Below are 288,358 nucleotides of genomic sequence, written 5' to 3' on the forward strand. Positions count from 1 at the left end.
ACAAAACCATTTATTCCATTATCCAAATCGTTAATGTACAAGGTGAAAAGGAGCGGTCCCAGCACCGACCCTGTGGCACACCACTAGTAACCGGTAACCAACCAGAACGAGATCCTTTTATTTCCACTCTTTGCTTTCTGCAACCAGCCAATGCTCCACCCATTCTGCTATCCTACCCGTAATTCCATGACCTCTCATCTTATTAATCAGTCTCTTGTGAGGCACCTTATCGAAGGCCTTTTGAAAGTCTAAATACACAACATCTACCGCCTCTCCCTCATCCACCCTACCTGTGATTTCTTCAAAAAACTCTTAATAGGTTGGTCAGGCAGGATCTTCCCTTCACAAAACCATGTTGGCTAGGACCTATCTTGCCTTGCGCCTCTAGGTATTCCGTAACCCCATCCTTGAGGATAGATTCCAATAATTTTCCCACCACTGACGTCAGACGAATAGGTCTGTAATTTCCTTTATGCTGCCTCCCACCTTTCTTATACAACGGAACTACATTTGCGACCCTCCAGTCCTCTGGAACCATGCCAGAATCATGTAACAGGCTGATGACGAACATAGGAGCCATGTTTATTATCCAGAATTCATGCTATTGCCAGAATTCTTCAAGAACACAAGTTCAATTTACAAACAATGCAGAGCGTTTTGTATCCCCCTGGATGTATGGATTCAGCTGTAACTTCGATGGTGGCCGCTTCCCGGGACACGTTTCCCATTCCCTGTGTAACGTCCAAGCCCCATCTAGCGGCAGCTGGCGAGCATACGACTTTAAGAGGAGATATTTGATCGCCCTAAAAAAAAACACGCGTGGCGGCCCCGCGCCTTTAAGCAGGTGCCGTAATCGGGCTCGGGGTTCAGAGGGTCCCGGGACGGGGAAGGACGGGTATGGTCACCGCGGAGGGTTGGCGGGGAAGGCGGGCCCAGGGCGGTGGGCAGTGGCTCTCGCACTGACGGCCCTCGGGGCCCGGAGCATGTTCTTGCGGAGGAACCCTTGGGCAATCGGCGGCGTGGGCCGGGCGCTGAGCCGGCCGGTGAGAGCAGGCACCGGGGGGCTGCGGTCAGGTATCGGCCTCCACGAACGGCCGTCCTCGATTCTTCACAGGTGGGGGCTACCGGCTGCTGGGCTCGGCCGCGCTCCCCTTCCCGTCGGCCGGGCCTGGACCCGGGCCCGGACTCAGGCTCACGGTCACCTGGCCACGTCCTGGGTCCGGCCGAAGGCCGTGGTGCTGCGCCTTCCTCCGGCAGCAGGTGGGCCATGAGGCCGGGCCCGCCCGCCGCTACGGAGCCGGGAAACCCACTCCCAAGAGACAAGCCGCTGAGCCTTGCTCGTACCCGGGGCCCGCAGAGGAAAGAGAAGAGCGAACGGCGGCCCCCGCCGCCGGTTCTCCGGAGCTGGTGAGTCCCGGCACAGGATATTCGGCCCATCTCGTCCGTGTAGGCGTCTGTTTTCCGCTCCGGATACGTCTCGTCTTTCCTCTTGTACCGTTCGCATAACTCTCTCTCTCTCTCTTCCCTTGTGTGCATGAGCAGCCTCCCTTTAAACATCACTCGCTTCAACCACTCCCTGTGGCAGTGACTTCCACTTTCTCGCCACTCTGGGTAAAGGAGTTTCTTCCAAATTTTCTGTTGGACTTCTTACTGACCATCTAATACTGAAGGTTACAAGTTGTACTCAATGCCACGGTTGGAAATATTCAATTTGTATCCACTCTGTCAAAGTTTTTCATCTTTTAAAGGTCCCTCAGCTTTCTTTACTCAAGACTGAAGGGGACCCGTTTGTTCATCGGTTACTGATACGTATACCTGATTCTTCGCTGCCTTTCTTGTATATCTTTTCTGCACCCCTTTTATTGCCTCCATATCGTTCTTAAGAATATAGCGATCAGAACTGTGTAGTCTCACCAAGGTTCAATATAGGTTTAATACTGCTTTTCAATTCGATTCCTCGAAATAAACTCTCGTACTAGGCTTTGCTAACTTGTAACAATATTTTTAGTGATTAGTGTCTTTATTTGGTAACCCTTAATTCTGAAACTACATGCCTAAGCTTTAGATTTCTCAACAAGGGGAAATACTCTCAGCATCGGCCTTGTCAACCCCCTTCAGAGTTTTATATTTTAATAGAATTGTCTCTCATTCTTCTAAATATAAGTGCAATCTGCACAACTTTACCTTGTAAGTTAGTCCCTTCATTTTAGGAATCAATCTAATGAATCTTTTTAGAACTGCTACCAGTATGTGCATTTTCCTCCTTTAGACCATGGGTGGTCTCACCAATAATGACAGCAAGACTGTTTGTTCCATGCCCTTTGGAATAAAGGCCAACCTAATAAAATGCATGCTAACGTTATGCATTTTAGATGGGAGGATACCCAGATCCCCCTGTAAAGCACCATACTGTGAATTTGAAGTGGTGGTTGAAGACAGCAGTCTCCCTTCTCTAAAGAAATTGCATTTATACAACACTAATGTGGTAGAACTTCCAGAAGCATTTCTTGGGGTGAGATTTGGAAATACCGATAAGAATTTTAAGAGCAATGAAGGTATGGGGAACATATTCAGAGCTTGGGTTGGGATGGTTGATGGTGTGGTCACTAATGTGAAAGGAGAGGGAAATGTGCAAGAAGCTAGTTGTAGGATAGCAGATTTTGGAGGTTGTTGGGCTCATGAAGGTCAAAGAAATAATTATAGAAAATAATTATGCAAAATTTGATTGTCAAGCCTTTTTATGAGACAATCTGATGTCTGACACCATAGTTGTGTGAAATGTTTTTAAATGTATTCATTTATTTTGTGATGTGTTTATTGCTGGCAAGACCCAAATCTAATTTTCTTTGAGAAGGGGTGGTGAGCCACCTTGAACCATTGTAGTTCATTTGTCAAAAGTACTCCCAAAACACTATTGGGTAATGAGTTCCAGAATTTAGTCCCAGCCTTGACGAAGGAGCAATGCCATATTTGCAATTTACACTGGGAAACTGCAACTGGAGCTTGTGTATCTACTGCTGTTGTCTTTAGTAGTGGAAGTCACAGGTTTGGGAGGTGTGATTCGTGTCTGAGGTTAGAGTTTTGTACACGACATACTCTGCAGCCACAGTGCTTTGGTGTGGGAAGGAGTGAATGTTTAGCATCCTGGATGGTGTCAATCTACTTGCTTGTTAGAGCTGTACTCAGCCAGGTCGGTGGAGAGATTTCCATCACACATCTGACATGTCCCCTCAGCCTCTGCTGCTCCAGAGAAAATAACCCAAGTTTGTCCAAGCTCTCCTCAAAGCTCATGCCCCCTAATGCAGGTAGAATCCTGGTAAACCTCTCCAAAGCCTCCACATCCTTCCTATAATGGGGTAACCAGAATTGAATGCAATACTTCAGATGCGGCCTAACCAGAGTTTTATAAAGTTGCAACATAACTTTCTGACTCTTGAACTTAGTACCTTGACTAATAAAGGCAAGCATGCCATGCACCTGCCTTACTGCCCTATCAACTTGTGCAGCCACTTTCAGGGAGCTATGGACTTGGACCCCAAGATCCCTGTAGTCTTTGCTACATTCTACTACTCTCAGACCATTTCTTGATATCTCATTGAGTAGACTAAAGCTGGCTTCTGTGATGGTGGGAATATCAGCAGAAAACCGAGGTAATTTGTCCATTTGGTACATGGTGACTGAACTTAGTTGAGAATCTTTCAGCCTTTGTGTTAAAGCATTTGCATGCTGCACCTAGCCATCATTGAGGATGAAGTTTTTCTTGCAGCCAGTTCCTCCTGTTAACTGTTTTAATTGTCCAGTGTGGCTGGTTGTGATAGGGCTACAAACCTTTGATCTGATCTGCTGGAATCGCTTTTTTTCCTTTTCATCTTGTTGCAGTTCTTTGTTTCAATTTCATCAACTTGGTATCACTCAACCTGCTCTTCTGCGTGTCATTAAACCAGGGATGGTCCCCTGATTTGTTTGTATCAGTAGAGTGTGGGATAGGTTAGAGCTATGAGCTTATAGATCGTAGTGGTATATGCCTTCTGCTTTTGCTGGTTATCCACAGCGGCTTAATTTTGAGTTGCCAGGCCTTTTCCGAATCTGTTCCATTTAACGTGCTGATGTTGCCACACAACATGAAGGAGAGTGTCCTTGGTGTGAAGACAGGGCATTATCTCCACAGGACAATGTGGTGGTTATTCCTACCAAAGCTTTCGAATATAGGAAAGTCTACAACAGATGGATCGGTGAAGAAAAAGTTGGGTAGATTTTTCCCTTGCTTTGGTTTCGCACTGCCTTCTGGCAGACGTAATCCTGGAAGTTAAGCCTTTCAGAACTTGGCCAGTTAGATCTGTGGTGGTGCTGCCAAGCTATTCTTGATTTTGGACATTGTCTGTAAGGTATGATTCTGTGAGTACAACTATCAAGCTGTCGCTTGACCAAACAGAGAAGCCTGTTCCCACATGTTTATGAAGAGGACTGCACTAGGTTGGCCAAACTGGCACTAACTTTGCTGTGTCTGAATTTGTTGCCTAAGTTGATGCTAGGTGGTCCATCCAGTTCTTCCTGTGTTTTGATTTGGTGTTTACGTTGCATCTGAGTGAGATACCAGACTATTTCAGAGGGCTATTAAGACTCGAGCGTTGCTGTGGATTTGGAGTCGTGTAGGCCAAACCAGAGAAGTTGGTAAATTTTATCTTTGAAGCGGGCTTTTCTGATTACCCAGTAACTTCTTGGTTGCCATTACTAAGGCTAGTTTATTTTAGTTTTTTTTTAAATTCCAGATTATTTTTAATTTGAATTAAAATTCCACAACAACCATGGTGGGACTTCAATATGCATCTCCAAGTTGAATGTCTAGGTGTTTTGGTTACTAGTCTGGTAAATTAACCATTGCAGCACTAACTTAAATATTCAAGTAGTTTTATGTTACAAACCTTACTGTGGTGACATAGTGGGAAAGATGTTTAAAACCAAGTCATGTTTGAAACCAAGTCATATTTGAGCTTTTTGGCTAATCAGCTATGTATATCTGGGTAGAGTCATACAGCATGGAAACAGGTCCTTTGGTCCAACTGGTCCATGCTGACCAAGATTCCCATCTAAGCTAGTCCCACTTGCCTGTCTTTGGCGCATATCCCTCCAGACCTATCCTATCCATGACCATGTTTAAGTACCTTTTAAATGTTGTTAATGTACCTGTCTCAACCACTTCCTCTGGCAGCTCATTACATATACTGACCACCCTCTGGGTGAAAAAGCAGCCTCTCAGGTTCCTATTAAATTTCTCCCCTCTCACCTTAAACCTATGCACTCTTGTTCTTGATTCCCTAACGCTGGGAAAAAGACTGTGTGCATTGACCCTATTTATGCCCCTCATGATTTTATACACCTCTGTAAGATCGCCTCTTATTCTCCTACACTCCATTGAAAGAATTCTCATCCTGCTCAACCTCTCTGCATAACTCAGTCCCTCAGTCCTGGCAATATTCTCGTAAATCTCCTCTGCACTCTTTCCAGCTTAATGACATCTTTCCTACGGCACAGTGACCAAAACTGAACATAATATTTCCAAATGCAACCTCACCAACGTCTTGTACAACTGCAACAAAATGCAACAATATGTTGGATGTTAGAAAGAAATCTGTTTCTATTATTCTATTCCTGAAATGCAGTAAGGGTCAAGTGATTGGTGTAGTGGACATGGATTGAGTGTGGTTTTGTTTTAGGTAAATGTTCTAATGAGCTTCCTGTGCCGATGCTCCTGGTCAGTCAGTATGACATTGCATGGAAGAAAGTTTGAATTTGTATTTAAGAGGTTTTAAAATTTGTTTTGAAAGCAAAATTATTTACGGGTACTTAATTCGACAATCAAGAAGGTTGGAACTTATATGGTTCAGACATCTGTCTTTTCTTATACAGTGGTCTTTAAAGTTATAGTTGTTTGGAGAAAGTTGCCTGGAATCTGGCTCATTAATTATTATTAACAACGCAGTGAGCTTGGCTCATGAACATAATCCACAGGATTGGACCTATCAATGAGAAATGGGATTCTTCATACCCAACTACAGATAATCCTGCAAATATTTTTCCAGACAAATAAACAAGCAGTGGGTGGTTTATAGGCTCCCATAAATAATTTTATGTGACTTACTTCCAGCAATACCTCTGAACATTGACTATTACCAATCTGAACCATCCATGGATTTGGGTAAATGCAATATATCCTACAGGGAGAAAAGTAAGTAATTTGTTTTTCACAGAATAACAAAGGTTGCAGCATTGAAGGAGCCCATTTGATCTATCTAGTCCATGCAGCTCTGTGTGAGCAATCCACTTAGTCTCATTTACCTACTCTCTTTTTTCACCAGTTTTTGTTTGCCTTTTAGCTACTTGTTCAGTTCTCTTTTGAATGACCTCCACTGTCTCCCTCTAGACTGACGGTGCATTCCAGATTCTAGCCACTCAGCGTTGTTTTTAAGTTTTCCTTGTGTCACTTCACGTTCCTTTCCCAATTGCCTTCAATCTGTGTTGTGTGGTTCTTGACCCTTCTACCAATAGGAACTGGTTCTCCCTGTCTAGACCACTAATGATTTTAAAATTTCTTTATCAGGTCTCTTAATCTGTGCCATGAGGGGTGTCAGGAGTCACTTCCTGCTACATACCTCGGACCTGCTGTCATAACCAGAGTATATATGTGGTAGTTCAAATTTCTATTCGGAGATTAGTATGATGTCTTGATGGTTAGGGATTTGGCAGTGCCATTAATGCCATGGGCAAGTGGTTAGTTACCTGGCATAACTGGTGTGAATGTTACCAGTCACTTAGCTGTGCTACTTGACTTTGATCTAGGACCTGCTGTGTACGGGCATTGCATAGTTTTATTTTCTGTAGAGTTGCAAATGGAACTGAACATTACAATGGTATAAAATAGAAAAATAACCCTTTCTGAATTTCTATCCTGCAACTCGAATAGTACATGGAAGAAACTGTGAAGTATTTGGTATACTGCCTTATATATTGAAGAAAACCCATGACTTCTGTGAATTTCTCAGTAATCTGGCAATGATTAAGCCAGCTGTTGGAATTCCATATGTGTCAGATACCTGGCTTTTTTTTTGATGATCTGGAATAGATATGAAAATAATACATTTCTTTTATTTGCAGTATGAAAATCCATGGACAATTCCAAACTTACTCTGTATGGCAAGGATTGGCTTGTCACCATATTTGGGCTACCTAATTGTAGAAGAAGAATTCAATCTAGCCCTTGGTCTTTTTATGTTGGCGGGCATTACTGACCTGGTGAGTAACTACTTCTGCGATTAAATGGATATCTTTTGTTAAACCTTTACTATAAAGAACAATATGCTCATCGAATTTACAGTGTCTCTTTTAATAACCATCTTGGACTTTCTTTCCTAAAAAGAACTTTAGGATTCAGCAATTTGATTTTGTCATCAAGCCTGTTGAGCAAATTGATACGAATGTTTCATAGGAAAATACCTATGCACTACTTATTTTGATATATTGTTTCTCAGCTGTTTTAGTTCAGGCCAAATTGCTTTAATCATTAATTATAACTTTTTATGCTGCCCTGATTACATTTTTTTTAATGTACAATCCAAGTTTAAAGGAGTAAGCTCGGTTTATGAATATACACATCAAAATTTCTTGTCTGCCATACATTTTATTGTAAGCCTGATGTATCTAAACTTTTAAAAAGCATTATCTCCAATTGCCAGGTTTTAAAAAATTTGATTAAGTCACAAATAACTTTCGTATTTCCATATGTAAAATTGGAGTTACAATTTGTGCTTATCTATTACTTGTAAGTTGCAATCATTTTCATTCAAATATTCTCATCATGCTTATGCCTGTAAGAAAATACAAGCAATGTAGGTCAATTTTGGATATATTGGACTTCATGGGAAGTATTTGGTTTCATTCCATTTATTCTATTTATAACCACAGAACAAGCTAGTTTACACCACAACTTCCCACTCAAATGTTGTCACAGAACTTCTGTGAGCTAATTCTGAAACAAAAATCAATAATCATCTCTTACCTCTCATTGTCAAGGATAGAAAGGTTTAAGTCTGGAAAACTTAAAAGTATTTAGAAATGTGTATTACATTCACAGCTGCTTTGGCCCCAGATACCTGGCTCAGTAACAATACCTGGCAACATGGAGACAAATTTGAGAAGAAGGGTGGTGAATACAGCACTGAAGGTGTAATATTTGAATGCATGCGGTATACAAAATGAGGTAGATGCATAGTGTAGTTAGAAATTGGCAGGTGTGGTGTGGGCATCAGAGTCGTGGTTGAAAGAAGATCACAGCTGAGAGCTAAACATCCAAGGATGCACATCCTATCGAAAAGACAGGCAGGTGGGCAGAGGGGGTGGGGTGGCTCTTTTGGTAAAAATTGAAATCAAATCCTTAGCAAGAAGTGACATAAGATCAGAAGATGTAGAATCCTTGTGGGTAGAGTTAATAAACTGCAAGGGTAAAAAGACCTGATGGGAGTTGTGCACAAGCCTCCGAATAGCAGCCAGGATGTGGGGTACAAACTGCAACAGAAGATAAAAAAGGCATATAAAAGGGCAATGTTATGGTGGTCATGGGCGATTTCAATATGCCGGTAGAATGGGAAAATCAGGTTAGTATTGGATCCCAAGAGAAGGAATTTGTAGAATGCCTGTGAGAGGTTATTACAGTTGAGTACAGTACAGAAGCAAGAGAGAGGAGCTGGTCAAAGTTGATTGCAAGGGGACCCTAGCAGGGATGATGATAGAGCAGCAATGGCAGGAGCTTCTGTGATTAATTCGGAAGACAGGTTCAGTTTATCCCAAAGAAGAAGCAGCATTCTAAAGGGAGGATGAGTCAACTGTGGCTGACAACAGAAGTCAAAGACAGCATAAAAGCAAAAGAGAGGGCATACAATACTGCAAAAATTAGTGGGAAGCTAGAGAATTGGGAAGCTTTTAAAAACCAACAGAAGGCAACTAATGAAGCAATAAGGGGAGGAAAAGATGAAATATGAAGATAATCTAGCCAATTGTATAAGAGGATACCAAAATATTTTTCTGATATATAGAGTAAAAAAGAGGTAAGAGTGGATGTCGGACCACTGGAAGATAACACTGGAGAGGTAGTAATGGGGAACATAGAAATGGTGGATGAACTGAATAAGTACTTTGCGTCAATATTCACTGTGGAAGACACCAGCGACATGCCAGAAAATCAAGGGAGTTGGGGGCAGAAGTGAGTGTAGTTGCTATTACTAAGGAGAAGGTGCTTGGAAAACTGAAAGGTCTGAAGATGGATAAGTCACCTGGACCAGATGGGCTACACCCTAGGGTTCTGAAAAGGATAGCTGAAGAGATTGTGGAGGCAGTAGTAGTGATCTTTCAAGAATCACTAGATTCACGAATGGTTTCAGAGGACTGGGAAATCGCAAATGTCACTCCACCCTTTCAGAAGGGAGGAAGGCAAAATACAGGAAATTCTAGGTCAGTTAGCCTGACTTCAGTGGTTAGTGAGATGTTAGGGTCTATTATTAAGGATAAGGCTTCAGGGTACTTGGAAGCACATGATAAAATAGGGTGAAGTCAGCATGGTTTCCTTAAGGGCAGATCTTGCCTAACAAATCTGTTGAAATTCTTTGAGGAGGTAACAGGCAGGATAGACAAAGGAAAATCAGTGGATGCTGTTTACTTGGATTTTCAGAAGGTCTTTGACAAGGTGCTGCACGTGAGGCTGCTAAATAAATTGGGAGTCCATGGTATTACGCGAAAGGTACTAGCATGGATAGAAGATTGGCTGACTGGCAGAAGGCAAAGAGTGGGAATAAAGGGGGCCTTTTCTGGTTGGCTGACGGTGACTTGTGGTGTTCCTCGGGTTGATGTTGGGTCTGCCTCTTTTCACTTTATATGTTAATGATCTGGATGATGGAATTGATGACTTTGTGGCCAAGTTTGCAGATAGGTGGAGGGGCAGGAAGTGTTGAGGAAGCAGGGAGTCTGCAGAAGGACTTGGACAGGCTGGGAGATTGGGCAAAGAAGTGGCAGATGGAATACAGTGTAGTGAAGTGTATGGTCATGCACTTTAGTGGAAGGAATAAAGGTGTAGACTATTTTCTAAACAGGGAGTGAATTCAGAAATTGGAGGTGCAAAAGGACTTGGGAATCCTAGTGCAGGATTCCCAAAAGGTTAACTTGCAGGTTGAGTCGGTTGTATGGAAGGCAAATGCAATGTTAGCATTCATTTCCAGAGGACTAGAATATAAAAACCAGTAATGAGCAAGTAATGCTGAGGCTTTATAAGGCATTGGTCAGACACATTTGTAGTATTGTGAGTGGTTTTGGGCCCCATGTCTAAGGAAGGATGTGCTGGCATTGGAGAGGGTTTATTTACAAGAATGATCCTGGGAATGAAAGGGTTAACATATGAGGAGTATTTGATGGCTCTGGGCCTTTACTCATTGGTGAGGATGAGGGGGATCTTATTGAAACCTACCAAATATTGAAGGGCCTGGATAGAGTGGACGTGGAGAGGATATTTCCAGTAGTGGGAGAGTCTAGGACCTGAGGGCACAGCCTCAGAATAGAAGGATATCCCTTTAGATCAGAGATGAGGAGGAATTTCTTTAGACAGAGGGTAGTGAATCTGAGGAATTCACTGCCATAGACGTCTGTAGAGGCCAAGTCAATGGGTATATTTAAAGCAGAAATTGATAGGTGCTTGATAGGAAGGGCATCAAAGGTTACGGGAGAAGGCAGGAGAAAGGAGTTGAGAGGGAAAAGTAAATCAGCCATGATCGAAATGCGGAGCAGACTCGATGGGTCAAATGGCTTAATTCTGCTCCTATGTATTACGGTCAGTGTTGAACTAGTAGGAGCTTATTTTGTGCCCAGTGCAAAAAATTTAAATATCTCATCAATTCTATACTTAGAAAATTTCAGTTCTGTAAAGTAAGATGAATTGAATACTCACACTTTTAGCTCTATACAAGCAATTATTGGTCATAATATGTGTCCTAGATGGATGTGGCTATGTTGTACTGTTGTCTTTTGTCAATGTACTACCTTGCTAATATGTGAAGTGTCTCTTAAAATCGACTAAAGGTAAGACGTTATGTCTATTGGTTTTGGAAAAGATAAAATCAGTGCATTTTAGCATGACATTTGATTAGTTTGTTCCTGAAAGGAAGGATGACCTAATAATTGTGGCTCATTAGTTGTTTCACCTGTTTGCTCTATACCATCTTGATTAGTACATTTCGATTTCTCTTCACGCTTACAAATGCAGTTACAGAAAAGGAAGATTTTTCCATAACCTCAAGAATCCCAATGAGTTTTACTCCCAGCAAAGGTAGTTTTGGGCATCAAGGTTGTAAGAAATGCAGTAACAATTTGCACAGAAAGTAATGAGATAATGACCAGATAATTTGTTCAAAATAATTCTAGGGAATCCTTTGCACCCACCTGTGAGGCTACATGGAGCCTGGGTTTAATGTCTCATTTGAAAGGTGGAACTTCAGAATGTGTGTTTTCATTTCGGATGGGTAACTTCAAATGTGGATGGCAGATTTAAGTTAGTTAACCTTAATGAGCAACTGATCACTCTTTGTACAATATGTTTCTCATTCATATTAGCTTTCAAAAAAAATACACTTCTTTCTGCAACATTTAACTTCCCCTCCAAAAGTTGAGATTGAATTGCATGTTTGGAATTTGTCCAAATGCTAAAGCTGAAGTACAGGCAGTCCCCAAGTTACATCACGGTTCTGGTCCTGAGAACTGTCTGTAAACTGACATCTCCATAAGTCAGTAATGTCTGTTTTTTCATAGCTAACATATCATATTGCTGTCTGTGCACTTGCTATAATTCTTTCATTTCATTGAATAATTATGCTAACACTACGCATAATTGAATATACTGCGTTCAGTCATTAATGAATACCATGAAACATTTTTTATTATTAGTAGTACTAGCTTGAAAAATGCTTTTCAAAAAAATATATGGCATAATTTGTGTAAAAGTCAAATTTTCTTAAAGTCAGGTCATTTGTAACCTGGGGAGCCCCTATACTGAGCTTGATTCTATTAATCAATCATCAAATAGCCTGTCCTTAACTTTAATGTTTGTTTTCACTCTTGCAATTTGGTTCTTTTTAAAATGCATACAATCCATGTAGTCGGTTCATTAATTTTCATGAACCTTTGTACCTAAAGTTTTAGAATTTTTACTGCAGCTACATCACACTATTTTAATATTTATTGCATTCCATGGTGGGATTTTAGTTTGGTGTGTTTAACATGCTTGTACTCCAAGTCAAACTTAAAGGAAACCAATCAGAGTTGGGAAGCTTATTGAAAATTTCTGTTTTGATCAATTTCTCATATTTGTATTCTGGATTCAAAGATACCCTATCTTTTTCATATCGTTGCAGCTTTTTGTATTACAGTGTGAATAGAAAATGATCTACGAGCAAGCAAACTTTACTGGTTAGACTTGTATAGTTGCCACACAAGATTGCAAATACTAATCTTGCACAGAGAAAAGTTCTTTCAGTTCTTTTCATAAAGTAATCCAAATATTTATCTTTGATTGTGGTTGCTGAGGATCTGCAATAATAAGTAGTTTGTACTTTTACAGTATTGCAAAGCATCTCACAAGTTACTGATGCAGTGCCGCGATAATAGTTAAGATCATAATACACTTAATGTTTTTAATGTAATGTTGCTTTTAGCTGGCCTAAAGGAGGATGGCATATAAAAGGTTAGACTATGCATGCTTTGTTCTGTTTTTATTTATGATTTAAATCAATGAAGAAACAGCAGCAGATTTCTCAACTGCTAAATCATGAATCACAATTTTGGCTTTGTGCATTGGACAGATTTTAAGTCATTTTTATTTTATTTTCTGTATAGCCATTAATAAATGGGAGTCTTTTAACTTTTTTGCCTGCTAAACTTTAGAAATGTGAAATTGCCCTTGTATCAAATGTTGCAATGATTTTTTTCTGAGATTTGGTAAACTAGTTTAACATATATGGAACGGAGCACTGGAATATTTAGCAATTTCTTAAACTCAGTTGACCTAAAAGTTTTCTTATGCACATTATTTCTGAATCATAATGGCACTCAACACAATGAAAGCATTATCCCCGTGATAATTTGTTTGAATATTCTGTTGGTTTGGGGAACAGAAAGTAGTTCTTGGGCAGGCTTGGTGGGTGGGTGGCAGCAAGGATGAAATGAGAGAATGGGCAGAGAATCGTTACAAAATTGGATGGCTTTGAAAACAATTAATAAGTGTAATTATCAGAAGGGAAACATAAGCTAGACACCTGGATTGGGGAACTGTGTCCACATAAGGAAGGAAATACAGGATATAAGGCATTTTTTAACATTAAAAATGTTGCTTAAAATGTCAACTTTCATGTAAGATATTATTTCCTATTTAAAACCTAAATAAATATTGTAAAACACAGATTCTTTAAGACCTTTTTAGTAAACCAGAAGTGGATTTACCCAGTCACGTGGCAGACAGTGAATTCTACTCAAAGATATTTTTGAACCAAAAGCATGAAAGCTCTTCAGGTGTGAATCTCAGTGTAAGGCAGGTGCTTAAAAAAAAACAAAAAATAAAATACTGTAGATGCAGACCAACGTATCCCAAACTCCAGTGCTCTCAGTAAAAAAAAATATACTGAAATCATGCAGTGGGGAAGGCGGCATCTGTGGAAGAGTAGAACAGTTAACATTTCTGGTCCTGTAACTTAATTAAAAACAGCTGGTCAGACCATTTAAAGCCCCTGTCTGATTATTTCTCAACTGGAAGGTGTTTGCATCAGAAACATTCACTGGTTTGTTCCCCCAGACTTTCTGTTATTTATTATTTACTCTTTGCAGATCTCATTCCCTTATTGAGCAATGCACCAACTTGTGTTAGGAATTGCTGTTTTAAAGACATTAAAGATATCTTGAGAAATCTTTTTATTCTCTAAAGAAGTAAATACAGGAAATGTTTTATTTCATTTCATGTATATGTATTTAATTCCTTCAACAAGAATAAATGATTGTTTGAAAGTCTGTAGCTTGTACACTTTCTAAAACCATCCTTTTATAAACAGTAGTTTGAATGATTGCGAAAGAATCATGCAGTTGATAAGGTGTAGAAAATTCCAAAATGTTACTATAAGTGGTTACATTGTTAATTTCAGGCAGGTTTTCCTTGGAGTGGTTTTAAGTTTTAGAATTAGAGAATCTGTTCAGAGTCTGGACTTCTTGTGTGAACTGTTCTTGGATCTGCCAGTTCCATTTGGTCATCAAACGCTGGATTTTGCAAACTAAGGGGATCCAAGCTTATGCGTGATAAATTTGTTAATTGTCCCTTGTGATGGATTTTGCATAAGAGAAATGATAGTATGATTACAAGTATGAAGAGAATGACAATAATGACAGTAGAGGCTATATAAAATATATTATTGTAGTTTGGTTTAGTCTTGAAAATGTAGCATGGCCCTTTTGAAGGCCAGATGCTGCTTGCGGTACTTGATCCTGCTTTATTCACAGCCACCACACACGTGTGATACGTGCTGTCTGCAGTAAGATCGCGTAAAGTATATCTTCGATATGTAGGTTTGATGGTGTCTGTCTTGTACAAACGTCTGTTGTCATCAGATTGATAAATAATATAGTAATACATTACTGTAGAGCTAGGGGCACACCAGTAGATTTCTGCTGAATTGTCTGAAATCTTAATAACCTTTTGTATCTTCACTGGATCTGGGATGACATCTTCCCCAGCTATGACAGGGCAATGACAACCTGTCAAATGTTGCAAGTCATGACAAGGTACCTGCCAGTGTCTACATGGGTCATAATTACAGTCACCAGGGGTAGGGCTTGTGATTTCTTCTTTTTCCAATGAGTCTATATCATCATCTTCAATGAGTATAAATACTGGCCCCTTCCTTTTGGTGGTGGAGATTGAGGAGAGTTCTGGTAATGCTGTTGTCTGCAGTGTTACTGTTGAATAATGTTCAGTGTCGGAATGCGCTCTGGTAAACTTTGGGTAATATCCATTGCTACTTTGATCACTGGTAGTTATCAGGTTAGATACAGTCCCAGTTTGGTTTGTGAATGTCAGGTAAGGCTTGGTCCCAGTATCATCTCTGGTTGTCAATGGGTAAGATTTGATCCCAGTTTGTTCTCCAGTTGTCGGTGGGTGAGGTTTGGTCCCAGTTTGTTCTACGGTTGTCGGTGGGTGAGGTTCGGTCCCAGTTTGTCCTCTGGTTGTTGGTGGGTGAGGTTCGGTCCCAGTTTGTTCTCTGGTTGTCGGTAGGTGAGGTTTGGTCTCGGTTTGATCTCTGATTGTTGATGCGTAAGATTTGATTCCAGTCTGATCTTTGGCTGTCAGTGGGTGAGGTTCCGTCCCAATTTGTTCTCTGGTTGTTGATGGGTGAAGTTTGGTCCCAATTTGATCTCTGGTTGTTGGTGTGTGAGGTTCGGTCCCAGTTTGATCTCTGGTTGTTGGGTAAGGCTTGATCACCATTTGATCTCTGAATGTCAGTGAGTAAGGTTTGGTTACTGTTTGATACCTGGTTGTTGGGTAAGGTTCAGATGCCATTTTTTCTTTGGTAGGAAAGGGTTCAGACCTAATTTGATCTCTGATTTTTGGGTTGAGTTCGGTTCTGGTTTGACTTCTGACTGTTGTCAGTGGGTAAGGTTTGGTCACAATTTTATTTCTGATGGTTGTTGGGTAAGTTCCAGTCTCTGTTTGCCCTCTGTTGTTCATTGTGTAAGGACCAGTCTCTGTATGATCTCTGGTGGTTGTTGGGTAAAGTTCAGATGCCATTTGATCTCTGGTTGTGATGGGCAGTGTTATTGAAGTCTTTACCCTTGAGTAAATACCCTTGAGTTTATTCCAAGTTTGATCATTTTGTGTAGTGCCTTCTTTAGTTTGTGGAATACCAGAGTGTGGATCAGAAGACGTGTTAAGGAGTAGTAATGTATTCAGCAGGTTAGTACTCTTTGTGAAAGATGTGATGCTGAATTGAAACTCATTTGAACTTTGTATTGGTAATTTTCTGCTTGTCTTGACATTGATCCCAGAAGGATTGTGATATACTGCTGCTGTGTGCGCCACCTGTTGATTTTGTACTGCTCTGGTATCCGATTGGAATTCTTCCATGGAGTTTCCATTTCTATCACATTCATCAATGAAGTCTGCCAATAAAATCTGTCTTTGAGGACCATACTTTTCACATCTGGTATCATTTGCTCTGTTACACATGAAGGAAGGCAAGTTGCGTAGCAAAAAAAAAAAATCTGAGTTAATGATTTGATGAAAACTTTACATTTCACTATTTATTCTTCCCCGTTCGGTTATGCCAGAATATTATATAAGTGATCAGACATAAATTTCAGCAGTAATTTGTACACAATAACTGATGTCAAGTTTATGAACAATATTAGTTCATTTATAATAAATAAAACTACAGAAGCCAGCAGCTTTTATTATACAGTAAGCTTCTATAATCTTAATTTACTGTTTGAGGGATTTTTTAGCACTTGGTGTAATCAGCATTTGACCACTAACTGCTAATGTTGGTCAAGTTCTTCTGCTGTGTCACGGCAATCCCAAAGAGGAGTATCTTAAGATCTTAGTGTAATCTTCATGCATCACTGAAGGCCTAATGGGAGAGCCTATCATTGTGACTGCCTAACATTTAGCAGAATATTTAGAGGCTGCATAACAGCATACTGCAATATTGAATGCTTTCCTGAGTTTGTGCTAGAGCACAGTTGTACAAAAACTACACATTGTAGCTGATTTTTGTCTTTACCCAATATAAGGAGTACAGCTTGTAGCTAATAGAACAAAATATCGCACTCTCCACTGAGTAAAACAATTCATGTTAAGCATTTTGGTAAAGCTTGACACCAAGCCATACGGAAGATGTTTGGATATGTCATTGAAAGCTATGTCAAAGAAGTAGACTTCAGGAGCATCTTATATAAACAGAAATAGAACAGGGCAGAGGGGCAAAGAGCTTAAGGGGAAGAATTGGGGCTTGACAACTTGACACTTTGGTACCAATGACATAGGCAGAAAAAGTGACGAGGTCCTGCTAAGTGAATTCAGGGTTAGGTGCTAAGTTAAAAGACAGGACTTCCAGGGTGGTGATCTCAGGACTGCTACCCGTGCCACGTGCTAGTGAGGCAAGGAATAGGAAGATAGTGCAGTTTAACACGTGGCTAAGCAGATGGTGCAGGAGGGAAGGCTTCAGATTTTTAGATCATTGGGCTCTCTTCCAGGGCAGGTGGGATCTGTACAAACGGGAGGGTTTGCACCTGAACTGGAGGGGGACCAATACCCTTGAGGGAAGGTTTGTTAGTGCTGCTCAGGGGGGAGGGGGGTTTAAACTAGAATTGCAGGGGGATGGGAACCAGAGTGGAGAGGCTGTGGGGAAATTAGATGTTAAGACTATAAGCAAAGATGGAAACCAGAAGGTTGAGCCTGGTGGGACTAATGTTCTGAGTTGGGTCTATTTCAATACAAGGAGTATTGTAGGCAAGGCAGATGAACTTAGAGTGTGGATCTCTGTGGAATTATGATGTTGTAGCCTTTAGTGAGACTTGGTGCAGGAGGGGCAGGATTGGCAGCTCAATGCTCCAAGGTTCCGTTGTTTTAGACATGATAGAGGGGGAGATGTTAAAGAGGAAGGGGTGGCATTACTCATCAGGAAAAATGTCACGGCAGTGCTCAGAGAAGACATACTGGAGGGCTCGACTACTGAGGCAATTTGGGTGGAACTGAGGAATAAAAAAGGGACGACCATGTTAATGGGACAATATTATAGACCTCCCAATAGTCAGCAGGATTTAGAGGAGCAAATTTGTAGAGAGATAGCAGACAGTTGCAGGAAATATAAATTTGTGATAGTAGGTGATTTTAACTTTCCACATATTGACTGGGACTCCCATACTTTAAAAGGACTGGATGGGATTGAGCTTGTCAGATGTGTTCAGGAAAGTTATCTTAATCAATATGTAGAGGTTCCAACTAGAGAGAATGCAATACTGGATCTCCTCTTCGGGAATGAGAGAGGGCAGGTGACAGAAGTGAGTGTAAGGGAATACTTTGGATCTAGTGATCATAATTCCATTAGTTACCAGATAATTATGGAAAAGGATAGGACTGATCCTAGGGTTAAGATTCTAAATTGGAAGGAGGCCAACTTTGATGGCATCAGAAGGGATCTGGCAGGCATGGATTGGGATAGGCTGTTTTCTGGCAAAGAAATGCTTGGTAAGTTGGAGGCCTTCAAGAGTGAAATATTGAGAGTACAGAATCTCTGTTCCTGTTAAGATAAAAGGCATGACTAACAAGTTTAGGGAACCTCGGTTATCAAGGGATATTGAGGCCCTGTAAAAGAGAAAAGGAGGAGGTGCATTTCAGAGATCGGCAGTTAGGATCAAATGTGGCACTTGAGAAGTACTAGAAATGCATGAGAACATTTAAGAGAGAAATCAGGAGGGCTATAAGATAAGATATTTATTTGTCACATGTACGTTGAAACGGCGAAATATGTCTTTTTGCGTTGCTAAGAATGTGCTGGGGGCGGCTCACAAGTGTCGGCACCAACGTAGCATGCCCACAGCTCCTAACCTGTACGTCTTTGGAATGTAGAAGGAAACTGGAGCACCCGGAGGAAACCTACGCAGACATGGGGAGAGCGTACAAATTCCTTGCAGGCAGCAGTGGGGATTGAACCCAGGTCGCTAGCACTGTAATAGCATTACGCTAACCACTATGCTACTGTGCCATGCTCTGGCAGACAAGGTGAAAGAGAATCCAAAGGGTTTCTACAGCTATATTAAGAGCAAAAGGATAGCAAGGGACAAAATTGGTCCTCTTGAAGATCAGTGTGGCCATCTATGCATGGAGCCGAAAGAGAGCGGGGAGATTCTAAATGGATTTTCTTCATCTGTGTTTACTCGTGAGACAGACACAGAGTCTATAGAACCAAGGAAAAAGGAATAGTGAGGTCATGGACCGAATCCGGATTACGGAAGAGGAGGTGCTTGCTGTCTCAAGGTGAATTAGGATGGATAAATCCCCAGGGCCTGACAAGGTGTCCTCTCAGACCTTGTGGGAGGCTAGTGCAGAAATTGCAGGGGCCCTGACAGAGATATTTAAAACGTCCTTAGCCCCGGGTGAGGTGCCAGGGGACTGGAAGATAGCTAATGTTGTTCAAGAAAGGCTCCAAGAATAAGCTGGGAAATTATAGGCTGTTGAACCTGATGTCAGTCATGGCTAAATTATTGGAAAATATTGTGAGGGACAGGCTATATAAGTATTTGCATAGATGGGGCCTAATTAGGAATAGTCAGCATGGCTTTGTGTGTGGCAGGTCATGTCTAACCAGTCTAAAAGTTTTTCAAGGAGGTTACCAGGAAGGTTGATGAAGGGAAGGTGGTGGACATTGTCTACATGGACTTTAGCAAGGCCTTTGACAAAGTCTATGATCTTTTAAAGCTTGCAAAGTGATCTGGACCAGCTGGGAAAATGGGCTGAAAAATGGCAGATGGAGTTTAATGCAGACAAGTGTGAGATGATGCACTTTGGGAGGACAAACCAGTGTAAGACTTACACAGTGAATGGTAGGACACTGAGGTGTGCGGTAGAACAAAGGGACCTGGGAATACAGATTCATAATTCCTTGAAAGTGGCATCGCAGGTAGATAGGTTCGTAAAGAGAGCTTTTGGCATGTTGGCCTTCATAAATCAGGGCATTGAGTACAGGAGTTGAGATGTTACGTTGAAGTTGTATAAGATGTTGATGAGGCCAAATTTTGAGTATTGTGTGCAGTTCTGGTCATCTACCTACAAGAAAGATATCAATAAGCTTGAAAGAGTGCAGAGAAAATTTACACAGATGTTGCTGGGACTTAATGACCTGAGCTATGGGGATAGGTTAAATAGGTTAGGACTTTATTCCCTGAAGTGCAGGAGGATGAGGGGAGATCTTATAGAAGTATACAAAATTGAGGGGTATAGACAGGGTGATTATTATCAATAATCTATTTCTCTATGCCTAATGGCAGAGATTATAAATAGTGTTTTAAGTGAGAAATTTGTCCATTTGGGAGGCAGTATTTTATGCTTCATTTACTTTATACTTGCGAGATGTTGCTTTTAAAGTATTGCTGCTGTTTCATTAGAAACAGCAATAAAACTAAAATTGAGATTATAAGAGTTTAAAGTTATTGTATCTGTTGACTGACTGACTTGTGATGTAGAAATGTATTTGAGGTTACTGTTGGGTTATGATAAAAATAACCCTTACCTGTTCAGTAATGTCTTTTCTGGTTCCTTAATCAGCCAGGCGAGCCCGCAGCTACAAACCAGTTGGTTTCCAGAAAGGGTTATTGTGATGGTTGAATTGGTGAAGAATTTCCAGGGTCTGAATTCTGTTAGATTGCAACTAGAATGGCAAATAGCAATGTTTTGAATGGTATTTTTGGCTGGTCTACTCTCCTTTATTGCCTTATTAAATAATTCTATGAACTTATTTTGTCGCACTTGGTCATACAGGATTCAATCCATTGTGTGCACTTGACCTCTTTGGCCATAGTAACACTTTTGTGGCTGCATGGTCCTTGCAGACTTTAGTATCTACAAACTCATTACTTTAACATGACATACAGTGCTGGCTGCATTGTGTCTGCTTTTTTAAAAATCTATTGTTTCTAATATTGTGGCACAAATTGTTCTCCATTGACTATTTCAATTCTAGTTTTAGATGGTTAAACTTATCCTGTTTGTCTGGAACTCTTATTGTAGCATTTAGAATGTACAGTGATTAACAGTGCAGTGCTCTTCAATGTAATCTGTATAATTCTTTTTGACCAAGTGACTTTATTTTAATTACAGGATTGTTTTAAACTGGCTAAAAATATCTCCATTATTGTTTCATACTCGTTCATTAATTTGAATGATTCAGTTTTGTTTTTTTTGTTTACAAATTAAAACCTTTTGGTTTAGAAATTGTTGTGGCAGGTGAAAGAATTGCCTGTTACAATTTGCTATGCTCACTTAGTTTTTGCACCCTTTTTAAAGGATTTAAACAAGCATTTGAACTAACATGGGGTCTTTTCAGGGCTAATTAAAACAGAAAACACTCAGCAGGTCAGACAGCATCTATGGAAAGAGAAACAGAGTTGACATTTCAGGTCAAAGACCTTTTGTCAGAACTCTGAAAGAAAAGAACTTTTTAGTTACAGAGATAATGGAGGGGGTGTTGGCATTGGAACATCTCTGATAGAGTTAGGGGGGCAGGGTTACTGTGGTCTGTCACTAGTAATGAGAGCAATTTAAAAATCATGAATTCATAATGTTAAACAGGTATATGGCCTTGAGTACATTAGCTTTATGTTGCATTTTGACATGTATGTATTAAATTTTCCAAATGAAAAAGCTGAATGTATTTAATAAACAACTGAAGCAATACTATAAAAGGACAGGTAATCTTTAAAATATTTCTCAACAAAATACATTATGGGGATATTTCTACTTATAGGAAGGTTGAATAATTTACCTTTTGAGAGAAAGTGTCTGCAGATGGAGGAGTTGTTCAAACATGCTACTTTTCACAAAGTGTAGCTGTGAATTTTCTTCCAAGTTCACATGAATAAGATTTGAAGTGTAGAGAAATAGATCAACAGGCAGAGACTGAAGAAAGGGCATCCTCCTCATCCAAAGGATCTGCAGATTGCTTAATCCTTCAAAGCACTGTGGGTCAACTGTAATTGTAAATTAATGATTAACTAGCGTGTTCCTTTGAAGACCAGTACATAAAGGTTGCTCTCATTCAGTATTATAGATTGTGACGTTGCAAGTTTTGGGACCATCAGTGATTATGACTGCTTCAGAAATGAGCACATCTTTATAATTTCTCCCAATTCTTCTAAGTTATTGAAAATTATCTTGGTAACAGCAACATAAATATTTTTGTATGTTAGCCAATTTTAATGACTGTTACATAGCCAATGATTTTTTTTTGTTTATTAATTAGGAGTTAACCAACTTTGAATACAAATACTGACTTAAGTTTTCTTTGCCTTTGAATTTTTATGTATATGCTGGCCTCTTCAGTAAGTCAGTTACATGCTGTGATGAAATTCATGTTACTGCCATCAGGGAGGAGGTACAGGAGCCCGAAAACCCACATTCAATGTTTTAGGAACAGCTTCTTCCCCTCTGCCATCAGATTTCTGAACAGTCCATGAACACTACCTCATTATTCCTTTTTTGCACTATTTATTTTTTTTTAATTATAGTAATTTTTATGTTTTGCACTGTACTGCTGCGGCAAAACAACAAATTTCACAACATATGTCAGTGATGATAAACCTGATTCTTCTGATTCTGAAATCAATGTAGATGATCCTTATTTGCATTCTGGCCATAAAGTGTTAATGTCAATTGTGAAAGGTGTGGCATTAATAGAGTGCACATAACTACTATAATATCCTGTTTTCTGACATTTTTTTTTAAACAGTTGACCAACTCGTCTTTGCAAATTTATAATGAATTAGAGGAACTATTTTAGGGATGGCTTTTGTAGGGTGGGAAGGAAAGAAGCAAATTATCGTGTGAATGTCTTTTAAATTTGTGAAATGTTGATTTTTGAATGCTTCTAAGTACACATCTAATTTTAAAGAAAACAACTATACATCCCTTTTAGTATATTTAACATATCTCATAAACTCCAATTGCAGCATTTTCAAATTGTGTTGTTGACTTGGACTAAGTGCTTTTCTTTTGTATGGAATATCAGAATTAAGACATTAAGCCTGCCAAATGTGTCCTTCAAGTAATGTTATCTGTGAATATTTTAATTGCCATGTCAGATATAAATTTCTGACTTTCTCCTTCTTCTGTGTCTCTTGAGCTACTACCCCCACCTTCCCAAACAACTCAAATTCACTTCAGTGGTAGTTTAGTCTATTTTTATGTATGTTGTTATCTAAGTTCGACTCTACTTTCTAAATAATATGTTTTATCTGTAATGTAGTTGAACTCGCTAAGCAAGATTTACATGGTAAATTCTGACATCCCTTGCCTGACTCTCTCTTTGGTAATGTTAATCTATTATTTATTAGACACTTGATGTGTCTGATATTTTTGGGTGCTTGTTTCAGGTCCAGAAACTTGAATACATGGGCGCAGAGATGAAATGGTTGAACAAAAAACAAACTACTGAAGGAACTCAGTGGGTCAGGCAGCATCTGTGGAGGCAAAGGGATAGTCGATTAGGATCTCAACCCGAAATGTCAAAGGGATAGTTGATGTTTTGGGTCGACTATCCCTTTGCCTCCACAGATGCTGCTGGATGCACTTGAGTTCCTCTAGCAGTTTGCTACTTGCTACAGATTACAACATCTGCAGTCTCTTGTGTCTCTGAAATGGGTGAATGTTATTCTCCTTGGAAGTTCCCATCACCACTATCTTTTCCACTGTAGCTCATTTGCCTGCCATGTAATGCAAAATCTGTCATGCTGAATCTTAAAATGTAACTTCAATGTGGTAACTTTAAATTTGAATACAGCTAAAGATGTTTTTTTTATCACAAATAAGCTTCTTTAAGTCTATTGCTTGTGAATAAGCAGATTTTAAATGACTAGCTTTATAAAAATGCAAGCTATTTCTAATTATTTTGTGGTACAGTATTCAATATCCAAGTATTTTTTTAAACAAATTGCATTCAAGACCTTCAGAAATTCAGTCATTAGCATACTTACACCCAAATGTCCAATTATAATACTTTTGAGTCTCTGCGGTATAGGCAATTAACAAATCTCCCAGAAATGGATAATTCAGTATGGGGTGAGGATTTTTTATGGGATGGGCCTGTTTTTTGTTCAGTGCTTTTTTTTGAAACCAACGTCAAGACACTTGAGTTTCTGTAAGCTTTGAATGCATTTTGCAGTTCAAATTGTGCGGTCTTTGCTGTTTGCACTGAATTTAGGTGAATTGCCCAAGAAAAGCTGGGGCAATTGAGCAGAATCGCTGGGCTAAATAAGTTCCTTTCTTCGCAGAGAGGTGGAATTTTGTGGTACAGAATTTTAAAAAATTAAGCAAGGTGGTACTTACAGGTTTTGAAAAGGTTTCCACTCAGATCAAGTGCTTTGATGTTTTCTGTTTCAGAGGCAAATGCTTTGTAACTGCATGATTCCAAAGATGTTGAGGACAGGTTTAGATAATGTAGCTTGGGGAAAGGACTGAATTCATATGGGCTGATCTCTTGCAAAGGATTTCCTTCAAGTCTTAGCATGGTGAGATTAGGCCCTTGAAATTTCCATTGTAACCTTGTAAAGTTATTATAGCTGAGGTCCAGTGAAACAAGGTGTGGGAGCACTGTCCCTGAAGAGCCAAATTTTGAGATGTTATTATGACTTAAAAGCAAAACTTTTAAGTTGTGAAGATCCACAAACTCTGAAAAATCAATCTGCTGAATGACGTTCTTGCTCAAATCAAGAAATTCGAGAGCTGTGGGTAGACAGGGTGGGGCATGTGTAAGTTGATTGCGGGCTATATTCAAGTGTCTCAATGTTGTTTTGTTCAGGGATCCACAGGGCAAGCTGTTGTAAGTCAGATTGTTGTGTGACAGCTCGAGTATTTCCAGAGCACTGAAACTTTGGAAGGCATTAACTGGTATGCTACTAATGTTCTTTCTTGACAGATGGAGCTGAGTATCATTTTGGGAATAAGTTTTCATTAGATAGAATGAAAAATAGTCAGACTTATTGACTGGTAAACCATCGATTCTTGGATGAATAAAAATTGCTCCCACCAGTAGGAAAAGAGCCACAGGTTCCATTTTTAAGAAAATATCAAACGTGGGTTCCTAAGCAGAAGAGAAAAACACATCTGAGGTAAACTGTTATTGCTGTTTAATACTTAATTTTTAAATGTAACTCCTCCGGATGATTTCAATCACTATTTTAAACAATGTTTTTTGCTTAGAGTTTCTATATTATTTAATGTCCTATTTCTAGAATGAATTTTTATCTCATCTTGGGATGAGATTTAACTAACAACCAGCTAAGCAGACAGCATTTTTTTTAACTGATCATCTTAAGCACTGTGAATAAAGACCATAAAACTATTAGTTTCCTTTAGAAGTTCTCCGATGCTGGACACAGCCCACCTCCCAAGTCCAGCAAACCAGATCACGTCAAGAGCTAGTGAAATTTCAAGTGAGCTTGAGTGGTCCTGGATTTGATTCCTATTTCATAGTTTTTCTGGTTCACCCTCCATATTGGGCAATTGATTTTTTTTTGTGTGGATTAGGGAAACTATTTCGAATTAATTACTATCCGCATCCATCTAGCCTGCTTCAATTCATCCCAACTAAAGTCTACTTGGATAGCAAATTAGCAATTTTTTTTGTAGGTATGCCACACCATTTTAAAATAAAGACTTTTGAACACTTTTTTAATGTCTAAATACTGTACTCCCGAATGTTGAAAAGATAAATATATGAAAACAATACTTGAGGTAATCATATTTTTGTGTACTAAAGATTTTGAATTTTTTGTACACTAGATTTTAATAGATATATTGATCAATATAAATTGTGTCATTTGGTTGATCGACTTGTAAAGAAAAGTTTATTAACTTTTTAAAATTCCCACTGGGGAGCAAGTTATTTATTCATGCAGGGTTTATGAATCTTCTTGCACACTATTGCAATTTTAATATTGGTACAACTGCATGATACAAATATGTAGACAAGGGAACTGGTAGTCCTGCATCCAAACTAGCTAGTCTTCCATAGAGATCAATTCTTGCTTTTATTTATTCGAATCCAGGCAAATACGTATACTGTGTGTGTATATACGTATGTGTGTGGGGGTTGGGGGTGGATGATATTTTTAATGTTGCTTTAATCTTGAACTGATAATGGATTCAGTTTAATGTGGTTTACCTATTACTGGTTTATCATTCTCATATCCAAGCCTACTTACAAAAGTGCATAGAATTGCTTCCTTGAATCTTTGTTAAATCAAAAAGCATAGAAGAACTGACTTTTAACAGATATTTTCTTAATTCAAAGGATGGTAATTAACTGTTTAAACTTGAATTATTTTTTCTTATTTTTGTAGTGAATTTGGGTAAAGACTAAATGATGCACGGATCCTAATGGCTAAGTGTTAATTCCACAAATGTAAAAAGATTTGTGATCAATTTATTTTTTCTAACTTATAATTCAACATTTTGTAGAAAATTCACCAGCATCGGCAAAGTAGTATGACATTTAATTATCAAAACTATTTATAGTCTCCTAACAGTAGTTATAACAGTACTCTCTGAAAGTAGAATATCTGTTACACTTACCAAATTGATTGGAGTACTGGATGTCAGGCTGTTTGAAGCAAATGATTTCTGGTTGCTGCATAGAAGTCCCAGTCGTATGGAGTGAATGAATCAGATGACTTTTAACCCTTGCTGATTTTCTATAAGTATTTGCATGTGGTATAAAGGAAGATCTGTTGGATGTGTGCAGGTCCATGCATTACTAAGTCCTTGCGAACACTGGTCACATCGTCTGTGTCATTCATGTGACTGCTTTGTTTCTTTTGTGGTAGATGTACATTCCTCCAGCAGAGTTCTTGGAATGTAACTTGCTTTGATAGCAGAATGTCTCAGACAAGTGAGGGTTAGCAGGCTTTAACGAACTAGAAATATTCTAATTGGATTTATGGGTTATCTGTAGATTAACAATGACTCTGATCTTAATGGAAAAATAAGAAATAGTTAAACCAGTGACTTGGTTAACCCATTTTCCAGAAACTCGTATGAAGAGTAACCTCCTCTTGGGAAGAGGTGGGGGAGGGAATGAGCTATACTTACTAATGAGAAAAGTTAACTTTGCTGGCCAACAAAGTGGGAATTTTGACAATTGTGTTTTTTTTTAAATGCGCCATGTAAGTGTTTAAAATTTTAGAGGTTTGGGTTGCACTGTTTATTCAAAAGACCCAAATAAACCTTTAGATGCTTTTATCAAAGACTGCACAAGTGATTTCTATGCCTTAATTTGGCTGTATTCCACCTTGGACTCCACTGGGAAACCCAGAGTAGAGTACTGGAGTAAGATATACCAGCCCACTTGTGGGAATGGAGTCGGGGAACAAATAACCAGATAAGTTGCAGTATATTGATTGTATGTTGTTTTTAATTGCTTAAGTTGTTTATCAATTCAAATAGTTTAGCTCTTTAAATTGACATATTAATTTTTAAATGCTTCTGATTGTCCCTAACATTCAAAAACATTTGGGGAGGGGGAGGGAAAGAAACTTAACAGGTGTAGGTCTTTTTTTGCTCTTTCCCAGATGGTTGCTGTGGCCTAACCACATGGCCAGATTACTTTGTGCAGGGTTACTGAAAAGTTCATGGGCCCCTTTGTCAATGACTTCAGTCTTCTGGATAGGAATGGGATAAGGGCGTGAACTAAATGGCAAGGAAGTGGCAAAGCAGTCAAGCAAGGGAGGAGAAAAGCCAGAGCTGAACCATTTGAAAATGAGAGCAGGGTGGAAATTGGCAGCAATGGTGGTGATATTTTTGAGTCCTAAAAAGAATAGGAAGTGTCACCAATACAGACTCTGATGTACTTGGGAGGGGGGGAGGGGTGTGTGAGGGAGTCTGACTTGGACTAAAATGACAAAGATTCTATGTGTCCCACAAAGAAATAGACATAGCTTGGACCCATGTGGGTTATGATAACCACATCTTTTGTCTGGAGGAAGTGAGCAGAACTAAAGGAGAAGCTGGTGTGAGAGCAAGTCCTTTTAGGAGATAGAGTTGGTGGTGCAGAGGGGCAGGAACTCAGTTCGAGGAACAATTCTCAGACCATCGTGATACGGGTTAGAAGTGCAGAGGAACTGGATATCCGCAGTCAAGATGAGCTGGTTGGGATCAGGAAAGTGGAAACTAAAGTTGCAGAGGGCAGTAGTTGTGTTAGAGATGTAGGTGGGAAGAGAATGTATGAGGGGATAAAGAACAGAGTTCAGGTTCTGAAGAAATAGTTCTGTGGCACACAAATGGGCTGAAGTGATAGATCTACAGGAAAGCTGCTTGTGGATCTTGGGGAGGAGGTGGAAACAGGCTAAGTGTAGTTGGTCTTTCTCACCTGACCTCTACAAATTTGGTTTAAATAACAGCATTTTGACAGTTTTGAATTATTTACGAGCTATGAATCAGATTATGTACTTTATTGATTACTGTAATTATATTTTTTTTGGGATCAGAACAGATTTTATTTAACAAAATTTGAAATCCCAGATGCACTGCAGTGCTGTGTTCTCCTGAGTAAACTCGACAATAGACTATTCACATTCCTCTGGGATAAGAATTCCAAAGTTTCACGACTTCCCAGTGAAACAAATTTTCGTTATCTCAGCTGTAAGTAGCTGCCACTTATCTGAAAAACGGAGGAACTACTTCTTAACTGTTCAGCTGAGGGAGCATCCACTTTGCACCTACCCTTTAAAGCTCTGAAAGAATTTTATAATCCTTTACAAACCTGTCTTGCTTGGTCTGACACCTCAATCTGCAATTGATATTTGACTGATTTACAGAGTGATAAAGGTGTGAAGTTAAACATTGCTGCAGCAGATAAGATGCATAGTTCAAAACACCAGAAGTTTGTATTGCACTTCTTTAGGAAAAGTACAAATGCATAGAACTAGGCTATTCAGCAACTAAATTCTGTTCTGTATTTCTAAATCTGCCATGGTTCCTTAAGCAATGAGAAAATGGAAAGCAGAATGTGATTGAGAAGTAAAATGGTAAATGACTGGAAGGTCATGGTGGTGCTTGCAGACTAAGCAGAAGTAGACAGCAAAATGATCATAATCTACAAGGGTGATCAAATAGTATGCTATATTTCAAATAATGCAAATACAGGTAATTTGTTTTTTTACACCCAAAAGAAGTGCTAGGGGCTTCGGACAAGAACACGATTCATTTTACTGGATGCAAGGTAGCATCAACATGTGGACCTACTATTATTCCCTGTTGTACTGCATTGATCCCACTTTACAGGAAAATTAACTTCCTAATTATCAATGAGCCTGATTTATTTTCTCTTGTGGATGCTAAGTATTACTTCGATACAAGTGATTCACCTAATTGGCCATTTCCCAGATTTTGGCTATTCTCTGTGAAATATGGAAATCCCTTGGTTTGTCTGGCTGAGTATTGCCATGAGCATTTAACCACTGGGGAATGTGGAGACTGCTTACAATGCAAAGATTAAAGGAAATTGGTTCAGTGTCGAGATAATTTTAAGAACATCTGGTGATTGTATAATTAAGGTTTCTGTTGTAGTTGTGAAGCTTGGCTGATGGGATTGGGGGTAGTATGGGTTTCAGAAATTCCAGTGCCATTATTAAGATAAACAGCTATGATAAAGTGTTTTGTAGGAGTTCGTACCAGCTAGGGATGGTGCTCGAAAAGTACATTCTGTCACTGGGAATGTGGTACGTGTAAGTGAGAGATCCATCCCAGCTGCTTTCAAGTCCCTGATGACAGGAAATGACTGATTTTGTTTTTTGAATAGCAGAAATTACTTTTGCGGAGGAGATTGGGGTGATGAGTGAACATTTTGGTCATTAATTTTGCATTGGTTGAAATAGATAATAAAGCATGCTGACTGGGTCCTATTTCATTGGCATGATGTGGTTGTGCTCACAACTTTAAAGTGTAATGTTTTATTCATCTTTGTTACAGCTGTTCTCCTTCTGCCATCTGAAAGTTTGATTCCTAAAACATTGAATTATAAGCAGAAATCTGGTGGGGAAATGGATTTGTTTTATTCACGGAAATCCTCAAATTACACACAATGATATGTTGAAGCCAAAAAAAATAACTACTGCAAATGCATAGTAGTTTTCTTTACTCATTCAATAAGATAAACACAGATAGTTCTCCTGATCCAAAAACTTTTAACTTTTCTGATTAGGTAAGGCCTATTGCATATTTCTAGCATTGTCTAATTTTATCCCCTTTCCCTGTATTTATAAAAATACTTTTCACCCTGATGTACTGTGGTTGAGGCTCCAATTCTTTCATCTATTTTTGCAATGTTCTGGGTCCAGCTGTGTCAATGTAGGGGGCCACCTGTGAAGTCCAGGCAGCTCCCTGAATTTAAAGAGAGAGGAGTTCCAGGGGAGAGTTCTTATTGTTTTTGGTTGTGTCCTGACTACCTGAGAGAACATTAACCAGTTGCTGATGGTCTGTGATCTAAACAATGACTTGCCATCATCTTGTTTGGACAGGGCAACAGTGCTGTTTATTGTCTTATGAATCTTGATGAATATCTTTTTCAATGGATCTCACAAAGTAAACCTCAAACCTTGAATAAACCACATCAGATTTAGCAGATCGATATTGGTGTCAAAAACCTTCTAGACCAGCCTTCCTTGCAGGAGATACAAGAGACTGCAGGTGCAGGAATTGAGCCACATATGGGATGCTGGGGGAGCTCGGCGGGTTGGGTGGACTCTGTGGAGAGAGGTGGATGGTTGACGTTTCAGGTCAAGACCCTTCACCTGGACTGAAAGATAGAAGGGAGATGGCCAGTGTGGAAAAAGTGAAGGGGTGGAGCAAGAGCTGGCAAGAGATAGGTGGATCCAGGTGAGGAGGCGTGATGGGCAGATGGAGGAGGGGTGAGTGGAAATGGGTGAGGTTGGGAGGCGACAGGTGGAGACGACAAAGGGCTGAAGATGATGGAATCTGATAGCGAGGAAGGTGGAGCATGGAATCAAATAAGGGAGGTGGGGAGGGCAGATAGGAACAGTGGGAGGAGCGTGTGGGTGGAAGGCAGATGGACTGGGTGAAGGAGCAGAAAGAAACAGGGTGATGGAATGGGGTGAATGTAGGAAGAGCTGGGTAGAGCAGGAAGAGTGGGAAAAGGGAGAGAGTGGAGCATTTTACTGTAAGTTGGAGAATTCAATGTCCATGCCGTCAGGTTGTAGATGACCCAGATGGAATATAAAGTGCTGTCCCTACAGGTTGCATTTGGCCTTGCCCTGGCAGTGGAGGAGGCCGAGGACAGGCGGGTCGGTATGGGAATAGGGAGGAGAATTAAAATGGCTGGCAACCAGGAGCTCCAGGAAACCATGGCGTACGGAGTGCAGGTGCTCTCACCGATGTAGAGGAGGGCACACCGGGAACACCTGAGGCAATAAATAAGGCCTGAGGAGGTGCATAAAAATGTCTGCCTCAACTGGAAGGGCTGTTTAGGGCCCTGGATGCTGGTGAGGGAGGAGACCTGTCACATGTAAGGGTGCCATTTCTTCTCAGTTCCACCATTTATGTTGCATCTGTACTTCAGATGAGGCCTTCCACTCCAGACTCCAAGATGCCCTCCTTATTCAGAAAATGTGGTTCCCAACCACCCCCCCCCCCCCACTTTTATTGATGGAGCCCTCACCAGCATCTCCTCTATTTCCAGCACTTCTGCTCTTATCCAATTCCACTCTTTCCCCCCCGCCACCCCCCAGATGGAACAACGACAGAGTTCCCCTGGTCCTCACCTTCTACCCCACCACCCTGCACACCCAGCACATCATTCTGTGCAACTTCCGCCAGCTACAATGTGATCCCACCACCAGCAACGTTTTCCCCTCCCCACCTTTCTTGCCCCAAAACATTAACTGTCCATTTCCCTCCATGGTTGCTGCCTGGCCTGCTGAGTTCCTGTAGTGTGTACCTGCAGGACCTTGTCAAGAACCTTGTTGAAGTCTGTGTAGACAACACCTACCACTCTATCTTCATCAATTTTCTTAGTTACGGGCAGGTTTACTAGAGCCGTTAAGGAGGGTTTAAACTAGCTTGGCAGGGGGATGGAAACCAGAGTGTTAGGTCAAGTGATGGAGCAGTTGGTGTCAAGGTCAATGCAATGTGCAGAGAGACTGAGGAAGGATAGGCAGTGGATAGGGCATAAATGTAGTCAGTTGGATGGGTTGACATGTGTTTACTTTGTGAGAGCTTTATTAAGAATAAGAGTGATGAACTTGGAGTGTAGATCAGTACATGGAATTACAATGTTGTGGCCATTACAGAGACTTGGCTGTCATGAGGGCAGGGTTGGGTGCTTGATGTTCGAGGGTTTAGATGTTTCAAAAGGGATAGGGATGGAGGTAAAAGGGAGGGGAGTGGCATTGCTAGTCAGGGATAGTTTCACAGCTGCAGAAAGGGATGATGTTGTGGAGGGATTGTCCATTGAGTCAGTGTGGGTAAAAGTCAGAAACAGGAAGGGAGCAATCACTCTATTGGAAGTATTCTATAGGCCCCCCAAGAGCCACGTGGGCACTGAGGAGCAGGTAAGTAGGCAGATCTTGGAAAGGTGCAAAAGTAACAGGGTTGTTGTTGTGGTTGGCTTCAACTTTCCTAAAATTGATTGGTACCTTCTTAGTGCAAAAAGTTTAGATGGGACTGAATTTGTTAGGTTTGTCCAGGAAAGGTTCCTGACACAGTACATGGACAGGCCGACTAGAGGAGAGGCCATACTGGATCTAGTACTAGGCAATGAACCTGGTCAGGTGACAGACCTCTTGATGGGCGAGCATTTCAGAGATAGTGACCACAACTCCCTGACCTTTAGTGTAGTCATGGACAAGGCTAGGAGCAGACGAAATTGGAAAGTATTTAATTAAGGGAGGGCTAATTACGACAGCAGAAATGTGGAGGTTGTTTAGAGACCAATTGCACGGGATTCTGGATAGGTTAATCCCACTGAGACAGGGAAAGGATGGTGGGATAAAGGAACCATAGTTAACAAGAGAGGTGGAAATATTTAGTTGAGGTTTAGGAAGCAAAAAATCGGGCAGGGCTCTTGAGAACTATAAGGTAGCCAGGAAGGAGCTTAAGAAGGGACTTGGGAGAGCTAGAAAGGGACATTGGAGGGTCTTGGTGAGTAGGATTAAGGAAAACCTCAAGACATTGTACACGTATGTGAAGAACAGAAGGATAACTAGAGTTAGGGAAGGACCGCTCAGGGATCAAGGGGGAAACATGCCTGGAGGTGGAGGAGGTAGGGGAGGTCTGTAATGAATACTTTACTTCATTTTTCACCAGGTAGAGGGACTTTAATGAATTTGAGGTCAGCGTAGAACAGACTAATGTGCTGGAGCATGTTGAGGTTAAGAAACAGGTAGTATTGGAGCTTCTGATAAACGTTAGGATAGATAGTCTCTGAGGCTGGATGGGATATACCCCCGGTTACTACAGGAAGAGATTGCTGGGGCGTTGATGATCATCTTTGCGTCTTCCCTGGCTGCAGGAGTGGTACTAGAGGATTAGAGAATGGCAGATGTTGTTCAAGAAAGGTAATAGGGATAATCCTGGAAACTATAGACCAGTGCATCTTACGTCAGTGATGGGCAAACTATTGGAGAGGATTCTTAGGGACAGGATTTATAAGCATTTGGAGAAGCACATCTTATTAGGGGTAGTCAGCATGGTTTGTGAGGGGCAGGTTGTGCCCCATGAGCCTAATTGAGTTTTTTGAGGAGGTGACAAAACAAATTGCTGAAGGTAGAGTGGTGGATGTGGTGTATATGGATTTTGGTGGGGTGTTTGACAGGGTTCCCCATGGTGGGCTCATCCAGAAGGTCATGAGGCATGGGATCCATGGAAACTTGGCTGTGTAGATTCAGAATTGCTTGCCCACGGGAGACGGAGTGTGGTGGTGGATGGAGCATGTCCTGCCTGGAGGTCTGTGAATGGTGGTGTTCTGCAGGGATTTGTTCTGGGACCCCTGCTCTTTCTGATTTTTATAAATGACTTAAAAGATGTATGGTGTGCTGGTCTTCATTGGTCCGGGGTCGGGAGGGGGAGAGATTGAGTTCAGGAGCCGAGAGGTAATGTTGCAGCTCTATAAAACTCTGGTTGAACTGCACTTGGTGTGTTCAGTTCTGGTCACCTCATTATAGGAAGAATGTGGAGACTTTAGGAGGGTGCAGAGGAGAATTTACCAGGATGTTGCCTGGATTAGAGAACATGTTTTATGAGAAAAGATTGAGCTAGCTAGGGCTTTTCTCTTTGGAGTAACGCAAGATGAGAGGTGACTTGATGGAGGTGTATAAGATTGAGGGGCATAGATAGAGTGGACAGCCAACATCTTTTTCCCAGAGGCCAATACCAGGGGACATGTGTTTGAGGTGAGTGGAGGAAGGTTGAGGGGATATGTCAGAGGTAATTTTTTTTTTACAGAAAGTGGTGGGTGTTTGGAATGCACTGCTGGGGTGGTGGTACTGGCTTATACAATAGGGACATTTAAAAGACTCTTAGGCACATGGATGTAAGAAAAATGGAGGGTTATGGGCTGTGTAGGAGGGAAGGATTAGATCAATAGTGGAGTAGGTTTATATAGGTCGGCACAACATCGTGGGCCAAAGGGCCTGGAATGTGCTGTACTGGTCTATGTTCAAAATGTTTGAATTTCCTGGAAAGATTTTATTAATTTGAATTCCTTTTCCTCCATTGGGGAATTCAGAACGAGGAGGCATAATGAAATTACATCTATGCTAGTTTGGCACGAAATCAGGAAATGCTTCTTCCATGCAGAAAGATGTGGACATCTGAAAGTTCTTCTCTAAAAGAGATTTTGCTGTTGATAAATTGAAGCTGTCAGGAGTGAATATATTTTCTTGTGGTATGCTTACGGAATAAGATGTCTGTAAATGCAATGGAAGTACATAGCAATTATGATTGAATAGAATGACAGGCAGGCTTAAGGTTTATGTTATGCCTTTTCTGATGTTGCTAACACTGTAAATCAGTGGCCTTGTTTTGTTATTATCCTTTCAACCATGTGGGACATTTTACCTGTTTTTTGTGTAAATCTTGGAAAGCAGTACAAGTAGGATGGAAAGCAATGGAAATCCATGAAGAAAGTAATGAGGAGAAGGCTATTCAATCATTAAGTTAGGTCAATTTTGTATTTGAGCAGATTGTTCTATCCTTGCGTTGCTTCACCACACTCTACTTGTGATCCTCTATAGAGCAATTTTATTTTGCATGAAATTGGAAAATGTTGAGTGAAAGGAGTTTAGGTGTAGTTGTAGTATCTTGTGATAAATTTTGCACTTCTATTTTATGAATGTCTTTAATTTGAAGACATTAAACTTTTTTTCTGAAGCAAAATTGTGTTTAATTGCTTGAGCACTTTTCCTTAATTTAGACTGCTAAGACCCTTCGAATTTTCTTAGCAACTCTGATTTTAAGCTTCTCTGTATCTCATTAGTGCAAGGATGCCCCACCTCCTCTTAATTAGTTTATGGTTGTCTTTGACTTTTTTCACAGATTGAGTTTCTCTATTTATGCAAGCACATTGTTGATTATTCTGTAAATTTTAAACTTCCATGATAATCTTGAGGTAATTTGTAAAATCCTTTTTAAAAATGAAGTAAACTGCATCTTATAACGTAAAAGCTGCTTGAAGGATTAGTTTTGTAAATATTGGTCCCTAGTTTTTACAATCTTGCTCATTAATGTCCTTTTGAACCAGTTATTTTCAATATTCACTTACAGAATCTTGCCGAATGGCCTTAAATATTTTACCAATACAAACATTAGATTAATTTGCTTCTGTTTAAAAGAATCATGTTGCTCCTTTTAGTTAAATATTGTAACTACTTTTACATGCTTATCACTTGGGCTTCTTAAAACTGCAATTTCTGAATACCTCTTCTCATATCACCCCTTGCTATAATCTTTTTATTGGTCAGTAGGTTAGGGGTATCATCCTCTCACCATCTCAACAAAACTGTGGATCTTAGCTGCAAGCTGATCTTAAGTGAATTTTGCAATTGATTTCAAGATTACAGAGCAGTTCTATTTAGACTTGAAGGAATAGATCAAATTTCCATGTTAGATGGTGCCATGTGCCCTTAAAAAAAAAATGGTTCGTCCTCAAACAAATTGAGGACAGTTGTGCCAATTTTGATTTCAGCATGCTGGACCCATTTACATCCACTGACCAAAAATAAATTGGGGTGGGCAGAGGGATATTATGCAAATATAAAATATACTGCTTTACCATAAAGGAGCTATGACTTAGGTTTGGATCATTTGAGTTGTTGTAAAAATAGTTCCATTCTCTGATGCATGATTTATTGCCTTTTTAACACCATTTTTCTTCCTGTTTTGCAGTTGGATGGCTATATTGCACGAAACTGGGCTAATCAGAAATCGGCTTTGGGAAGTGCCTTGGACCCATTGGCAGATAAAATTCTGATCAGTGTTCTGTACATCAGTCTCACTTGTGCAGAGCTCATTCCAGGTACTCTCTTTTTAAAGCTTCTCTCCATTCCAGGAGAGAAATTAGAAAAAAAAACTTTTTTGTTGACTGTTTGCATCAAAGTTCTCAGTTTCATCTTCTATCAGTAAATGGGACAGATACCAGTGCCTGAAATACATTCTCATTATTACTTTTGTGATTCCAGAACAATCTGGACCACATGGGTTGATTGAATCTAGCTGAAAGTAAAGGTCACTTAACACCATCAATTTTTCAAACTATTCCTTACAGCTTCTTAACCAGAGAATTATTTTTGGGGAAAATTGATGGTGGACTGTAACCAGCGTGAATTGGTAAAGATTTATAGTAAATTTGCTACACCAGATATTTTACTGGACTATTCTGAACAGTAAGATTGAAATTAACATATGCAAAGACTTGGCATGTCCAGTTGTTAATGCACAATTTTGTCACTGCTTTAATGCTTCATAATTGTGCTGAAGCTTAAGATGGCATTTACTGGCGTTTTCCCACTTGCATTTGTATATAACGTGCTTCAGAGCCATCTCTGTGTTTCTATTTGCAGTTCTGCAGAACATTGTTATGTATTGGTTCATGGAATAGAGAATATAAAATAAATATGTAGCTTAAAGCCACTGATTCAGTTCTTAGAGAAATTTTAGACCTTAACTATTTGGGTATTCCCTCCAGTGTAGGAAAAAATTAGGAATTAAAATTGTTTATTCTGGTAGCTCCATCCATGGTGGGTACATCTTTTTGTGATTTCACTCTTTTTATTCCCCACTGATTTCAACCACCATTATAATTCATCTATTTTTCAGCTCCTCTTACTGTTATGGTCCTTTTGCGAGATGTCATTTTGGTTGCAGCTGGTTTCTATATTAGATACCGAACGGTTCCAACACCAGTAAGTAACAAAACTATTACTCTCATCCTCTTCCCCTTCACTTGTGCTTGCTTTCTTTCTTGCTCTCTATTGTGGTGGCTTGTAAATCAGTGTTCTTGCATAACATTTGTTGTATGTATTTACAAGTCTGTGCTGATGTAAACAAAATGCTTTAATTTTCCATGCAAATTGAAATGACTGATACCCTATAATTTCCTACATCTCTCTTCTGGTGTATTGTGCAGTCTTTTATATGCAGTTTGTGTAATGAAAAATTAATTGTAAACAACTAAATGAGTTCTTTACTCACTCCCACAGAGGACACTGAGCAAATATTTCAACCCATGTTATGCTACTGCCCAATTAAAACCAACCTTTATCAGCAAGGTAAGATTCACTTTCCTATTAATTGATACCTTTCACAGCCACCCACTGAGCTGTCAATTGAAAGGATCTGCTTTGGTTAAAGTGTGAGATTCAGGACCACCCACTATTTCACATTATTGTCTCTCAAAGGCATGCTAGCAGCAAACACACAAACCCTTTGCATTATGTCCCGCTATTAATTTCTGATTCAAAATGGAAATAATTGTAATTTGACAGATATTAATTTAAATAATTAAAATACTTTGTGTTAGGGTTCTATTATACAATATGACAACACAGTTGCTTCAGAATTTCAACAATGTTTGTTTTTGAATGTGGCAAAAATATATAAATTTGTTGATGGATATAACTTTTGGAAATAAATCTTGATCCTGGAGTGCTTGCACCTACTTCCAGAAATCATTAATTCTCTTCTTTCAAAACCAGATATTTGTGTTCTTGATGTGAGGGAGCTTGGAACATTTTTACCTATTTACCATCTAGTTTTTAATGTTTTTGGCAAAAAGAATAATATAATGAACCTGAAAAAGAGAACCAGACAATTGCTACATGGTATCTAAAATATAACTTTTTAATTTACAAACTTTTTTTTTTGTGTTGCAGGTTAACACAGCGGTTCAACTTGTACTAGTGGCTGCATCACTAGCAGCCCCAGTTTTTCAGTTTGTGGACAGCGTGTTCCTTCATACTTTATGGTGAGATTGGCAGGAAAAATTTTTCTTCCTGCTGAAGAACAAAAATAAGGAAGCTTGTTTTTATATTGCTTTTAATCCAATGTAGTATCTCGTGACAGTTTGCATAAGGGATAGGTTCATGCCATATAGAAACTGGGGTAAGATTGAGGGTATGACTGGAAATGTGGGCAAGCAGTAAACTGTAAGGAGGTTTTGGAAGGTGCAGATGGATGCAAGCTGCTGGAGAGGTTTAAGAAGAGAATTCTAGATTGGATTGGTGTGATGGCTGTAGGAGGAATACAATAAATTCTCCAGACTAGTGGGCAGAAGCAGCAGGCTCAGGGTTGGATGTATAAAGAAGTAGGAGCATTTTGTAAATAATTGAGAAGGAAGCAGTGGAAGTCAACAAGAGTTCTGGTGAGCTGGACTTGTTACAGGATGAGATCCGTGGAGTGAATCCATTACATGACATTGCTACCTTGTTGAAAACTAGTCTGTTTATAATGTTCTTGCATTGAACAACTTCTTCAACTCCACTTGCTTCCTCCAGAACAAAAATGTAGCTATGGAAACTAATGTGGGTCCAAGCCATGCCTGTCCTTTTGTGGAATACATGGGATAATCTTTGTTTCAGACCATCCCTGGCCCCCTCAATGAACATTTTTTTCCCCTTTTTACATCAACGACTGCCTTGGTGCTGCTTCTTTTTCTGCACATTTCCTCCTTTGTGTCACCATCAGGTGGTCCATCTCTGACTCTTCCCTTTCCAGATCTCTGCTTCTCCGTCTCAGGAGAGACACTAGTGGCAAATATCCATTTCAAGCCCAGATATTCTCAACTATATAATTCCTCCATACCTGCTGCCTATAAGGACTCCATTCCCTTCTCCCAATTGCTCTGTCTTTGTATATATTTGTTCTGAAATGAGATTTCCCACACAGGTGCCTCTGAGATATTTTTTCTTTCCTGAATCATGGCTTCCCCTCTACCACAGTTGACATAGCCTTTGACCGCATCTCATCAGTTTCTTGCAACTGTTCTCTCACTCCCTCCTCCTGGACAGAGCAAAGGTAGAATTCCCCTCTTTGAAGAACTGTTTTGGTTTGAGGTATTGCCTTAATCTAAATAGTGATTGTCCACTTGGCCAAAGTGATTTTTATTATTGAATTACTACCTGATCCTCTTTCTGAAAGTAGAGTAGATATTTTGGATCATTTTTAAAATGAACCTAGGTGACGGAGTTGTTTCTTAGGCATCGGTTGTTAATATGTTTTATAGTGAATCCAAGCATCCCGGTTTGCTGATTTTTGGAAGCTTTCAAACCTTTTTAATAAAAATTGCAGCTAGATTGATAGCAGCCATTGTTGGCTTGGTATCTTCAATGCCAATTTGTGGATTATTTGGTATAGATACTATTTTTGGATGCAAAAGCATCATACATTGAAATAACTCTAAATGTTAGATGTGAGATGGCAAATGTTACTGCAATAATATACAATTTTTTGCAGTAACAAAACTGATGGGAAGGGCTGGTGAGTTGGTCTTTTCCCCATCATTACCCTTTTAAGATTTTTCATAATTTCCCTTTTTCCCCTCCTGCCTCCAGTTGATCAACTAATTTCCAGGGTTCAGTTATTTCTCTTCTGTAACCAATATCTAGGGAGCATACGAAAAGCTGCTCCAATTTTACCTCTTTGTGTTTGTATGTGCTTGACGCTTGCTTGGAGTTTTGTTAGTGACTTGACTCAGACTGAAAACTGGTTATTACTCCCAGTGTGTGACAAATTAACCAAATCAGACAAGCAAATGTTATAATTGACCTTGTATTTATGAGACAAAGGAAATTTGGGTTTGGTTTTCTGCTTCAAATGGATTTTGCCTTGGAATGTTCTGTACTTATGAAGGATGCAGTATAAATGTATTAATCCATGTCCTTTAGTTTCTTTTCCACCTACTGGAGTTTCTGGTGAGAGGTGAAGTTGAATGGGGTTCAAATTGAGCTTGGTTTTGGTATCTTCCATTGCCATGTACATTGGGATAAAAACAGAAATGTTGGAAATACAGGGCAGGTCAGGCAGTATCTGGTCTTTGCAGCTAATTGTTCTATGGTCTGGTGGTGCCTGTGGTAGGTAGTATTAATAAATCATGCTGTGTAGAAGCTCATTCACTGATCACAAGCTAACAGTATTTCCAGCTTTTAGTCTGTTAACTGACTTTGTCAAGTGAGTTAGAGAGGGATGGCCACTAAGAGGGAAAAAGGCCTTGGGAAGGGTGACTGATGAAAGAATTTGTGCCTCACAAGTAGAATGTGATGCTCAAGATTATATTAAATGAAGAAAAATACCTTTAAAAAATTTAAAAGTATCTGAAAGAGAACAAGTAATTAAGGATTATTGTCTGGAGGTGAGCTAAATTGAGAGTGCTTGTCAGGAAGTGTGGTGATGCAAGCACTGGGTGGAAAGAGGCCAAATTAATAAACTTCTGGAGTGGGAGAGATGGATGGGAGTGCAGATCTTGAAGGTTACAGTTTGTTGATCTAGTGGTTTCATGTAATTACTTCGAAGTTTTATATTTTGAAAGGTTTTTATTGCCGCAAGGGAACAATATGTGTAACAAAGTCTCTTACCCAGTGTAGCCCACATAAAAAAAATAATTAACTATATTAATGGATTTAGCTGTGCAGCATTATGCTAGCTGATATATGCACAGTGTATCTGTGTGTAGTACAAATGATTGCCCATGGTCTGTTTATACAGTGGGTAACAACTGCTCTCATGGACAAAATTCAGTATACTTAAGTATATGTTATAATATTGTAGCCAGTTTTGTATTAAGAAATGGGGAAACTTCCCTTGGGGGTTCTGACTTTCATATTTAACTGTAATGAAAGGCATGCCTATTTAAAAAGCTCACAATTCAATGTTAAAATCTGATGCATAGTCCAATAATATTCACATTAATATTGGATCAAAATTACATATTTTACCTACCATGTATTTGAGAGGCTATTTCTGTTGGAAAATAATGTTTGTGAGAGAGTCTGCTATCCAAGGTTTACAGGCCTGACTAAGCAGTAAGGTCAGAATATTTGAGGTATCTGGACATTGTACTCCAGTAGCCTTAAAATCCGAACAAGCGTTCAGCATTGTGACAGTGAGTAGCAACATGGTTAACTTATCATATAATGCAATATCTGGAGAATGTCAACGAACAGAGTTTACTGCTTGTTTATATGGTGCTGAAATCTGAGAAATGTAGTAGATGTCTCAATCGGTAAACCTATACATAAGATGGTAATGAAATCTTATTATTTAGGAAAGAACTATTGGGACATTGCATTAATGCTGGACAAATTCTCTCTGAATGACATTATACCTTCTGAAAATCGGCCTCCAACTATTATGCTGTCATTGAATTTTATTTGTAGCTTGGCTCATTTTTGAATTCTAAATGTTGGAGTTAGGCCTTGCTCATTCAGGGTCAACCTCAGTGATTTCTGTTCCCGGTACCTTTTCTGTTGTGAAATGTTAGTGCTGATTTAGTCTGCTGTCTTTTGGCAAGCAGATGATACAAACGGATGAATCTGGTTGGTATTTTAGATATATAAATATGAGAATTATGTTAACTTCATGTTGCAATGTAGTCCCTTGGTAAATATGATACTAGAAAATTGGACAGAAGTGGTTCTGATTTACAATGCTGGATTTGTAAACTAGGATATCAGCTTGTAGTAAATGAGACTTGACCAAGGAGTAAAGGCAAATGCAGGACTAGAAAAGATTGGGAAGCAGGCTAGATAGATGGATGGATCCCATGTGTCTAACGTTGCCTTCAGAACATTGCCTTGTTCACTAAACTGCATTTATATATTGTTAAGTAGCCAGACTCTGATGTTCTTGTCTATTTTAATTCTTTGTTGTGTTGCCAACCCCCCCCCCTCCAGATATAGTATGTGCCCATTACAAAAATTAATGCCTCAATTATCATGCTCAAGTGGGCATTTAATTATCACAGAAATGTTTTCCTACACAGTGGCCACCTGATCAGTCTCATCACCCTCTGAGTGGAGATAGTGGCTTCCCCCACTGGGAGTTGTTGCTTGACTTCCCGTCATGCCTGTACGTACCTCATCTGGATGCAGAGGGATGTTTGCAGTAGCTCAAAGACTCACATAAGTTAATAGTGTGGACTAAGTGGCACAGGTAGTCATACAGCATGTAAATAGGCCCCTCAGCCCACCACGTCCATGTCGACTATCAAGTACCTAGCTATAGTAAGCACAATGAGGAGGCTTTGCTCCTGTCAAAAGGCTAAGGGCTTTGACCTCATTTTGATGGTAGTAGAAGCTGAGGAGTATGTTTAATAGTTTTATTTTAAATTTCACTTATGTTTGGAGACTGATTTACCTTAAAGTAGCCATTTTCTGTCCACTTTTTTACTAAATCATGGAATAAAACCGGCATTACCCTAACTTAGAAACTTTGCTTAATAGTTTTCTGGAACAATATTACTTTCATCCACTGATAATCCTTCTACACATCCACCCAGCTTCACTCCCAAAAAGTAAATCCAGAATGACCTACCCTTTTGTTTGTCTTGCTATGTATTGGTTAAAACTATTCTTGAATGTAGTTTGAGAATTCTTTGCCCTTTATACCTTTAATGCTGAGTGTGCTAGTTATGGTAACTGAAATCCCCCAGTTTTATAATTGTGCCAATATCTTCTTGAGCTTCAGAAATTTGTTAACTCTTTTGTCTTCCTCTGACCATGCAGTGTATGATGGCCCCTTTTTGTTGCTCTTTAGTTCAACCTATGTTATATTTTCAAATTTCTAATATTCATCCAACAGTTTTCCTTCAACAACCTTGCCATCACCCTCTTTGTCCCCCTCTCTATTTGATCTAAAAACCTTGTGACCAGGAGCTTTGGATTGTTAGTTCTGCTCCTTTTTAAGACTTGTCTAACATTGTCTTCAGAACATTTGCTTTGTTCACTAAACTCTGCATTTATTTATATGTTGTTAAGTCCAGCTTGGTTCCCCTGTTCTTGTCTGTTTAAAATCTTCCTTTGTTCTGCTCCCAACCATCCCTTCCCATTTAGAACATATGTCCATTAATAAGGTATCATTTGTAGAACGACTGCGTTCTCTCTTTTTGAGATTTTAATTGTACAAGGCCTCAGGGTGAAGCAGAGAAAGGGTGTTTGGAAGTGGGGCAGGCAATGAAGGGGTGTAGGGTGAAGCATGAATAGCCTGAGAAGGCCCAGCGAAGCGGGAGCAAACCACATAGAGCTCGGTGTCAGTGGGCGGGAGGGAGCAGCGTGGTCCAGAATAGATCTGGCAAAGTGGGTGCGGACCCGGCAGCGTGAACTGCCAACTCGGTGCGGACCTGAAAGGGAGAGCGCAGAACGGGGCTCAAGCGGACCTGGAGGAGAGACGGCATGGCGGACCGTGAAGGGTGAATCGCGGACAAAACCAGACACAGCAAAGTGGCAGCGAACTAAGAGTTCGCAAGTAGTAAAAGGCCTCGGGGTGAAGTAGGAAGAGTGGGGTGTTTGGAAGTGGAGCGGGCCACGTGAGGACGTTTAGGGTAAAGACCCACCGCGCCAGACAATGTGAAATATGGGCAGGACGAGGGGGCAGAGCGAAGCACATGGGGCAGAGGCGCGGGATGATCCGCAGTGGATCTGACAAACTGGGTGCGGACCCGGTAGGGTGAAGGTCATGCGGACCGGGCAGGGTGAACCAGAAGCGGGGATGGACAGACCGAAAGGGCAACTGACCGGGGAATAGTGACAGTAATCGGCCGCAGGGTGATTGGAAGTGGACCGCGAAATGTGAGGAGAGTGCGGGCACGGCTGGCTGAGGCAGAAACGAAGTGGATGTTGACCTAACACAGTCAAGTACCAGTGCATCGGGCAAGGTGAGGTAGGAGTTGGCAGTGTAGTCAGAGGGAAGCGAGAGCGATCTGACTAGAGCGCGTCGGTCGCGGACACCAGGGATAAGCGGGAAGGAAGAAGATAATTCACAGCGGACCGGGTAAAGTGATGTGGGTGCGGACGTGGCAGGGTGATACAGAAGCGGTGCTGACGGGATGTCGGAGCGCACCAGGCGTGGGGGAAGTAGGCTGCGCAAAACTAAGCGGTAGCGATCCAAGTAAGAATCGGCCCCCAGCGTGAACCAGCCTGGGGCCCCTGCCGGGCTACACAAATTAGTTGCAAATTGTGTTAAATCCTCACGAACTTTTTAATTTTGTATATGAGTGTTAGAATAATCGCAGCGCTCTGTATTTGTATAGTTTGGATTGTACTGTGATTAAAATGTATTTTGAGAGGAAAAGCTGAAGGGAGCAGGGTGAACTGCAGTCGCTCTGGCCCACACGGTGCGCACCCGGCGGGGTGGTGCTCATGCGGACCTGGAAGGGAGACGGCAAGGCGGACCGTGTAGGGTGAATTACAAACAAACTGGACACAGCAAAGCGGCTGCGAACCGAGAGTTCGCAACGGTGAAGGGGCTCGGGGCGAAGCAGTAAGAGTGGGGTGTTTGGAAGTGGATCGGCTGAGAAGGCAGAGCGAACCAGGCCGGGCACGGGGGCAGCGGGATGATCCGGGGGGAATCTGCCAAACTGGGTGCGGGCCTGGCGGAGGGAAGCTCAAGCGGACCAGCAAGGGCGAAGGCCATGCGGACCGGGCAGGGTGAACCAGGAGCGGGGCCGGACGGAGCGAACGGGCAGTTAATCAAGGGAATGGCGACTGTACTCGGCCGCCGGGAGGGCAGGGTGATTGGAAGTGGACCGCGAAGATTGTGCGGGCACAGCTGGGTGAACAAAAAACTTAAATGGATGTTGACAACGTGAAGTGCATCAGGCAAGGTGAAGCAGGAACTGGGTGTGGAGGCAGAGTGAAGGGGGGAGTGATCCGAATGGGAGGGCGTCGGTGGCGGAGGGCGGGATAAACTGGGGAGGATATTAGCAGTGGACCGGGTCAAGTGAAATAAGCGCGGGCCCGGCAGGGTGAATTTATAGCGGCTTTGGCCAATGCCGCAGGCAGGGTGGGGCTAAAACGGACCTGAAAGGGAGACCGCAGTGTGGGACCCAAGCGGACCTTGTAGGGTGAATCAGCAGCAAACGGCTGCGAGCCAAGAGTTCTTTATACCTTTTATTGCTGAGTATCCTATTATGTGATTGAAACCCTCCCTCGTTATTATTGCCCTAATGCCTTTGCACTTTTTAGAAATACTAACGCATTTGTTCTTTTGTCTTTCTCAGACTGCAGAACATAATGGCATTTTGTTCTTTAGTTCAACCCATATAATTTCTTTCTTTCTTACAATATTTTTTTAAAATCCATGAAAAAGAGTACATGCATCAAAAAAGAGTAAAAATACTACTGAATACGTTGTTAAATCATACTTAAGATCACAATACTCTAAATTAATAATCACGTGTAATAGTTAATAAAGGAAAAAAATTGAAATATTTTATTAAAAACAATCTACTCCCACTACCAAAAACCGAAGCTGTTTGATGGAAAAAACAAAGAAGAGCCCTTAAAGACGTAACAGTGTCAGCCAATATCTGCGTTTTAGTCACCAAATCAGAGATTTTGAAAATAATTCAAAAAAGGTCCCATGTAATTTAAATTGCCAGTTTTCTATCTTCATCTGTCCTTACAGTATTCATTTAACCAGCATTGTCACCATCCTCTTTATCCCCTTCTTCATCTGGTCTGAAGACCTTGTGACCAGGAACTTTATATTGCCAGTTCTGCTCTTTTTTTAAGATTTGTTTTAGCAACAGCCAACATGTCATATCTCCACATGTCTAACATTGCCTTCAGAGCATTTGACTTGTTCACTAAACTCTGCATTTATATATTGTTAATGCATCCAGGCTCCCCTGTTCTAGTCTATTTAAAATCTTTCTCTCTTCTGCTTCCAACCATCCCTTTCCACTTAGTATATGTCCATTAATTTTGTAACATTTGTAGAATGCCTGCTTCCTCTCTTCGAGATCTTAATTGTATAAAGCCTTGGAATGAAGCAGAGAGAATGGAGTGTTTGGGAGTGGGGCAGGTGTAGGAGGCAGTGAAGAGGTGTTGGGTGAAGCATGAACAGGCTGAGAAGGCGAAGCGAGAGCGAGCCGCATAGGGCTCAGTGGCAGTGGGCAGCAGGGAGAAGAGTAGAGGGAGCAGGATGGTCTGGAGTGCATATGGAGTGTTGTCCCGGCAGGGTGAAGCTCAAGAGGACCTGAAAAGGCGAAGGCCATGCAGACCGTGTCGGGAGAACCAGCAACAGGGACGGACAGAGCAAAGGGGCAACTAACCAAGCCAATAGCAACAGTAACCGGCCGCAAGGTGAACCAGGGAGAGCAGGGTGATTGGAAGTGGACCGCAGGATGTGAGGAGGGTGAGGCGGAATCGATGCAGTTAAACAGATGTCGTGTCGATAGGTATGAGGGCAGCACGGGCCTGTTTCTCTGCTCCATGATGCTTCGCTAACTTGGATCAAGCTTTAGCCAGCTGTGCTAATGACTCCTTGCATGAACGTCAAATGATCTTATGATGCACCTTGGGGTAATTTGTGCTTTGAGGGGATTAGAGATGTTTAAAGATCGAATTAAAATTGATGTCAAAATAAAAACAAGATGTGGTAGAAGTGTAAAAGACAAAATGAGTTGGTAGGGATATAAAAGTGCCAACAAAGCACTGGAGCTTCAGGGGTAAAATGGCACATCTGGAAGGAAATTTGTTTGTGCCTCCGTAGGTGCAGATGAGGCTAGCAGTTTAATATCTAATTTGAAAGACATTGCCATTGACCCTGTAACTTAATACTGCAATGAACTACCAGCATCTTCAGTATTCAATAAAATAGTTTTCTAATTTGCCCATTAGAGATGGTTTCTATTTGTAAAAACAATTCTGCCTAATAACCGATGTTGGTTCCTGATCTAGCAACACTTCAGTTTAAAAATCCTCATCTACTTTGCAATCACCGTACTCTATCCGCACAATCTCATTCAGTCCTACAAACTCCCAACTCTGACCTTTATGATACCACTGCCGAGACCCTAAACGTTGTAATTCCCTCCCTAAATTTCTGTGCTGCCTCATAATCACGCACGTGTGTTTTCTCCTCCTGTTCATTACAATCCACTTCATGTGCTCCCGTGTTTATTTCCTGGTACCTTTCTCTTTGGCCTGATATTATTTGTCTGATAACACTTATAAAATGACATATCCCAAAGCTTTTTACATAAATAGCACTATATAAATGTGGGCAGGCATGGTAGTGTAGCGGTAAGTGTAACACTTTACAGCGCCAGTGACCCAGGTTCAATTCCCGCCGCTGTCTGTAAGGAGTTTGTACGTTCTCCCCGTGTCTGTTTGGGTTTCCTCCGGGTGCTCCGGTTTCCTCCCACATTCCAAAGATGTACGGGTTAGGAAGTTGTGGGCATGCTATGTTGGCGCCAAAAGCGTGGCGACAGTTGCGGGCTGCCCCCCAGAACACTCTACGCAAAAGATGTATTTCACTGTGTGTTTTGATGTACATGTGACTAATAAAGAAATCTTATAATATGTGCCTTTTATTAATGAAGCAGGTCTTGTTTGGGTTCAAGATGAATACTACTTAAGCTGCAATAATGCTGTGGTTAAAGGTAGTAAACTGATACTGATTCTCAGTCTTGTTGTTTCAGGTACGTCACATCCTTGACAACGATGGCGTCCGCATACAGTTATTACCTTCACGGCAAAAATACTGTGCAAGTTTTGAATCGGGTGAAGTAAATAGTACTTCATAGCTGGCCAGTGACGTCTGGAATCAGCACAACAAGCAATGCAGGAACAGGATCTTGATTTTTATGCTAAAGAGACATTGATTAAAATAATGTAGATATATATGGAATTTTTTTCCTACAGAAGATACAAATTTAATAATAAAAAATTAAAGATATGGATTTCTTCCAAATGTTGTTTGGCTATTTTAGTTGTGCTTCAGTCACTATATGGAATTAATCACAAACTAAGCAATAATTATTTGCATGTCATCCAGATGATGCAGTCAAGCTGCTAAAAAGCAAGTTCCAGTTGTTTTCTTAAAATTGTATCACTGCCGTGTATATTTTCATACCATTGGAGACTTATGATGTAGAATGGATCTAGTCTGTTTCTCAAACAGTAAGGCAAAGGATGCAAAATACTGGTTGCACAGTAAAATTTTTATTTCTAATGACTTTGCACTCTATGCAATAGTTTTATCAAACACTGTATTGAACGTGATTGGTTACTTTGTGCAGGTAATGCATGTTTGGATTTTTCTTCCACACACTCTGTGAATGACATGCACAGAAGCCTCAGTGCGACACACCACCAAATACACTGTTCAATTCTGTCTTTCTGCATTGCCCGATCCCCTCTCTACACTGTCTTCCCTTTGCCCTGTCATCAACAACTGAGCTTGCTCTTTGCTGCCTCTTACCGACTCATCTGTCTGTGTCTGCACCTGATCTCTGATATTCCACCTCACACCCAATGATCTTTCTCCCCTCTGCACTCTTCTGCCCTATTGATACTTTCAGACACAATACTTGAACTTCTGGTAACCCCTCCCCTCTTTTTTTTCACCCTTTTTTTTCTCTCCTTTATCTTCCCTCATTCCTCTGGTCCTCATGACCTGTCCATCCCTTCCCCCGCCCTCATCACCTGCCTATCTATTCCCCACCTCCCCTTTATTCCGTGGTCCACTGCCCTCTCCTACCAGATTCCTCCTCCTTCAGCCCTTTGCCTCTTCTACCTATTGTGTCTCAGCTTCTTACTTCTCCCCCCACCCCACCCTTCTGCCTTCCCCTTCTCATCTGGATTCGCCTATCACCTGCCTGCGTGTGCTCCTCCCCCTTCCCCAAACTTCTTATTCCAGCTTCTGCCCGCTTCCTTTCCAGTCCCGATGAAGGGTCTCAGCCCGAAATGTCGACTGTTTATTTCTCTCCATAGTTGCTGCCTGACCTGCTGAGTTCCTCCAGCATTTTGTGTGTGTTGCACAAGTTATAGTTTGAGATCTTCTTGTGTGGAGCACACAAAGGTTGCTCTAGCTGTTGATCTGGTCTTTGCTTTTAAGATTGAGGGCAAGATCTTTTGTCTTCCACAATCACCAGTCTGTGCTTTTCTCCATGTATTTTAAGGGATGTAAACTTCTCAAACGAACAAGCAAGAACTCTAGCTATTAAGCCCAAGTTCTGTATTTCTATAAACTGACTTCCAATGGGAGTACTCGAGTGGGTCTCTCCTCTAGTGTGCTGAAGACCTTTTGGCTTGTTTTCCCTTGGTTACCTTTTATAGTAGTATCCTTGCCTCGTTTTGTTGTTGCCCTTTATACTCTTGCCTCTTTGATACTTATTCGAGATCTTCTGTGGGGAAACTATTTGTTTTAGTGTTGTATTTTGTTTCCCTATCTGCAGACGATAAATTACTTTAGGGTGATGCTATTATCTGTGGTGTTTTTGCATTTACTTTCGATGTGATGCTGCTTTTGAGCTCTGACAAGCTTTATAACTTGAGGATAAGATGTCTTGGTGCACTGAGTTTGAAAATCATTATTGCAATTTTAGAGAGTTGGAATGAAAACAATTTTACAGTAAAAGAATCCCCCTGGTTATCAGAATTATTTTTTGCACTACTTTTATCAGGAATGTATTGTTTAAGAGATGGTGAAAATGGATTCAGTAATTTCAAAAGGGAATTCAATAAAAATTTGGAAAAGGAGTCATTTGCAGGATTCTTGGAAAAGGCCAGAGGAATTAGATTGAATGTTATTGTCTTAAGGAGCAGACACAGAAGTGATCCACCAGATGGCACCCTAGCTGTATCATTCAATGATTTTGTGCATGTCTGCATGGATAAATGGACAGAAGTTAGTAGGGAGTCATAGAGGAATGGGAATTTATTAATAGAGTGGTGGGGAGTCATGTTTTTGAAAGATGGCATCAGTTTAAGATTCATGTGGGAGCTTCAGGCAACAGGACTGGGGAATTCAGTAGCAACAATTCATTAGGTTTTCCATGTGCAGCCGAAGTAGATGAAACTAAAATCTGCACAATAGGAACTGTAAATTGTGGTCACTCATTAGTTTAACCTGAAACACATTTTATTAAAAATAAACATACTTTTCTAAAGTTTATGATGATAGGTGCTAATGTTAGATTTGTGTTCAGCTTTTCAAATTTAGTGAAGTTTGAATAAAAGCTGAAATGGAATCAGTTTTAATATCTTAAGCTAAGTTTTTTTTATCTCGAATTGTTTACTAATGCATTGTTGTAACAGAAGCAGATCTGCTTTATTATTGCATAAAAGTTCAGAGCATTGTAGAGAAGTGAACATTACAAATGAATGAATTTGCAAATAAGTTTGTAAAGGTTTCTGGCGACTGAGGGGTGTTTGTTTTAATGTTTCCTTTGCCTACTGGAGCCAGATGTCAATGTAACCCAGAAATGCAAAAGTAAATTTCTGAACAATTGTTTCAAATCCTCCAGAAATACCAAGTCCAAATATAGTATCTGTTTTGTATTTGGTCAATGTTTGCCAGAGTATTAGAATTGTGCTCTTTGAATTTTTAACATTTCATTTGAAGCACTAGAACAGACAAATGGGACTTCAACATTGCAGTGCCTCAGTACTGGACAGAAAAATCTACATTCTAACCCAGTGGTAAGAATGTTTCCAATTATTGTCAGTCAAATTGGTAATACTTCAGCATCAAATAAAGCATATCTGTTAGATGCAATTGCTTTTTTTTCAGAAATAGGGAAACAAGCTTTTTTTTATTTAGGGGACTCAATGTGCAGGTTTCCAGCATCTGTGATTTTTTTTCTTTTTGATGTCATTCAAGTTTCCCAGTTTCTGACTTAATATTAGATCCAGCAACAGTGATTTTTCTATACACACAAGAAGCCTTGAAACAAAATACCAAAGACACGGGTCTGGTTTTAAAAAAAGCTAAGATGCACTTTATGAATCTGTGTCATGAAATCTGGTACATAAGTAATTGATAAAGGTGGCATGGTGCTCTGGTTAACCAACCAGGACTTCAATTTTCCATTAAAAAAATGCTTTTTTTTTGCTGGATGCAGTTTCCCAGAATTTGTGTGGGATATTTGTATCAGTTTTACATTTGAACATTTTCTTTCGCTCTGGAAGCAAATTACTAATTAACTGAGGCAGCTGGCTACAAATGAAAGATTGTGTTTATGCAAAAAACACAAAACCTGCAAGTTTGGAAAATAATGTGGCCATTTCTAAATAAGCATTTGTAACTGCAATGAAAATATCAAGGTTCAACTGTCAAGCTGGCTTACCTATCCTTAAAAATTGATATCATTTTGAACCTTGTACTTTAAAGTACCCTTTAACAAGGTGCAATAGAACTCACCATTATTCATGGATATATGGAGTGTAATCAATATTGAATCAAAATTCTGGTCAAAACATACAAGCCAACCCAGTTGTTGCTGTCTTCTTCGTCATACACCACTACAACTCTTCTCTCTCCACCCCCCCCCCCAAAAAAATGGAGCAATAATGCAATAGGAGCAGGGTTCCAAGCAACAGAACATATTTAAAACCAAAGCAAATGAAGTTTCTATGAACTGGGAATACATTAAAATGCTAATACTTGTCTGTTATTGGTCAAGCTTTTATTAAACCAGAGTTCTGATTTTCTGCATCTGAAGTAAATTTAATATAGGTCAGTGCAGGAGCTGAGAAACTGGACTTGCCTTCCAGCCTTTGACGGGCTGAGTAACGTACTGCCAGGGTACAGGCGACACCTTTGTGCTGTTCCTTTCACCTCCTATCACTCCTTTAGTTGGCTTCTAGCCAGTATGACCTTTTGTGGTCTTGTGTAATTCTCAAAGGTAAAATTGGATTTACTACTTTTTCCAGTATTGGTCTGGTGTTAAAATAAATCTCATTATTTACTTTTATCTTGTAACCAAAAAAAAACTTCCCACCGAGTCTATTTTCACTCCGCTTTGTCCAGTACATTGTGGGTAATGTAACCTTCAAGTATAAACAATTTGTGCTTTACATCTGTGCTACAGAACACTGCATCAAAGATTAGCTCACAATGTATCAAATGGTCCTATTCATGTCCCAAAATCGTGTAAATCTGTGCATGCACAATACTTGCAGAGCTAATGCTGATGACAGGACTGCATTCTTCCTCCACAGGAAGCCAATGTTATAACTAGAGATCCTCATCAAGACTGTTCATCCTGTTAAAAACTAACACTTCTGAGTTTGCAACTTTAAGTATAAATTTGTTATGTATTGAATGTTCTTTTAAAAATAACCAACCAAACTGGAATGATCCTGGTACAGGAAGGATGAGGCAGACTGGCTCCTTTCCAATTGACTGCAGTTGGGCCCATACCACAAGTCCTTTCCCGCAGTATAGTCGGTGCCTGTTCTACTTTCCTCTTGCTGTGCTATTTTAAAATTTGCAAAGGCTCTCTCCTGTGGTCTTACTGCTGGCAAAGTGTGATCCCTGTTGCTCTTTAATGTTTATTCAAAGTTTCCCATGCCAGGTCTCACTCTTTTTAAAGGAACGTGCTGTCTTCCCAGGAAGTAGCAGTAGAGGAAGTAATTGATGAAAAATTGAACTTGGATGAAGAAAGCAATCTGGAAAAGAAGAGAGTATTGCAAAACCAAAGAGGGCAGGGTGGAGGGAGAAAGAGAAAGGTCAGGGAGACTACGATGGTGACACTGCAAGAAGGCATAAGAAAGATTTAGAGAGGTCATCAAACAGTCGTGTATAAAAGGGAACAGAAGAGTGTTGAGAGAGAGAAGTGTGAAGGAAGAAAGTAAAGGAGAGATGATCTGTTTCTTGTAGGATACTGATCACATGTATTTTGGTGGAGTTGGTTACAAAAAGGTTTCTTTGACATGCTTGATTGTTTGCTTTTATAGTTAAGTATGACACATTGAGACCAATTTTGGGCTTCAGCGGGGAATATAAATCTTGAAAAACCAATTATGATAGGTAATTTGCATTACTGAAATATGAAAAAAAAACTTTCTAGAAAAAAGTGCTCCCCCACTTTATCTACAGACCAACACAGCACTAGTAAAGAATACCAGTATTTTCCCTCTAATCTCTCTTTAATATTTTCTTATAATGAATGCAAGTCTTTCAGAGAAGTCCTGAACCAAGGCTTTATCCAAATTGGCAACATAGTGTGATCAGCAGGAGGAGGCCATTTGACTCACTGAACTTGTGTTGGCTGTTTGAAAGTGTAGTCAGAGTGGTTCCTATTCCCTTGCCTTTCAATGTGATGCTGGTTAACGTGGTGTATTTCTTTTGAGCTTTGCCTTTGAAGTAGTAGAAGACTTTTAAATATAATGCTGAAGAACGTTTGCTTGAGGTGTGAAATGGAGAGTTGCAATGATTCTTTGAGTAAAATTGCTGATTTGGATTTTGCAGAATATTCTACTTCTGGGCCTCTGTTAATGCTACTTAGGCTTTTAGATACTTGAATTTGTTTTTCATTATTCCCACCAAATCATCACTAGCAGATCCTGTTACATGCTCTGCTCCAAGACCATAGCCAACAAGTCTGATCTTGTGCCCTTCCATTTAAGTATGAGCCATATCTAAAAGCAGCACAACAGTTGCCTCTTTTGGCAAATGAATTTTGCTGCAAACTTAAGAGGTCAGGAATGATACTTCTGGAATTTTAAGTTATTTGAAGGCTTGGTGTACTGCTATCACTGCTTGTGGGTCAATTTGACACCTGGCCTAGGATGCTGGCTTTCTCTGTCGTTCTCCCACAGGTTTTATGGCAGAGCTGGAGCATGCATAAGGTAGCACGTAGGTCCTCTGTGGGCATCTGAATGGCAAAATGATTTTTAAAGAAAAAAAAAGCACTAAAAAACTGGTGCCTGGAGTGGTGGTGGAGGTAAATACGATAGGGGCATTCAAGAGGCTCTTAGGCACATGAATGTGCAGGAAATGTAAGGATATGGATACTTAGGCGAAAGGGATTAGTTTAGTTGGGCATTTGATTACTAATTAGATTGGCATAACATTGTGGGCCGAAGGGCCTGTTCCGTGCTGTACAGCTAAGTTCCAAAAAACATTGAAAAATTGTTTTATCGACCAGTTGTTAAACAGTAGCATTTAAGAACTCGGTAGAGGGATCTGGGGCAAAAATTGTGTGCGCGCGCATGTGGGGTTGGGCCATGGTCAGGATGAAGACTCAGCAATAGAAGTGAACAGCTTTTCTCAACGGCCAGCTCTGTCCAGTTCTTTCCATTGCTGACACACAACTTGGAAGTCTCTGCTGCTGAACTAGTATGATTGTGGAAAATGAGGTGCCCATGTTTTTAGGAAGGTCAGCAGGCAATTTCACCAGCAGTAATCCTATCCTATTCCTATTGTGGAATAATATTTTGTTTGACGATCATAAGCATTGCCAAGGATAGTGCACAGTGGTTTCCATATGGTCATTTATTTATTACCCTTTCCAATAGCTACCCATTCGATGAGTATATTTGAGGTTAACATGTAAGGATTAAATAGTGACCTTTTCCCACTCGCGAGCCAACAGCTGAGTAGAACACATTCTATGATAATCACTTTAAAGAAGTTATAATGTTTAAGTAGAACATAGTCATTCTTATAGGTAGCTTTTGATAAATAGCTACTACCTATCCTTTCAAAAGTATAGTATACTTGTATGTTGCAAATAACTTGGTTTTGTAATTTTTGAAACCTTTCTTACATGAGGTTGTACCACAGTTTCAGAGGGTCTTTAACATTAATCCTGACCCCCAGTAAGCTTGTGAAACAGTTCTTCATCCAGCGTTTCATTTTGATCCTTGGAACGCGTTGACAGAAATATATATCCTCCAATATACTCATGGAGGATCTTGCAGTCTGCATTGAGACATGTGAGTGCTATCGCCATACTCTGATCAAATTCAATTTCAACCTGAAATTAAGCAGCAACAACTTGATTTGGAGACTGTATCAGTTTCCTTTACATTCATGTATCAATTCACCACCTTTCCCCTAGATGGCACCGTCTCCTCTAGAATACTGCTCACTGGCAGTGGCAAATAAGAGGTCGAATCCTTCATAGCTTCCATAGGTTGGTGTTAAATTATAACCATAAATGGAAAGTGAGTCAAGCGTTTTATGCTTTTGAGGAGAAAAAAAAAGTATTATTATCATTACATTTTACTGAGAATACAGAAGATGGTGATTTGTTGCATTTGTGCTTAATTTCCTGAGAGTTTGTTTTAAAAGATATTTGGACAGGTACATGGATAAGAGAGGTTTAGATGGATATAAGCCAAATACAGGCAAATGAGGTAAGCTTAGAAAGGCATTTTGGTTACATGGATGAGTTAGGCCAAAGGGCCTGTTTCTGTGCTGTACAGCTCTATGAAGATGCCCTATTAGCTGCTTATCCTGTTCCCTTCTCAAAAATGATTTTTTTTTGCCTTTATATTGAGATCTGGAATGTCAAAATATTCAAAACAATGTTGAATTTCGATCACTAAATTAATTCTTAAAGCAACTATAGTTCAGAACAGTCTCTTCCTGTAAATGAATTCCTGCATCTTGGACAAATCATTTGGGGCATCTCTGGTGGCTTGATGGAGGAGCAGTTTGTGCTGCTGCCTCACAGCATCAAGGACCCAGGTTCAATCCTGACTTCAGAGGCAGTCTACATGGAGTTTGCAGGAGCTGCCCCCCACCCCCCCAAGTGCTCTGGTTTTCTCCCACATCCCAAAGACATCCTGGTAAGTTCATTGGCTATGGTAAGGTAGCCCTTTGTATATGTGGTTGCAAAAGTTGCAGAGGTACAGGAGAGTGGACTAAATGGGCTTGAACAGTGGCCTCCTGTGCCCTAATAAACCCTTGTTATCCTTCCCAAGAAATATTTCCTACAGTTGGACACAGTAATTTGGCTGGGGCTTGTGATTTTTAAAGGTTCAGTATGACCTCCTTGCTTGTGTAGTGTATCCTCTGTTCATAAAAGTAAAGATTCCATGTCATTTTTCTAATGAGTCAAATGTGTGATCAGATAGCCTTTGGCATTCCTAATTGTCCACACATTTATAAAGCTATACAATTATGCTCAAGTTTCCTGTTTAGTTCCTTAATTAATTGAAAAGTTATTCACAACTAAAATTTGATTTAGCACTGCCCATCATTCTATAGCAATTACTTAAAAAAAGCTTCTTCAAGTTAAAATAATGCTGTTCCTCCCATTTTACTTCACAGAATGTGTGTGTGTAGGATTGTAAATAGTGTGATGCTGATTCTGATGTAGTAACCCAAGTTTCAATTATCTTTTTCTACATCAAACAAGTATTTCTAAAAATTCCAATTTTTGGAAAGAGGCAAGTGATAACGTCAGCATTTTCAAAACACTTTTGTAAAAATGCAAACTATTGAATTTGTAAAAGAAAAAATACCAAATTTTTCTACATTGTTTTAAAATCATTCAAATTTTAGGTTGGTCTAAGCAGAAAAATGTTTAAAATAAAATTGATAAAAGTTGAGGGAGGAGATTAGAGATGAGAAGAGCTGTAATCTCCATTAACAAAACCTGGTAGAAAGTGTCTCGTTTGGCTTTTACTTAAACAAGCTTGTATGAGATCGAGGGATAATAGAGTTAGCTGTTACTCACCTGTCTGATTTCCCAATTGACATTCCACTGTTTTATGTTGCTATATCTCCAAGTTATGATAGGATCTCTTGTCGCCATATCAATTCTTATTAATCGGTTGTAGGAAATGCCTAACAGCTCATCCTTTTTGGTTCCTCTAAATCTGTGGAAGCAAGCAATTGTGTTGGCTTTAAATGGAAACGTTCTTTGCTGCTTTAATACATTCTTATCTATAAAGTTCCTAAAATAAAATACTGCTGAGTGGTAATATTAGTTACTTGCAGCAATATAACCCAACATAACAATTAATTAGAATCATATTTCTTTAGGTTTACATAGAACAGTACAGGCTCTTCGGCCCACGATGTTGTGCTGAATTAATTAAACCGATGACTAATTAATCTAATCCTGCTTCCTCGCACATTGACCACATCCTTCCCGTCTCCGCATATTCATGGGCCTATCTAAGAGTTTCTTAAATGCTTCTATGCTATCTGCCTCTACCACCATTCCATGCCCTCGCCATTCTGCAAAACAAAAACTTGCCACACACATCTCCCTTGTACTCCTTTTTGCACCCCCCCCCCCCCCCCCCCCCCAGTACTAGGCATTTCAATCCTGGGGAAAGGACACTGACTGTCAATCTATATCTTGCATAATTTTATAAACTTCTGTCAAATCTCCCCTCAGCCTCTGCCACTCTAGAGAAAACAGCCCTAGCTTGTCCAACCTCTCCTCAGCATGTGTCCTCCAAACCAGGCAGCATCCTGGTAAGCCTCCACACCATTCCTATAATGAGGTGACAAGAATTGAACACGATACTCTAAATGTGGCCTAACTAGAGTTTTATAAACAGAGAAACAAAGGACTGCAGATGCGGGAATCTAGATGAAAAACACTATGATGCTGGAGGAACTCAGCAGGCCAGGCAGCATCCATGGAGAAAAGCAAGTAGTCGACGTTTCGGGTCAGGACCCAAGATAGGAAAGGGGGAAGCCCTATATAAAAATATAATATGAGGGAAAAGCAGAGCAGTGATGGGTGGACAAAAGAGGGGAGGTAATAGGAGTTTTATAAAGCTGTAACAACTTCCTGAGCTAATTTTCCTAAGTCTGTAAAGATAATAAAATGGTCCTTCTCTACATCTCTCGTTTATGATGTGAAGGTGTAATGAGGGCATATTATTAATGTTCCTGTGGTCTCATGTCACTCACCTGACTATAAAATAAGATACTCCAAACTCTGGCAGCGACTGCCACGCCTGGATGAACCTCATCTTGGCTTCTACCAAAGTCATCTGTGCAACATTTTGATGCGCTTCTAGGATGCGTGTTGTCAACTGAAAACAAATCACATTTTTAATCTTTAGTTTAGTAGCTGTTGTTACAAATGCTGCAGCTTAGACAGTTGGTAACACTGAATGTGCTGTGTAGTAGCATCATTGCATTGTACTCTGCCTTTGAAATTCATTCCAGTGTTGAGTACAAACTGCTTACACTGTTACATAGGATATTTGGCACTCCTGTCACTGAATGAACTTCTACTTTCTAACAGATAGACCGCAATCAGTGAGGATAGGCAGCAATTCCTCTGGCACGATTATTCTCAACACTGGTGCACCTCAAGGCTGCATCTCAGCCCTCTACTCCCTATACACTCATGACCGTGTGGCCAGATTCTGCTCTAACTCCATCTACATGTTTGCAGATGATACCACTGTCGTAGGCCGTATCTCAAACAGTTAAGAGTAGGAGTACAGGAAGGAGATAGAGAGCTTAGTGGAATGGTGTCATGACAACAACCTTTCCCTCAATGTCAACAAAACCAAAGAGCTAGTCATTGACTTCAGGAAAGGGAGCAGTGTACATGTACCTGTCTACATCAATGGTGCTGAGGTCGAGAGGGTTGACAGCTTCAAGTTCCTGGGAGTGAACATCACCAACAACCTGTCCTGGACAAACCACGTGGATGCCATGGCCAAGAAAGCTCACCAGCGCCTCTACTTCCTCAGGAGGCTAAAGAAATTTGGTTTGTCCCCTTTGACTCTCACCAACTTTTACTGATGCATCATAGAAAGCATCCTATCTGGATGTATCACGGCTTGGTATGGCAACTGCTCTGCCCAAGACCGCAAGAAGCTGCAGAGAGTTGTGGACACAGCCCAGCGCATTACGGACACCAGTCTCCCCTCCTTGGACTCTGTCTTTACCTCTCGTCGTCTTGGTGAAGCAGCCAGCATAATCAAAGACCCCATCCATCCGGGAACATTCTCTCTTCTCTCCTTTTCCATCGGGTAGAAGATACAGGAGCCTGAGGGCATGTACCACCAGACTTAAGGACAGCTTCTACCCCACAGTGATAAGACTATTGAACAGTTCCCTTATACAATGAGATGGACTATGACCTATGACCTCATGATCTACCTTGTTGTGACCTTGCACCTTATTGCACTGCACTTTCTCTGTAGCTGTGACACTACTCTGTACTGTTATTGTTTTTCTTTTACCTGTACTACATCAATGCACTCTGTACTAACTTAATGTGACTGCGCTGTGTAATGAATTGTCCTGTAAGATCGGTTTGTAAGACAAGTTTTTCACTGTACCTTGGTACAAGTGACAATAATAAACCAATACCAGGTCAATGACTCCAGTTTGACCAAGGTAGCTTTCTGGTAAATTGTGTACACATGCTCACTCCCTTTGTATGTATAAGTATAGATAGAATTGAAAAGTCAATACCATCACTCCTGATGTCCCTTCCCAACCACAAAGATTCAGTGGCTTATGTCTATGCAATTTAAGGCAAAATTCTTGTTAACAGATAGCCCTTTTGCATTAAATGATTCTAAAACATACAAACACATGTAAACTACAACTTTTAAAATCTTGAATGGTTATATCGACAAGCATAATAAAGAGAGACGAGACTGCAGAAACTCAGCGGGTTGAGCAGCATCTGTGGGGGGGAGGGTGGGGAAGGAATTGTCGATCTTTCGGGTTGAAACCCCTCACCCTAATGAAGGGTTTAGACCTGAAATGTCGACAATTCCTTTCCCCTCCACAGATGCTGCTCAGCCCACTGAGTTCCTCTAGCAGATTGTTTGTTGCAAGTATAATAAATTTGTTTCTATTACTGTATTGATTACATGAAGATCATGGACAAATCCAACACTATAAAACTCTGTACCCACTTGCTTTAGTTCCACATGCTGCCTTTCTCTTTGTCCACTGAATGTTGATGTCAATCAAGGGGTTGTGATGTGGTTTTACACAAGGATTTGGCAGGGGTAAGACCTCAATTTATTATTTGTGTTAATGTTTTGAATGAAGGAAGACTGCTCTCTTATCCATGGCTGTAGATGACACTGTTTAAAAGGAGAATGAGAACTGTAGATGGAAGCAGCAAGTTGCAGAGGGATGCAAACATTTAATGCAGTTGCAAAACTCTGGAAACTGGAGCTAAAAGTAGACCTCACTATTTGGGTTCAAGGGAGAGAAAAAGAGCATTTTCAGAGGTGAGGCGTACAAAATCAGAAAATAATGGAGACACTCAGCAGGTCAGGCAGCATCTGAGGGAAGTAAATCAGTTAATGTTTCAGGTTGAAGTGCCCTTGTCAGAACTGGGCAAAAGAAAATAGTTTGCTTTGAGTTGTAGAGAAGGTGGAGGTGAGATTGGTCCTGACAAAGAGAGTCTGTGACAGGTTGGGGCTATAATTGCTGTGGGGATGTTGTTAATGGGGCAGTTAGAGAGTGACATAGAAGAGTGATGTACTGATTGGGGGGGGGGGAGGGGGGGGAACTGAACCCATATTATGGACGGATAAGTTGCAGCAAAAATGGTCCGTTCTGATACATACAGAAAGCAAGTTATCAGAAGTTGCTAAATTCAATATCAAGTCTGGAAGATGGCAATGTGCCCAAACAGTAAAGGAAGTGTTGTTCGTCAAGCTTGCATGAGGCCTCATTATTATAGGGCAGGAGGCTACTGACAAGTCAAATGGGAGTGGGGTGGAGAGGTCGAAGTGGCAGGGCAACAGGAAGCTCCGGACCAAACACAGGTGCTCTATAAAGCAGATACCTAAACTGTTCAGTTTCTGATGTAGAGAAGACCACATCGTGAATACCAAATGCAATAAGATTTCTTTATTAGTCACATGTACATCGAAACACATAGTGAAATGCATCTTTTGCGTAGAGTGTTCTGGGGGGCAGCCCGCAAGTGTCGCCACGCTTCCTGCGCCAACATAGCATGCCCACAACTTCCTAACCTGTATGTCTTTAGAATGTGGGAGAAAACCGGAGCACCCGGAGGAAACCCACACAGACACGGGGAGAACGTACAAACTCCTTACAGGCAGCGGCCGTAATTGAACCCAGGTCACTGGTGCTGTAATAGCGTTGCACTAACCCCTACACTACTGTGCCTGCCCTTCAACCAACGTGCAAGTGAATCACTGCTTTACCACCAAAGACTGTATCCTTGGCTGGTGGGAAAGGAAGAGGTGATGGGTGTTGCATGGGAGAGTGCTATAGGATGGGGAGTGGTGGTGTTGGAAGAGCAGACCAGGGCAGCCAAAGGGAACAATCCCTTCAGACTGCCGAAAGAGGGGTAGACATATCTGATGGTGGAAGCTTGTTAGAGCAACAATTGCGAAGGATGATGCGTTGAATGTGAGGACCAGAGGATTTCCATCCTTGCTCTCTCCAACGAGAGAGGGGCTGAGCGCAGTGGTACAGGAAATAGAGATGTGGTCAAGGGGTCTGTCCACTATGATGGGGGAAGTCTTGCTTCAGGAAGGAAGACATCTGAGGCACCTGTGCAGAAGGCCTTATCATTGGAAATACAATGGTGTTAGTGTCCTTACAGGAGGCAGGATAGGAGAAAATATATACAAGAAAGCTGTGGGAAGAGTTGGAGATGGACCAGGTGAAGGTGAAAACATTGTGGAAATTGGTAGAAAAAGAGTAGTGAAATTTGACTCTACACAAGCAATGGTTTCAGTTACTGTAACTAATGGAAACCATTTTTTTTAAAACCATATGAAATCCCAACTCAAGTTGGTCCAAAAACAAAAGTGTTATTTAATAAAGCTTCAAACTAAAATTACAAAAATGAATTCTGGTCACTGGACCAAGTCTGGACTGCGGCAGATCTTTAATCTATTTTCACCCATGCAGAATTTTAAAATGGCATTAACTGAGGCTAAGGTATCTCCCCTGCACTTCTGTAAAATGGGTGCTCAACATGCAAAGCAAAACTTGGATTGAAAGCTTGAAATAAACTTTGGATTGAGCAAGGAAAAATGTTTTACAGAATCAAGTAACAAGAATGGAATGCATCATTTCTTTGCAGAAATAATGCATCGTTATTTTTAAATTATTTGCATTCAGATTATGTATTGAAGAAAAAATCTTGGTATTGTATCATTGTACAGCGCAGGAACAGGCCCTTTGGTCCACAATGTTGTGCCTAACTAAACTAGTCCCTTCTGCCTATGCAAGTCCGTATCCCTCCATCCTCTGCATATTCTGCGATATGCAATTTCATCTGACATTTTGTACAATAAGGACTGCAAGGGTGAATTTACAAACAACGTATTTCAGTACCTGTTTAGTTTTGAACTTTTTCAAATATCTGGGTGAGACCAGCGATTCTGGGTTCATATCCATGGTGTTTGGGTTGTGTATCACCTGAGGTGAGGAATTTACATTCTTCATCTTCAAGAAAGACTGAATGTTATAAATCTCAGTGGGGTATGAACTGTCAGCCATTGTCTTGCCTTTTGACGCCAGTCGACAGGCAGCCATCCATTTAGCATATTGTATTTCCTGCAGTCAAACACAAATACTCTTATTGGTAATGGTTTATTATTGTCACTTGTACCAAGGTACAGTGAAAAAACATGTCTTGCATACCTTTCGTACAGATCAACTCATTACACAGTGCATTGAGGTAGTACAGGGTAAAAACATTAAAAGAATAAAGAGTAAAGTGTCACAGCTACAGGGAAGTGCATTGCAGGTAGACAATAAGGTGCAAGGTCATAACAAGGTAGATTGAGAGTTCAAATGTGAATCATTCAAAATACTCAAAATAGAAAGCACAACTAATTTTGAATTTACAGTAAATTTGGAGATACAACATGGAAACAGGTCCTTTGGCCCACTGAATCCACGCAGATTGTCCACCACCCATTTACACTAATTCAATATTAATTCCATTTTATGTTCTTCCCACGTTCTCATCAACTCCTCTTCCTCCCTCCCCCAAACACACACACATACACACGGGACAATTTACAATGGCCAGTTAGTATACCGACCTGCACATCTTTGGGATGGGGGAGGAAACCCCGTGGTTACAGAGAGAACATGTGAACTCCACGTCGACAGCACCTAGGATCAGGATTGAACCCAGGTCTCTGCCACTGCCAGACAGCAGCTCTACTATCTGTGCCATCCAAACATAGTTTGCAAATATGAATCTCAGAAGGCAATGTCTAGAAAAAGGCAAGCTGTGCCTGGCTGTCTTGACCTTCCTGTGTAGCAGTGAGCCAAGAGCAGTGGATAAATCTCAGGCAGTGGATCCCAAGACCTGATTCTCAGAATGGCCTTTCAAGAGTTTGCTGCAGAGAAAGACATTTTTAAACACTGCTGATAATCAACCTATTCAAAAAAAAACTTAAATTTGACCTAAAAACACCTTACTGCTAGAAATTAATGAAAAGCAAAGATAATGTAAAATTAAATTAAGCAAAACTTTTCAGTCAAGGTCAGTGAACCCATTCATTTGATTATGGATAAATGCTGTCATGAGTATGGATGGGGCTGATAATAAATGCTTGGTAGAAAATTAAGTCTGTTTAGGAAGAAAGGGATTTAACTTTGGAATGTCTATGAAATTGCATGCTTGGTGTTATTATGTTGCTGTGAAGGTCAAAAGAATACCAGCAGGTAAAGCAAAGATAATTCCATATAAAACAAAAAACTGTATGAAAGAGTTTAGTTAGGTCTCAACTGGACTACTTGATTCAATTGCTGAATGATTTATAGGATCTGGAAAAGGTGTATTGGAGGACGAGGAGAGTAAAATTTAGCTATCATGATAAATCAAAGCTGTTAAACTACCTAATCACCCACTGCCAGATTAAACTGGAGGGCTTTCCTCCACACCGCCACCGCCGCCGCCCCCCCCCCCCCCCATTCAGGGGTCCAACATTAGCATGGATCTTCACAATGTCAACAAACGCAAGGATGGTACCCAAAACACCATAAAAATCTAAGTGCAGCCTTTGGTTGGGAACATGGAAAAGCTCAATTCTCAAAAAATTGTTTAAGATAGTTTTTCAAATATAGTCCCCTATTCTTTTAGTGTTTAAAAATTCTTGAAAAACTCCAAACCTAATGAATACAGTCAAACTACAAAAGCTAATGGTTATACTGAATGTTGCAAAATGATGTATTGAACTTTAGACAAGTATTACATGTCTTGTAATACTGTAACAGAGTACTGTGCTCAGTTCTGGTCGCCTCACTGCAGGAAGGATGTGGAAGCCATAGAAAAGGTGCAGAGGAGATTTACAAGGATGCTGCCTGGAATGCGGAGCATGCCTTATGAAAGCAGGTTGAGGGAACTCAGCCTTTTCTCCTTGGAGCGACGGAGGATGGGGTGGGGAGGGACCTGATAGAGGTATATAAGATGATGAGAGGCATTGATCGGGTAGGTAGTCAGAGGCTTTTCCCCAGGGCTGAAATGGTGGCCACAAGAGGACATAGGTTTAAGGTGCTGGGGAGTAGGTACAGAGGAGATGTCAGGGGTAAGTTTTTTTTACTCAGAGAGTGGTGAGGGTGTGGAATGGGCTGCCGGCAACGGTGGTGGAAGCGGATACGATAGGGTCTTTTAAGAGACTGTTAGATAGGTACGTGGAGATGAGAAAAATAGAGGGCTATGGGTAAGCCTAGTAATTTCTAGGGTAGGGACATGTTTGGCACAGCTTTGTGGGCCGAAGGGCCTGAATTGTGCTGTAGGTTTTTCTATGTTTCTATGTTTTTTCTAATAATATATTAATAATTACACCTTTTTCAAGAGCAGTTTGGGAAGGATGATAAATGATGGCCTTAGCAGTGAGGATGCTTAGATCCTGAAAAATGAATGAATAAAAATAACTCATTAGATTATTGGGGAATTCTGCTCAATGAGGTAGAGATAGGCTTCAACCTCCAAAAGTCCATGTGCTGGTTCTTATTGTTGCTGTTAATTGAAAGTACCATTTTGGCTGGTGCTGAGAAACATTACTGCTTGACAAAGACAACATTTCACTAGCATTAATGCCTATGAATTAAATACTTACATTTTGACATTTTATATATACTTCATTCATGCCATCAGACACAGGAATCAGCAGCTTGATCCCAAATTTCTGCCCTGCTATGTTCACATCTGGTACAACTTCACATCCTGTATTAAGCAAAGTTTCAAACCAAACAGTTAAATGAGAGGTGAAATGTGACAGATTTTTTAAAAAAAATGTTTCTGCATGGTAATTGTGGAAGCATTTGATACAATAAGTATGGAGTTAAAATAACTGGTAAACACAATCAGGACTTTAGAACACAATGACATTTCATTGCAGCTATCCCAACAAAGATAAATGTGAAGATATCCACATCAGCAGGAAACAACGAAAGGCGATGCCCTCTTTAAATGGTGTTACATTGGGAAGTATTGATGTACAAAAGGTCTTGCATGTTTCACACCAGGCACTGCCGGTGCAACAAGCTGTTAAAGCATCAAATGGTATGTTGGCCTTCATAGCAAAATTAATAGAGTAACACACACAAAATACTGAAGGAACTCAGCAAGTCAGGCAGCATCCATGGAAGGAAACAAGAAGTCAATGTTTCAGATCGAGACCCTTCATCAGGACTGGAAGGGAAGAGGGCAGAAGCCAGAATAAAAAGGTAGGGGAAGGAGCACAAGCTGGCAGTGATACGCGAGTTGAGGTGAGAGGGGGAAGGTAGGTGCGTAGGGGAGGGGGAATGAAGGGGAATGATGTGAGAAGGTAATAGGGGGAAGAGGCAAAGGGCTGAAGGAGGAGGAATCCTATAGGAGAGGGCAGTAGACTATGGAATAAAAGGAAAGAGGTGGGGAACCAGAGGGAGGTGATGGGCAGGTCGTGAGGGCAGGGGAGGGGAAAGAGAAGGGGTGAGGGGGCCACAGGAATGAGGGAAAACAAAGCAGGGGGAAGAAAAACCAGAGGAGAGGGGTTACCAGAAGTCAGAGAAGTTGATGTTGAGGCCATCAGGTTGGAAACTACCAAGGTGTTCCTCCAACCTGCGTCTGGCCTCAACGTGGCAGTAGAGGAGGCTGTGGATAGACATGTCAGTATGGGAGTGGGATGTGGAATTGAAGTGGGTGGCCACCGGGAGGTCCTGGCTGTTGCAGCAGACGGAGTGAAGGCACTTGACGAAGCGGTCACCCAATCTTCGTCAGGTCTGTCCCTGTTACATTGAGGTTGGGGTGGGGGGGGGGGGGGTGGTGTTTGGTGGGGGGGGGGGGTGGTGAGGGTTGAGGGCAGATGCCTCCACCGCATCTGTTCTCATGATGAGGCTTTCCATTCCAGGACATCCCTTCCACCACCAAAGCTGCCCTCACCCACGTCTCCAACATTTCCTGCACGTCTGCCCTCACCCCATCCTCCCCCCAACATAACAGGGTTCCCCTTGTCCTCACCTACCACCCCACGAGCCTCCACATCGTTCTCTACAACTTCTGCCATCTCCAATGGGATCCCCCCACCTGGCACGTCTTCTTCCCCGCCTCTCCCCCCACCCCCCAGCAGGGACCACTCTCTCCATGACTCCCTTGTCCGTTCATCCCTCCCCACCCATCACCCTCCAGGCACCTATCCCTGCAACCGTGTAAAGTGTCACACCTACCCCTACATCACCTCCCCCACCACCATTCAGGGCCCTGGACAGTCCTTCCAGGTGAGGCAGCGCTTCACCCGTGAATCCGAGGTTGTCATATTTTGCATCCGATGCGGCCTCCTGTACATCGATGAGACCTGACGCAGATTGGGTGACAGTTTCGTCAAGCACCTTCACTCCGTCCATCGCAACAGCCAGGATCTCCCGGTGGCCACCCACTTCAATTCCACTTCCCATTCCCATACTGTCATGTCTATCCACGGCCTCCTCCACTGCCACGTTGAAGCCAGACACAGGTTGGAAGAGCAACACCTCATATTCCGTCTTGGTAGCCTCTGACTGACGGCATCAACATTGATTTCTCTAACTTCTGTTACAGACTCGGTGAAAGTCCCTTTAAGATAGAGTGTGTTTGTGTATGTGTGTGTGTGTGGCGTGCTTACGTAAATAGAAGATAAAGGACGTAATGACGTTGTTGAAGAGGTCAGTCGAAGTCGAAGGGAGAGAGAGAGAGAGAGAGAGAAAAGGGGGAGAGACACCAGCCTGCTAGTTTCTCTATCGATGGATGAGAAACAATAACTGTGTCTGCTATTGAAATCCATGTATGGAAATTGTAAGTAATCCGGTGGAGTTCACTTTGTTGCTGACCTGTAGAAGGAAACAGGTATTTGTGTGGACGACCACGATTCGGATGCTTTTCGGGGTGAGGAAGTCACTACCGAGTAAACACTGAGGTGTCGTTTGGGTTCCATCGTGGAACATTTGGATTTCATAATTACTCTCTCTATGTTCCCTACATCTACGTCTTATCTTCAGACAATGGTGGTTGTTGAAGAAGCCTTTGCTCATGTTTCACCTTACGGCTTGCTGAACTGAACTTCAAGAACCATTCTTGAACTTGGAGTTTGGGACTTTGCCACACACACACACACACACGCACACACACACACGAAGAGTTTAGTTTTTGGGGTTAATGTTCAAGGTTTAACATTTTTGAATTCCGACAAACTAACATTTTTACTTTTATTTTTCGTATTATCATAAGTAGTGATTAATAAAATAGTTTTTAACACTGAATCATGACTCAGTGTGTTTCTTTTGTTGCTGGTTCGTAACACTTCCGATCACCCCTCCCCCCTTATTTTCCCTCATTCCTGTGGCCCCCTCACCCCTTCTCTTTCCCCTCCCCCGCCCTCATGACCTGCCCACCACCTCCCTCTGGTTTCCCGTCTCCTTCCCTTTATTCCATGGTCTACTGTCCTCTCCCATCAGACTCCCTTCTTCTTCAGCCCTTTGCCTCTTCCACCGATCGCCTCCCAGCTTCTCCCTTTTACCCCCTCTCCCCCACCCACCTAGCTACCTTCTCCCTCTCACCTATCACCTGCCAGCGTGTGCTCCTCCCCTTACCTATTTATTCTGGCTTCTGCCCCCTTCCTTTCCAGTCCTGATGAAATGTATCAACCCGAAATGTCGACTGTTTATTCCCCTCCAATAGATGCTGCCTGACCCACTGTGTTCCTCCAGCATTTTGTGTGTGTTGCTCCAGATTCCAGCATCTGCACAATCTCTTGTGAAGATGATTTGAGTGCTTGAGCGAGGAAGTCTTGTTATAATTATACAGGGCCTTGGTGAGATTACACCTGGAGTACTGTGTACTGTTTTGGTCCCTTAGAAATGATATACTTACCGCTGAGGGAGAGCAGTGATTGCTGGGAAGATGGGACTGTGATGGGAGGAAAGATTAGGTCAACCAGGTTTGTATATGGTAGAGTTAAGAATGAGAGGAGATCTAATTGGAGTGTAAACGTTCTGATATGGGTAGAGAGACCCGGAAGTGAGGAGGATGTTTCCCCATGCTGGGGTGTCAAGAACAAGGGGACAGAGTCTTGGGAGCCTTGGTACAACACTGAGGATTGATTCTCAGAGGTTGGTGAACTTGTGGAATTCGGTAATTCACTATACAGAAGGCTGGGGAAGTCAAGTCACTTCATTTATTTATGATAAATTTCTGGACTCAAAAGGGATCGGGTGGTATGAAAAAAGAACAGGAATATGGTATCATGATAGGTGATCTGCCATTACTACATTGGAATTGTTCTGAATCTTAAAAAAAGCCCTTTCATTGACATACTGTGGTGAAAATATTCAGTGCATTGTTTGCAAAGTAGTGAATGTAAAGAAAAACTCGTAATATGAAAAAGCATTTTCATTTTAAAGGTGACTTAATAAAAGATGAAAAAAATGTGTAGACTACATAATCCTGTTATAAGTTCAAGTGGGACGGGGGCAGGGGGAGTCTTTTTTTTAAACCTTCTGTAGTATTTCAGAAATTTCATGTTGGACTTGAAACATTATATTCAAGTACCTTGAACCAACAGCTTGAAGATTTCAGCCTTGAAGACCAGCATTCAAAAAGGATGCAAGAAGTGGCCAGATTATCAACTGGTAACCAAGACTCAAAGAAGTGGCAACCAACCTTTCCAAAGTGATTAGTTGGTTGCAACATGCCTTGGGATGCAGTGGTTGAGAAAGAAGTTATGCACATGCAATTTTTGTTGTTTTTACTTTGATGAAATCTGAATGAGTCTTGCAGATAAGATGAACAGAAATATAATCAGAGAGAACTTCTCATGTTACAGCAGCTTGTCTCTTCCCTCCCCCAAAATCCTTTTTGCTTCTCAACTTCAGAAGCCTTCGCCTCGAGGAAAATACAGAATTACCTTCCAAAACCGAGGAATGAAGAGCAAGTTTTTTCCCTTCTCAGTAATTCAGATCATTTTTTTAAATTGTACATTACAGGTGTCAGTGAAATGCCTACAGGCTACATCAATTTTTCAACAGGATTCTCTTGCTGCTTTGCAGAACATAACTCTGGATCCATTTCTTCAGTTTAGCAATTTAATAGACCATTTTTTAAAAAAACTAATACGGTGGGACTTTAACAGCAATTAAATGACAACCCAACACTTCGGAGAATTGGAAGATGTTTATAAAGCACCATGATCATTCTATTTGAAATTTAACTGCAAAAGCAATATTTGAGATAATGATTTGTTTAGGACCAGTTAATAAATTTTGCTTTTGCTATGTTTACTAGTAAATAGATTTCTTACCTCTCAGGTTTAATTGTTCAATTGGTTCTCCTTGAGAAACTTCTTTGTTCTTAAAGTACGATAAACAAGTATCTTTAAAAATAAAGTAGTACTGCTTGTAGGCTTTCAGCATCAGTTTTTTAGGTCTAAAATATGAAAAAAATTCATAAAAAAAGCAATGTGTAATTAGAACCATTATTTTAGTTTGAAGAACATGATGCCTTGCATTTAATTTTCTTTAAAATCTATTTCTATATTAATCCAATCTATTATCTAGTGAACTACTCCAATTTTACTAAATCAAAATGCAACAGTTGCACCCTTCACCAATCAAACATTGCAACAAATCCAGACAAAGGGTAATTCAAGATTTGTTGCTCACATGTGGATATATCATTGGTAATGATACTGTAGGCATTATCCATCCAGACATAGTTAATAAATACCCTTTGGTTTTTATGGGTAGGAAATGTTGCTAGGAACTAAACTTAAGATAACTGAACATGCAGAAACTATGTATACTATTATGGAGGTTAAAGTAAAATGTGGCAAAATACCAGATTAGTCAAGACAGTTTTTGAAAATATCTATTTTGAATGAATAAGGTATCATATAAACCCAAATCATAAATGTAGCTCAGCTCCATTAGTATGAGATTCAAGCTCAAGCTGCAGAATTCATTAGGGAGGGGTAAGAGTTTTGAAATTTAAAAGCATCCTATTGTAGAATGAATGTCATAATGCAGACATTAACTTAATGAATAAACATGCAGTTTCTTTAGGTGATGCTCCAAAAAAATTAACCACCCTTGGCAAAGGAGCTTGGATGGATAAGTTAAAGACAGTTAGTACCTCATCAATATTTAGAAAGTATGAATGTTTATAAAAGCACGGTTGGGGGGGGGGGGTGTTGTGGGGAGAGGGGGATTACTTAAAGTGGAAGAATCCAATGTTAATGTTCAATTTTTATATACATTTTATCCCATGTTTTATTTTTCTCTAATAGACTTAATTGAGAGTGCAATGCATTAAAGCATTTGCATGTGAAATCTCAATGTTGGCACCCCACTATTGCGGTTGGGAAGTGTCTTACCCAGCTCCTCAAATCTAATTGCAATTTATGCATACACCTTTCCAATCTTTGAATTAAATAGTGAATAATTAAACAATTTTGTTTTACATTGTGCAAGACAGATATGCTAAACATATATATATATATATATATATATCTACACACACACACATACACACTCACACACAGAGTGTACTTACCTAAAAATTTTAAGATAATCTGCTAACTTCGGGATGTCTGTGATGTCCTCCTAGAATAAAAGCAGGTACTGTAATTTTTTTTAAAAAATGATTTTAATTAACTTTACATTCTTTGAGCAAGGAATCTAATTAGAGAAAAGGTTAGAAAATACAAAGGCACAATATTAATCTAGGTTTTATTGAATACAAATTCATAGTTATAATTATGTGAAACAGCAGCTGTATCTTTCCAGGTAGCTGGATTAAGGATGAAGTTATTTTGTTCTTCACAGAACAAACTTTTCACATGGTGGATATGCTTTTGCACTTCCCAGACTTCTCCTTTTCTCCATTTCTGCTGCTCTTCCCTACACCTGGTTTCTCTGTTAATGCTTCTCCCATAATTTTTTTTGTTGGTGGTGCTTTTGACTACTTTGCAATTTCCAAAACAAAAATTATTAAAGCTGGGGCAGCTTAAAAAAAGTCAAAACTCTTGTGCTAAGGATAACCCACCAATGCCATCTGTGATAAGGAAGATAATTTAAGCCATAACCTGAACTGGAAGGGTGAAGAGACTGATGAGGAGGAATCTACCAAGGCAATTCAAGTTGGAAGGAAACAGAATATAGAATATTTGATATAGTGGAAACATTGGATGCAATGACAGTAGATTGAGATTTCACTGCAAATGCTTTATGCATTGCACTCTCAAATTAAGTCTAATGGAGAAAAATAGAACATGGGAAACTATGGGATAAAATGTATATAAAAATTGAACACTGAACATGAACATTGAATTCTTCCACTTTAAGTAATGCCCGTCCCCACCGTGCTTTTCTTCTTCCCTTTCCCAGCCCATCTCTACTTTTTCTACTCCCCTTTTTTTCCTTTCCCTCCTTAACTTTGACCCATCCCCAGTGAATCTGCTCTCCCCTCCTCTCCCACACTTACCTATCACTATCTCTCACCTGCATCTACCCATCACCACCTTGTGCCCACCCTGCCTCCCCTCTTTTGTCCACCTATCACTGCTCTGCTTTTCCCTCCTATATATTGCGCTTCCCCTTTTCCTGTCTTCAGTCCTGAAGAAGGATCCTGACCCGAAACATTGACCGCCTGCTTTTCTCCACGGATGCTGCCTGGCCTGCTGAGTTCCTCCAGCATCATCGTGTTTTTCATCTAGATTCCAGCATCTGTAGTCCTTTGTTTCTCTATAAAAATTTATAAATGGACTGCTCAGGAGGGCAATGGAAATAGGAATTCATGAAAAATTATGGAGAAAAGAGGTAAATATTTGAAGCCGTGGATACAAGTCTTTCAAACCAGCGAGGTCGATTGCATGGTTTTCAGTTTATTTCTGTCATGATCTTGTTGAATCCTGCAGAAAGTGGCTGGCTTCTTTAAACATTATCAAGTGATGTGCAATTCCTTTTAAATTTGCAACTAACTGAAGGAAAGGCATGGTACTCCTACCCTCGGGGACATGCTCCAAAATTTCTGATATCCTTCCAGCAAGGATTTTTGATATCCTTTAATAATTACAAGGCCATCATATAAACCAGTCATAATATTGTAGGTATTTGCTGAAAAATCTATCATTGTACATAAAACATTGCTGGGCTGGGATTCACCAGTGAACCTGGCAGAGATCCAGCAAGCCAACTGAAATCCCAGCCCAGGAATGGAGAGAAAAAAAATGCTTGGAATAATAAAGGGTATGCATGTGGCAATTTTTATTTAATTGCATTCATTTACTTGCATTTAATTTTTAATTGTTTCCTAGTTTTTAATTAAAATGTAATTATGTAATAGTATTGTTAACAATGTGGTTTGAATGCCATTTACAGGCATTTTCTCTCCTTGACAGCCTTGTCAACCTTGGGACTTTTTGCAAGGGGCAACCTGCTAACATTATTAGGAGAGAAGACCCAACCAGTTTGCAAAGCCTTCCCTTGTGTTGGGGCTTGTAAGTTTCAACTGGAAAGGCCTGGTGCTGGGCCACACTGACCAGTTAGGCTTGGCTTTCCCCATTCTGAGAGACCAGGCTTCGTGACAGGACTCTGGAGAAATTGGGTGGCTCTGGGTCAGCACCAGATCCCAGCTTCATAAGATTGTGGTGCCTAATCGCTAACCTACCAACCATTACCTGAAAAAAAGTCCACCAAATCCACACTTGTGGCATTACTACAAGACTGGCCAGCCAAATCAGCAGAATGTTTATATTTACTATTGCAAGTATTGCTAGAAGTCAGCCAATAGTCACAGGGCTACTATTGGTCTCCAATCTGCAAATGCATCAAGTTCTATTTGAAATTGCTGAAGTAGCCCTAAAGCTGCTTTCACAGAACTAAAACAGTGAACTAAAAGGAACAAGGAATGCAGAATCAGAGGTGGGAAAAGCAGAGGCACTAGGAGGACACCAAGATAAAAAGCTTATTTAGTAGGTTTCTCTACATTCTCCTTTGCAGAAATACTGTAAATGGTAGATACAGGAATGTGATCTTGAAAGCCAATCCAGTATCAGCAACCAGTACAGAACGGCAACAGTTAATTGCACAGAGAATCAAAGGAAGGCAAGAAATAACTTTAAAGTACAGAGGCGTGGAAGTTATTTTCCAAAGATAAAAACCTTGTGTTAATTATATCTCTCTTCCGATTTTCATTGTAATTATGAACAGAAAATCTGCAGCTTTGAGCAGAAATTTTACGTTGGAATTTCATCACTCATTGTTTCCTTCTCAGGAAAGTCAGTAAAGAACTGTTTTTACTTGCTCATTTTTAACAGCAGCTGCATTTAATTACTAAACCGTTTACTGTGATTTATTCTTTTACAGTATGTGGTTTGGAACACTGAAAAGACTCTAAGCACATTAGTAATCTCACTCCTTTAATTAAAGGAAACATTTTCAAGAACAGTCATTTAAAAAACAAAAAGAAATTTTGGAGGATGCTTGCAGCCAAATATACACTTATTTGTGAATGTGTGCGTATGCATTTTGGTAACTTATTTCTAAATCAACAGTCCTTTATTTTTCAAACTAAAATTTCTGTAAAAATAGTATAATAGAAAATTTTTCTGAATGAAATACATGCATCCAATTTGTTTTTTTTCTGTCAACTCTTGAATTTATAAAAGCCACTGTTTTAATACAAGGTTTCTATCAGCTATAAAACATCATTCAAGGGGTTGCATTTAAACTGTAAAGGGGAGAATCTATATAATCATTGGGGTCCCCTGGATGAAGCTCCTCTCTACTGTGCTTGAAATTTGATGCAGAGGCAGGGTGGTGGAGTTGGGTGCAGGGTTGGGCAGTAAGAAGGCATCAATGTGAGATACTCTAGAAATTCTACTTTCAGAGTGAAAGTTAGTCAACGAGATTATTCCCCAGGTGGAAGGGAGTTGAACATTAAAGAAATGTGTGAAATCAACCCATCCACTGGGGATCTGGGCAATCAGAGGTGGAAGGAGGGATCACAAGGAGTGTTAGAACCAGCCTCCCCCAAATAATCATCCAAAAGAGGTCATGGGTGCTTGTGCACATATTTGCTCCCTCAAATGAAGGATGTGCTCAGATGCCCCTTGAATAGTCAGTAAACCAGAAAGTCTTGCACAGTCCCCTGTCTCGGCAACTTTCACTTTAGCCCTCTGAATGAACACCTTCCTATCTCTCCAAGGATATAATGAGAGTCTGTAAGGTGATCAAATTCTTCACAATCTTTCCTCAAGACTTTCCAACCACAGGACTACTTGTATGGAATGCTTCTCATCAGACAAGAATATGAAACAATGCAGTTATTTTGTTCAGATCCTGGGAGAATGAGTTCTCTACTTCAGCCAATTGTTAACCCAGTAATTAGATAGAGCACATGGAGGTACTCATCTCTGATTTTAGCCACGATTTGTATGATTTATATTATTCAGCTACTTTTACATCACAGTGGCCTCAACACAGTGCATGTATTGTTAGCAACTCAACAGAAGGGTGCAAGACATCACATGGAACAGATATTCCTCTCTACCCTGTCTCACTGCAAAATGACAGCAACTGCATTTCCAATTAATTTAACATACTCAATGCACTTTGAAGCCACTGATAAATGAAGGTACTCAGCAAATGCAAATTTTACTGTCAAGTCTAGCAAAGAGACTTGAACAAAATAACGTCCAATGTGATAAAGTCAAGAGGAATCTTAAATGCTCCAAATTGTATTTTACAGCAAGTTCATTTATGACAGGGTTCCAAAATTGCACTTTGACACAAATGTCAAATTGTGTATTCATTTTGAAGCACAAAACATGGTAATATACCAACTGAGCAACAATTCCAAATACCTGGAATTATTTGACTGATAAATGGAATACATTCCTTTTCAGAAAAAGTAATGATTTAAGAATTTTTACTAAAAAGTACTTACCAAAATTTTGTCAATTTTTCCACCTTCAAGTGTCACCTCAAGACTGGTCAGGGCAGCCTCGACTTCATCGACATCTTCCTCATTTGTGTAGTCTTGCGGTTCAGATAGTAGTGATAACTTGCTTATGTGATACTGAAACAATATTTTAATATTTACTGGAAATGATTACAGTAAAGCACATTTTCCCCAGAATGCTCCCAGACATGACACTTTAAGAATGAATACCTGATTTTATAAACTATTAAACTTACTGTGGCAACCTGCATGCAACATCTCAGCATTTCTGTAATTGCGAAGTATGTGAAACTTAAGAATGCAGATATTGCAAATTACTTGCATGTTCCTTAAAATCAAATTGGCATTGTGTTCTTATGACACAGTTTCCTGATTTTAAATTTGAATTAAATCAAACATGAAAGTTGCTGCTTTTTAAATTAAGCACAATACAAATATATAGTTACACTCCTATGCCTCAGGTAATAGTTGCATATAATATCTTCAGAAAATATGATTTTCTTTGAGTTCTGTTAATAACCAAGCCCATCCCATCAACAGTTAATAGATTTTTGCATTGCTATACAACAGGTCAAAAAACACAAAACATTATAGACCTCATGTAATATTATTGGCTGCTTACATGTCTTTGCCAGCCATTTTAGCAAAGGCATTGAACCCAACATTAAAACAGCACGCAAAGGAAATTTATCTAAAAACATTGAATGTGCCTTATGATGAGTCAGTCACAACTAAACTGGTCACACACTCACTTAGGCAGAAGGTTGTAATTTCAAGAGAGTTTCCAAACAATTGAACACAAATAATATTGCACTGTTCACAGCCTCATTAGCACCATCAATTTTCCTATCATCTGCTAAGTTACTAATCATAACCTCCACATTCACATCCAAATGGTTAATGTAGATAACAAACTGTAATGGTCCCTGCAGGTGGTCAAAGAATCAGATTTATTATCACTGACATGTGTGTGAAATTTGTTGTTTTGTGGCAGCAGTACAGTGCAAGATATAAAGACATTAAATTACGGTAAGTTACAAAAATAAATAGTGCAAAAGAGGAATAACGAGGTAGTGTTCACGGACTGTTCAGAAATCTGATGGCGGAGGGGAAGAAGCTGTTCCTAATCACCAAAGCAACCCTCCACCATCCCTCTCTGACTTTCATTACCAAGACAATTTGGAATCCAATTTGCCAACTTACCTCAGATCTCATGGTATCTCACTTTTTGGACCAATTCCCCTTGCTTACAGCCTCACTGAAGCCCACATACACTATATCAACTGCACTGTTCTCATCAGTACATTTGTTACCCCTTCAAAAAAAAATTCAATCGAATTGGTCAGAGAGGACGATTTTGTTAATGGAGCCAAATTGACCATCTTTGATGATTTGCTACCTTTTCAAGCATAGATTGATCTTCTCAGTCTTTTCCAATAACTTCCCTACCACTGATGTAGGATTCGCTGGCCTGTCATTACCTGGCTTATCCCTGCTGCCTTTCTTGAATAAAGGTACAGCATTTGTTGTTCTTCAGTCATCTGACACCTCACCTGTGGCCAGTGAAGATTTAAGAATCCCCATTGAGGCCCCAGTAATCTCCTTCCTTGCCTCCCATAGCAGCTGGGGGTACATCTCAACAGGCTCTGAGGATTTATCCACCTTTAAGCCATTAAGACACATGTATCTCCTCCTCCTCCTCTTTAACCATAACTGGTTCTAGAACTTCACAAATTTTGAAATTTTACACTACACACCCACAAGAATCATTTGTATCTAAAAACGATAGTGGTTCTGGCACCAACCTATGGAGCATTATGTCTGTCTCCACCCAAGCTGGAAAAAAAATATTTACCATGACTCACTACTCAGTCAGTAAGCCAATTTCTTATCCGTGGTGTTCCTGACCTTTTATTTCATGGACTTCACATTTCCTAAACAGCTTTTAATGCAGGATATAGTAATCACCTTCTGAAAAGCCAAATGTACATCATCCTTACATGTTAGTTCATCAAAAAGCAATTTAGTTTCGTCAAACATGACTTGTTTTTAATCTTCTTATTTCTTAGTCCGTCCCATGGGAGAGGGGATGACTTGCTTCTGTTCCAGTTTCTGAGGGAGATAATGGAGTCACAAGGTCATAAGACAAAGGAGCAGAAGTAGGCCATTCGGCCCATCGAGTCTGCTCTAAGGGAAAGGGAAAAAAGAAAATGAGAAATTGGGAGGGGGGGGGGCAAGGTGGGCAGGCGCAAAAAAAACCCAAACTATTCTAACCCCATTTTCCAGCCTTATCCCTATATCCCTTGATACCCCGACTATTTAGGTATCTATCTATCTCTTCCTTAAACGCCTCCAATGCTGTACCTGGCAAGGAATTCCACAGATTCACCACCCTCTGGCTAAAGAAATTTCTCCTCATCTCTGTTTTAAACCTGTACCCTCTAATTCTAAGATTGTGCCCTCTGGTCCTGGACTCGCCCACCAAGGGAAACAGCCTAGCCACATCTACTCTGTCCAGTCCTTTCAACATTTTAAATGTCTCTATGAGGCCCCCTCTCATTCTTCTGTACTCTAGTGAGTAGAGTCCAAGAGCCGACAAACGCTCATCATACGTAAGCCCTTTCATTCCAGGAATCATCCTCGTAAATCTCCTCTAAACCCTCTCCAACATCAGCACATCCTTCCTAAGATATGTGGCCCAAAACTGTGCACAGTATTCCAAATGAGGCCTCACTAGTGCCCCGTAGAGCCTCATCAACACTTCCTTACTTTTATACACCATACCTCTCGAAATGAATGCCAACATAGCATTCGCCTTCTTTACCACCGATCCGACCTGGTGGTTAACCTTTAAGGTATCCTGCACGAGTACCCCCAAGTCCCTTTGTACTTCCGTACTTTGAATTTTCTCTCCTTCTAGATAATAATCTGCCTGTTTATTTCTGTTTCCAAAGTGTGCAACTGCACATTTCTCAACATTGAATCTCATCTGCCATTTCCTTGCCCATTCTCCTAAACTATCTAGGTCTCTCTGCACCCTTCCCGTCTCCTCAATACTCCCTACTCCTCCACCCATCTTGGTGTCATCCGCAAACTTAGCAACAAAACCATTTACTCCATCATCCAAATCGTTAATGTACAAGGTAAAAAGAAGTGGCCCCAACACCAACCCCTGCGGAACACCACTAGTAACTGGTAGCCAATCAGAACAAGATCCTTTTATTCCCATCCTTTGCTTCCTGCCAACCAGCCAATGCTCCACCCATTCTGTTATCCTACCTGTAATTCCATGACCTCTCATCTTATTAATCAGTCTCTTATGCGGCACCTTGTCGAAGGCCTTTTGAAAGTCTAAATACACAACATCTACCGCCTCTCCCTTATCCACCCTACCTGTGATTTCTTCAAAAAACTCCAATAGGTTGGTCAGGCAGGATCTTCCCTTCACAAAACCATGTTGGCTAGGACCTAGCTTGCCTTGCACCTCTAGGTATTCCATAACCCCATCCTTGAGGATCGATTCCAATAACTTTCCCACCACTGACGTCAGACTAATAGGTCAACGTGTGAACTATAGACTCTCCATAGGTGGGGCAAATGGTGGCTGATAGAGCAGGCAAGTGGTTAGGTTGAGAGTGGTGCACTCCTTATGCAGGGCTTCTATGAGTTACACAGGATTGCAAGAGGCTGTAGAGGGTTGTAGACTTAGCCAGCTTCATCACAGGCACAACCCTCCCCACCATCGAGGACTTCTTCAAGAAGCAGTGCCTCAAGAAGGCAGCATCCATCATTAAGGACCCTCGCCATCTGGGACATGCCCTCTTCTCGTCACTACCATTGGGGAGGGGGTACAGGAGCCTGAAGACCCACACTCAATGATTCAGGAACAGCTCCTTCCCCTTTGCCATCAGATTTCTGAATGGTCCATGAACACCACCTCATTATTCCTTTTTTTGCACTATTTATTTTGTAATTTAGAGTAATTTTTATGTCTTTGCACTGTACTGCTGCCGCAAAACAGCAAATTTCACAACATACATGTCAATGATAATAAACCTGATTCTGATTCAATGCATGGCCTCAAGATTCTCAATACCACCCTGAATGCTCCACCTCCAATTTGAGTGGTCATGGGCCACAGGTTTCCAGGAGTCAGTGTGGATGTCACATTTCTTCAAGGAGACTTTGAATACATCCTTGAATATTTTCCTCTATCCTCCTGCTTATCTCCTCCCATGACCGAGCTTGGAATGGAGTCTGATGTCAGGTATATGAATGATGTGGCTTGCCCGATGTAGCCCTGGGAGTACCCAGGGCCCCAATCCCAGGGATGTTGCCGTGGGAGAGGCCACTGACATTGGTTCACTTGTTCTTCCAGTGAATTTGGAAGATTTTGCAGAGACGGTGCTGCTGGTATTTTTCCAGTGCTTTGAGAGTCTTGCTGAAGGTAGTTCACTCTCAGAACCATAGAGGAAGGCAGGGATCACTGCTGCCTGGTGCATCAGAAGACTTGTGTCTGGTCTTAAGCTTGCTCTCTCAAATACCCTCTTCCTTAATCAACCAAAGGCCGCACTGGCACATTGAAGGTGGTGATGAATTTCATTGTTGACGTCTACCTTTGCTGAGAGGTGGCTCCTGAGACATGGGGAGTCTAGGGTTATGCCATGATCCTTTTTTGCCACGGAGCAGTAAGGTGCAGCAGGGGCAGGTTGGTAGAGGGACCCTGGTCTTGTAGATGCTCTGTATTCTGTTATTGTTTGTACCCTATACTACCTCAATGCACTGTGTAATGAATTGATCTGTACGAATGGTATGCAAGACAAGTTTTTCACTGTACCTCAGTACAAGCAACAATAATAAACCAATACGAATGTTAAGTGCAAGGCCCATCTTCTTGCATGTTTTGCTGAATGAGTTAATGTAACTTGCTGAGTGTTTCATTTTCTGCTTTTATAACGGGACTGTCAAGTACCCAGGGCATTGTGGGCAGCTGAAGAAAATTCAAGTACGACTCTTTAACCGCATTTCAACTAACCACTAGTATTCTACCAAAACAGAAACTGAAAGATGCAGATTTCAATTTTTAATGTACCTTATAGCAAAGGTGAAACCACAGACCATCATATGCATAAAAGACATTGCTGCCTAGAGAAGCAATTATTCTGAACCATATTTCAATTCAAGTGTAAGTTGCTTAAATGCTGTGGTGATACATTCTTTGTACACAAATTTAAATCTCTATCAGAACAAAAGTAAAATATTTTGGATACTGGAAGTTTTAAATAAAATCCGGGAATACTGGAAGTACTCGGGAAATCATAGCATCTTTGTAGGGAGTACAAATTGATCTGAAGCATTAACTCAGTTTGTTCCTCTCTCCATAGGTGCCAAGTATTTCTAGCATTATCTGCTTTAATTTCCTATTTATGTTCCAACTGGCCCTTGGAAATCCAGTCACAGCAGCAAAAGATCAAAGTGTGCCAATTCTGGTCTTCTAACGCTTCCTTGTTTACAATGCTTTTGTTTGATGAATCCTCTCAACCCAAGGATATATAAGAAACAAAAATGCAAGACAATTCAAGCTATTTTTTTGTGAAGTAGAAACATGAGCCTAGATCCTAACTGAACAAAGTCGGGTGTATTGGAGGTCTGTCTCTTCTCTTTATACCTGCTGGGGCACGTTCTTCAGCTTGTTGAAGCAGGTTCTATAACAATGGTACATACCTGTAAAGCTGCAAACATCAACATTTCTTCTTCAGTGCAGTCAATTTCTTCTAAGAGAATTGCCCACCGTGCTTGCTCGTATAGCTGGTTTATCCGAACAGCATCATACTGCAATCAATGGAGAGAAAATGTCAGCATTGATCCAAACTATGCATTGTACTGGTGCATTTCAGCACAACTTGCAGAGTGTCACAGAACATACACCTCACATGGCAAGTTGCTAACCTCATTTCAGGAAGGCTGAGTGCATTCTATTCACCTCAGCACAAGAAGACAAAGGAAAATCGCAGGGCAAAAGTCACCTTGGCCACACTCTCAGACAATCTGCAAAGGATCTACATGGGACTTAATGCTGCAGGAAGAGGTGTGCAACACAGCATCAGGATAGAGACTACAGGCAAAAATAATTTTAGTCTTCAGGAGAAGTGGTTCTAAATTATGATCATCTCCGACATGGGGATGTAGAACTTGGGTAACAGCCTCAAGATAAAGGGTTACCTTGTTATAACTGAGAGGTTAGAGAGTTGTGGACTTTGGAATTCTAACCCTATTGAACTGTGGGGCCATTAAGTATATTTAAGGGTGAGAAAGGAGATTGGGAAAGAAATTGAAGCAAAGACCAAAATCCTATCAACCAGTCTCACTGAACAACACAGTAGGCTTGAGGGAGTGTATGGCCCAATTCTGTGCCTTAAAGGTGCTGAAATTAGACTGTGGATTGCCATAATACCATTATACCCGAATAGATCTATTAAATTAACTCCTGTAAAAGAACCAGCTGAACAGCTTCACTTGTGGAGAGGAAGCTTCGAAACAGAAGAGGCCGGAGTGACTGACAGGTAGTTACGACCATGACTGTCAGCACTTCCCTTTGGTTCAGGTGAGAAAATGATCGGATCAAGGACTCTCACCAATCACCAAACTAGTGACCTTCTGAGAGCCTGCTCAATGGAGTCACCAAGCCCTGCAGCCCAGAAACAGGACCTTTGACCATCATGTCCATGCTGACCATCAAGCACCCATTTACACCAATCACATTTTGTTCCCCCCACATTGCCATCAACTCCCCTCAGATTTACCAATCACCTGTGCACACGAGGCAATTTACAGCTGGTCAATTAACCCATCAACCTGCACGACTTTGGGACATGGAAGGAAATTCAAACACCCAGGGCAATACCCACATGGTCTCAGAGAGAACGTGCAAACTCCACACAGACAGCACCAGTGGTCAGGATTGAACCAGGGTCTCTGGAGCTTTGAGGCACTATGCTGCCCTGTAGAAGCAACTCCCTTACAACACAGCACGAAATCACCCAACTTTTGTGCAAGTGAGTGGCCGCCTCTTCCTGCAGTCCAGATACTATGAGATTTTCTGGTGCACCTGGACTACTGAATGGCAGAAGACCTCAGACAGAGTGAGACTTCGGTTAGCATTGGAGTCTTTGACTCAGTCTGACACCAGGGTGAGAGATCACTGATTCCATATCTTATTCCAAACTTTAAAGGTTTTCAAGCAAGATGAATCCTTGGATTTTTCCCTTCCAAGGTTGCATCAACCAACTGAAATAAGTTTAATGCTGCAGCAAAAAATTGCAGATGCCTGAAATCTTGAATGAAAAACAGCAAATGCAGAAAACACCCTGCAGGGCAGGCAGCATCGATGGGGGTAGGAAAAGAGTTGATGTTTCAGATCAAGAAACATGTGGCATTTTAAGTTGAGAGAGAGAGAGAGGAGAGAGAGGAGAGAGAGAGAGAGAGAGAGAGAGAGGGAGAGAGAGAAGAGAGAGAGAGAGAGAGAGAGAAAGAGAGAGAGAGAGAGAGAGAGAAATTGTTGAATTCAATATTAAGTCTCTAGGGTTACAACAAACCCAGACAAAAGTTGAGCTGCTGTTCCTCAAGCCTACACTGGGCGGGTTTCATTGGAGCAAAGTAGGAAGCCAAAGCCAGATAGATCAACAAATGAAATGCTGGAGGAACTCAATGGGTCAAGCAGAATCCATGGAGGGAAATGGACAGTCAACACTTCGGGTTGAGACCCTTCATCAGTTCAGACCAGTCGACTATCCATTTCCCTCCAGAGATGCTGCCTGACCCGCTGAGTTCCTCCAGAATTTTATTTGTTGCTCCAGATTCTAGCATATACAGACTCTTGCGTCTCCAGTCAGATAGAGTGCCAATGGAATGGAGACTTAAAGTTACAGGGACTGGAAGCTCAGGGCAAGTCCTTGCGGACTGAATGGAGGAGTTGTGTAAAGCCGTCTAATCAATCCCCAATGTTAGGACCACCCCAGCATGGACACGGTGCTTCAGTATTTTCTAGGTTTTGGTTACAACATTCTGCTGTACCCTTTCCTTGCCCTTTTCATCTTCTATAAAATAAGGTAAGCAATAAAGTCAAAATTAAACAATTACAGATTGTTGAAAGCTCTTTACAAATGAAAGCAAACATCCTGTTGTGATTGGAAAGCTGGAGAAGAAAACAAAAAGCTTAAAAAGGCACATCCTTTTCCCAGAATGTGTCAACAATTAGTAGTGACTTAGAATACAAAAATTAATGTGACATGGTGCAAAATTGCTGTTATCATTTTCATTATTAGAAAAGGCAATTAAAGTGTTTTGGTTCTTTATTGTTGTCCATTGTGACAACCAATTCAGGTCACTTACTGCCAAGTGAAAGATAAAACCCAGTCTCATTCCAATAAAACGATTAGAATACATATTATTTATTTAATACGTTCACATCACAATGACCGCCACAATTTCGGAGGGAAAAAAAACAAATTGCTAGAGGAACTCAGCGGATCAGGGACCATCTGTGGGAAATGGCCAGCTGATGTTTCGGGTCGAGACCAGATGGTGCTTGAGCTGCTGAATTGCTCCAGTAGTTTGTTTTTTGCTCCAGATTCCAGCAACTGCAGTCTCTTGTATCTACATCATTGAAGGAATTGAGCAATGAACTACTGCTCACCGCTTTCAGGGGAAACAAAGAAAAGGGAGCACGGGCAAATCGTGATACCAAATAATCTTATTTACTAGCTTCACTCTGACTACAAAGTGACACAATCATTGAAGCCTGGAAGTAGATTTACTCAACTGCTTGCAACACCAAGATACCACAGCAGGGAAGGGGAGGAAAACAGCACCTGGAATAAAATCTAATGCCCAAAAATATCAGTTGATTCAGCTAAGGCTTCAGGGATGAAGCTGGGTGAATGATTACAAAATCTGCCTGCTCCTTTGGGAGCAGTTGTTTGACGTAAGGCACACTGGGCTCGATATATAAGCATCAAGTTTTTATTTCACTTCAGGTCAACACGCAGAGTAACAATTATGATCAGATTCACTTGGGCTAACAGAGTAATAAACAAGTTACTCTTCCCATGTCTGGAGCTTAGCTTCCTCTAGCACAGTGCAGAACCAGCTCTTCCTGTTCCCACCTCCCCCTCACCTCCCTGAGGGGGCAACTGAATTTTCCAGGACAGAGTGGGAAGTTTTGCAATGATCAGGGGAAATGTATAGCATGGTGTTTAAATGCTGATGGGACTTTAAAAAACATAACACTAAGGACTTTTAGTATAGGATCCTTTCCTTTTTAAAATTTCCATAACTTTGTTTAAAATACTCCCAACATTAAAAGGAACTCTACTTTCATTTTGTTACTTTTTCTATCCCAATGTGCTATGAGGTTCCCAGGGTGGGGAGCAGTAAGCAACTTGTATTCTGGCCTCCAGCACAGAGAGAAGTGCCCTGTTTTTCCACACCTTCAAACTCCTCCTGTCTGCCAGGCACGTTTGGGTGAACTTATTGATTAAAGGGAACCAACGCTGCTGAATAACATCTGAATTCCATTGTTTGGGATTACCCAGGAAACCGAAAGCTGAATAACACAGATATTGGAAATCTGAATTAAAAACAAAAAATGTAGGAATTCAGGTCAGATAGCATATGTGGAGAGAGAAACTTAAAACGGTAAGATATAGGAACAGAGTTAGGCTATTCAGCCCATCGAGTCTGCTGCACTATTCAACCATGGCTGAGTTTTTTTCAACCCCATTCTCCCTGTAACTCTTAACCCCATTACCAGTCAAGAGTCTATTAGCCTCTTGCCTTAAATACACCCAATGACTTGGCCTCCACAGCCCTCTGTGGCAATGAATTCCACAGATTTACCACCCTCTGGCTGAAGAATTAAGAATTAACAGAATTAATGTTTCAGATGAAAGGTCATGTGTGTGTGTGTTGCTCCAGCATCTGCAGCATCTCGTGTCTCAGCCTATTCCAGGCACCCACCCACCACTCTCTGTGTTTAAAAAAAACTTGCCCCGCATATCCCCTTTAAACTTTCCCCCTCTCACCTTAAACCCATGCCCTTTAGTATTTGACATTTCCACCCTGGGTAAAAGACTCTCTCTGTCTACCCTATCTATGCCACTCATAACCCTCAGGCACAGTAGTGTAGCGGTTAGCGTAACGTTATTACAGTGCCAGAGACCCAGGTTCAATTCCGGCCGTTGTCTGTAAGGAGTTTGTTCGTTCTCCCCGTGTCTACGTGGGTTTCCTCCGGGTGCTCCGGTTTCCTCCCACGTTCCAAAGGCACACAGGTTAGGAGCTGTGGGCATGCTATGTTGGCGCCAAAAGTGTGGTGACACTTGCGGGCTGCCCCCAGAACACTCTATGCAAAGATACATTTCACTGTGTGTTTCAATGTACACGTAACTAATAAAGAATTCTCTCCCTCTCACTCTCTCTCTCTCACATCAACCTGGAACATTAACTCCATTTCTTTCTCCATGTGAGTATTTCCAGCATTTTCTAATTTTAAAGCTGGAACTGTCATCAGTGTGTGAAGGCTGGTGACATGGTGCCCCACCAATGGCAGGTCCGGCATTGTAGCCCGTGGTTAAGATATTTCCATAACTGAACCCCACAGTGTAAGCACAAGGCTGTCACACTGAAGTCTTTGGGTCATTTAAAGATCAAAACCTTCCTCAATTTTATCTCTGTGCAAGAGCTGAACACAATAGCTTTTGTGTACTTTGAAATATTTCAAAATCAACCAAAGGTCATCACATTTCCCACATTGCAACCTAATAATACTCCCACATACAAGCTAATATCTTTGTCCAATCTTAGGACAGAGATAGGATGCAGAAAATAATAAAATTTGGCTGCCTCGCTTACTTTTGGATTCAGATCAAAGAAGCTGTAGTACTTGTAACGCAACAGCAGCTTATCTTCCTCCTGAATGCCTTGTTCCATCAGTGAACGTGACGAATCTAGCCATCTGCAGAAATGCAACATGAAACAGAACCATAAAGAAATGATCACAGATCCAACGCAATGTCCTTGCTCTTTGATTTTGCATTATTTCATTCCACCTGGAGTGATACAATCACTCAGTCTCCACCTCAGTTGGCACTTAGTAAACCTATTTTCTTCCATATATAAACCACCGTAAATACATTTATTTTTTTAAAATTTAAAACACATTAGGAAAGATGCAAGACAAACTAGATTAATCTCATTGCCCAACATGCCAACTCCATTTTCCCATTATTTTTGGTATCTACTATTTAAAGATGTGTGGCGACTCACCGTCTAGTCGGGCGAACCGGCTCGGCAGTCGGGTCGCGCGGCGTCGGAGCGACGAGGCCCAAGATGGCGGCGGGCCTCGTCTTTCCGAGCGACGGGGAGAACCCGCGCGCGGTAAAGTCCTGATGACGTAGGACTTACGTCATTGCCGGTTTTTTTTGGGCGGGAGCTTTTCTCCCTTAAAGGGCCCGCACAAGGCGGGAAAATAAACCAGTTCTGTTTGGCAATCCTCCGAGTAGAGTCTTGTTTTATTCCGCGGTAGCAACCGCTACATTGGTGACCCCGACGGTCCAAACGGCTTTTGGACCCGCGTAATGGACGACAGCGCAGCAGCCAACGCAGTGGCCCTCAAGCTGCCCACCTTTTGGACACTTCGGCCCAGCGTCTGGTTTGACCAGGCTGAAGCGCAATTCCACCTTCGGCAGATCACCTCCGACTCCACGAAGTACTACCATGTGGTTAGCTCTCTGGACCAGGAGACAGCCGCCCAGGTTGGAGACTTCATCCAGTCGCCTCTGGAGGAAGATAAGTACCCGGCTTTCAAAGATCTTTTGATCCGGACCTTCGGCCTCTCCCGTCGTGAGCGCGCCGCCCGCCTGCTTCATCTGGATGGCCTGGGGGACAGATCCCCATCCGCCCTAATGAATGAGATGCTGGCATTGGCCGAGGGACACAAGCCATGCCTGATGTTCGAACAGGCCTTCCTCGAACAGCTCCCCGATGACATCCACTTGTTGTTAGCTGATGCCGACTTCAGCAACCCCCGTGAGGTAGCCGCCCGGGCAGATGTCCTGTGGAGGGCCAAGCGCGAGAGCGGTTCGTCCGTCAGTCAAATCACCAGGCCGCGAGCCCAACGCCTGCCTCGCCCGGCCCCAGCAACCGAGCAGCCACGCCCCAGGAACGCAGACGACGACACGGGTGACCAGCTGTGCTTCTACCATCAGAGGTGGGGTGCGAAGGCCCGTCGATGCCGCCCACCCTGCAAGTTTCAGGGAAACGCCAGGGCCAGCCGCCGCTGATGGCTACGGCGGCTGGCCGCCGACAGAGCCTCCTCTTCGTTCAGGACAAGAAATCTGGACGGCATTTCCTCGTTGATACTGGAGCGGAGGTCAGTATTTTGCCCCCGACAGGCCGCGACACTCGTGACAGGCCACCAGGTCCTCTACTCAATGCCGCCAACGGTACAACGATACGGTCTTTCGGCACCCGTACGCTTCAATTACACTTTGGCGGCAGCCGTTTTACCTGGACCTTTACCCTTGCCACCGTCGCCCGACCACTCCTAGGCGCCGATTTCCTTCGGGCCCACAACCTGTTAGTCGACCTGCGAAGGAAGCGGTTAGTCCACTCTAGCACTCTCCGGACCTATCCCCTGGGAGAAATCAGCCCACCAGCCCCGCGCCTGGACTCCATTACCCTTTCTGGCGACGATTTCGCCAAGCTCCTAGCCGAATTCCCATCGATTTTGGCACCTTCGTTTACAAATTCTCGGCCCGCACATGGGGTACGACACCACATCATTACCACAGGGCCACCCCTTCATGCCCGAGCACGACGATTACCTCCAGACAAGCTCCGCCTGGCAAAGGAAGAGTTCCATCACATGGAGGAGCTGGGGATTGTTCGCAGGTCAGACAGCCCCTGGGCCTCCCCCCTGCACATGGTCCCCAAAGCCACCGGAGGGTGGAGGCCCTGCGGCGACTACCGCAGGCTGAATGACGCCACCACCCCGGACCGCTATCCCATCCCTCACATCCAGGACTTCGCAGCGAACTTACACGGGGCCCGCATCTTTTCCAAAGTGGACCTCGTTAGGGGATACCACCAAATCCCGGTCCATCCGGATGACGTCCCCAAAACTGCGATTATCACCCCATTCGGCCTGTTCGAATTCCTTCGGATGCCGTTCGGCCTTAAGAACGCCGCGCAGACCTTCCAGCGGCTGATGGACGCGGTAGGCCGAGACCTGGACTTCGTGTTCATTTACTTGGACGACATACTGATCGCCAGCCGTAACCGCCAGGAACACCTTTCCCACCTCCGCCAGCTGTATTCCCGCCTCCGCGATTTCGGCCTCACGATTAACCCGTCCAAGTGCCAATTCGGACTTGACTCTATCGATTTCCTCGGCCACAAAATCACCAGCGACGGGGCAACACCCCTACCCGCCAAGGTGGATGCTATCCGCCATTTTGCCCGCCCCGACACAGTCAAAGGCCTACAGGAATTCCTTGGGATGGTCAACTTTTACCATCGTTTCATCCCTGCAGCAGCCCGTATCATGCGCCCTCTGTTCTCGCTGCTGGCTGGTAAGGGCAAGGACATCACCTGGACTGACGAGGCTGCGGCTGCTTTCGTTAAGGCCAAAGACGCCCTGGCAGACGCCACGATGCTGGTACACCCTAGGACTGACGTCCCGACTGCCCTCACGGTAGACGCGTCCAACACCGCGGTGGGTGGGGTACTGGAACAGCTACTCGAAGGCCGCTGGCAACCCTTGGCATTTTTCAGCAAACACCTTAGACCGCCCGAACTGAAGTACAGCGCTTTTGATCGGGAACTTCTAGCGCTGTATCTGGCGGTCCGGCATTTCCGATACTTTCTAGAAGGCAGGCCTTTCACAGCTTTCACCGATCATAAGCCTCTGTCCTTTGCCTTCTCCAAAGTCTCCGATCCCTGGTCAGCTCGTCAGCAGAGACATTTATCCTACATTTCCGAGTTCACAACTGACATCCAACATGTCTCCGGAAAGGATAATGTCGTTGCTGATGCACTTTCCAGACCAACCATCCACAACCTATCCTTGGGTGTCGACTACACGGCCCTGGCCGACGCACAGCAAGCCGACGACGAACTGCCCAGCTACAGAACCGCAGTCTCGGGTCTGCAGCTCCGAGATTTCTTGGTTGGTCCAGGTCAGCGGACCCTACTTTGCGACGTTGCGACTGGTCAGCCCCACCCTATTGTCCCTGCAGCCTGGCGGAGACGCGTTTTTGACTCGGTACATGGGTTGGCGCACCCATCCATCAGATCTACTGTCCGACTGGTCGCCAGCAAGTTTGTCTGGCATGGCCTGCGCAAACAGGTCAGTGAGTGGGCCAGGACTTGTCTGCACTGCCAGACGTCAAAAATCCAGCGACACACCAAGGTCCCACCACAGCAGTTCGAGCCTACCCGTAGGAGGTTCGACCACATACACGTCGACCTCGTGGGCCCTCTGCCGGTTTCAAGAGGAGCCCGGTACCTCCTTACCATCGTGGACCGGTTCACGAGGTGGCCTGAGGCAACCCCCCTGACTGACATCACAACTGATTCCTGCGCCCGAGCGCTGCTCACAACTTGGGTCTCACGTTTTGGCGTTCCGGCCCACATCACTTCAGACAGAGGCACCCAATTCACTTCCAGTCTCTGGGCTGCATTAGCGAACCTGCTAGGGACGCAGCTGCACACCACCACGGCCTACCATCCTCAATCAAACGGGTTGGTGGAACGTTTTCACCGCCATCTAAAATTGGCCTTGATGGCCCGCCTGAAGGGTCCTAACTGGGTTGACGAGCTGCCTTGGGTCCTGCTCGGCATACGCACTGCCCCCAAAGACGACCTCCGCACTTCGTCAGCTGAGCTTGTATACGGGGCGCCACTAGTTGTCCCCGGGGATTTCATACCTGCCCTTCAGGACCAAGGGGAACAACCCCCAGCAGTTCTACAAAGACTGCGCGAGAAGCTTGGCGCCTTGGCCCCGATTCCCACCTCATGGCACGGTCAAGCCCCATCCTGCCAGCCCAAGGAACTACGGGACTGTAAGTTTGTTTTCGTTCGCAGGGGCACACCTCGGGCGCCATTGCAACGACCATATGAGGGACCGTTCCGAGTCATACGGAATAACGGATCCACTTTTATTTTGGACATTGGAGGCAGGGAACAGGTTTTCACGGCGGACCGCCTCAAACCGGCCCATTTGGATCTGCAACAGCCTGTCGAGGTTGCCATGCCACGACGCAGAGGCCGCCCCCCTAAGCGGCAGCTGGCACAGCCCACGGACCTTGGGGACTGTCTCGCCGGTTCTGGGGGGGGTGTGTGGCGACTCACCGTCTAGTCGGGCGAACCGGCTCGGCAGTCGGGTCGCGCGGCGTCGGAGCGACGAGGCCCAAGATGGCGGCGGGCCTCGTCTTTCCGAGCGACGGGGAGAACCCGCGCGCGGGAAAGTCCTGATGACGTAGGACTTACGTCATTGCCGGTTTTTTTTGGGCGGGAGTTTTTCTCCCTTAAAGGGCCCGCACAAGGCGGGAAAATAAACCAGTTCTGTTTGGCAATCCTCCGAGTAGAGTCTTGTTTTATTCCGCGGTAGCAACCGCTACAGATGTATATTTTTCAACATGTATTATACATCAATATTGCTTTTCACATCAAAATTTCTGCAATTGATTTTCAATGTGTTATTCTGTTAAAGTTCTTTGTAATAACTCCGAATGCTGCAATATTACTTTGACTCAGGAGGACAAATTTCCATAATCTGACCAAAATGTGCACTCTCAGCTCTCGCCTGCACCCGAATACCATCTGCAGTGTTTCCAACACTCACTGAATATTTTGTCTGCAGGGAGTGCCGAGTATTTGGAGGTCAGTAACCTCAAGTCCGGCAGCTCTTGAAGAACGGTTGCACTTCAGGTAATGATTAACTTAGGGTGGAGGCTATAAAATTATTATACAGAAGTACCCAAAATGTACAGCAATGAAACAGGCCATTTGGCACAAGCAATCAATGCTGGCATTTATGCAATGCCCAAGACACCTCCCATTCTTCCATCAACAGCACAACCCCTTCTTATTATCCAGCCCCCAGTTAAATGGATCAATAGGAGTTACCTCACCTTCTAAAGGGGTTTTACGTGGATTACAGCCCCAAGGTGTGCAATGGCTGGAGGGCCTTAAGCTGCAGCCTTTCCCACAGATAACCTTGGATCATTTGTAGTACCCTTGTCTTTTCTTGCCCCTTCTCAGATGCCCGTGTCATTTGGCAACCAGGTTGATCTAACCCAAGGTTCAATACAACTTTAGTAAAATCTCTCCACTTTTCAATCCTTCCTTTTATGAAATCAACCCTAGTACTTGATTTGTATTTTTTTTAAATGAGAAGGAAGCAGAGTTACTGCAGGAGACAGCAGCTCTCTGGAATGTGATAATCAGAATAGCAACAACACCAATGCAGTTACTGCAGTAGCTGGCATGGGAGGAAGAGTAAACTGAGTCAATGACATCCCTCACATGATGTGGAGATAATGGTGTGACACACACAAAGTGCTGGAGGAACTCAGCAGGTCAGGCAGCATCTATGGAAGGTAAATAAACAATCGACATTTTGGATTGAGACCCTTCATCAGGACTTCGATTTCCCTCCATAGATGCTGCCTGACCTGCTGAGTTCCTCCAGCACTTTGTGTGTGTTGCTTCAGATTCCAGCACCTGCAGAATCCCTTGTGTCAAAGTAATGGTGTGGGAGGTTTTAAGACTGAGGAGTGTCAAAAAGCAGTTCAATAAATACTTTGGAGTACAGTCAGAGTCATACAGCATAGGAATGGGCCCTTCGGCCCACCATGTCCATGCTGACCTTTTTGCCCATCTACATTAATCCCAATTGCACCATATCAGTGCCCTACCTATTCAAGTGTTTGTCCAAATGCTTTTTAAATATAGTAATGTATCTGTTCCATGACCTGGCAGGGCATTCCAGATAGCAACTATTCTAAGTAAAAAAAAAAGTTCACCTCTCAGTTCCCCTTTAAAACATCTTACTATTACCTTAAACAAATGCCCCAAAGTTTTTGATAACTGTGTAACTACGTTTGCATTCATTCACATTACTTGCCAAGCAAAGGCTACATTCCTTACCAACAGACCTCCACTATCATCATGGTGATGGCCCATCTTCATCCTGGTGGATTACTAATGGAAAAGTTTTACCTTCATTCACCGAGTTACACGTGTTCTCCTGCTTAAGCAGCTTGCATGCTCTCTACTCCTATCACCCCAGGTATGATGTAGCATTTTGAGCAAATTGAGCGACTGATTAAATTAGCAGAAATCTTTCGTGCGTTCATGAGAATCTACAGAGCTCCTTATGGGGAAGGAGCAGTGCCAAAAGATCATTCATAAAAGGCTCACACAGAAGTTCCTTAACTCTTTAAAACATTACACAGACAATCGTATCTCTTGAGCATTTTGCAGGGGTCCAAACATTAATGCATGTTTTTCAGATAACTATCCTGCAATTATTCTGATTCCATATTATCACCTTCTTTTGCCATTTAATCTCTCCTGCTTACTAACCAATCACAGACCTACCTTTCTTCTCTTTACCCCTGCCATCCCACCCCTCATCTTGGTCTGCATTTTAAAACTCAATTTATCTTAAACTATTCCCAGTCCTGCAATTGGATCATTGATTTGAAATACTAACTGTTTATTTCTTCACAGGTTAGTAACATCTGAGTATTTCCAGCAGGTTTTACTTTTATTTCATACATATCTACCACATTAGTTTTCTCAAAAATTCACCTGGGTGTATTAGATACGGTTTACCCTTTTCTCAACATATTAACAGCCCAAATTAAGAAAGAGCAAACTGAGAGAAAAAGTTTAAAAAAAAGGAATATCTCGTATTTTTTGGTCTCCTTGGTTAAAGCACTGGGGAAAATTACTACAGTAGTTGTCTAGAAATTTAGCATTATAAATACAAAATAATGCTTAAATGCTTGTAAAAAAATGATGAGACATCATAAAGCTGAGTTGACTGAAATTATAAAATAAGAAAATGCTGGAACTACTCAGCAGGTCGTAAAGGTGTAAAGAAAGCGTGAAGAGTTTTCTGTTTTACTTCAGACTTTCCAGCATCTTTAGTATTTTGCTTTTGCCAGAAAATATACTTAAGAATCTCTTACAATTTTCTACATAAATTCATGATCTATCTTTGGTTACAAGCTAACAGGTCAGCTGATATTCTGCATATATGAATAGCCTGTGTGTAACAATACATAGAAACCAGTGCTGTTCAATATAACATAAGCTTCAAAAACAATTGTTCCTTTAAAAAACAGTCACTGCCACAATATTTATTACAAGCATACTTTAAAGGGCATGTTCTGCAGGTATTCAATGGTATTGCTTTTGATTAGGTTACTTCATATACAGCTTCCAATTAACAAGTAAATAATTAATTTCAAACATTCTTACCCAGCATTCATTTTTGCTTTGTCAACTTGATTCTGTGGCCGGTACATTTTGGCCAGTACCTCTGGTGTAAGGTTTGGCTGGCTAACAGCCAGAATATTGCAGTTTTGTTCAGCCAGAGGACTATCACTGAACCACGTGATTGTAGAAGAAACAGGTGTTCCATTGATAGGGTCATATATGGGAGTCATCGTCTTGCTGTACAGTCCAGGACTTGCTGCACAATGAAACAGATGTGGTGATGAAATATTTATACAATTGACTTTTGAATTGCTGGCATTTGTGTAAAGTATCTTACTAAATATGTGGAAACAAGGCAAAATCCCTTATACTGATCCTTGGTATCTCAGGATCAAGATGTAAATCTAATTAAATATTCTAATTTGGACGAATGACTGATCATCATTGTACTCTGTTTAAATAGAAATCATCAATAATAAACAAACTAAGAATGCCAAAATGAGGCAAGATTTCAGCTAGCATACGATTTCCTCTGATAGCTATTTTTGTAACATTAACAACATTTTGTTAAACAACCTTATTGGAAAGAGTGATCAAGGAAATTAACCAGCAATGTCACATGGTGATTGTTGGAAATATACCAAACATTAATTCAGTTTAATTAAGTTGTGTGAAAATTATTGCCTAGTAACTGGAGCGCACGTGCCCATTTTTTTAAATGTATAAGTTACACATTAAAATATATTTTCCCCAGGTTAAATTGCACGAGAATTCATTTCCTATTGCAAATCATTACCCATCAGTAAATTAGATCAGGCATTATGGGGAATGATCCTTGTCCACTTTACACCTGGCATCTCACACACCTCTAATGACGTCATCCCAGGTGCAGTGCCCATTTTCATAACTGCTGACAGAAACTGGATATTAAAAGTTGCAACCCAAGACACGAGATTTTTCCACATGGTAAAAAGCAAGGAGCAACCCCCAATGAAAGTTGGCAAGGAGGTGCAAGTTAAATGTTTTGCCAATAACCTTTACCAGGCTAATTTTTCAGTGCTTCACTTGTTTTCTCCACCCACAAGCATCACTAACAAAGATGGCAACATCTTTATACTAGGTGCCGTGATCTCTGGCTCCCTGACGCATCCTTACCTTGCATGGGGCAATTAATTGCATGGGAGCCATCCAGTCGGACCATCGAGCAGGTGGTGTCTGAGACACACAATAGAGCTCCAGCCTCTTCCCCTCCCTCCAAAACCACCCAGTTCTTCCCCCTCACCTCTATGCCATTGTTCTGCAATTGCCGTCAGGAAATGCATAGGTCAAGTTCAAGTGTACGGTTCAGGGCAGAAAACACTTTCACAGCTTTTTTAAACCAACTTTTCACCAACTTTGAATTTTTTTTTCTGCAGGTCATCCAATCAGCTGCTCACAGTACCGAGAAAACATCAACTCCAATTTCTAGGCAAGTACCAACTGTTATTGTTTTCCCACGTAACTGTATAATTAAAGGCACACAAATCAAAAACTAAAGCTTGTGAACACAAGTAATTGCTAAACACAGGAATGTTACAACATTAAATCTGCCCCATACCATTATAATCTAATTAACTAAATTATCATGGTGTACTTCAAAATTATTACATAACCATGTAGTGATCAATGACCAATTGTGTGCAAGTATATTTGGTGCAGAATATTCCATGTAAGCTCCAGCATACAGCGCCGTTGAGGGGATCCTGGGTTGAAAGCTGCAATTATCCAACAGCTCTTTGATCTCAATTGTTTTATGGGATCCATTGAAGACAAAGTGCTTATAATTAGAAGTCATGTTATTCCTGTGGACCTCCCAGAGGCTAATGATGAAGGATGAGAGCAGGTCATTTGCTCTGACATAGGAGGGGAAAAAACAAATAGTACAGGAAGACTTCAGTAAGGGAGAAGTAGCTAAATTCCAAATCTATCTCAAATTGAACTTTCACCTCTAGTATGTCCTCCTAACATAAAACATTGACTTGTACAGCAGCTCAGCCAGATGAGGAATATCAAAGTTACATCAACATTCGAGCATCTATATACATTAAATATTCTGAAATTAATTTTAACCAGTCCAGTAAATTACTACTTTTCTCTAAATACTTTTTGTTGGCAGAGAGAAGCCTGTTCCAATGAAGCATTGAAATGGATCCTAAACTCTGGCTAACATCCAGATCAAAAAACAAACTGCTGGAGGAACTCAATGAGTCAGGTAGCATCGATGGAGATTAAATGGACAGTCGACGTTTCAGGTCAAAACACTTCATCTGGACTGAAAGAGTAGAGGGGAGATAGCCAGTATAAAGAGGTGAGGTGAAGGGGTGGGGCAAGAACTGGCTAGTGATAGGTGGATCCAGGTGAAGAGGGGCGATAGGCAGATGGAGGAGGGAAGGGTACAAATAACGACAGAGGCTGGGAGGTGATATGTGGAGGCAACAAATGACTGAAGATAATGGAATCTGATAGGAAAGGAAGGTGGCACATGGAACATCCAGATGCTTTTTCAAAGCGAGTTGCCTGACCAATTTCTGCAAATTGCCCAGCAAGCGGCAAGAGATGGTATTATTACAAAAGTCTCCGGTGATCAATATTAATTATTTCCAAGTGGTCAATAAATTTTATAGCCTGCTATTGTGGTATTCCTGGTTGGTTGAAATGATCACAAGAGTTTAGCGGGATCTAACATTATATTCGAGATAGATGCAGGGTTAGGGCGAAAATATATTATTAGAGATTCTTAGGCTCCAATCAGATATAGGAGTGAAAACAGGTGAGGGTGGTCCTGTCAAGCTGGAACCAGAGGTAAGATTCCATCAGGTGTTTATAAATGCACACCCATAGGTGCCTAGTGCATTCACAAGATTTTCAGACTGATGAGTAGCTTCCACTCTCCCCTACATCATGCTTCAGTGAGGAGATCAACCATATTAAAGGCTGTCGAGATGTGGAGTAGGGATAAACACCAGACTGCAGTCACCAAGTTTGTTCGGATCCGCTTCAGTGCTGAAGACTAGGTGGAAACACTAGCAAGTTGCAGCACTGACAGAAACAGATATAAGGAGTGAGAAACACACTCAAGAATTGAAGAGAGAAGTTGAAGATGTTGATGTGGCAAGAGTTTACATGAATGGAGGGAGGGGCAGGGCAGATAGTTGATGCTGGTCCTGATATGTACCTGAGCGGTGCCTGAAGAATGGAAAACATTCATAATGTCAGTTCTTGGAAATCAGCAGTTGAATCTCACTGGCAGAGAGACTGGGGGTAGTGGTCAGTACTTCTCTAGTCTCCTTGCAACAGGACTAAAGTCTATTAACAGTTTATTCAGTTGCCCAGCACCTGAGTGTTTTATATTAATTGGAAGAGGAACAAGAGACAGGAGGGCTGGATATGCCTCAGTATCATGACTATACTTTACCCAGGCATGTATAGAGAGGTTAACAGGCAGGAAAAGAATAATAGCTCTATGTTTATTTTATGTAGCGCCTGAGATAAGTACTCTTTGGTGCTAACATGAATAGTGTCAGGGCCATCAAGCTCAGTAGGGGAGAGTGGTAGCTACTCATCAGTCTGAAAATCTTGTGAATGTGCTAATGACACATATGGGTGGGCAGATTATAAACACATGATGGAAAGACATGTTATAGAAAAAGCATGCTTCCTACAGTGAGGAGGAGACTAGAGCCTCATTCATGCAGATGACATTTTTCTATTGTCAAAGGCGTCTTTAATCCTTAATCCTAGCCTGAGAAGTCTACAGGGCAGAGAAGTTACAAAAATAAATAAATGTTGAAATAGTGAATAGACAGATAGAGTTCATGGACCATTCAGAAATCTGATGGCAGAGGGGAAGAAGCTATTCCTGAATCGTTGAATGTGGGTCTTCAGGCTCCTGATGGTAGTAACGAGAAGAGGGCATGTCCCGGATAGTGAGGGTCCTTAGTGATGGATGCTGCCTTCTTGAAGCACCACCTCTTGAAGATGTAATCAATGGTGGGGAAGAGTTGTGCCCATGATGGAGCTAGCTGAGTTTACAACCCTCTGCAGCTTCTTGTGATCCTGTGCATTGGAGCCTCCGTACCAGGCTGTGATGCAACCAGTCAGAATTCTCTCCACTGTACATCTATGGAAATTTCTAAGACTCTTTGGTGATATACCAAATCTCCTCAAACTCCTAATGAAGTAGAGCTGCTGGCATACCTTCTTCATGATTGCATCAATGAGCTGGGCCCAGGATAGATCCTCCGAGATGTTGATGCTCAGGAACTTGAAGCTGTTCACCCTTTCCTCCAATGACTCCTCAATGAAGACTGGTGTGTGCTCCTGCAACTTCCCCTTCCTGAAATCCACAATCAGTTCTTTGGTCTTGCTTACATTGAGTGCGAGGTCGTTGTTGCGACACACTCAACCAGCTGATCTATCTCACTCCTGTACGCCTCCTCATCGCCATCTGAGATTCCACCAACAGTAGTGTCATCAATGAATTTATAAATGATGCTTGACCTGTGCTTAGCTACACAGTCATAAGTGTAGAGAGAGTACAGCAGTTGGCTAAGCATGCATCCTTGAGGTGTGCCTGTGTTAATAGTCAGTGAGGAGAAGTTATTACTGATCTGTACTGACTGTGCTCTCCCTATAAGGAAGTCGAGGATCCAGTTGCAGAGGGAGGTACAGAGGCCCAAGTTTTCAAGCTTGTTGATTAGTACTGAGGGAATGATGGTGTTGAACACTGAGCTGTAATTGATAAACAGTAGCCTGGCATATGTCTTGCGGTTGTCTAGGTGCTCCAAAGCAGAGTGGAGAGCCAGCGAGATTGCACCTGCTGTAGACCTGTTTTGGTGGTAGGCAAATTACAGCAGGTCCAGGTCCTTGCTCAGACAGGAGTTAATAACAAACCTGTACATATTGAGAGGTGCAATGTGTAGAGAGGCTAAAATGAAACAAGGGCTTTGTCTGAAGCCCAATTGCATTTCTCTGGAGAGTCACTTGTAAACATGCAACAAACAGAAAATTCTGGAAGCAGTTAACAGGTCAGGCAGCATCCGTGAGGAGAGAGATGGAAGAAGGCTTCTCCAGTTCTGTTGAAAGGTCCTCGACATGAAAACTTGCCACTCTTTCTCTCTCCACGAATACTGCTTGACTTGTTGAGTGTTTTCAGCTTTTTCTGCTTTTATTTCAGCTTCCAGTATCTGCAGCTTTCTTGCTCCAAATTGCCCCACTGCATTTTAATTACCTATTAATCCTGGGGATAATGGCACCTGATCCAAATCTAAAATGTCTTCATTAATTGGATGTGTATCGTTCTTTTCTTTACTCTTCTTTTTAAAGATGGTATTTTGCGGTCTCAACAAGGAAAGTTCCTCAGGCCTACGAATATCTGAAAGAATTTGATAAAAGATAAAAGATTAAGTCTGATGTGTTCAATTGGAACTAAATGTTACCAACACATTCTTAAGTGTATAGACTGGACCAACCACTTATTTAATGGGTCCAAATTCAAAATTCATCAGTGACGAATCTTAACATAACTAGACCAGTATTCTTTTACTCCAAGGGTCTGCCTTCCATATGGCAAATTTTTCAGAAAAAAGTCTCATTTAATGTAGAGTTAAGAAAGCAAGTGCTTTCTCTCTGGCTCCACTTTCAATTCTCTGTTAATTCTGGTTCTCTTTCCACAGATGCTGTCCTGACCTGCTGAGTATTTTCAGATATTCTTTCAGGTTTCAGCATCTGCAGAATTTTTTTTATTCTCATTTGCTCCTAGATGCCCCATTTCCCTCCCAGACTTCCTATTTCCCTCTTGTCCAAGCTGGTCAATCTGTTATCCTCCAGTGCAGATAGCTGCCTTCAAGGTCACAAATGATCTTCACAGCTCACCTATACTTACTTTCTAGGCCAAGCGATACTCTTACATTTGAACCCAACATCGTTTATTTACACCAAAAGCAAACAATAACTTTAAATCATTAAACATGACAGTCAACTCTGGTGTGGTAAGGTTTGGAAATGTAAATCATGGGGAAGCTGGGTAAACATATGACAAAGAAATAAATACATGACACTTGAGGGACAAAGGAATAAAAAGATATAGTCAGAGTCACAGCACAGAAACAGGCCTTTCGGCCCACCATGTCTATGCTGACCATCAAATGTCTATCTACATTAATCGCATTTACGAGCACTTGAATCGCTAAGGCAGGACGTGATTCAAGTGCTCATCCAGATGCTTCTTAAATGTTGTGCGTGTACCTGCATCCACCACCCTCTCGGGCAGAGTACATTGAGAAGGTTAGTCACAGAAGTGTGCAGCAGTTGGTTGGGGGTGGGGTGGGGAGGGGAGTGAGGGTGCTCAAACAGCAGTAGCAATATTGTTCTTTACCGTAATACAATTTTGAAACAACCTTATAGTTGTGCAAAATTTAAAAAAGAGTGCTTTTGCAAACCTACACTTATGGGACAGTTTCCTGATGGGCAAAAGATTAACAATCAAGCAAGTGAATTTGCTGGAATTGTGAAGTATACTGTTTTACATGTTAACTTTTTGTAGTTATTATCAAGAGGAATGGTGTGCATCAAGTCAGCAGATTTAGAACCTTATGCCGGAAACTTCTACTAGGGCTCTCCTGGACACCCATTATAACAATGGCAAGAAAACTATGGTTATCTGTATTAATTTGAAAACTAATAAAAAGATTGAAAAAGAAAACTATGGTTATTATAACCATAGCATGGTAGCGTAGAGGGCAGGCACGGTAGTGTAGCGGGTAGCGTAACGCTATTGCAGCGCCAACGACCTGGGTTCAATTCCGGCCACTGTTCATAAGGAGTTTGTACATTCCCCCTGCATATGCATGGGTTTCCTCCAGATGGTCTGGTTTTCTCAGTTTTTGAACCTAACCTAGACTTTCAAACCCTGTGGGGACCTTTTTTGAATTATTTTCAAAATCTCTGATTTGGGGACTAAAATGCAGATATTGGCTGACACGGTTATGTTTTAAAGAAGTTTTTCCTTGTTTTTTTCCATCTAACACCTTTGGGTTTTGGTAGTGGGAGTAGATTTTTTTTATAATAAAATATTTCAATTTTTTCTTCCTTTATTAACTAACTACATGTGATTATTAATTTGTGATTATTAGAGTATTGTAATCTAAGTACGATTTAATACAACATATTCAGTAGTATTTGTATTCTTTCTTGATGTATGTACTCTATTTTTTTTCACGGATTCAATAAAAATATTGTAAAGAGCAGATTTAGAACCTTATGCCGGAACCTTCTACTAGGGCTCTCCTGGGCACCCATTATAACAATGGCAAGAAAACCATGGTTATTATAACCATAGTACGGTAGCAGAGAGGGCAGGCACAGTAGTGAGCAGGTAGCATAACGCTATTGCAGCACCAGCGACCTGGGTTCAATTCCGGCCACCGTCCATAAGGAGTTTGTATGTTCCCCCTGTATCTGCGTGGGTTTCCTCCGGATGCTCTGGTTTTCTCCCACATTCCAACGATGTACGGGTTAGGAAGTTGTGGGCATGCTACGTTGGCGCCAGAAGCGTGGCGACACTTGCGGGCTGCCCCCAGAACACTCTACGCAAAAGATGCATTTCACTGTGTGTTTCAATGTACACGTGACTAACAAATATCTTATCTTATTATAACTATGGTTTACACACCATCTGAGTTAATCTTCCTCTGAAGTTTCAGCAGCCAAATAGATAAATCCCAGAATATGATTTCTCATTATTGAGTGAATATTTGTTTTTCCAAATTTTATTACTCAACCAAAGTTAAAATGTCCATGTAGCAAGTGGGCAACATTTATGAGCTCGTACAGCTGTTTCCATTGCTTAAAAGAATGTATCAGAAGATATATGCAAGCACATTAATGGCATTGGGAGTCAACATGAGGCATGTGGGAGGGCGCTTGTTCGAGATTAACGTGAGTCTTGAAAGGTTCAGGCCAACTGCCTGGGAGATTCAAATTCCAACCAGAAGAAAAACAAATAAATCACCAAGAAAATTACATTCTTAAAACACATTGCAAGAGTATTAGTGAAATAATCCATCTGAGCACAAAATAAGCATTCACACAAACACTTTCTCAGGGGATTAAACTGGATTACATTTCATTTGTTTTTTTTTGGGTACTGGGCTGCCTACTGAAGCCTCAGATTGGCCAGCAACTGGATCTGAACCGACATTACTTTTCTGCATGGCTTCCTTTCATACAGCCACATGCAGTCTAGTCATAAGCCACCCCTGAGAACCAGTGCTCTTCACAGCTCTTTCAGGATAATACCTGCACTGGGTTTGGAGAGTGGAACAAAGAAAAGGTGCTCCCAAATTTCTGCCCTACAGTCTTTACAACATTGCCATACCAAAAATTGTAAGGTCTCTTTCCTTCTCTCAAAAAGAAGGTAATGCAAAGTCAAAGTGGGCAACAATCCTTTGATTCTCCTGAACAGCATTACCTTCTGCCAAGGCAGCTATCTACGCATGAAGAGCATATAGCAATGCAACTTACACATCAGAAATCTTGCAGCTATTACAGATCAGATACACATACTGTATTAAATACAGATCATTTCCACTGGCAAACATGGCACGAACACACATTCTCTGCTGGCATTCAGTTGCAACTTACATTAAAAGAAATAAAATCTTCAGTAAAAGCTGAAACTTTGGCAAACTATTTTGCATTTCATTTCATTGGACCTTCTGCAGCTGTGGTGCTCCTTATACTGAAGGATACTAATTTATTCAATCTAAAAAATAATGCATTGTATTCCAAATGGCTTCCTTCTTTTAAAGTATTCTCATGCAGTTTCTGTAAATGCTATGATGAACGTCACTGCAAATGATTTAAATAACATTTGACCAGACAGTTGAAGGCTGCACGATGGAAAACTATTCTCTGTCATTCTGTTCTGCAACAAAGCGTCTGATTTTGGGTACAGGTTATTACTTGCCTTTTCCCTTGTGAAGACTGTAGCAGGAATGTTGTTTGCAACTTTTAAGTAAATTCAAACTGTTATTATACATGAAACCTATGATCACAAAGTAATTTCAGGAGCAAATAAGAATTTACTAAACAGCTGTACAATGAAAGTCACTGGTTTGTGTACTTACAACCAGTTCTCATATTCCAATTTATAAGCCATATAAAAAAAATTCAAGTTCAATGTTTAAAATAGAGATTATGCTAAGAAGTTTCTCCACCTTCTCCAACCACACCACTCACCCTCCTCCCTTCCCCCACCCCGCCTTCCCCCCCCCCCCCCCCCCCCCACACACACCCCCACCCACCCACACCCACCCACAGAGTCTTTAGTCATGGTTGTATAACTGTGAAAGCTAGCTGCTTCCAGTTATGGATGAACCATATTGGTGAAAGGCTAATAATCTTGCACACCCTTCAGTATTGAATCAATCAGGAAAAAAAAGTAGATTTTTTGCTTGGTGGGTTTTTTTACCTCTGCACACAGGATGGGAAGAAACCCATTGAGAAAAAGTAAGAAATAAAAGACAAATTGTGCACTTTAATGATTTGTTAGTTTTAACAAAAGGATGACCATGTACAAGCAAGGGCATGATACAGAAAGTAATAAAGACCAGCATTCCAATGTCCGTCGTATTCTCAATGTGGCTGTAATCCAGGAGTGGATGGAATAACACGTCAGAAGCAGTACCGTTTCTACATCAAGCTGAATATTCTTTATTAAACTTCATTCATGGTGACAAGGTCTATCTACTGGGCACAGTAGTTTCACAAGAAGTGATGTAAGGAGAATAGAGTTTACAGAACTAAATGATGACAGACTGGATCCTAGATCCAGCTTGAAACTGAATCCTCGACTTCATGACCAACAGACTGCAATCAGTGAGGATAGACAGCAACACTTCCTCCATGCTTATTCTCAACACTGGTGCTCCACTAGTGGCATGGTGTCATGACAACAACCTTTCCCTCAATGTCAGCAAAAAAAGAGCTGGTCATTAACTTCAGGAAGGGGGTTGGTGTGCACACTCCTGTTTACATCAATGGTACTGAAGTCAAGAAGGTTGAAAGCTTCAAGTTCCTAGGAGTGAACATCACCAATAGCCTGTCCTGATCCAATCACATAGACACCATGACCAAGAAAACACACCAGCACCTCAGAAGGCTAAAGGAATTTGGCACGTCCCCTTTGACCCTCACCAATTTTTATCAATGCACTACAGAAAGCATCCTGTCTGGATGCATCTCGGCTTGGTATGGGAACGGCTCTGCCCAAGACCACAAGAAACTGCAGAGAGTTGTTGACACAGCTCAGCATATCACAGAAACCAGCCTCCTCTCCATGGATATGTCTACACTTGTCGCTGCCTTGGTAAAGCAGTCAACATAATCAAAGATCCCACCTACCCCGGACATTCTCTCTTCTGCCCCCTCCCACTGGACAGAAGGTACAAAAGCCTGAAAGCTCGTACCACCAGGCTCAATGATAGTTTCTATCCCGCTATTATAAGACTATTGAATGGTCCCATAGTACGAAAAGATGGACTCTTGACCTCACTATCTACCTCATTATGGCCTTGCATCTTATTGTCTGCCTGCACTGCACTTCCTCTGTAACTGTAACTCTATTCTGCATTGTTATTGTTCTCCCTTGTATTACCTCAATGCACTGTTGCAATGAAATGATATGTACAGATGGCATGCAAAACAAAGTTTTTCACTGTACCTCGGTACACGTGACAATGATAAATCAATTTAAAGTTGCCTTGATTCACTTGCATTTAGAAAGTCATGGAATGTCCACATTGTGGTAGTTAAAATAATAATGGGATTTCTTGAGATGGCACTTTTCATTAGGTGTGGTGGACATCCGAAACTTAAGTCCAAAGCTGACAAATCCTCGATCAACTGAACATTTACAAGATGGAGATCAATAAAGAAACTTCAAAGGATGTGGCACAAGGGTCAGTAAATACAATCCTCCCTGAAGATTTCAGCTGTATTGAGAATAAAGCCCAGGGTCAGCCATGATCTGATCAAATTGAGGGGCAGGCCCAAACAACCTACGCCTGCTCCCCCATTCTACCCCCTTTACATCCTGTAATGCCAGTGAAGATGAGGTGTAACCAGCAGGACACCACCTTCAAAACTGTAGTTGTGTACAGGAAGGTTACAAAAGTGGTTGTGGCAAGAAGACAGAAAGCAAAAACTAGGCTGCAATCAAAACCAAAGGCAAATGCAACAAAAGGAACGTCAAACAATAACGTACAGGGTACTAGAATAAAAAGTACTACCTCCATAACGGTTAACAGCACCTTCAAACCCAGTACCCATTTTAATTGCTCTCAATTGAATCTGTAGGATTGAACAAGGGAAACAGTGCCACTAAATAATCACTAATAGAGGATATGATGAGCTACAATTGTTTTTACTGCGAAAAGTTTGACTTAGCTGCAGAAAGTAATCTTAAATGGAAGATGAAGCAGAAGCTTTTAGGAGTATTTAAAGTGATCTCAGTGAGCCATAAAACCAGTTTCCTTCAAACTTCAAATACATTTTCAGCAGATGTCAGCAGTAAAAAAAAATACACTTGCAGATACCTCATAAATAGGGGAGTGGGGGTTGTAACTGGTATTATGCTAACTAAAGGTAGTAGACACACAAAGCAGATAGTTGGAGATTGCTAGCCACAGATTAGATATTAAATTGAAAACAATTTGGTGAAATATCAATCTTCCATTGAAAGACAAGCGAAGCTTGTGCCAAGTTTATTATTGTCCAATTGCATCTGCTCATATAATAATTTTTATTTTAAATAGTGTAGAGTCAACATAATTCCAAAATCAAGGGATTCATATTCAATGTGCCATTTCCAATACAAAAATGTAACCTTCTATTTGATATTCCATTTATCTCAAAGTGCCATTTCCCCGTGCTAACCATAGATCTTTCGATTCCCTTGATATCCATCTAATCCATCAAACTGTCTTGAACATACTCTGTAACCAAGACACTGCAACTCTCTTAGGTACAAAACTCTAAAGATTCACTGTCCTGAACAGCCAACTCCTTTTATTAAGACTGTGAACCCTGGTTCTAGATACCTCAGTCAGGGGAAACATCATCCCTGAATCTACCTGTCAAGCCCCAGAAGAATTTTGTACAATGCAATGAGATGATATCTCTTTCTTCTAAGATCGAGAGCAAAGGCCCAGTCTGTTCAATCTCACCTCATAACATTTTCTGGCAAGAGTATCTCTCTGGGGAGGAAAGATTCTTATCCAGGAATTAACCTGGTGAACCTTTGTTGCACTTCCTGTATCCCTCTCTTTCCTTAGGTGATCTCACCAGGGCCCTATGTAATTGCAGTAAGATGTCTTACTCTTGTACTCAAATCCTCTTGCAATAAAGCCCAACATATCATTTCCCCCCCCCCCCCCCCCCCCCCCTCTGGGAGTGGAGAACATGCCCAGCCTGATATGCTGGGCATGTCTCCCTGCTCTGCATTTTGCAACTCCTATGATTTCCAGCATCTGCAGATTTTTTTTTAATTTTCAACATATTAACATTCTTAATTGGTTACTGTACCTGCATGTTAACTTTCAGTGATTTGTGTACAAGGACACTCAGGTCATTTTGAATACCAGCACCCTTCAAATCTATCGCCATTTCAAAAATAGTTTAATTTTTGTCTTTTTCTACCAATGTGGAAAAAGTGTGAAGTTATTCACATTATATTTTATCTGCAAGTCTTTGCCCAGTTAGCCTGTCTATAGCTTCTTAAAGCTTTTGCATCCTCCTCGCAACCTACACTACCAACCAGTTCAGCATGATCAACAAACATGTATTCCATTAGTCATAGGTTCCCAACCAAAATATGACCGTTTATTCCTATTCTCTATTTTCTGTCCATTGAACACTCCATTCCATCCATGCACAGGACTTTATTGAAGGCCTTCTGAAAACCCAAATGCACCACACCACTGGTTCCTCCTCATCTATTCTACGAGCTACGACCTTAAAAAAAACTAACAGATGTCAAACACATTTTCCCTTTTATAAATCCATGTTGACTCTTCCCAATCCTATTGTTATTTCCCAAGGATTCTACCACCACTTCTCTAATAATACATTCTAGCATTTTTACTACTACTCATGTCTGGTAAGTCACAACATTTTTTTCTCTCTCCTTTGTTTCATAAATATCAAGGATACATTTGTATCATTCCAATCTGTTGGAGAATCTATGGAATTTTGAAAGACGACTCTCTCCAAAGTAACCCCTTTCCAAATCTTGGGACGTGGGCTATCAATTCCTGGCTAACAATCGCCATTCAGTCCTCTTTATTGCTCCAATATTTTTTTCCTTAAAAATTTTATCAAGCTCTTCATTCTCAACTTAACATTTTCAATCTACTTGTCTTCTCCCATGATAATGGGCAAAATAATTTCACTGCTATTTCCTTATTCCCCTGTATCTCCTGCCTCAGACTGACAAGGATCCACATTAGCTTTAGCTAATCTTTTCCTTTCAATACATGTATAAAAGCTTTTCCTGTCCATTTAAAAAAATATTTATTAGATTTTTTGACTACTTTTAAACTTCATTAAAGAGCTAGACCATTGAACTAAGTGCTCAGGAGTTCCCCAATGCACCATTAACAGCTTCCACTAACTTCCAGTAGTTTGCAGCAAATAATGTAATCCAAAGCTTGTAAAATAATACAATCTACAAATTACTTCATCCACAAGATGCTCCTTTCCAGCAATTTCCAGCCCAATTTCTTTCCCTATGGATTTGAGGAAACAAAACAAAGTACTCTACTTACTCAAAGCCTTGCAGATATCGACCACTGCCCTGAAGACCACTGAGGAAAAACTAACTTTTAATCTTACTGTCTTCATATTAGGCAGTTGTAGTTTTAGTAACTTGTGCTGTGGTGTGTAAAGCAGTTTGGCATCAGCTTGGATTCCATACTTGTCCAAAGTCCAATGAGTTTTCAGAAGCCAGCACTTCTTCTGTTCCCACCAAAGAGCGTGGTCTGACCAGTCTTGGGGTACAGCTATTAGAAAAAAAACAAAATCTAGTTAATATATTTAAAATAAATCTGTCAGTAAATTTAAATAAAGTTCTGTTTGACATCTGAATACCAGACTTTAAGGACTATTTTCAGCTATGATTTCCCTCCTAAGTTTTAGCATGCGAGTGGATACACCTCAACTTTGTGTTATTGTGTAAAAAGGGCAATTGCAAGTCATCAGCAGTCATAATTATGGGGGATTTTAACATGAAGGTGGACTGGGAAATGCAGCAAGGCGGTAGTACTCAGGAGAGTGAGTTTGTGGAATGTCTAAGGGATTTTTTTCTGGAGCAACTTATTGAGGAGCCCACCAGGGGATCGGCTGTTTTGGATTGGGTGCTGTGTAGTGAACCCGAGGTGATTAGGGAACTAAAGGTAAAGGAACCACTGGGAACAAGTGATCACAATATGATTGAGTTTAGTTTCAAGTTTGAGAAGGAGAAGCTGATAACTGGTGTATCGATATTTCAGTGGAATAAGGGAAATTACAAAGGTATGAGAGATGAGTTGGCCCAAATTGATTGGAGGAGTAAGTTAGCTGGAGGGACGGCAGAGGAAAAATGGAAGAAATTTCTACAGGAAATAAGGACAATGCAGGATAGATATATTCCAAGAAAAAAGAAGGTTTTGAATGGAAAAAAGGCACAGATGTGGATAACGAGGGAGGTGAAGGATAAAATAAAAGCAAAAGTCAAAAACTTTTGTCTTTGGAAAGAACGTTTTCAGATAAAAAAAAAGCAATTCTCAAAAGGGAAAGGGATGGAATTGGTAGTGAAGGGAGATGGAATGGAGTTTGCGATTGGGGTTGAAGAAAATGGCTGTTCTAAGTTTCTGACAGTGGCTCGGTCAGGGCTAGAACAGTGTGGCCATGCAAACACTGGAGAGAGGTGATGGTTTAATGGAGCTAAGTATAATGGGCACACATATGGAACCTGGCTTCATGCCTTTGGATAATGTTGATAAGGGGCAACATGCAGATGTACAAAGTAGCAAAAATTAGTGGGAAAACAGAAGATTGGAACGATTTTAAAAATCTGCAGAGAGAAACTAAGAAGGTCATTAGGAAAGCAAAGATGAGTTACGAAAGGAAGCTGGCGGACAACATTCGGGAGGATTCTAAGAGTTTTTTTAAATACATAAGGAATAAAAGAGAGACACGGGTTGACATAGGACAAATTGATAACGGTGCAGGAGGTATTATAATGGATGATAGTGAGATGGCAAGGGAATTGAATGAATATTTTGCATCGGTCTTCACCGTGGAGGACATAAGCAATGTGCCCGTTAGTCAGGAGTCTCACGAATTGGAGCTGAGTTCAATTGAGATTAATAGGGAGAAGGTGCTTGGAAAACTAAAGGGGCTTAAGGCTGATAAGTCTCCCGGACCGGATGGGGTGCATCCCCGGGTTCTGAAGGAGGTGGCTGTGGAGATAGCGGAGGCATTGGCGATTATTTTTCAGGAATCGATAGATTCTGGCATGGTTCCGGAGGACTGGAGGGTAGCGAATGTAGTTCCGTTGTATAAGAAAGGTGGGAGGCAGCACAAAGGCAATTACAGACCTATTAGTCTGACGTCAGTGGTGGGAAAATTATTGGAGTCTATCCTCAAGGAGGAGGTTACCGAATACCTAGAGGCGCAAGGCAAGATAGGACCTAGTCAACATGGTTTTGTGAAGGGGAGGTCCTGTCTGACCAACCTATTGGAGTTTTTTGAAGAGATCACAGGTAGGGTGGATAAGGGAGAGGCGGTAGACGCTGTGTATTTAGACTTTCAAAAGGCCTTCGATAAGGTGCCTCACAAGAGACTGATTAATAAGATGAGAGGTCATGGAATTATGGGCAGGGTAGCAAAATGGGTGGAGAATTGGCTGGTTGGCAGGAAGCAAAGGGTGGAAATAAAAGGATCTCGTTCTGGTTGGTTACCGGTTACTAGTGGTGTGCCGCAGGGGTCGGTGTTGGGGCCTCTCCTTTTTACCTTGTACATCAATGATTTGGATGATGGAATAAATGGTTGTGTGGCTAAGTTTGCGGATGACACCAAGATAAGTGGAGGAGTAGGGAGCATAGAGGAAATAGAAAGAATGCAGAGGGACCTAGACAGTTTAGGAGAATGGGCAAGGAAATGGCAGATGAGATTCAATGTTGAGAAATGTGCAGTTGTACACTTTGGAAGTAGAAATAAGCGGGTAGATTATTATCTAGAAGGAGAGAAGATTGATAGTGCGGTAGTACAAAGGGACTTGGGGGTACTCATACAAGATACCTTAAAAGTTAACCACCAGGTTGGATCGGTGGTTAAGAAAGCGAATGCTATGTTGGCATTCATCTCGAGAGGTATAGTGTATAAAAGTAAGGAAGTGTTGATGAGGCTCTACGGGGCGCTAGTGAGGCCTCATTTGGAATACTGTGCGCAGTTTTGGGCCCCACATCTTAGGAAGGATGTGCTGACGTTGGAGAGGGTTCAGAGGAGATTTACGAGAATGATTCCAGGAATGAAAGGGCTTAAGTATGATGAGCGTTTGTCGGCTCTTGGACTGTACTCGCTGGAGTACAGAAGGATGAGAGGGGACCTCGTAGCGACATTTAAAATGTTGACAGGTAAGGATAGAGTAGATGTGGCTAGGCTGTTTCCCTTGGTGGGCGTGTCCAGGACCAGAGGGCACAATCTTAGAATTAGAGGGTACAGTTTCAAGACAGAGATGAGGAGAAGTTTCTTTACCCAGAGGGTGGTGAAATTGTGGAACTCCTTGCCACGCACAGCAGTGGAGGCCAGATCAGTGGGGGTATTCAAGGAGGAGATAGACAGATATCTAAATAGTCAGGGTATCAAGGGATATGGGGATAAGGCCGGCAAATGGGATTAGAATTTTTTTTTTGTTTTCTCTTCTTTTTTTCCCACCCCATTTCTTTTTCCCTTTTCCTTGGAGCAGACTCGATGGGCCGAATGGCCTGCTTCTGCTCCCTTATCTTGTGATCTTGTGATCTTTACAATTCCCACAATTTTTATTTACATTAACTTCATTTCTTAGAACAGATCAAGAACAGAATCTGTGTAAGAATCTGGCGCTACTGTCACAACTAGTCCTCTTATCAATTCTCCGTCAGAATGGCAAAATACTGTACAGCAGCCTTCAGGAAAGTGTGGTGCAGTTTAGTGGGGGAAAATTATTTATTTATTTTTTGTTTTGTCAAAAACTTTTGTCTTTGGAAAGAACGTTTTCAGATAAAAAAAAAAAGCAATTCTCAAAAGGGAAAGGGATGGAATTGGTAGTGAAGGGAGATGGAATGGAGTTTGCGATTGGGGTTGAAGAAAATGGCTGTTCTAAGTTTCTGACAGTGGCTCGGTCAGGGCTAGAACAGTGTGGCCATGCAAACACTGGAGAGAGGTGATGGTTTAATGGAGCTAAGTATAATGGGCACACATATGGAACCTGGCTTCATGCCTTTGGATAATGTTGATAAGGGGCAACATGCAGATGGAAGTAGAAGGCACCCTTGCAGTTTCCCTAAGGTAACATTACAAGGCTCGGAAGATGGGATTGCAGGAAACCAGATTGTATGGCATTAAGTCCAGCTGATAAATAAGCCATAAATTAATACTGAACATCTGGAATCTTACCTTCCTAGAGAGATGTACTTGCCAGAAAACTGTCCTATTATTCAGCAAGTATAATTATCCTCCATTAGGACAAGATTGAGGCAGTTTTTTTTTACATTTTTACTCTTTTATATGCAAATCTGCGACAATTATTTGTGCTCTATTTTAAGCAATTTCAACGGGAATATTGTTGCAGCGGTTCCTGTTAATCTCTTCACAAAATTTCAAGTTGTCCTGGTAACAGTCCAACAACTGCAATGCTTGGGGAAAATCAGGATAGCCTGTGTATCCCTGGGTTTGGAATCTCACCTGGGGCTCAAGGGTGACCCATGCACAAAAGTGCCAGCCTAGTGCTCCACAAGGAAGATCAGGTTACACCCAGGGTACCCAACAGTGGCTAATCCTAGCACAACATGGTCCATATTTCTCTGCGGTGCTCCAAAAGGAAACAAAAAGGAGGACTGCAGGGTCCCGTGTACCTTTGAAGAGGAAGTTGACTTGGGCCCTGATATGATTGCACACAACAGTGGTACTGCAGGTAGTGCAGCAGTCTCACAGCTCCAGCAATCAAGGTTCAACACAGGCCAGTGCTATGTGGAGATTGCACATTTCCCCTGGTGCTCTGTTTTCCTCCCACATCCCAAAGACGTACTACTGGGTGGGGTTAATTGACTAGTGTACATTACCCCGCATGCGGGTGGGTGGCAGGAGAACTTAGGAGAGTTGATAGGCTTGTAAGAGAGACCATTAAAGGGAATTAAGAGGGGAATGGGTTTGCTTTGAGAACCGGCATAGATTCAATGGGCCAAATCACCTACTTCTACATTGTATGGAAAACTAGAGGGACATGAAGCAACCCAGGAATGAGTCATAGATATAGCATGCAGACAGGGGATTCAACCTACTGAACTCTGAGCTGACCATCAACCACACACTTACACCAATACTACATCATTCCCATTATTTTATCCTCCTCACATTCTCATCAACTCATCGCTTACACACCAGGGACAACTTACAGTGGTCAACTATCCTACCAACCCACATCTTTGGGATGTGGGAGGAAACCAGAGCATCTGAAGGAAATTCATGTGGTCGTAGGGAGAACGTGCAAACTCCACACAGGCAGCACCCAAAGTCAGGATTGAACCCGGATCTTTGACACTATGAAGTTGTGGCTCTACTAGCTGTGCCACTATGCTTGTTATTGCATTCCATTCCAGGGAAAAGAAATCTAGCATTACGGAACTGAAAATTATTGTTATCCAAATGAACTTTTAACATGCTATTCTTGAATTTGACCCAGATCACTGCATTCTCAGCTTGCTCTTTTGGACATGTTGTTTGATTTGTCTCTGCATCTCCCAGCTGGTTCTTGCTCAACCTTTGACAGCCTCTCTCTCATCTGCAAGGTTGCATGTTCAATCTGGCCACAGAAGGCAAAGAACGAATCACTTGGCTACATTTTATAGTAGGGTACAACACTGTTCAGTTCCTGTATTTTGTTGAATACTGGACAAGAAAGAACATGCAGCAGTCACACAAAGATTGCTCACAGAAATGGCCAGTAGAAGTGTTGGTTTTCTGAGGTTTAAAAATGAAAATGCACAAAATAAAGACAAAGATAGAAATACTCTGATAATATCTATGGAAAGAGAAATGGAATATATTAAGCAAACTAGTCTTACTAACTTCATTCAGGACTTAACTTTGAAACTGTATTATACACCAGTATGAGATCATAGCAAAGCTCAAACTAAAATGGACAGACCACTCCAACATCTAGGTGAACTGAGTGGCAGTGATGAAAGCATATAATTAGTACTTGAGGAACAAAATACTCATGATAGCAATTCACCTACAACTTTTGTTAGGGGAATGCTAGAAAGCTAGCATTGAACAGTCAAGTACTCTGGCACTCTTACACTCTTCCACATCTGATTAATACTCCAGGAGTAACACATCAGTTGCCAATGTCTCCATGCCAACATGGAATTCAAGGGCTGTGTACTCATTCCTGATGCTTGGACATGAGATTTATTGAAATTTAAAATGGCTAGGCAATTAATCAGAGGTTTAGATGCATTTTTACAAAAATCTAATTTTAGTAGTAATAAATGAGTGCAGAGCAACCACCATTCATTTGATACCCTATCCACCTAAAGCAATTAGCCAGCAGAAACTGCAGAGCCCATACGGAAATGCAAAGGTCCTCAGAGGAAAATTGGCATGGGGTGGTGGTGGTGATCAGAAATACATCACATTGTATACCCAAGTCCAAAAGAAAATGCCAATCAACGTTATTTGCTCATTATATAATATCTGCTATACCACTATAATACTCGGTTAAATTTAAGTGGAGTATAATCAGACTAGGCTTGCATTTAAAAGAGATGAGACTTGATTGACATATACAAGATGCTGAGGGTCTTGACAGGATGGATGTGGAGAGGACATTTTCTGTTGTCGGAGAATTAGAACAAGGGATCATTGTTTAAAAGTAAGGGTGCACCCATTCAGGTGAGATTCTTTTTCCTCTTAGAGAATTGTGATTCTTTAGAACTTCCTTCTTGAAAGGGTAATGGAAGTTGTCTTGGAATATTTTCAAGGCAAGAGGATGAGAGGTTACCTTGGGTTGAGGTTACAATCAGGTCAGCTATGATAGAATTAAATGGTAGAGCTCTCAAATGGCCTACTCCTGCTCTTAATGCCCCACCCATGTCCCGTCAAGTAGAACTACATTTTGCACTGGCTGCTTTCTGGACCTCAATGCAATGGTTGAAAAGTGAGGAAAAAAAAACAAAGACAGCAGGATAATTTTTTTTTTATCATTCAGAATGGTGGTCCAGATAATAACAGAATTAATGCTCCTGTTACAGCAAGGTATTAGCTGGCAATTTGCAAGAGGCAAGTATGCCTATTAGTTACAAATCATCACAAGCTCCTGACCATATTGTGCCCTCTCTGCCTTTTGATTCACAAAATCTCCACCTTATGATTATGAATGCAGTTGGGCAAGAGGTACAGAAGTCTGAAGTCCCACACCACCAGGTTCAAGAACAGCTACTTCGATTCTTGAACCAACCTTCACAACCCTCATCACTACCTCAGTACAGCAATACTATGACCACTTTACACTCCAATGGACTTTGTTTTTTTTTGTTCTAACTGTGCTTTCTTGTAAAAATTGTGTATAATTCATGTTTTCCTTGTGAATGATGCAGATCTGATGTTTTGTGCCTGTGATGCTGCAAGTAAGTTTTTCATTGCACCCATGCATACATGTACTTGTGCATATGACAATTAACTCGACTTCGACTTTGCTATTGCAAATTAATTACCTGCTCAACATGCAAAAGCTTAGCAATTAAAAACAAAAACTAACTTTTAACATGATAATAAATATTCAGTGCAAATTGACTTCTTGCTGATAAATGAAAATTTTTAGTATGGAGTTTCACACATTTAGGTTGTGAATTGTTTGAGTTTTAAAAATAATTCTGTTTCTTTTAATGCAACATTCCCTGCCTTTTTTTCTGTACCTGATTTGAAACTGACTTCAGCCACTCCAATTCTCCCTCCTTCTCAAAGTTTACTGTCACATGCACAAGTACACGAAGGTACAGGTGCAATGAAAAACGTACTTGCAGCAACATCACAGGAACATAGTATCAGATCCACAATATTTAAAAGAAAAACAAACATAAATTATACACAATTTTTACAAGAAAGAGCATGGTAACATTCACAAGAAAAACAAATTATATACAATTTTTACAAGAAAGAATACAATTAGAACAAAAGAAAATCCATTTTTGTGCCAAGTGCTTAAAGTGGTCACAGCATTGCCAAACTGTAGTGATTAGGGTTTTGCCAGTTGGTTCAAGAACTGAATGGTTGAAGGGAAGTAGCTGTTCTTGAACCTGGTAGTGTTGGACTTCAGGCTTCTGTACCTCCTGCCCGATGGTAGCTGAGAAAAGGTGGCATGGCCCGGATGGTGGGGATCTTTGATGATGGATGTTGCCTTCTTGAGGCAGCACCGCCTGTAGATACTACCAACGGTGGGGAGGGATGTGCCCATGACGTATTGGGCAGAGTCCACTACTCTCTGCAGCTTATGTTACTGCACATTCAAATTGCCGGACCAGACCATGATACAACCAGTCAGGATACTTTCAACAGCACATCTGTAGAAGTTTGTTAGAGTGTTTGGTGACAAGCCAAACCTCCTTAACCTTCTAAGTAAATATGCTGGCACACTTTCCTTATGATTGCTTCTAGGTGCTGGGCCCAGGACAGGTCATCTGATATGTTAACGCCCAGGAATTTAAAGCTGCTAACTCTCTCCATCGCCAACCTCCCCCCCCCCCCCCCCCCCCCCCCCCAGGTGTCCTATCTTGCTCCAGTAAGCTGACTCATCACCACCTGTGATTCATTCAACGACAGTGGTGTCGTTGGCAAACTTGAAGATGGCATTGGAGCTGTGCTTAGCTACACAGTCATGTGTGTACAGAGAGTAGAGCAGGAGGCTCAGCACGCAGCCTTGAGGTGTACCTGCGTTGCTGATCAGCGAGGAGGAAATGTTGTTACAAACCCTCACTGATTGAGGTCTGCCATTGAGGAAGTCAAGTATCCAGTTGCAGAGGGAGGTACAGAGGCCCAGGTCTTGAAGCTTGATGATGAGTTTGGATGGGATGAATGTGTTGAATACAGAGCTGTAGTTGATGAACAGCAGCCTGATGTATGAGTCCCTGTAATTCAGAGCAAGTGACGAGCCAGAGAAATCACATCTGATGTTGACCTGTTGTGGCAGTGGGCAAATTGGAGCAGATCCAGGTCACCTCTGAGGCAAGAGTTGATTCGCGCCATAACCAACCTCTCAAAGCACTTCATTATGGTTGATATAAGTGCTACCAGATGATAGTTATTGAGGCAGGTCACCACGTTCTTCTTAGGTACCAGTGCGATAGATGCCTTTTTGAAGCAGGTGGGAACCTCAGACCGCAGGTTGAATATGTCCATAAATACCCTAGCCAGTTGGTCTGCACAGATCTTTAGTATTCAGCCAGGTACCCCTTCTGAACCAGACGCCTTTCATGGATTCACCCTCTTGAAGGATGCCCGGATGTCAGCCTCAGACTGAAATTGCAGGGTAATCCAGAGATGTGGGGGCTTTTGTGTTTCCTCTGCTAACTTAAAAATACCTCATACTGCAGAGAGTAGTGGACTCTGCCCAATATATCACAGGCACATACCTCGCCACCATCGGTAGTATCTACAGGATGCACTGCCTAAAGAAGGCAATCAAAGATCCCCACCATCCAGTCCATGCCATCTTCTCTCAGCTACCATCGAGCAGGAGGTACAGAAGCCTGAAGTCCCACACCACCAGATTCAAGAACCGCTACTTCCCTTCAACCATTTGGTTCTTGAACTGGCACAACCCTAATCACTACAGTTTAGCAACACTATGACCACTTTGATCACTTCGCACTAAAATGGACCTTTTTTTTGTTCTAATTGTGTTCTTTCTTATAAAAGTTGTGCATAATTTATGTTTATGTTGTTCCTGTGAATGCTGCTTATCTGATGCTACGTGCCTGCGATGCTGCTGCAAGTAAGTTTTTCATTGCACCTGTGCATACATGGACTTGTGTATACGACAATAAACTCGACTTTGGCTAGTCACTGGTTTGGTCATGTGGTATTTGCCCCACTGTTCACCAAGGTCCAAGGTGCCATTTCCATCATTGCTCTACCAGCAGTTTGGTGGAACAGAAATCAAAACCTAAATGCAAGAACACTCCAATATCATTAAATTCCCTACTCCAGCAAAATCAGGCTCATTTGTTAGTGATAGTGCTAAATAGCCCACATTTTCTCATTTGCCTAACTGATTCTGATTTACTGCCCAAAACTCAGCAAAGTGATGTGTGCTAGATTAAAACGATAAGTAATAGATCAGTAAGCTTTTTCCCCCCATTATCACTGTCTACACGTTTTGTGTGTGTGTGTGTGTATGTGTGTGTGGGGGGGGGGGGGGGTGGGGGGAGGTGGGGTGGTGGTGGTGGTTTGGAAGGCAAGGATGCAGTTCCTTGCATCTTTTCTCTTTGGAGAGAAGGCGCATGAAAGGTGACTTCATATAGGTGTACAAGATGATAAGAGGTATAGATCGAGTGGACAGTCAGAGACTTTTTCCCAGGATGACAATGGCTAACAGGAGGGGACATAATTTTAAGGTGACTGGAGGAAGATATAAGGGAGATGTCAGGGGGAAGTTTTTTTTATACACAGAGAGTGGCGGGTGTGTGGAACGCACTGCCAGCAGAGGTTGTGGGGGCAGATACATTAGGGACATTTAAGAGACTCTTAGATAGACACTTGAATGATAGAGCAATGGGGGGTTATGTGGGAGGGAAGGATTAGATAGATCTTAGAGCAGGATAAAATGTCAGCACAATATATTTGGTTCCCCCAAAATTTTGAGGCTGAAGGGATATTCATGTTATTTATCAGCTCTCGCTGAATAATAGATTACCCCAAGAGAACACTATGACACTGAAACATCTCGAAGTGCTTCACAGCAAATTTGCTTCACTAAAATTCTGTGACTGGTGTTATATTGTCAAATATAAACTCATTCTGCACCAGCCACTTACCACATACATTCATAAAATGAACACGCAAATCCATGCTTTGTTTCAGGTAGTGGTTCTTGAAGGAGGAGGAATATTTAGCAGGACTATCACACAGAATCAGAGTCACTAGAGCATGGAAACAGGCCCTTCAACCCACTAAGTCCATGCTGACCATCAAGCAGGCATTTAGATTCATCCCTCATTCTCATCAACTCCCTATAGAATCTGTCATTTACCCACACACATAGGGGCAATTTACAGTGGCCAATTAACCCACCAACCTACATGTCTTTGGAATGTGGGAGAAAACTGTAGTACCCAGAGGAAACCCACTTGTCACAGGGAGAGCATGCAAACTCCACCACTCAGACAGCACAGGAGGTTGGGAATTGAATCCGGGTCACCAGAGCTGAGGCAGCACCATCGTGCCAAAGAACACTGCGGAAGAACTCTACCTGCTTCAAAATGCATTATTATTTCTTTAACATCCATCTTAGCAAGAGATGCAGTTTTATATTGCATTCAAAGCACAGTTAAACAATAATTCCGATTGAGCAGTACTCCTCCTACTTGCGTTGGGAGTGGGTTTTTTGAGGTCAAATTATAGTTGTAGGGTTCCTGTCAGAAGTGCTACCAAGCTGCTTACAGAATTGTCAGCTTTAACCTTCTGTATGTTAGTCTGACATTTTAAAATAAAAACAAGCATGATATTTAGGCTTTAAAAAGGGCCTTTTTCTGTATTTGAAGCATTGAATTCAACTGCCCAATATTCTTGATTCCACCCAGTTGATCTAATGGATCTGAAATGAAGCCCATGAAAATATCCTTCACCCATCAGAAAGGCCGTCACACTGAAGCAATCAACAATATTATTTGAGTCAAAAATAATGTCCCCTTGAAAAAAGTGTGATGATTACACATTAAGTTAAACATGTTTCTTTGCTTTAGACTGTAGCTCTTTTATAGAGAGACATCTCTCATTATTTAATCCTTTAGTATAACATGAACCCCATGATTAGAGTTGCCTTTAACCTTCTCTTTTGCTGGGTTTTCCAAGATCATTCCTTGTGTATCTTGTCTGTTTCACTGGGGAAAAGCAGCAATCACATCTCCTTAAATACTGTGTATTGAGATCAAACGTGGTGTCAAAGAGCAGTTCTGTATCAATCTGCTTTTGGCTGGCCTCCAAATATCAGCCATTGCTCATATACTATCCTTCACCAGAACAAAAGCAGATTGATATAGAACTGTTCTCTGACACAAGACTTTAACTCTCATTTAAGTTGCCACTCTCCATATCCTCCAATCTCTATTAAACTCTCCTCCAACAGTTCTGGCCTTTCCTCCACCAGTGGCCAGATTGTCACTGGCTCTCACCCAATCATTTGGCAGAGAATAAACAAAAATTAAAATAGTTCTCTTCAGGATTTGAAAGAACTTGACCTAGTGAAGGAAACCGTCCTCTCAGAGTTCACTAGATATAGTACAATCAGGTTGGAGAAGATAAGTTTTTCTGAAGCTGTTGCCCATTTTGGAGCAGAGGTGCGGGTGTGTTGAAATCACTCTGGGTTAGTCCTGTCCTGCTGCCAACACTTATGAGCCAAAGAACACTGTAAAGCTTGCTTCCATAAGTAAACATCAGTTTTCTACTCTACATGAATAATTTATGAGAAAATGCTCCAGATTCAGTCACTAACACTGTTCACTATAACCTAAATGTCGCTAACACTGTTCTTCAGATACCTCTTATAACCTAAGTGTCACTAGATAAGAAAATCCGTTACTTGGATTCTTAGAGTTTTGTTTCCTTATTATTGATTGCCCTCAACAAGTTAGTAGATAAAAGGGAACACATTGTGTTCTAGTTGTAAATTTGTTCTTGGTTAAGGTCCAATTTATTGTCAGTCTCTAGTTTCCTTAAGCAGATGACGATGGTCAACGTTCTTGAAATTCATCAGGGTTTGTATCACCCTACTGCCATTACTTTGAATTATTTAGTAGATTTCTGTTTATGCACCTGTACATTAGTGTTAGTCTACATGGGCATCCAAAAATAGAATATCAGGAATTGAGCTCCTATACCTTGGCATTCAACATGTTAAAGGGCTAAAACAACTATTTTACTAGCATCCAGACATACAGTATAAATGTAGTCTACAAGTAAAGACTGACTACCCCATGCACCTTTGCAACAAAGTGTCCTGAACCGCATTGGCCCTGCTGAGGGTTTCTGGACTCAAGATTCACGCAGTTGTACAGCGTAGAAACAGGACCTTCAGCTCTCCGAGTCAATGCCATCTATCATGCTTAGCTATACTAATCCCACTCGCCTGCATTAATTCTAATATCCCTCTAAGCCCTGCTCATTCAAGTACCTGACTCGTCTTGACTCAATGGTTTTTGAGGTCTCAATCCAGTTGCAGGTGAATTTGAAACAAGCCATAAGGATAGATTGCCGGTGCACACAATATACTTGTTACAATGGTGAGGAGCTGTTTTTGGGGGGGGGGGGGGGGGGTGGATTTCAAAGATGCTGAATGATTATAGTGGTGTTTTAGATAGTTTGCATCCTTTCAGCAGAAGTCTGACAGTATCAAGAATTTGGTTTATCCCCTTCTGCATGAATACAAAGTTATAGGAACTGTATGGCTGAATTCTTGATACCCTTTCTTGGCTGGCATGGGGAGATTGGAGAGTGGATAAAGTCTATCCCCCAGCATCTAATAGTCATTCAAACTTACTACTGAAATAAAGTTACCAGTCTTTTTTTTTTAAATGTCCATTTTAAAAAGGGACTGTCAGAACTCCAGAATTTGTTGCAAATTACATGGTGAATTTTTGGTCAAATGCAATTTTACAAACATGTAAGAGGCAAGAATATATAGAAGAAAAATTCACTTACGAATTTGTTCCACTAATTTAAGCATGACTCCTCCAACATGAAAGTCTCCAGTTACTCTCAGCTTAAACTCCAATGGTAAATCTTCATTTGGCTGATCCACCTGAACATTAAGTTCCCACGAAGTGGTTCCATAATCACTGGATGATGTCATCTTGCCAGGACCCAATTTCAGCTCTAGCAATGAAAAATGTTGCAAAATGTTCATGCCGTGGGTTTTGATGTAGCCTAATACTTGGTAATAGCTTGCATTGTCTTGTCCAAAGTACAAACTTTTAACCACATCATTTTAAAAGATAACCGTGAATTACTTAAGAATCTTTATTTTAATTTTCATTAATTCAATGCTTTTTTTAAATTACTTAAAAAGTTAAGGCAAATTCAGTGGGCAAAAAGGACTTTTGCATCTGACAGATAGAACATAGAACAATTACAGCACAATTCAAGCCCTTCGGCCCACAAAGCTGTGCCGAACATGTCCCTACACTAGGCTTACCCATAGCCCTCTATTTTACTCAGCTCCATGTACCGATCTAACAGTCTCTTGAAAGACCCTATCGTATCAGCCTCCACCACCGTTTCCAGCAGCCCTCACTCTCTTTAAATTTTCACACACAGTCATTGGTAATGGATCAGAAGATTCTGCCAGATTCAGCTCCTCAAAATTGAATTAGTCAGTAACAGAAATAGTGTAAGTAGTCTCTGGAATCCCAAGTTGCAAGGATGAAAGATCTGCTAAAACCCCACTCATGATGATAATTTATTATACCCTACAGTAACGGTGATTCTTGTGTGTGTGAATGTTATGTGAAGGAATGACAGGGTGGATGTGAATTCTGATGCTCCAGTAAACAGCCCTTTTCCCACTCCCTATGCTTACACACAGGGAATAATTAATTGTGATGAATCTACATGAAGCTAACAGTTTCTGTGGAAAAAAAACTTTCATCAGCATTTGTCTCTTCCACCGATAAACAACTAATCAATAAGATGAAATAAGATTCTGTTCACTCTCACTTCACCATTCCTGTACTATTAGCCCCTTCTTTAAGTGGCTGATTATCCTGAGGTGAGTGAGCCACCTCCCAACAACTTAAAAGACTTTCCACTTCTACGAGGCACCAAGCAGGAATGTGATGGATCCACTAGTCAGGATCAATGCGACAGCAACTCGCAAGGTGCTCAACACCATCCACGATAAAGAAGCCCACTTCATTGTTACCCCATTAACCACACTAAACATTCATTCTCTCCACCACCAATGAATAGTGGCTAGAGTGTGTACCATCTACAAAATGCACTACACTTACTCACTTAAGTTACTCCAACTGCATGTCCCAAACCCAGAACCTCTATCATCAAGGACTACTGCAGGAGGTTCACACACAGTCCCAGTCACTCACCATCATGACTTGAAAATCCATCATTGTTCCTCCATCATCACTGGATCCACACCCAGGAATTTCCTTCCAACAGCAATAAGGGAGTACCTTCTCCAGAAGGACTGCAACGATTCAAGGAGGCAGCTCACCCCAGGGCAATTAGGGATAGGCAGTAAGTGCTAGCCCTACAATGCCCAATCCCAAAAAGTGAATAAAAAAAAGATATGTGCAGATCACCATAATCTCTTGCTTTCAATCCAAGAGTTTATGCATGAAGAGTCAACAAACATTTTTCCAGGATTTCTGCAGTGCGCTGACTTTGACTTTCCTCTGAAACTTGAGCACTGTTACTGTCATTTTCAGTTCAACACTTTCTGACACTTGACATGGCCCACCCCCTTCCCTCATTAAGAGTTAATGAGCAGCCAATACAAGCCAATTTCTATACATTAATTATAAGTGGGAGGGGGGGGGGGAGGGGGGGGGGGAGGGGGGAAGGAAGATGGTGAGAAGAAGGGAGAAGAAACAGGAGCAGTAGCCCGAGAGAGGGGAATCATAGCAAAAGACAGCTATTACTTCTCAGAGAGAGCATAGCTTCTCTGAAAATTCAACTTGATGTCTGTTTCTTCAAGAATCAAAAGATGCTTGACATTTTGGAAGGTGGATTCAATTTAATCCACTGGCCACATATTGGTGAACGTCATCACAAGCCTGGATTTTTAGAATCCCAGATTCTTCCAGTTTGTCAATAACATTTATGTAGAGTGTATGCAATTGAGGAGAGTGTTCATAAAAAGGAATGTGCTAACATGAAACAGTTCTGTGTCCCTTTCCATAAAAAGAACTATTTTGATTTTCTTAGTCTTTACATCACTTTATTAGAGTCTTTCAGCTACAAGAGTGGTTTACACTCATGATAGATAACATAATGACTTTGGGTGCAAAGGCAGTGTATGTTGATTCACTCAGTTTCCTCTTTATTCTAGAGGTAACCAACTTCAGGTTTACCTTTGAATGATACTTTGGGCATACTGATGAATAGCACAATTCATATGATGCTTTGCAAACCATGTGGTGTTGTGATCATGGATCCTTTCATGGCAGTCATTTCAAATAGGTGTATCCCCAACTTAATGGCCTGGTCTTTCATGGCTTTGTCATCCCCACAGAAACACTGATATTTTGAGATACCTCTGGAAGATTATAAGCACATGTACAAAAATTAAGGTCGGTAGCAGTACTCCCAAATGGAGAGTTGGTGCCAGTGTAAACTGCAACCGTTTAGCTATTGCATCTGTGATTAATTTTAGACTTATTGCTGAGTAGTGCATAAAAAATGCTGCTTTATTTTTTCTAGAGATACTGGGCATGCTCAGAATATATTTTTCAAAAGCAAATACTGTTTTTGAGGAAATGTAGTAACACAGGATAACAATAACACAACACTACACATCTAGGCAGTAAAATGCAGCAATACTTATGTATCAGCACAACTGTCCTCACTGATGAGCAGCAACTACCAGGCCCTCTGTACTCCAACTTTAAAAGTTGCACCCTTATGTTTAACTTCTTTCAAATGTTACCTTCCCACATCTCACCAACTCCAGCATTACAAGGTTCCCAAACTCTCAGAACCTCAAATTCAAGTCTTTTCAACAACCTCCAACTTCTGGCATCAGTGTTATCAGCCATCTGCATGGAGGTGAGAAAGGGAGGGGTGGTTTAAAAGAGCTCCACAATTCTTCATTACAGATGTTCACCTTCAAATCCTCTATTTAAAATGAAAAATCTGCAATGCTGGAAATCTGAAATGAAAACAGAAAATGCCAGAAATACTCAGGTCAGGCAGCATCTGTGGAAACAATTAGCATTTCAGGTCCAAGACCCATTATCTGACTTGTTTCACCTTCCACAGAACTACTCGACCTGTGGTGTGTTTACAGCATTTTCTGCTTTCACCTCTATTTTGATACCTTCTTTAACCAAGGCATGTCACCTATGCAAATATCTCACTCTTTGCTCAGTTCAACTCGCTTTAAAGTGACCTGCTTGTAAAGTTTACACAAGAGATCCTGCAGATGCTGGAATCTGGAGTAACACACAAAAAGTGCTGGAGGAACTCAGCAGGTCAGGCACTATGTATAGACAGTCAACATTTTGGGTTGAAACCCTTCATCAGGACTGGAAAGGAAGAGGGCAGAATAAGCTAGAATAAGAAGGTGAGGGGAGTGGGAGGAGCACATGCAGGCAGGTGATAGGTCAGTTCAGGTGAGAGGGGGAAGATGCAAGAAGCTGAGAGGTGATAGGCAGAAGAGGCAAAGGGCTGGAGGAGGATGAATCCGGTAGGAGAGGGCAGTGGATCATGGAATAAAGGGAATGAGTTGGGAATAGAAGGGCAGGTCATGAAGGAGGGGGCCACAGAAATGAGGGAAGACAGTGGGGGGGGGGGTGGGTGGAAAGAGAATGGGGGAAGGGTTACGGGAAGTTAGAGCAAAAGCAAGGACTGCTTCATCAAGCACCTTGGCACCATCCGCCACAAAAGCAAGGATCTCCTGGTGGCCAGCCAGTTCAATTCCACATCCCACTCCCATACCGGCATGTCTATCCATGGCCTCCTCTACTGCCACGTTGAGGTCTCATGACCCGTCCTTTATTCCCCACCTCTTTCCCTTTATTCCACAGTCCACTGCCCTCTCCTACCAGATTCCATTTTCTTCAGCCCTTTGCCTCTCGCCTCTCAGGTTGGAGCAACAACACCTCATATTCCACCTTGGAAGTCTCCAACCTGACTACCTCAACATCGATTTCTCGAACTTCCAGTAATCCCTTCCCTCATTCCTGTGGCCGCCTTCCCCCTGCCCTCGTGACCTGCCCATCTATTCCCCACCTCCTTCCCTTTATTCCATGGTCCACTGCCCTCTCCTACTGGATTCCGTCTTCTTCAGCTCTTTGCCTCTTCTACCTATCACCTCTCAGCTTCTTACAGCTCACCCCTCCCCCACCCACCTACCCCCATCACCTGAACTCACCTGCCTGCATGTGTCCTCCCCCCGACCTAATTCTGGCTTCTGCCCTTTTCCTTTCCAGTCCTGATGTCTCGGCCACAAACGTCGACTGTTTATTTCTCTCCAATGGATGCTGCCTGACCTGCTGAATTCCTCCAGCACTTTTTGCGTGTTGCACTTGTAAAGTTTTAAAGGTAGAACACAAAAACAAGCCTGGAGACAAGAGATTGAAGATACTGGAATCTGGAGCAATGCACAAAAAGCTACAGGACCTCAGCAGATCAGGTAGCATCTATGGAGGAAAATAGACAGTTGACATTTCAGGTTGAGACCCTTCACCCAGACTGAAGCAGAGGAGATAACTAGTAATAAGCAGGTGAAGGGAAGGAATAGAGCAAGAGCTGGTAGGCAATAGGTGGATCCAGGTGAAAGGGGGTGGGGTGGGGGGAAGGAGGTGATAGGTGCAAGTGACAAAGGGCTGAAGATGATAGAATCTGATAGGAGGGAAGGAGGAATGTGTGGGTGATGGGCAGAGGATGGGAAATAAACAGTGATGGGGGCTGTGTAGTTCAGGGGAGAGAGAAGAGGGACAGGAGCAAAAAGGCAAGATTAGTAATGATGACTTATAAAACTGGGAATTATTCCTTGATAAAACACCGATGTAGATAAGGCAGAAAACCAGACTAAGGATCAGAAACGAGATTACTAAAATCTGCTGTCCAAGAATGAAAACAGCGACGTCCGCATTGAGAAAATCTGGTTGCCCCACATTCCTAGTGATCAACTTGAAGGAAACCCTGCAATGTAAACTGAACTTTGATACCACCTGCCAAGCACTAACGCTAGCGTCTGAACAAGTGATTACATGCAAACTGAGCCGACAAAAATACTCTTAAAGTATTACAGACTATTAAAAAGCGGGGAAACAAGGGCTCTATTGAACAAGCAAACACATTAAGGGCGTTCTCTGATAACAGTACAAATACGCGAAGAAGAGTCAATAAAAGCGAGGCGGCAAAATGGAGCAAGAATATAATGTGAGAGAGAGAGCGCAGATGAAGAGAGGAAAAAAAGGAGTAAGGGTAATATTGAGGATTGTTCCAAGATAGGAATGGGATTAAAGACTGCAATAGCAAAGTGAGACGAAGTCGTTTCTAAAAAGTTGCAACGCGTGATAAAACCGTGGCAAAAGTTTATGGATGTGGAGGGTCCTGCTAAGGAGGGGAGGCGAGGGCGAAGAGATCCCAGGCCGTCTATATTTCGTTCTTCCGCGACAGCCGACCCGAGATTCTGCCTCGCTCCCATCACTCATATAACAGAGAGGCGATTTTGTCTTCCTTCGGCTGCAGGCTACTGCTTTCCCGCACCTCAACAGGTAAACTCACCTTTAGGAGAAGGCTTAGAAAGGAAAATAATCCCGCGACGTTCAACTAAAACATTCCTCCCATTGAATTTGCAAAGCAAAAATACACCCAATGCAGTCTTGGTTTCCAGTCAGTGTTGCATTCTGACCGACCAGCAGCAGCAGTACACCCGCCGCTAAGTTCAAGAGAGAATGCAAGGTGAAGGGTGAGATTTCAAACAATCCCCCTCAAGGCAAAGATTTTCACTTCCTGCCAGCCAAGTAATGCTTTATTTAAATCCCGGAACTTCTTTTAGTTTATTGCCAAGGTGCAACTCTCTCTGCCCTGATTTGAAATCAAAGTTAATTCCTCATCCCCGCATATTAGGCACCTGGCGCTGGGAACTTTCGGGTCACACTCTCCAACTTGTGCAGACTGAGAGGTAACCCCAGGGAGGCGCGGGTACACCCACTGTAAGCAAAACCTTTTCCAAAGCGGGACAGACAAAATGTGGTAAAACTGAAGCGTTATTTCAACACTCTGGTTTTATTCCCCCAAGCATACAAACCTTCACAACCAAGAAGGAATAAGTTCTTTATTTAATCAGTAGCATTAAACTCGTGAATATTTGCCTGTAATTGCATTTACCTCTGCAAGTTGTGTTCAATTGAAATTAACCTTCTATTTGCAATTTCAAGTACTCTTAATGCATCACCCACTGAACTCGATTTGCCTAGCCTAGACCCCACCTCGAATCAACAACCCGGTGAGCCTTATCCACAAGCAAAGGACCTACCTCGCTGACCCTCCCCAACCCAGATCCGTCTAGTGGTAAAATTGAAGGCGGGGTTTCGCCAGCTGCAAAGCTGTTAGTTATTGTCATCATTTTCATTTAAATTGACATACGGACACTCAAAAACTTAAAATTTAAAAAAATTCAAAAAAGGGAACAATATTTTGAAAATAAGAAAAAGGAACTGCAAAACAATTAAACAACATTGAAGGAAAATAATTTTAAAATAATGTAACCTTGTCCCCCAAATCTTTGCCCCACAATACGCACTGAAATCAATGAGGTTTTGCATCCTGCGCCAGGTCGCAAGAAGCCATCTCCTCATGTTAGTACCGGGGAATCCGAGCTCTGCATTGAAGCTGGATTCTCTGCAGAGTTTTGCGGTGGAGTCACAGACATGGACAGCGTGGATATATCATGTCCATGCCACCCGAGAAGTAATCTTTTGTAGTAATGCCTTTGCCTTGGCGAGTTCAGTGCTAATCTAGATGCGTATTAAATGTTATGAGAGTCTCTGCCTCCACCATCCCCTCAAGCAATGCCTTCCAGATTTCAACCACCCTTTGAGTGAAAAATAATCTTCCTCTGATCCCCTCTAAATCTCACCTTTGGCTAAATCTATGGTTTTACACTCTGCTGTGGAAAAGTTTCTTGGTATCTATCTTATCCATCCCCCTCATAATTTTGTATACTCCTAACAGATCCACCCTTGAATTCAGAGGTACAAATCTCCCAGTAATCCTAATAAAATTATTACATTTTAAGCACAACTGCTTAAGTGCAACTGAGACTTATGCATGAACTATTAAACGTAAACACTTAAACATGATGTTGTAGCTGGTAGAGGTACTGCCTCAATTCTTGATTCAAGCCTGACTTTGGGTGCTGTCTGTAAGGATTTTGCAAATTCTCCCTGTGACCACGTGGGTTTCATCCCACATCCTAAGAAGTACGAGTGGGTGAACTGACCATTGTAAATTGCCCCTAGGTGAGTGGTAGAGTTTGGGAATAGGGAGGGGGGAGAAGTTGATGAGAATGTGAGAAGATTAAATAGGAACAGTATAGGATTGGTGTAGATGGATGACTTTTGGTTGGCATGGATTTGGTGAGCCAAAGTACCTGTTTCTGTGCTCTATGACTCTATGACCATCTTTGTACATACCCATTAGCAGTGTTGCTCTATGGGAATAGCTGGAGTAGCTGTGTGAGTGACTTTAGTTCACGTAAATAAGGAAAAACAGAACCATTTAATGTAAAAGTATATATCCATAATAGTGGCTAACACAGATAGATCTTGGGCAGTGATAATATCTTGTATCACAGATAGCTTCTTCAACTTCTCAATGGTGGCCTCGTTGTTCTCGCCTGCCCATTCAAAGGAATGTTTAATCGTAATGTCCTCTGACTCCTCGAGAGCTTGTCGCTTCCTAATTATTGCGATTGGAATCTGGACTTCAAGTTTTGGTATACAAAGGCCACCGTCTCTTAACTTGGAATATAAAATTCCATCAGTCATAATTTTCAATCATAATGATATTTTTAGAAAGGACTAGGCCAACTGATTTATGATCAGCCCACATTTAAATTGAAATCAGTTTCATAACTGATGGAAAGTACACAGCAAAAAACAGATCTGAATCTTGAAACATCCTTGGATTCAATCAAAGATTACATCACTTGGGGTCCCTGCTTGTTTGCCAACAGACAAACTATATTCTAGAATGATATCAACTAGATTCAGTACACGAGTTTCAGTACATTGTTTTGCAGCAGTAGAGCAGTGCAAAGACATAAAATTACTATAAATTACAAAAATAAATAGTGCAAAAAAAGGAATAATGAGATTGTGTTCATGGGTTCATGGACTATTCAGAGAGTGGTGAGTGCGTGGAATGGGCTGCCGGAAACGGTGGTGGAGGCTGATACGATAGGGTCTTTCAAGAGACTCTTAGATAGGTATATGGAGCTGAGTAAAATAGAGGGCTATGGGTAAGCCTAGTAATTTCTAGGGTAGGGACATGTTCGGCACAGCTTTGTGGGTCGAAGGGCCCGAATTGTGCTGCAATTGTTCTATGTTCTATGTCTCAATCAAATCTCATGAATCACAAATATATTCAATATCTTATTAATTACAAATATATTCAAATCAAATGTAATTATAACCATTGTATTCCCGTTATGGATTTTTGAATGAATAACTTTGATTATTCACATTTATATTAAAGGAATCTTGAAGTGACTGTTGTGCCAAGAAGATAGAAGGAGAGGGATAGAATCATCATAAGAATGACAGATACCAGAGAAAGGTCACTGGATTCAAAGGGCACAGTGGTTTTGAAGATGGCAAGAAACAGAATGCTTCAGTGCTTCAAAAGGAACATTAATCCAATTTCATCAGACCAGGTTTTGAGGGCTGAAGGTCAGTTCCCATAATACTCAGTCTAATTCATTGTGTGCTTTGCCTGTGGGTTTTGTTGGGGCAGTTATAAGGGAGCTTTAACTGGTATCCAATCCATTCCGGATCTAGCCTAGTGTACTTTTTCACTTCGATTTTGGCTACTGAATGATTGACAGCTATAATCTTCCTGAGACACTGTTCACTTCAAGTGGAGGGTGGGGGAGGGTGGCATAAAATCATCAGGAACTGTGGGGAGGTTGCTAGGTTCAAGGTGCAGATCTGGTGGACCAAGACACCCAGTTTCAAAATGGAATAAAGCAAGAAGCTTCAGTAAAGACTGAGCAATTTTACTGAGAATCCCCGCAGCCCAGGATTTTGCTAATTTGAAAGTTTAGTCACCTTCTTCTAACACAGCCAATTTAATGAAGCTTAATTCATTTGCAAAGGTAGCCCATACCTCCTGGCATTGCCCAACTTGAACTATTGTACTTCACTGGGGTTTTGTTAAAAAATCTTCTTAAAGGAAAACAAACTTGAGTTTTAAAAACACTATGTTGTAACTGCACTATCTTTTGTTGTACAAGGCCTGGTAATGTATTCTGTAACTAACCTTTGCTTTATCTGCCCTTGGAATGTTTAAGGTTGATAGTATTGAGAGAATGTTACTCTACTGTTAACCCCAGATATGCCTGTTCTTGTGGAACTTAATGGGAGACTGTAAAGTAAGGTTTAATGTTTATCTGATTGAGACTGACAGGCACATTAATTGGTCTGAAATTATATACATTCCAAGAGCATGAAATGGTGCAATATTAACTCTGCAGGTGTATTACCAATTTTTTGAGATCAGTAGTGACACATTGTCTTTCTCCTGCCGTTAGAGTTGGAATCTATTGTGTGTGGTTTTTAATCACTGGTCTCTTCATTTTTTTTTACTTTGGCTCAACTTGAAGAATTGGATTATCCTTCAGAGGTGGGACCTAACAGCATCCACCCTGCCCCTATGAAGGGGGTTCATAGTAATTCTGCAATCGCATGATACAGAATATGAAGGAAAGAATCAGGCAATTTAAAGGAGCTGGATCTGGATTTAATCAAAATGCGATTCTTCAAATCCCAGTTTCTCCACACCAGATAATTGTTGGCCACAACTAATGTGAATTGGCTGCAGGTCAAGGAAGCAGAGTAGTTAGACCTAGAAGTTCAATTACCTAGCACTTGCTAGTTATGCAACGGATCAAAACGTAAATCGATTACTAAACATGGGAATTTGCTTTTCACACATCCAATTGCACGACGTATCTGCACTGACAGTATGCTGGATGTGTGCTAGTGACAACAGCCAGATTACAATGCATATTCAACGTTCCTGCTGCTGCAATACTGAAGCAGAAGTGATTGGGAAACAGCACAGGCCCAGCTAGGAATCCAGGACTTAACAATTGAAAGAAGGCCAGTGTATCTTCTCCAATCTATTGAGGAACCAGATGTAAGTTCATTTTGCAGGTAAGGCCTTCTATTTTCACTCATGCTAGGGTGGGAGTGATGTGACCTTGAGTCTATCACCATGATGTCAGAGATTGTGGTACTTCATGCAGTGGGTGTAAGGTCAGCCAAATTCAGCCTGCTATTTGCGTCAGCAGTTCCTTTTGTATTGACATGGCAGGAGTCTCTGCAGATAACTTTGTTCTTCACATGCAGCCTCTGATGAACATGTGAGAAAGGGGAGTTCAGTTTAATGGAACAGCAGGACCTGTAATGCAATAGGAACAGTTTTATTGTTGGGACAGGGTTCACCTGAACTGGACTGGGACCAGGCCTTTCAGAAGTAAAACCAGAAAGTGTTATGGATACTCAGCAGGTCAGATAACATCTATGGAGTGAGAAGGAATTAACATCACAGATCATCAGAAGTAAGGTTGGAAGGCACTTTTATTCTCAAAGAATGGGTGAAAGTTTGCTTGATGATAATTAATCCTAGCAATTGTTAATTTTAAATCTAAGATTGATAGGGTTTTTTGATATTGGTATTGGCTTATTATTGTCACTTGTACCAAGGTACAGTGAAAAACCTGTCTTGCATACCGATCATACAGGTCAATGCATTACACAGTGCAGTTACATTGAGATAGTACAGAGTCTATTGATATAGTATAGGTAATAACAATACAGAATAAAGTGTCACGGCTACAGAGAAAGTGCAGTGCAATAAGGTGCAAGGTCACAACAAGGTAGATAGTGAGGTCACAGACCATCTCATTGTATAAGGGAACCGTTCAATAGTCTTATCACAGTGGGGTAGAAGCTGTCCTTAAGTCTGGTGGTACATGCCCTCAGGCTCCTGTGTCTTCTCCCTGATGGAAGAGGAGAGAAGAGAGAATGACCCGGGTGGGTGGGGTCTTTGATTATGCTGGCTGCTTCACCAAGACAATGAGAAGTAAAGGCAGAGTCCAACGAGGGGAGGCTGGTGTCCGTGATGCAGTGGGCTGTTTCCACAACTCTCTGCAGCTTTTTGTGATCCTGGGCAGAGCAGTTGCCATACCAAGCCATGATGAGTCCAGATAGGATGCTTTCTATGGTGCATCGGTAAAAGTTGGTGAGAGTCAAAGGGGACAAACCAAATTTCTTTAGCCTCCTGTGGAAGTAGAGGCACTGGTGAGCTTTCTTGGCCGTGGCATCTACATGATTTGACGAGGACAGGCTGTTGGTGATGTTCACTCCCAGGAACTTGAAGCTCTCAACCCTATCGACCTCAGCACCATTGATGTAGACAGGTGCATGTACACCGCCTCCTTTCCTGAAGTCAACGACCAGCTCTTTTGTTTTGTTGACATTTTAAACCAAAAGCATTAAGTTAGACAAATTTGGGCATATGGACACATTAAATATGGTCTCATTGAAAGGGCAAACAGGGTCAAGGGATTAAAAGACCCATTTTTTCCTCGGGAATTAGTTTGACTCTATTGGACATGGTAAATGCCTGGCACTTGTTAATCAATTCCATACACGTTCAACCCTGGATGTGGTCCAGCTTTTGCTGCACCAGAGTATGGACTCCTTCCTCATCTGAGGAAATAGGAATGGATCCAAACATTCCCCTCCTCTGCCTGATGATATGAAGATCTTTAATATGATAGCTAAAACTAGCTGCTGTTCACTTGCACTTATACCATAGGGGCTCTGATTATTATTGAGCCTTTTCTTCCCGTTAGTTGTCTAACCTGCTAGCATCGTAACTTGGGTGTGGCAAGCGGCCTGATTTATTGTGTGTCAGTTCACTTAGTTCTGTCTACAGCTTGCTATATCCAGTTACTTACCTTGCAAATCCTGCCCTGTAGCCTCGCTAGTTTGCTACCTTTGTACCTGAAAATAAGGTAGCAAACTAGCGAGGCTACAGGGCAGGATTTGCAAGGTAAGTGTGGACTCTCAACGGGAGTATAATTTTAATCCCACTGCAATCTAAGAACTCTTACTCAGCATTTTCCTTCTTCAAGCATCGTCATGCTAGGAGCAGTACAACTGTACCTGAAAATATGGTACTGTTCCTGGCAATGACGATGCTTGAAGCAGGAAAATGCTGAGCTAAGAGTTCTTAGATTGCAGTGGGATTAAAATTATACTGCCGTTGAGAATCCACACATTTTGACACATAGTCAGTTTTCAACATTGGATCTGTCCTTAATGTACCTGACTTAGCATAGCGGTAGTGATATACAACCAAATGGAAGGCATGCTCAATGCTAAGGCAGGACTGTCTCTACAAAGACCTTTGTAGAGATCTACAATGGGAGTGCTAAGCCTTTTACCATTGATGCTGTCATGGACAGATGGATTTATGAAAGGTATATTGGAGAGCAAAGGGTTGTAAGTTTTTCCTTGTATTAATTCTCTTACCACCCATCCCAATCACAGTTGGGCAGCTAGGTTCTTCAGGTAATGGAATCTACTCTTTTGATGGAAATGAAGTCTCAAACCAACAATGCATTTCATCCTCTTGTAATGACATTATGCTCATGTTGGAGCAGATGGAACCTTTACTATGGTGTATGCTGCACAAGTCAAGCATGCTGCCTTGTTCTGGGTAAGAAGACATCCTTTGGTATTATTGTATAGGTAACATCCAGGCAGCTGGAGAAACATTCATGGATTCACCAGAGGGTGAAGGCTAGCCTAGCCACAAGGCAAAGGATGATCTCCACATGAAGGTTTGGTAAAGTAGTCCAGTAAGGAAGAGAGGCCTCAGTATTCCTGGTTTTCCATTCTCAAGGTAAGTTCTTTCTTTTAGGGTGGGTGGGGAGCCAACTATAGTGAACCCCTAGCCTAGATGCTTCCCTCTTACCCACAAATCAAGGACAATTCTGCCTCAAAGTACCCCCCTACTTGAAGCAGTCGTTCCTGGTACAGGGATTTCTCGTGGAACATTGCAACCAAAGCACAGCTTTTGTGTGTAATTGCCAAGACCTGGGATTCATGATTCCAGTGCCGGTGAAGCATTTTGCACATAGCATGTCACACATGAATCTGCTGTGTATCCTCCTCTCACCATTGTTTTAATGCACTTCTTAAAGTACCAATGTATTTCTGCATTCCCCATTTCTTTACAAGGCAGGGAGAAGCAATTCACTAATGAAGCAGCTGAAGAGGGTTCAGCCTGGGACCCTGCCCTGACGAACACCCACAACTGTGACCTGGGGTGAGATGACAACTGATAGTTACGCACCACCTTGAAAGGGAATCGTGCTACCCAAGTGTTTGTGTGAATAGTTAGCGCTGAGTGCAAACTGAGAGACATTGGAATGACCACTGTAGCATTCAATGTATGGGATGTGATGGAACGCATCAGGTTAGGTCAAGTCCTGATTGACAGCTAAGGTGTGATGCATTTCATAGTGCCTGTGGTGAGTGGGATGTGACACTTGAAGATTCATGCACTGGCAAAACTAGTAGAGCCACTGCCTCACAGTGCCAGAGAGCCCGATGCAATCCTGACCTCAGGTCATGTCTATATGAAGTTTGCACGTTCTTCCTATGACCATGTGGGTTTCCTCTGGGTGTTCCAGTTTCCTCTCACATCTCAAGGATGTGTGGGTTGGTAGGTTAAATGGCCATTGTAAATTGCCCCCTGTGTGTAGTAGAATCTGGGGGTAGTTGATGAGAATGTAGGATTAATGCAGGATGTAAATGGGTGATTGATGATCGACATGGACTCAGTGGGCCAAAGAGCCTGCTTCCATTGCTGTATCTCTCCATAACACAGACAAGCTTTGTTGCAGGTGAAGGGGAAGAGTGGAGGGAACAAAGGTAATATCTTTGATTGGATGAGACCAAGAGAGACTGAATAACTAACACAGTGTTAGTGGGAGCTGAGAGAAGGTGGTGAAGGCTAGTCAGCCGCAACTGATTTGCCCGGTAGAGATGCTTCAGAGAAAGAGATACTAAACAGAGCAGATGCTGGAAATCTGAGGTAAAACAGGGAACTGGTCAGTTCTGATATAAGCTGGTTGTCTGAAATTGTTGGATTCAGTGTTAGTTTCTGAGGGCTGTAAGATGCCTGGTCTCAAAATAGGGTGCTGTTCATGGAGCTTGCATTGGGCTTTGTTGGAATGATGTAAGCGGCCATATACAGAAGTTAGGGTGGAAGTGGGATGGAGGATTGAAGTGATAGGTGACTGGAAGCTCAGGTTCACCTGACACTGGGTTTCTCCAATGTAGAGGAGACCACACTGTGAGCACCAAATGTAATACAACAAACCGGAAGTACAAGTAAATCGCTGCTTGGGCTGGAAGGGTGTCTGTGTCCCTGGATTGTGGAAGAGGAAGACGTAAAAGGGCAGGTGGTACATCTCTCATGGTGGCCATGGGGGGGGGGGGGGCATGGAGGAAGGGGAGTAAATATTCATGAAGGTGGAAATGTTGAAAAGGAGGGAAGAGGGAATCTGAGTGGATGCTTGTGAGAGGTGGAGGTTGGTCTGATAAATATGGAGGTTAGTGGGGTGGAAGGTAAGGACAAGGGGAAGTCTATCCCTGTTCTGGTGGTTGGACGGGATGAGAGCAGAGGTGCAGGAACATACACAGTTGAGAACTCTGTCAGATTTAGTGGAGGGGAAACCATATGGAAGGAAAAAGGAAGGTATAGTCAGAAGCAATGGTGTGGAAGGTATTGCCATCAGAATAGTGGACCAAGTTGCCATGGAGTTTATCCATGATTTGAATTGCATGGAAAATAAAGTTTTTCTGTGCATAATGAATGTGGAAATTGCTTCTGGGTTACACTTTATTCTACATTCTGTATTATTTTACCTTGTACTACCCCAATGCACTATGTAATGAACTGACTTGTATAAACGGTATGCAAGACAAGTTTTTCACTGTGCTTCATTACAAGTGACAATAATAAACCAATTCCAATTCATGACAGGAAGAAGAGCTCAACGTTCTGCCGGGCTTGGTGTTTATTGAGCTGTGGACATAAAGGCTTAAGGTGAGGTCTCTGCTGATGGCCGGTCATTTAGGATCAGGCAGGGAAAGGCCAGAGTAGACTGTGAAAACGTGGCACAGTATTAGACAGTGGTGGGGAGGCACAGTCAGAGAAAAGTGAAGGGAAGAAACATCCAGAGAAAGATTGGAATTCAAGAGATATTAAGCTGAGAAAGCAAACAGCAATTGAAAGCAGCAACATTGAGGATTTGGGAACAAGGTATGCCACATAACTTGTGGCAAGATGAAGCAAGAAAAAGCTAAAGGAAAGGAGGAGGATGAGAAGAGAAGCAGTAAAACAGAGACATATGGAACAAAACTGTTCTGCCTAGGAAAAGTTAAATAGAATGTGAAAAGAATGTGAGAACAAAATAGGATAGAAAATTGAAAAATTGATAAGAGTCTAAAACAGTAAATAGAAAAATGAGAGCATTGAGGATGTTTAGTAAGAAGTAGAAATTTTGAGGCAAGTGAGGAGAAAGAAGGAAAAACCCCGCATGAGAGAAGGAAAATAAATGGAAAATGAAGGAGGTGAGGAGAGGAAAAAATGTTTTGTAAAGTCATGCCAAACATAACATTAACCTTTTGGATATAAGTGTGCAACAAAACACTCCAGATTAATCCTCCCCCTGGGCTAATAGAACAGGTTGCTACTGACTGGAAACAAAGAGACCGGTGAGTGACACATTCAGAATAAGACATGTATACAGGGGAGGGTGTGGTCCAGACATTACCTACCCAAGGACTAAGTTCAAAAGGGTGATGAATACAAGATATCTTCCTCCTCTCATGTTTCCCTGCTCTGTCTTCTTCCCATTTTAGATGCTGTACTATTATAGACATTAAAATATAAGGCATACACTATTTTAATCTTAAAGTGGTATCTTAAAGCTGTTCGGATTGCAGAGTTGAGAAATAAAATTAAAATATTGTACTTAATTTCTTGTTGTTAGAGGCAGAGAGCTGTACAGCACAGGGCCTTCAGCCCATCATGTTCATGCTGCCTGCTGTACAAGTCAACACTAATCCCATTTATTGGCTTTCAGTGTGCTGCTTTCATTTCATCCCTTGTAATGAGGTGGCTTGAGTGTATGTGAATGAGTGATCCACCTACGACATGAGAGCAATAGTGATGTCTGAATGTTGCTTTGCTCTTCTAGTTCTAAGGATACATTTTCAACCTCGAGCATTAACTCTGTTTCTCTCTCCACAGATGCTGCTTGACCTGCCGTGAGTTTCCAGCATTTTCTGTTTTCATTTCCTTATTCGGTTGAGGGAGACTTTCAACCTTTATTGCCTAGAAGATCTAGTACTACCTTCTTCCCTGTGATCAAAGGGAGACTCCAGCAGCCTTGTATATATTGCAAATGGGCAAGGGCAATGGGGGTGCTTCGGGAAGAGTGAAGAATTTGGACCACTACATGTGACGGTGGGATTGGGGTAGCCTTGAAAGCCAGCATTTGGTATCAGGGTTTGCGGGGGTGGGGGGGGGGTGGTGGGGAAGGGTGTGATATTCAATTGGCAGCTTCATTGGTTATTGGGCACTCTTGAATTGGGGTAAAAGGGGAAAATATCAGGATCTACATTCTGGCTGTTGGAGGGTGGGGCATGTTGGGAGTTCACACAGTACAACAGTGAAGGAAATATCAGGATACCAGCTCTAATTGGATAAGGAGGATGTAGGAGGCAGGAGGCAGGAGGCAGGATGCGAATGATGGTGGTGGGGTCAGTTCAATGACATAAAAATGAAGGTAAACATTTAAGACCATGCTATCCTGGGAGTGTCCAATGGTGAATCAGGTTCCCTTGCAATTATACTTGATGAGTGTTGCATGGAGATGGAAGTTATTCCATGCATTCCAGGTGTGAAAAGCACCTCACAAGGATAATGTACGACAGGAAGTGCTTAGTCAATTTTTTCAATTTGGAAATGATCTTAATCAGATAAAATAATCAGATAAGATCAGGGCTTGGATAAGTATGGGGGACTATGATATCGTGGCTATTACTGAGACGTGGCTGACGTCAGGGCAGGAGTGGATATTGAATATTCCTGGTTTTCGGTGTTTTAAGAGGGATAGGGAAGGGGGGAGAAGAGGAGGAGGGGTGGCGATACTGGTCAGGGACACTGTTACGGCTGTGGAAAGGAGGGATGTTGTAGAAGGATCATCTCCAGAGTCCATATGGGTGGAAGTAAGGAATAGGAAAGGAGCAATTACTCTACTAGGAGTATTCTATAGGCCCCCCGGTAGCAGTAGAGATATAGAGGAGCAGATTGGCAGGCAGTGTTTGGAGAGAAGCAAAAATAACAGGGTTGTTATAATGGGAGACTTCAACTTCCCAAATATAGACTGGAACCTGCTTAGTGCCAAAGGTCTACATGGGATGGAATTTGTTAAATGTGTCCAGGAGGGATTCCTGACGCTGCATGTCGACAGGCCGACTAGAGGGAATGCCATGCTAGATCTAGTTTTAGGAAATGAACCGGGACAGGTGAAGGATCTATTGGTGGGAGAGCATTTGGGGGACAGTGACCATTGCTCCATAACCTTTAGAATTGTCATGGACAGGGACAGGTGCAGAGAGGACAAGAAGATGTTTAATTGGGGAAGGGTGAACTATGAGGCTATAAGGAGAGAACTTGGGAGTGTAAATTGGGATATCCTTTTTGAAGGGAAATGTACCATGGAGATGTGGTCGATGTTCAGGGAACTTATGCAGGATGTTAGGGATAAATATGTCCCTGTGAGGCAGAGAAGGAATGGCAGGGTGAAGGAACCGTGGGTGATGAGAGAGGTGGAACGACTAGTTAGGGAGAAGAAGGTAGCATACATAAGGTATAAGCAGCAAGGTTCAGACAGGGCCCGTGAGGAATATAGAGTAGCGAGGAAGGAACTTAAGAAAGGGCTGAGGAGAGCTAGAAGGGAACATGAGAAGGCGTTGGCTAGTAGGGTTAAGGAAAATCCCAAGGCCTTTTTCACCTACGTGAAGGGTAGGAGGATGGCTAGGGTAAAGGTAGGTCCGATTAAAGACAAAGGTGGGAGAATGTGCCTGGAGGCAGCGGAAGTGGGAGAAGTTCTCAATGAATACTTCTCTTCGGTATTCACCAAGGACAGGGGCCTTGATGACGCAGAAGGGGGTGTTGGTAAGGGTAATGTTCGCGAGGTTGTAGATATCAAGAGAGAGGATGTGTTGAAGTTGTTAAATAATATCAAGACGGATAAATCTCCGGGGCCTGACAGGATTTTCCCCAGGCTGCTTCGAGAGGCAAGGGAGGAGATTGTTGAACCGCTGGTAAGGATCTTTGAATCCTCGTCGTCCACGGGGATGGTGCCGGAGGATTGGAGGGTGGCGAATGTTGTCCCCTTGTTCAAAAAAGGTAGTAGGGATAGTCCAGGGAATTACAGACCGGTGAGCCTTACGTCTGTGGTGGGTAAGCTGTTAGAAAGGATTCTAAGGGATAGGATCTATGAACACCTGGAGAATCATGGACTGATTAGGGACAGCCAGCATGGATTTGTGAAGGGAAGATCTTTCCTCACAAGCTCGATAGAGTTCTTTGAGGAGGTGACGAGGAAGATTGATGAGGGTAGTGCGGTGGATGTGTTCTATATGGATTTTAGTAAGGCGTTTGATAAGGTTCCTCATGGTAGGCTTCTTCAGAAGGTCAGAGGCCAAGGGATCCAGGGAAGCTTGGCTGTGTGGATTAGGAATTGGCTTGCCTGTATAAAGCAGAGGGTTGTGGTTGAGGGAGTGTCCTCGGATTGGAGGGCAGTTACTAGTGGTGTGCCACAGGGATCGGTTCTGGGACCTCTACTTTTTGTGATATTTATAGATGACTTAGATGAGGGGGTGGAAGGCTGGGTTAGTAAGCTTGCGGACAACACTAAGATCGGCGGTGTTATGGATAGTGTGGAGGGCTGTCGGAGCTTACAGAGGGATATTGATAGGATGCAGAGCTGGACTGAAAAGTGGTGGATGGAGTTCAATCCAGAGAAGTGTGAGGTGGTACACTTTGGAAGGACAAACTCTAGGGCAGAGTACAGGGTAAATGGCAAGGTACTTGGCAGTGTAGAGGAGCAGAGGGATTTGGGGGTTCATATTCACAGTTCACTGAAAGTTGCCTCACAGGTGGATAGAGCAGTTAAGAAGTCCTATGGGGTGTTAGCTTTCGTAAATCGTGGGATTGAGTTTAAGAGCCGCAAAGTGACGATGTAGCTTTACAAAACTCTAGTTAGACCACACTCAGAGTACTGTGTTCAGTTCTCGTCACCGCATTATAGGAAGGATGTGGAGGCGTTGGAGAGGGCGCAGAGATTTACCAGGATGCTGCCTGGATTAGAGCGTATGGAATATGAGGAGAGGCTTAAGGTGCTAGGAAAGGAGGAGGATGAGAGGAGACATGATAGAGGTATATAAAATATTGGGAGGAATAGATAGAGTTAACAGTCAGCGCCTCCTTTCCAGGGCACCAATGCTCAAGACAAGAGGACATGGCTTTAAGGTTATGGGTGGGAGGTTCAAGGGAGATGTCAGGGGGAGGTTTTTCACCCAGAGAGTGGTTGGTGCATGTAATGCACTGCCTGGGGTGGTGGTGGAGGCAGATACATTGGACAGGTTCAAGGGTTTGTTGGATAGGCATATGGAGGATTGTGAGATAGAGGGATATGCGGGAGGAAAGGGTTAGAGTGAGGGTGGTTTGATGGACAGCACAACATGGTGGGCCAAAGGGCCTGTTTTGTGCTGTATGGTTCTATGGTTCAGATAATTAATTAAAGATGATTTCAATTGGGTAACACAGAAAAGTAAGTGTTATGGTTTTGAATTTTCAAATGTATTGTTGTGACTGAGGCCAGGACTTAATTCAAACCTTGTGTGTGATTCCCAAGTCATTAAGAGTTTGGAGGTGTTTTCTTATTGCCTCCTACAAGATTTCTCTGCTAGTGGTCCAGAATTATTGATTTTCCTTGACTGAAAACTGTTGCAAAGAGATATTGAATTTTATTTTAAGCAAAATAAAGTAACTTCATTAAACCCAGGGAGGTGAGCATTTTACTGACTGTTGTGTGAAATTGTTCTTTGCTGTCTTAAGGATCAAGGACTCGGGACGTGAGCTTTGTAGACCAAAACTAGTTTAATCACAAAGGCAAACACGGGACAGAATGGATGGGAACAGACACAGGCTCACTCACGCACAGGATACCACGAACACGAGAGGGGAATCGCAGCTGGGGTAAAATACACACACACACACTGATACAAACAAGCACACAATAACAATGTACAACTTCAGGATATAATACTTCAATGCCTGACCCACACTAGCATTGGCCCTTAACGTTCCCTGAGTCTGAGTGAAACACTCCCTGACCATGTGGTGATGCACTCTTACCAATGATCTCTGCAGCATCGTCTCACTACTCAAAGAGGAAGGGCTAGTGGATGCAGTCCTTTTTATGGTGCTAGGAGGCTGGGTGGAGCCTCACTGTTGTGATTTAAATGAGCCAATGGTGTGTGTGGGGGGGTTGGGGGTCGGGGGTTGGGGGTTGGGGGTCGGGGGTCGGGGGTCAAGGGTCAAAGACAAAGGTTCCTGCCACAGCCAATGGTCAGGCAAGTTCAGAGGCAAAAGGTACTCCCACACCTGAGGGGTGGGTGGAGCCGCACCTTGATTGACAGTAGTATCACTTCCGCTCAGAGGAGCAATGCTGTCCTCCGGTCAGTGGGGGTCAGTGTCGTCACTGTCACGTGACAGCCATGTGGATTTCTCACAACACTGACTGCTTCATCTGCTGCTTTTACAGAGCCAAGAGCTCTTTGGAACTGTTTAAAATTAAGGGGTCACACTATTAGGACTGAGATGGGGTGAAATTGTTTCTCTCAGAGGGAGGTGAGTCATTGAAGCAGCTGAATATTTTTAAAGCAGAGCTGAATAGATTCTTGATAAACAAAGGTGAAAGATTTTGTAGATGGGCAGGAATATGGGAATGAAGTTACAAACAGCCCAGCCATGACCTTATTGAATTGCAGAGCAGGCTCGGGGGTGACGGGGAGTGGAATTGCCTATTCTTGCTTTTCAAGTTGTAAAATTGAATGAATCTACTTACATTGCACTGGTATTAGATTATTATACCCTATATAAATGTATATAATGTGTACAGAAATGATTTTAGAGAATATAAACCTACATATATCAATGAAACAAAATGGCCCTGAGCTTTTTTAAAGGTTTCATCAGATCCCTGCTGGTGTTGGGAGATACTGATATGCTTTCCATTCAATGACATCAATGAGGCAGAAGTGGGAACAGGGACAGGGACATCCTGGATAGGGAGCTCCCATTACCCCTCCTTCAGAAAGGCAGTGGACATAGATCTGTGGAGAGACACTCACTGTACTGGCTCTACAGATGGCGTTCATGTTGGATTTCTGAAGAGGGATCCATGCACTAGGTCTAAGAAAGTCACTCCCTTACTCAGGCGAGTGGTATAGAACCTGAGTCGGCCATCAGGGGCTCTGCCGGAGCCGACTACCTGCTCCTCTTTTGAGGATACATCTGTGCCTAGGTTTCCCTGGAGAGTGAGCGTGTGATGTCCACTGGTTCCACAGGGAACGGGGTGCATCCTGGACAGTGATGATCAATTTGATGTTTTAATCTGATATATATTTGTAAAAGAAAAGTTGAGAATTATACAAATATTGTAAAAATGTAAATAAACCCCTTTTTTAAAGAAAAGGCTTGGAGAAACTTGCTGATGAAGTGAGAAGTTGTCAGATTTTCTGGGTGTAACCTGCAGACTGCCAACTCAGAGTTCACAAAATATCTAGCTTATTAGAGGCCTGATAGTCCTCTCAAGAAGGCAGATAACACACTTGAAATGTGAGTGATGGAAATTGGTTTAAATTCCACCCCAGGGAAAAGTAGAGCCAACTTTCACAATCCAGCTCCTTCTCATCGATAATTTCTGAGACTTTAATCCCTAGCCTTCAATTCTGCACATCGAAAAATTTTCCAGTCAACATGACAAGTTAACAGAAAATTCAAAAGGACACAATGGGATTAAAATTATTTTGGTGGAGTAAAGGGTGGGAACAGCAATATTTTTCAGAGCTATGTACTGTTGGGCACCACTGCACATTGGGAGTGAAATTAATCTATTTTACATGGCACCACTCCTGGTGTGAAATCTTAAATACAAACAACCATGAATATTAGGAAGTAGCAAGCCATAGTCAGAGGGTATGTAGTATTGTAGGTGTTAATGCAAACAAGCGTCAGCCTTTCAAACAATTCAGTAAGAAACACAGCAGTACTACTCGAGCCCCAGTCTGACCTATGCTCATGGTCTGCAAGATTTCAGACTGACAAGATGCCTCTCAAGAAAGGCAGATAATGCACTTGAGGCTTCAGTGATAGAAATTGGTTTAAATTCCACAGCCAAGGAAAAGTAGAGCCAACTTCCACAGTCCAGCTCCTTCTCATTGATAATTCTGTCACTTCAATTCCTGGCCTTCAGTTGGAAAATTTTCCAGTGGCGTTTTACACTTATCTTCTATTTATCCCATAGCCTTTGTAAGAATTTGCACGAAAGAATGCCATTTTGAAATCTCTTTTTACACCAGTTAGAAGCATTCAGATCATATCTGTTATCACCCAAAATCCAAGTACCAGTACAGACATGGCAAGTTCCAAACACTGAAATGACCCATCCTTCAACTGTATGAACCCTCTAGGATATTAGCAAATCAGATACACAATCGTCTAAACATTTGCTACATTCCTCATGTGATGTGATCTGCATTCTTTCCCACTCCCTACACATTCTTCTGATTCTGCCTACCTGTATCATACTGCATGTCAGCGTGTGTTCTTTTCAAAAATATGTGTTTACTGTGGTGCTAAGGGACTATTAACCAGTCAGGCATAAATCTCTTTAGATTGAGATTAAATAAGATTAAGGGGTTCTATACAAACTTGCAAACTAGTGATCATGAATCTCCCTAAATGTCTTCCATTTGTAATTCTTAGATGCCATTGCAAATGAATCTCTGTCGCCCTCATGTGGTATGTTTTGGCAGACAAATCAGGTTCACTTCTCAAACTTGTTAATGAGACAACCTGAACTAAAAAGTGCCTACTAACTGAAAACAAAATTTTAATTGCTAATTTTTTTTATCATTTAGATTTGTTTTCAGAGTGATTCTTTTGTCAACTTTGTTAATATTTAAGATTTATTACAACCCTCATGACCCACCTTCGACAGAACCGACTCTGATGTTTAAGAAAATGTGCCTTTGGGGCCTTATGTTATGTGCCAGGAACAGAGATGCCAACCTCGCAAAGTCTTGTGCTTGGGTGTTGGTGCAACACCTGGTTATCTAGGATAACCAGTGGATGAAAGGTAGAAGGGTGGAGAGGGACAGCTTAATGCAGACGGCACCAGAAAAGGAGAGAAGAGAAAAATCTGACCACAGTGGGGAAAAAGAAATCCAGACTGCTAATTCTGTCTCTGCCCATTCAGCCACTCTCCCTCAATTGAAAGTAAAAAGGGGGCTGGACAGCAAGGAGAGAAGGTGACGGATCATGTCTAGAACTGTAGTGCAGCTGAGCACGAGGTTGCACAAGCAGCGTGGCTATATGGAAGTGGTCAGGGTATCAATATGATACGTGGAGAAGCTCACATCATGGTTCTGATTTTAACTCGTGCCCAGTTCACATGGTCTGTTGGTTTAAAGTCTCAAGGCAGGATAGGATGGATAGGCAGTTGATAAAGGGAGGTGGGGCAGGGCCAGTAGGAACTGATTTTCTGACATGTTTTTGCTGGAAACACTAGAATTGCAATTTTAATTATGCCACTGAAGCCTCTGGGCAGCTGATCAGCGTATCCCATTATGTCATTGGGACTCACACTGGGAGTCCCATCCAGCAGCCAACCAACACAGTTGAAGCTTGTAGGCTTGGCATCAGGAACTACTTAAAGGCACTCTGTGATCACTGCGGTTGCTGAATTGCCAAGGCATTTCAGAAGTTTGAGCTCGGATCCTTTCGACTTGTTTGCCTTATTCACCCTGATACTTCAAGATTAGTTTATTTGGCTTCATTTTTGTAGCTTTATTCTGTATGGGAAAACAGTTGGAGGAAGTGGAGCAGGAGAAGTAGTGACCTCAACAACCGGAGCACCAGCAGCTGAGCCTGTTGAGGCGCTGCCGGTGAGAGGAGGTCACAACAAGTGGTGAGGAGAGGTTTAGTAGGCCGTGCTCGGTCAGTATGGTCTGTCGGTCTGAAGTCACCTTCCCAGACACCATGGAGGAGCAGGAGTCTGTGCTTCAGAGTGTTATCATAGATCAGCACATGAATAGGACCTGTTGTTATGGACTGGTGCTTTGTCTGGCACCCTTATCATTGACAATGCAGCTTTCTTGCTAAATGTCCCAGTCTGTGGTACACAGCAGCATAAAGCACAACATGATAGATATATGTACAATGTCAATCAGTGCACTGGTCCCAATTGATGCCAGAATGGAAGGGCTTTAGGATTTGCCACAAAGGCAAGCACGGTAGTGTAGCCGTTAGCGTAATGCTATTACAGCACCAGCGACCTGGGTTCAATCCCGACCACTGTCTGTAGGGAGTTTATACGTTCTCCCCACGTCTGCATGGGTTTCCTCTGGGTGCTCCGGTTTCCTCTCACGTTCCAAAAGACATACGGGTTAGGGAGTTGTGGGCATGCTGTGTTGGCGCCAGAAGTGTGGTGATGCTTGCGGGCTGCCCCCAGAACACTGCGCAAAAGATGCATTTCACAGTGTGTTTCTATGTACATGTGACTAATAATGATATTCTTATTCTACTTTGTGCACAAGCCATGATTGACTGCATTCTTGTAGTTATGATGGCACAAGAGGAAGGGTTTCCATGGTGATGATCAAAGGACCATGCAAGTCTCTGCCAGCTTCATTGCAATTATCATGATGTTATCAATACACCATAGAAAGCATCCTATCTGGATGCATCATGGCTTGGTACGGCAATTGCTCTGGCCAGGACCAAAAGAAATTGCAGAGAGTTGTCGACACAGCCCAGCACATCATGGAGACCTGCCTCCCCTCCAAGGACTCTGTCTATATCTCTCACTGCCTTGGTGAAGCAGCCAGCATAATCAAAGACCCCAACCAGCCGGGTCATTCTCTCTTCTCTCCTCTCCCATCAGGCAGAAGATACAGGAGCCTGAGGGCACATACCACCAGGCTCAAGGACAGCTTCTATCTTACGGTGATAAGACTAGTGAATGGTTCCCTTATACGAAGAGATGGACTCTTGACCTCACAATCTACCTCGTTATGACCTTGCACCTTATTGTCTACCTGCACTGCACTTCCCTGTAGCTGTGACACTTTGCTCTGTATTCTGTTATTGTTTTTACCCTGTACTACCTCAATGCACTGTGTAATGAATTGATCTGTACAAACGGTATGCAAGACCTGTTTTTCACTGTACCTCAGTACAAGTGACAATAATAAACCAATACCAATACCAATGTTCCACCTCATTGTCATTTTTATACTTTCTTCTGCCATTCGACCTTTCAAGTCTATGCAGGTTCTCGGAGCATTCACATCAGTCTCATTCCCCGACTCCCTGTAACCTATTCTCTCTCTCATGCCCATTAACTCCCTTCATTTCTTCTGGCACTCACCTACACAAGTGGTAATTTACAGTAGCTAATTAACCCACCAACTAGCTTTGAGATGTGGGAGGAAACTGGAGGGGCCAGGAGAAATACACATACTCTGCTAATATATTAATCACTTGGGCTTTAAGCTTTCACACTGAAGATTTCATTTCAGTCTTCTGCCTTTTAAGCCCTTCCAGGCATTTGCAGTATTTTTGCGTGGCTTTTTTCATTGCTCATCATGTGGAGGTGTAACATGTTGCTGTATAAGTCACAGGGAGAACTTGCAAACTGTACACAGCACCCAAAGTCAGGATTGAAACTGGTTCACTGGAGCTGTGGCAGTAGCAGCACTAACCTTGTTGTACCTCTGCAGGAATACTAGAAACTGGCTCTAGGGATTAAAGGGATTTCCTACACACCCAGCTGATGGCACATCTGTGCAACAGTAAAGGCCGGAACACAAAGAAAGAGATAGTGGAGATGAGGTTTTGTTGCCTTGATTGGTATTGAACATCCAGTTAATATGCCCCTGACACACAATATAGTTAGAGATTGGTGGTACAGAGAGGTCTCTTCCAATGGGCGGAACATTGCTTGACAGATAAGAAACCAGAAAGCCAATGATCTCTCAGCACTTACACTGACTTGACAAGACCCTATACAGCAATACATTACCAATCCCATGTCTCTCCTCCTTATTAATGGCATTTTTACTATGAAAACTAAACAGCTTCAATAAAAAGAGACCAGCAAAAACTTTGCAAATTTGAGAAAGCAGAAGGCTGAACTGAAATTTTCAATCAAAAAGCTTGCAGCCCATGAAATTAACCCATTGTGCTCTTCTAAAGATTTGCCATTGGTTGATGTTACTCATATGAGATGCTCCTCCACTCAATATCTCTCACTGCTGATCACTCCTACTGATCCTTGGGAGGACACAGTTCAGAACATGTGTAATTAGAATCATAGACTCATAGAAGTGTACAGCACAGAAACAGGCCTTTCAGCCCACCTTGTCCGTGTTGACTGTGATACCTATCTACAATAACCCCATTTGCTTGGTTTAGGCTCATATCCCTCTTTTCCTTTCCTATCCAAATATCTGTTAAAATGCATCTTTAAATGCTGTAATTGTACTTAATTCTACCGCTTCCTTTGGCAGCTCGTTCCAAATATTCACCACTCTCTATGTGAAAAACTTGCCCTGCAGATCTCCTTTAAATTTCTCGCCTCTTGCCTTAAACCTGTGTCCTCTAGTTTTAGACTACACCGCCCTAGGGAAAAAACTTTAACTATCTACCCTATCTATGCCACCCATAATTTTATAAACCTTAATAAGGTCATCACAGCCTCCTACTTCCAGTGAAAATAAACCCAGCCTATCCAATCTTTTCTTATAAGTAAAGCCCTTCATTCCAGGCAACATCCTGGTGAATCTGTTCTGCACTCTTTCTAATGCTACCACATCCTTCCTGCAGTGTGGTGACCAGAACTGTACACAATACTCCAAGGGTGGCCTGACCAATGTTTTGTACTGATGCAACATGATATCCCAACTCATACTCAATGCCATGGCCTATCCACCTGGGTTGCCATCTTCAGGGAGCTATGAACTTGCAACCCAAGGTGCCCCTGTACATCAACACTCCTGAGGTTCCTACCATTTACTGTATATGCCCTGTTAGCATTTGATGTCCCAAAATGAATTATCTCATACTTGTCTGGATTAATTTCCATCTGCCATTGCTCTGCCCAACTTTCCAACTGATCTATGTCCCTCTGTATCCTTTCACAAACAGTGGTACACCTCTGCTTATAGACTTCCAGTCAGAAATACACCCCTCAACTACTACCCTCTACCCCCTATCACCAAGCAAAGTTTGGACCCAGTTTGCCAGCACACTTTATACTGTATGTGCTCTAACTTTCTAGACCAGCCTATTGTGCAGGAGTTTGTGAAAAGCCTTGCTAAAGTCCATGTAAACAACAGCTACCATGCGGCCTTCATCAATTTGCTTAGTTATCTTCTTTGAAAACTCCCATCTGTTTTCTCCATCAACTTCGCCAAAGATGAAAATGGAGGTTCCTGAAGTCAATGGGCAGCTGCAATATCCATGGACAGAAGACACCCCCCCTATGGAGAGATGATACCACTGAAGCTGGAATTAAATTTCTTGAGACTCAGTTCTGTAGCTGTGGCAAATAACATTTGACAGATACCTTTATAATAATTTCTTGAGTGTACATTTTGCAATCAGGAAAATGGTTTGCAATGCAGAAAAGCTTCAGATACCTACTAATTTTCACTTATGTTTTCTGCAACTTGGTGTATAATGGTTCTTATTCAAATACAAACACTTGATTTATAGAATGCAAAAGCCCTTTTCCTTCCCCCTTCGACTCTTCCTATGTCTCTGTCTCTCTGCATCAGAAAAACATACACACACATCTGGCATATCTGCAGAACCTTGACTTTGTGGTCATTCCTTCTGCTGAAGCGTTGATAGGGAGCGCTGTTTCCTGTAGAACTGCCCATGGCTTAATCTGTTAGTGCCTTGAAGAACATACAATCATTAGGTTACAGGAAAGCTGGCTATATTTTTCCCACTCTCTAGCTGAGAAGTCTGAGGTCATCCACTCACACTGGGACTTAAACACTGTTTTATTTTCCATTTCACTCATTCATCATTTTGTTCTTCAACATGTTTATATCATCTTGATGTTGATTTGGGCATTGGATGTGTTGAAATGTTCCATCTTCACTTTTCAAATAGGAAAGACAGTGATTGCAGATCCTGTAAGCGGTTTGGCTCAGGAGGAGGAATGGATGCAGAAGGCATGTTGAATGTGGTTCTGCAGCCTGGAAGGAATTTTAACCCAGCAGGGGAAGTTGATTGTGGATTCCTGCAACCAAGATGAGTCTGATGTGAGATATTGCATCAGGTAAGGAAGTAGTTGAGGGAAGGATCAGTCACGATCTTTTTGAAAGGTGGAACAAGCTCAAAAGGCTAAGTGGCCCTCACTTGATTATGTTACATTGCTATGCATAAGTTGGGAAGTTCAGTACACAGTGTTCAGAAAGTATTCTGGGTATAACCAGAAGTGGAGGTTTTTTTAACATATAAAAGTTGTGGGCATTGCTTGGAAGGACAGCATATGTCATCTATCCCCAATTGCCATTGGAAAGGTGGTCCAGAAAGGCTTACATGAACTTCTGCTTTCACTTTGGTGAAGGCGCTCATACGGGAGGTAGGATATTGCAGGATTTTCACCCATTAAAGAATGGCAATGTATTTCCAAGTCAGGATGGCGTGTGAGTTGGAGGGAAACCTGTAGGCAATGGCCTTTGTAACCAGCTGCAGTCCCTGTCCTTCAAAGTGCAAACGTCATAGGTTTGGGAGGTGCTATCACAGAGTTCTTGGCAAGTTGCTAGAGCATTTTTGTTTAGGTAGTGCACATCACTGGTGGTTGAAGGAGTGAATATTGGGGATGATGGATGAGGTCCAAGTCCAGCTGTCCTTTTGTTTTAGATGATTATGGTTGCAGCTATCTTTATCCAGTCAAGCCGAGTGTGTTTGACTGCCACCTCCTTCCCAATCAAAATTTATACAGCAGTAATAGAATTAGGATAGACAACATCTGGAGAACTGCTTCCAGCTCAGCTTCGGATCAGGAACGTGCGATTTGAGTGATCCTCAGCAAGAGATAATGACCTTTCACAATGGGTTAGTACTTACTGGGGAAAAGAGATGAGGGAATCAGTATTTAGGATCTCTTAAGGCAATGAAAGCAATCATTTTGATCATACAAACTTCCTGAGATTTTAAAATGGTCTTGGGAAATGGATGATGGTGAATATAAACCTGCATTTCAAGGAAGGAGGGAGAGGAAAAATAGGGAACTATAGGCCAGCTAATCTAACATCAATTTTAGGGAAGATAATAGGATCAATCATTAGGGGTGTGTTACGGACTAGGTTACTATTGGTGAATGTCCCTTTGAGATAGAGCATAGTGTGTGTGTGTGTGTGTGTGTGTGTGTGTGTGTGTGTGTGTGTGTGTGTGTGTGTGTGTGTGTGTGTGTGTGTGTGTGTGTGTGTGTGGTTATGACAACAGAAGATAAAGGACGTAATAACATTTTTGAAGCAGTCAGTCGGAATCAGTAGGAGGAGAGAGAGAGAGAGAGAGAGAGAGAGAGAGGAGAGAGAGGGAAGAGAGAGAGGGAAGAGAGAGAGAGAAGAGAGAGAAGAGAGAAGAGAGAAGAGAGAGAGAGAGAGAGAGAGAGAGAGAGAGAGACCAGCCCGCTAGTCTCTATCGATGGATGAAAAACAGTAACTGTGTTTGTCACTACAATCCATGTATGGGTTTCTGGAGTAATCCGGTGGAGTCCACTTTGTTGTTAACCTGTAGAAGGAAACAGGTATTTGTGTGGACGGCCACATCTCGGATGCCTTTCGGGGTGGCAGATACTTCGGAACAAAGCAGTGGAGTTCACTTTGTTGTTGACCTGTAGAAGGAAACAGGTACTTGTGCGGACGGCCACGACTGAAGAGCCTTTCGAGGTGAGGAAGATGCGGTGGAGTAGTCATTGCTGAGCAGACACTGAGGTGTCGTTTGGGTTCCATCGTGGAACATCTGGATTTTGTAATTACTCTCTATTTTCTCTCTACATCTACGTCTTGTCTTCAGTCAACGGTGGTTGTTGAAGAAGTCTTTGCTCACGTTTCACCTTATGGCTTGCTGAACTGAGCTTTGAAAACTGTTCCTGGATTTGGAGTTTGGGAGTTTGCCACACGCATGCTACGAGTTTAGTTTTTGGGGTTAATGTTTAAGATTTAACATTTTTACTCCTAACATTCTAACATTTTTACTTTTATTTTTCTTATTATCATAAGTAGTTATTAATAAAGTAGTTTTTAACACTGAACCATGACTTGGTGTGTTTCTTTTGTTGCTGGTTCGTAACAGGTGCAATGACATGACTCTTGAAAGGTTATTAAATATTTGGGCAGAGCCAACAAAGACTGATGAAAGGGAAGCTGTAAATGATGAATCGATAGGTTTTTGAGATTGTAAATAACAGGGTAGTTAAGTAGCAACCAATGGATGTTAGTGAATTGAGATTTTCAAAATGCATTTGACAAGATGACTCATAAGACATTATTTCACTAATTTGGGAATCACGGGATTAGTAGTAATGTATTAGGATGGATTGAAGATTGACTGACGATGGGTCTCATGCTGAAACATCAGTTCTGTTTCTTTTTCCACAGATGCTGCCTGACCTGCTGAATGTTTCCTGTATTTTCTGTTGTTATTTTAGATTGCCAGTATCTGCCGCTTTTTGATTTTTGTTTACTGTTGAACTCTCTGCCACTTTTCTTCCAGGAATGGCAATGTTGAAGAAGTTCTGTTCCTTTCTCCGATGAGACTTCAAATCTGTCTCTTTTACTCTGAGTTCTGATGGAAGGTCTTTGATCTGAAATATGAATTCCATTTCTCTTTCCAAGGATGCTGATTGACCTGCTGAGTGTTTCCAGCATTTCCTGTTTCTGTTTGATGATAAGTTAATGGACCGAGAGTGGGAGTAAATGTGTCATTCTTGGTTTGGTAGGAGAACACTGCAAAGATCAATATTTGGGCCACAGCTATTCACTTATTTAAGGGGAACAAATGTAATGTATCCATGTTTATAGATGATGCAAAGCATAAAAGCAAAGTTATGAAGAGGAGGCAGAGGCCGCAAAAGGATGATGGCAGGTTAAGTGAGCAGGCCAGAATGTGGAGGATGCAATCTAGGTTGTATCTCAAACACCGATGAGTTGGAGTACAGGAAGGAGATAGAGAGCTTAGTGGAATGGCGTCATGACAACAACCGTTCCTTCAATGTCAACGAAACGAAAGAGCTGGTCATTGACTTCAGGAAAGGGGGAGGTGTACATGCACCCGTCTGCATCAATGGCGCTGAGGTCGAGAGTGCTGACAGCTTCAAGTTCCTGGGAGTGAACAACACCAACAGCCTGCCCTGGTCAAATCACATAGAAGGCACAGCCAAGAAAGCTCACCAGCGCTTCTATTTCCTCAGGAGGCTAAAGAAATTTGGTTTGTCCCCTTTGACTCTCACCAACTTTTACCAATGTGCCATAGAAAGCATCCTATCTGGATGTATCATGGCTTGGTACAGCAACTGCTCTGCCCAGGATCGCAAGAAACTGCAGAGAGTTGTGGACACAGCCCAGAGCATCACGGACACCGGCCTCCCCTCCTTGGACTCTGTCTTTACCTCTCATTGTCTTGGTGAAGCAGCCAGCATAATCAAAGACCCCACCCACCTGGGATATTCTCTCTTCTCTCCTCTTCCATCGGGTAGAAGATACAGGAGCCTGAGGGCACGTACCACCAGACTTAAGGACAGCTTCTACCCCACTGTGATAAGACTATTGAACAGTTCCCTTATACAATGAGATGGACTACGACCTCACGTCACTTGTTGTGATCTTACACCTTATTGCACTGCACTTTCTCTGTAGCTGTGACACTTTACTCTGTACTGTTACTGTTCTTACCTGTACTACATCAATGCACTTTGTACTAACTCAATGTAACTGCACTGAATTGACCTGTACGATGGGTTTGTAAGACAAGCTTTTCACTGTACCTCGGTACAAGTGACAATAATAAACCAATACCAATACCAATACCAATTTAATGAGTAAATGCGAAGTTACTTGCATTGGTAAATCAAAATGAAGCTGTAGAAACTCCAGAAAGAGTGTCAAACAGGAAACCTGGCATTGAAATTCACGCTCTAATTTACTTGCATAGATCACCATGATAAGCATGTCTCACACAACAACAACTGGGAATGCATTAGCACTGCCATCAGACAAGATCTGCACGAAAACATCTTTAACATGTTGGTAGCATTGTCCTATATGACCTCATTATTATGCATGATTTTCCTTACTGAAACTGTAACAAAGCAAAATGGGATTTAAATTGGCTAACTCTGAAAATAAGTGTAAGGATTTCAAATAATCCACTATCATTTTGTGTGGGTGGGGGTGGGAGAACAGCAGCTTGAAGCTCACAATGGCAGTGGTATCATTACTCATTGACTAACATTGCAATCTTTCCCCTCCAATATGCGCTCATAATGTACATTAGTGCTAACCCCTGTATGAAGATAGCGTTCACTGCATTTCCTGCTGGAAGTAAAGATGTTTGTAACAAACAACATGTTTGAAGTTTAGGGTGCCTCATTACACCCAAATAAATATTCAGCAGTATAAGAAGGGGAGGTTGGTTGTGGGCCTTAGTCTAGGAGGAGGAAAAAAAACCCAACCTGTTGGTCATTAATTACTCATCTTTTCTTGATATTAACTGAGGATGTCATTGAGCTTGATTATGACAAAATGGTCCTCTGGGTCTCACTGTCAAGCAGCTTATCCCATGTGAAATGGTAGATAAATCAAGCATTCCTCCAACTGAACTTTGCCAAAATTGTATCTTAAAATACTGCACAGCTCAGTCTTTTGCTGTGGGACTAAGCCTCCTCCCCACGTATGTGCTTCAGCTGACCAATCCACTGCAAAGCCTGGGTCCCCGACTCAAACCAGAGCTCAGCTTCCAACCTCGCCACCCATTTGTCACCCAGATCGCTTAATTCCACCTTTGCTGCATGGACAATCCCTATCATAAAAAATCTCATGAAGATTTGTTTTCAGTGAGAATTGAAACCAAAAAGAGAAGGGGAAAATAACTAAAAGTGGATGAGGGAACACTTTCACAATTGTTTATAGAAGTGCTTCTGGTAGCTAATGAAAATTCTATGGAAAAAATAATATAAGCAAAGGAATGGTTTAATGCTTTTACACTGAAAACTAGAACTAGTTTTCCATAACCTATACACACAGCACTGCACTCCTGCAATTTCTACAGAAATCATATCCTACATCACTGAAGTTCAAATTATGAGGAACAATAACACTTCAGTTCATTTAAGTGACTTGATCACAAGCACCAGCCATGAACCTATCATCAAGAAAAAGCAAACTTGCCAAAAGTGGAATAAAACTGGCTCCATAAACTTCAGCTATGTAAAGAATAACACAGGCTGCAGTGTGTGCTCAAGGATGTAACAGAATACGAGTTCAGATAACACTGATAAACTTGCAGAGCATTGCTCTCATTGTTTCTAGTGCTATGAAATGTGTAACAAACTCAAAACAAATGGACAATCCATAATTCTCTACTTTGTAAAAGAATGGCAGTAACAAAATGAAATAAGCAAAGTCTCAAAATGACTGAAGACCAACCCCAGAAATTAGTGTGTGATATTGCCATGCAACTATCTTCATATATCTGTCCATTCTTCTGCAAGCAGTAATCCAGTTAAAATAAATGAATGACTGGTTCCATTAAAATACCAGACAGGGAAATGTGATAGAAAAACATTGGTCATAAGTTTTCTTGTTATCTTCAACATTTTTGCCATTGAATGTCATACTTGGAATGCACCTTTAAAACATGGAACGGAAATTGAATCTTGAATGTTGTCATCATGCTTGCTTGACTAAACTGGTTGGAAAACACAGAAAATAATATGTTAATAGAATATCAGGGCCAGGCCATGAAGTTGATGTCTGCAGATTCCCAAAATTTCACACTTGAAACATGGATCATTGGCAAGCACAGGCAGTTTGCCACTGGAAGGAAATTCTGGACCAGTGTCTGGATTTGGGTTATGACTTGGGGACGCTGGATTCAGCTGCATTACCAGTAAATCAAGCTATTGTTGCATTGCCTGCTTCCATCACTAGAGTCCAGGGCACGCATCAGGTACACACTCTGAGATGCATTCATCAGACAGCAGTTGCCGGATTTCCAATAATTACAGAGAAGTTGCAAGGTAGACTGCTATGTTCACTCCTTGGTAATTGAAAGTGTACAACTGACAATGTGAAGCTCTTTCTTTAAACTCTGTTGAACTCCTCCCTAGCTTTTCAGTTTCACAGTCCCCTGTTTTTTGGAGCAGAAGTTTATTATTTTCTGTCACCACCTTGACATTTGTTAGTGTTTACAGTTTGTGTTCATTTCCTGTATGTAATCAAATAAAATCAAAGAATAATATAATTTGGGATGAACATTTATTAATTCTTGTCAACTTTTTTGTTATTTCAGTAGGTCACTTTTCTACTTTCAGTAGAAAGCGATTGCTTCTCATGTGTAAATAATTAAGAGCAAATTGCCAAATCTTACATTTGTCTTGATAGCATTTTGAAAGACAGTGTTACCAATATCCCTTTACCTATCATGCATATATGTAGCTTTTCTAAATTAAAAATGCTATCTAAGAGCAAACTTGGGTGAAAGGGTGGGTTAGAATCCTAATGTAATTTAAACAGATGGAATGAAAATATCTCCTACAGTTAGGTCTTCCTTCCAACACCTTCCCCCATATAAATATTTAGATGACAGTTTCCGTAAGCAAACTGAATCTCATATGAACTGAATTCTTTGTCCTTATCAAAAGTAAAAAAAAACTCCAATACAGGAAACTTGAAATGAAAACAGAAAATGTCGAAAATAGACAGCAGATCATTGGAAGAGAAAAGGTTACACATACAAAGCATCAATAAGCTGTCTTTTCTCTTTACAAATGCTGAATAATGTGTTCTGTATTTCCATGACTTTCTAAAATCTTTATTTCTGCTTTTTTATTCCCTGCTGAGTTTGGGGTTTGTATATCACAGGTCTTTAAGTAAACCACAAGCTGGTGAATCGCATCATATGCAAAGTGCCACTGTGTGCAACTGTTACCTCTGAAAAAAGATCTGCTGAAAATATATACAAAAAAACTCATATATAAAAGATAACCTATAAAAACACTACATAGTACAATGATCAATATTAAAATTAGCTTGACTGTTTAAAAATATTTAACTTTTTTTGGTATAGTAATCAATTGTGAGCAGATCGCTGCCCTCAGTGGAGACAGGGTTGTTACATAATAATAGCTCATGGCTTTACGGAGACAAAAAGGTGCTACACATGAACAGCTAGCTGTTCCTCATGAACAGGGAGATGCCCCACATCAGCAGTTTGCTTTCCCAAGTGGGCAAAGAAATGTAACATGCAAGTGAATTTATGTCTCTTCTGCAGGAGCAGAGAAAAAATCCTCCCTGCGCTCAAACCTCTCTCTGTCAGATTGTGCAGAGAGCTAACTGTGAGGATCAGAGTGAAGACAGTAGGGACCCCTTAGCCAACTGACCAGAGATGTGGTAACCGGCTTAGCTCTAGGCAAGGAAAATGGGGAAATGATTTGGGTGCCAACAAATCATTGACCCATTGTCTACCCAGTCGGAATGATTTGGGTACCAACAAATTGTTGTCCCATCATCTACCCAGAATTCTGAGAGGTTGTCTGGTGTGTAGAGTCAAGGTATTGATGCACCCTCACAAGGACACCAATTTACAAGGTTGATTAACATGCTCACCCGTATCCCTTCAGCCATCCATCCAAGTCTGTTCCCACATTTGGCTGTGGACTGCAGTGAGCCTATCTCTGGCTGTTTCAGGGGCCATTCGGGTCAAACATATGGACTCAAAGAGACTGGGGGCAGTTTTCCAGCAGGCAGACTGCAGCCACTCAGGATACTGCTGCATTTCACTGATCCTTATATTGGGCAGTGAAATAGCAAAGGCAAGGGAGTGGGTTATTTTACTAAAAAATGTTATTGTTTACAGTATTTATATTATTTGATGTTTTTTTTGCCATAAATAATTCTGAACACACTGGCACTGATGAAATGCATCACAATTTAGATTGAATAACAGCTTTAATTTTGCAGAAAAATTGGCACTGGAATGGACATATGAACATACATATGGACACATGAATTAGGATCAGAAGTAGGCCACTGAGCCTCTCAAATCTGCTCTGACATTTTGTCCTTATGTTGGTTTCGACCCAAAATATTGACAATTCCTTTCCTCCCTCAGATGCTGCCCAACTTGCCGAGTTCCTCCGGCAGAGGCAGATTGTTTATTGCTGGAGACACAAGAGAGACTGCAGATGCTGGAATCTGGAGCAACACACAAAACTCTGAAGGAACTCAAAGGGTCAGGCAGCATCTATGGAGGGAAATGGACAGTTGACGCTTTGGGTCGAGTTTGTTGCTGACGTTGAATAATATGGCTGATCTAATCGTATGCTCAACTCCGCATTCCTATCTACCTGCAATAACTTTTCACCTCTTTGCTTATCAAGAATCTGCCTCGTCTTTAAAAATATTCAAAGGCTCGACTTTTACTGCTCTACCTTAAAAAGGTTACTCTTTATCTTTAAATAGTGACCACTGGTCTCGATTCTCCTACAAGAGGAAGCATTCTCTTCACATCCTCCCTGTTAAGACCCAGCGAATCATATATGTTTCAATCATTACCTCTCTTTTAAACTTCAGTAGATACAAGCCAAGCCTGTTCAAACTTTTCTCATAAGACAACCAGCCTCTTCCAGGTATTAGTTTAGTAAACCTTCCCTAAATTGCTTCCAGTATATTTACATCCTTCCTTAAATAAGGAGACCAATACTGTACACAGTTCTCCAGATGTGGTTGTACCAATGCCCTATATAACTAAATCATAACCTCACTGTGTGTATCATAATAAACGATGTGGCAGCTGCTGGCATTGTTGCAGATTCTGCTATGCCTCAGCTGCAAAGGTTGCTAAGGTGTGCCGGCAGTGGCGTCCCCAGTGAGGCACCCATTGAATGAGTATTGTAGCAGTTTAACAGCACATGCTGTGATCGTTGCTAGCCTGCAGTGAGTCCTGAAGATGCCCAATTAGTATCTTTTTTTAACAGCCATAAGTACAACAAAGTAGCTTGGTGTGCTCCCAGTTCTACAGTGAGGTCATAGGTTGCACCCGATGCTCTGATTTATACAGTCCAAGGGAGGAAATATGCATTGTGCGACTTGTGATGTCATTAGGTGTGTGACTGATGCCAAGTAAATGCCAGCTCTGCTTTGATCAATTGTACAATGCATGGGATAATTTCCCAGTGGGTGCAATTTCATCCGGAAATGACCACTGGTGTGACCTGCCCTGGGTTAAATTACTTTTGTGCATGATTTGCACATGAAAAACCAATGGTGATGGACCCATCTTCTAAGTTTTCGACCAATGTTCCCACAATCACTCTTCATAAGTACTTAAAAAGGGGATACCAGTGCATCGATGTGAACATTTTCCAATTTACCTACCACAATCTAGTTTATTCCCCACAGGTAAAAAAACAGAGGAACAACAAAAATGTATTATTTCATGAATCTGTCATGTGAAAGTAGTCTCTTTGTGACATTTTTCTGTAACCAATAGGATCTTCAACACAGAGTTACTGAGGGGTCAGTACTTGGACCACCACTTAATCTATATTAAAGAGTGGATCTAGGGACACAAAGCACAATTTATAAATTTGCAAATGATAAGCAAGTGTAGTGAACAGTGAGGAGGATAATCATAGAGTACAAGAGAATTGGTGCAAAGGCTGGACATGTGGCAGATGAAATTTAATATAGAAAGCTGCAAAGAGTAATTTTTCAGTAGGAGGAAGGAGAGACCAGAAAACCAGAATCCCAGTTTTGAAAAGAGGTACAGGTACATGTGCATTAGTTGTTGAAGGTGGCAGGGTAGGTTAAGAAAATGGTTACCAAAGCATATAGGTGGGTGGAATTTATATATAGAGGCAGGGAGTGGAAGAAGGAAGTCATGGTGAACCTCTTTATAAAACACTGCTTCATCCACAACTGGGGTATTGCATCCAGTTCTGGACCCTGCACTTTCCAAAACATGCAAAAGCCAAGAGAGTATGCAGAAGAGATTTTCAGGAATGAGTCTTCAGCTATGTGAATAGACTGGAGAAGCTGGGGTTGTTCACCATAAAAGAGAGGAAATTAAGAGAGAATCTGATTTAAAATCATGAAGAGTCTAGACAGAGTTGTTAAAGATTGTTCCCATTGGCATAGAATGAAAGTGACTGGTAAAAGAGCCAAAAAGGACATGAGAAAGTGGAGCAGGTGGCGGGAGCCTGGACTGCACTGTTAGGATTGTAGTGGAGGCAGAGGCAGAAGGAAAGGAAGCCGGATAAGTATCTGAAAGGAAAGACTCTGCAGTGTTGTGGAGAGGCCGACTCTCACTGGACAAGTTCTTATACAGACTGGCAGGGACTTGATGACCCCCTTCCGTGCTGTAACCTTTCTGTAATTCTATAAAATGCCCATCCTTCAAGGATTGCTTGCTTAAGATCATGGCTGTAGGATTTTAATTTTGTTTTTACAAATTAGATGTCTTCACCCCAAGAGAAATGCCTGCTAATCAGGGTAAGATGGATAGGAAAATCCAGGAAGCCGTGGAGATGCTGAGGTCTAATTCATAGACCTCATGAACGCTAGATGAGTCTAGGTCTAATTCATGGTACAGCACTGTATGAGTATCTTCACCAGAAGAACTGCAATAGTTCAAGGAGGTGGCTCACCACCACCTTCTAAAGGGCAATAAGGGTTGGGCAATATATGCCAGCAATGCTCCGATTCCAAAAAAAATAGAAAGAAACAGTGAATTAATTGCCTGCAAATCAACATTGAAAGTTGTTCATTGGTCATTAAGCATTTTGGCATATCCCAAGAATATGAGAGAAACTATGTAAATGCTATGCTCTTTGATTTGCAACCATTGCATGTTTCTGTCCGTAATCCATTGGGAAGTGATGAATGAATTTGTTTCAGGGCATATTTCTCAATGGCGTGTTCGGGTAGAGCTGATTGAACAGTCTTACTAATGTGCCCAACGCACTATAAACATTCAGGGCTCTGGTGACATTGACGACCACTATTGTGGGCGGCAGGTCCACTTGCTTCCCTCTTGCAACACTGCTCCTGGGTCAGGTGGGGTGCAAGTGCGTAGAGTATATCCTGATGCAGGGTATCAGCATCCACCTCCTTTCTAACTAGTCTGAACACCCCTTCCTCCCAAAAGCACAAATCATGAGGCATTCCAGTGGAAATTGCATTGTGGCCTCTGCTTAGTTAGTAAAGAAGTAAAAATATAAGATGTATGGCACAAAACAGAGGACCCTGAAGCATTAGTAAACTAAAACAAAAAATCTTTTAAAGTAAGAGCAGAATAGGCAGGCATGACTTTTGTTCTCTGGCACCTAACGATGCTACCTCCCTATTTACAGCTGTTAAATATATCCAGCATAAACAGGGCCATAATATAATTTTGTCATGCCATTACCATCTTAAAATGAGTTGGTGGACTGCGTCTGGAAATGTGGGAACATGGTTTAACAGTAGTCACTATCTTCAAGAAAGAAACAAAGAGGTTTAGGAAGCAAAAATAATGTTTTGAATAAAAATCAAAGATGTATGTTCAAAATGTTAGCAATTATTTCATTTACGTTTGTGCTCCATTGAAGCCTGTTTAAATATCTTGTATCTCGGTTCAATCTTTGATACAATTATGACTTTCCTGAACGGTAATTGCTGTGGTTTCTTTAATCTCAGATATGCATAATCCACTTTAACTGCTGTTCACTTCCCCTAAATACAAGGGTATACTACAAAACTATTCTGATTTAATTGAAAGGGATACTTTTGAAAAGGACCTTGTCGTTTTGTTTCACTAACCAAACAGGATATGGGATATTTGACTAGCTGTGGAACTGGGTTAAAAGCCCAAGTTTATTAAACAACAGCAAACATTCATATTGGGCTCTTCACACACAGCAGAGCTGATTGTTATCCAGTGGACTTGGCAGAAATTTGATGGCACCAGACTTAAAATTGCCATAGCAAGTTAATCGTGTTGTGTCACCAAATTTCCAAGGTTCTTTAGCTAGGCAGTTCTGTTACCCTGCTAAATCAGATAAGGGCCTCATTACTGTAAATAAATCAGACTCTTATAGTGTCAATAAGACACTGAGGTTATGCATATTCAGCTCAGGTGGTCAAGTGGGAGAGGCCCCAAAAAGGTGAGTAAAAAGCTATTTTCTTAGGAACTACTCCAATGTTCTCCAGGCCGGCTGGGATCTCAGCCCCCATAAACATCAGCTCTTCCAAAACCTGCTTCCTAACTTGCACCAATTTCTCTTCACCGATCACAACTGTGCTCACAGGCCCACATTGGCTTCCAGCCCAGCTAATCTCCTTCTGTTATAAACCCTCCATCATTTCCCCCTTCCCTATTTCTAGTCCTTCCTTAGGCTTTCCATCCCATGAGAGCTCTGCACTCTTCCTATTCTGGTCTCTTGCATAATCTAATTTTCATTACTCCATCACTGGTGATGATACCTTCAGTAGTTGGTTCCAAGCAATCGAGTTTCCTCGCCGAAGCTCTCCACATCCCTTCGTTCATGGTGCTCCTTAAATCCTATCCCATTGACCGAGTGCATAGTCATAACCTAGTAATCCTTATGAACTTGGTCTCAGATTTTGTTTCGATAGTGCTTCTTAGAAGTGTCTGCAGGTATGTTGCTGCCCTGAGGTGGTGCAGAAATGCAAGACTTTGCCGAAGGGAGGAGCAAGAATTCTTCTCAGACTCCATTGAAGTAACTAGGACTGCTGCTGAACAGGGCGCCACCTCACCACATGATTGGCTGAATCACTCCCATTGTGACTTAACTTCCTGCCAGCAACATTAACCTATGAGCATGACCAATGGTACTTTAGGTTGGAGCTGGCAAGTTGCAGCAGGAAACAGGTTTGGGGGATGCAACTCAATTGGACCAAGCTTCTCATTGGCAGCTTCAAGTTGTATGCCAGCCAGTTTGTAATCTATCCTAGTGACTCAACTCACAATGCCAGAAGTGAGGGTGAGGATGCTGGGCAAGGAAAATGCTGGCAGGTTAGGATGAGAAGCCAGAATCATGGTCAAAGAGGAGACTTTTAAGAAGGCTTTTTAAAGCAGCTTTATGGAGAAAACTTGCCAGAGGTTTTCAGAGGGAAGAAGCTTAGCTCAGCTTCCAATGGTGAAGTAAAGAGAGTGAAAAGAAATGTTATTTTTAAGCTACAGCTTGCTGTGCATGGTGCAAGAGTAAAGGGAGATGACCGAAATAGAGAGGTGAGATTTCAAATTCATACATGAGTCATGAAGGACCAAAGGATTCTGAGGATTAGGTGAGAGACCAAGTAAGGAACATTGAAGTGATGGAAAAAGTGTGGTATAGAAACTGTGGATTATATGCAGAGCCTGCAGTGTATTACACATTTGTATTGGGCTGGATTTTACAGGAGAAAAATGACAAAGCCGCCAAAGGTCACTGTTGTTAATTTGCAAGCTGATACCACCTTCAGGACTTTTATGCATGCATGTTTGAAGATAAAAATCTGGAAGTGGATACTAATGACCTGATGTGAGGCTGCATGCTGTGATCCGATGCAGAGTAGAACAGGGAGTGAGATCTTGGATTAATTACTCAACAATTATGATATTAATTTGACAACAACCTCTGCACCAGGTCTAAGGAAGCACAAAAGATTCAGGTAAAGTTTGTTAATTGAAGAAGACTTTGAGGTGGATGATGTTTAAAAATACAGTTTTTATATCTTTTTGAAATTGAAAAAAAGATATTATAGCTATTTTTAAGTGTTTATATGTGTGTAAAAGAATTTTATCACTTACAGCTTTTGAATTTTTAAAAACTAATTTTTGTGCTTTGAAGTTTTTAAAATCTTTTGAATATTTTTGAAGGAATCATTAATAGTTTCATATAAAGATGTAAGTATTTGACAATTCTGTCTAAATCTAGGGCTTTGACCAGGCCACCTGCCAAAATCTATTCTGATTTCATTGACAGAGGTAAACGTGTCTGGTATGTATGATGCTCCTTCTACAGAAGCAGAATCAGAATCAGGTTTATTATCACTGACATAAGTCGTGAAATTTGTGTTTTGCGGCAGCAGTACAGTGCAAGACATAGAGACACAAGAATTACTATAAGTTACAAAAATAAATAAATAGTGCAAAAGAGGAATGATGAGGTAGTGTTTATGGGTTCATGGACATGTTCAGAAATCTGATGGCAGAGGGGAAGAAGCTGTTCCTGAAATGATGAGTGTGGGTCTTCAGGCTCCTGTACCTCCTCCCTGATGGTAATAATGTGAAAAGGGCATGTCCTGCACAGTGAGGGTCCTTAATGATGGATACTGCTTTCTTGAAGCACCTCCTCCTGAAGATGTCCTTGACGGCTGGGAGGGTTGTGCCCGTGATGGAGCAGGCTGAGTCTACAACCCTCTGCAGCCTCTTTCGATCCTGCGCATTGGAGCCTCCATACCAGTCGGTGATGCAACTAGTCAGAATGCTCTCCACCGTACGTCTGTAGAAATTTGCAAGAGTCTTTGGTGACATACCAAATCTCCTCAAACTCCTAATGAAGTAGAGTCACTGGCGTGCCTTCTTCATGATTGAATCAATGTGTTGGGCTCAAGATAGATCCTCTGGGATGTTGACACCCAGGAACTTGAAGCTGCTTGCCCTTTCCACAGCCGACCCCTCAATGAAGACTGGTGTGTGTTCTCCCGACTTCTCCTTCCTGAAGCAATGACATTTGACAGTTCACTGTTTTCTCAGTTGGAGCATTGCTAAAGTGTTGGTCTCTTTTTTGGGTATCAGCGATAAGTACTTTTGGCCCAACATTAACTGCAAAATCTAGGCCATTGTGTTGAAACTGTTTTTAAAATTTTCCCAGAATCCAGAAAATGTTGTTCTTTGCCAAATATTTTTAGTTAAGGGTAGTACAGGGAATCATCCAGGAGAGGGTGCAGTTGTACCCTTCTGAACATGAAGTAAATCAAGGCAACATAGCTGATAGCTGTGATGGTGACAAAGAATTTTAGATTGACAAAACAAACATGACTCAGAAAATGCAAACCAATTCTAACGAGTAAGTTTATGATTTTGATTACTGCTACAGGAATTCTTTTGATTCTTATTTATTCCCCAAGCAATCATATTGCCATTTATCTTGTTGCTACTTGTGGGAGCTTGCTGTGCACTGATTGGCTAAAATTATGACTGAACATCAAACCTACTTAATTGACTGCAAAATTCTTTGGTTTAGTCCGAGGTTGTAAAAAGGACAATATAAGTGTAAGCAAGGGACCATATGAAGGTAAGAGAAGGGTTTTTGAAACTGGAAACAAGGTGAAAGGAAACCTCCTGTTCAGTGCAAGAGTAGCAAACAACAGCAAGATAGATGAAAAACATGATGATGCTGGAGGAACTCAGCAGGCCAGGCAGCATCCATGGAGAAAAGCAGGCAGTCAACATTTCGCGACAGGACCCTTCTTCAGGACTGAAGATAGGAAAAGGGGAAGCCCAATATATGGGAGGGAAAAGCAGAGCAGTGATAGGTGGACGAAACTGGGGAGATGGGGTGGGCACAGGGTGGTGATAGGTAGATGCAGGTAAGGGATAGTGATAGGCAGGTGCGGGGGAGGAGGGGAGAGCAGATCCACCGGGGGATGGGTCAAAGGCAAGAAGAGAAAGGAAAAAAAAAGGCTAGGAAAGGGAAGAAGAGGAGAAGCATGGTGGGGGGGTGGGGGGGGGGGGGGGTTTGTGGGGATTACCTAAAGTAGGAGAATTTAATGTTCATGCATTAGGCTGCAAGGTTCCAAGATGGAAAATGAGGTGCTGTTCCTCCAGTTTGCGCTTGGGATTCTCCTGGCAGTGGAGGAGGCCGAGGACTGTCATATCAGTGACATTGTGGGAGGGGGAGTTGAAGTGACTGGCAAGATGCAGATCGAGGTTATGGACAGAGTGCAGGTGTTCTACAAAATGGTCACCTAGTCTGCGTTTGGTCTCACCAATGTAGAGGAGGCCACAAGATACATGTCAGTTTATAAGGAAAACAGTTAAGGGAAAGAGGTGAGAGTAGAAGTGCTGTAAGGTATGTTCCACATCACCCACAAAAAGTCTACAAGATCTGTCTGGATAGCATGCAAACAATAGCTTTTCACTGTATCTTGGTACATGTAACAATAATAAACCAATTACTAAGTACTTGTAGGACATACAAAGTAAATGACAGGGACCTTAAGAGCATTACCTATTCTCTAGTCATTACCCATACTATAATCATTACACTTTACTCTGTACTGTTATTGTTTTTACCTGTACTACCTCAATGCACTCTGTACTACCTCAATGCACTCTCTACTAAACTCAATGTAATTGCATTGTGTAATGAATTGGCCTGTACGATCTGTATGCAAGACAAATTTTTCATTGTACCTCGGTACAAGTGACAATAATAAACCAATACCAATACCAATTGATGTACAGAAGGACTTTGGGGCGCAAGTCTATAGCTCCCAAAAAGTGACACCAGAGTTAGCTAGGGTAGTGAAGAAGTCATTTGGTATGCCTGCCTTCCTAGGCCAAGGTATAGTGTATAAGATTTTGGGCCGTCCGTATTGCAGTTTGCAAGACATTGATTAGACTGCACTTAGCGTATTGTAAACAGTTCTGGTCGCCACATTGCAGGAAGGATGTGGCAGCAATAGAGAGAGTGTTCTATTGCTACCACATCCTTCCTGTAGTGTAGTGGCATAAAAAGATTCACCAGGATGTTGCTTGGAATGGAAGGATGCATTTAAGAAGAAATTTGGGTAGGCTGGGTTTATTCTCACTGGAATGTAAGAGGCTGTGGGCTGATCTTATAAAGGTTGCTAAGATTCTGAGGCTTCCAGATAGGATAGATAATCAGAGTCTTTTTCCCAGGGCAGGGGAATCTAGAACTAGAGGGCACAGGTTTAAGGTGAAAAGGGAGAAATTTAAAGGAGATCTGAAGGGTAAGTTTTTCACATAGAGGATGGTGAATCTCTGTAAAGAGCTGCCAGAGGAGGTGGTGGAGGCAGATAAAATTACAATGTTTAAAAGAAGTTTGGACAGGTACTTGGACAGGAAAGGCATAGAGGAATATGTACCTAATGCAGGCAAATGGGATTGGATAGATTGGTTTCACGGTCAGCATGGACAAGGTGAGCCAAAAGGGCTCGCTTCTGTGCTGTATGTTTATATGATTCTATGGTTCTACAAAGATGGTTCTGGCTTGGTTCTACATGTTCCCATAGCAAAACCTGTACTTTAGAGAAAGTGAATGGAGCCTAAGAAATTGTTCATTGTAAGAACAACACATTAGGTGATTGCTCTGTCTCATAGAACTTCCATTTTCTTTTGAGGTTTGTACAGTAATTGGTTTTACTGCCATTTTTATATTCTGTGTAAGGTTCTCAATTTACTAATCTATAAACCTGTTACAGAATTAAGCTCTCTCTAATGGGGCAAATTTAATATGTTTGTCAATGAACCACATTGACAGTTCCATCGCTGTCTTGTGTTTATTTGGCTAGCTTCAACAGGAAGGACACTGGAGTTATTATCTTTGGCTTTAATATCCGTGTGCTCAGCCAGTGACAAAATAAATGTGTTTCTCTTTCCGAGTAGTCCCCTCCATTTCATTTGTTACCAGAGACACTAGTCATCTGACTGCTATGTTATTTTAATAATTTCAGAAGTAAGGTTATAAGCGAGTTACAAATGTAGCAACAATATAACAGAATCATCACAATCTTTTGCAGATATCCAAGTTTTGTTTAGAACTGTTGTATGCACACATGGGCAGTATGATTGGAGTGAGTGGATCACACAAGCTGCATGTGTTTTAGCATTATTCCACACCTCTTAATGATTCATTATATTCCTGGCACTGTTTGCAGTTAGAAGTAACAACCCAGACGTACATCTGCGACAGTGATGTAAACAACAGACCTCGCATGAAAAAAATCTGAAGAATGGAAGAAATGCAAAGAACTTTGCAAGGAGAAGTTACAAAGGACTTTGAGTCAAGCAAGAAGACTTCACTGAGATCTGGCAATGTTGGTGACCACAGCAGCAGTTTAAGGCACCAGCTAACCCTGAGAAAGTGCTGGCAGGTGTAGACATGGGAGAGAACACCGGCCAAACTGCATGAGGAGGAGAAACAGTGCAGCTTGTGAGGGTCCTGGGCAAGCACGTTTTTCTAAGGACAAGATTGATCTTTAATGTCTGTAGAAAGTTCTGTAAGTTAATGATTCTAAGAGGGCATAGGTTTAAGGTGAGAGGAAGGAATTTCAGAAGGGATTTGAGGGGAAGGTTTTTTTACACAGAGAGCTGTTGATATCTGGAGCTCACTGCCAGAGGAGATGGTGGAGTTGGATATAATCTCTACATTTAAGAGACATTTAGATAGTCACTGGAATAGGGAAGGCATAAAAGGATACAGACCTTTACAGGCAAATGGGAGTAGTGCAGATGGGCGAAAAGGTCAGCACGGATGTGGTGGACCAGAGGGCCTATATCTTTGCTGTACGATTCTGTGACTACATGACTCTAATTCCTGCAGTGAAGAGGAGGGCTACACAATATGGTGAGGTCAGCAGAGGGACCTCAGGTGCACATCTACCAGGATAAGAGAGCTCCAAACAAGCCCGAGAATTACATTGAGAAAGGTGTTGCAGTCGAATTTGACTTTTATGATGAAAGGCCATCAATCTGAAATGTTAACACTGTTCCTCTTCCACATATGCTGCCTGACCTGTTGAGTATTTCCAACATTTTCTGCATTTATTTATTTTCTAGCAGAAACAGTTTTTGCTTCTTGGTTGATGTTGGTCTACTGAATCAAAAGGTGCAGCCATGAAACAAAACATTAATCAACAATTGGAAACATGCTGTGTCCTGTCGTGCTGTCACCAGTCTTGGTGGGGATGGCATTAGAAGAAGAGGACAAAATAGCTCCTCAAGCTTGTTACATTGGCAGCCTTGGTGTATGTAATAGCTGTGTGAACCTTTCAGTTCACACATAGAATGCTTGGAAATGTTCTTCAGTGTATATAATATGGGGGAAATTGCTGGCAATGGTAAGATTGTAATGCTATACAAGTGTGCACAATGGGCTATACAAGTGGGCTCAGAAATGTACAGAATATTAGCAAACCTTTTAATATCACGTTAAGCTAGAAACTGTTTTGTTTAGTGTGATGGTTCAAAAGTTATAGGATGACATTAATCCAAGAACCTCAGCAATTGTGGAGAGCTACAAATTTGGAACTGGGAATCAGAAGTCAGGTGAGACTGTCATCCTCTCATTGAAGGCCCCACCTCAACACTGTGTTGTGCGACAAATTTTTTCTTAGTTTAATTCAACAAGTGAATTCACTCAAAGCTATTAGGCACTCAGAATCTTGTATTTAATTGTGCATGCAAAATTGCGATTACTATGAAAATTGCTAAAGAATTTCATTCATTGCAATTTACAAATATGACAGCAGTTTACAATTATGGAGGACTAGAAAAAGCTTTGGTTGCAAAGCGGGGTCTGCAAATCATGTGGATAAGATTGCTATGAATTGCTGTTATAGGTTCATCATCACATTTAAGAAGCATCTAGACAAGAACTTGATTCGCCAAGGCATGGAAGGCTACGGACCTAATGCAGGTAAATGGGATTAGCACAGATGGGTGCAATGGTTGGCCAGACTTGGTGAGCCGAAGGGCCTGTTTCCATGCTGTACAACACCTCTATGACTCTGCAACAGAAGCTGTTGCTTGTCTGTTAATTCAAAATGGCAAAATGTTTTAACAAGCAGGAAGAAGGTTGGCACATGTCCTCAGTTTGCAAGTCTAAAGCCAAGAGAGTTAGCCAAAGTAGCTTCATAAGTGTGATCCTTTCACTGAGGACGCTATTAAGCTACTAAAGCCAATATGAACAATAGAGTATTGGGCTTGTATAGCATCTACATCACCAGTGGCACTGTTGGAGAGCAGAATGGCATTAAGATGGTTAAAAGGTTATTCATTGACATGGCAGTAATCATTCAATCATGTATAAGGCTATATATCTGAGAAAATTCAATGGAAATATATCGCGGTGCTCGGCATTGAACACCATCATTCCCTCCATACTAACCACCAAGTTTGAAAACCTGGGCCTCTGTACCTCCCTCTGCAACTGGATCCTCAACTTCCTTACAGGGTTAGTGTGAATCGGCAATAACATCTCCTCCTTGCTGACTATCAACACAGGCGCACCTCATGTGCTTAGCCCACTGCTGTACTCTCTCCACACTCATGACTGTGTGGCTAAGCACAGCTCAAACATCATCTAAAAATTTGCTGATGACACCACTGTTGTCGGTAGAATCTCAGATGGCGATGACGAGGCGTACACGAGTGAGATAGATCAGCTGGTTGAGTCATGTCGCAACAACAACCTCGCACTCAACATCAGCAAGACCAAGGAGCTGGTTGTGGACTTCAGGAAGGGGAAGTCAGGAGAACACACACCAGTCCTCATTGAGGGGTCAGCGGTGGAAAGGGTGAGCAGCTTTGAGTTCCTCGGTGTCAACATCTCACAGAATCTATCCTAGGCCCAAGACATTGATGCAATCATGAAGAAGGCATGCCAGTGGCTCTACTTCATTCGGGGTTTGAGGAGATTTGGTATGTCACCAAAGACTCTTAGAAATTTCTATACATGTACAGTGGAGAAAATTCTGACTGGTTGCATCACAGGCTGGTATGGAGCCTCCAATACACAGGGTTGCAAGACGCTGCAGAAGGTTGTAGACTCAGCCAGCTCCATCACGGGCACATCCCTCCCCACCATCAAGGACATCTTCAAGAGGCAGTGCCCTAAGAAGGCAGCATCCATCATTAAGGATACTCACCATCTGGGACATGCCCTCTTCTCGTTAATACAATTAGGAAGGAGGTACAGAAGCTTGAAGACCCAAACTCAATGATTCAGGAACAGCTTCTTCCCCTCTGCCATCAGATTTCTGAACAATCTATGAACCCACAAACACTACCTTATTATTCCTTCTTTTTGCACTATTTGTTTATTTTTGTAATTTAAGATTTTTATGTCTTTGCACTGTACTGCTGCCGCAAAACAACAAATTTCACATCATATCTCAGTGATAATAAATCTGATTCTATTCTAAACTTCAAATCAAATACCACAGATGAAGAATACCATGAATTTGAAAATGTAGTCAGATGAAACATTGAAGATTCTAGGCCTGATGAAATGCTTAATGAATCACAAAAGTTTGCAAATAGAATGTCTTATTGCAAAAGTCAACCAACATTGACTCAGAAAATTAAGCTAAACTGAAAACTGGTGTTCTGTATGGATGCTTCAAAATCACACTTGGACATTTGATTTGGAAAATGTACAGAAATGGACGAGGATACCCACATAGAGGAAAAAGTAGTCAATTTTAAACTGAGAGTCTCCTCTGATCACATGCTGTGCCTGATCATGAGTAATGGTTCATTGAACTTAAACTTACATTTTCAGACTTAAGAAACTGTAAGAAAAAAACCTGCAGATGCTGGAAATCTGAAATAGAATCGGAAAATGCTGGAAACACTCAGCAGGTCAGGTAGCATCTGTGGAAGTAGAAACAGTTAACATTTCAGATCCAAGACTCTTCATCAGAACCTTCCAATGAAGGGTCTCCAATCTGTAACATTAACTCTTGTTTCTCTTTCAGCTGATGCTGCCTTACATGCTAAATGTTTCCAGAATTATCTGTTTTTGCTTAAGAAAATATATGGATGGATTTGGCATTTTCCTTGGACCTGATTGATCCTGTTGATTTGTGCCCACTTTACATTTGGTTGTATCCTTATGAGATTAGGGGCACTATTTTGACTTGACTTGGTATCAGCAGGGTGCATCATTCGGCACATTTTTGTGTTTAACTTCTGGCTTCCACCCACTGAGAATGCTTCAGGCAAAAATGCATTTAGTACACTGTTGGTTTCAAAAGTGGTACAAGATGTGGTGAAAAAAATGTTGATGTTTAAAGGACACTGCAACTTTTCTTTCATAGTCCTCCGAGATTTTATTAAAATCTAAATGAATATTAAAAAGGGATTTCAAGGCCAAAAGCTAACAGCAGGTGGTGCCACTGGCCAGGAAGTAAAACATCTATCTTTGAAGAAGTCTTTCAAGGTATTTAGAGAAAATGCAAAGTGGAAAGTACATTTGTTCCTTCTCTGCCACTTGAACATGCTGCTGTGGTGCCAAGGATCACTCACACTGTCCACTCTTCATGTCAAGGAGAAGTGTATTTATTTTGGTGATTCTTACACCCACAAGTGGGAAAAGAGTTCGATCACCTTACCAGAAACTGTCCACATATTCTCTCTGATCGTACAGAGCACAGCATTTTTGTGAACAATCAGCATCTTCATCCAATGTACAGACATATAGTTATCAGGCAGAGGTGAGCTCATAATTGTGTATGTGAAGCCCCCATACTCTGGTGATCTCATGGCCAGGTCTCATTTCCTAGGTATGTGACTGCTCTAACTATGCCTTGGATTACTCTGGTGATATCCTTGGCAATTTTTTCTGCTCCTATCTCCCTACACACTAACACGGACACTCTTTAGTCTGGCATCTCCCTGTAATGATGTCAGTCTCTCTATATATTACTCAAGGCAACATCCCTAAAACAAATTATTATTGTCATGCTGCTGCTATGTGCACACTTGCTATTTGCAAACTAGTTGTTATATTACAACACTGACCACAATTAATTGTCACTTAAGATCTATGGAGATTGGGTGAGGGAGGAAGTGGGATTCTGTATTCCTGGAAAGTGTTTTTTAAATGCATGTTTCTTCAATTTTTTTTTACCTTTGCCTTCCTGAGCCTATGAAGGCTCAGTTAATGCCTTCATAGACATTACTTCCACAATTTAAAATTCTGTAGGAGAGTTCTGGATAAATTATTCCTTATCACCAGAGGTATCAGGGAAATTCCAAAGAATCTTTTTACTCCAACATTGCTATAAACATAACCTGGCCACATATCGTCTGTATTAAACACTTTTTCCAGTTTAGGAATGACAAGTCATTATCCTATCTTTTCATTCCATTTTAATGCAGTTTCCATTTAGCTTTAAGAAAAATGCTTTGATTATAACCAGGGGTTCAATGTTCAACAAGTTCTCATGTTTAACCAGATTTGGGTGATTTGACAGAGGCAAAGAGTTAACTTCATTGCGCAGAGAACCAAACATTTATAAAAAAAAGATGTTGCAATCATTTAATACCAGAAGTAGTAAATGCAACCTATACCGACTGTTGAGAGTTACTTTATGGCCTGACAGTAGTGTTAGTCTTATCAACTTAAGTAGAACTAATGCACAAGTCCTTGCTTGCACAATTGTATTAATGAAAATGTTCATGATAAAAAATGAGAAGCTAAGTTGTTTGGAAACATTTAAAATTATTGTTTAATTCACTGCCAGTCTTTTCCAGGAAGATCCTTCTTGAAGAAGCTCCATTCCTCTCTCTGATAGGATTTCTGTTTGTCTCTTTTGCACTGTTCACTTCCACTGGTTTCTGTTTTCCTTCATGTTTTAAAGTACCTTCTCTTATGCTCCCTCTATCTTACCCCATTTTCTGTAATTTAAAACTCATCTTAACTCTAACTTTTTCCTGTTCTCATGCATGAAAGGATATCGACTTGAAAGGTTAGCTCTGTTTCTCTCTCCTCAGATGCCACCTACCTGCTGAGTTTAATCTCCCATAGTTTATTAAGCATCATAGAATCATACAGCTTGGAAACGTCGTACCAACTCATCCATGCTGACTATGTTGCCCAGCGAGCTAGTCCCATCTGCCTGCATTTGGCCCATAGCCCTCTAAATCTCTCCTATCCATGTACTTATCTAGATAGCTTTTAAATATTGCTAATGTGGCCACTTCAACCACTATTTCTGGCAGCTCATTCCAAATACGCACCACCCTTTGTGTGAAGAAGTTGCCCCTGAGGTCCCTTTTAAATCTCCCGCTTCTGTTCTTAAACCTATGCCCTCTTGTTTTTAGCACACCCTCCCTAGGGAAAAGACTATTTGCTTTCACCCTGTCTATGCCCCTCATGATCTTATATACCTCTATCAGGTCACCCCTCAATCTCCTACATTCCAGGGCATGAAGTCCTAGTCTATGCAACCTCTCCTTGTAACTCAGGCCCCCAAGTCCAAACAACATCCTGGTAAATCTTTTATGCACTCTTTCTAGTTTAATAACATCTTTCCCATAATGTGGTGACTAAAACTGTACACAACACTCCAAGTGCGGCCTCACCAACATCTTATATAATTGCAACATAACTTCCCAACTCCTATACTTGATGCCCTGACTGATGAAGGCCAGCGTGCCAAACACCCTCTTCTCCATCCTATCTACCTGTGACAGTGCTTTCAGCAAACTATGCACTTGCACTTCTAGATCCCTCTGCTCCATAACACTCCCCAGGGCCCTACCATTCACTGTATAAGTCCTACCCTGGTTTGATCTCCCAAAATGCAATTCCTTATATTTATCTGGATTGAAAGCCATTTGCCAGTCCTCAGCCCACATCCCTAGCTGATCAAGATCCCCCTCTAATTTTTCATAACCTTCCACACGATCTACAACACCACCTTTTTTAATAGCATCTGCAATGTGATGTACATTGCAATATATTATTAAAAGATGTTGCAGATCTAATTTCATTCAGGTTGATACACCGTAATGCCAAAAGCACAGTAGAATTGTATGTCATTCTAAATTAATGTTGAATTGCTGAATGTTACTTGTTACTCAGTAATTAGCACTGTAACACTCATGTGATTAATTATTGGTTAATTATATTGCACAGATAAAGAAACAGCCATGAGAAGCTAGGCAATAAGAGCTTAATTATTTAAGATCAGCAGTGATAGTTAAATCACATTGTGATGATAGTGGCATTTCAAGATCCAAATATTTCTACAAATAAAGTGAGTGTTGTGATTTTAAATCTGCATATATTTGTATGTCTGTCAAGTTAAACAATGTTTGGCAAAGCTACTGAGGTGCTGATGAATGGTGGGCTCTTGGTTAGTCCTCAAAGTTAGTTCCTGAAGGTTAGATCTCTCACACCCGAGCTATGTTGTATGTATGTTGGATGTCATTCCAGCTTGGGTCACATGCCTGACATTGTGGACACTGTTTATGCAATGCAGATATCAGATGTCAGCTTGCACCATGAGTGCTTTGTTTACTTGTATCATATGCTAAGCAACCAAATATATGTATCTATCAATGTATCTTAAAGCAGTGGTTCCAAACCTCGGCTGAATGAAAGCTGTTTGTGTTCACACTCCGTGAAAGATGTAGACCCATAAGCACCTATTGACATCACCAGCTGCTTCTTTTGAGGATTTGGAACTCTGCTGGAGATTTCAGGAGACTGTAAACAACCCACTGGCATAGGCAGCTATGGTACTGAGTATATTTCATTTAGTTGTTTTATTTTAATGAATTTTCTAACTGAATTAGCTCAATGTTATTAAAGCCTCTTGGTCCCCATGGTGCACCCACACACCACCGTTCTTCCTGCCCCGCTGTACCTTCACTCCCAATGTCGATGAGCATCACACAACCCCATCTCGAGAAAAATACCTTAAAGAGCTGATTCAGGGAGCTGGAAGGAAAAGATGCAGGAAGTTTTCAATTATTCCTCCTGGGCTCACAGAAACCTCAGCTTTGTTGCAAATGTTTCAGGTTAACCCTCCTTGGAGAGCCTTGGCCCTCAAGCTGACCTGACATAGGATCTGCCTGAGTTTTTAATGTGAATCAGTTGCTGGTACTACTTACGAGAAGTCCAATGCTGAATTAGGCTTTGATAACTGGTGAGAGCAGGCTGGTGCACTCTGTCCCAATTTTCACCCAATTTGGGCTCAAGTCAAATTACTTGGTCAATGTTTTATCATCAGATGCAAAATTCTACATTGGCATCTGAGTAATTATAAGTTTAAAAAAGCTTTTGACACTCTGTAAAGTTTTGGTAAGAGGAGCACAGCTAGTAAAGCTGCAGCCTCACAGTTCCAGTGACTTTGGTTCAATTCTGACCTCCGGTGTTGTCTATGTTGAATTTACGTCTTGACCCTGTAACTGTGGATTTCATCTGGGCACTCCAGTTTCTTTCCAAATCCCAAGGACATTCAGGTTGGTGGGTTAATTAGCCACTGTAAATTTTCCCTAGTCTATATTTCTAGTAGAATTGATGGAAATGTGGGGAGACGAGGTCACAGGGAAAACTAGTGAGCGTATGGGATTGCTCAGTGAGCTGGCATAAACTTTGGTATTGGTATTGGTTTATTATTGTCACTTGTACGAAGGTACAGTGAAAAACTTGTCTTGCATACCGATCGTACAGGTCAATTCATTACACAGTGCAGCTACATTGAGTTAGTACAGAGTGCATTGATGTAGTACAGGTAAAGATAATAACAGTACAGAGTAAAGTGTCACAGCTACAGAGGACCTGCAGTGCAATAAGGTGCAAAGTTTCAACAAAGTAGGTCGTGAGGTCATGGTCCATCTCAATGCATAAGGGAACCGTTCAATAGTCTTATCACAGTGGGGTAGAAGCTGTCCTTAAGTCTGGTGGTATGTGCCCTCAGGCTCCTGTATCTTCTACCCGATGGAAGAGGAGAGAAGAGAGAATGACCCGGGTGGGTGGGATCTTTGATTATGCTGGCTGCTTCATCAAGACAGCGAGAGGTAAAGGCAGAGTTCAATGAGGGGAGGCTGGTGTCCGTGATCCACTGGGCTGTGTCCACAACTCTCTTCAGTTTCTTGCGGTCCTGGGCAGAGCAGTAGCCGTACCAAGCCGTGATGCATCCAGATAGGATGCTTTCTATGGTGCATCGATAAAAGTTGGTGAGTGTCAAAGGGGACAAACCGAATTTCTTTAGCCTCCTGAGGAAGTAGAGGCTCTGGTGAGCTTTCTTGGCCGTGGCATCTACGTGATTTGACCTGGACAGGCTGCTGGTAATGTTCACTCCCAGGAACTTGAAGCTCTCAACCCTATCGACCTCAGCACCGTTGATTTAGACAGGTGCATGTGCACCGCCGCCCTTTCCTGAAGTCAATGACCAGCTCTTTCAGCTGATGAGCTGAATAGCCCCCTTCTATGTTAAAGGAAATATAAAAAAAAGTACAGAATTAGTATAATATATACTAATCTATAATTTCACCATGCTTTGCCTTCCTCTCCATTTCTTCCTATTGCTTAGGCCACCTACTAACTATAGAGAGATCACAGAAATGTCCTGGGTCCATGTTCTTGGTAATGCTACATTGAATTGATTGTTTGTGGCTACACTGAGGTATCCTTATGACAATTCTTACTCCCATTGTCTGTCTTCATTGGTGCAGAAGCATTCGGCTTTTGCTCACTGCCTATTACAACAGCATGGCTCAGATAAGAAGACTTGCAAAGTGGGGGAAATCAAAGCTGCCTTCTGCTGTTCAATGGTATCATAGTTTTACTTGTCCATTGAAACTGCTTTTATGTCAATGTCTTGCTCAGTGAAGACTCAGGGGGGTGGCATCTGTGAACCAGTCCTCTATGTTCACGCTATCAAGGCCATTTCCCTTATCTTAGTGGCATAATCATTGACCCATGCAAAAGTTGTCCATGATTTTTGCAGTGAGGACAATGAGGTGGATTCTTATCACTGTTGTCAATGCTGTCAGACACCAGTCTTCCCTGGATCTGGACTAAATGAAAGATGAAAGTGGTTTAAGTGTCAACAATCTCAGAACCTTTTCCCCTTCAGGAAAACTCACAGCCAGGTGTATATTTAAACTGTCTGGGCACCCTAGGATGCAATCCCATTCTGAGAGAGCTAACCTATCTCGTTGGCCCCAGGACCATTGGCTACGAATGGAAAACATTTGAGAAGATTCTTGCTTCTGATCACTGGGCAGTGATATTCATTAGAAGCATTAAGTATCTGGAAGCCAGGCTTGGCTTAATGCACGTCATGAAGGAAAAGTAGGGGAATTCTGCCCAGGGTTCAGACCAATATTTATCCTGCAAGCAATATCATTAGGAAAATTTACATTAACTGATCATTGTCACAGTCATTCATTGGAACATGCTATCGACAAATTGACTGCTTTTTATTTTACACGTCCTGTCAATGACTATGCTGTAAAACTATTTAATTGGTTCATATGTGCTCTGGGACACCTTGAAGCCCCATACCATGTTCCTGTTGCTTTTTGATAAGGTGGCAGATGGAGATGTTCATTCTCACAGATGACAAAATTTTACTGATCCAAAGAAGTGTGTGAATCCTTCAGTAGGTAGCTATTGATAGGTCTGCAGATCAGTTTGGTGGTATGAAGGTAGCAGTTTTGGTGCCCACTGATCTGCTTGACTTGGTTTCTTTATCTTGCATTAAGGTGACTAATCATTTTGTGAGCAGCAAGCAAATACTCCCAGTTGACCTTCTCAGAACTAAGGGCCATCTGAATCTCTTTCTGTACATGTCTTAACCAGCACCAAGTCACCTAGCTGACCATTCCTGTACTTGCTGGTTTACTTTGTCTCTTTGTTAAACAGCATGTCTAGTTAAAAAATGTCATCCTTATTTGCAATCAGGGTGTCATCTTTTCATCCTTTCATCTTTATTTGTAGTTCATGTTGTCACCTCTCCCTATCCTTGGAGAAGTTAGGCTGAGGGGCCTGTTTCTGTGCTGTATTACTCTGCGACTCCAACTCTGGTCTTGTAAAAATAATCTCTTCAACTTTGGTGGTGATGGTTCCAGTTGACAAGGCCCTAAGATCAAGAATTCCCTTCCCAAACCTTTCTTTCTCTCTTGTCTCCCATAAGACTTTCCTTAAAATCTACCTCCTTCATGAAACCTTTGGTTATCAATCCTAAGATTTCTTTCAGTGACTTGGTGTTCTATACTGTTTGACAAAACTCCTGCAAAGCATCTTGTGATCTTTTTTTTTTTGGCGAGACCAAGCATTGACCAGGTGACTGTTTTGTGGAGAATCTGTGCTCTGCCCACTCCCCCTGTATTCCCTGCCCACTCCCCATGTATTCTTTACCCACTCTCATCAGTCTACCCAGGGCCTTTCACCCTTTGTTCACCTTTTCCACCCCCCCACCACTTCATTACTTAAACTCGTCACCCTCCCCCCATCTGGTTTCATCTGCCCATCACCCACGTACCTATCCACCTGTTTTTCTTCCCCCTGAGTTCACCTTTCCTATCCTCTCCCCCCACTGGGCTCTATCTGCCCATCACCCTCCCTCATTCTGTTCCACCTATCACCTACCAGCCTCTGTCTCACCCCTCCTTCTCACTTCCATATACTGGCTATTCTCCCTCGACACTCTCAGTCCTGATGAGGGGTCTCGATCTAAAACATCAGCCATTCCGATGTCTTCACAGATGCTGTTTGAACCACTGAGTTCTTCTGGCAGCTTGTGTTTTGCTCTATATTCCAGCATTTGCATTCTCTTGTGTTTCCTTTGGGGTTTTCTTTTGCTGTATTAAGGATGCTATATAAATGCAAGTTGTTGCACTAAAACTTTATGATTCATGAGCCTACATTTCCTTCTTCTTTATTCGGGCCAAGTCTCATAAAAACTTCATTCATGGTCAACTGCACGTACTGGGTTTCATTTAAATGGCAGAATTCTTTTTGAAGTACTTACTGCTCTGTGGTTCACTCCAGATCGATCATCCAGAAACATATTTGACGTCCATATGAAACAGGAGTTTAAATAAACATATCAATTACACTGTATTTGTTCCTCACACTCTGGACTCCTCTATTATGGGGACTTTAAGTATGAGTTTGCAAAACCCTTGCATAATGTTTCAAGGTGCCTTCTTGTCACTTTCTATTTTAAATATCCCTCTCCATTCTTAATCTGTCTCCCTGATGGTCATTTTGACTCTGTGCAATAGTGTGAAACAGCTGATCGTGATCGGCCCCCGACTCGCCACCACCTCATCTTCTTGCAGGTAGATAATTAGCTATATGATGCCATTCAAAAATTGTTAAGAGGAGTTACTGAGCTCAATAGTGTAGTGAGTATAGTTACAATCAACACAAGCAATAACTCAAGCTTCTTGTCATTTCAATATCATCCATTAACTCTTTGTTTTCCATCATGTTAATTAATTCTCCAGTTCTGTTTTCTTGATAATGTTATTAGTATGATACATAAGGTGCATCAAAATCACCACTGACATGCAAAGGAAAATGGATATTAAAATTATTCACAATGATTTGAACTGGCCTTAAGAGAGAGAGGGTTCTGTCATCTTGTTTAAAGGAAAATGATTTCTAATGACTTATATTTGCCAGTTATCACCATGCTTCTAGGGCATAACAAAGCCACCAGAGTGAAGGTGGGGATGGTGCATAGGGAGGCCATCATAATAAACTGTTCCCACTTCAAACTGACAATTATAAAACATTAGAATGACGGTAGTCTCAATGATTTTAAAGAGAAAGATCCACTTCAAACACATTTTCACTGTGGTTTTTACAGGTGGAAATGTTATTCATTGAATCAAGATCACCTCACCTTAAATCTGAGTTTTCCAGGCACAAAGATGCAGTTATTCCTAATGATTAACTAGGTACCATTGAACTGAAAATCTTCAGATTCTGTGCTGCTTTTATACTGAGTTGCTGTTTCTCCACAGTGAGTTTTTAACACATGGTCATATAATGATCTCACACCATATTTCACCAACTTGTCACCTTAAATGAAGTCAGAATGAAGTTTGTTATGTGTTCTTGTTCTTTGGTTGCAATGAGAAAATTAACAGCCCTCTCTTAACACTTAGTATGTATAAAAAAAGAGGACAGAATCTGCGGCCACATTAGACAAACACGATTTTTTTTCTCAAGTTTCCTGATGATTGCTCAGATGTGGGACAATGCCAGATAAAAGTAGACCTCACAGTTCAGTAACACCAATTACAAATTACTCAGTCAACAAGCAGTCCCTTGTATGTCAACTTTTTTATGGCAACCACTTTCAGATGAAGGGCTATGGTGGTAAGTGCTCTCTGAATGCCATTAAAGGGTGTGAGGTCTAACAACATTCTATCATTACATACCCAGGACCTAAAATCATAGCCTCTGATAATTTAGAAGCTGTTAACAGTACCTGTCATTACCACAACTGCATCTTTTAATTAGTTTTAACATCAGCATTTCATTTTTACCTTAGTATGTAATAAGAATCAACATAGCAAGTATCAATACAAATTAAACCTCAAATGTTATTGGGTGTTTTTTAAAATTAGGCTGAGATTATTTGTGGTACGCTTCAACATTGTTTCAGAAAATCACATAATTACATACATGGATTAGCAGATGTCAGGCTGGAGAGTTACTCATTTTAAATAAATAATGAAACATTAAAATTTCTTTTACAGGTGTGGTCAGGTGTTCAAACAGTTCTGTGTCTTTCTATAGTTCTTTGTGATTAAAAAATCTGCTCTTTGAAACAAATAGTTGCAAATAAAATCAGACAATTCCTTCTCCATTTGTAATCATCATCAGGGCCACATTTGGGTTTGACTGAAGCTCCAGTGATTGAATGCAGCTGTGGTGCAGTGTTGAACCACAGAGACTACAGAAAGAAAATAAGCCAGAGTTCCTGATAGTCATCCAACAACTTTGCACAGAAGTGCTTGTGTGTGGATATTAGGTGAAGACAGAACCCGGCTTAATGTAATACCTCCCATGGAATTAGTTCCAGTCACTCTTTGCACTGTTGAACATGCATGAGAATGGAATCACCAGAGGAGAAAATTGGGGGTGATGTGGTGGGATTGAGGTTGGTGTGAGAGTGGATTATGAAGTTGACTGTTTTGGAATAAAACTACCCAGTGTTGTTTTCCCTAGGGTAAGATTGAAGGGTAACCTGAGAATGGGGAGATACAGAGAAGATAGGTCCATGTGCAAGGTAGTCTAATACTAGGACCTGTTAATAAGATTATCACTAATAAATCAAATCGGAATGTAATAGAAACCCTTAAGACAAAAACTGATGAGAATTTAGAATTTGCTATCACTAGGAATAATTGCGGTGAATAGCATAGAGAGAGTCATAGAACAGAGGAACAGACCTATCATGTCCAAGCTGAGCATTAAGTAATTAATTTGTACTAATCCCATTTACCAGCACTTGGTTCATAGCCCCCTATGCAGTGGAAAATCACATAATTACAGATTGATATTTTAAGAAGCTAAAAAAGCATGAGGTGGGAAAGGAATTGGAAGTTAAATGGAGGAGGCTCTGTGGAGCATAAAGTCTGGTGTAGGCCAAATGGGATGAAAGGCCTGTTTCTGTATTGCACATTCTGTGTAATTTTATGTAAGATCTATATTGTGTTCTAACAGAAGATTTTCAGCATGAGATGATAATAATAGTCTAATCAACAGGTTCTAGTATTGGACTACCTTGCACATGGACCTATCTTCTCTGTGTCTCCCCATTCTCAGGTTACCCTTCGATCTTGCCCTAGGGAAAACAACACTGGGTAGTTTTATTCCAAAACAGTCAATTTCATAATCCGCTCTCCCACCAATCTCAATCCCACTACCATCACCCCCAATTTTCTCCTCTGGTAATTCTATTTTCATAAATGTTCAACTGTGCAAGAGTGACTGGAACTAATTCCATGGGAGGTATTACAACAAGCTGGGTTCTGTCTTCACCTAATATCCACACACAAGCACTTGTCTGCAAGGTTGTTGGATGACTATCAGGAACTCTGGCTCATTTTCAGCATGAAAGATCAAGAGGCTTTACAGATATTGCCCTACATGCTATCCATCACTAGTGATGCATTCTCAATAGAAGAAGTACAATTTGTTATTGGCCACAGTCATTAGTACACTACGTGTATCTGTGCCATTTCTTTTGGAGGGCATCTTGTGCTTGTGCATGCTACCCTTAATCCAATCAGGCCAGTACTTCACAGATGCCCCTTGCAGAGTTGTGACCGATGACTGATATCAGTAATCTGGTTACTGGTGAAAGCCTGTAAAGAGGCTTCTAACGCTCTTAGAGATCCAATTGATCAAACCATTGCCACAATCAAGCAAGCATTGTCCCATAGTTTAGGACATTCAGGAGGAACTCAAGAGATCTCCTATTTGTGGTTCCATACTGGATGTTGCAATGCGCATAATCCTGATATGAAGAGGAAGCATCCTTTCTATAATCTGAACTGGAAGAAGTAGAGGACAAAGCTCAAAATGAAGTTGAATAGCAGGAGTTGCATTGGTCACCAGTTCTCCTAGATGACAGAACTCTTAGAAAGCAACTAACATATGAATGTATCATTCAGATTATCCTGCTACCCCAACTGCATCAGCATTTCACACCCCCACCTTAATAAGCTCTACAACTGAGAGCGGAACAAGCTGGCTTCAAAAAAACATTATGATGGTTAAACTGATCAAGAACTGGGTATGAGGAGCTGAGGGTAACTGCACGAGAGCTAAGGAAGTATTTTAATCACTTGCAGTTCTGGGTATGAATTTGCCAGAACCTCGCAGTGCCTATCTGTAAAAGAAAAGTATTTTCAGTAGTTTAGGTAGCTATTTGTACCAATTTAGAAAACCAGCTTAGCTACCTAATCACCTCTTGGCAAGTGTCCATCAATTCTTCAAACGTTTTGGAAAGGCTAAAAGACAGGTGTAAATTAATACTTAAGAAATGTGAATAATGTCCAAAAACTTGGTATAAGATTGACTCAATGAGTTGTGTGGTATTTAATATTCACCATGTAACTATGCATCATCTTGAAAGTAAAAAAGTTATCATAACCTATCAGCTTAAAAAGATTTTAAATATGTTCAATAAACACACAGAATTAGTGTATTAAATAAGGATTATCAGTACACCTCTTGCTCTGATAATTCATCTATCTAATTTATTTTCATACCCTGTAGTTCATATCTCATGCTCAGTAATTATAGTGCTGCAGCTATTCCCCTGTACTTCCTGCCTTTGAATTGAAAACACTGTGAGGCTTCTGAAATAGGATATCATTATGTGTTGTGTTACTTAAAGACTAAGAAAAATGAATGCAAAGCCTTCCTGACTTCTTAAGATATGTGGATCATATGAAATTGACTATTTCCCTTTCATGTATGCAAGGATGGATTCAGGTGGTACTGTAGCTAAAGAGCAAATATGGACAAAGTGTTTGCTTCGCCGTGTAGAATGTCAATTGTGTCGACACAAATTTGCCTCATGCAGCAAGAAACACCCAGTTTTCATATCTCACTTGCATGAGAATGGCAGACAAAGGACACTGTATCTCCTGCACAATTTTAAAGAGTAGACTTTACAGGCAAGACAAAAATGCAAGGAGGTCACAAGCGACAAGAGCAAGCTTACAGCATTGATTGGGCTGAGAGCTCAAAAGAAGGGGGTGGGTTGGCAAATCTGGCATATCATTAGTCTTCAAAGGGTTGTGTGTGAAAATTAAAGGGATGTGGTGAGTTAAATGTGAGCAGCTGCATATGGGGACAAATTCTTTTTCAGCCTCTCCAAAGGCTGCTGATGACCTTTTAACTTCTGCAGCCTTTTCAAAAGCTGTAGGAGGTAAAGGAATGAATGGTGAAACAAACTCCAAGACAGGAAATGGGTAACTGTCAGAACACAAGAGCACCCAGTTTCCTTGTTGGACGGGTTGATTAAAGCGTAGGTTCGACAGCACGAGATAAATGCAGGAAGGTTGTTCTCTTTTGCATCTGGGGCCACCTGCCCAGGGAGAGCAGTACAGCAAGTCTACCAGGAGGTGGCAGCTGTGGATGTGAGCGACACCATTTGGGAAGATGGATAGAAGCGGGCGGAAGCTGCCAAGTGAAGACTACTAAACATCGAGCCAAGCATGCAACCTTCTCTGCACTACCTGCTGGTCCATTACAGCTTCTCAGGCAATTCCACATCTTCACCAATCATTGGTAGAGCACATGTCCAACTTCAGAACTGAGGGCCTTGGCATGGTGCTATCCTCACAACCTTTGGAATGTAATTTAGTTGCAATGATGCCCGTGGTAAAGCTGCCACCTCACAGCCCCAGTGACCCAGATTCCATCCTGACCTCCAGCACTGTCTGTGCGATGTTTGCACATTCTCTCTGTGACCACATGGGTTTCCTCCAGGTGCTCCGGTTTCCTCCCACATCCCAAAGGTGTGTGGGTTAGTAAGTTAATTTGTCGCTGTAAATTGCCGCTAGTGTGTAGGTGCATGGTAGAATCTGGGGGGAGTTGATGGGAATGTGCAGAGAATTTAAAAAAAGGGATTAGTTCAGGATTAGTGTGAATGGGTGCTGATGGTTGGCATATACTTGGTGGGCCAAAGGGCCTGTTTCCATACTGAATAACTCTATGACTCCATCGTACACAAGATGGGCTTCCGTTTGGGCACATAACCCACACTATGTAGACGATCTCTCTGCCTGCATAAGCTAGAACATAATAGAAAGAACTGGTAAAGATGAAGTGGTGGGATAGCCCCTTGTGCAGAATGTGTACCATCCTTGTGCATTGTGTCCTGACTCCCCTCTTGCTTTCACACACAAGCAACCGTACAACAACCAACAGATCACATGGAGTATTTCTAAACTCAACAGCTTTATGAGGCTTTATTCCTATTCCTTGAAGAACATGCTGTCACCATTGGCTGTGGCCCTGATAAAAGTGACAGCTTGTAGCATCTTATGACAGTTTGCTGGAGGATCAATATAATTGCTCACATCCTGGAGAATCCAGTTGATAGAAATGAAAATGAAGTTGTAAGACAGAGTGATCTGATTTGGAGAGTTAGTAGTGGTTGAAGAGGAGGAGCACTTTGAGTTTGGTACATTTGGTACAAAGGAGCACTTTGGTTACGTACTTTGAGAATCCATGGGATTTAGCAGGATCTACTGCTCAGAGAGAATAGCAGGGATATTGTCTGCTAGCTCGGCTCATGAACCTTATGCAGCAGCTCTGCCACAAATTCAGTTATTACGGGAAGTATGGCTTACATCACTGCACTCACAATCCAGATGCCTGTGACCAATGAGCTGAAGATGAGAATTCAAATCCCACAATGGCAGTTGGGGATGTGAATTCGATAAAATTATTAAATCTCAAATTAAAAAGCTGATATTGTAATGATGAATGGGAAACAACTGTAGTGTTGTGAGAACCCAACTAATTCACCGGTGTCCTTTTGGAGTGGGAAATCCAGCTTGTGTGTGATTCCCACTCACAACACTGTGGTTGACTCTGAAATGGCCTAGCAAGCTATTAAGTTCAAGGGCAATTTGGGATGGGCAATAGATGTTGGCCATGCTAGTAACTCTCACATCTCATGCGAGGAATGCTTACTGGCATGATCTCTCTTATAAGCTTCAAACGAACTCCTCTCGTATCCACTATGACATGTCTTAAAATATATGCAGTACATGTTTGCTAATTGTAGGTTTTGGCATGCTCCTTGCTTGTCCATTCTTGGTTAAGATGCTGAATTTTTAAATGCAGGCAAGATCAGAACAAATAGATGGATATACATGCTAAATTCATACCATCTGGTTCATCCTCTTCCCCCAGGTTACAAACATTGATCTCTGGGGGTGGATTGGTCCAGGCATTGAATGATATGAGTTACTCCAGAACAGGATGAATGCAGGGAGATGATTGTCCAGATAATTCAACACAAATACAAGGCAGTACATTATAGTAGGAAGAAAAGAGATGTCCCTTACCACTTAGGAAGTGCAAATTTAAGAATGGAAGAACAAAGGAATCTTACTGTACTAATTCACCAGTCACTAAATGTTGTGCCATTGGTTAACGAGGCCATATAAAAAGCAAACCAAACACTAAGGAGTATTCCTAAAAGATAGTATTGCAAGTTAGATAAATTACACTGAATCTTGGTTCAACCACCACCCGGAGTACTGTATAAAGTTCTGGTCAATGTATTATAAAAATGATGTTGAAGCAACAGAGTGGATGCAGGGAAGATTTACAAGAATTGTACTGAAAGTGCAAGGTATACGTATTTGTAAAGCATAAACAACCTGGGTCTCTTTTCTCTTGCGAAAAGAAGGCTGATGGGTAACCAAGTAAAGGTCATTAGCATTATTAAGAGTTTTAACAAAGTGGATGCAGAGGAAATGTTTATATTTAGGTGAGGATAGGCGGAAGAAGACTCAATTAGAGCAAACACTTTGATATCGGTGGGCTGAGTGGCCTATCTCTCTGCCATATATCCTGTGCGAACAGACTGTGGACACTGACTAACATGATGATTGGCTAGGGTTAACTACTTGGCTCTTCTTTAAAATAGTTTATTTTCCTAAGCAACGGATGGTGTTTACAATGATACAGCTATATCTCTTCAGCAGTGTGATAGCTTCTTGCTTAGATTTTTGTGCTGATTCTTTGGAGTGGGTTTTAAACCCAAAATCTTCTGTCTTTTGGTCTCAGACAGGCATAAGCCAATATTGGTGGAAGAGAAAGACTGATTTTAGAGAAGAAATTGATGAATTATGCTGCAAATATTAATTGTAGGGATCTATTTTTCCACCCTTTGCCATGCAGTGCCTGAGGTAAAGGTGATCTAAGATCAAACAGAAAAATCTATACATTATGATTGTGCCATTATGTAAGAATGTTAAACTGTTAATGCATTTTGGCTTCACGTATTGAACAAGGCACACAATAAATAGCTCATACTTCACTTGCATGGCGGAGGAAAGGAAATGAAATGCACACATTCGTTAACCAAGATCAATGTGATGAAAACCTGAGACATAAGTTGATATATGCACTGACAGTCACAGTCCATCTTTGCCTTCCCAGCCCTTAAAATTGACGTGTAGATTGCTGTAGCCTGGCAGTTACACATCTATCTATCAGCTGCTTGAGTACCTTGTATTTCAGCGACCATAGTCATGGTAACAAAATGCCATGTGTGGACTGATGAGCTTCGTAACTTTAGTCAACTTTTATGTGATGAGTGCTATTTGCCAGTTTGTATGACACATGGGAGAAAATTAAGAATTAAGCTAGCTTGTTCTTTTCCATTGGATTTCTGTACAATATACTTTCTTCAGACTGGTAGTTGCTGCATTTACATTGTACTTTCTAAGGAAAAGATGAAATGATATGATTTGTACTATATTGTTCTCGGAGTTTGTTATCTTCTGACTGAAACATTCTTGGCAAGCATATCCACCCATCCATTATACATGTTTCCTTAATGATTCCTCTTTAAAGCTTTCTGGGCAGTTTGTAACAATGTTGAAAAATATTGGAGATTTTTTTACTGTTTCTATTTAAAGTAGGTACTTTTAAAAATAATTATTGTCCCTTAAAAGGCCCATGTTAAATAGAGATGTTTATTTATCAAGTAAATATTGTTTGTGTGTGGACTTTTAGGCTGCAGTGTTCTATCTATTACCATGTGTTGGAAAATTAAGAGAAACTTTATAGGTTTGATTCCCGTCACTCTGTTACACTTGCTTTCTTTGTTAAACCATTCTGGAGGGAACTTTGGCTTTTTACAGTTGGATGGAAGATGATGCAGGAAAAGTAAGATGATATATTGGTATGCTGCTAGTATACACCTTTGAGAACATGACTGAAGGGATGCAAATGAGAAGGGATGAGACCAGATTTCCGTCTTCCTGTCAAATGGTTGAATTGTACGGTCAATAAACTCTAAATAGAGGCAAAACAGATTTGACACTGAATTATAGCAGCACCAGTTACTACTAACACTACTAATACTAATGTATAACTACTAATAGTAGATTAATAGGTCATTCATCACATAGGCACTTTTTAAAAGTTGCACTGAAATTTGGTGGATTAAAAAGATGCCTGTGTATTATTGCTAAACTAATTGTAATGCTTGTCATGGTAACATTATAACTATTCCAGAGAAATGCCCATCTATAGTTATTGAATCAAATGCAGGTTAACTGTATTGTCTCTATTGGGGCCTCCTCAACGAGGTACTTTGATGAGGTATATACTTGGGTGACTGCAGGAGTGAATCACAGCCAGATGTCTGTGAGAAAAAAAAGATTTATCAGAGGTCTGGGCTTGGTTCCCAAGAGCTTTCCAATTAAACTGTAATGCTCCTTAAATATTGTGGCTGAATAGAAACTAAATTGGTTTCACTGAATATTATGGAATTACAGAATCACAGAAAGGTTGCAGCACAGAAGGAGGCCATTGGCCCCATCCAGTCCTTGCTGACTCTCTGCAAGAAGAATCCAGCTGGCTTGATCAATTGCAATTGCGTATCCCAGTCCCTGTAACACTGACGTAAATCCAGCAAAGTTTTGTAACCTTATAACTAAACAGAATTGAACCTTAGTCACCATAAGCATATGACTTGAACTGACTCCCCTTGATAATGAGAGGTCAGATTACCCAAATGCTTGTTTTGCTGTGTAGGATTTCCAAGAGCAGCAATCTGTAAAGAAATGCTGCTGCTTTGCTGAAAGTTCAGGCAGAAAGGCCCCCGTGGTTGGAGGCATATCACTCCTGTAACTTACATTTCTGAATTACTCACTAAGCAATCTGCTCAAAATTCCTGCTCCTTATTGCTAACCAGAAGTGACTAAAAAGTGCATTTGTGCTTCTGAAAAAAGAGTTAAAATTGACTGTGACACCCACTCTAAAATTATTTCTAAGACAAGTAAGAAACAAAGCCATTTGCACATTTGCCCAAAAAGCCTGAAAAATATCAGTCAATTTTATGACTTCCAGTCATTGTCATGGGTTGCCGAGCTGTTGCAGTGGGTTGGAGATGGGGTCAACCTTCTTTATTTGCTTTATAGTGTGCTCATCACTGCTAGGGGAGATCTGGGTATTCATAGATGTGGCAAGACATTTCACTGCTGATTTAAATGTCTTAGGGCCCCATCTTTGTAGGCAAATCCCCATGCAATGAGTGAACTTGCCCTTAAATGCTGGGTAAACCATAGAGTTTGGCAGTCCAGGACTCCCAATGATTGAAGGTAACCAGAAAGAAAACTTCAGCTCCTCTTTGGAAGTCACATTGCCTTCACACTTGTGTTTGAATAACTAGACATTTTATTCCTTTCTTCTTGGTCTACAGATTGGTTGTTGGAGATTAATCATCCAAGCCCTAGGACATTGCCTAGGAAGTCCTCAAACTGGTGTTCTAGGCTCAACCATCTTCAACTGCTTCGGATCACTTTCCTGTCATCATAAGTTGAGATGATCGCTAATGATTGTGCAATGTTCAATTCCATTCACAACTCCTCATCAAATGAAGCAGCTCATGCCTTGATACGGAAAGACCTAGACAACATTCTGGCACAGGCTGGAGCTCCAGTCAATGACCATCCTCAACAAGAGAAAGTGTGCCCGCCTAACTTTGATGTTCAATGATATTACCATTGCTGAATCCCCAACCATCAACATTCTAGGGGCTGCACATTGACCAGAAACTCAACTGGACCAGCCACATAAATACTGTGATGACAAGACCAGATCAGAGGCTTGGTATCTTGTGGTGAGTGACTCACCTTCTGACCCCCCAATACCTTTCCGGCATCTGCAAGGCACAAGTCAGGAGTTTAATGGAATACTCTCCAATTGGCTGGAGTCAGTGCAGATCCAACAACACTTGAAAACCTTGACACAATCCAGGACAAAGCTGATTCACTTGAATATCTCCCTATGCACCACCTAAAGTTTCTTTCCTTTCATCACCAGCACACTGTAGCTGCAGTGCGTGCCTTGTACAAAATGTATTGCAGTTACTATTCCAGGTTACTGTAAGAGAACCTCCCCAACCTCTACCACCAAGAAGGACAAGGGGAGCAGGCACACTGGAATGCCACCACCTGCACATTCTCCTCCGAATCACACACCTTCCTAGCTTAGTGTATTATCGATCCTTCACTGTCATTGGTTCTTAATCCTGGAAATCCCCACCTTCAACAGAATGACTACTGCAGGGCAGGAAGGAGGATCACCATCATCTTCTGAGGGGCAATTTGTGATGTATTATGAGTGCTGACTTTGCCAGCAAACCCATTATTTTAAGAGTTGTCTTATGTTTTATCAAAGGCAATATTATTTTCTTTACGTTTCTATCCATCCTTACCATCAAGTCCTGACAATGAAAATTTTAAACATTAAATATACAAAATTAAATATTTGGCTATTAGTGTTGGTGGGTGGTTGGAGAATTGTTGTGGAGAGGGGCGGTGGAATTAATAGACAAAAATATTGCAAATAAGAGTTGCTCCCTTGCCAGATTCTGCAATCCCATCTAACTTTGTTGAAGTCAAGCTCTCTGGAATGAGCTTACGCTGTAAAAATTCATTTCAGCTCTTGCTAATGACATTGGTGCTTGCATATCTCATGGGTCGATCCACCCAGGCTTTTCAACATTATGAATTTGGCTTATTAATTAGCAAAATTATTACTTTGAAATTTTGATATGTGTTAAATGTGTAACAGAGTGGCAGGAGACATATGGAAAAAGAGCAAAAGTGATTTTAATGATTAATGCCATTTTAATATTTGACATAGCAGAACTCTAGATGATATCTTTATGGGGAAGAATATGACTGAAAAAAAATGTAATTGTTCAGCCAGGCTTCCTCCTTTCATCATTTGTTCATTTAACATGGATACCGGTTTCCTATATATTTCCTTATGACATAGAAGGAGGACATTTGGCCCACTGAGGCCTCATCAGCTCACAGAGAAATCACATCAATCCCATTCACCCACTTATTTCCCTGTCAACTTTTCTATCACACATGCCCGTTAACATTCCTCCCTCCATTCTCCTTTCACCTACCTACAGAAGAGATAATTTATAGCAGCCACTTAACCAAGCAACATTGCAAAGGATAAAAATAAACAATCAAATATATAATTTTACATATTTAGTGTTTAAAATTGTTCTTGTAAGGACCTGATTGTAATGACGAGTGGAAATATTAAGGTGATAATATTTCCTTTGTTGAAATATAAGGGATACTCTTAAAATAAACCCGATTATAAGATTTTAGAACTACCTACATGTAAATTTTCTTTTCTCCTTTTCTGAAATCAGAGGGGAAATGATTTCCCATGTGGAACAATCCTGCCTTTAAAATGAAAATATTACTATGGGCTGCTAGAGAAAAATGCTACAAATTCAGAGGCTGAGTAAGTGTCCAGGTTTTACATCTGTCTTGGTCCATTCCCTCCTTACTCTCAATTTCCAAAGTGTCCATTTCTGAAATAAAACACAAAATGGGTGGAAATACTCAGCAGGCTAGGCAGTATCTGTGGGGAGAGAAACGGAGTTAATTTTTCAGATTCAGATTTAAAATCCTTCTTCTGAAAGACTAGATCTGTTTCTCTCCCCACAGTACCTGACCTACTGAATGTTTCCAGCATTTGTATCTTCATTTCAGATTTCCAACATTTGCAGCTTTTTCTCTTGAAACCATATCTGTGATACTCAGCAGCTTACATTTGTAGTAACAAGCTTTCTTCTTTCGGAAGGATTTGTAGTGTAAAGCATGCTTGGCAAGAGTTCATGATAAAGTGCATCTATAGTTTTCTCCCTGCGGCAATAAACCTGGGTGTCCTTCTCTGGAGAAGCTGCATAATGTAATTAAGTTTCTTCCTCTTATAATATCCCTGCAGCTTTTCAACTAGTTTTGCCTTGCCGATATCCCACACCCAAATCTGCAAGTGCCTGGGAATCGGCAGATTACACGTTAAGTACATGCAATTAATATCAATCTAGGGATAACTCAGAGAGTTGTGCACTATTTGGATGGATACAAAACCTGCACTTAATGCTCAGGTGAACTCAAGGAGATCTACCCTTGTGTCATCTTAATCAAGAGCATCGCCCTGTAGTTATGATTTCCTTATACCTTCAATGAGAGCTGCATCTGTTCACTCTTCTTAGATCACTACCTTTTAGAGCCACTTGACCTTTGCCATCTGTGGAATAGAGGAATAAATTTTCTGATGCTGTGTTTGTTGTTTTCAATGGTATTGTGCTTTCATTTGAGTCAAAGGGCCATTAAGCAATCATTGTTCATGCCCATGGGTGATTGAGGCTGAAGGTCACTGCAGGAGAGGCTTATGCCTTTGCTCTGGGATGAAGTAAATAGATATTGACCTACAATGATGTTTCATTTTAACTACTTCCAATAATGGCTGTTGCCTGACGTCTTCATTAGACTTGTGACAAATTTCATGTGCGATGTCTTGAATGGTAGTTAAAGGGCAAACAGCGGCTTCTTATTCCGCCATTCATTCTGCACTGGCACCCAGAACCTTCCCACACAATGCCCCACCCCCCCACTCCCTTCCATTTCTCACAGATGTTCCTTAATCATCTCATTCTTCAAGGTTCTGGATTTTGACACGGGGAGAAAGCCGTTGAGCCTCAGTAGCCCTGTGATTTTGTCACCCTTCTTCTAATGAGGCTCCGTCTCCCAGCTGGACTTTTATCAGCAACAACTTTCCATGTTGTAGACTGAAGAGTTAACAAAAGAAATTGTCAGCCAGTGTTGCCGGAGGGGAGATCATTTTGGCTAAGACTACCCTAATTATGCTATTTGCTCTAAGCTATTGCTGTCATTTATTAAAGCACACAATGGAGAGGCTTTGCACTGAAGAGGAGGTGAGTCCCCTCTATCTAACCTTACTGTTGGAGAGGGAACTGCTTCAATAATGTTAGCTTTCCACAACAAGTGGCAGCAGAGGTATGGTCACTCTGAAGGTTTTAGGTGTAATTTGGACAGGGTGCATGAGCTGATCTGTAGATTACATGGGACCAGGAGCAGATTGTAGTCAAGGTGCAGGAGTAGAGTTCTAATGAGACGAGGCCCAGTACGCATCTTCATATCAGATAAAATTAATGGATTCGAAACTCGGAGACTAAACGCAGCCCCATGAATATCCGTGCAAGCCATCAAGAGCATTTGATTGAGGAAGTCAGTTCATCTCTAGGGTCAGTGAGCATTCCAAATAATTTTCTGTTCAAAGTTAGGATTTAGGTGTCAAAATATATTGGTGCGTAAAGGAGACTTGTTTAAAAACAGTGTTTCTGATTATGTGGGATTGTCAGATGAATGATTACGCCGGCTGAGTTACAAAGGTTTGCAAATTGTTTGCTCTAATCTACATCTGAAGACATCCAAATTTAAGCTCGTGAAAGAATGTCTTGGCAAACTTTCACCCTATTGTAAAGATTCAGCTGCACTACATATGCATTCATAAACTAACAGCAGCAGAACTCCATAAAGATCTCTTGTTACACATCAATCATCAAGTATATTTTGTGAAGTATTTAGTCAATACACACACACACAATTATTTATATTTAGTCCAGATATTGATGTAAGCCTTTTAGTTGTTGACTGTTAGAAAATTTATTGCTGGTGAATAGAGTTGTATGGAGGCCCAAACTTTTCAAACATAAGGAAGAGATTATAAAATGTTAAAATATAAGAGTTCATACTTGGAAATCAACAACAAGAACATGTACGTAGTGTTTACGATCTCATAAAACATTCCTAAGTGCCAAAGACATAAACGAAGTGCAAACCCATTTGGTCAAACTTCATAATTGTATATTTTTAAATACTGTTGTGCTCCTAAAGAATTAACAATTTCTGTTCTCTAGAAGATGCCATGTAATTGTATGTAAATTATGGTTTTATGTCTCAGAAAGAACTTGAGGTGATTTTGATGTTTTCATTCTCATGGGTCCACTGTGGTAGATCCAAACAGTTTGGAGCAGTCTGCTCCTTTTGGAGCAGAAACATATATCAAACATCACCTTACAGAGGAGTGAAGTGCAAAAGAGCTTCACTTGCCTTGTGAGAGGAAGCTGTGCTTCTACCATTCTGGTCTTGCCCCATTGACAGTTGCAAAATTCAACCCTCCTAATTCCCCCCTCCATCCCACAAATTTGCTGAAATGCCAGTAGGCAGTCTAAGTCACCTAATCTTCATGGGGCAAAAGCCATAGCCTCTCCCTCCATCTGAAATAGCAGCCAGTGCATGAAACATTAATGAGGCCTGGCTGATAAAATCCAATGCCTTCCGTGGCAATTCTAGGCAGCAACTCAGGTGATTACTCTCTCATGTTCCCTGGGAAAACAATGAACTGCAGATAGTGGAAATCTGAAATAGAAAACAAGAAAATACCGGAAACATGAGGCAGGTCAGGCAGCAACTATGGAAAGAGAAACTGTTAACGTTTCAGGTCAATCTAGCTTTCCATCTGGGTGTTAAAGTACCTGCCCCTGTGTAGAAGGGGAAAAAATTGCACACATTTCCACTTCTGATTGCTAGTCTGTGAAATCCATCCACATTGCCTCACCTTTATGGGTCCACATTTGCATGAACCTTTGTGGAAAATATGACAACACCCACTATTGAACTGACTGCTCTGTCTGTCTCCCAATAAATATATATATTTTTAAAATATCTTTCATAACTTTTCTGACTAATTAATGTGGAGAAATTATTTATTCCTTATGGAAATGTATCACAATTTATTTAGCAACTTTGGAGTGAGGTTCTAATAATATTAAAATGGACAGATTGGACCTTTGAGCAGTGTGGTCTCAGCTTCCCCCACCTGCTACCCTCTGTCTTCTGACTCTTCTGCCTATGCCAATGAAATGGCTAATGGTATTCTTGTTAGCATAAAAGGTGTCATACCTCGTTCTTTTCATCTAACAGATCCATTTCTACGTCTCAGTTCAATCAAGCCTGTTCTGCCGCATCATGTAAAAGCTCTGTTCATAGCACCTGGTGTCTTGATAATTGAATCATCCAAAGCCAATTTTATTTCTTCTATAAATGGCTGGAAAGAAGAGTCAAACACTACCTTCCCGCCCCTCCAGCTATTACTCCTTTCTTGTCTCTTGCCAGAGCTGTCTCATAACTTAAACAAATTCTTTTTTTAATCCTCTTCCGCTCTTCTGGTTCAATTGCAAGATTTCTTATCACTACGTTTGATCCTTAAACTTTAACTCTAACCTCGATTGTCTCATTAAGAAACGTGCTTGGTTTCTTCAATGGGCCACCTCCACCTGGAGCTTGTGCCACCAGCTAGATTTGTTCCTGAATGCTTTAGCTCCAACCTAATTGAAGACTCTGACTTTCTTGGAAGGTTTCATCAACCATGTATGCTTGCACATTCATCAACCATGTTTGCTTGCATATGCCACTATCAGTGGCATATTGAAACAGATAGTAGAGCCTCTACCCCACAGCTCCAGTGAACAGGGTCCAATGCTAACCAGGGTGCTGTCAGTGTGGAGTTTGCACACTCTCTCTGTGACCAAGTGGGTTCTTCCCGAGTGATCCGGTTTCCTCCCATATTTCAAAGAAATGCAGATTGATAGGTTAAGTGGTCATTGTAAAATTGCCTCTAATGTGTAGCTGAGTGGTAGAATCTGAGGAGAGCTGATGGGACTGATTCTGACCCTACAATGATTATAAAAAGATCTAAAGTTCTGTTTTTAGGGATCTCCTTGGGTTCCAAATTTTTCTAGAATGTTGAGTTATCCTCAAAGTGTGTGCCTCCTCTATACCACCTTTTCAGCCCTAGGTGTACCTTTCTCTTTCTTTGGAAGAAGATAATCCTGGCTACTGACCAGGTGCAGAACAAAATGGTCAGTGCAGGCTGGAGTAGAACGTGACAGCTCTGTATTGCTTAGGACAGCTTTAGACTGTGCCCTGGCAATACATTGCATTCTTGTGTTAGTCTCTCCCTGCTGCCATGTCATTTACAAAACCGAAACATAATAACAGGAAGGTAACACAGCAGAGTTCCTGTCCAGATTGTTTCATGCAGTTGGGTGGGGGGGGGGGGGGAATAAAGTTTAACTTTGTCAGAGTGTGCAACAGTGGGTTGGCTGTCTGTTATGATGCCACCCATTTATTTCCTATTGGAGAGGTAGATGTACAGTAGTCAGATGTTCTCCTACTGCCATTGTTGTTGAAGTATACTTCCCGCCATCCATCCTTACCCTGACCTCAGCTCAAGCTAGGGTGTTATAATTAGCCAAATACCATTGGAAGAGACAGCAAGGCTTCATGCTTCCAACTACTTTCAAATGCTCCTTATTGGGGAAAACAAATATAAAATGAACTGGAGTATTGTGCGTTCCGCGTTTGAAGAACAATTGCAATCATGAAAAATGCCCATCCAGGCACTCTTTCCAGGACTATTGATAGCCCATGCAACTTGCCTCATCATTCTGTGCTTTCTAGACAGTAGTAGGGAATAGTGTTAAAGTCTAGTTAAAACGTGAAAAAGGGCTTGTGTTCATTTGTGTATATTTTTCCATTTTTAAAAACTTTGCTCCCCTCTCTTTCTGGAGGACATTAAGTGTTAATTTTGGGTTATTAAGGGGCTTAAAACTGACAATAAATTCTTTGATGTTTCAAATTTCCTGTCATGTTTTATTAGGCAGGTACTTTGATTGGGGGTTCTCTTTGAAGGTACTCCTTCTCCTGTGATGATTAGTTTTTCTAAGGATAGTTTGTTGAAGTTCAAATTTTATTTTAATTCCTTGCTTCTGTTGTGGTTAAGATCTTTCTGTTTTTCTCAGTATTTGGCACACTTTTTATATTGTATATTGTTTTTTCTCTTATATTTAAGCTTTCTGGCATGTAGTTTGTTTTTGATTAATAGTTTCTTTCAGAAGCATGTGTAAAGGATTTACTTTAGATATTGTTGCTGGATAAAAGCATAAAAAATTGGTTCTAGTACCAGCTTCTGATTGATAATCAGTAACTTCAGCTGTAAAGTTTGTTGCTCAGAAGCTGTTTCTAGTTCCTAAGTCTTCATGTCCCTTGAGGGTCTTCTGGGACCTACTTTCTTTTCTTTCTTTTTCAATCTTTTTATTAATTTTCAAATTAATACAGATTAATCATGACATATATAATCATAAAGAATAAAAAATATCATCTAGACCTCACTGTCTCTTAAAAAGCGAATATAATACAAAAAAATCAAAAAGGGAAAGAAAAAGATTTATTAATAAAAAAAAGAGAACACCCAAATCAAAAAAAATTATAAGTAATAAATCAAAACAAACTAAAATAAATTTCAAAAGAGAAAAAAAAACTGGACTGATATTTCTCAATGAAAAAAGAGCATTATTATGTTGTCAACTCCACTCCTCTACTTTCATTCTCCAACTTGAACAAGGCACAAGCTTCTAGGCATCTGCACTTTGCCAAGATCTCCCGTCACTGACTCATCAGCTGAAGCCACAGTTAGAACCTCCAACCAGTTCACAGTTATCCCAACATGTGGCTTTCAATAACACCATGGTCCTTAAATCTTATTGTTCCTGGTTACAATTCATAAGATTAGTGTCACCTCCCACTTTGCTGTGTGGCTAGGAGGTCGTTGTGACTCTCTATCCCAGGGAATAGAGATTTGACTTCATAAGGTTCTTTTTTTTAGCAGCTCTGATTGTGTCCTGGAAATGGCTGGAAGTCTTTGCAAGGCCAGGAGCTGACTCCAGCTCTGCAATAGACACAGTATTCAAGGTGCTTTTGCTGCCACAGTGATCAACTGTCTGGTCATGGTCATTTTCTGGCCAATAGCCACCTCCAGGATATTGATTGTAAGGGTGTGATTGCATGCTTGGGTTAAGTCTGCACAGATGAACTTTGAAAGCAGCATAGTGGTGCCTTGGAGTTCCAGTAAACTGGGTTAGAACCTGATCTCTGGTGCTGTTTGTGTAGAGTTTGCACATTCTCCCTGTGACTGTGTGGGTTTCCTTTGGGTGCTCTGGATTCCTCCCACATCTCAAAGCTGTGCTGGTTGGTAGATCCATTGGTCAGTGTAAATTATCCCTCGGGTGTAGGTAAGTGGTAGAACTTTGGGGGTGGGGGGGCGGGTTTGACGTGTTTGAGGGGAATGTGATGAAAATATTGTGGGATTAGTGTCGGATTAATGTAAGTGGGTGCTTGATGGTTGGTGCAGACTGGGTGGAGATGAATTACTCTCTCCTGGAGCTGGCAACCTCTGTGATAGCACTGGGTAACTGCAAACTGTGAGATATGGCAGATATCAGTTGTCACCACCTGGGATGATATGGAGGATCAGAAACTGAGGTCCACTGTGAACTTCACCATCACACGTAAGGTATTCCAGGCTAGGGACTGTGGTTGGAGTTCTGTCCTTAGCTGAGGCAGACCTCTGAGACAACTCTTGGAAACCTGAGCCTTTGCCTATATTGTTCCTTGACGTATAGAGATAGGAATGTTGTGCTCAGAAGATTCCTGAGGCTTCGACCTTCCTGGCATCTCCCTTCCCTCCCTTGGTCTACTCTTGCTGGAGTTCATGCCTTTGGGCCCTCACCACCTTCTGGTCATGTTGGAGACTGAGTGGAAGTGTTACTTTAAACACTCACGTTTAACCAAAAAGGAAAGAAAAATATCCATGACCCTCGTAAACCTAAAGTGGAGCCCAGTAGAGAACAATAAACTCTGCTCAAGTCAATCCCAAGCAAACCCACGTGCCATTGAGGATCTCTTTAAATACTGGGGGGTGTGGGTTTTCTGCCCATTGCTCAGAGTGGATCTTCTGTGTATCACTCTCACTGAGTGCTAGTTGCTGACACATGGCCCAGTTTGACAGGATAGGTATCCAAACAGTAATGCATAATAATCAATGTCACTACTACATAATCTGTATTCCTCAGATGAATGAATGTGCAATTCAACCTTTCAGTTGCTCGGGAAACACAAGTACATCAGTCAAGTACTTCCATATTAATTTAAGATGTGCCATAATGCTCCTTCCACTATGATCTAATAATTGAGTCCATAATAGGAGCAATCATATTGCAGTTCTGGGAGCCTTTCTGACTGCTATCACCATTCACTTTATGAGCCAACACAACTGTGCCTTTTGGTGGAAGTATTATTGACTCCAATGGATGAACACAGAAGGAGATCATCTAATAATGGTCCCAGGCCAAACCTCAACAACAACAATGTTTTCCATCTTTTTAATGCCTTTAATGAAGTCAAAATGTCTCAAGGCATTCACAAAAATATAATCAAACAAAACAATTGACAGAAATGCAGGAGATATCAAGGCAGATCACCAAAATCGTGATTAAAGGCTTAGCTTTTTGGGAGTGTCTCAAAGAAAGGAGAGATAGAGGCAAAAATAGATTCCAAGACACTGTGTCTTAGCAACTGAAGTTACAGCTGCCAGTGCCGAAGTAATTAAACTCGGAGACAATCAAGCGGCCAGAATTAGAGAAGTGGAGATACCTCAGAGTGTTGCAGGGCTGGAGCAGAATACAGAGTTAAGGAGGGATGAGATCATTTTTAAAACAACAATGATTATTATAAAATTGAGGGGTTACCAGGCTGAGAGCCATTGTAGGTCAGCAAACACAGGCTGAAAAACACTATGATGCTGGAGGAACTTAGCAGGCCAGGCAGCATCCATGGAGAAAAGCAAGCCATCAATGCTACAGGTCAGGATCCTTCCTCAGGACTGAAGATAGGAAAAGGGGAAGCCCGATATATAGGAAGGAACAGCAGAGCAGTGACAGGTGGACAAAAGAGGGGAGGTGAGGTGGGCACAGGGTGGTGATAGGTAGATGTAGGTAAGAGATAGTGGTAGGCAGGTGCGGGGGAGAAGAGTAGAGCAGATCTACTGGGGGATGGGTCAAAGATAAGGAGAGAAAGAAAATAAAAGGTTGAAAAAAGATAGGCTAGGAAAGGGAAGAAGAAAAGAAGCATGGTGGGAGGGGAGGTTTGTGGGGAAGGGGGGTGGGGGTTACTTAAAGTGGGAGAATTCAATGTTCATGCTGTTAGGCTGCAAGGTTCCAAGACAGAAAATGAGGTGTTGTTCCTCCAGCTTTTCATCTAGATGCCAGCATCTTCAGTCCTTTATTTCTCTAGCATACACAGGTTATTGGGTAAAGAAATTTGATGCAGATAAGCGATAGACACTCATGAGGGGCGTGTGTAACATTAATATGACAGTTTTCCATTCCCACACTAACTATCCCATGCACAGGGAGAAACTATGTTCCAAAACTAGGAGCAATTTAGAACCAGGGGCCCACAGAAAATCTGTTTTGTAACTATCTCTACAGATTTACAGGATTTGAATTGGATCTAAATATTCCATGTCCTTTGGAATTTGAACATGGGTATCTAGAAAAAAAAAACACATGTGCTGACAGGATGTTTCCACTCCAAGTGCTGTCCAGTTAATACATACTGTGGTACTGGGAGGGAATATTGCATATCCAGGAACCATATTTTTGGCATATACTTTCTGCATAATTTGTGAGGTTTTTGCTTCTTCTTTTAGCACACTAATCAAACACAGACACTAACTGCATTGTGGTATGAAATTGTTGACATATGTTACAATTGTGAAGGTGGGAAGGCTCGGATGGAAGAAAAAATATGTCTCTGAATTTGTGAAGTTTTGCAATTGTTGGTAGTTTTATTAATTCTTTCCATGGAGTATGACAGCATTGGAAAAGAAACAAAAGATTCAATTCTGGTATTGGTGTTCATGTCAAGTCTGTTGTTTTTGTACCCATTGGAATGCTCAATACCATCTAGGATAAAGGGGGCTGCTTGATGGACATACCTTCTACCAACCTAAACATTTGTTCCCTCCATCACCTGCACACTGTGGCTGCATTGTGTATACCATCTACAAAGTGCAATTCAGTTACTTTCCTGGGCCACTCCAACAACACCTCCCAACCTCGCAACCTCTGCCACCAAGAAGGGCAAGGGCCGCCAATGCCTGTTCCCCTGCGGGTCACACAACACCCGGTCTTGGATATGTATCACTGCTTCTGCATGATCACTGGGTCTAAATCCTGGAACTTCCTATCCAACAGCATTGAAGGAGTACCTTCACCAGAAGGACTGCAACAGGTAAAATGTGGACCCCCACCACCTTCTCGATGACAAAGTAAGGCCAGGATTCTGCACACCCTGAAAAATAAATATTTTTTTTAAATCATAGGTCTAATTCCTTGAATTCTTTGGGCCATCCTTACTGGGTCCATCTTTGAACAACACAGAGCTGCAGGTAGGTCAAATCCAGATTCTCCCTCCTTTTTCTGTGAAGACAAACATTACTTATAGACTAGCTCATATTTCTTGGAGCTAACAGCTCCTCCAAAGCTGATGAGTTTGAATGGACGGGAGGTTCAAATATTAAAAGTCGGAAAGAATCTACTGAAGTAAGAAAGGGTTTGGGGTGTAGAGCTTTGCTAAGTTGCATGCAATCTGCTGACAGGAGGTTGCTGGTTGATGACATTTTTTAAGAGGGTTGACTGCTGTAAGTTTCCCACAGTTTCTACTTTTAATCTATGTTTGTCCAATCTTGAGAGAAGGTAAAAGGAGATGTGAAGTGCCAGATCTAGCAGGTAAATTCTTTAACAACATTTCTTATTGGCTTGGCGGAATTGAAGTTTTCCTGGACACTCAATAGGTAACCTACAACCAATTTCCCACCTTAATGATCACCACCCCATTTAGTCTAGTTGTTTGGCATTCTGAATCTGTGAACTTTACTCCTAACAGTGACAGATTCCCTTAAAACTCTTCAAGGAAACAAGGGCCAACCTGGTTGCTGATGGTTTCATTGGAAGTAAGACGAGAACAATAATTGTATAATAATTCAAAAATGATGATTTCTAAAATCTGAATGAGCCTTCCCAACTCTCACAAAGAATCCAAGCATTTAGATGGTTACAGAATAATGTCCAAACTAATTGTGTTTTCCTAACAAAAATTGAGACTTTCTGCCCAGTTATATGTCAACTGGTCATTAAGTACATTTGATGAAATCACTGTAAATAATGCCTGTAGTAATAGGTGAAATAGTTCAACAGAAATAAAAAAATAAACTGAGGATGCTGGAAATCTGAAATAATACAGAAGATGCTGGAAATAGCAGGTCAGATAGTATTAATGGAAAGAAAACAGAATTAATGTTTTAGGTCTGAGACCCTGAAGTGAGAAAGAATGATAATAGCATTCTAAAGTTGAAGTAGACATCTTCAGGTCTGACAAAATATGTAAGACTTTAGATGGTCAGGGAATACTATCTGATAAAGGATCTCAGACCTGAAATGTTAACTCTGTTTCTCTTTTCACAAATGTTGCTTGACCTGATGGGTGTTTCCAGCATTTAATGATTTTATTTCAAGTGTTTCAATCGAATGGTCTGCCTTCTCAGAGAGTTTCATTTTTAACCATTTTTGATATCATAATGCTGACTCTGCCAAATTAATATTACAGAATTGCATTTGCAAAATCAACTTCGAAGGTAGGTGACTGTATCCTAAAATTTCCCGCTTCGCTTGAACTGCTCTGGGTTCAGATTTTGAACACTTGTGCAGGCTTGTGACTTTGTAATAGTCCTCCATGCAGCTCATCACAATACCTTGTAGTTAACCAGTTTCCTAGATAACAGTTTCCTTTGGATTTCATGCTGTGACTTAGAACTGGTTAAATAGCAGTTGGCTTCACAGCTGCAGGGTTTGTAGTGATTCAGATATGAGTCACAGAACTACCTCCTTTCATCCTTCACTATTGGTGTGATTGGCAGTCCTTTGCTGCCCTTGAAGCAGAAAAAAAAGAGAAGAAAGGACATGGGGGGAAATTAAACATGCCAGTAAGCAGCTGACCTGTGAGGAAAAGTCTGCTTCTTCTGCAGGTGGGGCTGTGGTCCCAGAATCAGATTCCTGAGTCATCTTGGGATCTTTATGTCAGTCTGTAGAAGAGATCATCCTCAAATTGAGAGTTAACACTGTTCTCAGGTGCATTTGCCTCAATCACTTCTGTGTAATTATCCTGCATGAAGCCACCTGATTAGAATGAATGACTCCCCTTTGCAATTCTCATGAGCACAGCTGTTGATGGTGAAGCAATCTGTGATGTTCCTATCTGTATCTTTAGAGATTGCCTGTTGACTTGAGCCAGAGTCTCCTTTTAAAGGTAAGGAAGTTTTACATAGATCCCTGTTTCTTTGTTTACACTGCATAGGCAGTAAGGTATGCTTTGCTCCTCAGTAGAAGATGGTCAGCTTTGTGTTGCAACTTTCACATTGTAGTATGATTAAGGCTTTCAGGGCCATACTTAGATGGGGATAACTGCAATTGAAATGCTGAGTGCTACTTGGATTGTAACCTCTTGTCATGGGATGTTGGCAATTGAACATGAAATGTTGTTGGTGTGGCCTGTCATTTCTGTACGTGATCTTGTTCCCTGGACATTGAGCCAGGCAATGGGGTCCTCCTAGAGAACCTGCTGACAATTAGATTGGCCCTAAGAGTACATTGTGAGAGGACATCCCTATGCTACTATGTGACAAGGTTCACCTTCTGTGCCTGAACCCCTTCTTCCTCCTCCTTCCCTCCACAGTGGAGGGCAGGCACAGTAGTGTAGCGGTTAGTTTAACGCTATTACAGTGCCAGTGTCCTGGGTTCAATTCTGGCCACTGTCTGTAAGGAATTTGTACATTTTTCCCGTGTCTGCGTGTGTTTCCTCTGGGTGCCCCGGTTTCCTCCCACGTTCTAAAGATGTGCGGGTTAGGAAGTTGTGGGCATGCTATGTTGGCGCTGAAAGCGTGGTGACACTTGCGGGCTGCCCCCAGAACACTGTATGCAAAAGATGAATTTCACTGTGTGTTTCGATGTGCATGTGACTAATAAAGATATCTTATCTCTTATCTTCTGGCAATGGGATGGGCTCCTCTGATGGCCAGATTGTGCAGGGGACAGTAGATGATGGCCAGTATGAAACCCTGACCAGAGATTACTGCAATGGTGCAGATACTATAATCCGTCTTGAGTAAACCGTGGCATTCTCCACTGGGCTCCTGTTAGTACTGTTACACTAATTATAATGATGTTTGCCTTCTCTCCAACATAGACAAAAGGCAGAAGTCAGGGAAGGAGAATGCCTGAGGAGAAGTGAGTCATGTAAACTGCCTGAATTGATGGCATTGATCAAGAGAAATTTCTTATTTTTGACCAAAAATTGTACATTCAGGGGGTGCTAGCCCTTGGAATTAATGAAGAGTTCTGTGTTCTGAGAATACTAAAATACCACATGTGCAGTCTGTCGCCACTTGAAACTTCAGGAAACCTACAATATTTGCAAACTTATGTTTCAGTTCAACCTGAATGTCTCTACTGAAGGAAAAATAGGCAAAGTTCCATTTACTTCAATAAAGATCACCGAAGATCTCCCTCATGTTGTAATGTTCAACAAACTGGAAAATGTGGCTTCAATCAGTCTCCACCACTTGGAATGATCCAGAAGCTGGGTGGCAGTGGTCTTGACCTTAAATACAGTCATGGGTGTACAGCGGGAGTTCTGCATGCAGAAGGTTACTGCTGACTTGAAAAATTCTGAGCAACTTACTCCTCTCCCTCAGGCTAGTTTCCAATGCCCATCCAGTCACTATAAGGAGGTGACCAGTACAGGTATGGCAGTTCACCTCACCCGGAATTACCATAGTCTATGCACCACACTCTGTATCAACATTCAGTCTCCAGAGTATTCTGCAACATACTGCAGAACTCCATGAGTGGTCTTTTAAAATGAAAAGATGCTAACGAGCAGGCATGGTAATGAAGCAGTTAGCGTAATGCTTTACAGCGCCAGCGACCCGGGTTCAATTCCAGCCACTGTCTGTAAGGAGTTTGTACGTTCTCCCTGTGTCTGTGTGAATTTCCTCTGAGTGCTCTGGTTTCCTCCTACATTCCAAAGATGTACCGGTTAGGAAGTAGTGGGCATGCTATGTTGGTGCCGGAAGCGTGGCGACGCTTGCGGGCTGCCCCCAGAACACTACGCAAAAGCAGCATTTCACCGTGTGTTTCGATGTACATGTGACTAATAAAGATCTGATCTGATCTGACAAATGGTACGAAGTGGAAATACTCAGTATGTCCTGGCAAAACTCTAAACAAACATCGTGTGAGGAACAAGGTGACTCCATGAGAGTCCAAATTTGAACTGTTTCACACACTTCTGCACTTTTCTCCAGAAATCATCGATATTTATTTGTGAATTAAATTTAAAAAAAAGACAGTGCTACATGATCCAGTTACTCAGCAATTTTTTTTCAGTAGCACAAAGGAGAAGCAAAACATAGCATGGGCCACATGATTATGTTGTATAAATGAAAGCAAGGAGTGGAAGGCTGCTGAGAGGTACAGTTGGAAGAAAGGGAATTAGATTAAATCACATACACAAAGCTAGAAAAAAGTGCAAAAGACATTTGGAATTTTATAAGTAAGGATGAGAGTACATCAGCAAAGAAGTAATGCAAATCACAGACTGAGTATTGTTTGCATTTCTGGGCACACGCATTAAAGCCATAACTAATGTACAAGGTAGATTAACCTGCATGATGCCAGGTTTGGAAATTATCGATATAAGGAAAAAACTCATAAAATTTCCATTCATTGAGAGGATAAGGGAAGATTTCATAGTGGTGCATGTAATTATGGAGAGGTTTGATAAAATAAATGAGAAAGACTATTTCATCGGTTCATGAATCTGTAGTAAGAGTTGATCATTATTAAAATACCACTTCGATTAAGGAGGGAAATTTCTTTAGGGGGCGTTTCATTGCAGCATGGAATGCTTTGATAAGGCAGAGACCACTGCATCTCTGCACTGGATACATTTTAGGATCAAAGGAAAATATAGGAGCATGTGGAAATAACAGGAAAATAGGTTTAGTTTGGCATTGTACTCGCAAGGAACTTGCAACAGCACATTGACCTGAATGATCTCCCCCTGTCAAATATAGACCTTTGGTTCTATAGCTCTTGGGCAAAAATGTAGGTCAATGAAAAGGATGGCATTGTGTGTTCAGAACCTAATGCAGGGGAAGTCCGAAAGGAAAAGTCTATACCCTCGTTAAAAAAAGTCAATGTAACACAACAGTTGTAACTGTACTGTGCTCCAGGTAAAGGTACAGATTGAAAGACTGGCCACAAAAGCAACAACTGAATAAAGTTAATTGCCAATGACCTGGGAATTAGGAAACATGACCTCTGGACTTTTAATGGGTAGAAACCCATGCCCTGTGTGACACTGAGCTGCAAAGATCATGAAAGCACATTCCTTCATTTCAACTATACTTAGGTTATCTGATCTCACTGGGAGTTGATTTTGGAGCACTGAAATTGGGTTCAGCATCAACACTATAGAGGGGCAAAAATCTGTTTGGATTCTACTTGTTATTGTTGTCCCCAGCTCGATATGTGCACAGCTGTGTTGCAGTACCCTGTCTACTGGGCTGAAGGTGATCACTGCAAAGGATCACAAAGGAAAGATGATCAGCTGAAGTGCCGAAAGGTTAAATACACCCAGAGATAAGAAGTGGGGAAATGGAGCTCTCTTTCCACAAAATCCCATTGAATCTAGTGGAGCAAGGGAGCATTTGGCTCTTTTTTTCCAAAGCAAAGACTGATAGAATGTTATTAGGCATAGCAATTTGTGGATTTAGATTTATGTTACAGATCAACCATGACCTAATTGAGTGGTGGGGCATTCTCAAAGGACTGAATGGCTACTTCTTGTTTTCTGTTCTCACCTGAGGAACTGTACCCAGATATGAGACGATGAGTCATTGTTCACATATTTTAAAATTCAAATGGCAACTTTGATCTTGAATGTAAATCGTAAAGGTTAGGAGCTGTGGGCATGCTATGTTGGCGTCAGAAGGGTGGCGACGCTTGGGGGCTGCCCCCAGCACATTTTTAGCAATGCAAAAAGATGTATTTCACTGTGTAATAAATAAATATCAAATGTCTCTAACTTCCTTTCGGTCCAGAAGAATCTTTTTGCTTCATTGTAGAAAACTCATGAAGTGATTGAAGTTTCTTGACTCTGATCAGCAATTCCTGGATGCTACAGGACATGTAAATTTCATGTCATCCTGTTTGGACCTTGGGGTAAATTGTGCTTCATAAGAATCAAGGCTCATCTCTTTGTTGTTCAATATACCAAGTTATGGCGATGAAAGCTCGGTTTTATTTGGTTGATTTACATTTCTGAAAGATAGACACTTCTATTTATTCATTCGAGGGAAGTGGCATCCCTGTTCTCCTAGAGGGGGTGGAAGTGAGCTACGTAGTCAGTATGTTGCAGACTATGCGGTGAAGGTACTCCCATGGTGCCAGCAGGTGGGGAATTCCAGGAACTTAAGACCACAGAAATATAATTGAGTCAGGATAGCCTCTGCCTTACAGGGGAACTTGCATTTGATGCTGAGCTGCCTGCTAACTATGTCCTTTCTAGGTAGTAGACATTAAGGCTTTGGGAGGTGCCGAACAAGCCTTGGGAGTTCACATTGCTACTGACCAGAAACTCCCATGTTCCACTTTTGGAAGCTGTGTAGCTTGCACGTATGATCCATTTGTTAAATGCTAGCAATCGGTATCTAGTAATTTGACCCACTGGCAGCAGGAATGGTGGTCAATATTTTGTGGCTTCAGTACAGCTGCCATTTAGGCTTTCAAAGCGTTGTTATATCCCTAATATTTGCGCTGCTATAATTACAGTTTTTGGTGTGGTTTAGGCATTTAGGGATGTTGAATGTTTATTTTATTACTGTACTACATAAGTATGTGTTAAAAAAAGAATTGCTGAATTGGGATGTGGGAAAGCAATTCAACTTGTGAGGCCTGATTTTAACCCGGGTGTGGACGAGGTTGGTAGTAGTCAGTGTTCGGTGGCAAACCTCCATGATGTTGTTGGCTCTATTCCCTGGGCTGCGTGACCCATATAGTTTCCTGACTCTTATAACGGGGCTACACCACTTAGAGCAAGGTTGTGTCCTATGCTTGGATTCAACTCCTTTCTTCCTACACCACACTGGGGCTGCTCTTTTCTCACAGGCCACCACTTGCACAGTGACCATCTACTTCTGCCATTCTTTCCTTATGACACCACATGCACTTTCCCTTGTGTTCCTCACTTTCCCCCCCCGCCCTCCTCCTATGACTCAACATGCTCACTACACCCACAAGACAGCACTTCAGCAATCACATTTTTAACGGTCTCCCTTCCTGGACCTTTATGTACTTCTGTCTGCTGATCTTACAGTGAATAGCCACAACATGTACATTGATGTTGAAATAAGAATCAAGGAAGCAAATAATTGGTCCTGATAAAGTTTGAGTTGATAAAGGACAGCCAGCACAGATCGTTAAAAGCAAACCAGATTGACTAACCGGATTAATTTTTTTTACCTGAATATCATAAGGGATAGGAGCAGGGTTATGGCTGATCATCTACTTGTTATATATCAGCACTATCTCCATACCTCTTGATTCCCTTAATGCCCAGAAATCAATAGATTAATGTTTTGAATGAACATAGTTCCTGAGATTCCACTGCCCGATAGGATACATAATTCTAAAGGAGCTAGGCTCTTCAGTCAGGGGAATCATCCTCCCTCCATCTAGACCTTTAAGGATTTTGTAAGTTTTCATGAGGTGTCCTCTCATTCTTCTGATCATTAAAGAATATAGTCTCATTCAACCTCTCTATGTATGGCAAATCTGCCATCCCTGGAACCTGTTTAGCGATCTGGGCTGCACATCCTTAGTGGCATGTACATCTTTTCTTGGGTAAGGAGACTAAAAATGTACACAATACTCCAGATGCAGTCTTACCTAGGCCTGTGCAATTGTAATATGACTTCCTTCCTCCTATAATCAAACACTCTCATAATAAAAGCTAATATATTATTTTCCTTCCAAGTTGCTTGCTGCACCTGTATGTTGATCTTCAGTGATCACATAGGTCTTTTTGAATATCAACACTACCCAATCTCTCACCATTTAACAAAGTGGAAGACTTTGTAATTTCCTACATTATATTTCATCTGCCATCTTCTTGCCCAATCGCTCAATCACACATCTCAGTGAAGTGTCCTTGCATCCTTCTCTGTTTTCACAATATCATTTTGTTTAGTATTGGCAGCAGACTTGGAATTATGACATTGCCCCCGAATAGCTGGGGTCTAACCACCAGCCACAGCCTGCCAATCTGGGAATGGTCCTTTTATTCCTATTCTTTGCTTTTTGTCCGGTAACTAATTCTCAATCTATCATATTCCCGTCCACCAGTGGATGATGGGATAGCAGTAAAGGTTAATGAAGGGAATCCAATAGGTAGTATCCACAGGGTCTACAGAGGTTTTCAGAAAGTGTTTGATGAAGTGTTAGCAAATCAGTGTCCTAAGGATCAATGCTGAGACCTCTATTGTCTATACTAATGACTTGCTTTACCAGTCATAATGAGCCGAATGGCTTCCTGTGCTTCATCAATTTTCTATGACAGAATAATATTCTTCCCAGTTAATCATTGCTGTAGTGACAAAATCTTATCAGTTGGTGACAATCTACAAGTGTAGGAATCAGAAAATCTGTCCTCGTCCTAGTTCTCAACTAACTCCATTACCTTGCCCCTCTCTTTAACCACCTTTAGTTCTACAACTCTCCAAAATGTCTGCACTCCAATAACTGTCTCCTCTTGCAAATCCCCAAATATTATTAAAACATACTGGCAACCGTGCCTTCCACTGCCAGGGTTCTGAACTGTGGAGTCTCCCTCTTGAGCTCTCTGCCTATCTACCTCCCTAATTTACTGTGAAAGTCTTAAAACCTAATTGTGTAAAGCTATATTGGCTATTTCCAACAACTGTGTTTGGTTCAGTCAAATTTCGATTGATAATCACTCCTATGAAGCATAATATTATGTCAATGGCAACACATAAATGCAAATATTTTATTTTTAATGTAATGATGGAAAAAATAATCAAGAATAGTAATTAACAGTTTATTTTCTGAGAATATTTCTCCAATAAGTAACACTATTAACATTTTGAGGTTATTGGAGAAGGGAGAAGCTATGGAAAGATTTGAAAACAAGAAGGATATTATTGTCAAAGCAGATGCCATACTAGGTTAATAATGAAACACGCATTGGGTTGCCAGGTCTTGGTACAAGTTAAGGGCTGCTGAGATTTGGATGAACTCCAGTTTAGGGAGAGTGGAAGTTAAACCAGAAGACCATGGAATGACTGCATTTGGAGACAACATAGATATGGATGAGTGTTCCAGCAGCAGATGAGATGAGGTAGGCATAAAGATGGGTAATGGTTCAGATATTGGAGTATAGTGTGTCATTGGATATATCAGTTTCTTCAGGGTTTCCATCAAGCTTTTGCTAATGGACGTTATCACAGGAAACTGGGAGATTGTTGCTGAAATATTTCGCAGCTTGTGTTTAATGGCACGGTTATTGATGGTGGTGTGGAGGGAGGGAAATATAGCCAGCTTATTGTCCATAATGGTTAAATAAAAGACCAAATGAAAACTGTTTAATTGGGTAACTATTTAGATGAACTTTGGAAAAATTCTGAATATCATAATAATGATATTGTTTCTTTTGTTAAATGTGATTAGTAGATTGTTGCACTTTGTCTATATCAATGAAGCCTTCTATGTGAAATGTCCCTCAAACTCGATAGTTTATCATGTCCTATTGAGCTATAGTACTGATATAGCATGCCTAGTGTGTCCGTCCAGCAGCCGTTGAACATTGTGTTCATTATTCAATATGTGGAAAAAGTGGGGAATGTAGCACAGGCTTCGTGTCTTTCACTTACCAAAGTTAACGTGATTGAATTCATTCTATCACAACAGGACTTGCCCTTGGAAAATGAGAAAAGTTGCACACCTTGCTATTTCCAACAAAACCCCAAATCTGCTGCGTCCAACTTGTTAATGAACTTATCTATCAAATAAACTTTAGAGTTTAGAATCAAGCCTTAATCTGCAGCTGACCATGGCGTTCATTTCAAGAGTGCAGAATGTATCAAAAACATATCCACATCCACCTTCAAATTTATGTCAAATACTGTTGCTAGAATTACAAAAGATTACATCTTCTCATTTGTTGGGTGCTGGAAAAAGATCAAGATGGCACAAATCCTGGTAGTGGATTGTTTCTCACATCCCATCAGATTTTCTTCGGTCCAGTAAAGTCAATGAATTAAAAGCTGGGCAGGGAGTAGGATCGATGGCCAATTCACAGCTGTTATTTTGTCTCTACTCATCTGTATTTTACTTTTTCACTGAACACCCCTATGGGACATGCATTACTATAAATAAAACCTTAAGTACAATATATTTTAAATTTATTAATTTTAACGGATCTGGGCAATTATTGCTCAGTCTCATTACCCTTGAGAAGATGGTGGTGAGCTGCTTACTTGGACCACTGAAGTCCTCCTCAAACAGTGCTACAGTTGGTGTACCACATACGAGCTGCCCTTGTCCTTCCTACTGGCAGAGATTATTGGTTCTGAAGGTGCTGTCAGAGTCGTCTAGGCCAGTAACTCCATTTTGTAAATGGTGCAAACTGTGGCCAGTGATGGAGGGAACGGATATTTAGAACAGTCAGTAGGTTACCAATCAAGTGGGATACTTTGTTCTGGATTGTGAGGAGTCTTGATTGTTGTTGGCCCGCCTTGTCCAGACAGGTGGAGAGGTATTCTATTGTGCTTCTGAAATGTACCTTGTAGATTATGGAAAGGTTTTGCTGGGGTAACTCGCTGGGGTATTCCCAGCCTCTGACCTACTCTTGTAGCCATGGTATTTATGTGGTTGGTCCAGCTGAGTTTCTGATCAATGGTGACCCCAAGTATGTTGTTGGTGGAATATATGGCACTGGTAGTGTCATGGAATGTCAAGAGAAAGTGACAGGTTCCTCTCTAGCTGAAGGTGGTCATTATCTGTTGAAAGTTTGTAATCTGATAATGGATGATTTCATTGAAAAATCACTGGAAAAAAAGAAATCATGGGTCGTGAATTACATCTTTTCTCACCAATGCAAATAGTTCCAAAGTGAGGAAAAAAAAAACTAACAATGACTTTAAGGCTTTTTCTACAGCTGTAACTAATTCTTTGGCTGAAATCTACAACTCAAACTACTCATGATCCTCCATTTTCCTCTTGCATCCATTCTATTTCTCCTTTTGCTTTCGAAAGGAGGATGGCACAGCACAAAATCCTCAGCTTTAACTCTAGTCATGTTGAGGCCATGAAGAAATGGTGGTTAAAGCTTATGCTGTTTTAACTCATGTGCCTCAGTAAAATATCATGAAACCAGGCTGAGTAACTTCTTTTTATGTGAAGAAACTGGTTTTCTTTTAATTTTGGCAGACCACTGCTCCTACTTCAAATGCTTCTTGCATAGTTAATGGTTTTAAGCTCTGTGAAGGATTATGGAATTTTGGGCACCCAACTGTAACATTAGTGGGTGACTCAGTGGCACAGCTAGTCAAGTTGCTGTTTCACAGCTCCGGTGACACAGGGTCAGTCCTGACCTCCTGTGCTATCGGCCTGAAGCTTGCATGTTCTTCCTGTGGTCATGTAGGTTTCCTCCAGGTGCACCAGTTTCCTCCCACATCCCAAGGGTGTGTGGGTTGATGGATTAATTGGCCACTGTGAATAGCCCCCAGTGTGTTATTGAGTGGTAGAATCTGGGGAAAGTTGATGGGAATGTTAGGAGAATAAAATGGGTTTAGTGTAGGATTAGTGTAAGTGGGTATTATCATGATTGTCAGCACAGACTTGGTGGGCTGAAGTTCCTGTGTCTGTGCTGTATGACTCAAAGACTCTATTTCCTTTCCACTGTGTTTATGCTTTAAAAGTCTGATGATTGTGTTTACCTGTCCCTGCCAATACTATCCACCCTACACATATCTAATTCCAAGTCTGGATCAATACTTATTTCATGATTTGGGGAAACTGGTCACAAGTGACACATTTTCTCTGAGCTTGCTAAAGAATAGCCATTTGCCTTCTGGGAGAACATCCAAGCTTTCTGTCATTCTTAAAGAAAGGTTGGCTAAAACATAAACTTCTAACCACAAGTGCCAAGCATACAAAATAATTGTGGCTGCAGGTTGTACTAAAAATCTGTTCCAATGATTATTTCTGAGCCTTGTTTCTAGAATATAGCCTGTAATCACCGCTAAATCTGGGACAAATCTCTCCTGTGACAATGGAAAGGGGCCTTACACTCATGGAATCTTACCCCACATGAATGAATACCTTCAGGGAAATGACAGAGAATATTGAAAGAAATTCATTGACCTGAAATAATATTAACTCTTTTTTTCTCTCTCTTGCTGAGTGTTTCCAATATTTTCTGCTTTCAGTTCAGATTTCCAGCACCTGTACTTTTTGCTTTTTGATCTTGAAGCAAAAATGCTTGCTTTTAACAAAAGAAAAAAAAATTCATTGGAGTTTGCAATTATAAACTGGGGATTTCAATAAAAGCATGGACATTAACTTCACCATGCATGGAACTGCATTGTATGCAATTAGTACAGTGGCATGCAAAAGTTTGGGCACCCCCGGTCAAAATTTCTGTTACTGTGAATAGCTAAGTGAGTAAGAGATGACCTGATTTCCAAAAGGCATAAAGTTAAAGATGACACATTTCTTTAATATTTTAACCAAGATTACTTTTGTATTTCCATCTTTTACAGTTTCAAAATAACAAAAAAAGACAAAGGGCCCAAAGCAAAAGTTTGGGCATCATGCATGGTCAGTACTTAGTAACATCCCCTTTGGCTAGTATCACAGCTTGTAAACACTTTCTGTAGCCAGCTAAGGGTCTTTCAATTCTTGTTTGGGGGATTTTTGCCCATTCTTCCTTGCAAAAGGCTTCTAGTTCTGTGAGATTCTTGGGCCGTCTTGCATGCACTGCTCTTTTGAGGTCTATCCACAGATTTTCGATGATGTTTAGGTCGGGGGACTGTGAGGGTTATGGCAAAACCTTCAGCTTGTGCCTCTTGAGGTAGTCCATTGTGGATTTTGATGTGTGTTTAGGATCGTTATCCTGTTGTAGAAGCCATCCTCTTTTCATCTTCAGTTTTTTTTACAGATGGTGTGATGTTTGCTTCCAGAATTTGCTGGTATTTAATTGAATTCATTCTTCCTTCTACCAGTGAAATGTTCCCTGTCCCACTGGCTGCAACACAAGCCCAAAGCATGATTGATCCACCCCTGTGCTTAACAGTTGGAGAGGTGTTCTTTTCATGAAATTCTGCACCCTTTTTTTTTCTCCAAACGTACCTTTGCTCATTGCGGCCAAAAAGTTCTATTTTAACTTCATCAGTCCACGGGACTTGTTTCCAAAGTGCATTAGGCTTGTTTAGATGTTCCTTTGCAAACTTCTGACACTGAATTTTGTGGTGAGGATGCAGGAAAGTTTGGAGAAAAAAGGGTGCAGAATTTCATGACAAGAACACCTCTCCAACTGTTAAGCACGGGGGTGGATCAATCATGCTTTGGGCTTGTGTTGCAGCTAGTGGGACGGGGAACATTTCACTGTTAGAGGGAAGAATGAATGCAATTAAATACCAGCAAATTCTGGAAGCAAACATCACACCGTCTATAAAAAAAAGCTGAAGATGAAAAGAGGATGGCTTCTACAACAGGATAACGATCCTAAACACACCTCAAAATCCACAATGGACTACCTCAAGAGGCACAAGCTGAAGGTTTTGCCATGGCCCTCACAGTCCCCCGACCTAAACATCATCGAAAATCTGTGGATAGACCTCAAAAGAGCAGTGCATGCAAGACAGCCCAAGAATCTCACAGAATTAGAAGCCTTTTGCAAGGAAGAATGGGTGAAAATCCCCCAAACAAGAATTGAAAGACTTTTGGCTGGCTACAGAAAACGTTTACAAGCTGTGATACTAGCCAAAGGGGGTGTTACTAAGTACTGACCATGCAGGGTGCCCAAACTTTTGCTTTGGGCCCTTTTCCTTTTTTGTTATTTTGAAACTGTAAAAGATGGAAATATAAAAGTAATCTTGCTTAAAATATTAAAGAAATGTGTCATCTTTAACTTCATGCCTTTTGGAAATCAGGTCATGTTTTACCCAGTTATTCACAGTAACAGAAATTTTGACCAGGGGTGCCCAAACTTTTGCATGCCACTGTAATTGTTAAGACAAATGAATGTGTTTGAAGGCTAATGATATCAATGTTCAATAAAATATTTGTTCCGCTGAAATCGTAAAATCCAGTAACAAATTTGCCAAGGCAATTTGAGTAATCTATCAGTAAGTATTTTTGCTGCCATCCCTCATTCTGTTAATAAAATCATTTTTGTTTGCACGGTTATACATCAATCCTGCATCAAAGCATTTGAAAAGAATAGAACGAATGCCTGACTTGTCAGTGCCTGCTCTCCTGCAGTCTGATGATTGTTCCTTCATGAAATGGAACATAACTGTGCAGGGTTGAACTAAATTAATCTCTCATCACATCTTGACTTCCTCTTGCTGAAGAAGAACAATTCATGAATTTACTTTACAATTAATCAGCTAAAATAAAAAAAAGCCTTAATTTCCCAACTGTAAGAACGTGGCAGCTTATAGCTAAGAATTTCTAGAAAGTAAAATGTTCTGGAAATTTATCATGGCTTTTAAGTTGTCATCTTTGTAATCCTAGTTGATAAGGGATTAATATTTATACTTGCAAGATGTTGCCAATTTCACGAAAAACCATTGACTGTGACTTTTTAACTCTGGGACCTTTGTCTCTAAATATGTAGGCATCCAGCAGGTAACTATGGAATTTGAGTCTGCACTTTTAACTGAAGTGCTTGCCAGGTTTAAAATAAATACTGTAGTATCCAAGAACATCCTTAGTGCCTGCAGAGGCAGGTTAAACCATTTTACTTGTGAGCCTGCCATTTGGAAATTCTATGGCACCAGAGGCCCAACATGTTGGGTGCAAATGAATCAGCCTTCCATGAGGGAAGGCCTTTTGTTTGCATGTTGTCCACACAGTGAGGCACAGGTGTAAAGCCTGAGGGGTGGAGGTGGTGTGGGGGTGGGGGGGTCTCGGGTTGTGGGAAGTGGGCATGGGAGAGTGGGTAGCAACCACAAATACAAAGTGCAGATCGATTTGAGGATTGGTTGCAGGAAATTGGTGGGGGTAGAAATGGGGTGGAAGGAAAGGCTACAATCACTGACATAATGGGAGTGGACAAGTTGGGAAATTGATGGTTTGGCGATGGTCTGTTCATATATCTAGTGGGTTGCCTCTGGTTGGGTGAAAGGGTATTCTTGTTGTAATGATTGTTGTAAGGAGTTGGGAGAATCAATGGATGAGGCTATCGATTGGTCTGGGTATCTGGTCAGATCGAGGAAATGGGTTTAGTAATTAGGGTCAGTACCACAGGAGAGTGGGGGTGGCGAGGGACCTGATGGAGAGCTGTTAAGTAAGTAACTTAAATATGTAAATTTTGGGAGTACCATCCACGTTATGGTTGCCATTGTCCCTATGTAGTACAACAGACACATGGACAAACTGAACAGATATCATGAATTGTGCTCTGAGGAGTTGATTACCTGAACTTGGACTGAGTAACATTAAAAATTGTGATGCAATGCAATCTTATTTCTAGGCAATCAGTTTTTGTACTAAAGCATCAATAGTTTGTAGCTTAAAGCCACACTGAATGATACACAGGCAAATGGCAAGTGCAGAGCTGAAGGAGACTGCAGAACCAAGGAGGGGAGACCTTCAATTGTTTAAACAGGAAGATGAGAATTTTTAATGTTGGTTGCTGAAGGTCCACGGGGCCAATATTTTGTAGTGGGTGAGAGGGTAAGAGCTTCAGGTGCACTTGTATGTGAACATTTTTGTAAAGGTTCTCGAGGAAGATGTATGCTTGCTTAATTCATAAAATTATAAATTTTGATTTATATTTCTAGGTTTTATCAAATTTATAGATAGCTGAATGAGCACCAGATGAAGCATAACCTACAAGACAATAGACCAAGAACTAGGAAGAGGGGTTAATGTAAACGGTACTTTCTTTGGATGGAATGGAGACAATGGGTCACATGGTCTTTTTGTGCTGTAAACCCCTATGATTCTATTTTGCTCTCTATGTGTCCACTTTTACTGGGCCAATTTCCTTTGGGTTCATGAATTCAGATATCATGGTTTTATCAAGACTGAAGAGAAACTTGTGAAGAGTGGAAATTTATCAAAGAATAAGACCTGAAAAGAGAAACATAAAAATTCAGTGAGTGATTGGAATGATTTAACCAAATTATAATATGGGTGGCAATTTTCCATCTGGTCTTTTTAAAGACACTATTCCATCTACTTCATGTCTACAATTCTGATCCAGACCAAAGTTCTGAGGTTAGGTTGATTTGAATACTTTCAGAGGCTCCTAGTGGGATCCCCACCACCATATCGTATTGAAGATCTTCTTGTCAGAGATGGAAGAGGAGGAGGAAATAACTGTGTTTTTAATCCTCCATCCAATGCTATAAAAACGACGGATGCCAACATTGCATTTGGTGTTCTGGGGTCCGATGTTAATATTCACATCTATTCACTCATATTTGGGCAGATCAATGGTAATACAGCTCAGTTTTCTTCACCTGCTTGTTGGGGGAAGCCAGTGCAATGCCAGGGGAGCATCTGTGCCGGGATTTCTTGGCAGGTCTTCTCCTAATGCCATAAAGTTGGAGCTACCAAAAGTCACTTGAGAGGTCAGACCATTGCACAGCCAAAACAAGTGCCCTGAACTTCTGTAAGTAGCTGAAAACCACAGTGCAGAACTTTTGAAGAGTAAAACTGCAGGTTCTGGAGATCTGAAATAAAAACAGAAAATGCTTGAACTACTCTGCATGTCAGGCAGCATCGAAGAAGAGGGAAACAAAAATAACATTTCAAGTTGGAGAGTTTTCATCGGGACTGAAACAATTTAGAAATAAGATGTGTATTCAGTTTTAGGGGAGGGGTGGAGAGGAGCAATGGTACATCTGTAATAGGATAGAGACTAAGAGAAGCTGAATGACCCAGATGGTGATGGTGCTTGCTGAGAGAGGGTGGACTCCGGAGAGAGTAGCACCACTTGGGCTATTCCATCTCTTCTTCTTCACCTCACGTTTTTCAAACTAAAACATGTTTGATTGCTAACCTTCCTCAGTTCTAGAATGTAGAACATAGAACACTACAGCACAGTATGGGCCCTTCGGTCCACAATGTTGTGCCAACATTTTATCCTGCTCTAAGATCTACCTAACCCTTCCCTCCCACATAGCCCCCTACTTTTCTACCATTCATGTGTCTATGTAAGAGTCTCTTAAATGTCCCTAATGTATCTGCCAGGATCTGATGTAAGACCATCTGTTTATCTTTCCGTGGATTCAGCTTGACCTGTTGAGTTGGATGCAAATGTTTTTGGCATGGTTAGTAAGTTTGCAGATGATGCCAAAATTGGTGGTGTAGTGGACAATGAGGAAGGTTATCCAAGATTACAACAAGACCTAGATCAATTGGGAAAGTGGGCCACGGAATAGCAGATCGAATTTAACTCAGACAAGTGCAAAGTATTGCATTTTGTGAAGTTAAGCCAGGGCAGGACTTGCACAATAAGTGACAGGGCCCCAGAGAACAGAGAGACAGGGCACAATTACATAGTTCCCTGAAAGTGGCAACACAGGTAGACAGGGAAGTGAAGAAGGCATTTAGTATGCTTGCCTTCATTGTTCAGAGCTTTGAATACCAGAGTTGGGACATCATGTTACAGCTCTGTACAAGACATTAGTGAGACCACACTTGGAGTATTATGTGCAGTTCTGGTTGCCTGACTATAGGAAGGGTGTCATTAAGGTGGAAAGGGCACCTTAATGACACCCTGGAAAGGAAAAGAATCTTTTCTAAGATTCACAAGGCTGTTACTGGGACTGAAGGGTGTGAGTTATAAGGAGAGACTGGATAAGCTGGGGCTTTTTTCCCTGGAGCGTAGGAGTCTGAAAGGCGACCTTTATAGAGGTATATAAAATCGTGAGGGGCATTGATAAGGTGAATGGTCACAGGCTTTTTCCCAGAGTAGGGGAGACTACAACTAGAGGGCATAGATTAAAGGGGACCTGAGGGGTGACGTTCTCACACAGGGGGTGGTGGGTATGTGGAATGAGCTTTCAGAGGACATGGTAGAGGGGTGGGTGCGATTACAACATTTAAAAGACATTTGGACAGGTACAGGGATAGGAAAGGTTTAGATGGGTATGGACCAAATGCAAGCAGTTAGGACTAACTCAGGTAGGCAACTTGGTCAGCAAGGACGAGTTGGAACAAAGGACCTGATTCTGTTCTGTATAACTCAGTGACCCTACTCTATAACTCTATTTTCACCATTTTCTGTTTCTACCCCCAATCTTTCTGACACTTAATTTGGGTGCAGTTGAGGATCCATTTAAAAATTGCTGTAAATGGCTGTTTTCTGTTGTGGTTGGGTGAACAACAAACAAGGACAAAGAAATAACAACAACTGCTTTGGCAATTCTATTTGGCTCTGAGTCAAATATACTGTACTAACTAAACAGGAACTCTGGTTACCCATTCTGATGTCCGCACAGAAAATGAAACGGGTAGACGTTCAATTGTAGGATTGATCACTCGTTTCTAAATGACTTGCTTTGATCCTGCTTTGAGACAAAGTAGGGAAATAAAAATCATCCTTGCTGTATGTAAATTTTAGACTTAATACTTTTGACATTATCTGGCAAATTATTCAATGAGAAATGCTCACAGATTTCTATGCTGTGCCTTTTTAGAAATTAGGAATGCAATTAACTTTAATTATATGACTGGATGTTTTAATTTTCTCCGAGTAGAATTTCTTATGTTTCAGGAAGTAGGGAAAGATCCTCGGGGAATTTCATTTCCTCAAAGGACATTTAAAGTTTGCCAAAAAGTGCCTGACAACCCAACACCTGCATTAACTTCCTCAGTAAGCATGTAGCAACAAAAACATAATTGAACATATGTTTCAGCATTCATAATTTGAGTGTAATTATGAGGAAAGGTGAGTTATTTGTGAATCATTTACAATACTTGTTCAACATTCTCCACTAGGCCAATAAAAGCTTTTAAGTTAGTTTCATTAAGGACTATCTTGTTTAGTCTGATGGTTAAACTTAGTTTTTAGACTTCTCGTTGCATGATATTGGGATGCCAGTCAGCACTGTCATTTGCTAACTGTATTTCCAATGCCTTGCTTACATTGGATCATAGTCATCATTTTATGTTGCTATCCAGGATCATTACAAATCGAAGACCCTTAAACAGTCTAAATACAATATTCAATGCTATAAACCATTTTTTTTCAGGATCTCCCAAAGACTTATAATTGGTGCATATTTATAATTACAATATAGGAACCACAGCAGCAAGTCCAAGTTCAACAATGGTCTTGTCAAGAATAGTAAGTGAATGGGTAAGTTTGTCTCTTTTGGTTATCAATCAAGGAATAATTACTGCCCAGGATGCTGAGAGAGCTCACCCTTTTCTCAAGTAGTGGTATGATATTTAGCAGAGTACACTAACCTAGGTATTTCTCACTGGTTCAGACGGTTGCATCAAATTTTATTACAGTAAGCTAGAAAAAAGAAATAACTTGCATTCCTTTCACAGAGCTGGGATCTCTTGAGATAATTAAGCTTCAAAGTAGGCTTTGTACTCAGTTGTCTTCTGATTCAGAGGCACGCTGCCAAGGCTCTTTCATTTTTGTGTTTTTAAAGGGATTAGAAGCTCCCTGTCTTGCCTAATTAATCTTATACATTAACATAGGAATACCATAAAATTAAGGTATTTATATTGTGTGCAACAGTATCATCACACATTTGCCAAAGAATACGTCTGTCTAATTTGAATGTTATCCCTCTACATTCTTGAAGACTGCGAGGTTCTACATGCATATGCATATCTTTCTTATAAAGAAGATAATTTATATTGAAACATTCCCTTCTTCAAGGATAACCCAAAGGACTTCAAAGTCTAGAAGAACTTTAGAAGTGTCCAGTATAGGGAAAGTGGGAGCCAATTTGCACAGAGTAAAACTCCCCCAAAACCAATGAGATATATGACAAATTAAACTGCCTTTGACATGTTGGTTAGGGAATAAATGTTGGCATTGATGCCTGCAAACGTCAATATTTTTCTTCTAATAGTTGCTTGGTCAGAAGTGACTGAAGGTCAGAAATGGGAATGTGCACTGATTGTTGCACAATGTTCAGTTCTGTTCACAGTTCCTCAGCAAATGAAGCAGCCCATGCCTGCATGCAGCCAGACCTAGACAACATCCAGGCACAGGCTGATAAGTGACAAGTTACATCTGTGTCACGAAGGTGTTAGATAATGACCACTTCCAGTAAACTACATTCATCCGGGCAAAGAGAGGGTATTCCATCACAACCCTGGCTTGTGCTTTGTGATGGTAGAAAGGCTTGCTGCAGACTACCCAGCTTCTGAATTTCTCCTGCAGCTAAAGTATGTATGAGATTGGTCCAGCTGAGTTTCTGGTCAATAGTAACCTCCAGGATGTCAATGTCAGATTCCATCTTATTGGAGATGGTATGCCAACAGTCACCTTAAACATTCATTCCCTCCACCACTAGTGCACTGTGGCTGCAATGGGTACCGTCTGCAAAATGTACTTTAGTTTCTTTGTCTAGGTTACTCCAATAACACCTTTCAGACCAACAATCTCTACCACAGGAAAAGACAAAGGCAGCTGGTGCATGAGAACAACATCACCTGCAGATTCCCCTCCAAGTCACACACCATCCTGATATGGAAATATATCACCATTCCTTCATTATTTCTGGGTCTAACTCCTGGAACTCTCTCTCCAAGGGACTTGCTTCACAAAAAGGTCTGCAATGGTTGAAGAAGCTGACTTGCCCCACCACCTTCTGATGTGTAATAAATGCTAGTCTTGCCCAGATCCTGAAAAAAAAATCATTTTCATGCCTACCTAGAAGGACAAGTAGGATCTTCCTAATTTAAACTCCCATCAAATGTCGACTCCCCTGACAGTCCTGACATCACTCAGTCCGGTGTGGAGTGTCAACATGGATTATGGCTTTGGAGTGAGGCTTGAAGTGACAATGTTTATCTCAATGGTAAAGCAGTATCACCAATTCAGAATAATAATACTATTTGGTGATACCTCTGAGATGGAACAAGTATGTTGACATCTCATGCCTTGAAGTTGTTTAAGTTAATTTTTCTACTTGATTCAAAGGAGCACTTAGATCATTCTGAAGTCACGAATTGTGCCATACAAATTCAAGGTTGTCTGATCCTGTTCATTCATTTAATATTTTTGTGATATTATGGAGCCCATGTGCATTTTTCTTTAGATTCCATGAACTCGTCCTCACATTGGAAAGTGTTTAAAGAGGTCATAGAACATGGGTCAGAGGTGTATGATTAATCTTATGAACAATGTTTTCATTAACTATGCTACATGTGGGGAGCAAGGCACGTATTCTTAACTGTGAGCACAAGTTGACCTGGACGTAGAACTCTTTGGGGAAAATTGCATTTTCTATGACAGACAGAGAAGACAGAGGGTAGTGGTCAATGGGACTTAGGGATCCATACTGGGACCTCTGCTGTTTGTGATGTATATAAATGACCTGGATAAAAATGTACATGGATGGGTTAGTAAGTTTGCAGATAACACGAAGATTGGCGGTGTTGTGGCCAGCGTAGAAGACCGACAAAGGATACAGCAGGATATAGATCAGTTGCAGATATGGGTGGAGGAATGGCAGATGGAGTTCAACTCAGCCAAATGTGAAGTGTTGCTCCTTGGGACATCCAATGTAAAGAGACAGTATACTGTTAATGACAAGACCCTTAACAGTGTTGATGAGCAAAGGGATCTTTGGGTCCAAGTTCATAGCTCTCTGAAAGTGGCTACACAGGTTGATAGGGCAGTAAAGAAGGAGTATGGCATGCTTGTCTTCATTAGTTGAGGCATTGAGTTCAAGAGTCAGGAAGTTATGCTGCAGCTTTACAAAACTTTAGTTGGGCAGCATCTGGAGTATTGCATTCAGTTCTGGTCACCCCATTATAGGAAGGATGTTGAGGCTTTGGAGAGGGTGCAGAAGAGGTTAACCTGGATTAGAGGGCATGTGCTATGAGGATAGGTTGGACAAACTTGGGTTGTTCTTTCTAGAGTGGCGGAGGCTGAGGGGAGATCTGATAGAGGTTTATAAGATTATGAAGATCATAAATAGAGTAGTCAGCCAGTATCTTTTCCCCAGGGTTGAAACGTCTAATACCAGAGGGCATGCATTTAAGGTGATAGGGGGTAAGTTCAAAGGAGATGTGCAGGGCAAGTTTTTTTTTACACAAAATGGTGGGTGTCTGGAATGCACTGCCTGGAGTGGTGGTGGAAGCAAATACGATAGGTGGTGGAAACAAATACAATAGGGGCATTCAAGAAGCTCTTAGATAGGCACACGAGTGTGAGGGAAATGGTAGGATATTGACATGGTATGGGCAGAAGGGATTAGTTTAGTTGGGCTTTTTATTGCTAATGTAATTTGTTCGACACAACATTGTGGGCCAAAGGGCCTGTTCTGTGCTGTTCCATGTTCTATACCTCAGTGTGAAGGCTCTGATGGTATAATTTGAACTTCCCAAAAATGGCATTTGGAAAGGAGTAATGTAAAGGTTGATGTTGCCAGTTTGCTGTGGAATGTTCCATTCCATTAGACATTGTCATACCACTTACTCCCCTTTAGAAATGTTTGTGTAGAAGTCTATCAGGCATTGGTTTGCATAGAATGTCCTCAAGGCCCTGTGGAGAGACAGTGAATTCTGTTGGTTCCCCTTATAGACTCAAAGTCATTTGGCACAATGCCTCATTATGAAAACTTCCATACAAATGCCAAAGTCTTGCTCGGCTGTTGATGAGAAGGGCCTTCATCAGAGATCCTTCATGCATAACCGGAGCCTCACTCTCACCTTGCACTGCCATCAAAGTGTCTGCAGTGGGGATGAGACCATTATCCTTCTTTAAGAAGGTCTCGAAAGGGATGCAGTTGTTTTCGTCAAGGTTCATCCTGGACAGCTATATAACACAGGATTCTTTGCTCTGTGGGCTATCCAGGGACACATACTGAGACAAAGCTCGACTGCTGATATTAGATCATCAGTTCAGTGAAAGATGCACTTTGGTTTGCCAGAAAATAGCAGGTTGTCTGAGGAAAGGAATTGTCCACACTGGATAATGCCAACTGGCATATTTCAAGGTGCAGAACCATATGCCAAAGGGTGCACTAAAGCTTGGTATGGTCACCACAAAGGCTCTATACAGAATGGCAGCAGTGTAGGGTCCTCCTGCCATTGTCATTAAGAGGCTGGACTCTGTGTAATAACCTTTCAACATCTGCTGGCAGAATGTTCGGGAATAAGAAAAAATGCTATGTTGACATAATGTAAATATTGTACGCAAATGCAATAATGGTAAAATATATGAATGAGGTATATTTTTGGGAAAAAAAGACTTGAATGCTTGTTTGTCCAATTGGAAAATCATACTTTTTTATTCTTTGAAGGAAAAATAATTATACATTATTTATTAACATTATTCAGAATGCAATTATTCTATTGTCTTACTTTTCTAATGACCTTATTGTAGATTTATATTCCACCTGACATAAAGAAATACACAATAAGATATGCACATAATTGTGAAAAGGAAACAGTTGGCTGTGGTGCATATTACATTTTTCCTTGATAAGGTGTTTGTGACATGTGATGTATCCAAATGCAGTTTCAAAGGATAAAAGAAATAAAGTACTTGCACTTTATAGCACCTTTCGAGATCTCAGGATATCCCAAAGCATTTCACAACCAACAATGTATTTTTGAAGTATAATTGCTTTCGTAATGTAGGAAATGCAGCAGCCATTTTTTTCCCCATTAAGGTCCCATAAGCAGCAATGTGGTAGCAACCAGATACTCAATTTTAGTGATGTTGATCTAAAGAAAGCCAAATAGTCCAGGTAAGCGCAGCCTGTAAATGCACCAATATAAATAATTAGCAATAACTGGACATTCTTCAAAGAGAAAAAAAATAACTCATCACGAAGTACTTATACTTGTCAGAGCTGCCTAGAGTATGCAATTCCAGTGACACTTACTTGAATACTGACAAGGCTGCTAAACCATTAAATTATCACATCAGCCACACATTCGATCATGTCCTGCCATACACCTGAACTTGGTTAGCTTATGATTGTTATAATAGGTGAGTATATCTTTATGATATTAAAGAACTTGCATCACTTGTCTCTTCCTTCTTACAGATCAACATAGTTCAGCTAACAGAAATCTAATATCTTCTCTTCCTCATTTTTCTTCAGGTTTCACCATTCCTCTATCAGCTCTGAACATACTGAGCTGGAAATCTACATACACATAACTGTGAAACAAGGCGATGTTGTGCTGTGAACGAGCTGGTTAGCCTGGAGATGAGCAACTTGTACACATCTCAGGGTGTCTTGGGGCACATCAGAAAACTTGCCTCCTCATTTCTTGGTGGAGTTTTTGAAACACATTCTTTCCTCCATACAACTCCCCCAAATAATATCAGCAGTTCATGAAACATGCAGAATTCTCAACAGAATTTTCTCACCTGCAATTATGGTTCAGTATACCATTAAAAGGTGACTCAACATTTCATACTTTCAGGGTATTTTATAGTGAGAATAGTGGATAAGTACCTAAAATTTTCATTATTTCACTAACTAGAAACACAGAATGGTTGCAGCACAGAAGAAGGCCATTCACAACTTTTAAAAGGACAGCTGGACAGGTAGACAGACAAGGAAGGTTTAGAGGGAGAAGGGCCAAACATGGCTAAATGGGAGTAGCTTGGATGGGCATCTTGGACAGCATTGATCTGTTTCCATGCTGTATGACTCTATGATGCTGTGACTCTATTCAGCTCATTGAGTCTGTCCAAGGCCAATCTAGCTGGGCCTACTCATCCACCCTATTCCTGATGTTCTACGATTTTTTCTCTTCTTTTTCAGTTCTGTTTTGAGCAGCATAACTGAACATGTGTCCATTATTCCCTTAGCATGCCAAACTCTAACCACTGTCTATGTAAAAAAAAACCTTCTATCACTTGGCTGTTTTCCATTCACCTTCATTCTATCTCTCTTAGGTCTTGACGCTTCTGTTACTGGGAACAGTTTCTCTCTATCTACTCTGTCTGTTCCCATCATGATTTTTACATATCTCTATCACATCTCCCCATAATCTTCACTGTTCCAAGAACAATCTTAGCTTTCAGTTTAACCACATAGCTCTCATTTCTCACCTCTATAATCATTATAGTAAATCTCATCTGCACTCTCTCTAAAACCTTCAAATCTCATCAAATGTGTTGTGTCCAGAGCAGGACGCAATACTTCAGTGTTCAATGAAGATTCATCATGATTTCTTTGATCTCCCTTCATAAAGCCCAAGAGCATGTATGCTTTTCAGAATGCTATCTCAACCTGTACTCTCACTTTCAATGACTTGTACATATATTTCCTGTATTTTCCCTGTTCCTCCATCCCTTTTGAGATTGTGCTTTTTAGCTTTATGTTGCTTTTCTTCATTTTCTGCACGGTAATGTAGAGGGCAAGCACGGTAGAGTAACAGTGTAATGTTATTACAACGCCAGTGACCTGGGTTCAATTCTGGCTACTGTCTGTGAAGAGTTTGTACATTCTCCCCATGTCTGCATAGGTTTCCTCCAGGTGCTCTGGTTTCCTCCCACATTCCAAAGATGCAGAGGTTAGGAAATTGTGGGCATGCTATGTTGGTGCCGGAAGCGTGGCGACACTTGCGGGCTGTCCCCAGAACACTCTACGCAAAAGATGCATTTCACTGTATGTTTCGATGTACATGTGACAAATAAAGATATCTTGTCTTATAAATGAGGCACTTTGCATTCTTCTGAGTTAAATTTCAACACATGTCTGTCCATTCCACCAATTTGTCCATATCCTTTTAAAGTTTATTACTACGCTATTCACAGTTCATTATGTTTCCAAGTTTGTTGTCATCACAATTTAGAAATTGTCATGTTATTCTAAGTCTAAATCATTAATATGAACAGTATAAAGAAAACAAGAGGTTCTAGAACCAATTCATTAGGAACCCCTCTGTACACTTTGTTTCATCCCCCAAAAACAACTATTCACCATTACTGTTCTTCCCATCAATTTTCGTTCTATGCTGCCACACCCTCTTTTCTCTTATTTTCTTGCAACATAAAGGTCATTCAGCTCATCAAATTTATGTTAGTTTGCAGGGCAATCCCATTAATCCCATTCCTCCATCTATTCCACAGGCTGCAACCTTGATGACGTTCCAACCATATGGCACTTTATCAAACACCTTTTGAATTTCCTGACACATTCCATCAAATGGATGTCCCACATTGACTTTCTCTGCTATTTCATCAAAAATAAAACCTATTGTTAATTGATCATTGATTGGCCTTTAACAAATCCATGCTGGCTTTTCCTAATCAATACATTCTTATCCAAGTTGCTGTCAATTTTGTCCCTGATTTATCATTCTTAAAAGTTTCCTGTCACTGATGTTAATTTGATTGGTTCACAGTTGCTGGGTTCATCCTTCTACCCATTTTTTTCTGGAGAGGCTGCAAAACAACACACCCAGTTAAGGAGTAGGGAATTATTAAAAACAACCAAGTTGAATTGTGCATTTGTACACTGCAGTTCACAGTGTAACATCAGAGAGTACTCTTAGTTCTGTAACCTCAAATTCTGTTCCATTAACAATTCAGTGAGAGAAACTTTCCTTTAGACTTACACAAAGATAAATACATCTCCAAGTCGTTCTTGCAGGAACCTAACAAATGAAGACATCACCAAATGTCGTATCAACTTAAAAGGTTGCCACTGGTGGCTTAATTCACATGTGGGACGGCCTTGGAACAGAGCCTTTAAGGATATTGGTAGCCAGCAATTGTGGGGCTAGTACTGAGGCCAAGTGTGAGTGGCAGTTTATATTGAGTGGTTGGGTGGCACAGTGGCACTGCTAGTGGTGTTGATCCTTAGTTCCAGTGAACCAGGTTCAGTTCTGATCTCTGGTACTGTCTGTGTGGAATCTGCACTGATTGAGTGGGTTTCCCCCAATTGATCCAGTTCTCGAGGGCAGATAGTGACTGGCAATAAACATTAGCATTAATTGTGACATACTTATCTTGTAAATGAATAAAAATAATTGTACATGACACCTTAGGCATTGTACACCACAGGAAATCAAACTTTCAGTTATAGTGAAGAGTTTTATCTCTAAAAGTTTGTATTTTTTAATGCAAATCCTCTCTGGCTTAGTTTTTACAGTATTTTCTGTTAATAGTTGAGAACCACAGCATTTCCATTTTATTTCTTATTTTTTTGGTGTTTAACCTTTATTTTTAACCTCAGCTATTTCCATTTTAGATTTTTTGAGTTACCCTGGTCCTGTTGATTTTTCAATGTATTGTTCCTGTATACCAACAACAATACCTTACAACAACATCAGAACCTCCCATACTGAAGGCAGCCCAGTGTCCCTCTACCAGATTCTTGAAAGGGTTGCTTTGCTTTGCCTCACTTCCTCTCTTTGTGGTCATAACCCTGTAAGTTTTTCATCCTCAGAGCAGCTGTCCAACTCCCATTTTACTTACAGAATCAGCTTCCATTGCCTTCTCAGATGGAACATTCCAAATATCTCCAACTGTCTGGTTGAAAACATTTCTCCTTGTCCTCTTTAAAGTCTCCTTTTAAATCAGCAATTATAAATCTATGACCTTTGGTCATAGCAAATAGCCTCAGATGAGTAGAGAAGTTGAACCTTACTGGCCATTGGCCACAGCCAAGCTTGCAATTTGTTTTTGGTTTACCACTGGTCCATTGGGATTCAGCAGCATAACACAAAGAAACAATTTAATTGAAGCCATAGCATACATTTTTGTTGCAATCATTGCTAATCATGATTGAACCCATATTTGCTATTAATCTTAAAGAAAACAAAATGACTGGGGGATAAAAGGTGATAATGGAGAAAAGAGGGCAATAAAAACTCAATCGGTTCCCTTTAAGTGCATCCTTATTTGAACATGCTATTTCATGACAATAATTAATGGGATAGTGTAAAGGTGAAAAACCCTTATGCCTATACACAGAAACCAATTTTTTGAAAAGGAAAGGGATGGAGGGATATTCAAGCAAGTATTGTTTTACAAAGCACTTTCTGCTCAGATCTTTCCCTCTCTTTAACTAGGTGGGAAAATCATGACCACCCACCTTGAACAGTCCTCTCATTTTCTGCTCCCTTTCATTCTCCAATAACTCTACAGATGTAGGATAAAAGTGACAGTGAAAGTGAAAGAAAAGGCTCTGTTTGCACTGCTGTCAAGCCTCTGCCTTTTTCACGGATGCCATAGATGAAGGAAATGGACATTTATGATAGCTTTTAGTCTAATTGAGCTGCGTGTCAGTACCAAGCGGCCATGAGTCTTCAGTGGTTAGTTTAATGCCTCTTGTAGACTCTGCTGGAGGTTATCTGACCTTCTTATCACAAGTACCCTTGTGATCACAGTAAACGTTGTTTTGAAATCCTTCATAAAATGACAAATGAAAGCTTTACTGAAAGAACATCCGTTATGTGTCTTTTAACTAGGAAATTTTAGTTGGGATGAAAAAAATTGACCTGTTATTACTGGAAGCTCTAGTTTTCTCTCACCTGTGTGTTCTAAGGGGGAAACTATAATAACACCAATGTCTGGAAAGAATGCGTGACTTTTTTTGAAGTTTACCAAACATTTACTGATAGGGGTGTTAGGCTTGCAGGTGGTGCACTGGCTGCTTTTCTTTTCCTTCACACACCGTTGACACGTTGGAGATATTTGAAGTGTTCTGAGGGGACAATTGATATTAACCTGAATGTGGCTTTAGTTCCCTCATGCCTTTTATAATCACCTTTTGTTCCATATCAGTGTAAAATGTGGAGCCTTGTTTGTGTCTGTTTCTTATTCGAATATGTCAGATTTTGCTCACAGTCCTGCTTCCTCTAAGAATATAATATAATGATCATATCCACCTGCACTTAAAGTTTGTGAAAATAGTTACAATGGGTTTGCATCACAGACAGTTTTCTTCTTGAATGTACACAGAGGTCCCAACTTAATGGTGGCAGGTATTTTGAACTGCGTCCCACCATGTTTCTTATTACCATCCACATTAGCCACTTTCCATTTTCCCAATGGCCAATGGTTTTAAAAACTTGTGCACATTTTATTCATCTGCAATTAGAATTCAAGCAAAACCTGCTTTTCAAATCCAGAGGTGGTCTTTTGATCATACGTTGAGTGCTTTGGTGACTTGACTTGAAATAAGTGGTGTCACTACCAATGACAGGAAACTTCCATGATGCTGTCAATACATTCCCTTAGCTAATATATTTTATGTAAACAAAATATATGGAGTAAAGTTTAGCAGATAAAAGTAAATATTTCTTATGGATCAGTGCAATATTTAATCCAGCTTGGTCTTGCATATTTATTTTGTCATTAAATTAAATTAATATGAATAAGAGCCATCTGTGATACTATAGGCCTCCTCATAGAAACTAATAGCTGAATCTGCAATTTATTGTCAACACTTTATTTTGAGGTCACTCTAGGTCATCAGACAAGTTCAGGAGCCTCCAATCTAATGGTAATTATGCAATATAACACATTTTCTCTGCCTAGATCTTGCAGTAAACATTTTCCTGAAGGACTATATTTCCAGAATGCCATAGTTTACCCAACCTCTACAAAGATAACCTTGCACACATCCAATTTTATCTGCTGTTTCAATTTGAGCCAAAGCAGAAGGTACTGGAAACACTCAGCAGATCAGGCAGAAAAATAGAATTAAGGGTTGTGAATCTCTGGAATTCTCTACCTCAGAGAGCTATGAAGGCGAGATCATTGAGGGTATTTAAAGATGAAGTAAATACATTTTTGAAAGATGAACCATGATCACATTGAGTGACAGGGCAGGTTTGTGGAGACCAGTGGCATACTCCTATTTTCTTGTATTCCTATTCTCTTAATGTTTCAGGTCCAAAACACTTAATCAAAAGTGAGCAAGTTTTAACTTGAAGAGAGAGTGGAAGAGGGATCAATAGATCCTGATGAATGGCTCTGACAAAGGGTCATCAAAGAGTAGAGGCACCCTGCCTGATTTCTATTCAGTAATCTAATGACAACAGGCTATTTAAAAATGGAAAAAAATTCGTATCTTAGTTCAAACTTAATATCCACACATCTGCATTTTCCAGCATTAGTTACCTGAGTATCTACTGCTCAAATTCATTAAGTTATAATTTAATCTTAATATTAGCTGATCCCAAAACAAATCACAAAGGAGACACAACTGCAATCAACTTCATCACTTGGAGCACAGGAAGCTGAGGTGGTGGACATTTGCTTGGCTTTGCTTAGCCCCTTTGGTATTTGTAACTGATTTGGGTACTTTAGTGTTGGAGAGTGTGGAGATAATGTGTTGTGATTCAGAATTGGTGGCAGGGAAGAGAGTGGTTTGCACTGAGATGCTGATTTAAGAAAAAAAAGTCTCCAATGTACAGATGCCAAAGACATTATAGTCATCTGCAAAATGAAATGAAAGGGGAACTTGCATTTTTAAACTTGTTATAATTTTAGGCCTTCACAAAGTACTTCCCCACTAACCAACTACCGAGGAACTCCTAGTCCATCTTCCCACTCCACACCTGTACCCCTTATTCCCTTTTGATCCAACCAATTCCTGAAGTATTCCCAATGCTGACCTGGGGTATAACCTTTCACATGAAGGGTGTGAAGAAAGCAAGAAGTACTGGGCCAACCACATGTATTGAAAGGGCAGCCAATGCAATAGTCTTTTTTGGTTCTCTTTCTGCTTCAGTCGCTCAATCCTGCAGCACAGTTCACGGTCTCAGACCTTGCTGTGTGAAACAGATTCCCCACTTTCTGTGCTAAATCTAGTACTTTATTCAATCTTGTATCTATTTTCTGAGCTTAATCACTGGAAAGAGTCTATTTCTTTCCATTTGGCCTCATCTCTTCAGAATTTTAATCACCCTTAACAAATCACCTTGTAACGTCCTCAATACTACACAGTAAGAAATGTATTGAAGTCATCAGTTAAGTAGAATATGTTAAAAAGTTTTAAAGAAGTGGTACCAAGCTGTGGGGTAGTCATCATTTATGGAGAAAGAAAGAGTTAACGTTTCAGGTCATTGACCTTTTGAAAGGTCACCGTCATCCACAAATGCTCATTGAACTGCTGAGCATTTTTAGGATTATGTTTCCATTACCAGCAGTCATTGTTTGAGGATGGAGATTGATGGCTGTGAGATGGAACTGTTGAACTCGGCGGTAGTTCCAAAAGCTGAAAACCTGGCTAATCATGGCAGATGAAATTTATTCCCGGTCACTTCTTCTATCTGTGCCTCTGCAGGAATGCCTGCACATGGTATTCCCTTCCCAAACTCAGTCTCATAAGCTTCCATGGAACTAGCTTTTGGGACTGGAGTAAGACACGCAGACGTGACATAAACAACCACAGACAAATTCGTGTTCTGTAGCGCTCTTCCTCAAGTGTCTCATTCTCTTCAGTGAGATCACAAGATTATTCTTCAACTAACATAATATGTACATAATTAAAGATAGGAATGCTATTCAGACTGGCAGTCTTAAAATGCAGAAGGAAGAAATCATTTGCACCAGTAAATATGCAAATATGCTATTCTGAGCAGTTGAAAACTTATAACCTTTCTCTATTAAATATCTCAATGGTTAATAGATAGCCCTGTCCTCTGCTCTGCCAATCAACGGCATCATAGTTACCTTCTACATCATCTCAACGTTCCTCTCAGTCCCAGTCCCATATCACTTGATTCCCTTAGTGCCCCCAAAAATCTGTTGACCAGTCTTGAAAATGCTCATTAACTGAACGTCCACAGCCTCTTTAATAGTGAGTTTCAAAGATTCAAAAGTGAAGACTTTTTTTTGCGGCTCGTCTAAATGGCTGAAGCCTTCTCTTGAGACCTTGATTCTGGTTCTGTACTTTCCAGGTTGGGAAAACAGCCTCTCCACATTTACACGGTTCAAGCCCTTTGAGAATTTCCTAACTTTCAAAGCTCCCGCTCTTCTACAGATAACATAGGTCTTTGATAACTTGAGTTGAATTTATTTCTAATTTCACCTTCCAACACAGTGTCTTATCACCAGACAATGAAAATACTTGCACTGCCGTGCATGATATTTCCAGTCATCTATGTTGATTTCCTTAAATCGCAGCTAAGATGGTGAAGTAAAAAAAATGCCAGCCTTTCATTTGTATAGAGGCTTGTGCTTAATGCCTATGGTATCTTTACTTTATATTCCATTATTTCTTATCACAGACCTTTGTACTTTCATTTTCTTGCACCTGTGTGCGTGTGTATATGTGTCTGTGTATATTGAATCACACCTCCAGGGTTCTTTGACCTTTACAGCATTGAAAAGCGGAGCATAAAATGTCTCAGATAACTTGACAGATAAATGTACACATACCCACGCAGGGGATAAACCTGAAGAAGAAGGCAATATAGACAGACCTGTGCTGTGCTAAGAGAGCACAGAGGAGGAGAGACAGTGTAACCTTATACCTTTGGGAACTATAAGGCAGCAAGCAATCACACACTTTAAAAAAAACACAGCTAATAAAATTCATTGTTCTTAGATATGCAGGAGCAAATATCTGGAGAAACTTGAAATAAATACTAAAAAAAATGAAAATGGTATGGGTTTGCATTATCTAATGATGATCAGTGTTACTCTTAGATAAATTGTTGTGGTTTCCAGAACCCATTTAACACCAACCTAACTATTGCCTTAAGAATCCAGTTTATCAGATATATTTGGAAAAAAAAAGATAGCTTTTTGGTTTTTGTTACCAAAGAGATTCAATTTTTTCCTAAAAGCCTTTGTAAACGTGAAATTGATCATACCATTTGTTTGTTTACATAAGTATGGATATAGAAGATAAGCCACTTGAATGTGCACATCATTGACTTGTTTTGTCAGCTGAACAATTTGCTGTCCCTGATTGTATTTAGATAAGATCCAGACAAGCACTATGCCACAGACAGGCTAATTAGAGTAAAAATGGCGATGAACATTTGGGATGTGGCACTAGTATTTTGTTGTACAAAGCCAAGTCTTTCTATATTTTAAATGCATTGAAATAAAATTATTCAAACATTGAGAAATGTATGATTGAAATAATGGCTTTACATTTTCTGTCCTCTGTACTGGCAGATTATGTATTGAATTTTCTTAGGTTATTCAAGTTCTCGTAAGTTGTGTGTTGATGATTGATCCTAGGGTTGGGCCTGAAGTATAAGGATTAATTTTACATTGTGCTTCCAGAATAGACATTTTTAAAAATTAATTGTTAATGCATAAAGTGTAACATGTAGGGCTGTTGGGGTTTTCAGTGGTTGAGTGGTTTTTATTTACCTTGATTCAAAAGTAATTGGAGGAGCAGAAAGATTCTTCGGAAATTACTCTGGAAGCTCCAATGGATAAATCAATGGACTTCTCGTGGTTTAATTGAAAAGCAAAATTAAAAACTGTGGAGGCTGGAAACCTGAAGTAAAAATAGAGACTGCTGAAAATACTCAGCAGGTCAGGCAGCATGTGTAGAGAAGGGAATAGTGTTAGTATTTCAGGTCAATGACCTCTCATCAGAACAGTTCTCTCCTTTAACTCTTCATCGGCGAGATCAAGCGCAGACTTGGTGACCATTTTGCAGAACATCTATGCTGAGTACGCAATGGCCATCCCGAGCTCCCAGTTGCAGACCATTTCAACTCCCCTTCCCATTCCCGCACTGACCTGTCCATCCTTGGCCTTCTCTACTGCCAGGATGAAGCCCAATGCAAACTGGAGGAACAACACCTTATATTCCACCTGGGTAGTCTACAACTCAATGGCGTGAATACTAAGTTTTCCAATTTTAGGTAACCCTGCCTTTTCCTTTTGTTCCTCTTCACCCTCCCCGCTTCTTCCCCCTCTCCCTCATCCTCTGGTCCTCCCATTTTTGTCCCCTTTCTCCCCTTCCCTCTCTCCTGGCTCCATTCACCTACCACACACAGGTTCACCCAACCTCCATCTGGTTCCAACTGCCATTCGCCTCTCCCCTAATGGTTCCTATTCTCACTTCCTTTACTTATCCAAATCCAGCTCTGTTAGCGCTCTGTGTTCCGGCTTATCTCCCTCCAGCAGCTATCTCCTATCTTCATACTCTCCTCACCTCACCTTTCTCTAACTGTTTTTTTCTCTTTTTCCTCTCTTTCTTTGTCTACCTCCATCTGTCATTCACCTGCCAGTCTTCCAGCTCCACCCCAGCTCACCTCCCCTACCTGGCACTACCTGCCTGTCATCGTACACCCCTCCTGGTTCGACCAATCACCTCAGAATCCTTTCTCACCACTCCCCTTCTCCTTTTTGTGCTGGCCATCTTGCCTCTCCACTCTCAGTACTGATGCAGGCTTTTGGCCTGAAGCATCGACAATTTCTTTCCTCCCTCAGATGCTGCTCGACCTGCTGAATTCCTCCTGCACATTGTTGTCAAAGGTTTCTTGCTTGATTGATGTTCCTTCTTGAGCTGCTTTGCTCAATGATCAGTATGGCCTTTGTTGACTTAATTATTCCTCCTGAGTTAGCTGCTTCCTTTCTTTCCTCTCCTTTGTGCTTCATTGTTTATAATAACCTTGGGACTTGTGGGAACCTGCAATGTAATCCAATCGTTATCCACGCCCTCTGGTGGATGAATACACAAAAATAAAAATGACCTTGCTGTGGTTTGACTGCTGAATCATGAGTGTTGTTTGCACTGAATATTTAAATACATTAAACAATTCCATTATAATAATTATTGGTGAGGATGAATTACAATTAACCAGGACATATTCATATTAGGAGAGTTGGATTGATATTAGGTTGTTTTCCTGGGGCTACAGAGCAGCATGGATTATCGAGACTATGACTGAATTTCATTCATATAATTGATTATGCTTGCATCAGCTTTGCTACAGCAAGGTTAAGTCAAGTTGATCATTATTGGTACTTTAGATTCATTTAATTTTTCAATCATGGAATGAAAATGTAGAAAGAGTGGAAAACCATTTCACTACAAAAACACTGCAAAAAGGAAATCCATTTTCCCCTCATCTGTGAGTGCAACAATGTACAAGTTGATTGAAGACCTTGCTGGCTCCAGCCAAACCAGGAGACAAGACATTTGAAGTGTTGGTTAAATTAATTGAATAGCATGAGTGCCCCATCCTAAGCATCCAGCTGAAACTGTGTAAGATTTTTCATAATTGAGAGAAATTGCTGAACATTATAAGGTGCAGTATTGGAGGAGATGTGCGGAATTGCATAGTTTGTGGAATCCAAGGCATGCATAAGGAGACTGCCCAGTGAGAAGAATCTGTATTTCTAGCAGGTGTTTGATATTGTCCAAGCAATGGATGCAGGAGTCAATCATAGAACATAGAACATAGGACAGTACAGCACAGGAACAGGCCCTTAGGCCCACGATGTTGCACCAAACTAAATAAACTAGTAATTAAATGCCTAACTAAACCAATCCCTTCTGCCAACACAATGTCCACATCCCTCCATTAGCTGCACATTCATGTGTCTATCTAAGAGCTTCTTAAACACCTCTATTGTATTTGCCTCCACTACCACCCCTGGCAGTGCATTCCAGGCACCCACCACACTCTGTGTAAAACAAAAACTGCCCAGCACATCTGCTTTGAACTTACCTTCTCACCTTAAATACATGCCCTCAAATATCAGACATTTCAACCCTGGGATAAAGATAATGGCTGTCTATCTGTGACTCTCATAATCTTATATAGAGTAGGATGCATGGGATATTCAGTGTCAAATTTATTGTTTGGAACTGCTGATCAAAGATAAAAACTAGATTAGGGAGAGATCAAGAGCTAGAAGGAAATGTCTGATTAAGCTGTACTTGATGGTGCTCCAAGGTGTCTCATGAGGAATGTGGTAACATTCAAGACATGGAAGTCAAGACTGTGTGCTTGACACTTTTTTTGTACGATCGCCATTGTCGTGGACACAGTGTATTGGAGTATGCACAGATGGCACTGCAGCAATGATGGGACAGAAGTCGGGTCTAGTCACACGAGTGAAAGAAGTAGCTCCACATGGTTAGCAGCAACCTACTGCATGATTCACCATGAGGCTTTGGCTGCAAAGGATATGGATGAATATCTTGCTGATGTGTTTTCCACGTACATTAAAATCGTTAACTTTATCAAAGCTAGGCTGCTCAATCATCATTCGTTTGAAAACATATGCCGTGAAATGGAAGCTGAGCATATAAGCATTTGTTGCTACATACAGAAGTCAGATGGCTGTCACGAGGCCGCATTGTGCAGCGTGTATATGAATTGTGAGATGACCTGCTCATTTTTGCTAAATGAGCATAACGGATCATTGACACAGTTCTTGACAGATGAGACGTGGGTTGCCAGATTAGGTTATCTTGCAGATATTTTCAACATTTTGAACAGCTTAAATCTGTCATTGCAAGGACCTGGCTCAAATGTTCTGAAAATGCATGACAAGATCAACGCCTTCCAGAAAAAACTCTGTATCTGGAAGGGAAGATGCGAGCAAGGCGTCTATGATATGTTTCCGTTGCTGGCTGACTTCCTCACAGTGAACGAGACTAAGGCAGAGGCCACTGCGAGCACCGTTTTGAACCATATTCAACAGCTGTCACATTATGCCCATGAGTATTTCAGCGACGATGACACGAGCACGTTTGATTGGATTCGAAATCCGCTTGAATGCATGCTTACTGATTTAACTGGACGTGAACAAGAAGAATTGGCTGAACTGTCATCTGACAGGACTTTGCGCTTGCAGTTCAACCTAATGTCACTGTTGTCGTTCTGGATAGCACATTCCCAGGAGCATCCACTGCTGTCTGGCAAAGCCATCAATGTTCTGTTACCATTTGCAACCACTTATTTGTGTGAAATAGCATTTTCTGCAGTCACTGCCATGAAAACCAAATACAGATCAAGACTGAATATTGAGGATGACATACGCCTATGTTTGTCGCACATACCACCACGTTTGAACAAACTGTGCAGTGCAAAACAGGCACAACCTTCACATTGAACTGAACACTGAAAGACACCGCTGGTAATTATCAGTGATTGAAATAGAAACTATTTCAATAGGGCCTATGTGCAGTAATTTAAGTGTTGTATGCATGAATTATCGATTGTTTGATTTTGTGGACTTTGGGGGTCCGCCATCTAACAAGGACATGTTCTGGGTGTCCGCAGCATGAAAAAGGTTGAAAACCACTGTTTCAACACATCCAATATGGATGGGAAGGAGAATGTGAAGATGACACATTGCTACCTTGTTGCAGGAAAAGATATGTGCTAAGCATCAGGAATGATGCAGTTCTTTAAGGATCCAAAGTTTTTGTTCCATCGTAAAGAAGAACAGTTATTCTGTAAAGTTACAGAGCAGTAAAGTAAAACTCCAATAATCCAGCACCCTCGGGACTGGCAGGATTTCTGGACTATTATTAATAATCAAAAGGCTTTTAAAGCCCAATATTCTTGACATTTAATAGGGCACTTACAAAATAATAGAAGGATTGGGCAGTCAATGTGGATTTATGAAAAGGAAATTAAGTTTAACAAATATATGGCTGTAACTTGTAGAATAGACAAAAAGGAATTAGTGATGTATTTGGACTTACAGAAGACTTCTGGTGAGGTGTCACACAAGGGATTATGACACAAAATTAGAGAAAATGGGATGGGGTAATATACAGATTGAATTGCAATAGACAGGGATAAGTTAGTCATCTTTAGGTTGGGAGTCTCTATGGGAGTGTTGGATTGGAAAACAGCAAATGTGATTCCCTTGTTCAAAAAGGGAGGAAGGCAGAAGGTAGGAGAAAATAGGCTAGTTAGTTTGACACCTATTGTTGACAAGATGCTAAGGTTAATAATAAAAATGAAGAAATAGCTATTCAACAGGATATAGATCAGTTGCAGATATGGCAGGTGGAGTTTAATCTGACCAGACATGAGATGTTGCACTTTGGGAGATCAAATATAAAGAGAAAGTACACAGTGAATGGCAGGACCCTTAACAGCATTTACATATAGAGAGATCTTGGGGCCCAAGTCCATAGCTCCCTGAAAGTGGCTCCACAAGTTGATAGGTTGGTAAACAAGCCATATAGCATGCTTTCCTTTATTAATTCAGGAATTAAGAGTCAGGATGTTATGTTGCAGCTTTCTAAGAATGGTTAGGCCCAATATAGGAGAACGTGAAGGCTTTGGAGAGGGTGCAGAAGAGGTTTACCAGGATGCTGCCTGGATTAGAGGGCATGTGCTATAAGGAGAAGTTGGAGCGGCTGAAGCTGACAGACGTTTATAAGATTATGAGAGGACGGATAGTGTAGACATCCAGTATCTTTTTTCCAGGGTCAAGATGTCTAATACAAAAGGACATGAATTTAAGATGACAGGGGGTAAGTTCAAAGGAGATGTGCGGGTCAAGTTTTTTTTATACAGAGTGGCGAGTGCCTGGAATGTGCTGCCAGGGGTGGTAGTGGAGGCAGATACAACAGAGGTGTTTAAGAGGCTTTTAGATAGGCACGTGTATATGCAGAGAACTGAGGGATATGGACCATGTGCAGACAGAAGGGATTAGTTTAGTAAGGTATTATTAGCTTAATTAGCTCAGCACAACATTGTGGGCCGAAGGGTCTGTTCCTGTGCTGCACTATTCTATGCTCTTTTGTTCTTTAGGAAAGCTTAACATAATCAAAAGAAGTCAACATGGTTTCATGAAAGACAAGCTGTGTTTGACAAATTTGTTTGAGTTCTTTGAGGATGTAGATGGAGGGGAACCTGTATATGTCGTGTACTTGGTATTGTTTTTGGTTTATTATTGTCACTTGTACTGAGGTACAGTAAAACACTTGTCTTGCTTACCGTTCATACAGATCAATTCATTACACAGTGCATTGAGGTAGTAGAAGGTAAAACAATACAGAATGCAGAGTAAATGGTCACATCTACAGAGAAAGTGCATTGCAGGCAGATAATAAGGTGCAAGGTCATAACGTGGTAGATTGTGAGGTCAAGAATCCATCTTATTGTACTAGAGAACTGTTCAATAGTCTTATAACAGCGGGACAGAAGCTGTCCTTGAGCCTGATGGTATGTGCCCTCAGGTTCCTGTAGCTTCTGCCTGATGGGAGAGGAGAGAAGGAAGAATATCCAGGATGGGTGGGTTCTTTGACTATGCTGGCTGCTTTACCAAGGCAGCGCCAAGTGTAGACAAAGTCCATGGAGGGGAGGCTCGTTTCTGTGATGTGCTGAGCTGTGTCCACAACTCTCTGGAGTTTCTTGTGGTCCCGGGCGGAACAGTTGCTATACCACACCATGATGTATCCAGATAGGATGCTTCCGATGGTGCATCGAAAAAAGATGGTGTCAGAGGGGACATGCCAAATTTCCTTAGCCTCCTGAGGAAGTAGAGGAGCTGATGAACTTCCTTGGCCTTGATATCTATGTGGTTGGACCAGGACAGGCTATTGGTGATGTTCATTCCTAGGAACTTATAGCTCTCAACCCTCTCGACCTCAGCACTATTGATGTAGCCAGGTGCATGTGCACTACCACCGCCTTCCTGAAGTCAATGACTAGCTCTTTTGTTTTGCTGACATTGAGGGAAAGATTGTTGTAATGACACCATGTCACTAAGCTCTCTATCTCCTTCCTGTACCTCTCTATCTCCTTCGTTGTTATTTGAGATACGGCCCACTATGGTGGTATCATCTGCAAACGTAGATGGAATTAGAGCAGAACCTGGCCACACAGTCATGAGTGTATAGGGAGTAGAGTAGAGGGCTAAGGACGCAGCCTTGGGGGGCACCAGTGTTGAGAATAATTGTGGTGGAGGTGTTGCTGCCTATCCTTATTGATTGCGGTCTGTTGGTCAGGAATTCAAGGATCCAGTTGCAAGAGTCAAGAGTCCCAGGTCTCGGAATTTGGTGGTGAGTTTGCTTGGAATTATAGTATTGAATGGGGAGCTGTAGTCAATAAACAATAGTCTAACGTATTGACTATTGACTGTTATAGCAGGGCTTACATACTATAATGGGCTACAAAACGAAGTCAAGCTGCCTGAATTTGTTTTGTAGCCCTTTGTAGCATGTAAGCCCTGCCACAACTGATGGCTGGTCTGTGACTTGATTCTGGACTGATATTGTCTCTTGGCATCTCTGATGGACTTACGGAGGTCATAAGTCGATTTCTTGTAAAGGTCAGGGTCACCTGATTTGAATGCTGAACTCCTAGACTTCAGTAGGGAGTGGATCCATGGTTTCTAGTTTGGGAATACCCTGATTGTCCTCTTTGGTGCACATTCCTCAACACACTTGATGATAAAGTCTGTGATGGTGGTGACTAGGCTGGCAGCTGAGTTTTTGAACATGGACCAGTCCACTGACTAAAAACAGTCATATAGAAGCTCATCTATTTCCTCAGACCAGTACTGTACGACTTTCTGTACTGAATCCTCCCATTTCAGCTTCTGTTTGTATGCAGGGAGAGGAGCACAGCCTGGTGGTCTGACTTACCAAAGTGAGGGTGGATGGTGGCTTGGTAGGCATCTTTGATGGTTGTATAGCAATGCTCAAAGGTGTTTGTGGCCCCTGGTGAGACAGAAGACATGCTGTAGTATTTTTGTAACATACTCTTGAAGTTGGCCTGGTTGAAGTCACCTGCAATGATGAAGAGGGCCTTGGAGTATTCTGTTTCCAGGCTGTCGACTACAGAGTGCAGTTCATGAGTGCAGACTTCAGAAAGGCATTTGGACTTCCAAAAGGCATTTGACGTAGTGCTACATAAAGTGCACAAATTAAAAGCTCATTGTATTGGAGGAGAAGTGTTAGCATGGATTGAAGTTTGGTTATCACGCAGAAATCAGAGAATTGAATTTGAGCAGAAGGGGATTGGAATGTCACCACCCACCCGGACAGCCCCCAATGCACATCAACCCACTGTCACTGTTGCGGACATAAGATCAGTCTTCCGGAGAGTGATCCCACAAAAAGTATCTGGCCCAGATGGTGTCCCTGGCCGTGTCCTTAGATCCTGTGCAGATCAGCTGGCGGGGGTATTTGCAGACATTTCGAACCTCTCCCTGCTTCAATCTGAGGTTCCCACCTGCTTTAAGAAGACCACTATCATCTGGGTACCTAAGAAAAACAAGGTAATATGCCTTAATGACTACCGCCCGGTGGCTCTGACATCCACCATCATGAAGTGCTTTGAGAGGCTGGTCAAGTCACACACCAATTCCAGTCTCCCAGATAACCTCGACCCACTGCAATTCACCTACTGCTGAAACAGGTCTACAGTGGACACCATCTCCCTGGCCCTACACTCATCTCTGGAGCATCTGGACAGTAAAGACGCTTGCATTAGATTGTTCTTTATTGACTACAGCTCCACCTTCAATGCTATAATTCTCAGCAGCAAATTCCTAGTCCTGGGAAATAACACCTCCCTTTGCAACTGGATCCTTGACTTCCTGACCAACAGTGTGCAATCAGCAATAATAGACAGCAATACCTCTGGCATGATTATTCTCAGCACTGGTGCCCCACAACACTGCGTCCTCAGCCCCCTGCTCTGCTCCCTATACACACATGACTGTGTGGCCAGATACTGCTCTCAATGCATCCACAAGTTTGTAGATGATACCACTATAGTGGGCCGTATCTCAAGTAATGATGAATCGGAGTACAGGAAGGAGATAGAGAGCTTAGTAACAACCTTTTCCTCAACGTCAGCAAAATGAAAGAGCTGGTCATTGATTTCAGGAAGGGGGCAGTACACTTGCTCCTGTCTACATCAACGGTGCTGAGATCGAGAGGGTTGAGAGCTTTAAGTTCCTAGGAGTGAACATCACTAATTGCCTGTCCTGGCCCAACCACATAGATGCCAAGAAAGCTCACCACTGTCCCTACTTCCTCAGGAGGCTAAAGAAATTTGACATGTCCCCTTTGACCCTCACCAATTTTCATCAATGCACTATTTATCCAGATGCATCACAGCTTGGTATGGCAACCGCTCTGCCCGGGACCGCAAGAAATTGCGGAGTGTTATGGACACAGCACATCATGAAAACCAGCCTCCCTTCCATGGACTCTGTTTACATTTCACGCTGCCTTGGTAGAGCAGCCAACATAATCAAAGACCCCACCCACTCCAGTCATTCTCCCTTCTTCCCCCTCACATCAGGCAAAAGATTCAAAAGCCAAAAGCATGTACTACCAGGCTCAAGGACAGCTTCTACCCCACTGTTAGAAGACTAATGAATGGTCCTCTAGTATGATAAGATAGACTCCTGACCTCATTATGGCCTTGCATCTTATTGTCTGCCTGCACTGCACTTTCTCTGTAACTGTAACAATTTATTCTGCATTCTGTTATTGTTTTACCTTGTACTACCTCAATGTACTGTTGTAATGAAATTATCTGTACGGGCAGTATGCAAGATAAGTTTTTCACTGTACCTTGGTACATGTGACAATAATAAACCAATCTACCAATTTTATTTACCAAATGCATCATTTTCAAGTTGGAAAGATGTAACTAGTGGGATGCCCCTGGGATCAGTACTTACTATTTATATTAATGACCTGGAGGAGGGATCCAAGTTTGCCAATGACACAAAAATAAGTGGAAGAGCAAATTGTGATGAAGATATTATGACTCTGTAACAGAATATTGATAAATTGAGTAAGATGGCAAAAACTTGGCAAATAGAGTTTAATGCAGGAAAGTGAAGTCATGCACTTCTGTAAAAGGAATCAAAAGGCGGATTATTATCTAAGTGGAAGGAGGCTGCAAGTGACTGAAGTACAGGGGGATCTGGGTGTTCTTGTGCATGAATTGCAAAAAGTTAGCAAGCAGGCTTAGCAAGTAGTTAAAAAGGTAAATGGCATGCTGGCTTTTATTGCAAATAGGGTTGGAGTTTAGAAATAGGGAAGTTTGGTTACAATTGTACAGGGTATTGGTAAAGGCCACACCTGAAGTACTATACATAGTTCTGGTCTCCTTACCTAAGAAAGGATATAGTTGGAGGTAGTACAAAGAGATTCATCAGGCTAATTCCTGGGATGAGATGAAGAGAGGCCAAACAGGTTGGGCCTGTATTCTTTGGAGTTTAGAAGAATGAAGGGTGATTTTAATGAAGTATGTAAGATCCTAAGAAGGAACAACAGGGTAGAGGTTAAGATGTTTTCACTAGTGGGAGAATCTTGAACAAGGGAGAATGTTGGATAAGGAGCTGGTAATTTAAATCTGTGGTGTGTAGAAATTCTTTCTTGCAGAGTGTAATGAAACTCTGGAATCCTCTACTCAGAGAGTTGTGGAGATGAATTTATTAGAAGCATTTAAAGTGGAGGTAAATAATTTTTGAAAGATTGGGTAATTGAGAGCTCTGGGGAACCAGCATAAAGGAAGAGAGTATGCCTGGAGTAGGTCAGCCATGATCATATTGAATAGCAGAGCAGGTGAGAGGAGCCAGGTACTTTCCTCCTGCTTATATTCTTGTGTTCTAGTGCTGTAGGAATCAGTGCTGGGGCCCCAGCCAGTCACAATCTACATCAATGATTTGAATGAGGGGACCATGTTTAAAATATCCAAGTTAACTGATGGTACAAATCTGGGTTGCAGTATGGGCTGTGAGTAGAATTCAGAGAATATTGGGAGGGATATAGAGAGGCTAAGTAACTGGGTGAGAACATGGCAGATCAAATATAACATGGAAAAATGTGAGGCCATTTACTTTAGTAGAAAAAAAATGGAAAAGCAGTGTATTTTTAAGTAGAAAGAGATGGAAAGGAATTTCTGTTCAAAGGGACCTGGATGCTTCTATAGATGAATCATTAGAAGATAACACATAGATACAGATACATAGAGGGAGAAAAACATATGTTGTCCTTTATTTCACGAGGATTTGAGCATAAGGGTAGAGATGTCTCATTGCAAATATGTAGGGCCCTGACAAGGCTGCGCCTAGAATATTGGGTACAGTCTCCCTACCTAAGGAAGGATATAGTTGCTATGGAAGAAATTCAATAAAGGTTCATCACATTGACTCCTGGAATGGCAAATTTGTCTTATAGAGAGAGGTTAAGCAGACTAGGTCTACGGTTTCTGGAGTCTTGTAGAATGAGCAGTTATCTCATTGCAACATGCATATATGTAATGGGGATTGAGAATTTAGGTACAGAGATGATCCCTGGCTGAGGTCTCTAGAACCTGGGGTCACAGTATCCAAATTAGGGGACAGCTGAAAAGGACAAAAAAGGGATGGAATTTCTTCACATTGTGGTAGTGAATCCTCAAAATTCTCTAGCTATATGGGCTTTGGAGGCTCTGTCACTGAATATGTTTAAAGCTGAGATATTATTGGTACGGTGTTAGTACAGGAATATGACACTGAGGTAAAAGATTAACTGTGATCATATTGAATGCTGGAGCAGGCTCCAGGGGTTATGTGGCCTACCCTTGCTCCTACTTAAAGTTCTTGTGTTCCTATAAATCATTGCTTTTTAAATTGCCTTGTCTTACTAACTGGCCTTTTGCCTTATCTTCAATGACCAGCGTGAGGGCTTTTGGCTGCATATCTGGGTTGTTCAAAGCAATGGGCCAATGACCCACCTGGACAGGCGGGCAGCATGTGACTATCATGTCTCATGCACTGGATTTCTGATTGCAGATGTGTGATCAGACCAGATGCCAAAACAAGCAAAAGTAATTTGCCTTAGGAGAGAACATGAGATGAATAACTCTGGCATTACAAACCCCACAACCCCCAGCAGTCAGACACAGAGAGGCTATTTGGTGCAAAATATGGAGAAATATATGAATATAAAATCCAAATATGTACAGATAAATGTTACTTTCTTTGAGCTGCAGGCTCCAGTTGCAGATCCTTTATCCAACCCACGTAGAATATGGAAAAAAATATTTGAGAATATCTGACCTTAACTCAGCCTAAAAGACAACAGCTGTTGGAACTGATTCTGGTGTCCAAAACGATGTGATTGTAAGTGACAACCTGGATCACGATCAGTACAAAACCAAAAAGCAACGGGATTAGGTTCAATTTTCTGATATGTCACCAGGGTTTCAGTGGATGTTTTGCCAAAGGGATGACAGACAATTGGGAGAAACCTTTGGGAAATTTTATCCAGAGATGTTTAGCGACCCTTGTTCAGCATTAGGTGATGTGTATATGGAAGCTTGGAAGAGCCCTGAGGCTTCAAAATCCAGTAATTTATTTGCTGCTGAAAGTAATAGTAGTATAGGAATTTGGTAACACTTGGTCCTCCACAACCCTTTACGTCAGGGGAGAGCAATGCAGAGGGCCTGCAAGAAGATGGTGGTCTTTGCCAATACCATATCTACTCTGGTCCAAATATAAATTAAAGTTTTCAAATTTGGAAATAAGTCAGCTGAGTTAAAGTTACCCACCATTCCAAATAGATGAGCAATTTCTTTGTGTGTTACAGACCATTCCCTTCTACGTTGTTGCTCATAGCTTCCCTATCCAAAATATTCAGATGCTCTCAAATGAGTGCTTATCCTGCTTGTCCATGCTGCAGTGGAGTAGAATTTTCAGCTGGCACCTCTACCTGGAATATAAAAAAGATTCACTCCTTTCTTGTCAAATTGGAGCTTGTGATTCATATCCACATAATAATGACTTCAGTGGACTCTTGTCACTTCCAACATCTTGAGCCTGTTTTTCAATGCAGGACAAAACATAAGGGAGCATAGATGCTAAGGAAGATAGCAAGTATGAAACAGAGTCTTGGTACATGTTTGTGGAGGTTGCACTGCCAATTATTGATATGGACCGCACTGCCATAGTGTGGGATGTTCAAGAATTGGGTGATCACATAGCTTAAAGTATCATCCTTTTCACATTTTTTTTTTTTTGCTTTCCTCTTACCTTCCCCATACTTCATGATGCTTGTTTTCAGAACAAGAATTTAACATTGAATAGGACCATTTGCATTTGTAACTTTGCAAAATGGTGGCGATGACCGTGAAAGAATTCACTCAACGCAGTTGTGCAGTTATTTGAAAGGTTTCTTAATAACATTAAAGGGTTAGCACTGAGGGATCTGAGGGGTAAATTTTCTTTTACATAGTGGATGATATCTGGAACATGTGGCCAGGGGGTGTGGGTGGAATCAGATACAATTACTCCTTTTAAGAGGCATTTAGACAGACATTTAAATAGGCAAGGCATAGAAGGATATGGTCCGAATGGGGCCAAATGGGATTATTGTAGATGGACAATAAGGTCAACATGGACATGGTGGGCCAGAGGGCCCACTTCTGTGCCATATGATTCTATGGCTCTATGACATGGTGTTCCGTTTATTGATGTCCTCAGGTCAGGTCAGGGTGCTGAGCTCAGTAGGAAAGTCTACTCAGGTAGCTGTATAGTACCAATCTGACGCTCCCAGTTCCTATGTGATGAGAGTCAGATTGATCCCATTACGCAAGGTTTCATTGCCTTCCTTGTTGCCGAGAGATTTGACCATACAGATCACTTGAGACTGATGAGGTTGCTGTCATTCAAGCTGCATCTGGTTCCCCAATATAAAGAAGATGAAGATGAAGATGCCAGAAGCCAGGCAGAAGCAGCAAATGAAAGACTAGTGTAAATCCATGTGGTACCCACTATTGGCCCATTTCAGTTTCATGAGAATCCTGCCCATGAACAGCAATCAGTTTCTTCACTTCTTCCTCTGACCAAGGATGCACTTACACACAACTAATGGACTGAAAGAAATTGAAGAGGCTGGTGTTGTGCTCCATAGGGCAGAGAGGGTTAAGAGGGGATTTAATGGAGACATTCAAAGTCACGATGGGTTTATGTAAGAGTAAATAAGGAGAAAGTGCTGAAAGGTCAATGGAGGCAGATTTAATAATAGTGTTCAAAAGACATTGGGTTCCTTGATATACAGATGTTTGAGTTATTGATCTTTTATAACACCATTTACTCTTTGATATCCATGTCCTCGATATATGAAGCTATTTTTCACTATAATGAATAGCACATCACTCTCTTGTACATAGGAATGTACTGTACCAAAAATTTTCATAATGCATTTCACCCAGTCTGTTTAATTTATTAATTTTCACTAAAAAATTTTTTTTCCAGGAATGGATCCCTATTGTAAGTCACGTTATTTAAAAAAAAATGAATGGGGGTAATTTGGAAGCTAATGATGGAAAGGTAGGGGATTGGGACCAATTGGAAAGCTCTTTCAGTCAGTCATAGATTGAGTAGCCTCGTTCACAATCTAAAATATGTAGAATATGCAAAAACACAAGGGCACCAGTGCAAAGTTTTGGAATAGTTTAAGAAAGATCATGAGAGAAAGCTCCACAAATTTAATTTGTTGCCCAGAAAGGCATTGAGCTCTGATTTTCTGACAGTTCATTAAGGCTTGTGCCTGTATTCACCCACCACAGGTAAGGGCTCTCTTCTCCAAATACTAAACTGACATCATCCCCAGTTCAAAGGTGAAACCAATCAGTGGATCAAAGGCTTTATCCCATGCACTTCCATTAGTTAATCAGAATCCCAGCTGCATCATTTCACTCTATATTTCATAATCCCTAGAATTAAATATTTTTAAATGTTATTTATTAGTTTATGAATAAGAATTTCTGCATTGCATTAACAATTTTAGCATTAAAACACAAATAAACATTTTAACTTAATTGCATTCTCACTAATTCAGTGCTTATTTTGGTCCACTGATTTTGACAACAGTTTTGAATTTTGGTTCAATGAACGCTGAACACTGGAATGTGGCTCAATCAGATATTAAAATCCAAATTCAAACCGTTGTTTCCCATCGGTGAACTTGCTTTTCCTGTCAGGAGCAAGTCAAGCAGTTTCCCTCTTTCTTTGTCCATCATCGGCTTGCAATCATTACATTTTTTTTCTCTCTGTTGACATCGCCAGGTGGGTATTCTTCTGTGCACAGGTCTGAGGCTTGTCTATCAGAGCTGCAATGTTAGCCCTAGGCAGTTTGCATGAGTCCCTTCAAAAGGAAACATCTGAAGCACTTACCAGCCTGATTCTGACAAACCTCCCTGTTCAAAGGTACTGAGAAGCCACAACTCTGAGGGATTCTTTTGAAGCCTGAAAAAAGGGTGGTACCATAGTAGTTTGCTGAATCTTTTTTTAACATAAAGCCCTCAGGGAAGACTCTTGTCTGATAACTTACAATATCATTCTAAATGCTAAAACCAAAGCCTCAGAAGTTGGGCAAAAACATGAAATGGTCACATGATTTCCGAAATGATATGGACACCAAGCAAAAGAATGCAACATGAGCTCCGAAGCATAGAGGAGCAGGTGTAGTCAATAGCCATATGTATTGCTTTAGGGAACAAACTTAAACCCATACTAGTGGATACTGGGTGTCTTGAAAAAGGTATCTTTTGCACTAATAATAAGCAAGGCTAGGATTGCACAAGATAGCCACTTTAATTAAGAACATATTGGGGATACTTGGATGCAGTAAAAATTAAAGGTCATGATTTCTCTGCTTGGCCTATTTTAGAAACATTTCAGATCTAATAAAAGTGAAATCCACTGGGCCTTTTCACTTCTACTTAACTGCATCTTGATTGAAACACTCCAGCAGTGTTTCATTGTGAAGCTGCAATGTTAAAATATTTCTCCTGTGAAAATGTATATTTATCCAATCCAAAAACATAAGAATTGCCTATGACTAGTAAAGCACCAGGAAATATTATAAAATGAATACAATGTGGTGGAGCAGGCCATTGGAAATAATGAAAGTGATCTGATTTGTTAAGAGATTGTTCACTTCCAGCTTCCTTACCAATGCTTGAATTAGAGAGAATGATCTGTCTTCACCTTGTGTATTCTTTGCAAAGGCCCAAAGCTCTGGAATTCCCTCCCTAAATTTCACTGCTTCCCGAATTCTTTCAGGGAATTTATTTGTTTTAAAACCTACTTCTTTGTTTTAAAACCTATGTTTTCTCTCCCAACCTATTTGTCAACTGTCCCAATGCCTCTTTGAACAGTTCTGTGCCAGAACTGTGCACAGAAATTTGAACTTTGGGGTGTTTGGAGAATGGATACCTTAACGATATACTGATTTACAGCAATTTTGTGTACATGTGTCCCATAACCTTGTGTCTTTTTCAGATGATGATTCAGTGTACGTGGAGGAAGTGCGGTAGGGAAGTATGTTCCCTCTTGCCCATGCATCCAGCAACAACCCAACCACCCTCCACTTCCCCCAATCTTTGCATGTGCCCCTGCTTGTTGTCGTATTTTATGTCATAATATTCTTGTGAAATGCCCTGGCACTTTTTTCTGTGTTAGTGATGCTATGTAGAGTCATGCAGTGCTGAAACAGACCCTTCAACCTACCATGTTGAAACTGACTATCAAGTACCAAACTATACTAATCCCATTTGCCAGCACTTGGTCTGTAGGCTGTTATGCTTTGGCAATTCAAGTGCTCATCTAGATACTTTGTAAATGTTGTGAGAGTACTTGCCTCCTCCTCTCACTCAGGCAGTGTGTTCCAGATTCCAACCATCCTCCAGGCAAAAAAGTTCTTCTTCAGATTCCCTGTCAGTCTCTCACCCCTTACCCTAAATCTATGCCCTCTAGATTTTGCTTCCTCTGCTGTTGGGTAAAATTTTCTTCTATCTACCTTATCTATGCCCCTCATTATTTTGAATACCTAGTTATTGTCACTGTTTTTAACATGATGAAAAATAATCTATTATCTGTGGGGGAGACTGCCCACCTCCCCTCCCCCAGAAACTGGTTTCTTCTGAATAACTTATGAAGTTAAAGAAAGAATTTTGTTCAGTTGACAGCGTTGTTCTTGGTAAACTGGTGTGTGTGATAGAATGGGAAGGATGCAAGATGGCAAAGAAGAAAAGCCAATTTTCTGCTTTCTGATGCAATAGTTTTATTCTCATTTGCCTGGAAGAGGAGAAAACAGACAGTAATGGTATTGATAGATCAAACAAATAAAAGTAACATAACTTTAAATATTTGATGTAGTTGAACCCGCTGTAATTATGATTTTGACGGAGTACTGTTTTGGGCCATTTAGAGTTTTGATGTCTGGCATTTTTAGTCATTCTGAAGACACTGCCAATTACAGTCATTCTACCTTCCTCTCCCCCATAAAGATGTTCTTTAAAATCTCATTGGTCAAGCCATTGGTCCTGTGTTGTTCTTCGAGTAAAAAAAGTTTAAGGTTTATAGTGGTGTACAGGATCATAACTGGTTCAGATAGGGTAAATAGAGGGATTCTATGCAGGGCTATGGGGAAAGAGCAGCATCTGCTGGGATTGTTCTTAAGAGGCAGCATAGTTTTGATGGCTCAAATCGTCTATGCCATAAGAATTCCATAATTCTAATCTATGTTGGCTCCCAAAAACAATCCTTTCGACCCCGTTCTTTCCCCAGAGCCCTGCAAAATGTTCTCGTTTAAGTGCCTATCCAACTTCTTTTTGAAGGCACTGATTAATTCTGTTTCTATTACCCATGCAGCCAAGGAGAATCAGATAATATCTACCCTTTGTGTAGATATGTTTCCTCACCTTGTATCTTTTTGCCCAGAATTTTAAATCTGCGCCATCTAATTCTTGAACCATTATTTAACGAGTTCAGACTTCTGAACTTTAGCCTCTCCATGTGGAGTGTTGTGAATAGGTATATTGTACAAGCTTTTCTTTCATTCGCTTAGTGGCCTAAAAGCAGCTTTTATAGTAAAGGCATAATTATTGATGTTTCATCTTAGGTTCTATGTTCTTTTCCCTCATAACTTGTAAATCTTATTTAGATCTGAGCCCATGAAATACAACAGAACTTAATATAACTTATAAATGGAAACCAGTGCACACGGTGCAGCCAATAGTAACAATTCACTCTCAAAAACAATCATTTTGTGGAAATTAACTATTTAGATGCTTTCAACATTAGCAATTTAAATGTGTGTGTGTGTGTGTTTGTGTAGTTAAAGCATAAATTCACAAAGTGGCACAAATACATAAAGGTGAATAACGGTGCCATTTTATCAAGCTGTAAAATGGGTTGCAAATTTGCTCACGTCTGTTTTTGTAGTTTATATCACTACATGTTTATGAATGTGAGCATTACATAAAACAAGTATTTCAAACTTCCTAATTGAATCAAGAGCAATGGCAATGCTCTGCCAGGAACTGTTTCTTATAACTACGTTTTATTCCAGAGTAGAAAGCTATACACTTGAAGATATTTTGTCTCAGGCACTGGCTCTATCAAAACTTTATTTCATTAATTGCATGAAGCATCACTGAGAGAAAGCGAAGCTTTGCCAGCTTTAGAAATATGTTCCAAACAAATGTGTTCTGTAAGCATTTGGTGTATACCTTGTAAAATTACAATCTTGTTGATCAATGCAAAAAAATAAGTTGATTGCAGTTGATTTATTAAGTCTGGCACCTGGATCTGGTCCTTACTTCAAAAATTACAACTCCAAGCAACTCAGAACTCTTCTCGTTCTGTACCTCCTCTTTAAAAAGACTTTAAAAGCATAAATGCAACTTCCCTAATCATTTTTTTTAAATTTAAGAGTGGTGAAAGTATGGCACTTGAGGTGATTGGCTCATGACACCCTTCAGGATTTTGACTGACTATGGCACCAGTGACCTTCGAGCAAAACCAAAACCAATGGGATACAAGGGAAAGCACTCAAGTAGCTGGTACCTAAGTTAACACACAGGGCTTGTCATAGGCCAATCATTATAGGCATAACTAGGAAAAACTTCCAATTTCATACATATATTAATTATTTTATGAACAGAACTATATATGATCAGAAAGCACCACATGTATTCATTGGGTAGGGTCCACAGACTGAAACATATTTTAAATCCAATATTTTTCATTTGTTCTATTTGCCAATAGTTTATCATCATCTTTAACCTAACAATGCCTCTTGTCTTCATTAACTTTCTGTACTGGCAATGCCACATATTCAATATTCTGTATTTGATTAAGTTTTGTTAATTGTATAAGCCCGATCTTTGGCGTAGCTCCTCTTTCTACTTCTTTACTGTTATAGATTGAAATTAACAGTTCTCCTTTGCATTTATTTGGCTGAGCCAATGGAGGGAACAATTCCATTCTTAATTGTAGAACTCCTATTGCTAACCATGTCTGTGTGAAGATTGGGTGCAGATGGTTCCTGTCAACTCACATGTGAAGATAGCAGAAGGTGCAAAATATGAAGAAATATGAGACTGCAGCTACCAGCAAGTTGGAAAAATGGGGAGTGAATGTAAACTCTAATTAATGTATATCATTCATGCTTTCCATATTATTTGCAGTCAACATAGTAAGTTACTATGAACCATCAGTCGATTATAGTCACTAAGTTTGGAACAAATCCATCCAGAGAAAGATCTCAACTAAATAAAAATGACCCTTTGATCACTATACCGCTCTACCTCTAACATTAGCACAAAGGCATATAATCCTGTGATAATTTTGTCACTGGCTTTTGATATTGTGATCTTGGTCTCTATAATAAGGATGCTTGAAATTAGAAAAGACCACCATGATGATGGTATTGAATGGAATCAAAGAACATCAAAGATGTATAATCAGATTAAAATGCCATTCAAAGAGTCTCATAAAGATTAAAGCCTAAAACTGGTTTGTGATTTAGGGTATGGCTATTTAATGCATTTATATAACATTCCACTGCTTTTTGGCTTAACTGAGATGTTATCCCATTAAATAAGCTAGTGGTTGAATTAAAATAAGAAATATTATGAAACATCACAACTCTATATTTGAATCTCTCCAAGCAGAAACGAAGAAACTATCCTTTTGTTGTATACAGAAAAAAAATAAAGAAAAATGAATAAAAAATGGGGTTAATGTAAGATTAGTGTAAACGGATGGCCAGTATGAACTCAGTGGGCCGAAATCCTTTATCTGTGCTACATCTCTTTATGACTTAATGAAGTGGTTCAGCCATCACATTGCAAGAGGACTGGAGACTGTGAGCAACTGAGTGCTTGCAATCTGAACAGAAAGTGATGACACTGGAATAAACTGGATTGTCCTGGATTTTGAGTGGAAAGAACCATAAGGGCAAAGAAAGAAAATTAGCTCTGGAAATCCTCAGAATTAAAAGAAAGAGAAAATCAGTTATCAACTATAGCTCTGTAATTTAAAAGGAAACATGATACTCATAAACACTGCATTAATGTCTGACCATATGATTTTAATTTGCTCAATGTATAATGTTGCCAGATCTTGTCAACATCATTGGAAATATTCAACACATACATATTACTGACCAAAATACTGAAGAGCAGAGTTTTAGAAGTGCTTCAAATGTACAGACTATGATCACTGAAACAGTTCTGCTGAAAACTTCATTGGCAATCATTGTATTCACTATTTTGTTTTTTTCTCTGTCTGACCAGAAATCTGGATGATAGAGAAATATGAAAACCAAAATCAGCTTCCATCACTTCAATGATTGAAAATGAAGTGGTAATTAATAGATTAGAAGGATCATATTTAGTTCAGTCATCCTCAACAACTATTTTGGAGGTCAACAATCTGTACATAATATTGAGACATGGGACAGAGTACTGCACAATTGCATTGGCAAGAACTTCCTATTCTTGTAATGTGGTCATTTCTGCTGGCTCGCAGAAGAGTAAGATTATATAATCAAAATGTTATTACAGTAAGTTTCCAGATTTGTCAATCTCTGCCTGTGCTGAATTAGGTGATCTCAGCAGGGGAGCAGTGAGGATGTTACATCAGGCCTCAATGTTTTTTAGGAAAGCAAAGAAAAATCAGCAACAGATTTTGCATTATCCATGGACCCTTGCTGGAAAGTGCTTGTGGAGCAATGTTGCATGATAACTGAATGAAACTCTAATGAAATCTCTAGGCTATAAAGTTAGCTGACACAGTCTGAACACTCCCCCACAAATGGGTTGAATTGTGGTAGGAAACCGCAAAGGTAAAATTGAGTCACCAAGCCTCCTGCAGTCACCTAGCCTCAAGCTCCCATTAAATAAGCAAGGGTCTCCATTACGAGATTGGACATACGAGTCTGCCAGACTTGCTGCTAGCCAACCTGCCCCTTTTGCCACAAATATATGTTGATGCAGTCCAATTTGGTGCCAGAAGCGTGGTGACACTTGCGGGCCGCCCCCCAGAACACTCTACACAAAAGATGCATTTCACTGTGTGTTTTGATGTACATGTGACTAATAAAAATATCTTATCATATCTTATTTCTTGATTTTGCTCCCCTTTACTGGCCCCAGGTCCCACAATAGAGGAAGATGAGACCTCAACATAAGGGGGAGAAGGCCTAGTGGAGGCCTCTTCTTTCTCCTGCATTGAGCCCCAGTGTTATTTTCCATCACTGGGGCACTGCTGGCCAAAGATCTCTGCATCAAGGACACATATGCATGGATGTTTTGGAGAAGGTGCATTAGCTGTGACGTCCTCCCTCCAACACCTCCAAAGTCAGAGCTGCTGGTAGAAATAATCTAGGTTCACGTACAAAGACTGGTCATTTTGATTTAGCACCACAAGGTGGTCAGAATCCACAGAACTACAATCTAGACTTCAGGAGAAGTAAAAAAAACAATGAAATGCATAAAGTGTAGTTCCTGGTTCTTCATGTTGTATGCCTTTTCCCTAATGGAAGCTCACCTCTGTGTTGCCTTCGTAGATGGGAAGAAGCTGAAACTGCTCTGTGCTGGGGTGGCTTGAAGTTCACAGCAGTGGAAAGAGTTGGGTGGAATGGTTTGCTCTGGTAAGGAAGACTCAAATATGATACATTGTGATGGAAGTACAGTGCCACCTTCAATCAGTAGGCCTCTCCTATATCTCAAATAGTATTTAACGAAAGGTAATTCTCTTGTCCTCCCAGTATTTTTTTTAGATGACAGTTTGCATTGTAAACTGCTTGGCCTTCTCTATCCAACACTAACTAACTGCGAGCAGTGATCTCAAAGCAATATGTCTTGCTGCTGGTCCACCTGGATTTCTTGTCTGTTGCCACTGATGTGGCCTGTATGGGTCCTGTCCCTGGCGTGACCTGGTACCACTGAAAGATACAACAAAATCATGAGCAGCTCAGGCCCTGGTTATCAGAGCTCTTTGTCTCCCAATGCGAGTCTGGGAGTCCTAACTTGATGCACAAGAATCTGATGCAAGAGCATTACAATTGCAGTTCCTCAGCCTCCAATCCCCCTCCTTTGTCGATCCTCTTTGTCACAGACCTCTCCACCTTCTCCTTTCACATAGATCCTTCTAACCAGTTCCTTCTATAGCTCCATTTCCAAAATAAATTGCAAGGTAAGATTTATAAGATATTTAACTGGCAATATAGGTCACCATTGCCTTTTCCAGCTGCTTTTGTTCATGGAGTATTTGGTTTCCAGGTCAAAGGGTAGGAAAAATTTATTTTGATGGAACGTTTGAGCAGTGTTTCAGCGTATTTAGTGTTTGTACCTTCTGGAAGAATGTATTTTATGGATGCTTTAGGTTATTGGTGGGGGTGACTTACTGCTTTTAAGATACTTCGAAGTAAACTTCTTGCACCGACTAGTCCCAAGTGCACTTCTTCATTGTACAGGTATATCATGGATATGCAAGGCTTCTACTTAGGTTTTTGCCAAAGCACTTCTGAAGGTACCATTGATAACTGTTGAGAGATGCAAGAGAGGAGATTGCTGGTGCCTTGACAGAGATCTTTGTATCCTCTCTCACAATAGGTGAGATCCCAGAGGACTGGAGAATAGCCAATGTTGTTCCTTTGTTTAAGAAAGGCATTAAGGATAATCCAGCAAATTATAGGTTTGTGAGCCTTAGGGAAGCCATTGTAGAGGTTTCCTCTACATTTATTTGCATTTAGTAAAGCATGGGCTTATTAAGATAGCATGGTTTACGTAGTGGTTATGAACGATTGAGGGGGTGATGAAGATGATTGGTGAGGGTGGGGCAGTGGATGTTGTCTACGATGACTTTAGTAAAGAATTTGACAAGGTTCCTCATGGTAGGCTGATCCAGAAGGTGACTTGGTAGATTGGATTCAAAATTGGCTTGGCCATAGAAGGCAGAGGGCAGTAGTGGAGGGGTGTTTCTCTGACTGGAGGTCTATGACTAGTGGTGTTCCACAGGGATCAGTGATGGGACCTCATTGGACAAAAATGTAGATGGATTGATTAGTAAGTTTGCAAGTGACACAGAAATCGGTGCAGTTCTGGACAGTGAGAAAGTTTGTCAAAGGATACAGCAGGATATAGATCATTTGGAGATATGGGTGGAGAAATGGCAGATGGAGCTTAATTCAGATAATTGTGAGGTATTGTGCATTAGGAAGTCAAGTGTAAAGTGAAAGTGTACAGTATAATGGTAGGACCCTTAGGAGCTCTGATGTGCAGAGATATCTTGGAGTGCAGGTCCATGACTCCCTAAAAGTGGCAACACATAGTGATAGGATGGTAAAGAAGGCAGATGGTATACTTGCCTTTATAGGTTGGAGCATTGAGAATAAAAGTCGGGAAATCATGTTGCAGCTGTAGAAAAATTTGATTAGGCCACATTTAGAGTATTGTGTGCAGTTCTGTTTCCCGCATTACAGGATGGATGTGGAGGCTTTTAAAGAGGGTACAGAAGAGGTTCAGTAGGATATTGCCTGGATTAGAGACTATTAGCTGTAAGGAGAGGCTGGAAAAACTTGGATTGTTTCTCTGGAGCATAGGAGGCTGAGGGGAGACCTAATGGAAGTTTATAAAATTATGAGCAGCATAAATAGGGTAGATGGTCAAAGACTTTTAACCAGGGTAGAAATGTCAAGTACTAGGGGACATAGCTTTAAAGTGAGTGGGACCAAGTTTAAAGGAGATGTGCAGGGCAAGTATTTTACACAAAGTACGGTGGGTGCCTGGAATGCACTGCCAGTGGAGGTGGGGGGCTGGTTTGAGTGGTGGAAGCAGTTATGGACAGGCAAATGAACATACAGGGAATGGAGGGATATGAGTCATGTGCAGGCAGATGGGATTAGTTTAATTTGGTGTCATGGTCAGCACAGACATTATGGGCTGAAGGACCCCTTCCTGTGCTGTACTGCTATGTTCTAAGTTCTAAGTGCAGACTGGCGACACCGATTGACTGAAACCTTCACCTTTGTGAAGTGTCTGTTGGCTTCTGACAGCCTTAGCATGGACCTGCGCCTCAAGTGCTGCCAGTTTTGGAGTTGAAGGGCAACAATGAAGAGAATGCAAAGGTTTTTCAATTAACTTTGTGTTAAATGCCAAAGAAAATGTCCTGAAACTCTGTCAGGTTGAAGGTCAACAAAGAGCTTAAGGTTGAGGAGGTCTAACCTGGATAGCCCCTAAAAATGATGCAGAGGTCACACAATGCAAGAGCAACTGACATGCTGATTGCATTGTGAGAAGCATGCCAATTACATGTGTCTGTTCTGAAGTTTTCATCCAGCTAAAGCTAATCACACTGTATTGTGAAGGGTCAATATAGTGAATGGCTCTCATTAGTGAAATCTAGAGTGTACTGCTTAAAATTATCCTGTACCTCTTCGAGGGCATTCATTTCAGGGTTGCAGCAGGTGCTGGTAGTGATTTTATATGTGAGCCTGATCTGGGGAACAGTGAAGAACAGAACAACATAGGAGAGAAAGAGCTTTAAGAACTATGTGCCCTGCACGGTGACGGATATGGAGAATATGAGGAATATCCTAAATCTACAGGAGGCTAGCAGACCCTTAGGCACACTCTCAAATGATAGTAAACAGAGAAAGCAATGGAGTTCAATGCCAGGAGCTAAATCTGAGGGCCTGGATGCAGATGGACAAGGAGTTCAACAATAAGAGTAGTCAAGATCAGTGACTGCGTCATCAAATGCCATTTCCTTTACAGGCCTTAGACAATGATTCAATTCATGACTTGATCATTCACCTGCCCATCCTCTCTCTCCATTAAGATAATTATTATTCATTTGCTTCACCAATCATACCCCAGAACTTTAAACATACAGCACTGTTGCATGTCTCACACACACATCCTCTATATATTGCACACATTGCCAGTTATTCATTATGACATCCACATTACTCAAACAAATTGCACAATGCACACTGCTACATTTCCTTCTGTCTTGTAGGATCAGTACACAGACCAGAAGGCAACAGGTGCTAACCGCAAGAGGACTAAAACACCTACATGCCACTGAGGCTAAAGTGTTGGTTGTCAATGGCTGTAGTTGAGGTCAGCGGAGCACCAAATGCATTGAAGATAGAGGTGAGAGTGGATCACTCCCTTGATCCACACTCACCTTTGAGACAGAAGCTGCTGATGGTGTAAGGATGCACCTGATACTTTCTCCTATCTCTGTGCCACAGCATTAATCTTGTGGCTTTTTCGTTTTAGATACCTAAGAAATGGAACCTGCCTAGAAAGCTCTTGAAGAGGATGGTGATGATAGTCACACAGCTACTTGATATCGTACTAATAATTGAGTTCAAATCCTGCCATTAAGCCTATTTTGAGAACAGAATAGAGGCAAGACAGGCATGATGTGAGACACAGCTTGCAATGGTGTAGAACGTTGAAAATTTTAGTACATAAGAGAAATATAAAGGAGCATGGCTTTGATGTATATCAAACCCATCCTTTTCTTGCTCATGGTGGCCAGTGCCACTCACATATCTCATGGCCAATATTGCAGCTTTCATTGCAGCACAAACAGATGACCCTTTTAAACAGCAGTGGCAGGGGAATCCTTCCTGCTGTTGAACACATGTTGTCTCATGCAAGGTCAAAGAGAGGCTGGAGGAATGAATGAAGGGTCTCGACCCAAAATGTCGACTGTCCATTTCCGTCTACAGATACTGCCTGACTAAATGAGTTCCTCCAGCAACTTTTGTGTTGCTCCAGATTGCAGTACTTGCAGTCTCTTGTGTCTCTGAGTTTAAAGAGGATGTTGGTTGGAACTTTAAACTCTAAGATGGCAACAATTCAATGGCTGATGTCATGAACTATTTTCTCTGCATACCTCTTGTGAACAAATGTCATCAGCAATATGATGACACAAGACTGCAGATCCTGGAATCTGGAGCAACACACAGCATGCTGGAGGAGCTTAGCAGGTTAGGCAGCATTTATGGATGGAAATGGACAGTCAACATTTTGGGTTGAGACCCTTCATCTGGACTGAAAGATAGAAGGGGGATAGTCAGTGTAAAAAGATGGAGGAGCTAGCAGATGATAGGTGGATCCAGGTGAGATGGGGTGATGGGCAGATGGAGGAGGGATGCTTGAAAATAGTCACAGAGGCTGGGAGGTGATAGGTGGGGGTGACAGTCCATTTCCCCCCTTATATGCTGCCTGACCTGCTGAGTCCCTCCAGCATCTTGTTTGATCACAATATGGTATCTGGTGTGATCTACCTCACATTATGTTTGTGCTCCATGGATGCCATTTTGAAGCAAAAAGGGCCCTATAAATTGATATTAACATTCCTAATTTCTCACTGTTAATGTTCTTCTGTTATCTTAAGAGTTAATGGTTGTGACAAAGAACTATAAAAGGGAAACAAAGAGAATACTGTCCTCTTCATTCAGAGATGGATTTTCTTCATTCCCAGTACAGGTTAACTTAGCGGTTTATGGTTCAAAGGCCTCAGTGCATTCTGGCACTGACTGGCAGTGATATTTTTAACTCTCTTCCTCTCTTACTCATCTGGAACGTAGACAGAACCACTATTACATTGTTGTCCAGAATGTTTTAAATAGTAACTCGTTTCCATTGGAGTCTTGTATCTCTCCAAAGTAAAATAAAAATCCATGAAAATTAAAAAAAAACTGCAGATGCTGGAAATCCAAAATAAAAACAGAGAATGCTGGAAATAGTAAGCAGGTCAGGCTGTATCTATGCAAAGAGAAACAAAGTCAATGTTTCAAGTCAGAGACCCTTCTTCAGAACTGAAAAGGGGGACCGGAAAAACTGTGTCATTCCCAGTTCCGAAGAAGGGTCTCTGACCTGAAACATTGAGTCTGTTTCTCTTCCCACAGATGCAGCCTGACTTGCTGAGTGTTCCCAGGATTTTCTGTTTTACTTTTAAAATAAAAGTCAGATGTTTGCACACATAGTTTAGATGGCTTAAATGTGCATCATAAAAGGAATTAACTAAAACATTTAATCCCAAATGAGAGCATCATATTGATGGAATTAATGAAACAAATTGTTTAAGAGGTTGCCTAATTTAACTCGTTTTCATGTCATTCAGTGCTTGTCTGAAAATCTACCCCAAACTATTTTTTTTGATCAGTGTGTCAGAATAATTAAGTGAAAGCCAGAATTGGCTAGTGTTAGGGTGGATGGAAACACATTCTACTTAACTTAATGTAATGGATTTTCCATTTTGCCTGCATCTTTTTGACAGAAGTGAAGAAGTATTTAGATTAACACTCCCTTTTGCAAAACAAATGCACGAGAGAACAACTTTGTTTCTTTATACAAAATTTTATTGACTATTTCCCTTTAAATACAGAAAAGTTCTTTATTGCTGCAACTAATTTTGCACTCCTTTTTCTCCCCTCCTGAAAGCCTGCATAAACTGAGATTCCATGGCTGTAAAATGGCCTTTGGCACTTCACTCCAGCCACTGCTACTTACACTGACTATACAGAGCAGGGTAGATCATGGCACTGCTAGTTTGTGTAATACTAGTACTGGTGAGGCATTTTATCTCCCTTGGAACCAAAAAAGAAGTGGAAGTAGGCAGTAAGCTTTACATTCTTACTCTATTGCACAAAGGCAAGATTTTGTATAGGTGAGTGGTAGAATCTGGAGAGATGATGGGAATATGGAGGGAATAGAAAAATGAGATTGATATAGGATTAGTATAAATAGGTATTTGATGGTTGGCACAGACTAGATGGGCTGAAGGGAATGGTTCCGTGCTATGATTCTACGATCTTGCATTTGGAGCAAACAATAACAGATGTTGAAAATCCAAATCAAAAACAGCTTTTTCAGAGAAACAGGAAGCAAAAATTCTAGCAGTTTTTGCTTCTGTTCAAGATTTTGTATGCTGTCTTTCAGGGAAAAAACATTTTTTATTTATTCATTTTATGGGTTCTGACCTTCATTGATAAAACCAATGTTTATTTCCCATCCCCAACTGCTCTCTAGAAGGTGGTGAGCTATCTTCTTGAACTGCAGCAATTCTTCTGTTGAGATTATTCCCACTCATCTCCAGACTCCTAGACCTGGGACTCAACACCTCCCTTTGCAACTGGATCCTTGACTTCCTGACCAACAGACCGCAATCAGTAAGGATAGGCAGTAATGCCTCCGCCACTATTATTCTCAACACTGGTGCCTCACAAGGCTGCGTCCTCAGCCCTCTACTCTACTCCCAATACACTCAAGACTATGAGGTCAGATTCTGCTCTAACTCCATCTACAAGTCTGCAGATGACACCACCGTAGTGGACCGTATCTCAAATAATGATGAGTCGGAGTACAGGACGGAGATAGAGAGCTTAGTAACATGGTGTCATGACAACAACCTTTCGCTCAATGTCAGCAAAACAAAAGAGCTGGTCATTGACTTCAGGAAGGGGGACGGTGCACATGCTCCTGTCTGTATCAACAGTGCTGAGGCTGAGAAGGTTGAGAGCTTTCAAGCTCCCAGGAGTGAACATCACCAATAGCCTGTCCTGGTTCAACCACATAGATGCCATAGTTAAGAAAGCTCACCAGTGCCTCTGCTTCCTCAAGAGGCTAAAGAAATTTGGCATGTCCCCTCACAAATTTTTATTGTTGCACCATAGAAAGCATCCTATCTGGATGCATCAAGGCATGGTACGGCAACTGCTCTGCCCAGAACCGCAAGAAATTGCAGAGGGTTGTGGACACAGCTCAGCACATCACGGAAACCAGCCTCCCCTCCATGGACCCCGTCTACACTTCGCACTGCCTCAGTAAAGCAGCCAGCATAATCAAAGACCCCACCCACCTCAGACATCCTCTTTTCTCCCCCGTTCCATCGGGCAGAAGATACAAAAGCCTGAAAGCACGTACCACTAAACTCAAGGACAGCTTCTGTCCCACAGTTAGAAGACTATTGAACAGTTTCCTAGTACGATAAGATGGACTCTTGACCTCACAATCTACCTCGTTATGGTCCTGCACCTTATTGTCTACCTGCACTTTCTCTGTAACTGTAACACTATTTTCTGCATTCTGTTATTGTTTTACTTTGTACTACTTCATTACACTGTGTTGTAATGAATTGATCTGTACGAACAGTATGCAAGACAAGTTTTTCACTGTACTTGGTACAAGTGACAATAATAAACCAATTTACCAGTGTTGTTGGATGGGGAGTTCAGATACAGTGATGATGAAGGAGCAATGATATATTTTTCATTTAGGAGTGTGTAAATGAAGCCCTTGTCCTTCATGGTGGAGAACTCATGGGTTTGGGAGGTGCTGTTGGAGTAACCTGGGCAGGTAACTACAGTGGATTTTGTAGATGATGCACCCTGCAGACATTGGTCATGGGTGGTGTAGGGAATGAATGTTTGGTATGGTGGATTGGGTATCAGTCAAGAATGCTGCTTTGTCCTGGTTGGAGGTGAGCTTCTTGACAGTCGTTAGAGCTGCTCTTATCCAGGAAAGTGGATAACATTCCTGACTCATGCCTTGTAGATTGTGGAAAGGCTTTTGGGTGTCAAGAAGTGAATGACTCACCACAGGATGCCCAGCCTCTGACCTGTTCTAGTAACCACGCTAATTATGTGGCTGGTCCAGCTGAGTTTCAATGGTGACTGCCTTTGATCTTCCTACCCCTCCCCACCTGCTCCCTCATCCCATTTCCTTGTCCCTCCTTGGGATGTGTTAGCATGGGGAATGAGGGATATTAATGTTATTGAATATCGCAGAAAGATAGCTAGGCACTCTATTGTTGAAGATGGTCATTGCTTGGCATTGAATGTTGTCTAGGTTTTGCAGCATGTTGACTTGGGTGATTCATTTGCTGAGGAGATATGAATGGGAATGCATATCAATTAACATCCCTACTACTTACCTTATGATGGAAGGAAGATCTTGATGAAGCAGCTAAGGACAGTTGGGCCTCGGACATTGCCCTGAGGAACACCTGCAGTGATATTCTGTGGTTGTAATGATTAGCCTAACGAGCACTATCAACTTCCCTAATGCAAGGTTTCACTCCAACCATTGCAGTGTTTTCCCTTTGATGGCCATGGATTTCAGTTGATTTCAAGGGCAGTCACTCTCACTTCATTTCTGGAATCCATCACTTTGATCCACATCTGGACAAAGACTGTGATGTGATTTGGAGCTGCGTACTCCTGATGAAATCCAAACTGAGCATTGGTGAATAGGTCATTGAAGAGCAGGTACTGCTTGACAACATTGTTGATGAAACACTCCAATGTTTTGCTCATGATTGGGCAGTAATTAGCTACACTGAGTTTGTCCTGCTTATTGTGAACAAGCCATATCCAAGTAATTTTCCATTTGACGGGTAAATGCCAATGTTGTATCTGTACTGAAATAGTTTGGTTAGAGTTACAGATCTGAAGTGCAGGTCTTCAGTATTACAGCCAGAATGATGTCTGGTCCCATAGCCTTTGTTATATCCAGTTGTCCGGCCATTTCTTACTATCACATGGAGTGAATTGAATTAACCGAAGACTGCCTTTGGGATGGTGATGCTGTCGGTGGAAAGACCAGAACAACCATCCACTTGGCACTGCTGGCTAAGCATGGTTATGAAAGCTTCAACCTTGCCTTTAGTATGTGGTCTCCATCCTCATTGAAGAAGGGGATGTACATAGCACATTAGCTGCTTAATCGTCCACCACCAATCATAACTAGATATGTCAGGGCTGTGGAGATTTGATTTGATCCATTTGTTGCAGGATCACATAACTCTTATTTTTTGCAGTCTGATCTCTTCCTCTGTGCCCTATTTTCTTGCAGGGCCACAGTGCTCTCTAGTGCCTTGTATGAACATTTGGGAATTGGGAATTGGAACATTGGGAACCTCAGAATGAGAAGCAGCTTCCTTTCATAGAACATAGAACACTACAGCATAGTAAAGGCCCTTCGGCCCACAGTGTTGTGCCGACATTTTATCCTGCTCTAAGATCTAACCCTTCCCTCCCACATAGCTCCCCTTTCTCTATCATTCATGTGCCCATCGAAGAGTCTCTTAAATGTCCCTAATGTATCTGTCCCCACAACCTCTGCAGGCAATGCGTTCCATGCACCCACCACTCTCTGTGTAAAAAAACTTACTCCTGACATCCCCTTTATATCTTCCTCCAATCACCTTTAAATTATGTACCCTCACATTAGCCATTCTCGCCCTGGGAAAAAATCTCTGACTGTCCACTCGATCTATGACTCTTATCATCTTGTACACCTCTATCAAGTCACCTCTCATCCTCCTTCTCTTCAAAGAGAAAAGCCCTAGCTCACTCAACCTGTCCTCATAAGACATGCTCTCCAATCCAGGCAACATCTTGGTAAATCTCCTCTGCACCCTCTCTAAAGCTTCCACATCCTTCCTATAATGAGGCGACCAGAACTGAACACAATACTCCAAGTGTGGTCTAACCAGAGTTCTATAGAGCTGCAACATCACCTTGCAGCTTTTGAACTCAATACCCTGACTAATGAAGACCAACACTCCATACACCTTCTTAACAACCCTATCAACCTGTGCAGCAACTTTGAGTGATCTATGGATCTGGACCCCAAGGTTCCTCTGTTACTCCACACTGCTAAGAGTCCTGCCATAAACCTTGTATTCTGCCTTCGCATTCGATCTCCCAAAGTGTACCACTTGGCACTTACCTGGTTTGAACTCTATCTGCCACTTCTCAGCCCAGGTCTGCATTCTATCAATATCCTGTTGTAATCTACAGCAACCTTCTACACTATCCACAACACCATTAACCTTTGTATCATCAGCAAACTTACTAACCCACCCTTCCACATCCTTATCCAAGTCATTTATAAAAATCACAAAGAGCAGGGGTCCCAGAACAGATCCCTGTGGAACACCACTGGTCACTGACCTCCAGGCAGAATACACTCCATCTATCACCACCCTCTGTCTCCTATGGACAAGCCAATTCTGAATCCACACAATCAAGTTTTCCTGGATCCTATGCCTCCTGACGTGGAACTTTCCTTCACACAAAAAGGTTATATATGTAAATGTTTCTTGCCCAGTAGAAAAACATGGACCTTCTTTTGCTTATGAAGACATTGAATTGATATGAAGCTGCTTGTGCTGAGCTCCAGTGGCTGGAGGCAACCTGCAATGAATTAAATTGATGGAGTTGTTACAATTCTCCCAACAGAGCTGTGCCTCATTAAAATTGTGTGTTATTCTGTTTATTCTTTGGGCTGTGCTACAGCTCATATGTTACAGCTAATAGCTTTACAAAAATTTAAGATAGTGCAGTCATCAACAGTGGAGGATATGCGTTTTGCCACCATTTGGTACAGCCAGGTGTCACTAGTGGAACTGCTTTACATTAGCGTTGAAATAAAGTCACTATTTCCAATGTCAAAGCTCAGATTTGACTGGATATCTTGTGCTGTTCCAAAACACTGCCTAATCACAAGAAAGAATGAATCTGAGTATCAATAGTGCCTTTCAGATCCCCAGAATGTTCTGAAATGCCTAGTAGCTATTGAAGTCCAATTTTTACTTCAAAGCTGCAATGCAGGTACCAATTATATAATAAGAAATATGATTAATTCAAGTTCAGTTTTTTAAGTTAGAGTATTTAGATTCATCACTGGTTATTTTTATTGAATTTGATTTTTCTCATGTGATTTTATGAACTTTCTTAGTCTGAAGGTTCTAATTATGGTTATTTGTGTGAGTTGCTTTTTTTTAAATTGAAGAGGATACAAGATACTACAAATTGTCATTCGGATTGAGACCAAACGATCCTTTCTTGCATGTGCCTTCACATTTTTTTAATAATTAAGGCATCATTTACCTTATACTTTGGACTCAAAACCTATCCCATCACTTGAGCAACATTAAATGCTGACAAGTGCCCTGGGTGTACATCTGTTCTTGACCACACCAACAGACTAAAGGTCAATGATCGGATCCCTTATTAACACCACCTAGAATTTCAGCACAGTATCAGACTATTTGGCTCAACTGATCCATGTTTCACCATAGCCTCATCTCACCCTCTTCATTCAATCCTGTCAGCACAACCTTCACCTTACTTCCTTTTACTGCATTTCTGTCATTTGCTTCAACTACTTATTGTGATAGTAAGTTCTGCATTTCATTTTCTGGCTGAAAATGTTTTTGTCTTTCTATGGCCCCTGCTTTGGGTACTCCTGTGCATCCACCCTGTCAGACCTGGCTGACAACTGCACACTTACACCCACATCTTATTTACTGGAATAGGAAGGATATACAGCACAGGCTGGCCAGTTTAGTTAGCCAGCATCATCGAAAGGGTAAGATTAATGCTTTGAATGAACCCAGGGGCTGTTTTTTGCATGAGTGTCTGTACTTTGAAGATGCAATTGTTGTGTCTGGTGGTTGCAAACTAAAATCTAAACCCCCACCCCATCATCAACTCAGGTGGGCACCGTAACTATACTGACGACTGCGTAATTTTGATATAATTTAGTGCAGAGGCATTAGTCAGAACAGTGTCACCACTTCCTATTTTTGTGATGTGCTTTAGTTACAGACAAGTAAGGTAAAATAACACTAAGAAATTCTGACCATTGCTAAAGTCATTATGGACAATAGACTTTGCTGATCTATTGTCTTCCCATCTTGATGGGAATCCAACCTCCACCATTCACCTTCTCCAAGTCACTTGGGACAAAATTATAACCAGCACTCTCCTCCTATTCCTTTACCACCATACTTGAACAACTATAACAAGTTGCCTTCACATGGAACCTTAAAGATTAAAAAAACACATGCCGCTTCACAGGAGCATTATTCAACAAAATTTTCCACCCCACTGCTTACAGAAATTTTGGGGCAGATGATGAAAAGCTTAGACAAAGACATAGGCTTTAAGCCATAGGTCAAGAGTCGTTGCTGTCACTACTGGCACACTGAAAAAGTACAGATTCACATTTTACAGACCATAACTTGTTGGTAAGTGTCATCCCAATCCTTAAAGGTGAGTCCTTTTGTGGCAGCTGGGTCTTGCACAACATTATTTTTTTATATTTATTTACAGCGTGGTAACAGGACCTTCCGGCCCAACGAGTCCGCGCTGCCCATTTTAAACCCAAATTAACCTACCCGTACGTCTTTGCAATGTGGGAGGAAACCGGAGCACCCGGAGGAAACCCACGCAGACACGGGAGAACGTACAAACTACTTACAGACAGCAACGGGAATCGAAACCCGATCTCTGGCGCTGTAATAGCGTCGCGCTAACCGCTACGCTACCGTGCCGCCCTCTTTATGCTGTCATGTGGATGGGCCAGAATAATCCCTGCCAATTACATGGCTGAAATAAGCATTGATACTTGCCGAAGATACACCCCCAGGTTTAGCCAGCTGTCAAAGCCCTTAAAGACTTGGAATGTTTTTGAATGACTCAGATATTAGAGACGTGGAGCAATACAGCACAGAAACTGGCCTTGTAGCCCACCATATCTATGCCAAACATCGGTTACCTGTCTACAATAATCTCATTTACCAGCACTTAGTTTGCAGCTTTCCATGCCTTGGCAATTCAGGTGCTCATCTAGATACTTAAATATTGTGAGAGCCCCTGCCTCCAACACCCACTCAGGAAGGGTGTTCCAGATTCCAACCACCCTCTGGATGAAAAAGTTCTTCCTCAAATCTCCTCTAAACATTCACAAATATAAAAAAGTATTAAATATAGAAAAAATACTAAAAATTAAAAATATGTTTAACAATTAAGTCATTTACCAACTTAAAAACAATTTTAAACAATCAAAATAAATTCAATTAATTAAATAAAATGTAAAGTAACATATCTCTTGGACTCGTTTCTGCCCAGCCAAATGAATGGGCTCTCTATTTCCTGCACCAGCTCTCACTGGGCACAGGCACAGCAATGGAGACTTCCTGTGTACTCCTATGAAATTTTGTAAGTTCATGTTTCATTGTGATCTCTTTGTGGAGTCCAATGTTGAGAGCAGTCAACAAATTTGGGACTTGCAAGTTTGCATGAAGGTCACAAATCTTGCGACATTTATGGAGAAGGAATCCCATGAGTTTGGTGGGCAATTCCTGGCATTTCCCAGCAAGTTCCAGCCCAATGTCTTTGGGGAGGAGAGAGAGTAGAGACACAGAATGATTTGAGGATGAAATTCCAAAACTTGGAACTCATATACCGGAAGTGATGGCAACCAATACAGGAGTGATGAAAATCAGAAATGCACAGGACAAGGTTGTTAGAATGCAAAAATCTCTGTGGGTTGAAGAGAGGAGGGCCGATATTTTCTTTGTTCATGTACTGCTAGGCATGTGGATCCCATACCCACTCTGGCCCTGTCCAAGACAGACAGGGGCATAATAGATTAAGTGAGGTCCACAGAAATGCAATTTTCAGCTTCTGGCATGCAAGCACTCATTTAATTACTTCCCATTCTTCATCAGAAAATAACCAGAAAATCTTGCTCACTGCCTGTGTAAAACATAAAATCATTTATGCTGCCCTTTGATGGTTATAACTGGACCTAACCTTTTAATGGTGCTAGCACATTAAAAGTCAGGAACAATGCTTCATGGCTGTAGCCAATAATGTGGCTTACAAATGCTTCCAAGTCATGTCTCCTTTATTTTGATTGCCCCTGAGGTCAAGATAGGGTGTTCAATGACAGCAAGTTGCGTTCTGGTGCGTGCCACATTAATCACCCATTTGCTTTGCTGGGAGAGAAAGATTGAGTCCCTGTTGTAGGTATCACTTATTAACTCAAATTCCCTTTTGCAGATGGGGATTTTCTAGTTATCTTTCTTTTTACAGATTTACCCTCAGACTGGTTCGAGATTTATCAGTCAGAATCATGATTTTGAATTTTATGTCGAGAGCGTTTCTAAACATATGTCTATTAGTTTGGATTCGATTCTCTATTAGAAAATAAATTCCCCTTTTTCTTCCATTAAATTTGTTGCCATGACTTCTTGACAGGATTTTTGATGGAATTCTTGGCAACAGTTACAGCACTCTCTTATACTGCCATAGTTTCTGTCATTTGGGTGTATGTATTATTGTAATTGGTGGACTTGTTAGCTGATTTGTGACATGTAACCGAACCACAGGTTTCAATAGCAGGCTTGTTGCACACATGTCAACCACATTATGATTTGCCAGATGTTTGTAAAACTGATGTCTTATCCCAGACATCACAGACGGCACCAAGGCTGGCATGGAAACAAATGCTGTTATATCATTGTCTTTGCTCTTTACTCAGGAATATTTTCTTTTCCCACTTTCTGCAGATTTACTGCATGGAGCTCAAGGACATGCTTCAGTTTTGAATGATAACCTTTTTATGCATGTTTGCCCAAGAGACAACTTTTTTTTCATACTGGTATCAAAATCTAATTTCAAACCTATTTTAGCAGAAGGAAATTTCAGTCTTTTTTATGTTACTTTATTGGCAGCCAGAAAGTAATATATTTTTAATATTGAAGATTGTGGATTTGAAGACCACATTGACTGCTTATATGGTCACACAGACACACATGATCACTACAAGTGACTAAACCTTCCATTAATCCACAGGACACACCCCACTTTAGTAAGTATGGCATTTTTGGCTCTTTATTAAAGTACCAAGACTTATAGCCAGTGAAATGAAGGCCTGTTTGTGTGAATGCTGAAATATAATGATTTCATGGCAGCCTGAACCCATGTTGTATTTTCAGCGGTGAAATGGGAGGAAAATGTAATGACTGTACAGGAGAGCCAAGGCCACACATTAAGACCTCCAGAGAACTTGTATAATGCCTGAATATTCTGACTGCTTGAAGAAAAGCAGTGCAACGGGTGGTCAGGAGTTTGTCAACATGTCTTCTTGGAATTAAACTGAACAATAGCACCTGATGCGGATGGCCCTTTCCAACCACCTGTAGCTGTTACATGTTTAAGGGCTGTTAACTGTTTAGTAACTGATTCCTTCTGTTATGCTGTCAGTAGCATTCTGGCACTGAATAATGACCATTTAGGCAAAGTATATGAGGACTGCCAAAGCCATATCCCAGCAAGGAATCAATGCTCTCAAGAGGGGAGGTCAAAAATAGCAGGAAATTGATCAAAGAAAACAGGGTTATCTCTCATTGTTAATATAACTTTCTTAATATGTTAATATATTAATTGTTAATATAACATTCTTAATATAACAGAAATTTGATTCATATTGTGTGTTGAAGAGAGTCTCCAACTGGACATATTTGTTACTGATCTGCTTGGTATCTGATGCTTTTAAAAGCATCTCCCCTTTCCAACACACATGCGCATTCCCCCAAGTTGCGTAGAGTGAAGCTCAGTGACCTTATGCTAATTGGTTGATGAAGATACAGATGTCTAAACACAATTGATCAAGAAATTAAAAACACTTGAATATGTCTTGTATCTAATAGGGAGCACATCTGGTTGCACAAAGACTTGAAAATTTTAACTAATAAGTTTGCCTTTTAAGCAAATAACTTTTGCATAATTTAAAGTGATTAAGTCTTCTAATCTTTTTATCTGGGAAGCTATTAAGTGTCTAAATAGCTGCTGCATTCTTTCAGTGAGTTTTTTTTTAACTCCATGACACTGAAAGATGGCAGAGCTCAAAGTGGAAAGAAGCAATCTAATGAAGGATCATTGTTGCTTGCTGAAAATTTCTGTTACCATCACACTTGATGCCTTGCTAATTGCATATCAGGGAACAGTAGATTAGTTTGAGTGATGTTAGGAAAGAAACTGGTGCTTTCAGAAAATGGCTTGTAGGCACTATTGGACTGAAATTTTACCTTTGTCTTTGTTAAAGTAAATATAACTTTCGGAAGGGGCAGGTGAATTTATGGACAAGATAGTTTGTTCATCTGTTTAGCGTATTGTCTGCAAAATCACTTTTTACCAGAGTCCAAGTTGTATATTGTGCCCAGGCCAAGTTGTATATTGTGCCCAGGCCAATGCTTTCAGCAAATTTCAAGCCCTCAACAGGAATGAAGGTTATAAGGGAGGGTGCAGGTTCTTGTGCAATGCCACTAAGTGAGAGGCTACATCATTGAGGTACAACTTACAGCAATTGGTCTACAAAATAAATAGGATTCACTTCTCCATTAACACCAAAATTTGCAGAAAATTACTGTGAAGTGGAGAAGAGGATAATGGCATGATATGTTTAAATAATACCTTTAGTATAGTGACAGAATGTTAGAACATAAAAAATAAAAGCACAACTAAACCCTTGTACCTGCTCCACCATTGAGTAAGAACATGGTGCCACTTCCTTGTATTAACCTCATTTTCCTTGTGTTCCAATGTGCTTCAACAAAGCATCATAAACAAAATTTAAGACCAAGGCACATTATGAAATGTTTGTAAAAGGCAACCAAAGCCTGGTCAAAGTGGTAGGTTTTAGGGAGCATCTTAAAAGAAAAGAGAAATATAGAAAGATAAAGGGTTTAAAAAGGGAATTCCAAGCATAGGGTCTAGGCAGCTGAAGCTCATCTCTCACCTGTTATATATGAGAACTAATCCTGTATCCCAACACTGATGTAAAACTTGGAAAGCACAGGCAGGGTTTGGATGGAAGACCTGAACTGTACAGTTGGTCCATGGAGGGAAAAGCCAGGAAGACTATAAACCAGGCATCACAAACAAACATATCATTTTCTCACCAGGTGGGTTAGTTAATATTGGGCTCAATTTTTACTTGGATATTGGTTGTTAATGAGCAAGAATCTTGGCTGTGTTATTCTTCCCAGTAACCATCCCATTCAGGGATACTAATTCTTTATTTTGGATCAATGAGCTCTGTATACAAATCCATGCTTTCAACAACAGTTGAAAGTTCAGCTGCATGACAGACTACACTTATATGAATCTATTGCTGCAATAGATTTTTTTTGTATTTGATTGAACTGATTAAAGTACTAAACCTCTGTTGCATTGAATACCACATTCAGTATACACTCACAGTTCTAGTTTGGTTCAGCTTTCTCAGCATCAGTGTTCAAATCTGCGACTTCCATAGGCTGTATAGGTGCCTATTACATTAGATTGTGCATTTATCCACTAGGCTATCAGGTTGAGGGTGATGGGTGAAGTGGAAACCCACCGAATTCTTCTTTTACTGTCTTTACAGTGCAAGAATTCACAGCAGATTTAAATTACTTCTGACTGTGAGAATGTTCCAAGTTTGCTCTGAGGAAAAAAAACATCCACTATCAGAGTGCAGAATTTAATTCAATTCTGCAGTAAACGAATACAGTTTCTGGCTGCTTAAGTAGCTTATCACCATAGAAACAGCTTGCCCAAGAAGGCATTGCTGTCCATTGCAGCTGGAAATACTAAATGTGGTGAGGCTGAGCAGAGTTTCTTAACACTGGCATTTTCAAGACAAAGACAAAATTGACTTCATTGTAGTGAGGAGTGTGTGATTAGAAAGTAAAATAAGATAAGCTATCTTTAGTAGTCACATGTACATCGAAACATACATCTTTTGCGTAGAGTGTTCTGGGGGCAGCCCGCAAGTGTTGTCACGCTTCTGGCGCCAACATAGCATGTCCACAACTTCCTACGTCTTTGGAATGTGGAAGGAAACTGGAGCACCCGGGGGAAACCCTCACAGACAGGGGGAGAACGTATAAACTCCTTACAGACAGTGGCTGGAATTGAATCTGGATCGCTGGTGCTGTAATAACGTTATGCTAACCACTACACTACCATGCTTGCTCTTGTGTGGTGTTGACGTTAACAATGAAACCACAAAAAGATTTGATATATGTATAAGGTTTTTGTGTATCTAAAGATACAACAGGAATGGATTACAGTTCTATTTCCAATATATACATGATGTAGTTTATAAATAGAGGACGTGGGATCTAATGAAGGGTCTTCATCCAAAGTATCTCTTTCAGATATTCAACAACCATTCTTTTCCTGCTTTGATTTTAGAAACACTGCATTTGATTTACTTATTTGCAGCCATTTTTTGCAGTCAGTTTTATTGCTAGATTGACAGTAAGTGATTGGTCAGTAAATCAAAGGTCAAAAGTCATCTTTATTGAGAAAATCCCTTCTAAGTTCACTCTGAATTCATGCATTAAGATGCCCTGAACAATTAGTCAGTCAAATCTGTGTAAATCTTACCTCATCTATTGTAGACGCAAAATGATTCAGTTTATATAGCCTGCTTTTAATTGTCCCTACTTCCAAAAAGAAGCTGTTTCTTGTCAGAAGTATAAGCAAACTTGCTTCCAAACTTTAAAACAAGCCAATGTTAAATGCAACATTGATGCATAAGGTTTCAAACATAATTCCAGGAATATTATATTGGCATTTATGAAATCCAAACCAAACTGGGCTGGAGTATATTGTGGTGTAAGCTTCGATGGGGAACATGTGTTTTCCAGAAGTCCGAAATGCAAGGAAATAAACAACATGTGAAGAACCTCTGTCCTGATATTGTGGCTGAAAGTGGCCTGGTTTAGTTTGAAGTTCATTAGTTTCCAACTAGTATTATAGAAACTACATGTTTGGCCTTGCACTCATCCCATTTGGAGTCTAGTGTACAAAGTTTTGTAAATAATACAGCATAAGAATGAAAATCAGTATTAGAACATGAATAATCGCAACAACATGTTGTTTCGATTGCTATTTTGGCTTGATACCACTTAACCCTATAAAAGAGTTGCAGGAGATATTTGAAACAGAAATTCTGGGGATGACTGAAGCAGGTGTTTCAAGGTCTCTTTGTGACACTGAACCAAGCATTGATCTTGTCCAGATGTACAGCTTCTACAGGGGGCTGACAAACCTTAAAACCTTTACAACCCACAGTTGTGGTTGTGCTGTGGGGCTCTGTCTGGTTGTACCCGGATACTGTTTATGACATATCAACTCTTTAAAAGAGCAACAAATGACTTTTTTATGTTTCTCTGTTTGTAATATGAGATGAATCATTTTTGATTTTGAAGGGAGTGTTTCTAAGATTCCAATCAAGATTGCCCCAGGTGAGAAATGCATTCAAAGTGTATCTCTGTTTCAGTAAGTTGTGTGATTGAAAAAGTAGGGGTACGCATGGCAGTCCAGAACTTACAATTGGCATCAGTATGACTAATAACTAAAGGAGATCATTCTTGATAAGAGTTGTCTTTGTTCTTTATTTAAATACTTTATAGTTTGGCATTTGATGTTTTTAATAGTATTAAATGTGCTAAATAAATGTGAGCCTAGAAATAGATTGAATATTTGACATGTAACTTTCCTTTCATGTTCAATTAAAGCTCACTGATGTTGAGACAGGAGAACCTTTACTGTATATTGTTCTAATTTAAGGAGAGGTGATAGGAAATGTGAGAAATGTTTTCTAGCTTTTATTCTTTCCCAGTCTGGCAATACTTATGGATTAGCAATTCAGAGAATGTGAGTTCAGATTCTGGCGTGACATTTTGAGAAGTTGAATGCAGTTGAAAAAGAAACAAGAATTGAGGGGAAAAAAACTGGCAAAGTGGCCTCTTGCAGCTGAATTTTTGTCAAAACCCAACTCGTTCACCCATTCTCTTTGCCTACTGCCTCAACTCTTTCAGGTCCATATGTAACTTTAATGCATTGATTCTCGATGCCCTGTGAAATAAGCTGATAAACTACTGAATTGTAAAGACTAAAGAATACAGTCCTCCACCAACTCCAGAAGAGGAACAAAGAAGATGAATAAATGGATGGAGGAGACTTGCATAGTGTTGAGGTGCTGGGGGGTGGGGGGGTGGGGGTGGTGGTGGTGGGTAACTGGGCCAGTTTTAACATTTGGGCAACTGACCAGTAGATCATGTTAGCTGACCAAGAGATCACCTATTCATTCCATGCTAGCAATCTGTACATTACAGTTTATAGAACCTAGAACAGTACAGCACTCGACAGGGTATTCAGCTCATGATGTTGTGCCGATCTTGACACCAACTTATAATATGGCTCCATTCCCTTCATATTCATGCGTCTATCTAAAAATCCTCTTAAACTCCACCAAACTGCCCGCTTCCACTGCTACCCCTGATAACCCATTCCAGGCACCTACCATTCTCTGCATTTAAAAAATAACTTGCCCCTCATGTCATCTTTAAACTTCCTTTACCTTTAAGCATTAAAAGTTTGTCCTCTGGTGTTTGGCATTTCTACCCCGGGGAAAAGATTTTGTCTACCCTATCTATGCCTCTCATAATTTTAAAAACCTCTATCATGTCTCCCCTCATGCTCTGATGCTCAAGGGAGAACAGCCCAAGTTTGTCCAACCTTTCCTTATAGCTCTTACCCTCTAACCAGTGTCCTGGTAAACCTCTTCTGCACCCTTTCCACAGACTCAACATCCTTCCTATAGTAGGACAACTGGAACTGCACACAACACTCCAAGTGTGGTCTGATGAAAGTTTTATATAGCTGCAGCATGATTTCCCTTCTGTTATAATCAACACCCTACAATGACGGCAAGCATTTCTTTACCACTTTATCTACTTGTGTAGCCACTTTCAGTGAACTATGCACCTAGACCCCAAAATCCTTCAATGCTATTAAGGAGCCTACCATTTATATGACTGAATGTATTCCCAGTCCAGTTCAAAAGGCAAATAAGGGTCCAAATCTTGGGTGTTAAACTGTTGTCTCACAGAGAACTGAAGACCATTAATCGAAGGATATGAGTGAACCAGTTAGGTTTCTGCAATAGTTTGTCAGCATCAACATGACTTTTACCAGTTATTTGGATTTTAATTTTCAGATTTATTTGTAAACTTAATCCATATTCTCAAAGTTTAAACAATTTGAACTCAATCCTCTGGATTAGTGGTCCAGTAATATAACGTCTGCAATTCCTCACATATTTTGTTAACGAGCATGTGCTGGTGACGTACATCCCATGGTCATTGACATTTTTGATGTAGAAAGAACGTGAAAAAGTATTTTTGAAATTTATTTTTGCTTCCTTGTGAATTATTAACAAATCTAGCAACATCTTCCATGGCTCAACATTAAGAATTTTACTGATTTGGAGGTAAAATTACATACAAAACTCAATATATTCCTACCATTCAAACCTCTGGTTAATGCTTAATTCATATACTGTTATAGAAGATGCAAAACTGCAAACTGGTCCCCATCAAAAGAAAAATTTGATAGATGTAACCAATATCTGCTAATGTCTTATGATAATGAATTATCAGGAGTGAGTATATTCAAACAGCGTAGTGAGAAATTGCTGTAGATATTCAGGGAACTAAGCAAATTCTTCACATTTGAGGTGCACAATATCTTTGTCTCACTGTGATTGAAGGCTACTTCAACACAAAAAACGCAGAGGTCACATTTCCCTCATACCACAAGGCTCAGGAAACACTAACACAAACACAAAAACATGCATTAAAGAGAATTGTCCACAAATCCACTTGAAAGTAGAGGAAACACTTAAACCAAAATACTTAGAGATTATTTGTGAAGTTCTCCTTTCCATTCAGTGTCTAACCTAATGATTTTGTTTAACATACAGGTAGCAAAAGTTGACCCGACCTTTAAGTCAATTTGTGGTTTTCAAAGTGTACAACTTGAATACATTTTACTAATACTCTAAAGACAGACCCTTAGAAATTCTGCTGCAGAGTGCAGTATTTTTCTGTGCTATGTAATAGAAGTTTATTAAAAGATCAAATGCCAACCATGCCTGAATTTTTTTGTGTCGGTAATGTAATTCTGGATTTTTGAACATATATGCACAAAAGCTGCTGGGCATGCATGGTGACATCAAATGCCAAAGATAATTGATTAAAGTGGACCTCAGAAACTGAAGCAGATTTTAAATAGAGAGCTGAGACTTATTTCAACTTTAGTCAATGGGCCCAACTGGGCTTAGACCAATGCCAGAGTGTCTGAGAAAGCAGCCTTCCTCCAGTTTGGTTCTTTCATTAACTCTTCACAGTTGGTGATTGTCTATGCACCCCTCACCCACCTCCACCCTGTGTCCACAGGGATACCCAAGCGTCTTCCTGACCAACTCTCTGATCATTTCCCAAGCTCATCTCACCACCTTATCTCCCCAGCTTCCCACCATCTCATAACCCTCAGTTGGTCGTCTCTCCCATTCTTCAATGACCATTCCCTCCAGCCCAATTCATTCTCCAATATGCTTCCTATGTGATATTCCGTCTCCATGATAATAGAAGAACAATTAAAAGAAGCCTTTGTCCACATTTGTACATGTAAAGGTCCATTCTTCCACAGAAGACTTCTCGTAGCATATGTGCAGTAGAGCAATGCAGCCAAGGTCCTCACATCAAACTAATGTACCACCACAACCACACCACCCCCCCCAAACCCCATCACTTCCATCCCCTCTAATTTTCTCTCATTCCCCCATTATCTCCCATTCCACCACCCCATCCGACTCCCTCCACATCCCTATTGACCCCAACCCTACCCCCACTCCCTACACCTGGGTGTCCCTCAAGGTTGCCACACAGGTCAATAGGGTTATTAGGAAAGCATATGGTCTGTTGGCCTTCATTAATCGGGGTATTGAGTTCAAGAGCAGCGAGGTGATGTTGCAGATCTATAGAACTCTGGTTAGTCCACACTTGGAGTATTGTGTTCACTTCTGGACACCTCACTATAGGAAGGATGTGGAAGTTTTAGAGAGGGTGCAGAGGAGATTTACCAGGATGCTGCCTGGATTGGAGAACATGTCTTATGAGGATAGGTTGTGCGAGCTAGGACTTTTCTCTTTGGAGAGAAGGAGAATTGAGAGGTGACTTGATAGAGGTGTACAAGATGATAAGAGGCATAGATCTAGTGGACAGTCAGAGACTTTTTCCCAGGGCGACAATGACTAACACGAGGGGACATAATTTTAAGGTGATCGGAGGAAGATATAAGGGGGATGTCAGGAGTAAGTTCTTTACACAGAGAGTGGTGGGTGTGTGGAATGCCCTGCTGGCAGAGGTTGTGGGGGCAGAGACATTTAAGAGACTCTTAGATAGACACATGAATGATAGAGAAATGGGGGGCTATGTGGGAGGGAAGGGTTAGATAGATCTTAGAGCAGGATAAAATGTCGGCACAATATTGTGGGCCAAAAGGCCTGTACTGTGCTGTAATGTTCTATGTATCACAGAGCTGCTTTAACACACAGAATTTGAAACATTACAAGTTTTAGCACAGGGTTCATCAAATAAATTGTTCCAGATATATGATATGATAATTTCATTTTAACTTTTTACTTTTAGTTTTGACTCTTGCTCAGCATGTAGTGCCAAGGATGGTCATGGCTTATCCACTCATTAGTATCACAAGAAATAATAGTTTGCCTGTATGTTTGGCTTTCTGGTGATTTTGCAGGTATGCTCACAGTGAACTGTCCATGGGGAACTATCACAGCAAAACCAAAACCTGTTCTCACTCAGCATTCAGCCACACACAAACTCAGTGGTGGTCACTGAAGACCAGACTTGATGATTTCTGAGTTGATATGTGTCTTTCTATTAATAGTTAAAATATGGTACTGATGGCATTCAGTAATTAGTGAATCAGAACCTGGAAGGACATTTGTTTGCAAGGGTGAATAGGACTATTTTAGCAAAGAACAGGGTAGGTCAAAAGTCACAGAAAGGCAGAAACAATCTTCAGTGTTACCAGGAGAAAGTGGTGTGGTTGAAGCCTGCGGTCTTTTGAAGATGACTCAGAATGTACCACTCACACGGCACTTCTTTTAGCAACTTTTAAATATGTGTGTTGGATTGTAGATTGTGTTCAGTTCTGAGCAAGACCATGTGTTTGAAAAACATCTTGTTATGTGTGTGGCTTGTGTCCATGTGTGTGTGTGAAGGTCATATTTTTCCATGTTATTTTGAGCAAATTTGTCATCAATTGTGTTATACACATACTAGTCTGTATGACTCTTGCATTGCCCCCGGCATGTTACTGTTTTCCTGCCTGAGAGGGGAACAACTGCTTTCTTACCTAGTTTGTCTTCTGTATGACTGATCTCTATAATGTGGATGCACATATATCACCGTGTCTATGTGTCTCATATTTATATGGAACTCCATGCAGGGCATAAGCATATTTCAATTTATGCTTTTCAAGCATGACTCACATTCACATGGCATTTTTTTCAGCTGTCCCGCAAGTGAAATGCATAATATGTGTTCTAAAACTTTCAACATCCATTCAGTGATTACATTTTCAACAGTTCAGAATCTGGACAAGATAGAGAGAAGACAAAGAAACAAGTAAAGGCACTGATACTGATGGATGAGTAGAAACACCCTCTGGGCATGGCTGGAGATTTAAATGGAAGATTTAAGAGAATCACAAATGCTGATATAAAGAAAACTAAGTGTAGGACAACTGGTTCACCAGTGAAACAGACACAAGCCACACACATGCACACAAACCCACATGCAGATGTGTGTGCGTACAATAATTATCAAGTGTTTCATGCCCACTGTACCCACCAATTGGGAAATGTGCTTCCCGCCATTAAATATTAATTTAAGAGTACTGCATATTTTGGCCATATCAAAATACAAAGTAAGGACATTACCATGGAAATTAAAATGAAGTAACTAATGTGTGCCTTTTGACACAGATTGATCTTAGTGGTAGTGTTGCCAATATAAAAGTAACACATCTTTGCACTTTGTTTCTCTTCTTATGCTGGCCACACCTAGTTTAAAATAGGCAGCTGCAGGGCTGTCCAATATCAGAGAGATTTATCAACTCACCCATGGTGCACATTAAGTTATTTAAAATTTTTGATTGAAATTTATGCCATGAGTGCCCCACTAACCTGACACAATCATCTGCAATAGTTAGCGCCAAGCTGAATTATAATTTGAAGTTAATCACCACTTCTCTCTCCTCTAACCCCTCAGACATCAGCATCAACCAGCAGCACATAGTTAAGGTTGGTTAAACTCTCTTTAGACATTTTTAGCTGGTGTTTGTTTAGTTCTGACTTTGGGAGACTGCCACTGATGAGCTGGCTGACCATGTTTCCACAGCTTAGTACAGACTCTGCCAATAGAATTGCGGGCATAACTTATGCTGCAATCCAGACCAAGAAAGAACCAGTCAAAGACGACACTTAAATTGCAATGTGTCAGTGGTCCATCTTCATGCAATCAGCTCAAGTGATAATGAATTAGCAGTGGAACAATAAGTATTTTGAATCACGGGGAACAGATATCCTCCTTTCTTGGGTGTTCCCTTGGTGTTAAGGACGACTTGCTTCACTCCAGTTCTGTAGGTTCTGAGGTGAATCCTGAGGGCAATGTTGAATGAGCTGATTTTGCCATAAGTAGGACAAAGGAGGTGCATGACAGTGTGGGTGGGTAGTTGGGAGGAGGTGCGCTCCTTCTGCCATTACATGAGGTTGAGATTCTCAGTGCCATCCTGAATGCTCCTTCTCCTCTTTGAATGGTCATGGGCCAGAGGTTATCAGGAGTCAGTGGGGATATTGCATTTATTGAAGGAAGCTATGAGCACATTACTGAATCTTTTCTTTTTCCTGCACTGGGATAGAGTGCCTACTTTGGGTGTCAGGTGTGAGGCTTGCAAATGAAGTGGCGTCCCAACAGAGCAGACCGAGTGGGATTAGGTCTTCCATGCTGGAAATGTAGGCCTGTCAGAGGACAGTAATGATGACTGGTGACTCACCTACTGTTAGGAAAGCAGTAGCCAGTCTAAGCTCCTTCGGATCGGGCATGGGGAAAGTTGATTAGATTTCCCAGTCTTAATGGCCCTGTGGTGACCTCCATTGGAAGGTTCTTCATGCGGGAAATGGGCCTGCTCATGCTGCTTGCAAACCAGCAGTTCTGTGGACAAGATCTAGCCAATAGCAATGTGCAAGTCTGCTCACTCCTGGTCCTACACCTGTGCTTTCCAACAGGAATGAGCTAGAGATCAGATATCCATGCATGCTGGAGTTGATACTTCTGACATACCTTCTCCATGACTGCTCAGCACCGTGCAGGGACAGAGAAGAAACAGTCTGAGCTGAGGGGCTAAAAGCACTTTGCATCTGGCCCCTCAGCTTTACCTCAGGGATGGCTGGTTTATGTTTAAATGAGTTCTCTGACCTTGATTGATTAGGTAAATGCAAGCAAAGTTTATTTCCTTATCTTAATTGTACTAACTTAAATTACTTCCTATCACTTAAGCATATTTGTAAGTAAATTTATCATATTTTTATTTTCTTAATAAATTATTCTAAGATTATTTAAATCCTTTTGAATTGTTTTTAAATTCTACAATCATCAAAGACCTTTAGAAATAGTATAAAGGCTAATGGCACAGTGATCTATCGAAGGGTCATAAGATGATCTGGGGGAAAGGTCTAGTTCTTCTCACAGACCTATTCTCTTTACGTGATTATCATGGTAATTAGGCCTAGAGCACAAATGAGCCCTGAGGTGCAGGAGGTGGACAGGAGTGTGTATGATGGACCAATAAATTAGAACAAGGTTGATGTGAAGTGGGTTGCCATTCAACAAGCAGAATCAATCCTGTGGAATGATTAATGGATAATTTGGGAAAACCACTGGATGTGATCAATGAAATAATAGCCCAATACAGAACAATATCTTCAGGGAAGTGCAAATAAATGGTGAAAAAAATAGGGTGGTAGAGGAGGGAGGGATAAAACAATCAGAACTACTCACCCTTTTAACAAGCCAATAATAATTTGTGGTATTAAGATACAAATCAAAGACAATCTTAAAAGACGTTATACATTAACTGCTATCATTGAATTATACCACTGTGTTCTCAATTGCTGAAACCATAATTGTCATATATTTGAAAAGAACACAAAGAGCTCTATTTTACTTGAACCTTTTCCACTTCACAAAGTGCACTTTATAGCCACTGGAGATTGTGGGTTCAAAACATACTCCAGATTTTGAACACGCTGGTTTATATAGAGTACTAAGTATGACGGCCTCCCTCTGTCAGTTTTTCTCGGCCCAGCACAGTTCCTAAGCAAGCACACTGGTTCCAATCATTTAATTAACTTAGTACTTGGGAAACTTGCCAGGCTTGCATTGGGAGCCAATGGTCCAAATTCTCGGCATTAAGGCAGCTGTAACCTCCACCCAACACTTTTGTTCGATGGGACACTGGCGATCTCATTGGAAAAGAACACTCAGTTTTCTCTTTGTCATCCCTTCTCCATAAATCAGCAGGATGAAAATCAGATTTATAAAGGAAAAATGTCACAGTCATGTTATCCACAAGCATTTAGTAGCCAATTAGGTACTTACTTGAAACACTTTCACACTTGTGATGTGGAAACGACCACAGCAAATATTCAAATACCAAACAATAAAATGACAATAGTTGGATAAGCAAATTTCTTTTGTAATATTGGTGGTAAATATCAACTATGGCACCCGAGATTACTGCCCTTCAAATGCAATCAGCCTGGGCCTTGATTTGATGTCTTGCCTCCTAGATTTTTGTGCTCATATCTCTGGAGTTGTATTTGAACCCACAAATTTCTGGTTCACAGGTGAGAGTGCAACCAACAGAGACACCATCTAGACTGCTTGATTACCGTATGGGGGATCTTGCTGTATGAAAAATAACAGTTGCATTCAGTCAATACACTGCGAGCAAAGTTCATTCTGTGAAACACTTAAAAGATGTTTCTGAGACATTATGTGAACAAAAGTCTTCAAGCCTCTTTTTTTAAACAGATTACAGTTGATTTTATCATCCTAAAATTCCTAGGTTGCAGGAAGACAGAAAAGGAGAGATGGGCATTTTGGGACAGATAGCCTGATTTTGTGGAATGACTAAGGAGAGGGTGAAGTTTCTGTAGATACCTTCACATCATGCTGGCAGAGATGAATGATTTCCATGAATTCTATCCTTTGGAAACATGGCTCCTGTGCCTTGCTGAGAATTGCAGGGTGTGCTACTGAGAACTCAGGAAGTTACCCAATAGGTCATTCAGTAATGGAGTAGGAACCCCTTTAGCTGCAAAGGAAATCCTTAAAGTTGTCTCCAAGTGTAGACCCTTGGTGAGGTTCTTCCTGGATCTCCATTGTGCCATTGGAGCAACAGGGCATTTTTAATGTTTCCCAACCATTCAGATAACACATTTCTTGGGATTTGAGAATTTGCCTGCTAACTCCTCCATTCCAGACAGGGATCCTACTTGGCTGAAAAGCAAAAGAAAAACATGCAGATGCTGGAAATCTAAAATAAAACTGAAAGTGTGGGAAATATTCAGCAGGTCAGGCAGTATCTGTGGAAAGAGAAATAGAGTTGACATTTCATGCCTTTAACGTTCATCAGTATTATTGACTTGAAAAAATTAACTCTGTTTCTCTGTCCACAGATGCTGCCTGATATGCTGAGTATTTCTAACTCTTCTTGTTCTTATGATTTCAAGTTGATTGTTCTTGTGTTGGAAATAAACATCTCTGGGATTTGGACCTCCAGGTATATTGGTCCAGGGAAATGAGCTTGAAAAATTAATTGTGAATACTCTTGGTTTCTAATATCACAAATGCTTTCTAAGTTCATTGCACCTTTCAGGAAACAGTTCTTATTAAAGTTAATAAAAATAAAATTCTCTGCCAAAACCCACAGTTAAACCAGGACATCAATTGGAAATCAAGGCAGATACTTTAAGTTAACGTCAGCCGTGATCTGACTTTGAGGAGTTGAATGACCTACTGCTTTTGCTATGATTCTAAATCATTGTGCTACTTTCCTTTAGTAATAAGTTACATAGTGATTTGTTTTGTCAACATCAATCGTATACCTCTGCACCACCAGTTGGTACAAACTTGTCCTGCAGAAAATTTAATAGACCTTAACTACTTGAAATGTATAATTCTATTCTCTTTAAAGCCCATCACACAATATCATTTTGATTTCTACGAATCAGGATAAGCAAACCATTTCAATTTCCGTTTCTGAGTCCTGATGCAGGGTCTCGATTTGATTGTCCATTTCCCTCCATCGATGCTGCCTGACCCGCTGAGTTCCTCCAGCATTTTGTGTGTTGCTCCATTTCTGTTGTTGGCCTGATATGTACATGCTGCATGCAGTTAGGTCATAGAGAGCAGAAAATCTCTGGTGTAATTCCCATTCTACGCTGAGTTCACAGGTCTCAGTTGAGACAGCTTCCATTGACCTTAGTGTTAGGAAGCCATGTTGAAAAAAACTGCAGTCAGAATTCTTACTCCTCATTCGATTTAATGAATCCCGCTAATGTGCACATGCACAGAGACTGGGGCAAAATGGGAATGGGTTCAACTGTGATTCCTTCTACAATCAGAGAGCTTGTCTAGGTTCACACATGGAAGTGATCACTTGGTTAAAGTTCACAAAGTTGAGGACGTTGATGAAACGTCACCTCAGTCAACAGCTTCAGGAGAGAAGCCAAGAACTGAGAAATAAATCTGAGAAATAGAAAAATTATGTTGATTAACAATCTGGCATTGGCACAGATCATGACCCAGATTTTATAGAAAAGCTACCTTCAGCCAAAGTCTCTCAATGAATCTGTGAGTAGACCCAGCATGAGATGTGGAACCAAGCCACTGAGAAGGAAAATTATAGGTTTCCCCACTGTATGGGTTTGATTGATCTCAGACAAGGACTCGGGGCATTTTAGTCTGGTTCAGTGTCTTTGGCGAAGCAGGAAGAGTTACCTATCAGGGTCATGGATTCTGATCCCTTGATCAGTTGCTCCTAATGGGAAAAGCACATGCTGTGGATGCTGTATTGTCTTCAGTTATACAGCTTCCCAAGGTGAAAAGGTCTACTGACAATCACCGACTAGATTCACAGACTTGGATTAGCCTCTTGGGTGGAAGGCTGGAAAGCTGCCAGCACTAATAGAAATATATCCCACTATGAATCAGCACATTGAGTGAGGGAAAGAGGGAGGGGAAACAAGGTAGAACACTTTTTTCTTACACTAAGTGAAATATTACCCTGTTGAATTCCGAAGCAGAATATTCAACCTCTACTTTAGTTGGTGGTTAGATTTCCTCTCCAGGGTTCAGACCAGCAGTCCTGGAAGAGAGGGGAACCTGCAACACAGAGAGTGAAAGGACATTGAATAATGTTCAAGTTGTAACGGCCAGCACAATGGGATCCCAGCAATGGCGCCAATGTTTGTATGCTGGACTACCCCGATTTCCTAAATAAAGAAAACAATCTGAATATAGGGAGGAGAAGAAAAACAAAAGGAGCTTTAAAAAATTGACAACATAACCAAGTGAAAATAAAGAAACTGCAGTCTATAGAATTTATGGTGCATGTTTCACCCACTGAGTTTTGATGTGGTAAGGCAACTTATTGACACAATTATTCACAATGATAG

General features: G+C 41.1%; 3 protein-coding genes across 3 annotated transcripts; 1 reads left to right on the top strand and 2 right to left on the bottom strand.

Moving 5' to 3' along the window:
• The first annotated feature begins 536 nt into the window (after positions 1–536).
• Positions 537–48,253, top strand: crls1 (cardiolipin synthase 1). Its single transcript, XM_052011229.1, has 8 exons — positions 537–1,007; positions 1,054–1,407; positions 7,153–7,290; positions 36,233–36,362; positions 37,163–37,248; positions 37,546–37,614; positions 38,218–38,309; positions 47,982–48,253. Exons 1-8 carry the CDS (start codon positions 537–539, stop codon positions 48,070–48,072), a joined length of 1,431 nt encoding a protein of 476 aa, XP_051867189.1. The 3' UTR covers positions 48,073–48,253.
• LOC127567695 (uncharacterized) lies at positions 13,996–24,722 on the bottom strand. Its single transcript, XM_052010634.1, has 4 exons — positions 24,164–24,722; positions 21,606–21,810; positions 20,355–20,492; positions 13,996–16,283 (listed from the first exon to the last, which is right to left on the bottom strand). Exons 1-4 carry the CDS (start codon positions 24,342–24,344, stop codon positions 14,255–14,257), a joined length of 2,553 nt encoding a protein of 850 aa, XP_051866594.1. The 5' UTR covers positions 24,345–24,722; the 3' UTR covers positions 13,996–14,254.
• A 6,214-nt stretch (positions 48,254–54,467) lies between the features above and the next one.
• fermt1 (FERM domain containing kindlin 1) lies at positions 54,468–127,419 on the bottom strand. Its single transcript, XM_052011704.1, has 15 exons — positions 127,194–127,419; positions 121,425–121,598; positions 108,035–108,268; positions 99,439–99,582; positions 94,212–94,425; positions 86,571–86,673; positions 81,387–81,494; positions 75,648–75,779; positions 71,253–71,302; positions 70,003–70,127; positions 65,311–65,417; positions 62,567–62,788; positions 58,172–58,296; positions 56,979–57,120; positions 54,468–55,268 (listed from the first exon to the last, which is right to left on the bottom strand). The coding sequence occupies exons 2-15, from the start codon at positions 121,573–121,575 to the stop codon at positions 55,095–55,097; spliced, it is 2,031 nt and encodes a 676-aa protein (XP_051867664.1). The 5' UTR covers positions 121,576–121,598; positions 127,194–127,419; the 3' UTR covers positions 54,468–55,094.
• Positions 127,420–288,358: the final 160,939 nt, after the last annotated feature.

Source organism: Pristis pectinata, chromosome 3 (assembly GCF_009764475.1).
Source record: "Pristis pectinata isolate sPriPec2 chromosome 3, sPriPec2.1.pri, whole genome shotgun sequence".
NCBI lineage: Eukaryota > Metazoa > Chordata > Chondrichthyes > Rhinopristiformes > Pristidae > Pristis > Pristis pectinata.

Coding starts and splice junctions, on each gene's coding strand:
- crls1 (XM_052011229.1), top strand. CDS start 537: ATGCCAGAATCATGTAACAGGCTGATGACGAACATAGGAGCCATGTTT. Junction 7,291..36,232: donor TGGCGGGCATTACTGACCTG/GTGAGTAACTAC, acceptor CCTGTTTTGCAG/TTGGATGGCTATATTGCACG. Junction 36,363..37,162: donor TTGTGCAGAGCTCATTCCAG/GTACTCTCTTTT, acceptor TCTATTTTTCAG/CTCCTCTTACTGTTATGGTC.
- LOC127567695 (XM_052010634.1), bottom strand. CDS start 24,344: ATGCTAAGACTTGAAGGAAATCCTTTGCAAGAGATCAGCCCATATGAA. Junction 20,493..21,605: donor CAGACACTTTCTCTCAAAAG/GTAAATTATTCA, acceptor TTGCCATTCTAG/TTGCAATCTAACAGAATTCA. Junction 16,284..20,354: donor GAAAAGACATTACTGAACAG/GTAAGGGTTATT, acceptor CATGTGTAACAG/AGCAAATGATACCAGATGTG.
- fermt1 (XM_052011704.1), bottom strand. CDS start 121,575: ATGACATCATCCAGTGATTATGGAACCACTTCGTGGGAACTTAATGTT. Junction 108,269..121,424: donor TAAATTAGTGGAACAAATTC/GTAAGTGAATTT, acceptor TTTTTCTAATAG/CTGTACCCCAAGACTGGTCA. Junction 57,121..58,171: donor GTATCTTATTTTATAGTCAG/GTGAGTGACATG, acceptor TTGCTTCCACAG/ATTTAGAGGAACCAAAAAGG.